Source organism: Acipenser ruthenus, chromosome 2 (assembly GCF_902713425.1).
Source record: "Acipenser ruthenus chromosome 2, fAciRut3.2 maternal haplotype, whole genome shotgun sequence".
Taxonomy (NCBI): Eukaryota; Metazoa; Chordata; class Actinopteri; order Acipenseriformes; family Acipenseridae; genus Acipenser; species Acipenser ruthenus.
In genome coordinates, this window is record NC_081190.1 from 73916471 (window position 1) to 74204828 (window position 288358).

Here is a 288358-nt window from a genome sequence, read left to right on the forward strand (position 1 = left end):
TTTTTGTCTACATTTACACAATTGAGATTGACAATTTTCTAGCTTAACTGAACTTTGGCAAGCTTCTGGGAGACAACAGTCCCAGACAAATATAGCACGTACCATGCTGATTTTACTTGTGTTGCCAAGTCTGTGTCAAAACTGTTTATACTGTACCTATATATATATATATATATATATATATATATATATATATATATATATATATATATATATATATATATATATATTATTTATTTATTTATTTATTTATTTATTTTTTGAAATATGCATTTCCTTACACACAAAAGTATTTTTTTTTTACTGGTCCTGATAAAATTTGATTACATTATTTTATTTTTGGCTGCACAATTCAAATAAAAAATGTACATGTGCTGCATTTTGTAATCTGCGATTTTATTAGATCAAGAAATTGATGGATCTCAAATACCAATTTTGTCCCCTGCTGTGTATGAGCACCTGTACATATGCAGAAAGGTTTTAATTCCATAATATTCAAGCCATCTCAGATGCCAAAATGTTTGTATTAGATGCTTTGATACCCTGGGAGTACAAACAACAATTTCATTTGGGCAAATTGTGATATCGCTTTGCCAGTGGAGATATTGGTGATGAATGGCTTTTGGGAGACAGAGGGTAAGATAATAATAATAATAATAATAATAATAATAATAATAATACATTTTATTAACAAGTTGTGTAACTTATAATTATTTATCTATTTTTATTACTGCTTACTTGGATGGATAACAAAAGACTGTTTACTTACGTTGGGTGAAAGGCAGCAGGAAGAGCGTCGCTATCTGCTTTTCTTTTTTTTGCTTATTTCAGCCCTCTCTTAATACCAGCAACAGCTACTTCACCAATTATATTTAGACAATTTTTCCTCCTCATTGAGATCTTTTTAATCTCCCTTCTTTTAATATCATTCTGCTCACTAGATCTATCCATTTGTACTTTCTCTGCTCCACCCCAACAGTGTTTTACTGCATCTGTGATCATCTGCTTTCTTTCTTTTCTTTGTGATTAGAACTTGCTGAATAGAACGGATTTGTGTTGACCAACCATTTCAATAATTGTATCAATTTATTCTTTTGAAAAATTAGCTTTCCTTGGCACACCTGCCATTGTATGTAATCGGTCACTGGACTTTAAAGTTGATTACCGAGTTACTGATTTTTCTCAACGCAAATCGCAAGAGTGGTCGTAAACGAAAGCACTTGCGATGTGTTTTATGAAACGCTCACAGCGACAACCTCTGTGTCCTTGTAAGTACATCGCAAGCACATCACAATTGCAGGACTTTTATGAAACGGGCCCCAGGGCTAGCTTGTTAAGTGCATTGTCTGTTTTATTTCAGTAAGTGCAGCTCTAAAATAAAGTTGAAGACCAGGTAGATGGAAAAAAGTGTTTACTTTTTATGTTGTGTTTGTTCACTGGGACACTGCGATGTAGATTATGATAAAAGGCCTCTGCAGACTGGACGCGATGCGACAAGTGAACGTGAGATATGACACACCACACCACGACAAAAAAAAAACATGTATGCGATGCGACAGGTGACACTGAAGCAATGCGAAAAAACTAGGATTGGTGTATATTTTTGCAATTTTGTCATGCGGCAGCTAGGGAACTGACCAATGAGGAACAGCTTCCCTTGCGCGCCTTCAGTAAACAATGGTGGAAGAAAATATAATTCATGCAGTAACAATACCCGGAGCTGTACAATAAAGACACAAAAATTATAAAGACACGGCAATAAGGGCGAACATCTGGCAGTCCATTTCCAGGGTACTGGATATAGCTGCTGTGGATGATTCGTTTACCTTTACTGAAATAAGTACTCTGAAAAGCTCTTATGTATTCTGCATTTTTATTAGCTGTATAATACGACTATCGTACGTGTGATTTTTTTCCAGCCGATGATACAGTCAGAGGAGAGTCACCTATAACATCACTTGCGCCAGTCACCACTGGTGTGAAAGGTAGTGTCGCAACGAAAGTACCATGTTAGCGCAGAACAAATCTCATCGCATCCAGTGTGTGCAGATCTTAAGACACTCCTGCTGAATTGCTTATTACCACTAAAGCAGTTCTTCACTAAATTTGTATTCCAAGTAAAAACACTAAAAGACCATTTAATGCCGTATGTATTTTTCATAAACCTTTTGTTATAATATATACATTTAATAATGTTCTTTGTTTTGTTGTAGTGCTTGATTACTGTCTGAACCAAATTGAATGGGGGGATTTTGATAACTGAAGTTTGCTCACTTTATGGGTTTTAATTTAGTGGTTTTAATTTGGTTTTTTGTTTATATGTGTGTGTTTTTTGTGGTGAGGTGGAAATATAATCAAAATGAATACTTAAGTGCCTCTATTATATAGTTATATGATTGATGAGCAGGCAAAACTATTTAAACCAAAGACACTTAAAGATCATGGGCTGTTGTCAAAAACGACTACCTTGAAGCTAGCTGCAACTTAATGTGCAATTTAGAGCTAGAGTATAGAAGCTAAGCATTAGCTAAATGAAGCATATGGCCTAAGGTTAAATTCTGATAATATTAGAGTATTGCTGCTGTATCAATAAATGGAAAACAAACTACGTTTTTATACTGTCCCTGCATAGTGGTCAGACGCTTAGCTGTGTAGATTGAATCTAAAAATCTGCATTTCTGTGCATGTAAAATATTATTTTTATTTCTAATTCAAAGTAACATTGTGTCTTTGTTGAGTAATGGTCAAATTCCTAATAGAGTTTGTGACATTTTGGAATGCAGATATGTTAAAAAATGAGATTTTTAATTTAAGGAAATTCACTTTAATTATTGATTAACTGTATTTGATTTACATACAAAGCAAAAACAAGCTCATTTATATGTTGTGAGTGCTATTTTTAAATATGAAATGCTCATAAAGTCAGATTTTCCATGCTTTTAAATTTCAAGTAAAATGTAATATTCTGTTTTGTTCAATTAAAATGCCATTTGCTTTTATTTTATTTTCTTTTAAAGTGATTTGAGATTTACTCAACGTAAATTACCAGTCTTTGAAAATCAGGCCCAAAGTGTATAAACAAAAAGGGTGCAAAAAAGGATAGACACTATACATTTGATGACATTTTATTATCAGTTGTTTTAATTTTAGAATTAGTTACTCCTTTTCAACTTGTTGGTTGAATTTTCACAACACATGAATATTCTCAGTAAACCATGAGATGTTTATTTTTAACATCAACTTCTACAAGGCTGAGACGTTTTACATGGCTATGTATGTGAACGTTGTTGAGTATTTATTATCTTTCTGTCATTTCTGTAGTGTCTCAGCTGAAAAGTGTTTGATCTTCCAATCTAGTGGAATTGCATAGACTGATTAAAAACATTAACTTCTGATGTTGTGCCCCCTCCCAATCCTCAGTCAGGTAAAGTGAAAATATACAAACTAGTGTACATTTATATGGAAGCCCTGAACCGCAAGGTGAAGAAAAAAAAAATAATGGGATTATCTCGTACGTACAAGATACTATCTCGTACGTATGAGAAACTATTTCGTACATACGAGAAACTATCTCGTACGTTTTTCTTCACCTTGCGGTTCAGGGCTTCCGTACATTTATAATCTGCTGGTCTTTTTTTTTTTTTTTTTTTTTTTACAGTTGCTGCTTGAACACAAACCTATCTTTGCAATTGGATTTACAGTAATTTATAAAAGCCGAATACCTCTGTATTATATTTGTGATTTAGTTAAGGCATTGCATATTACACATTGCTGAAAAAATATAAACACTATAATGAAAAAAAACAAAGCTGCATAGTTTTTATTTTCATAATCTGAGACCGTAAACTCATTCTGAAGAGTTGTCTGTCCATCTGTCATCTTCTAAACACGTCAGTTTATCATTATTGTTCAATTAGTTAAAGTAGCAATGCTAATTAATATAAAATATACTTTGCATGTGTTCAGCATACTATATGCACAATGGTAAATCAAACATGTTAATATCTAACATATTATAGTAGGGCTTCTAGTTTTGGGGTTTTATTTTTGATCACGTGATGTGAGGGAGGGAGAGAGATGGAAAATAAAAACAGAAAACTAGCAGCCCTAATTATATGGTTGTGTTTGCTGAAGTGTTATATTGATTTTGTATTTGCTTACACATTCCATTTTTGTGAACCTACTTCATAGTATTTGATTTAAATGTACTTTATTTAAATTTTGATTACAGCAATTCTGTAATTTATTATGGGGGTGTGTTTGTTTATTAAAAAAAAAAAAAAAAAAAAAAAAAAAAAAATTATTTGCACAAAATGTCGCTTTTGTTTTGAAATGTGAAGTCAACATGCTTAACACGTTCTAAACAAAGGACACATTGTTTTATTTGTCATAATGGCCCTATATCCACACATGGTAGAAGAAGACAAAAAATTCCTCAAACCAATTAACAAATTAAGAACACATTACTACAAAAATCAGTTGATACAAGTGACATGTGTCTCTTTCTTGATGAAAAGTAAATGTAATTAGTTTGCCACTAACAACTAAACAATTATAGTTGCAACAATTACAAGGCAAGTCTGTTTGAATTCCACACATGACGGTGCATCCAATACTGACATTGATGGAGTTAGATTTTCATCTGTTTCTTTGTTTTAGCAGCCTTACCAGAACTGTACTGTATTTTTCTGAGTTCTAAATGATTCCCTATGCATACTTTGCAGTTGCACCATTTTATTATATATTTTTAGAGAGATTCTTCACAGCACAGCATTAAAAGAATATTAAAGAATATTAAAGTTTCCTTCCAAGCACAACCATACAACACAAAACCCTTAAAACTCCAGTTTCCTTATGTCTAGAGTAAATTCCATCCTAACACATTTTAATCCTCCCTGAAGTCTTTTGGCATGTTATTTTGTCATATGTCCAAGGGCTTGTGGAATTCAAGAACAGTATTTCATCTTGGACTTTGACCCGGGAAACCCCAGTTATACCCCCCCCCCCCCCCCCATATTCCCTTAGCACTGGAGGATATTAATTATGTTTGTGCATGCGTAAAGCTGAAGTTATTATGCACTGTATTTTACTTGAAAATACCTTTCACTTTGTTCTCTAAATGAAACCCCATAGAACACAGCTGAATATTGGATTGTAAGATCTTCAGACACACACTCTGTCTCATCTGCTTGTTCTGCTCTATTTGCTTTCCTTTCATTTGCTTGTCATGCCCGACTTACTTCTAAAGCACTGCAGGTTAAAGAAGGGTTACTACAGTATCATCATGTCATTGTAGTGGATCAGTGTGCCGACCCCTTTACCTTTGGGCCCTATTGCACATTAGGATCAATACAAATCTTCACTGCAGCCAATTTTTACTCCAACATGTTTCTAAAATGTTACCAATACTACAGAAAACGTAATCGTATGACACACTCACTGGTTTCCCTGAATAAAATACCAAGTTAAGCATGTACAGCATGGAGATCACAACTCCAGATCACACAGGTGTTTCTAGAATCTAGCCAGACATATTGGTGGTTAGCTTGAATGACTTTGGTTGAGGAGGTTGCTGTTCCATCCCCAATAGGAATGATTTGGCTTAGAAGCAGGTGTGAAATGAATACTGGCTGTCTGTCGACAGGGTATATAACGGGGAATCTGTTTTTTTCTAGGCTGTTTCAGTGTTTTGGCCACTGCAATAGACTTATAGTATTTGTATATATTGTGTTTGCTCATGTTTGTAACCTTTTGTGTTCTGAAATATAAATACCTATAAATGTAATGGTAAGAATATGTTCATCCGTGCTCTCTTAAGAATATCATTCTGACTGTCATAAGGACTGCTCATATGATTAATAAATTAATTCATGCTTTTGTGTTATCCCACAGATGCAAAATAAAAATGCATACAAACACTGATGTAGGCTGTCCAATTATCCTTATATAAAGCGGCTGTCCAATTATCCTTATATAAAGCAATTATATTAGTGTGCAGGGGCGATTGGAGGGAACATCAGAGCCTGTGGACATCCAGCTGAGTAAACAGGACAGAGGTGAGGTGAAGAGTATGGAGTATTTAAAAGAAGAAAGAATTGCATTTTTTAAATCTAATGCTGAGGACGGACAGCTATTTTTAAAGCCATTAGGATTGCTTTAGACAACTGAACTTATCACTGAATCCATAAGCAGGTTGTTTATGTTTTTATTGGCCCTGCTTAAAAATGTATTATATTAATGTTCATTTTCCTATTTACAAGTTCAATGTAAATCTCTGTTTAGTGCTTTTACACATATCAGACAAATAAGCCACCTGACTCAAAATTATAACAATAAATAAAATATAATCAGGCATGAATAATTGTTTGAAACAAGTGCACTGATTACATAAAAGGGCTTAAATCAAAATGTTTACAGAGGCAGGATTTTCTGCAGAGAGGCTTCTTTTGAAAATTCTGTAACTCTTCTCCCTGAGGAATTAGTCTGCTGCAATAAATCCAAACATTCATTCTAAAGCACACATTAGTAGCACATCCAAATTGTTTATTAGAATGTTTGGTGGTTTGCTCAGTTCCTTAGATTTTTCAATATACAATTCTTTTTTTTTTTTTTTAAAGGAGGTGCAGTAAAGGCAGCTGTAAGTGTTATTTTTATTGCATGAGAGATGTCATTTCATGCAAAGATGAGCAGCTCTGGCTGCTCAAACTATGTAGAATGATGCACAGAACAACAAACCGGTTCATCAATTTTTTGATCTATATCAATACATTACTGAGATGAAAGCAAATGAAAAAAACAAGTCACAGCTTGGTAAGCTATGTTGATAACATCAACATTAATACATTTAAATTGAAACATTGCATATTGCATCTTCATCTAAATTCTGTATTTTCAGAATAAAATGCTGTTGAAATGAACAACCGAAGGTGGTTGTATGTGTGAATAATGCCTTTCATATACACAAGTAGAGTACAGCAATATATCAAGCATGCCTAAGAGGGGTTGCCAAGTGGCTGGGAATCAGTCAGGGGAGAGCAGGTTCATGTCCTGGCTGTGCCAAGTTGACAATCTTAGCTGGGGATTCCATAGGGCATATCGGATTGACTGACACTCCCACAGGTGAGGGTCGCAAAATTGACAGGTTCTTTTTCAGTGAATCACACTGATTGTCATTGCAGATGTGGTACCCAGGGTGTTGACCCCAGACTATGCAGGACCAGTACAAATCGTACATGTGTGTCACCAGCTATTGATCAGGGGCAAAGGTAACTGTTGATGAATCCTTCATGGATTTCTACCTATCTCCACCAAGGTAGTGTAAGACTGACCCATCTGTGGGCAAAGGGTGTGATGTTCATCACCGTCATTTTCATTGCTTCCTGCATCATCGAGCTTCAATACTTGGGTCTTGGCTTACTTAAAACTCACTGAATAGACCCATATTAAGCCAAACCATGTATCCGATTTCTTAATAGTCTTTTTCTGCAGACTGCGTAGAGAGAATTAAATGGAATTTATGAACAATTATTTTTCTGAGTAGCTACTTTTCTGTCAAACTAGATTTGAACTAATTAGTAATTTTATATCAATATGGAAATCATTGCAACACTTTAAAATAATGGCTGCAAATTCCTAATTAATTCTGGTGGAATAGCACAAGAATAACACCTGAATATCTTATGCACTTCCTCTGAGTTCTGAAATAATTCATTTTGAATTCAGCCTGTTAATTCATGTGGATATAATTCATTCCTTGTTTCTTTGTAACAAATGACCATATGTATAAGGTATGCACTCATGCATGAACCAGGAGATTGTGAAACATGTCTTGAACTTGTGATGTGATGAACTTATGCAATAAGTGTTGCTGAATTAACTGCTCAATATTATAACCATTTCTCTCAAGTACAGCTATATACATGTAATAAGTACCATATCAATCACTCACTGATAAGTTGTGGTCCAGGGTTTGAGGCTGGTTAGTCCTACTGATATACCTGACTCAGGTACACCATACATATTCTCGAACGTTACATCAGCTGCTTTGCATGTACAGAGAAGCTCAGCATAGTTCCACGTCTTAGTCTCAATTGGTATGTGCCCATATGGGGCCAGTCCAGCAGAATGGGGTCTGATCGCTATGTTTCAGAATGGCTTTTTCCTCTGGGTCTGTGATCAGTAGAACATCAGAGGAAAGGGTGAAGTCAGGCATTATGATTGTGCGCAAGCAGGTAAAATGCACATTGAGGAGGATTTCAGAATAGGAAATGTTGTGCTTAGAGAGCTATGTGAGAGCATTATCTACCTATTCAATTTATCCTGAAAATATCACATTTTCAAGGAGATCAATGCATAACAACACAATACAGGCAGCTGCAGTAGCCAAACAGACTGTTGTGTTAGATTACTAAAATATGTTAAAAGTGCCTTTGCAGTTGTTAAACTGTAAGATTGGTTACAGAGGATCAAATTACAGAGGATCAGTCTCTATTTTTGCACCTACTGTATAATGCTAGTGTGAAGGTAATTCTATGACACTTGCTTGTAAAAGCTAAAGTAGTCATGTTGTCATGTAATCAGCTTTAAGAGAGGTGTGCTTATATGACAGCTTGTTTGGAAAACATGGTTACTAATTAATATGACATATGGTATGCCTGGCCCCATATAGAAAGTAGGTCTCTTCAGAGATTTCCCAATGAAACTGCAGTAAATAGGGTCTATGCGGGGAAAGCAGGCAGCTTGACCTGGTTCTGAAAATGTTCAAGAAGCCCAGCGCACCGAGGGTTAAAGCCTCTCGCATCAGTTAATCTAAATCCTTTTCAATGATGGACATTTTGATAAGTGTATGCGCTTTATATCTAAAACCATCCCTTTGTTCGACGAGTATAAAAGAGAGACTTCAGGGAGGATAAACTTAGCTTAGATGAGAGGAAATGCAAGCCTTTTATCTTGAGCAGGCAGGGCTTTTAAACAATGTCCCTCCAGTCAGACCAACAAAGGAACCCTTATATACTTTACTTTGCTGGCAAGCTTGATACTGTGGCTCCGGTAATAGTGGCGGGGAGACGTCTTTCTGTGAGCTTGGAAAGAAAGAACAATTCATGGGAGCAGGGAGCAGAAGACTGGCTCACTCTGCAACCTGCTGCTGACCCTCTTAGACAGGTAGGGGATGGTCAGCCACTGTAGCTGTGACCATTACCTGAGCCAAGCGTCAAATACATTCAGTTCTATTCTTCCAACAGCATTTTGGTAACTGCATTTATTTTACAATAATGTTGCATTTTATAATGTTCTTCACAATTTGTAATAAGCCACTGACACATTTTGTAATACTGGTAGGCACCTATAACGATTTGTAATTTTCTAATACTTATATTAATTTATTGATGAGCATGTCACATTTTGTAATAACTGTCTTTTTTTACAAAATGTTATAGCTCCTTATTATCAACTGAGACAATAAGCATCAGAAATTAAACAGGGACCAATTACAAACTGCCTTGGCCATTTTTAAATAACATCTTAACATTATCCCAAGATTATAAATTCAGCAATAATCCAGGCTTTATTAAGACAGTAAAACATATTAATGAGCACTGAATAATGCATGAGCAACATCTGTATTTCCTTTAATATGACAAAGGTTTGTAGTCGTCCCATGTTCTGACTTTTTTTTCTCAATATTTTGTTGGCAAAATTCAGGACTTATCCTTTGTGTTACTACGATGTAATATAGTAATCCGTCGCATATCTGACTGTGGTAGTACCAGAGTTAGGGCAGATATGTAAAAAGTCAGATGAATGAATGCTGTTTTACATACCATTATACACAGCTGTAACAATGACTATATTCACACAATTATTGCTTTTATTAGGGTGCTCCCCTAAATCCCTTGTTTAGAAAGATACTGGGTATTAATGCTGAGTGACAGAGAGGAGATCGAGACTGAGGTTGAAGTTGAAGTTGATACACCCCGCAGGCGAACAGGATTTATTTACATATCAACACACTGAACAGCTCACGTGACACTACCGGCAATGGTTTGCACAGAGCACATACAACACAGTGTACGCAAACTTTGGTAACTGTTCAATATGCAAACTGTTCAATAATAAACTAACGTTGCTGAAGAGGTTGATCATGGCGGATAAACCTCTATGGCGGATATGTGACGGGCGGATGCGCGACAGATTACAGCAATGCATTCGTGAAACACTATATTGAACCACATAGAAGTCCATAATTACAAATGACCCTATTCAGTCAACCTTTTTATTTCTTATGCCTTTATTTAATGTAATTTTTTGTTTTGATCTTTTCATGATCTATTTCTACTTTTGTCTTTTGCCGCTGTTGCCTACGTGACTCGTACCTTGGCAAGCTTAATGTCCCATCAAGGATAATTAGCACACACCCGCCTATCTCAAGAGACCATTCACACTTATATAACTTATACCATTCAGAAGTCTAGTCGAAATGTTTGTCATTGAATTTTAGTTTCTTTTAGTATTTCTAAATTCAGCACTATTGAGTGTTTAATAGTTATGGATGCCATACCTAGCATTCACTGGAGTACTAAGGTACATATCGTAGCTCTTAAATTAACCTCATTATTACTTTGAAGCTTTGGAACATCAATATTTCTTTTTAGAAAAGAACTAGCAAATATGTATTTACATTTTTTATTTAACCTTTAACTTCTTTTTCAAGTGAGACCTAGTCAGGTAGGTGACATATCATAAAAAATACACAAATTAAATAAGCAGAACCACTATAAAAAAGTGAATCAAATTACATGAACCATGTATCTTTGTTATTGTTGGTGTTACTAATTACGTGGTAATAAAATACATTTTATGTAATCGTGCAACCCTACATTTTCTTCAAAGTGTTTATAATAAATCATAAGCCACATTAGCATTTCATAGAGGTAGCATTTTATTACAATCTTCCATCTGTTAGCCGGTTGGAGGCACCGGCTAAGCAGCATATGTGGGCTGTTGGGCTATCTGCAACCCAGAGGCAGAAATTCTATTCTTGTGGCGGCAAGACAAGCCACCAACTGAACCAGCCTTTAAAGCAATTGCCACTGAAAGATGTGGAATTGCTACAGGGATGTAGACAACATCTAAATATTGTGTTATTGCTTATGGTATGGCCTTTAATTGTTAACCATTGATTCTAATGTTAATTGTGTTTATTTGTTTAATACTGTATGCACTATTCTTTTTAAGAGAATTCATTTGTTGAGGAAGTTAATCAGAGTGTTCTGCACAGCAGAACTTTATGAATTACACAATTTAACAATAATGTACAACAATTATAACCTCTCAATATGAAAAATCTGAAACAGCTGGTGCGGGAACTGCAGTGTGAAGTGGTTAGAATAGCTGACTGTGGAGCTGAGATGGTACCCTCTTGCTGGTGTTAGAAAAGAAGGAGCCACCAGGGGACTAGAGCTTCAAGGGAGGCAACTACAAAGCATCATCATCCCTGCAGGAAACATATCTCTCAAACCTCTTTTAACATTCATTGGTATCCAGGCTGCCTCACATTATTTTGACAATACAATACTGCAACGGCTGCCACTGGGATTGAAGCCAGCTAAAGCTTGGGGATTGAAGCTAAGGAAATTGACAGGTAAAGCCTCCTTATCAACCCCAAGCATGCTGCAATACTTTGCACTGAGTTAAACCATGGTTGATCTAAATAACAGTACCATTTACATCATCAAATAGGGACATTTTTATTTCAAGGTTATGAAAATCAGCATCTCTAACAGTAGGATTGCCATTACAATCAATTAAGTGTTTAAATATACTCATACACTTTTTAAATTTTTTTATTTAGTAGTTGCAAATTAATTTTTACCCTGTTTTCTCCAAATTTGAAATGCCCAATTATATTTAGGCTCAGCCCACCGCTACCACCCCTGCGCTGACTTGGGAGCGGCGAAGACGAACACACGCTGTCCTCCGAAGCATGTGCAGTCAGCCGACCGCTTCTTTTCACTCTGCAGGCCTGCCATGCAGTCAGCCCAGAGCTACAGCGTAGGAGGACAACACAGCTCTGGGCAGCTTACAGACAAGCCCACAGGTGCCCGCCCAGTCTACAGGGGTTGCTGGTACGCGGTGAGCCGAGGACACTCTGGCCGACCTAAGCCCTCCCTCCCCGGGCGGCACTCAGCCAATTGTGCACCGCCCCCTGGGAGCTCCCGTCCACGGGTAATACACTTTTTTATTACCACATGGAGTTTGTTCATAATGACTATAGCTGCCGTCATAGAGACTTAGTATTTTGGCGTAGAAACAAGGATTGCTTGTTTGTTCAGTGTCACATGGGAGAACTGCGTTTTTCAGAAACCTCCCGCTGGTTGTTTAAAATTTTGCATATAAAAAAAAAAATTCTGCAGGCAATCATGTAATGGTAATGCCAAATATGTAATAGATTCATGTTGACTGTGTACTGATCAGCCAACCAATCACATCCATGGTGGACACCTGCAGAAGGTAACATTAAAGAGATATATCAGATTAAACAAAACAATACAAATCTCAGTAAAGAATATGCTTTAATAACAGTACATATAATAGCAATAAGATAGACAAGCACATTCAGTCAATAAACTTTTTAACTTTTAGGGAAAGTATAAATCCTATGCTTATTTATCACAATGTCAACAATGAATTAAAATAATAAACTTGCTCAACTTTAGGGGACTGCGTATTTGAAATGGTTCATACTGAATAACTGAACAGGGTTTGCATTGTGTATTGGTAACTGTTTGCTTGTTTTTTTTATTTTATTTTGAGCAGTGGGCAAGTCCTTCCCCAAACTTAATAAACCCTTTTCTACACTGAGATTCTTTAACTGTGGACGGGCTTAATGTGTGGCCTTACTGGTGCAGGTGCTGCTTCACAGCACAACTCAGTTTGCTTCATCCAGATGTTGCTGATCAAGCTTTATCTCGTATCCGGTGTTGTTGCTTTTTTATGGGTCCCACACCTCAGAGTAGCTATTTTCACCCACTGCTACATAAATCACACATGTTTCAGACTGTAATAATAATAAAAACAATCAGCGCAAGTTCAGAGCATAACTTAAATAGTAAAACCTTCTGAACTGTTTGAAACGGTTGATTTTGTCCAGCTGGCTCTCCAATACAAGCTTATGTGCCAAGAACTAAGATTTTGATAGGCAGACTGGGAATTTGTTTGTAGTGAGCATTGTTAGACATGATGACGATTACATCCCAATACTATCACATACCCCCACACACACAACAAAGAACAGATTATAAAGCACAGCTTTAAAAAAGACACCTGCAATCAACATAGAAAAGCAATTGCCACATTTAAATGCACTGTTTCACTTGTTAGGTATAACGAGGTATACAGAACAGAATTTCTATCTAAACTTGTCACTCACATTCAGTATCCTGTGAAGTGGAAGATATGTGGAGTATTCCTGATGCCAAACCCTTATATATATATATATATATATATATATATATATATATATATATATATATATATATATATATAAAGAACCAAGCTATTAAATTAACTGTGAATAAGTGGCAGTAAGGGCAATGGTGTACATTTTCTGCATGTTTTAGCTGAAGGACTGATGGAGAGGTAGGTACAGGTAGTCTTATAAATGTGAATATATTCTGGTAATTTACTTAATGTTTTTGGCAGTAATTTCTGACCAAGGAACCTTGGGAAAGTTGAAAGAAAGTTCTTTGAATCATTGTGCAGCTGACACAATTGCCACTGCAAACTCAGGCTTGAAAAAAGCTTTGAAAAATCTTTTGAGGCAGCAATTATAAATCACATATCAGAAATTAGCCAATCACAGTGAAGTATTTGCCAAAATTCTGGTACATCTTATTTTGTGGGCAAATGTCAACCCATGCATTGAACACACCACACCGAATTCCAATGTGCAAAAATCAAATCAAAACAAAACAAAACAGGAGGCTGTGTGGTCCAGTGGTTAAAGAAACGGGCTTGTAACCAAGAGGTCTCCGGTTCAAATCCCACCTGAACAAGTCACTTAACCTCCTTGTGCTCCGTCTTTTGGGTGAGATGTAATTGTAAGTGATTCTGCAGCTGATGCATAGTTCACACACCCTAGTCTCTGTAAGTCGCCTTGGATAAAAGCGTCTGCTAAATAAACAAAAAAACAAAACCCCACACCTTTTGTAAGATTGATTATCTATGAACTTCACTCTTTCTTTGAACTTTCATAAAAACACAAGTTTATCTGGCTGTCACTTTGGTTTTTAATAAATAGTCAGGAGAAAGGCCTTCACGTATGATTCAGGACTGTGGCAGTTGATTTTCGATTTAAACCATTTCACGACTAGGAAAGGGGTGGGGGGGTGGATAAAAGATGTTAAAACAAATATATACATTTAATAAGTTAATATGTTGTGTGTTGGGTGTATTTTATTGTATAAGAGATGTCATTTTGCACAGTTTTAGAAGCTAGAACCACTCAAACTGCGCCAGATGACATCTCTTATACAATAAGAGATGCCCTTCACATGACACATTATAATATTTTCAGTGAACTGAAACCTGTACCATAGGTAGTGATGTCATTCCTCTTAATCAGATCCAGCACCTTTTGTGGTCATGCAATGCTGCTGCACAGTCTGAACTAATGCTACAAAAGGCATACCCAGTACTTAGTGAAAATGAGCCAGAAACGTTGATTGAGCAGGCATGGCTAGAAATTTTTGATTTTGGGATCTTCTTGATGAATGCTGTTTGGAAGATGGCCATATACTGTACCAGATTGTTCAGATGTTAAAGATTGTATTTCTTTAACTGTTTTTATATATTTAATATGTGTCCCACAATGACTAAGCATAAACAAAATATCTTAATCTGGAGTCTGAAGTGTACTACACATTCATATTTATTATTTATGACTTGTACTAGACTTTTCGATTTTTAGTGACTCCAATAACTGTATTCTGACAGTAACATAAAAGTAACATAAATTCTAGCAATAAACAGCCATGTTTATTTTTATTTGACATACCATCCATAATGAAACAAAATAACAATGGATCAAAATTTCTATTTATTAAATGGATCTGGATTTCCCAGCTATTATTGAATTGGACCATAATTTAATAGTGCATTTAGGTGATTTGTAGTCTTGACTATACTGAACAGTACTTATTGTATTTTAGAACAGGTACCCAAGATTTATGAAAAAATAAATTGTTTTTAAAATCATGTTTTCTGAAGAACGAGACTACAGATATAGGGAGTTACGTAGATTAATTGAGAATAGGCCTATGGTTGTCATAAAAAAAGTGTTTATTTATTAATGTGATAAAAATCTGTTATGACTAGTAAGTGTTTCTGTTATGACATATACAGACGTGCTCAAATTTGTTGGTACCCTTACAGCTCATTGAAATAATGCTTCATTCCTCCTGAAAAGTGATGAAATTAAAAGCTATTTTATCATGTATACTTGCATGCCTTTGGTATGTCATAGAATAAAGCAAAGAAGATGTGAAAAGAGATGAATTATTGCTTATTCTACAAAGATATTCTAAAATGGCCTGGACACATTTGTTGGTACCCCTTAGAAAAGATAATAAATAATTGGCTTATAGTGATATTTCAAACTAATTAGTTTATTTAATTAGTATCACACATGTCTCCAATCTTGTAATCAGTCATTCAGCCTATTTAAATGGAGAAAAGTAGTCACTGTGCTGTTTGGTATCATTGTGTGCACCACACTGAACATTGACCAGAGAAAGCAAAGGAGAGAGTTGTCTGAGAAGATCAGAAAGAAAATAATAGACAAGCATGGTAAAGGTAAAGGCTACAGACCATCTCCAAGCAGCTTGATGTTCCTGTGACAACAGTTGCAAATATTATTAAGAAGTTTAAGGTCCATGGAACTGTAGCCAACCTCCCTGGGCGCGGCCGCAAGAGGAAAATCGACCCCAGATTGAACAGAAGGATAGTGCGAATGGTAGAAAAAGAACCAAGGATAACTGCCAAAGAGATACAAGCTGAACTCCAAGGTGAAGGTACGTCAGTTTCTGATCGCACCATCCGTCGCTTTTTGAGCAAAAGTGAGCTCCATGGAAGAAGACCCAGGAGGACTCCACTTTTGAAAGAAAAAACATAAAAAAGCCAGACTGGAATTTGCTAAAATGCATATTGACAAGCCACAATCCTTCTGGGAGAATGTCCTTTGGACAGATGAGTCAAAACTGGAGCTTTTTGGCAAGTCACATCAGCCATTTGTTCACAGATGAAAAAATGAAGCTTTCAAAGAAAAGAACACCATACCTACAGTGAAACATGGAGGAGGCTCGGTTATGTTTTGGGGCTGCTTTGCTGCGCCTGGCACAGGGTGCCTTGAATCTGTGCAGGGTACAATGAAATCTCAAGACTATCAAGGCATTCTGGAGCGAAACGTACTGCCCAGTGTCAGAAAGCTCCGTCTCAGTCGCAGGTCATGTGTCCTCCAACAGGATAATGACCCAAAACACACAGCTAAAAGCACCCAAGAATGGATAAGAACAAAACATTGGACTATTCTGAAGTGGCCTTCTAGGAGTCCTGATCTGAATCCTATCGAACATCTATGGAAAGAGCTGAAACTTGCAGTCTGGAGAAGGCACCCATCAAACCTGAGACAGCTGGAGCAGTTTGCTCAGGAAGAGTGGGCCAAACTACCTGTTAACAGGTGCAGAAGTCTCATTGAGAGCTACAGAAAACGTTTGATTGCAGTGATTGCCTCTAAAGGTTGTGCAACAAAATATTAGGTTAGCGGTCCCATCATTTTTGTCCATGCCATTTTCATTTGTTGTATTATTTATAATATTATATTGAATAAAAAATCAAAAGCAAAGTCTGATTTCTATTAAATATGAAATAAACAATGGTGGATGCCAATTACTTTTGTCAGTTTCAAGTTATTTCAGAGAAAATTGTGCATTCTTCGTTTTTTGTGGAGGGGTACCAACAAATTTGAGCACGCCTGTAAATATGTTGTGTTTTTTTTACTTTGAAGGGTCACAGTTTTGTATTTGATAGTTTTAAATATTTTTCTTTTGTAAGAATGTAAAAATGTATATAAAATAATGACAGTCAATGACCAAGTCCCAACCTGTCACTTTAGAACAATGCCTTACACTACCATGGCTGAAGCTGCATTGAAACAATCTGTCACAAAGAGAAAAAAAAAAAAAAAAATCTATATATATATATATATATATATATATATATATATATATATATATATATATATATATATGTATAGATATATGGCTGAACATTTTTGCAGAAAAATATCAATAAAATTTAAATATGTACCAACACAGTTAATAAGACACTCATCCACAACCATGGCATTTCCCAGAATGTCCAGGAATCTTCCAATTCCTTTTACCACTAAATCAATAAATGAGGAACGAGAAAGCTGCCTCTGGACTACTAACCAAACTACCCACAGTATAAGTAATTTAGCAAGGCAATGGCATACAACTGTTCTCCATCAGAAACAAGCTAATTTATTTAATAGAAAATTGGGAAGTTATTATTTTTGTCAGCATGCTCTGTGCTGTGCATTTCATGTATATTTACACCATTTGTTTGTTTGTTTGTTTTTTTACAATTTAAAAACCACTGGATGGATGGCATGAAGGTATCATTTAATGAGATGTGTTTTAGTTGATGATTAATGAATGTTAATGTCATGCAGTCTTGTTTGATTTTCATATTTACTGTGGAAAATCCTTTTTTTTTTTTTTACACAATTCCAGGTTTTGTTTACGTGACAAGGCCAGCTGCCTGACTTGAAGTAATCTGAGGAGGAAGTAGGCTGGAATGTAGACCAAGTGAAAAGGTCTTTTCTGTTGCAATTTTAAATAATAGGTTGTACAGAATTATCTCCTTGTCTTCAAAATACTTAACAAGTGACAAAGCCACATTCTTTTAAAATATTAGAATGGTTTAGTCTGTTGTAAATCTGTAAACACTTAAATGTCATGAACATGGCTGTTTATTGTTCATGAAAGACAATTGTGAAATTGCTTCCAGAGCAAAATAAATACATATAAATGTCAGTTTCCTTTATTTTTAAATGTTTTAAATGTCTCACTAAATGGAAGTCTGAATACAGTCATACAATAAAGGAAATCAGACTACATAGCTACAACCATGAATAACAGTGCTGTGCTATAAAATATTTGCTTATATTTGCTCCTTCCTGAAGCTAACCCTAGGATACATTTTCATATATTGGCTTTTAAAAGTAGAAATGAAAGTAAACAGCAATTATAATATAGGTGCATGGTTTTGGAATGTTAAGTGTTAACCTTATGTAATAAAAGTATAACTGTATAAATGGGTAATTGTATGTAAAAATAATGTGATATCTGTATAATGTGTAATAATGTATAATGTGATATCTTGTAACAATTGTAAGTCGCCCTGGATAAGGGCGTCTGCTAAGAAATAAATAATAATAATAATAAAAGAGTGAGAAAGATAACTGTTCTTCAACTTTCATGTTGTTTGTTGGAATGTACACTGTACTGTATCCAATAGTCTGTAGACAGCAGGGGCTGTTTTATCTAAACAACGGCATATTCTGTATATCACTGTATACTTATTGTATTTAGTTATATTAATAAACCTCTTTAGGGTCACCAGCAGCATTTACGGGGCGTGAGCTGGGGCTATCAGGATAAAGCAGAGGAAGCAGAAATGAGCTGTTAGTGGGACAGTAGTGGGCAGAGAGAGCCCGGACTTAGGATAGAGGAGCAAGCTGCTAGTCTGGACTTAGAAGCGGGCTGAGAGGGACTGGACTTGGAAATTAGGATAGGAAGAGCTCCCCGAATGGGTAGCCATCCTGCTCGGAGGAGAGGGCTCGGTCTCGAAGGGTGCTAGCCCTAGGATCTGAAAACACATAAAAGGGCTCTGAATCGGTAGAGATGCCTCTCGGGGCGATAGGAACAATCCTTGTGCGGTTAGGACCTGAAAGGAAATGACAGTAAAGAGTTCCCTAACTCGTCTGGTGCTGCCCTCGAATGAGGTGTGGCACAGGCCTCCAAAGCCAGGAGCAGAGAGGTGTCCTGCAGGGAACTTGTAAAACAGAGCAGATGGGTTAGTCTGGGATTCGAGCAAAGAGCACGTAAAGCGGGCCACGTCCCGAAAAGAAATAGATCAGGGCCTCACGTGGTGAGGTAAGATAAGCGCATGAGCTGTGAAAGGATAGTGTGGCGAGATATGATTGTGCGGGAGGAATCGATGAACAGCGGGTCTGACGGTAGGAAGGGTTTCTTGGGGGAAATATACTTTGTCATGGAGCAGGGGCATACCGGAGAGTCAATTTTTGACTGTTGAATAAAGTGTCCTTGATGAAGGAATGCTGGAAGCTGATGTGACAGTGAACTCTGAACATCTGAGAAAGCCAAAGAATGCTGTTAAGCACATGACTTCCATAACCAGGTCCTCGAACGGCAGGAATGGGTAGGAGAGTTGGAAAAGGCACGGACATGAGGCAGGAGAAGTACTGGATTCTGGAGATATATGATTTGATAGTAGCGGGAGCCAGATGAAGAGAATCTCTTGCGTGGACAATGAAAGCTAAGATTTAGTCTTGATTAAACAAGATAGGTTGGATATGATTTTTTAGCACAAAAGGTTGAAAATGTTGACCAGTCAGTAGTTTAGGATGATTTGGTAGCAGGAGCTAGAGCTGCTGCCATGTAACATCGGGCAGATTGCAGGAGGTTGGAGAGTGTTGAGTTTAGTTGAGCAGCAGATGTCGGAGATGTGGAGTTTGAAGAGGGAATGGGGACGCTGAAGGATATTAGTTGATGAAATCGAGATATCTGTAAACAAGAAAGAGCTTTGGCAGCGTTATTGTGGGTACCAGGAAGATGACAGACTTGAATTATGAAATTGTGAGAGACTGAGATCCAGATTAAATGTCGAAGTAGTTGCACGATGAGGGGGAAGAAAGAGTGCCCTTTATTAATGATGTGAACTGTGGTGTTGAGTAGTGGAGAAACAACTGTGTGAATTAATTCTGGGTGAGGAACAGCCAAACTCAGCTAACAAGGTGAGGTTGCTGAAGACAGTTTACTGTCAAAAGTCATACACCATGGCAAGACTGAGCACAGCAACAAGACACAAGGTAGTTATACTGCATCAGCAAGGTCTCTCCCAGGCAGAAATTTCAAGGCAGACAGGGGTTTCCAGATGTGCTGTCCAAGCTCTTTTGAAGAAGCACAAAGAAACGGGCAACGGTGAGGACCGTAGACGCAATGGTCGGCCAAGGAAACTTACTGCAGCAGATGAAAGACACATCATGCTTACTTCCCTTCGCAATCGGAAGATGTCCAGCAGTGCCATCAGCTCAGAATTGGCAGAAAACAGTGGGACCCTGGTACACCCATCTACTGTCCGGAGAAGTCTGGTCAGAAGTGGCCTTCATGGAAGACTTGCGGCCAAAAAGCCATACCTCCGACGTGGAAACAAGGCCAAGTGACTCAACTATGCACGAAAACACAGGAACTGGGGTGCAGAAAAATGGCAGCAGGTGCTCTGGACTGATGAGTCAAAATGTGAAATATTTGGCTGTAGCAGAAGGCAGTTTGTTCGCCGAAGGGCTGGAGAGCGGTACACGAATGAGTGTCTGCAGGCAACAGTGAAGCATGGTGGAGGTTCCTTGCAAGTTTGGGGCTGCATTTCTGCAAATGGAGTTGGGGATTTGGTCAGAATTAATGGTCTCCTCAATGCTGAGAAGTACAGGCAGATACTTATCCATCATGCAATATCATCAGGGAGGCATCTGATTGGCCCCAAATTTATTCTGCAGCATGACAACGACCCCAAACATACAGCGAAAGTCATTAAGAACTATCTTCAGCGTAAAGAAGAACAAGGAGTCCTGGAAGTGATGGTATGGCCCCCACAGAGCCCTGATCTCAACATCATCGAGTCTGTCTGGGATTACATGAAGAGAGAGAAGCAACTGAGGATGCCTAAATCCACAGAAGAACTGTGGTTAGTTCTCCAAGATGTTTGGGCCAACCTACCTGCCGATTTCCTTCAAAAACTGTGTGCAAGTGTGCCTAGAAGAATTGATGCTGTTTTGAAGGCAAAGGGTGGTCACACCACATATTGATTTGATGTAGATTTTCCTTCTGTTCACTCACTTTGCATTTTGTTAATTGATAAATATAAACTATTAACATGTCTATTTTTGAAAGCATTTTTACTTTACAGCATTTTTTCACACCTGCCTAAAACTTTTGCACAGTACTGTATATATATATATATATATATGTATATATATATATATATATATATATATATATATATATATATATATATATATATATATATATATATATATATATATAATTTTTTATTATTTTATTTTTGTAATGTTTTGGATTGTTAAAGGTGAAGTTTTGTATTTTCTCCAAAAAATATTAGTTTGTATATTAAGTGGGTTCTACACTTCCACAATTTAGTGTTTGTTTTATTTATTTAAACTGGATCTTTATTGGTTAATGTATGTGGTATGTTTTTTAACAAATGTTAAAATCATGTTTTTAAAAAGTAACAGAATGATCTTTTGGCTGCAGTAAGATAAGTTGCTATTTTTAGTCCCTGGATCCTGGCTTCTGTAATACCACATTTTGGAAACAATGTTGGCCAAAAACAGCCACTATTCCATTGAGCAAAAACATCAGAGAAAATAAGAAACTCCTGCAATGCTTGAGTTTCTAGCATATTTGAAAGGTTTTGAATTATGTTTTTTTTTTCAGATATTTACCATAAGTTGGTGAAGACAGAGTAGATTCTTAATTAGTTTGAAAATACTTTATCTGTTCCAGATGTAACAAAGCACCTAAATGGTTCTGTGATTCAACTGTGAGATCGTACTACTTTGTGAGATGAAGATTAATATTGTGAAAAATAAAATCTTAAAACTCTCCTTAATGCCCTCAATTGTTAGGCATTGAATTTGTTCAACAAGCTTGTGGGTTTTCTTGCTCTTTGTTTCAGGACATACCTTTATTGCTTGGGTGTCTGGTTTAATTAACCTCAATTTAGTACCATACTATAAATGCTCGTAGAAATAAGTTTCCTCCAGTGGTTGTAGTAATGATTTCCTTTTATGGCAACAGCATCAGGGCTGCAGACTGTCATGGTAAATAGAAGTAGCTGCTTCACTAGTTCACCTGATTAGGGGGATTACCGCTGCCATACAGTCCACTATTTACATTGTCTTTAGTTACTGACTGAGAAAAAAAAAAAAAAACTTGAAAAAATGTAGTAGTTAGCACATCTGTAACCATCTGGCAATTTTGTATAAACTGTAAAATGTTACCTAATTTTAATTTACATAGTGTATTCTTCACTTAAATTATTAATCCTGAATGCCAATTGTTCTTAAAAATATAGTAAACTATTTGCTGAAACAGGGACATGCTTAATTTAACCCATTAAGTTCCAAATAGATTTTTCTTTTAAAAAATCAGAAAACAGGTTGTATTTATGTAATTTCATACATTCATACAGAAAAAAAAGAAATCCTTCGTTTTAGCAACAAATGGCTGCATCCTATTTTGAGGACAGTCAAGTTAGACGTGCCCATAATCAGACCAGTGAAATTTCACGTTAGTTATTTTTCTGGTTTATATTTTATATTAAGCTGACATGAAAGCATCTTAAGGGCTATATCTTCAGAATTAACAGTTACATTTAGACTTAACTTTTGCAGTTAACAAAATTAGAGTAAGTTATCATAACAATATATTTAAAGAGAAGATTTAAATAACAGGTAGGTGGAAGTTAAATATGCTCCATAAATTAAAGTAGTCTGTCCTCAAATGAGGACAATGGCAGTTAATGGGTTAATGTGCAACACGATACTAACTTTATTAGCTGGAATAAGAGAAAATATTTTCTGAAAATAGAGAAAAGTAATAATAGATACAGGTAAGTAGTCATTTAGCTGAGATGGATATATTTTTAATGTCTGATTTGTAACCCAACTTTAATATTTAAAGTTGGGTTACGAATCTTAAAATGGACATCTACAGTAGAAGCTTATTAAGTTATATTTCTTAAGAATATATGTCCTGGAAATTGAATTTAAAAACCAATTAGCTATGAACATGATGCACAGTTATATTAAAAACTATAAAGAGATAGCTAACATAGCAGAATTGTCCCTCATTGTACTTTCCAAAAGGAGGATTCTAACAAAGACGAGAGATTTGCAGCCGTACAAAATATGAGTCTCATGAATGATCAGATTATCGCCACATTAATCCAGCAGCACATTGTATGTTAGTTGCAAAGTTCTGTAGTGTTTGCTTTCAGTTTGCACAGATTTTTTTTTCTGTTATTTTTTTAAGTGATTCTGAAAAGTTAAACTGTTTCCATATGAGAGTTGGAGATGTAGCCTTTGGCAAGCTCTGGTGGGTCCAGCTGCAGCAGCTAGCTACCTGTGTGTTCCACTCCTTGTATATACTCGTGACATCTGAACCATGCCCGATTGTGCAGATGAGACTCTTATGTCTTTGTTTGGGGATATTAATTCCTGGCTTTTGGGGCCTCCCCTCATCTACCCGGAAAGACAGAGAGAGAGAGAGAGAGAGAGAGAGAGAGAGAGAGAGAGAGAGAGAGAGAGAGAGAGAGAGAGAGAGAGAGAGAGAGAGAGAGAGAGAGAGAGGGGACCACGGATTGAGTTGAACAATATACAACAGACAAGAATGCAAATAAACCTTTGTTGGCATTGCCTTGCAAAGCAGTTAGACGCCCACTTGCTGGACTTTTAAACTCTTGAGCACACAAAAGAACGATGTTGCCGGTTTCCACTATTCCCTAAAATAAAGGATAAAAAAAAGCTGATCCTTGTCATTATAGCTGTGAGGTTGGAGTCATTGGTAGTACGAGAGCTGTTCCCATGATGCAGTCTGATAAGGATTGGCCTACATGTAGCACAGCATGCCACGGCTGATGTTTCCTTGATTAGGTGTCTTATCTTCTATTGAGCTGCATCTGATGAAGGCTGCTGACAGAGTTATGGCTGGGAAAGCATCGGACGGCTCCATAAAATGGCAACTATGTTATGACATGTCAGCCAGGACCTGGTGGATGGTAAGTTGGCGTGAGAATTTTTTTCCTTTTTTTTTTTTTTTGGTGTAGACTAACTCCTCCTTGGTTGCCGCAGTGCATGTGTAATGAAGTTCAAGTGCATTCACTTCGTACAACTTCTCTTTACTTCGTTAAAAAAAAAGTTCCCCGTTCCCTGTATTAGAATGGGCTTTTGTTTTTTGTGACAGGACCCGGACACTTCGTTTTGGGAGCTGGTGTGTTTATTGTCACTTCAGTTATCACAACAAAATGGAAATGTTACAGTGCCCCCCTCCCCAAAAAAAAACTTGGCTTGCGTGAGAATATTCATAGGGAGGAAGCAATCTGAAAAAAGAAAAGGGGGGGCCAGTGTGTCACTGTGCTGCCGGCTAATTGTCACCGACTTACTTTAAATAGTTTGCTAGATTGATCCACTTCTTTATTCATTTTTCCAGTGAATAATTATTTCGCAAGTGTATTGTGACAGTTGGTTGCTACTTCTTAATCAGTATGCACTTGTCCACCACGCTACCATTAATTTCATGTTGTCTTCCGATAATGAATACAGTAAGTCAAGCAATCACTGATGAGTATGCTGCTTGACATGCTTAAATATAGTTAATGAGGCTATGCATATTCAGACTGTCTTTCTTTGTTTAAACAACCTGCGCTTTTAATTCCCCACTTACTGCTACAGTTGAATTTGAAAATGCGCATTTCCCTCAAGACAACCTTGTTTCTGTAGCAGGCAGAAACAGCAGCAGCAGCACCCCTTTAAACTCAAGAGAAACAAGTGCACCGGGAAATCATAACTGCTTCAGCTCTCACAAGTGATAGTTGAACATTTTCTGTGTATGCTAATTTTTGTTGTGTAGACAATGGCCTCTTGTTATGCTTTGCCTTGTCATGAATGAAGACCTTCTGCTGGCTGACATTCCATTATGAATATTAATTTAGTTCTTGGGTTTTTCAGTCTGGCAGTATTTTTTTTTTCCATATCTTGCTCACTGTCTTTGCTTATTTATCTGGATAATTATTATGCTTACTGCATGGACTGTTTTTTTCACAATTAGCACAGTGTTTAGACAATAGGCACTTTATTCCTGGACAGTGGATTCAGAGAAGCACCAGTGGACAGCGTGTCCTCTTATTAAATGCCTTCCAACTTTATAGTTTTTTTTTTCAAGATCTGCAACATTTTAAGGACTATTCTTAGGTATTGGAGTGCAATTGAATTTCAGTGGTTGCGTCTCATTGCAAATTTTATTTTATTCAGCAACAAGGCAGTTTTCTGTCTTTAAACTGGTTGAAGATTTGTGATGGTCCTTTTTTTTACCATGTGAGAAATAAAATGCACTGGGAGAAATAAATCATCAGGAATTAGTTTTAACTACTTCTCTGTTATTTGTCATCATATTACATTGTGAGATGAAAAAACCCCAACTGATTTGTTGCTGGCTTGACATTATTTTATGCTTGTATTGGTCTAAAAGAACCTGTGAAGATGTGCTTTCTAATCTGGTATGTCATAAATCTTCTCATTAATGTAAGGGTGATTTTACATGTGGTTTACAAGTTTATTTGTTGTGTGTTTTGTTAGATAATAATAGGAACAACTGGACACTTTGAATGGTAAGACAAAATTAAAAAGCTTAGTTTAAATAAAAAAAAGGAAAATTGCATTGATTTAGAAAACTGTAATTAATTCCCAGTTTCTTTAATGATATTTTTATTTAGGCTTGCCTTTTAAAATAATTTGTGGACAACATTGCACTTTTAAAAGTGTAAACTATGTAATACCAAACAATGTGTTTTAGCAGTAAAACGAGATGTTTGTTATCAATCAACCAGAAATGTAAAATAATTATTCCAAGATCTGTACATGTTGGCTACAGTAGCTGAATTCAATGAATTTGGACTGAACTTTTCCCCCAAATTTCTTGACCATTTTAAGCAAAGTATTTGTTCTTCAGTGGCCTAACAGCCTGATATAAATGGTTTGCTGTGAAGGCTCTAGTATACTCCACAGTTCACATAAAATAAGTAAATATACTTTTTTTAATCTTTAGTCATTTTTTGTAATACTCCTAAAATTAAAAGTGTATTTTTTGTAAATAAAAAAATTAGACATCATATTGCACGCAGATAAAATTAGACATCATATTGCACGCAGATATGCATACTTGTGGGGACCCATTATCTTTTAGTTAAAGAAAAATGTATGAAGGGAAACATTAACCTTCAGTGAGTCAAAAATGAATCAAACAAATACATTATTTCATCTCTTTCAAGTAAAAGTGTAGTGAGAAACACATATACTTTAATCTTGTTACTGAAAAAATGGCATAAACTGTAAAATATTGATCCACTACAGAGGGATGTAATCTGGCCACTTTTTAGTTTATGCTGTAAGCATCTGTTGGAGCTCTGTTCTTGTGACTGAATGGAAACATCCCAGGTTTCTTACATATAATGTGTATTGTTGTATAAAACAGGTATTATTTCTTGTTAAAACTATTGCTAACTAAGCAGTAATCGTTTTAAAATCAGATACTGTAGCTAGAACAGTAGTTAACTCAAGGTGTAATCAAGACTTTTATTTCAATTCAATTAAAACTTTGACCTGAAAGATAGCGTTGTGTGGTTCATTTACTATAATTTGTTAACAATGACATTTAGAGCACAATAGTGCTTTACCTCATGTTCTGTTTTTCTGGTTTAAGGAATTTCTTTAGTACCGTAATATAATATCATATGTAACTTAAATATAAGTAACATTAATTGCTGCTTAGATTGATATTGAAGTTTGTTAGGGACTTCTGAAGTCTTAATTCCCCTGCATAATTACTGTGCTTTTTATAAAAGCTCTCCAATTATTATTATTATTATTATTATTATTATTATTATTATTATTATTATTATTGTTATTATTATTATTATTATTATTATTATTATTAATAAACATACATACATACATACATACATACATACATACATACATACATACATACATACATACATACATACATACATACATAAGGTTATTAAACAAAAAACATCCTACACCTAATCATTTTTACAGTCTTTGTAAAAAATAAGTACTTTTGCATTTTTTAAATCAGTGTTTGCTTTTGGGTCCATGTCTTGTTTAGCCTGCAAGCTTAGCCTGTTAATGATCTTGACCCAAAATGTATTTTTTACTGCACTGTTCTGTTTTGCAAAATACATTAGCAATTCTGCAGAGAAGATTAGGCGAAATACATACAACTGGTGAGATTTATTTGGCAGCAACGCAAGTTGCATGAAACACGCGTATCTGGCTTTAATGGAAGCCCTCAGCAATTGTCCGCTTGAATAAACATGATTATTTCACCATCAAATGAGACAAATTTCAAGTCAGTCAATAAACTTTTAACATTTAAAAACGTTACACCAGTGCTTAAAAAAAATGTCCTGTGTATATTGACAATAGGAACAAACCTATATGATAATGACAAACTGGAGCTGAACTCTTATCTAAACTGACATGTTTAAGTATAAAACCACCACAGATGAGCCGCAACACAGTGCTCTGCCGTCACTAGGTGACAGTCACACCCCTGCCAACTGTAAACACTGAAATCAGGGATGACAAGAACAAAAAAAAAACTTTTTTTGATGCTCTAAACTTGGACTAAAATGTATTGCTCCACACAGTAAACAATGGGAGACGGTTGGCATGGTGAGGTGCTTGAGATTGGTTAAAACAAGTGTCAGTGCTCATTACAATCAACATACACAGTGTCAGTATTAAAAAAAAACTGTAATCCATTACACTCCAATGTGGAGTACTTGCCCATTTCATGCACGGGATATGCTGTGAAATTAACCTAAAACAGCTGTTTTTGAAATAAAAATAAAAATACACCATACCAGTACCCACTTGCCATGTGCATTGAAGAACCCCACAAATTGATTTACAAATGTGCTTATTACTCTGAACCCAACATGTGGCTGAAATTACAGATATATCAATGCATTTATTGTAGTTTTGTCCTTGCCCTACATTTTTTACAAACTAAATTAGTTCATGCAAGATTAAGTAAAACTATACAGAATTATACCAAATCATCCAGGCAGAAAATGACATGTCAAATTGTGTCGTTCTACTCAATAAAACCCGGGAAAATCAGATAGCACAGCCCCTTGCAATATTTTCACATCCTGTATCAGGAATTTGTGTTGCAATTCAATTTGAAATCTGTTTTATATGGTTTGTAGTAGTAGTTCTTCATATATAGTTATTTGTACTGCAATGGGTGTTTTGCATTTCTTTAGAATGTTTATGTTGCTTTCTTTGTTTTTCTGGAAAGAAACACATACAGTTGTATTCAGAGCAAAATACAGCACCTGGATCTGAAAAGAAAATGCATACAAAAGTTAATCTGCATGTGGTTTTGGTTTAAACAATTTAAAAAAAGTGTAATATCCAATTAAATTATGTATATAAATATATATATATATATATATATATATATATATATATATATATATATATAATGTTAGAATGCATTATAGGGAACATACTTTATGTTAAACATTTTTAATTGAACATATTTTGTATTATAAAGGTACAAAACCTTTTCGAGTTGTCCATCATGATCAGACACTTCAACCCATGATAAGTGCCACTTATTCAGTACTGATGAAACAGCTCTTAACAAGAGATCTGTCTAATTGCTCTTATATTTGCATGAAGAGGTTAAAGGAATTGGGACTCTTAAGTGATGACTACTTTGAAAAGGAACTCATTAAATTACTTGAAACATTAGACTTCAGCCTGACTGCCCGGCCCTCCTCAGACTATTAAAGGGTTTCATGAAAAATGAAACCCACTCAACAGATGCCGGACTGCCAGGTCAGAGAGGGGAAACCATAATTTGTCTAGAATCCCTGAAGCAAACCGTTGTTCATTAAGAAACCAAACTAATGCAATTGTGATTGTTGTCATGATTTTTCTTGTGTCTCAATTGTTAAGTACAGCTGGGAAGCTAATGTCAGTTTATGTACAAACCCCAAGCAATCTGGTGCTCAGACAACGTCATACAGATTTAAATACATCTAGGTCTTAGATTAGCATAATACTAACTAATTGTGAATACCATTAGCATTAAGTACGGCACTAATTCAGGGATTAATGGTTTTAAATTTTAAGAAATTAAGGTCAGACTGTGTTTATGATATGCTTGAATGCAGTTGATGTTGAAAATCTGAATGCATGTATTAACTTTTTTTTATCAACATGTTACCCATCCCCCTAATAAAATGAGAAGCCAATTAGTGGTGGAACAGCAGGATCAGAACATTAAATGATATTGATTTTTAATTAATAAACTTCTATTTGCAAGCTACTGGATTTTAAAAAAATCTATAGTTACGTCCTATAAACAATGGAATAAAGGAATTATTTAAATAACTACTGCTTACTCATGTATTAAGTTTAAAGGTATTATTATTGTTATCAGTAGTTGTATTTTTCAATAATAATAATAATAATAATAATAATAATAATAATAATAATAATAATAATAATAATGATAATGTTAAAAATAATAAAAAAAACTTCTAAATTAAGCATGATATGTAAGGGAAAGTAAAGCCAGTCATTGTATATGTCTCATAGGTTTCAACTTAATTAAAAAAAATCCTTAAATTAAATCTAGAACCAAATCTATAATACCTTAAGGTGAATTGAATTCATGACCAACTAAAGATCTGTCCTTGTAGTATTTTGTTAACTGTAACAAAAACAAAGTTTGATAGACCTCCAATGACAAAGCAAAACAAAGCGATCTGTTTTAGATTCTGTTATTTATATATTAACTAACTAATACCAGCAGCTTAGGAAGCTGGCTTTTTTTTAAAACTACCATGTTTATGTTTGTTATTCCATCTTATTGTTCTGGAATGATGTTACACATAGACCTCCAATATATAACTGTTCAGGGTCTTACAGAACATGTAGTGCAATCATTTCCAAGGGGCAGATTAAATCTAAATTCTCTGGCTGCTTTAGCTAAGGCAGGACAAATGTTGGTATTAAAACAAAAATGCACAATGCTGTCCAATTGCTTAGTGTTAAAAAAGAAAATTCTAAGGGCTCCCGAGTGGCGCATCCAGTAAAAGCACTTGCGTAGAGTGCCGGATGCGCCGTATAGTCTGGACGTCGCGAGTTCGAGTCCAGGCTATTCCTTTGCCGACCGAGGACGGGAGCTCCCAGGAGGCGGCACTCAATTGGCCGAGCGTTGCCTGGGGGGAGGGAGGGTTAGGTCGGAAAGGGGGTCCTCTGCTCACTGTGCACCAGCAACCCCTGTAGTCTGCGGGCTTGCCTGTAAGTTGACCGAGAGCTGCGTTGTCCTCCGACGCTGTAGCTCTTGGGTGGCTGCATGGTGAGTCCGCAGTGTGAAAAAAAAGCGCTCGGCTGACGGCACACGCTTCGGAGGACAGCATGTGTTCGTCTTCGCCCTCCCGAGTCAGCGCAGGGGTGGTAGCGGTGAGCTGAGCATAATAAAATAATTGGCGATTCCAAATTGGGAGAAAATAATAAAAATAATTGGCAACTACTAAATTTATAGAAAAAAAAAAGAAAATTCTAAGTGCTTCTCTAACATCAATTTAATGCGCTATAAAAACACAACCATTCAACCGTTTTAAAGACAGCTTTAAAGTTGCTCTTATACAGCCTGCTTGAAGATTCACATTTAAAAAAACAATTACAAAAATATATAAATTAAATATATAATGGGCATTACATTATACCAAAGGACACCAAACTATAGACTATACAACCTTCAATCAAGATCGATTTTTGTACTTTTAAATGGTATGGAATTAAGTTCTGTGATTTTTCTTTTCGAAGTTTATAATCAGTGTATTATGTAAATACACCCATGTGCCATGAGTATTGTACATCTGCAGTAAATTACGGGTTTACATAATGGAGAATAACATTTGAATTAATACAATCACTGAATTACGGGGTATAACTGGACAGTACGCCTAATTCAGTGTATACTGTAATAGAATTTTTTTAAGTGTTAAAATAGTTTGTCATCTGGTCCCATGCAAGGCCAAGTTAGACAGGTTTTACTATACACTATTATTGGATGCTGTAATTCTGTAATTCTACAAATGCTCCATTTGGCATAATTATCTGAGATATTATTTGTTAGTGTTTAGAGTTAACTTTAATTTATTTCAATATTGGAACATTTTGACACCAAGCTATATTCTCATTATTAACTAGCAACATGTTATTTTTCAGAACTGAAAGTGGCATATGGTTTTTTTGGGTTTTTTTTTTAAATCATGATGGCATTTAATATAATTTGTAATCTGTTTTAAGTAGCCTAAATATACAAATCTACAGTATACTGTAACATTTTTATTGGGTCTCTATGGTAATGAATAATCAATTGTCTTACATACAAATTCATCCAGGATTCTAGGAATATTATCTTAAACTCTTCGCTGAAATGAAATTATTTACACAGGTTTTTTCTTTCTAATGAAATATGTTTATGTTCAGAATTTGGTCTTTAGATTCATAAGTCTAAGATTCTTATCTTTGGGAGTCTGTTTCTTCTACAAGTTCCATCAGATCGTTGTTTGATTGGTTTATATGCTAATCAGAATTGTTCTAAAAGATCCAGCATTGTTCCAAGCAAAAACTAGAATCCACAATTAAATATATATTTTTTAATCTCAGCTGTTCTTCATAATTTAAAAATGAAAGAATTATCTACAGGATTTTACCAAATGTGACGTCGGTAAAGTCCTATTCAGCAGTTTTAATGTGAATTAATCAAGGTGGTTGAGGGCAGAGGGACAACTTGATTCTTTAGCAGTGGAGCTTAGAAAATATCTGTGCTGAGTAACTGTTTCACATGGCTTACCATTGTTTTTGGAGGTTGTGGCAAAGTGGTTTGCAGTGTGCAGGTGCAGGAGTGATGCGGTGATCAATGAAAGGCGGGCAAACACAAATTATTTATAGTCCTGGTCTGGTGAATGTAAATAATAATCCCAGGCAATACACAGCAATGTGTACTGCACTGTTCTAAATAATGGGTTACCGTCCCAAATAATAACAAAGTCAATTTACACACACAAATACACACACGATCACAAGTCCCAAGTGAGTGGTTTTGGTGCAAGTGGTGAAATACAATTAAATATGTGAACAACAGTGTTGTTGTTGTCCAGGTTTAGTGCTGGCCGTAAGCAACAGCTCCGGATCGTGTTAGCCGTCAAGTGAACAAATAACAGGGTTTTAGACAGACAGACAAAACAAACAAAACACATACATTTTTTTACAATTTCAGTGGTCCTTCCGGTTTAATGTAACCATAATAAGGAACAGATCACCTCATTACATCCCCTTATATACAGTCAACCATGACCCCTTGGTAAACGAGTGCCACCACTCCTCCAATCCGCGGCTGCCAGATCGTTTCCCTTCCAGGTCGATGATTTAGTGTACCGTAGCTCCGCCCCCTTTCTAGATGGCCGACTTCCGCCTAACCCTGGGAATGAATTGTTGGGCCATCCAGTCCAGGGCACTCTGTTCCCTTTACACAGCGCCCTCACAGGTCAGGAGGGAGATCTACGACCAAGAATCATTCTATCTCTGTCACAGGAGTCTTAAAAAAATGGCTGGTGGGGGTGGGGTGTTGGATGCTCAGTCAAAATGTAGTTGAACACAATGGGTTAACAGTAAAATACAAAGCTCAATAGCTTTAATAACATTGTAGCATTGCCAAGCAGTACAGGCATAATGTATGTGTGTCTGACAATAAATAAATTAATCATCATTTAGTATACAGTAGCTGCATTTTTAACTGAATCCATTTAGTTACTTCTTATTAGATTATATAACATTATTTTTGGCCCCTCTTTTATTGTGCAGAGAATATTTTGGTTTCTCACTTTTTTTTTTTTCATTAACTCATGATATAAGTGCAAATGTCTCAGATACAGTGCTGTAGATAAAGTGAGGTTTCTTGGTAGCATTGGGGTAGGTCAGTGGTCTGATTGCAACTAGATCACTGTTGTACAACGCATGAAGCAATGGCCCTAAAAGTTACTATTGTTTTCTTTACAATGCTTACCTATGCTTTTCCATGCTTTCACTATCCGTTATTACAGTTTGCTATGGTTTTACTATGGTACACTTTTATAAAGAAGTACCAGGAAGCAGCAGAAACTTTGCATTATATAGTCTGTAAAATCGTCAGATTCCCAACTGAAGTATAATAATACAAGCAAAAAAAAAAAAAAAAAAAAAAAGATTTTCAACACAAGAAAAGAAAGACCAGTGATAATAGTCCAAATGCTAATAAGCAATTGCTTTTACTTTGCATAGCACTCCAAAGATTAAAATACAACAATCTATATTTTTATAGATATTATATTTTCCTTTGGGGCTGTATAAATAGGGCCCTGCGTTTTACACGACCTGCTTTCTTAGGCTGCACTTCATTCCTCCCACCACAAGGTGGTCATGTAGTCTGCTTAAACAAACCACTTATTGATTAATAATCTCCCGATTCCTTTAATCATCTCAATTAGTCATTCTATTAACACGCATTGGTACGTTGATTAGGTGGCAGCAGCAGCTACGGACATTTATTTAGTCATGCATCCCTTTATTACTACTATGTCTTATTCAATATTATTTCTTAGAATGTGTAAATAAATAATTTAAATGTTTCAGTTTACTAGTAGGAACACATAATTTGTCAACAAAATATTTAAAAAAACAGTACTGATTCCAGAAACAATTTAAATAAAATACTGAAATCATAACATCAATTAAATATATTAGAAATATAATAATAATAATAATAATAATAATAATAATAATAATAATAATAATAATAATAATAATAATAATGCAAGGTTGTTCGCAAGCATCACATTAAGTGTCACTTACAGTTTCATGAAAGAAAATGACCCATGCATTAAAAGTTGCTATTAAACTTAAGCATCGTCAGCTGGTTAACCCTGCCTTCTTTCATAGATTGACGTTGTTCTGTAAAAACTTGGCCATAAGAAGAAACACTTCTTTGAGCAAAGAACTGGTAACAACTGACAAATATATATTTTAGCCTTTTGTGTTAAATTGGGAAATAATTCTCCAGCTTTAATCCAAAATTCATTCAAAGTCTTTCTTCTGCCGTTTTCTTTTGTCCATTTCTGACTTACAGTCAACATCAAATCCTGGAATAGAATATAATGGGAGGGCTTCCAGATCCAAACTACACACTTGTTGTGGGTCGAATATCCTTACTGCCATCAGAAAGTTATGAGCTGGTTGAAAAAAACGTGGTTTCTTTTTGCATTGATCCAGGTTGTAGTAATTAGTCAGTTTTTCAGAAATGTCATGGAAGGTTTTTACACATAGTTTGTTTATTGCAGCGTCTGTGCTGTGTACCTCTTGTGCCATTGCTTGGTATGTATTTATTATTTCTCCCCATCGTGTTATGCATGGCTCAGGTGGCAACTTTATGGGTAAAGTACAGCCTTCTTGTTGGATTGCTTCTGTCAGGTGGTCTTTAAAACGTAGTTTTATGCTTGGGCAATGTTTAAACAATTGTTTTAACGGTTACAACCAGCTTGTCTGCTTTCGGAAAATTATTTGCCCAGATATTGCTGGCAAGGGCTATTATGTGGGCATTATAAGTCAAATGTACAGAATTTGGCAGTAAACCTCAAAGAATGTCATTGTATGCCTTGATTTCCATTACACGAGAGTAGATATTAAAACTTCATGCTGATTTGAACTCGGCTCTCGCCAAGATAAGCACCAACTAAGACGTAGCTTTACAGTAAACTAATGTGATCCATATGCGTCTCCATCCATTTACGTTTCCTTCCATATGATGATGTAGATATCCTTCTGTCTGGTGTTAATGGCTGAAGTGTAATGCTGGCTCCAGGGATCAGCTTATTTTGCCTCCCTGGCGCATCAGCACACACAACGGCTGCGATGCTGGCTCCGGGGATCAACCAAAGTGCGGCCTCCCCAGCGCATCAGCATGACAACCGTCTGGATTGAGCTAAGTAGGGTACATCTCTGGGGTTTTCAAGTGGGCACCTTCCATCCTCAGTGTTTCGTCGACTAGCCCACGACACCTCAAGAGGGCTCGACGGTGATTCTGGCGTCCCAGCATCACCCCCCTCCGTCCCCCACTCAACTCAGCCCAGCTTACTTACCTGTCCCCAGCCAGAATCTTTCCGTCTCAACCACAGCCAGTTGCTGCTCCTCTCTGCTGCTTCAGATAAGTTCTTCACTGTGCGACGCAACTCTTGGCCACTGAATCCGACGTCTCTGAGAAACCGGGTTGTAGAGTGTGCCACAAATCCTCGACAACCCACTTCCACTGGGTAAACCCGAACTCTCCATCCTCGCTGTTCCGCTTCAGTGGCTAGTTGAGCATACCGCAGTTTCTTCCTCTCATACGCCTCATCTACAGCATCCTCCCATGGCACTGTTAACTCTACCAGGTGAACAAGGCGTGCTGATCCAGACCACAAGACAATATCTGGTCGAAGGTTAGTGGTGGCAATCTCAGGTGGAAAAATAAGCCGTTGACCAACATCTGCCAGCATATTCCAGTCTCTAGCAGCTTCCAGTTGTCCTGGGCGAGGATTGGTTTTAACACCTTTTCTTGGTGGTTGCTCTCCTGGGCGGAGGAATGTTGTCTTTTGTGTGTAATGTTTTGATGGAACAGGTGGCAACTTATTGGTCATGTTACGCTTGTCTTCCAATGCTAAGGCCAAACATCGCAGCACCTGGTCATGGCGCCAAGTAAACCGTCCTTGGCTAAGAGCCACCTTACATCCTGTCAAAATGTGCCTTAATGTTGCAGGTGATGAACACAAAGGACATGAGGGATCCTCTCCTACCCAGAGGTTTAGGTTCTGTGGTGATGGGAGAACATCATATGTTGACCTGATGAGGAAACTGATCCTGCTCTGTTCCATTGACCATAGGTCTTGCCAGCCAATCTTGCGTTGTTCCACACTCTCCCATCTCATCCATTCTCCCTGTTTGGCCTGGGAAATGGCCTTTATACACCTCATCCTCTCCTCCTGCTTTTGCACCTCGTTGACTACCAGCTTCCTTCTTTGAGCTGGGGCCGCCTTGTGCCATGTAGGAGGAGTTGAACTGAAACCAAGACCCCCTCTTCCATGCTGAACTTGCCCCATGATATCACCAATTCGAAGGGCAGCCTTTGCATCTTCCACAGCTTTCTTTGCCGCCCACTTTCTTCCAGTTTTCAACACAGGTGCTGCCTCCCTTACGCATTTATCGCGTGACTCTACTAATGTCATTTCCAGTCTGACCTTGGCGCACTTAAACTCCTCGGTTAGAGCAGAGACTGGTAGCTGCAGTATTCCTTTACCATAAAGTCCCACTCTGCTGAGGCAGCGTGGAACTCCCAACCATTTCCTGATGTATGAACTGATTAAAGCTTCCAGCTTCTCTACTGTTGTCAAAGAAACCTCGTACACAGTCAGTGGCCACAGCAACCTCGGCAGTAGACCAAACTGAAAGCACCAGAGTTTTAGTTTACCTGGTAGAGCGCAGCTGTCTATGCTCTTCAACCCTTCCACTGCTTGTTGTCTAACTTCTCCCACACGAACTGTGTCCTTTAGATCCCCGTCGTACCATCTCCCAAGACTCTTCACTGGCTTCTCAGACACTGTTGGTATTGCCTCACCATTAATGAAGAATGTTTTATCTACTACTTTGCCTTTAATTATAGAGATGCTCCTTGATTTAGTGGGCTTGAATTGCATTCGTGCCCATTCAATGTTATTGGTTAATTTGCCCAATAATCGATTAGTGCAGGCTACTGTTGTAGTCATGGTTGTCATGTCATCCATGTATGCTCGAATTGGTGGTAGTCGCATTCCAGAAGCCAAGCGCTCTCCTCCTACTACCCATTTTGATGCCCTAATGATTACTTCCATTGCCATGGTAAAAGCCAGTGGAGAAATGGTGCATCCTGCCATTATTCCAACCTCTAGGCATTGCCATGTAGTGCTGAATTCTGAAGTTGAAAAACTGAATTGCAAATCTCCAAAATAGGCTTTCACTAAATTTGTTATTGTCATCGGTACACTGAAAAAATCAAATGCTGCCCAAAGTAGTTCATGTGGCACTGAACCATATGCATTAGCCAAATCCAGGAATGTCACATGGAGCTCCTTCCTCTCCTTTTTAGCTGATTGAATTTGTTGCCAGATCACATTGATGTGTTCTAAGCAACCTGGGAAACCTGGAATGCCCGCTTTTTGTATTGAAGTGTCAATGAAGCAGTTCTTTAATAGGTAAGCTGACAATCTCTGAGCAATAATGCTGAAGAAAATCTTGCCTTCTACGTTTAATAGGGAAATGGGACGAAACTGACTGATGCTTGTAGAATCTTTTTCTTTAGGTATAAAGACTCCACCTGCTCGGCGCCATGCTCTTGGTACAACCTGTTTTTCCCATGCCACTTTCATCAATTTCCACAGAATTCGTAGAACTCCTGAAGCACTCTTGTACACTCTGTACGGAACTCCATTAGGCCCTGGAGATGATGAAGCCCTTGCTTTTTTCACAGCTTGCTCTATTTCTTTCCACTTAGGTGCACAGTCCTCCATTTGGTATTCTGGTGGATTGATAGGTGGGATGTCTGACGGAATTGACATAGGCTCCTGCCTTTTTGAATCTGTATGTGTTTCCTCCAAATATCTCTCCAGCTCAACCTTAGATGCTTTTAGTGTGCCATTCTTCTCACTGGTGAATAACTTCTTTACAAATTTGAATGGGTCTTTATAAAAGTTAGCTCTCGCACGCTCCTTCTTTTTGTAGCGTTTCCGTAGGCGCTCAGCTCTGCGCAATGTTGCAAGCTTATCTTTTATGACCCTTTGTAAGAGATTGAGTCCCTCCTTCTGACTTTGTTCTGCTCTTCTCCATTGTTTCCTCAGCTGTCTCCTTTCTCTAACTAAGCGTTCAATCTCCTGCTGCCGTCTAGACTTTCCAGGAATAGTTTGTACTTTTTCCTTCCTTTTTTCAACTCCAAACCTCTCACTTCCATATGCGTAGATGATGTCCCCAAATTTATCCAGCTTCTTTTCAACTGTTCCACTTAATCTTTCCAATGCAACGCAGAGATCTGTGTTTACTGTGTCCCATGCAGTTTTCTCACAAGCTCTTGGCCATTTAACTCCAGGCTTGTGCCCGTTGAGGTTCTTTTCTCTCTTATGCTGGTTTGTCTGACCGGGTTCACAAGGATCATTAGGTTCATCACTAACTGTGTCCATGCAAGTCCTCCTCACATCTATGACAGGGGTGCTGATATCCTGCGAACTGTGGTTTGCTTCCTGTCGCTGGATTTCATTCGACTGACTTGACTGACTTCGTAAGAAGTACTGATCAATGCGAGGCCCTTGTCCCTTCTCCCTCAAGCATTTCATTCTCCCTTGATGAATCTTCAAACCCCTGACCGTTGTCGCCTTGCTCCAGCCGCAGACACAAACCTGGAGTTCCATGTCTTTGTTAACTGCAGATCTTGAACTAGTCTTTTGTGAAGTACTCTCCATACTCATATCCGTTTCCGTTCCTAAGTCGTTAACCGTGTTGTCCAACGTTGAGTCATCTTCCGCCCCCGCTCTCGCAGACTCTAGGGGTATTTTTCTCTTTAATTTCTTAGAAGCCTTGGGCGGGTGTCTCCAGCATCCTGTAAACACAGAGCTGGATACTGCCGACAAGGGTAGCTAACCCTTACCAGCCCCAGTGGGGTCTCTTTCCTCCTGTCAGCTGTCTCTCCAGGCTGTCACAAGGTCTTTCCCTTGTTGCCAGCTGCACTATTCACAGCAGTCACTGGACGTATCCAGATCTTCATGATTTCCATTACACGAGAGTAGATGTTAAAACTTCATGCTGATTTGAACTCGGCTCTCGCCAAGATAAGCACCAACTAAGACGTAGCTTTACAGTAAACTAATGTGATCCATATGCGTCTCCATCCATTTACGTTTCCTTCCATATGATGATGTAGATATCCTTCTGTCTGGTGTTAATGGCTGAAGTGTAATGCTGGCTCCAGGGATCAGCTTATTTTGCCTCCCTGGCGCATCAGCACACACAACGGCTGCGATGCTGGCTCCGGGGATCAACCAAAGTGCGGCCTCCCCAGCGCATCAGCATGACAACCGTCTGGATTGAGCTAAGTAGGGTACATCTCTGGGGTTTTCAAGTGGGCACCTTCCATCCTCAGTGTTTCGTCGACTAGCCCACGACACCTCAAGAGGGCTCGACGGTGATTCTGGCGTCCCAGCATCACCCCCCTCCGTCCCCCACTCAACTCAGCCCAGCTTACTTACCTGTCCCCAGCCAGAATCTTTCCGTCTCAACCACAGCCAGTTGCTGCTCCTCTCTGCTGCTTCAGATAAGTTCTTCACTGTGCGACGCAACTCTTGGCCACTGAATCCGACGTCTCTGAGAAACCGGGTTGTAGAGTGTGCCACAAATCCTCGACAACCCACTTCCACTGGGTAAACCCGAACTCTCCATCCTCGCTGTTCCGCTTCAGTGGCTAGTTGAGCATACCGCAGTTTCTTCCTCTCATACGCCTCATCTACAGCATCCTCCCATGGCACTGTTAACTCTACCAGGTGAACAAGGCGTGCTGATCCAGACCACAAGACAATATCTGGTCGAAGGTTAGTGGTGGCAATCTCAGGTGGAAAAATAAGCCGTTGACCAACATCTGCCAGCATATTCCAGTCTCTAGCAGCTTCCAGTTGTCCTGGGCGAGGATTGGTTTTAACACCTTTTCTTGGTGGTTGCTCTCCTGGGCGGAGGAATGTTGTCTTTTGTGTGTAATGTTTTGATGGAACAGGTGGCAACTTATTGGTCATGTTACGCTTGTCTTCCAATGCTAAGGCCAAACATCGCAGCACCTGGTCATGGCGCCAAGTAAACCGTCCTTGGCTAAGAGCCACCTTACATCCTGTCAAAATGTGCCTTAATGTTGCAGGTGATGAACACAAAGGACATGAGGGATCCTCTCCTACCCAGAGGTTTAGGTTCTGTGGTGATGGGAGAACATCATATGTTGACCTGATGAGGAAACTGATCCTGCTCTGTTCCATTGACCATAGGTCTTGCCAGCCAATCTTGCGTTGTTCCACACTCTCCCATCTCATCCATTCTCCCTGTTTGGCCTGGGAAATGGCCTTTATACACCTCATCCTCTCCTCCTGCTTTTGCACCTCGTTGACTACCAGCTTCCTTCTTTGAGCTGGGGCCGCCTTGTGCCATGTAGGAGGAGTTGAACTGAAACCAAGACCCCCTCTTCCATGCTGAACTTGCCCCATGATATCACCAATTCGAAGGGCAGCCTTTGCATCTTCCACAGCTTTCTTTGCCGCCCACTTTCTTCCAGTTTTCAACACAGGTGCTGCCTCCCTTACGCATTTATCGCGTGACTCTACTAATGTCATTTCCAGTCTGACCTTGGCGCACTTAAACTCCTCGGTTAGAGCAGAGACTGGTAGCTGCAGTATTCCTTTACCATAAAGTCCCACTCTGCTGAGGCAGCGTGGAACTCCCAACCATTTCCTGATGTATGAACTGATTAAAGCTTCCAGCTTCTCTACTGTTGTCAAAGAAACCTCGTACACAGTCAGTGGCCACAGCAACCTCGGCAGTAGACCAAACTGAAAGCACCAGAGTTTTAGTTTACCTGGTAGAGCGCAGCTGTCTATGCTCTTCAACCCTTCCACTGCTTGTTGTCTAACTTCTCCCACACGAACTGTGTCCTTTAGATCCCCGTCGTACCATCTCCCAAGACTCTTCACTGGCTTCTCAGACACTGTTGGTATTGCCTCACCATTAATGAAGAATGTTTTATCTACTACTTTGCCTTTAATTATAGAGATGCTCCTTGATTTAGTGGGCTTGAATTGCATTCGTGCCCATTCAATGTTATTGGTTAATTTGCCCAATAATCGATTAGTGCAGGCTACTGTTGTAGTCATGGTTGTCATGTCATCCATGTATGCTCGAATTGGTGGTAGTCGCATTCCAGAAGCCAAGCGCTCTCCTCCTACTACCCATTTTGATGCCCTAATGATTACTTCCATTGCCATGGTAAAAGCCAGTGGAGAAATGGTGCATCCTGCCATTATTCCAACCTCTAGGCATTGCCATGTAGTGCTGAATTCTGAAGTTGAAAAACTGAATTGCAAATCTCCAAAATAGGCTTTCACTAAATTTGTTATTGTCATCGGTACACTGAAAAAATCAAATGCTGCCCAAAGTAGTTCATGTGGCACTGAACCATATGCATTAGCCAAATCCAGGAATGTCACATGGAGCTCCTTCCTCTCCTTTTTAGCTGATTGAATTTGTTGCCAGATCACATTGATGTGTTCTAAGCAACCTGGGAAACCTGGAATGCCCGCTTTTTGTATTGAAGTGTCAATGAAGCAGTTCTTTAATAGGTAAGCTGACAATCTCTGAGCAATAATGCTGAAGAAAATCTTGCCTTCTACGTTTAATAGGGAAATGGGACGAAACTGACTGATGCTTGTAGAATCTTTTTCTTTAGGTATAAAGACTCCACCTGCTCGGCGCCATGCTCTTGGTACAACCTGTTTTTCCCATGCCACTTTCATCAATTTCCACAGAATTCGTAGAACTCCTGAAGCACTCTTGTACACTCTGTACGGAACTCCATTAGGCCCTGGAGATGATGAAGCCCTTGCTTTTTTCACAGCTTGCTCTATTTCTTTCCACTTAGGTGCACAGTCCTCCATTTGGTATTCTGGTGGATTGATAGGTGGGATGTCTGACGGAATTGACATAGGCTCCTGCCTTTTTGAATCTGTATGTGTTTCCTCCAAATATCTCTCCAGCTCAACCTTAGATGCTTTTAGTGTGCCATTCTTCTCACTGGTGAATAACTTCTTTACAAATTTGAATGGGTCTTTATAAAAGTTAGCTCTCGCACGCTCCTTCTTTTTGTAGCGTTTCCGTAGGCGCTCAGCTCTGCGCAATGTTGCAAGCTTATCTTTTATGACCCTTTGTAAGAGATTGAGTCCCTCCTTCTGACTTTGTTCTGCTCTTCTCCATTGTTTCCTCAGCTGTCTCCTTTCTCTAACTAAGCGTTCAATCTCCTGCTGCCGTCTAGACTTTCCAGGAATAGTTTGTACTTTTTCCTTCCTTTTTTCAACTCCAAACCTCTCACTTCCATATGCGTAGATGATGTCCCCAAATTTATCCAGCTTCTTTTCAACTGTTCCACTTAATCTTTCCAATGCAACGCAGAGATCTGTGTTTACTGTGTCCCATGCAGTTTTCTCACAAGCTCTTGGCCATTTAACTCCAGGCTTGTGCCCGTTGAGGTTCTTTTCTCTCTTATGCTGGTTTGTCTGACCGGGTTCACAAGGATCATTAGGTTCATCACTAACTGTGTCCATGCAAGTCCTCCTCACATCTATGACAGGGGTGCTGATATCCTGCGAACTGTGGTTTGCTTCCTGTCGCTGGATTTCATTCGACTGACTTGACTGACTTCGTAAGAAGTACTGATCAATGCGAGGCCCTTGTCCCTTCTCCCTCAAGCATTTCATTCTCCCTTGATGAATCTTCAAACCCCTGACCGTTGTCGCCTTGCTCCAGCCGCAGACACAAACCTGGAGTTCCATGTCTTTGTTAACTGCAGATCTTGAACTAGTCTTTTGTGAAGTGTTGATCATGTAACTGGCATTATCGGAGACAAATCTATCACATTATTAAAATTAACTTGAAATGCGTTTAAACATTTCACATCGCCCTGTGCCACCGATGAGGAATTCACAGAGTGCACATTAACTGTATCAGTAATATTACTTTCAGTTCGAAGGTATTCGATAGTCCTTAGAGAACAAGCAAAATGTGCAAAACATACTGATCTTTTGCATTTGTAGACTCGTCAGTAACTACAGATACACTGTCAGACGTTTTTACCAGTTGTCCAATTTTCATCTTGTGCAACTCAGCAATTTGGGGTAGATATTCCCTTCTCAATTGACCTGCTGTAGGAATTGCTCCCGCATTTATTACATTTGTTCAGAAATGCACGTAGTTTGGGATTATCAATTTTTTTCCAGGGGAATATTAGCACAAACAAACGCCTCTGTCAAATTGAAATAACATCTCGTCGGTGTTCATAATTTTCGTTACCCTTACGTTTTTTACTGGAGGATGCCATCTCACAGCTGTCAATCTCAGCCTTTCATTTTCTGTGCTTTTCTGATGATAAATGTCGGTCTGTTGTTGACTTTTGAGTGTGGTCCAAAGATAAATTGCAAGTTGTGCAAAATAAATGATACCCATCGGTGTACAGAACACCAGGTGGATATTGTTGCGTGCGTTCGCTCAATGAAATGTCTTTGACTCCATGTTTAGGTCTCTCGATTTTTCTTTTAACGCATCAAGTTATTCAATTACCATTTATACTCATCATAATTAGCTTTTATTTTTCTAATTAGTCAAAACGTAATGTGTTGATTTCTTAATTGTGAATTTGATTTACTATAACTGGAGTGGCTGTAGGGACATCTAGGGGATAGCAGTTGAATTACAATTGATAAAAACAGGTTGCGTAAAACGCAGGACCTTATGTATAAACAATAATATATCTCCATCAGCCCTGGGGCCACCGATGTGATCATGACACTCATGGTTATTCCCTCTTGGATTTTCTCTGCATTCAGAAGAAAATATCAAGACTAGCTTACATTAAAGATAATTGGCCCTATTACGAAGCAAGTGTGGAGGCAAAGTAATATTTTCAGGGGACTAAAACTATTGTAACATAAAGTAGGAACAATATATTCTGTTCCTACCTGTATCTAAAATGTTTTTGATTGTTTTTATACCATACATTAAAAAAAAAAAAAAAGAATTCTGCTAAAAAAAACTTGCCTTTGCCTCTGCACTTGCTTCAGAATAAGGCCCTACTGTATGTTTTACAAAGATATGTAAGTTGATAAGATCATACCAGAATAATACAGGATAAATATAAATTACTTGGGCATTTCTTTCTGCTGTTTAGGAAAAATCTTTCACTTACGAGTAATGAAACATTAGAGGCACCAAATGATGGGCAACATGGTTTTATGATTACGTCCACACAGGGTCATAGAACGTGCTATTGCTGACATCGCCTAAATGTGTCATTACATCAGCTGGATGTAGGCTTCAGTTGTAAAGACAACAATACACAGAAATTGTAGCATTTTCACAAGGACATCTTTGAATGTCGAGTTGATTTGTATCTCATTGCTACTAATTTTAAAAACTCTACTACCTACAAAAACAACATATAATGGTATTGTTTACAAACTAAGCACTGTATAGTGTAACTTATTAATTAGAATACATTATTGTATTTTGGTAAGACTAAAAATGATTCTGTCACAGCACAATTATAAAAGAAAAAATAAAACACTTTGTATGTTTAATATAAATGTTATAACACAACCTTATTTTGTTTTATAATGTGTCCTATAACATGTTCTAACCATGAATTGGTCGACATTTTGAATTCAGAAATGATAACATAATGATTTACCAGTCAACTTTTTTAATTCAGTGGCAGCCAAACTGAAAAAAAAGCAAAGTAGTGATGTTTGATGGGATAAGGGATAAAGGCTTTTTGTGCAACACAAAAGAGGTAGAGGTAACAAAGGGTTTATTGACTAAGAAAGTTAAGGCATGTGACCAGAGGTCAGGTATCTGCCATTTTCTGTACCTTTAGCAGGCAATGTACACTGATTTTATCAGGGAGTTTTTGTTTAGACTGACTTTTGTCAGTGTGCTACACAGGATGTAATTATCTTGTCTTTTATTCAGTAAAACTAGGGAGCAAGTGCTCTGTGTACAATGCATGAATCAGAATTAATTTCTTAATCATGAAATGAAAGACCTGACCATGCAGATTGGATATTAAATAATATATGTTATGTGTGAACTGTCTATTTAGAGCGCAAGAAGCATAAGAAGTTGAAGAATAAGTAGCAAAGAAATGAAGGTTAAACTGACACCATTACGATTGGTAAAAGAATCAAAAGAATAAGAAACAATATATTTACAGAGCATTTACCACTAAGCTCAGTTAATACCATTTTTTTTTTGGTTTGTTTGAAGAGGAAAATAAAATGTTGATGCTAAAACCCATTGATTAAGTCTTTTGGGAGGTTAATTTAAGAACATCTTCATTCACCTGAGTTCATTGCTAGTTCTGTTACAGTGATTTTGTTTTTGTTTTTCAAATGATGACTAATGCAGTACTTTGTGAAAATGGCCTGTATCACTTATTTTCTCTTAGGTGGCTAGGACTAAATGATACCTTATATGTATTATACAATATTAGAAAATGTATCAGAGATGTCCTTTAACCTGATTGGTCCAGACCATTTGAGGTCCTTAATCTCTGATAAAGGACCTCAAATGTTATTGTTCAAACGTTTAATCACTGTTCCAAATCAATCTGCAAGAAAATATGTAAATACAGTATTCATGTATTTTACCTTTTTTCTGCTTGATGAAAGATAATCTCTGTTCTAGTATACACTCTGTTGTCTGCTTCCTCGCTGTCCTATATTTTCAAAATATTTAAATTTAGTATAGCAAATAAAATTTATAACTAGTGTTTGCTGTCAGTGGCAAAACAGTAACCACAATAGCGACTAGTCTCCGGTTTGAATGACGAGCTGAAAAAAAAAAAACAGGATGCAGTCTGATTGCTTTCAGCGATGTTATTTCAGCAAATCACTGTAACAACACAGGACGGTCCTATCTTCTCTAGCAAAGCCGGGAAGAGGCTTTGACTAAACTTTAAACACAATGTGCACAAGTTACTGAATAAATAGCACGATCAGCGTGAACACATGTACACTACTAGATATTTTTACTTACTAAAACATTTTTTTATTTGTATTATGCTAATACATTTTAGGACTACATTTAAATACTAAAACTTAGACAACCACTCAAATCCTAATTAAAAAAAAAAAAAAAAATACTGGTACTTTTATTTATTGATATGTTTTACAAACTGTTCACAAACAATATTCGCCTTCTTTGTGTATACCTGAACTGAAGAACAGCTCCATGTAAGTAGAAGCTTTTTGTGTGTGTGTGTGTGTGTGTGTGTGTGTGTGTGTGTGTGTGTGTGTGTGTGTGTGTGTGTGTGTGTGTTGAGTTATTATTTACGCTATTGGAAATACCAAGGATGTGACACAGTCCACTGCTGGGATATTGAAGCCTGAAACTACCAGAGCACACATGGTTCTGAGCAGACCGCATTACTCATGGAATAATGGAATATTGTGGAAGATGTTTGTATTAAAACTAGTGCTGCATAAAAACAAAAAACAAATACAGAAACACTTAATTTTTGTAACTTATCCATTTTCTAATAGTAATAGAACCCTCATAAGAGGGCTTTACCATCTGGGAAGGCCTTGTTATGTTAGATGCACTCGCCTTTGGCTCGGGACATTTAATGCCATGAGGCGGGCCTTGCCAGACACTAAAGCCCTCTTTTTCAGGTTGAGCATGGTAATCCAATTAAAGGCATAACTTCAGCACCATTGTTTTCCAGATCAGCAAGAGCTTTTTTTGCAAGGCTTAAAGGTGGGGTCTTGTATTTGCTTTCACTTTGATTTAAGAAAGCGAACAGGGAGGATGGATTTACAATAAAACTGACATTTTGGAGCAGCTCAGGAACTAAGAGGGTGTACTATGTATTCTTTGTTGTTTTTTGAAAAATACAGAATTTTATGACTTAACAGCCAATGTTATGACTTATGAGCCAGAGAAGGCTGTAGGGAATGTGGTATTATTCACACACACACACACACACACACACACACACACACACACACACACACACATACAGTGCACTCCGTTTATAAGAACTACTGATATAAGAATCAACCGCTTATAGTGATCAAAACCACTGGGACTAAATCATTCCTATACTAACCAATGTAAAATACTCTGCTTGTAAGAATCAAGCAATCCGCTTATAAGAATAATTTTGGGGCAAACTGACTGCATGTAATACGATACTGCATAAAGTGCAATGACGTGTACAACCAATAAAGCTGTTTTTGAATTTGAATTTGATCATATCTCGTGTGATTAGGCACGTACACAGTGTGTGCAGTATAATCCCTGGTCCGCAGCGACTCCCAGTAGAAAAAAAGCAAGTCTTATGTGTGTCGACATGGCAGGAAAAAGAAAGACATGCGACTGCATTGTACAGGTATTTTTTGTGTTCTCTGTTAGTGAAAATGTGTTTTAATAAAGTGAATACACATTCATTGAACACAGTACAATTTGATATTTTGGCAGTTCAAGAGCAGATAACAGTGTTGATAGTTACATCAGGGTTAAATACGAATGCCGGTGAAATACAAAATACTACAGATTGGGTTAAGTGCAGGATTAAATACTGTAAAATAGGGAGCAGATAAGTGCAAGTTAAAGTGCATTAAAGGCAGAGTGCTATATTGTCCAGAAGGGAAGAGTTGAGTTTTACAGGTGTTGTCTGAAGAGGTGTTTCTTGAGGAGGCGCCAGAAGGTGGTCAGGGACTGGGCAGTCCTGACATCCATAGGAAGGTCATTCCACCACTGCAGGGCGAGGGTGGAGAAGGAGCGAGCTCTGGAGGCAGGGGAGCGTAGCGGAGGTACAGCCAGGTGGAGTGAGTGGAGTAGTGGAGTAGCATTGGAGAAGCGAGGCAGAGAGAACACCAGACGAGCAGCGGAGTTCTGGATGAGCTGGAGTGGACGGGTGGCGGACACAGGGAGGCCAGCCAGGAGGGAGTTGTAGTAGTCTAGGCGGGAGAGTACCAGGGCTGGATGAGGAGTTGCGTGGAGTAGTTGGTGAGGAAGGGTCGGATTCTTCATATATTGCTCAGGAAGAATCGGCAGGTGCATGCTAGTGGAGATGTGCTGGGAGTAGGAGAGACAAGGGTCCAGGGTTACTCCAAGGTTCTTGGCTGAGGAGGAGGGAGAGAGTGTGGTAGATTCCAGAGGAATGGAGATAGAGAGATCAGAGGAGGGGGAAGATGCGTAGGGGAAGAAAAGGAGGTCAGATTTAGAGAGGTTGAGTTTGAGGTGATGTGAGTGCATCCAGGAGGACAGAGCAGACAGACAGGTAGAGATACGGGAGGGGAGGGGGTCAGAGGGGGGAAGGAGAGAAAGATCTGAGCATCATCAGCATAGAAATGGTATGAGAAACCATAGGATGCGATGAGGGGGTCCAGGGAGCGGGTGTAGAGAGCCAAGAATGATCCTTGGGTGACTCCTGTTGAGAGAGGGTGAGGTGTGGAGGTTGAGCCACACCAGGTTACCTGGTAGGTGGGGTCAGAGAGGTAGAAGGAGAACCAGGCCAGAGGGGTGGGGGGGAGGGAGAGGTGTTAAAGAGTTTGCGGATATCAGATTTAGAGGAGAAGAAAGAGGCAAAGTCATCATGGAGGGGGAGGATTGAGAAGGGAGGTGAAGGTAGAGGTCTATGGCAGCAGGGAGTTTGGTTCTCTTCCATTTCTTTTCAGCAGAGCGCAGTTTGGTTCTTTCTGAGTGGAGCACAGAGGAGAACCAGGGATGGGGAAGGGAGGGGCGGGGCGGGCAGGTTGGGAGGCGATGGAATAGAGGGAGTCGAGGGAGGAGGTGAGGGAGGAGAAGAGAGTGGAGGTAGTAGAGTCTACAGAGAGTTGGGAGAAGGAGTCGATAGGAGGGAGGTGAGAGAGAGCAGTGGAGGCAAGAACAGAGTGGGAGAGAGAGCGGAGGTTACCGCGGGAGGTGACAGTGGGGGTAGGTGGAGTAGGGAGAAAGGGGAGAGACAGAGAAAAAGAGATGCATTGTGATCATAGAGGTCTAGAGGGCTAACAGAGAGGGTAGTGGGGCAGCAGGCCCTGGAGAAGGTGAGGTCCAGTTGACGGCCAGCTTTGTAGGATGGAGAGAGAGAGAGAAGTTGAAGGAGTGAAGGAGAGGAAGGAATCCGGCAGAGTAGGTGGGGTTGGAGAGATGGAAATTGAAATCACCTAACAGGAGAGTTGGGGTAGACAGAGAGGAGAGGGAGGAGAGGAGATAGTCGAGTTCATTGAGAAAGTGAGTGAGAGGTCCAGGGAGAAGGTACAGTACAATTAGCAGGAGTTGACAGGGAGAGGTTAGTTGGACAGCGTGAAATTCAAAGTTGTTAACAGAGAGTGAGGAGAGTTCAGAGGGTTCACAAACTGAGTACAGCACTGTTATTGTGTGATATGCGTGTAGAGATGTGATGGGGGGGGGGGGGGGGGGGTTGCCGAGCTCTGCATCTCCACTTAGTGAAAACCTGACATTTGCATCGCAACTGAAAAAATGCAAGCCACAGATGCTTAAATGCAGTGGTAGTCCTGACAGTAAAATACTGTACTGTAATGTCATTTTAATTCAAAGGCCATTACATGTTACACTGCACTGCAGTTAAACTAGGCACCCTCACGAGACGATCGCTGAAGTATACTATAGTAATCAGTAAAATAGGATTCTACAGCCTTGAGTAAGCATAATAGTGATCATATAACAAGTTGCTTATACATGACGACTTGTTTTGATTGTTTTGATGTATTGTCCTCAGTGATTAAGCACCATTGACATTTGTATATTGTATTTAAACTGCTGATGCGCGGAGGCACGCATTTGCTAATTGTAATCATATCGGTCCACTTTTAAGAATCAACCGCTTATAAAAATCAAATCATCCGGGACAGATGTGATTCTTAGAAACGGAGTGCACTGTATATATATATATATATATATATATATATATATATATATATATATATATATATATATATATAAACAGGATGTTCTCTTTCTACATAAAAAAAAACAACACTTCTTAGAACTCGCACCCACAGATGTTTCCGTTCCACACACTCTTCCATACTTACACAAACTTGCACAAACGTGTTTTCAAACATACTTCATACAATTAGCTTTTCATATTATTTCTAACATCAAACCCTTGAAGGCAGTGAAATGCTGCATAAACCTAATAAAGTGATGCTATAAATTACACCTTTATTCCCTTTGGAGATCCCACATTCTTGGGTTTGAAGGAAACACACACCATGGGTTTCTTATTTTAACACATAGGGCTCCATTTTTTTGTTGACTTTGCTAATTGTTGTCGCTAAGTCCAACCTAATTAGTGCCTGATTATACCTAAGGGGGCACAAACATACAGTGCCTTGCGAAAGTATTCGGCCCCCTTGAACTTTGCGACCTTTTGCCACATTTCAGGCTTCAAACATAAAGATATGAAACTGTAATTTTTTTGTGAAGAATCAACAACAAGTGGGACACAATCATGAAGTGGAACGAAATTTATTGGATATTTCAAACTTTTTTAACAAATAAAAAACTGAAAAATTGGGCGTGCAAAATTATTCAGCCCCCTTAAGTTAATACTTTGTAGCGCCACCTTTTGCTGCGATTACAGCTGTAAGTCGCTTGGGGTATGTCTCTATCAGTTTTGCACATCGAGAGACTGAAATTTTTGCCCATTCCTCCTTGCAAAACAGCTCGAGCTCAGTGAGGTTGGATGGAGAGCATTTGTGAACAGCAGTTTTCAGTTCTTTCCACAGATTCTCGATTGGATTCAGGTCTGGACTTTGACTTGGCCATTCTAACACCTGGATATGTTTATTTGTGAACCATTCCATTGTAGATTTTGCTTTATGTTTTGGATCATTGTCTTGTTGGAAGACAAATCTCCGTCCCAGTCTCAGGTCTTTTGCAGACTCCATCAGGTTTTCTTCCAGAATGGTCCTGTATTTGGCTCCATCCATCTTCCCATCAATTTTAACCATCTTCCCTGTCCCTGCTGAAGAAAAGTAGGCCCAAACCATGATGCTGCCACCACCATGTTTGACAGTGGGGATGGTGTGTTCAGGCTGTGTTGCTTTTGCGCCAAACATAACGTTTTGCATTGTTGCCAAAAAGTTCGATTTTGGTTTCATCTGACCAGAGCACCTTCTTCCACATGTTTGGTGTGTCTCCCAGGTGGCTTGTGGCAAACTGTAAACGACACTTTTTATGGATATCTTTAAGAAATGGCTTTCTTCTTGCCACTCTTCCATAAAGATCCTCACTGAACTTCTGGAGAGAGTTTGCTGCACTGAAAGTAAAGGGGCTGAATAATCTTGCACGCCCAATTTTTCAGTTTTTTATTTGTTAAAAAAGTTTGAAATATCCAATAAATTTCGTTCCACTTCATGATTGTGTCCCACTTGTTGTTGATTCTTCACAAAAAATTACAGTTTCATATCTTTATGTTTGAAGCCTGAAATGTGGCAAAAGGTCGCAAAGTTCAAGGGGGCCGAATACTTTCGCAAGGCACTGTACTTTGTTCTGTGAAGGGATTTTGGTATGGTATAGCATTTATATATTTAGTACATTTTTAAATTGTAGTTACAGCACATATAAAAGGATTGGAGACCAGTCTCTTTATTATCTAAAGGCAGTCGAGATCATAATAATTACTCGGGTGTGCCGATACTTGTATTTTCCGAATAATTGTCTTTAAGAAATTTGAAGTTGTTAGATATTAATGAAATGGAATACAATGTGTTAATTAGTTACATGGTGTTATCTTGTGTTAGGGTTAAGGAAAGGTCACGTTTACATGATGAATCAGTTGTATTTGCAACTTTTGTAACATATTTTCATTGTCAGTTTATGGCCTCCGTGCAGCAGAAAAAATGTCAGCACCCCGGATGAGAGGAAAATTCGCTTTGTCGACTTTTAAAACACAGTGCAAAAGTTAATTGCCATTGATTGGCACTCAATTGTAAAGCTGAGGGAAGTGCAGATTTTTTGTTTTGAAATCAATATATTAATAATAAGGTGTGTTTTGATTTATTTAATACCTGCTGACAAATACTTCTTCAAGGTAATTACCAGTATCAGCACACACCCTAACTACTGCACATACATGTTAGAGGTTGGAAATGCCTTTCAGTGCAGTTATTTGAATATAATATAATGGTGTTCTGGCATCATGTGTTCTGTGTTTTAAATGTTTCTTTGTTTTATATATATATTTATATTTGCCATTATGTAGAAAAACATTTTTGTGACAGCATCATTTATTTTTTATGTTTTTCTTTTGATTATTTTTCTAATATTTACAAAGGAAACTAAAAACGATATACAATTCAACTGTTTTTATTGATTATTTAAAAACTGGTTTTAAAAATGATTTTTTTTTTGTAATGAATTTCTTTAAAGTGACGCTCTCAAAACATGATTGCACAAAAAAATACACTGCAAACAACAATATGTATCTATATGCAGGCATTGGAGTGGACGGTAACACCAATGACAAAATTGACCTTAAAATCTACATTTTGTTAAAAAAAGCAGACAAACAATAATCATTAAGCTCTAGATTGTGTGTATCTGAAAAGATGAGAAGTTAACACATATTTTAACATCCTTATAATACAGAATGAAGAATATGGTTTCAAAACATTTTTCTAGCCTTAAATCCACCGCAACTGTAGAATGACCCAGAGGTGTTTTTATAACCTTGGGGTTCAGGGGATGAGAACCTCTCAAGCTGATCTCTCCCTGGTAATACACACTGAAACATTATTCTCTTTGTTTAATCTATATTGTTTTAAATAATTTTATATTTTATACTGATTAAAGATCGACCTACGAAATAATTATGCTGTGTAATTGAAAAATATTACATAGAATTATAATGATCTATGAATTCATGGTACTGGTAGTATTGTTTCTAATCTGTACTCATATTACACATACATGTAGTGCATGGAAAAAGGTGAAGGATTAGTACGTTTTGATTATTTTAAATATTTTGAACGTTCATTTTAGTTTCTTAATACATAGTTCAAAATGACATGAGTCGTCTAAGACAAGATAGCGCATATTTCACAGCACCTATATATCAACGAAAAGTAGGCCTGATAGCAAAACGGAAAAAATAACTGCTGTGTTAATATTATTATTTATTTCTTAGCAGACGCCCTTATCCAGGGCAACTTAAAATTGTTACATTATACATTATTTCACTTTATACAGATATCACATTATTTTTACATACAATTACCCATTTATACAGTTGGGTTTTTACTGGAGCAATCTAGATAAAGTACCTTGCTCAAGGATACAACAGCAGTGTCCCCTACTGGGGATTGAACCCACAACCCTCTGGTCAAGAGTCCAGAGCCCCAACCACTACTCCACACTCACTTGATCTGTTTTCTGTTTTGATGTTTTTATACTGTTTTCATGTCTTAAAAGTACCTTTCATTTATAATACAGAAAGTTCATATTTAAATAAATGAATAGCAAAATTAATCACAGGAACAAAATTCAATGAAACGCTGACATCTGCGCATATCTTAAAATAATGTTAAATTCGTCAGGGTGCAAAATTTGGCTGTAGGCATATTTTATCTCCATGGTACATACTACAAAACCTAAATAAATAAATGATCCAAATTTTATTTTTAGGCCATTTCATTTTTTGTCTGAAAATGTATAAATATTGTTATTAGCACGCTTTCTTGTTTTTAAATAACAAACTACACTGTCAGAACTGCTTCAGTATACTTGATGAAGTGAATATTTCAAAGGTTTTCCAACAAAATATAAATAAATGAGGACGAGTAACGCTCCTTAGTTCAGCTGGAATGACCCTGTGGTAACAAACGGCACTGTGACACATACCCTTTTTGAATGAGGACCATATGGAGGCAGCAACTGATCTAATGCAGAACAAGTTTGAAAAAAGTCCCAAAGAGGAAGTAATGGAAAAGTTTCAAACAGCTGCCCAATATTGCTTCCAAATCCTGTTTTAAAAATCAACTACAGCTACTCATTTGAAAGCAATCACTGTCATTGCCAGAAAGTAGAAATTTGACTTTCAGTAAAACAGAAAAATTTACATGTAGAAAAACCATGGGACAAAAGGGGTCTTTTATCGGTATCTTTAAATTTCTTCTGTAATATGAAATACATTCTCTGACAAACTTGTCTTTTCAGTCATGAGTTGTCAAATTGGAAGATGTTTGGCTGAAGGAGCAGTAGAGGCTCAAACTAACAAGTTTACAAAAATAATGTTTTTTTATGATTTAAATACAATTTCATATTCATGAAAGTGTTCTAGGATGGCATTGGTTTCTTTAAACAAATTCAATAATTGTTACCTGTTGTGCACTAACATTTGACATTTACTGTAGGTCTATTAAGGAAACACATGGCAAACATGTATTTGTATTATATAGCTCAGTGGCGACTGGTTGGCAAAAGAAATGTGGCGGCAGAAAAAAGGCAGAGGGTTTGGGGTCCCCTTAAGCCCCCAGCAGCAGTAGAATATTTTGTATTGTATTCTGACTGACAACACTTTTCATATTATTATTATTATTATTATTATTACTATTTATTTATTTGGCAGATTCTTTTATCCAAGACGACTTACAGGTGTTACAGGGCAGGACAACAATACAGAGTTACAATGCAAGATTAATATTTAAAAACAGTACAGTTTACAGTAAGTGCAAATAAGACTACTTAAAATACAATACGAAATAGGATGCAACAAGTTAGGATTACAAGTTACATCTACAATGACATATTAGTAGTGCAATAGTGCAAGGATAGTGCATCAGCTGAGGATCCAGTAAGGTGGTGATTAGGTCAGGCTAGTCCAGTGGATGGTCGGAGGGGTAGATCAAGAGATCTACAAGTGCAGTTTAATCAGGTTTTACCCTAATTTGGCTGTTAAACACATTTTGTCCACTAGCCAACAGACAAAAGAAAACAATAGCCCATCATAATTTATTCTAATAAATGTATCTGTTACACTCTACCAGCGTATGTTTAAAAAGGCACTGTAGACAACATTAATACGTCATTTAGATTTCAAGACCACGTCACTAACATACTTTGCATAAAATATTTTCTAAACAAAGTTGTTACGGCAGGCAGACAAAAATCAAGCACATCCTATCGACTTAATTTGCTAAACTTAAATAAATGAACAATAAAATAATTATATACTGTTCTGTACCAGTGATGGCTGGTGAAGTCAGAAGAGGCACAACTACAAACCTGTTGTTTCATCAATCTGCCATGCTAAGTGAATATGGCGTTTCATCATGACCACGGAATGCTAGTTCCTGCCGAGCTAGATATGCTGTGACGTTTTATAGATTTTTATCCAGATTTTTAAAATCAGTGAAGTCATATTTTGTCCGTGAGCGAACTATTATTATTATTATTATTTGTATTTATTTATTTCTTAGCAGACACCCTTATCCAGGGCAGCTTACAATTGTTACAAGCTATCACATTATCTTTACATACAATTACCCATTTTTACAGTTGGGTTTTTACTGGAGCAATCTAGGTAAAGTACCTTGCTCAAGGGTACAGCAGCAGTGTCCCCCAGCTGGGATTGAACCCATGACCCTCCGGTCAAGAGTCCAGAGCCCTAACCACTACTCCACACATACTGAAAAGTAAACAGGGCAAGCAATCCACTCTTTCATACCAACCACTCTGAAATGACCTGTTCTTGTTAGAATTTTCAATTTTTGGTAGTGGCCTCCCTTCAGATTTTATACAAAGTTGTTCCTTGTAAGAATTTTTTTGTAAAACAAAAATATATTGTGTATTTAAATTCTTCCTTCAGAAAATTCGATGTGAAACCGAATTATGCAATTTCCATTATTCAACACTTCACTCAGTTGTTCCTAGTTGGCCTGCTACAATCAGGGTTAGACTCCTACAGAAAATAGCGAGTGGACTGTAAAGTATGAAGCAGGATACGCATCCCAAGGACCCACTGATCCAGGTGACAAAGTCCTATTTTGTTAATCAAATTTACAGCTCCACTCAGGGCGAATTAACTGTTTCTCTACCCAGTTGATCCCATGTAAACAGGGCCGGATTAACAAAGTCAACAAAATTAATCAATTTTAAAAAGCTATATCTGATCCAATACACCAACATGGAACAATTTGAACATTAATGATTACTATGCAACTGTTTAAATGTTACAAAAAAAAAAAAAAAAACTATTATTTTACATACTGTTTGGTTTGGTATATTATTTTATATTTTATTCATTGATTTTTGTTATAAAAAAAATCGTAATGAAAAATTGCACTCCCCCCCCAAAAAAGTGGGTGTCCACCCTTGAAAAAAAGTGAGTCCACCTGCGTTCACCCTCGAGTCTAACCCTGCCTACAATAGTGCTCCAGCAGAGGACGGGAGGGTGTGAGTGGCTCCTCCAATTAAAACCAGGGATCAGACTACTCCATATGCCATTGCTAGTACTGTGGTTAATAGTGGATAGGAGTTTATAATGGAGGCTTGCCTCCTCTGAGGAAAAAAAATGAGCTTAAGGAGCCTCCACTGATTGATATATATCAAAGGTACTAGTAAGGGGGTGAGGTGTCCCCTGTTACAATTTTTTATGTGGAATGTGGCCAGGTTAAATTGGTTAATTGATTGCCAATTTAACTTGGCCACCTATATGAAGGAGAAATTTTCCTTGGTTATCTCCCCTAGAAAGGGAAATTGGCTCTTTAATGCCTTATTGTTCATCTCAACCAGCTGCTGTACAACTAGTGAAATGATTTGACCCTGAACACAATACTAAAGTAATATCACTTAGGAAGTGCAAGTGTTTGGCTGAAAAGTAAATCATTTAAATGAAATGATTCGTATCTTTAACCTGGTGTGGTATCAGAATTTTTACTGTACATATGAGAGCTACCTAGTGAATAGAAGGGCAAAAAAGTAAGAATGATGGAATTGTTTCAGTAGCTATGACCCCTTTAACAACCATTAATGTCAAACTTTATTCATAAAAAGGAAGCTTTGGAAAATAAAATCATTCTTAATAAAACTTGTTTGTTCAAGCTTTTCAGTATTTGTAAACATTGGAATGTACATTATTTAAATGTTGTGGTATTTGAGGCATTTGTTTGTATGATAAAGTTGTATAATGCTGGGTACAGTCACCTAATGAAAAACACCTCCTACGTTCATGCTTTGTACTGCTTCTCACAAGCTCTTTAGGGGCATATTAGTAAGAAAAAGAAACAGACTGGCATTGTATAGGTTGTTGGAAGAACAATTGCCTATTTGTACTGCAGAACAACTAATCCAGTATATTGTTATTGGGATTTCACAACCCACACACTGGATACTTGAAAAGCCATGTCACATCAACTCCCTAAGATCTGATTGATAAAATTAAGTAGCTAAAAATATGTTAAAAAAAACCAGTTGCTGTCACCAAGTTTTGCCATGTTGACTGTTATTTAGAAAAATAGCTCTCATAAGTTTTAGAAATCCAGGATCCAGAATTTTGGCTTGGGAAAACCAGGAATTTAATTGGAAATGTATAACATTTAGTTTCAAGCTGTTTACAAAGAGCCGCTTGTAATGATGGATAGTTTAAGTTTCCACAGGAGTTGTCCTTTTTGAACATGGCCTGGATTTGTTGTACACCATTGTGACAGGGTGCCCACCCCTTGTGCGTATTTTATTTATTTATGTACAGACGTGCTCAAATTTGTTGGTACCCTTACAGCTCATTGAAATAATGCTTCATTCCTCCTGAAAAGTGATGAAATTAAAAGCTATTTTATCATGTATACTTGCATGCCTTTGGTATGTCATAGAATAAAGCAAAGAAGCTGTGAAAAGAGATGAATTATTGCTTATTCTACAAAGATATTCTAAAATGGCCTGGACACATTTGTTGGTACCCCTTAGAAAAAATTGGATTATAGTGATGTTTCAAACTAATTACTTTCTTTAATTAGTATCACACATGTCTCCAATCTTGTAATCAGTCATTCAGCCTATTTAAATGGAGAAAAGTAGTCACTGTGCTGTTTGGTATCATTGTGTGCACCACACTGAACATGGACCAGAGAAAGCAAAGGAGAGAGTTGTCTGAGGAGATCAGAAAGAAAATAATAGACAAGCATAGTAAAGGTAAAGGCTACAAGACCATCTCCAAGCAGCTTGATGTTCCTGTGACAACAGTTGCAAATATTATTAAGAAGTTTAAGGTCCATGGAACTGTAGCCAACCTCCCTGGGCGCAGCCGCAAGAGGAAAATCGATCCCAGATTGAACAGAAGGATAGTGCGAATGGTAGAAGAAGAACCAAGGATAACTGCCAAAGAGATACAAGCTGAACTCCAAGGTGAAGGTACGTCAGTTTCTGATCGCACCATCCGTCGCTTTTTGAGCAAAAGTGAGCTCCATGGAAGAAGACCCAGGAGGACTCCACTTTTGAAAGAAAAAACATAAAAAAGCCAGACTGGAATTTGCTAAAATGCATATTGACAAGCCACAATCCTTCTGGGAGAATGTCCTTTGGACAGATGAGTCAAAACTGGAGCTTTTTGGCAAGTCACATCAGCCATTTGTTCACAGATGAAAAAATGAAGCTTTCAAAGAAAAGAACACCATACCTACAGTGAAACATGGAGGAGGCTCGGTTATGTTTTGGGGCTGCTTTGCTGCGCCTGGCACAGGGTGCCTTGAATCTGTGCAGGGTACAATTAAATCTCAAGACTATCAAGGCATTCTGGAGCGAAACGTACTGCCCAGTGTCAGAAAGCTCCGTCTCAGTCGCAGGTCATGTGTCCTCCAACAGGATAATGACCCAAAACACACAGCTAAAAGCACCCAAGAATGGATAAGAACAAAACATTGGACTATTCTGAAGTGGCCTTCTAGGAGTCCTGATCTGAATCCTATCGAACATCTATGGAAAGAGCTGAAACTTGCAGTCTGGAGAAGGCACCCATCAAACCTGAGACAGCTGGAGCAGTTTGCTCAGGAAGAGTGGGCCAAACTACCTGTTAACAGGTGCAGAAGTCTCATTGAGAGCTACAGAAAACGTTTGATTGCAGTGATTGCCTCTAAAGGTTGTGCAACAAAATATTAGGTTAGCGGTCCCATCATTTTTGTCCATGCCATTTTCATTTGTTGTATTATTTACAATATTATATTGAATAAAAAATCAAAAGCAAAGTCTGATTTCTATTAAATATGAAATAAACAATGGTGGATGCCAATTACTTTTGTCAGTTTCAAGTTATTTCAGAGAAAATTGTGCATTCTTCGTTTTTTGTGGAGGGGTACCAACAAATTTGAGCACGTCTGTATGTATTCATTTGTTATGAGGAAACTGATCCTGCTCTGTTCCATTGACCATAGGTCTTGCCAGCCAATCTTGCGTTGTTCCACACTCTCCCATCTCATCCATTCTCCCTGCTTGGCCTGGGAAATGGCCTTTATACACCTCATCCTCTCCTCCTGCAATAGATTGTTATCACTCAAACAATGTTAACACTCCCTCTAGTGGCATGTTTCAATAATGCAGTAGTGTGCAGCTAGTGTGACCTTTTCCACCTTTGTTTCACAAGAGTTACTTAACTCAACAGTAAATTGGTTTTCATGGCCTGGAAGTGGTACAATATTATTTTTTAAACACTTTTTTCTTACTTATGTCTCTTAGTTAGATCGAAATTATGTTTTTCATGTGATGTCAGTGTGTCTAACACTAGTGTTTAGTACTACCATACTGTACTACTGTACAGCATTCATTTGTGCACTACAATATTGTCACTTTGCATTTTAGCAAAATGTCCACCTGTTCAAACACAATACAACCCCCACCACCACTTGTGATCTAAGATAGAACAGAGCCTATTCTGTGTTACAGTTTAATAGGAGAGTATAATAACCTAACTGATATCTCTTTAAATTCAGCAGAAGTATTTAAAATTTGCTGATAATGCATGCATTCATTCATTGTTTGCATGACATTGCTGTAAATCAATGCCCTGCAATTTTAGATTACACAAACATTTAGAGGGTGTCAAAACAAATTTTAAAAATCATTTTGCAAACTCCAAATATTGAAAAATAAGAGGATTTGTGTAGATTGGAACCGAAGTGGAGAAAAACATCAACTTTGTGGTTGAGCATTGAGTCTTGCTATGAAGGGAGCATATGCCAGTGGTTGGTTGTCAGGTGATTTGTATCAGTCCCACATAAGAAGGATTAGCCACAGACAGTAATGGAACTACTGCCTTCTAGTGGAGGATTCTGGGGCACTACAGCATTACAGTGCAAAGAAAGAAATGTATGTATATCAAGAAATTCAATTGAAAAGAGTAGAAAGGTGGCGCAAGTATTTACATCTATTGCAATAGACATGTTTGATTGGTTTGTCCTATTTAAATTAAAAAAAAAAAAAAAAAAGTTTTGGCAGTTTGATTGCTATAGTAGAAATGCTATGATGCAATTTGAGTAAAAGCAGAATGTAGAATGCATGCATTAAAAATGTTGACACCTCAGGTTAAAGTGTTATTACTCAAAATAGAGCAGCCAATGGTATAAATGTATGTGATGGATTGATGAGAAAATAATTCATTACTGCAATGCCTGTAGTGCGGCCTTTGTATGCCAGTACTTTAGATTTTGTGACCACGTAGTTGCAGAATATTGAATATTAACTGGGTAAAATGAACAAATAAATACATTGTGGTCTATATCCTTTTGGTGTTTTATATGGAGCAACAGTTTTATTTTTTTTATTATTAAGGCAGGGGTCTCTAATCCTGTTCCTGGAGGGCCGGTGTCCCGCCTGTTTTTTGTTCCAGCCGTACCCTAAATTACTTAATTCAGGGGTGCCCAATCCTGGTCCTGGAGGGCCGATGCCCTCCTGGTTTTTGTTCAAACTGTACACTAAATTGATTAATTAGACCAATTAAGCTTCTAATAAGGGCTTGATTGGTCCAATTAAGTAATTTAGGGCACAGTTGCAACAAAAGCCAGGAGGGACATCGGCCCTCCAGGACCAGGATTGGGCACCCCTGACTTAATTGGACCAATTAAGTGCTTATTAGAAGCTTAATAGGTCCAATTAATTAATTTAGGGTACAGTTGGAACACAAACCAAGAGGGACACCGGCCCTCCAGGGCCAGGATTGGAGACCCCTGTATTAAGGGATTTTGACGTCCTTGTGAAATTCTTTCACAAATGACAATTGAATGCTAACAGTTGATTGTTAATTTAACACTGTATAGGCTAATCAAAATTATATATATATATATATATATATATATATATATATATATATATATATATAAACTACAAGTTCGAGACCTAAATAATGCTAAATAATGTGACATCTAAGACCAAACTGCCCAGTCTGTTCTTAACCTACAGTAGTTGCCTTGATTTATGTTAGCAGTGTGATATAGGCTAGTGAGATGGGCAGATAACACTCATTAGACCTGATTCTGATGCTTTGCCCCGTCCTATTCCATCTGCTTTAGTGCCAATGGTTGGCATAACTTTCAGGGGTGTAGCCTCATTTGCATGTTAGCTTTAAATAATCTAGAACTAACTAGGCAAGGTTAGGTTTATTTGAAGCACAAGTGCAGGCGATCCCATTTCGAAAAGGGAACATCAATTAGCAAGTGGTGAAGGGAAAGGAGTAGAGCTGGGATAATTAATCGAGTTACTCGAGTCGTGGCGATTATTTTAATACTCCACGATCTTTTTGGTATTCGAATAATCGTCTTATATGCATACGGTATATTAGCAGCTATATTCAGGCCAGGTGCGTTCTCAAATAATAATTCCGATCAGCTGTTCACTCGGTCTGATCTAGGCAGGAATACTGAACAGCAGATCGCTATTACTGATTTGGTTGAGAGAGTGAAGGCGATATATTAGTAAAAGATAAAACTTAGGCCTATGTAGAAAAAAATGAAGATGACAGTTTTTTTTGTTTTGTGTTTACAAAAAAAAACCCCACACACATACGTCTTCTGGTATCCTGTGACTATCCTTGTTTTCTCTGTTAGATAAATAAAACCCGTTTGCATCAAATTGCAAGTCAGACGTATTTCTTCAATAATACCCACGCAGCCCTATTCGAAGCATGATTTTGCTAATGTGTCGGTACTTCTTTATTGTTACAAGCAGCAGCATTGTCGCAATATTGTTTAGAACCTCTATCCTCCCACTAGAACTTAACAATGTTGTTGTTACGTTAGCAAAGCGCTTTCATTGAGCGAAAAATTTAATGAAACAAAACAGTCTGTAAAACCTTTTTGTGGCGACGTGTTGAGAGTGGCAAGCGGGAACACAGCAATATGGCGGATGCACATAGCAAGACTGTTACTAGTACAGAAGAACGGGGAAAGAAAAGGAGTTTGGAAAGTGATGGAAGTGAGAGTCCAAATTTTTTGGAGGTGCCAAAAAATTTGCGAGAATCGCCAGACACACAAGCGTTGTGTGGGATTTCTTTGGCCAACCTAACAATTCACAGGTTCAGTCCATAATATGCAAAGGAAAGATTAAATATCACCACAGCTTTGCTGCAACATCTAAAAAAGGAATCATCCAACCGCCTCTCACTTGGTAAGTAATATTATTCATATAAGAAGTAAGTCGATATATACAGTACAATGCTGTTTTTGTCAAATGCAGTTTCTTTTTTTATGATAAGAGGAATTACGTGTTTAGCACATGAAAATAAACTATACATTTCGCACTTGCTATTGAATAAAGCAAGTATATTATAATCTGTTATTGTGTAAGTGCTAACACCAAGTATTGGTCTAATCTTAGACTTTTACCAGCACTATCAAACTTGTCAAAACAAAACAAACAAACAAAAAAACACGCTGCATCAGTCATAGAATTGCTGAATTTGTATCAAACAACAGCACTATTAGTTAATGGCATAATAAACACTATTTACAATTTTACTCCAGATTATTATTTCATTTTCTTTTTTTAAAGCTTGATTCTGGATAGTGTCTTATTAGTGTCTTATTACCTGTATGGAGTCTTAATTATACTTTTATGATATGTTTTTAAAAGCTAAAAAAAAACCAAAACACGTTAATAATAAAAATAACTAAATCTGCCATTTTTAAATGTCTTTCAAAATCAATTAAATAGCTTCAAAGGTACTGAGCCTTTGCAGTGGTGGAAGAACAATATGCACCGCCTTCCTCGCCTGGCCAAACTAGCTAAACGGTTTCTCAGTATCCCTGCTACCTCTGCTCCATCTGAAAAGGCTTTTTTCAGCAGCTGGTGCTATTGTGACAAGAAAACGTGCCAGCCTTAGCCCGAGCCACGTTGATATGCTGGTTTTTACATAGCAACCTTGCATAATGTGTTTGTTTTTTAACTGCTATGTCATGTTAAAATTTGTTCATGTGACAACACAATTAAATAATGAGCAGTTTTCAGGAAACAACTTAAGAAAAGGTTCAGTATTTTTGTAATGCTAAAAAAAGACCAACAGTACTACAGACTTTTTTTTTAAGTGAATAGTGTCTTAACTATTTTTGCAAATAAGTTATTGACTTCTTTAAAGGTTAATGAGTTGACTTTATAAGAATTTTGCTCCACTTGTTCAGCAAACAGCAAAAATTCCAAGTAAGTTGAAGTGACAAGAATTAAGTTTTACAATTGCTTTCCAAAAATTCAGGAGCAAATTTTGTACTGTAGTTATTTATGTGAGAAAGCATTTTCTGATTAATAAAACTGTAAAAAAAAAAAAAAGTTATGTGTTGTCCGAGTGAGACTTGCTAGAAAGAGACCATCAACAGAGTAAGACAACTAAACCAGTACTGGAGATAATGTTACAGAATATCATCTACTATAGTGGGGGTGCCTTTTCTGAATTATTAAATGAAAAAAAAAATTAATCGAAATTAACAGATTAATCGATGAATCGAAATTATTAATCGTATTCGTGTCGATTATTTAAATAATCGCTCAGCACACCTCTAGAAAGGAGTGAGCGAGACAGAGAGAAACCATTTTTTTAGACAATATTCCAATTTGTATCTAATTATTTCATTTTTAAATTAAAATAAACAATAAATATTGTAACAGCGGGAAATTGTTCCTTGCGGCAGAGTGCGTGGAAGCTTGCAGGGACTGTTGTGTGCAGTGTAAATAAAGAATTGACGTTCTCTCCAGCCTCCTGTCTGATCTCTTAACACTGTTCCTGAAAAGCTGCTACGCTACAGTATTGTTGCTATGCAAACTGTTATGTAACAGTGTCTTCATTAACTTTAGGGCTGCTCTGAAAAATGTACTGTAGATTTGAATATTTCATACAGATCTATATTGTTCACAGCAGCACTAAAATTAAAGAATACACATTCCAAATTACAGGTCCCATATAAATCGTAAATAAGCTCTATATTGCAAACGGCTGAAGTAGGTATTCAAGAAATAATTAATGTTTATAAATATAACAAAACAGTGCAATCTCATATTGCATGAACAAATGGTGCTATGGCAATAAAGATCACAGCAAATGCAATAGGTACGGCTTTCGTTTTTTTTTATTTATTTATTTATTTATTTTAAAGGGAATGGAATGTCAGTTGATCCTTATTTGCTAGCAGCTTTTGTCTCCCACTTTTTCTTCATTGGCCAGTGCTAACAAAATTCCACTAGTGTCAGCTCAAACTCCCTTCAAAATCAGAACATACAGGGCAATCCAGTGTAAAGGTGATGCCCTTTATGTTTGCGTTTCCTCAACATTGGGCCCATTGTGTTACTAATGCATGTAATTCTGTATAAATTCTAGTGACCTCATTTACATACTGCGCTGTTAGGATGCTATAGTTCCAATATGGTATATAGACATTTCAGACAGCACAGGTAAATGTAAACGTGTTTCACTAAATAAAATTAAAAAAACACATATGACAAGTAAGGGAGCTTTTTAACAAAATAAAATTCCCATTGCTGTTACAGATATTTTTCTTACAAAAGATAGCAAGAGAATCCAGGAGCATCGTAGTGCATACCGATACAAGAAGAGCAGCAGTGTGGAGTAGTGGTTAGGGCTCTGGACTCTTGACCGGAGGGTCGTGGGTTCAGTCCTTGGTGGGGGACACTGCTGCTGTACCCTTGAGCAAGGTACTTTACCTAAATTGCTCCAGTAAAAACCCAACTGTTTAAATGGGTAATTGCATGTAAAAAATAATGTGATATCTTGTAACAATTGTAAGTCGCCCTGGATAAGGGCGTCTGCTAAGAAATAAATAAGAAGAAGAGAAAATACAATGTATTGCAAGTCCTAGAGAGAACTAACAAAATCTCATTGAGATGATTTATAAGTAGGAGCCACTGTTTACACATATCCTTTTCTTAGTGTTTCCAATAAGTGTGCTCTTCAGTGGTTTAGTAAGGAATCTAGTTGCACAGATGTATAGTTAGGATGACATTTTACTGGATCAAAATGGGCTTGGCTTTACCATACTTCCACAATGTTTTGTTTTTTTGTTGACCAGTAGTTTTACAAGTTGACTTTATTTATGAATATTCCATGATTTCAGTCATAAACTATAATGTTAAACAGTGACATCTGCTGGTGTCCCAAATTATGACGGGATGAGGAATAACAACATACATAACATATTTTGTTTACTATTTAAAACAATTTATACTTACAGATATAACTTTTGGTCAGTGTATTACTAAAATAAGATGCGCCAAAATGTATAATTATTTCTCAATAATATAATCTATGGTTATGCAGATTCTGTAACATTTCATCTATATTAAGCAATATAGACCTATGTTTTTCTTATTTTTTTTCTGTAATCTCTTTTCCTTAATGTTCCAGGTGTTTTTGTTGTTTTTTGTCATTAACTTTTTAACCTTTATTATTTTTGGTACTATTCTTTTAATAATAATGTCGTATCCCATGGAAATGTGTTCTTGGCTTTGTTCAGTGCCAGAAGGATTACATGTTATTTATTCAGGGCAGGGGAAAGCAGGGCCTGTAGTGTTTTAGCCTCCCTATTGAAATAAGACAATGTATGGTTAATAAATCCACAAACGCTCATACAATATCTACCGTACCTAATTTTGTCCGGCAACAGCAGCCCCCAGTAACCCCCGTGCAGTCTCTCTCCTAATCAGCCTGCCAGTGGTGCTGGCAATGTTAACTGCTATGCAGCTTTAATTCAGCCAAAAATATGTTTTTGATTGCTAACCTTGATATGAAATTACAGTGTTTAAGGAAGATAAGTTATCTCGGTTACTGTAGTTTAATGATGCCACAAGGTGGTATACCTACAATAGAAAAGCAACATTTACATTTATTTAAATTTATTATGAATGGGAAATAATTAGCTGATAATAATGCGTTTTTCCTCCTTGAGCTTGCATAACAGCTCGGCTCAGCAATGGTCAGCTGCTGATGAGATGGTGTATGGTTTTCTGGTGAATGCATAGCCTGATGAGCACACTGATGTGTTCTTCAGCTGTCTGAAGTTCTTTGTTGTTTGCTGGAACCTTAGATCATCAGCAATTCAGTGGATTTCATGACTGGTCTCAGCTGGCATTGCTCATACTAGTTCATAATATATTAAATGCAATACTTTATGTTATGTAAACAAATACTGGATCTCCATTGATATACTGTAATGTTTACTAACAAGGAAGCTCAAATCCTGGTTTAATATTGTCCTCTATAAACTGTTCTCTTTGAAATGTGTGCCATGTACTTACTGTTGAACTACTTGTGTAATTACAATGTATTGCAATGTTATTGATACTAATCATCTTGTACTGGAGCTGGCAAAAAGGCCTTCTAAAGTGCACATTGGTAAAATGCAGCAGATGTTTCCAAAAAGAAAAAAAAATGCATTTCATTTGACCATTATTGCATTGCAATTAGTTATTGTTATTGCACATGTTTTAAAGATAAAGAAAAAAACATACAAGTTGTTTCCAAAAGTTGTTACCATAGTGGTTCTTGCTAAACATTTTTGCTTTTATTTTAAGGATTACAGTGATTTCTTTTATTATTTTTATTTTTACAGTATTTCCTTTTTTGAAACTTGGATATACATCAGGGTTAATTAGGTTTAGGCTGTAGTGGTTGTTTTTTTTTAGATGAAAAGTTAGGAAATGCAGGATATTAATTTATGTATGCATGTACAGTATATACAGTACAAGTAAGTGTTTATTTCATGTTTAGCATCCCTTTACCTTTAACATTACTAAAAACCGTTCACAATCCATCACTGGGTTGGTCCAGACAGCAAAATGTTTAGTATAGGCAGCAATATAAGATCTTTTACCTTTGGGTACTGGGCCGACAAATATTAAATGCCAGGTTTTTGTAAAGGATAGCTGGAATTGTTATTACATTGTTTCATAAAGATGTATACTGTTGAATGTAGCCATTTTATTAATATTGTAAAAGGCAGTGGCGTGACGTGTCAAAATCTACTGGGGTAGCAGTCACCCCCCCCCCCCCCCCCCCCACTCCCTTAAAAACGTTCTGGATTCTCCAGAATATGCTGAAAAAGGTTGTTCAGCTCTTGTTTTGCTTTCAGACACCGTGCAGACTAGCCAAGAAGAGATAATCCAGCATGTAGGTGCAACTAGTGGAAGGTGTCTGGCAGATTTTGTTCAATAATTGTGCGCGCTTGGGGGACCTTGGGTAAAATGCTGCCAATCCTCCAAGATTGTTAAAAAAATCTTGCACTCTGCAATTTTTGAAGCGCCTTGGGACATCACTAAATTAAGTGCTAGGGCATAACGGTGAACAAAAAGTGCTTGTGGTATAGCTTGATTCACACGAGCTTGCACGCCATTAAGCTTGGATGCCATAGCTGAAACCCCATCGTAGCACTGGGCAACTAACTTGTTGGAAGAATCAAATTCCTCCAGAAAGCGAAACACTAAAGATGTCAAATGCACATTTATGTTCTGTCACATTCACAATATTCAGAAACCGTTCTTTCGGGCCACAGTCAGTCACATACTTGAAAACACAAGACAGCTGAGCTGCATTTCATCTACCATTACAGCCTCATACTTGGCTTCCTGTATTTCTGCTTTTATTGCATCTACAGAACCTGTGAGACCGCAGAGATTAAGTCGTTCTGAATCTTGGTAGAGGTACCCGAGAATACTGTGGCTGTTGACAGAAATCAGAGAAAGTAAATCCACATAATTAGCTCTTTTTGAGGAATTGGTGCTTCATCGTGCCTCTGAATGCCAGTTTTTGCTTACCAGGGTAAACAACATAATCAAGCAAGTGTTTAAGAACCTCACAATCGTTCTTTCTTGCTCATTGTGATGTATTGTACGCATCCAGTTGAACATCAGTCTGGTTTGTCCAAAAGTTTTGAGTCTTGCAGTGGCTCGCAAGTGACTTTGGGAACGGTCATGTTTTTGTGCTGACTTCCTTAGACATCCTAGATTGCTGTAGCCAGTGCTGTTCCATATTGCATTTTCTGTACTGAACAAAAAAGTTCCAGCAGTATCCTTTTTTAATTTACAGCTACCGGTAAGCCATGGATCCATCCATCCATTATCTGTAACTGCTTAATCCTACAGAGGGTTGTGGTGAGCTGGAGCCTAACCCGGCACAAACAGGGCACAAGGCAGGACTACACCCTGGACAGGACGCCAGTCCATCGCAGGGCAACTAAGGGGCAATTTAGAGAAACCAATCCACCTAGCCAGCATGTCTATGGACTGTGGGAGGAAACCGGAGTACCTGGAGGAAACCCACGCAAACACGGGGAGAACATGCAAACTCCACACAGACAGACCCTAAGCCACGGATACCTTTCATAGTTTGAATTTTGGAAGTGGCGAGTATATCCTTTACCTTCCTGTGTTAGTTTGGGTATTTGTGATGTATACCTCTCCTTTTTAACAATCTCCAATTTTTCTGAGAAAGTTCTTGAAAATTACTTTGTAACCAAATCGACTATGATGTCTCCGTTGTCTGATGATATTTAAAATAAAATGTATAAAAAGTTATTCGAAATATTACTTTGAAGTTCTCAATATACCGGGAATTCTCAATAAAGCAACACTGCTTAAAATTCAGCTATTCTTGCACTGCTTACCCTAGCAATGTCCTGCCTCTGCTCACTAATGATTGGACAGCTGCAAAACTGGGGCAGATCTTTGTCTTTCCTATTGATTAAACTCCCAAGACCTTCAATTGAAATGGAGAATACCTTCAATGGTTTATGTCCCACCTCTGCTCACTCATGATTGGACACCTGCATAACAAGAGGCAGATCTTTGACTCTCCCATTGGTTCAACTTACTCAAGCCCTTCAGCCGAGGTAGAGAATGGGTGCATTCCTAAACTCAACGATAAGTAGCAACATTTCCAAAAATCGTTCCTAATTTCAACGATGAGGGCCAGTGATGGTGGAACCCACAGCTTCAAACTCTGCTACAAAAATGACGAATGGACTCTGGGAGTAGACAATGAGACCGCAGATCGGCTTTAAAACGGTAAATGTTAAAAATCAAACAAACAAAAACAAAAAAAACATACATTTTGTACATTTATAAAACAGTACAAACAGTGCAGTAATTACCGTACCGTACCGCACCCTACCCTACTGTACCACACCGTACCGAACATACTTGATACAGCGCCCAGGCTCGACTGTCCGGCCTTATTTACATTAGCCCTGGTGAAATACTGTACAAATAAACAGTAAAACAACATCTTTAATTAAACAGGTATTAATTGTTTTGTAATATTCTGTTTAGATTCTGCAGCTGCAACCTAATATGCAGAAATGCTCTTATCTACAATGGAAATTATAGCCACAACTTCCATCACAGAATATAATTTTTTCTCCACTTAAAAACTGACACACAGCTGCAGCAGCCACTGCAATTATGTCCATCTTTAATCAACAAAGCGTTCCTAAATACCCGGAAATGTTGACCTTTTAGTGATGTTTTTGTTGACTCAACGCTGAAAACTACTGTTGAGTTTACGTATGCTCCCAATACCTTGAACTGTTTATGTCCCGACTTATGATTAGACTGACGTGGAGAAAATGCAGATCTTCTATTGGTTGATCGCACCGCAGGGACGCCGGGAAAACTTTGGAGTACGTTTCGCAGCATATAAATAGGGATTGTGATTTTCGGTTTTAACCAATAAAAACCGACAAAACACCCCTGATAAAAATCCAATAAACACCAGAAGATCACTGGAAATGGTTACTCAGTTCACATTGACTTGACCCCTTTCCCCATGAAAAACAAATAAAATAACCTACAAAAACAAAAATCCTAGTGCAGTTGGGCAATGTCCCACCTTCCTGACTTGTATCTCACATTGATTCGTTCTGAATACTTTAAACCCACCCTATGGTGTAGCCATTTGTAGCCACTCAGCAGTTGGGTTAGGTTTAAAGTATTTAGAACAAATCAATGCGAGATATTTTTCACAGGGAAAGGGGTCAAGTCAATGAACTGAGTAACAATTTCCAGTGTTTTTCCAGTGTTTTTTGTATATACACCGACTTCATTTTTTTTTTGTATCTGGGGTGTTTTATTGGTTTTTATCGGTTAAAACCGAAAATCAGAAGCCCTAATTATAAGGAATAACTGCGTGCAATTTATATATTTCATCAAACATATTATCAATCTACCCATTCTTAATCTGAGATTGGTAATTAAAACCCTCAATAATGTGTGAAAATACCTTTTGAAAATTACATTTGTGAAATCAATTAGAAATAAAGACTGTTAAATCATTGTTTTGTCGGTGACTGCTACAGTAACACCAGTTGCAGATTTAAGCTTATGATTTCACCAGAAAACAACCATAGTGATCTACCAAAGAACTATGAATTGTATGATGAGTTAAATCTAAATACAGTAATGTTCACTGTTCCTTGGTATTAAAGCACAAAAATGTAAGGCGTTGTGATTTGTTTGGGGGGCGGGCGGGGGTAATTTAACATTGTAAAATCACACATTCATTGAAACATGACTTGACCCATATACTGTAAGGTTACGCATGTAGTTTTTTAAAGAAAGCTTCAAAGTTGCCATACACCTACTGTGTTAGTGTGTCCCCCCCCTTAAATAATTACAATTTTTTGCAGAAATTGTAACTTAAATTCCCTCCTAAAAAGTTAAATCCACCCCCAACTCCCATATTGCATCTCAACTCCCATTTTGTAGTGTCCTGATTTTTTTTTAAATTGTGAGATCTGATTCTGCCTATAAGAAGCTTTATAAAATTACTATAAAACCTGTTTATATTACTATACAGACCACTAATAATGTTGTTAATAAAAATAGGTCATAATTTAGATGTTAAAGCGTTTGCAAGCACCCCTTTAAAATCAAGTTGCAACCACTGAAACAAGAGCACAGCTATTTCACCTCATAAGTGGAAAACTAAAATCTGCATGGGCTGTAAACAGCTGGCCACAATCTAATTTACCCTTGTTGCAAATACCCTTGGTTTTAGCGTATTTTGTATGTGTGTACCGGGGTGCTTCAAGTGACAAAAGTAATTGCTAATCATTTAATAATTGTTATCCTAAGTGCAATCGTCTATCTCTGCATAAGTACACCACCGTGCATTGTTCATACTGACAAGTTCTCAAGAAACGTCACTCGAAAACGAATGGTAATGCTTTAGTTACCTCTGTAATTCATACACTTCAGCTTGACAAAATAGTTTAATGTGGTTTTGAATATCAGCAGCTTTCCTGTAGGACGAAGACAAAAAAAACAACATAGTGCTAGATCTTATTTAATGGTTTTAACGAAACAAATGTATCGTCATCGAGAAACTAACAAAAGACCAATAATGTAAAACGTACTTTGTGCATCAAATGACTTGATACGGAGAGAGACCCACTGAACAAAACGAGGTTTTCATTTGATTGCATTTAATGTCACAATTCCGTTTTAGGAGAATAAGCAACTGCTGAATTAAGTTAAGCATATATTAAAATAACGTACCAACGCCCAGAATCGGTAATGCTTCCCCCCTTGCATTTGAAATTGTAAAATGTTTCGTAATGGCACGGAAAATGTGATTCGAAAACGACGGGCTAAAACAAAAGCAGAACCTTTAGACAAGGACAAGAAAAAACTGCACATTTCCTTGACAAATTATACCAAACAAACGAATTCCTAAAACGGAGATGTGCTATATTCATTCTGGTTTGCATACGTGATAAAACTAGACCTCTAGAACGTTTCAAGGACGTGCTGATTTTAGTTAATTTTTCTACACACCCATTCATTCACTCTCCGTTTCACTTGACTGCAGAATACGTGCTGTCTCAGCGTCTATTCAACGATTCATTTCAATAAACTTTTTCAAAGTTGATGCTGTTACTGTTCTGTTATGCACTAGTAAACACAAAAAGCATCAAATATTCTCAATGTTGTTATTAAAAAAAAAGTGTGGGTTTAGTTTTGCTATAAAGCACTAACTGTTATTTTCTCTGCAAACTTGCTTGGCAGAATGTGTTTTTCAACAAGATCATAAATCAAGTTAATGCCTAAATAAGCATAATAGGCTACTTTATTTATTTATTTTTTTATTTTTACTAGACCTATAGGATTCTCAAACATGTGCATGGATCTTATTACACTGAAATACAGCAGGTCTCCATTTAATCTCCAGCTTCCTGCTTTTTGTAATTTTAATACACATTTAAAATGTATTTGTTACCGCATACATTGCACATTTTATGCACATTTACAAAAGGATATGATCACAGTAGCATAATAATATTAATTATAATAATAATAAAAAACAGGCAGAATTCAAAACAGTTAAATAAGAAATAAATAAACATGCATCCGAAACATAACATACAATCAAAAAAGTGTAACATATTTTACTTTATAATACCTATAGCTACTGTACTCAGGCAAGATTTAAGAAACGTGCTTTCAGAAAAATGCATTTTTCTAATGCGAATAGGTACAACAAATAGCCTATAACCCAAAATGAAATGTTAACTTGATATTGCTATTTTTGAAAAAAATCATAAAGCATAAATATGATAATTTAATACTCAATTAAAATAAGGCATGATTATAAATAGATAGACAATCATTAGTCAGATTTGAATAGACATAGACGTGCATGTTACAAAAATGTTTTATTTGAATGTTGAATTTTAGAATAACGATTGTGTGGATATAGTTGGTGAAAGGGTTAAGAGCTGGTAATAGGGGGGTAAATAATAATAACATTTAACAATAAAATGTGTTTTATTTACAGTGAAAATATTGCGTTTGTTGACTGCATCTATAGACAAGTGCCGCAAGTCGTAGAATTTGTTTACTTGTGCTATTTTAGAAAGCGGAGTCTCGACTTCAAGGGCGTTTTTCAAGTACCTTTACTGTTACACTTCGTATGCGATGATATGTTAGTTAGAAACACAAGGTTAACAGTGACAGGGAAGTTATATAGGCTATTACAGTTACAGTATCACACATAGGAAAACTTATTTTAAAAAATATATATTTTTTAGGCCTACAGATATTTGCCTATAAATAGCTAATTATTAGAATAACTCTAGAAACTGGCAAAGGCACATTACTGGTAAATATTGTATTCAACGCTATTCATAAACGGGCATATAATTGTCACATATATTGTGTGTGATGGAAACTTGTAAAAGACAGACGTCTAGCATTTCTAAGAATAGGCCTACTTAAAGTTTAAAAATAATAGGGGAACATTTGCACTGGGGACCAACCAAGTATATTTTCATATAATTTCTATATTTTTTTCCCATTAATTATCTAGGGTTTAAATTATAAGGTTGTGAAACGGATAGTCTGGCTAAAGGTAAGGTAATTATCATGTAATTATTTTACTTTATATCTATCTATCTATCTATCTATCTATCTATCTATCTATCTATCTATCTATATATATATATATATATATATATATATATATATATATATATATATATATAAATCAAAAAATCAAAACAAAGACCACCGTTTATTATCCATTCAACCTGTATCGTTTCAAACACTGCAGTATTTACATTCTGTAAAATGTATTTGCGCTACTCAATTGCTAATGTCGCTCTCACAAAAAAAAAAAAAAATGAAAATAGGATTATGAATAAAAAGGTGAACATTTAAGTATATGTAGCCTATACTTTCATATCAACTAAGCTCGTTATAAATGTATCACCCATGGGCAATTTTGTAGATGTGACGCTTATTGCTAACTAGTAAATTGATTCTTTATTCACCTACATACAGCTGCATTACAGAGTATCTTAGTAATATATTTTTTGGTTCAATTAATTCTTCTGGGAAGAATATATATATATATATATATATATATATATATATATATATATATATATATATATATATTCCCACATAAATCATTCCTGCACTGTGTCCTCCCGCTGGCCTTCGTGCCAGTCAGCTCCTCCGGCAGTTCGACCGATATGGAGAGTTCTGCCAGTGCTTCAGTAACTTAGTGCTGTTCAGACGCGGCTGCCAGACCATTCAAAAGATTTCCCCATACTTCGCAACACCGGCATTTACTTTAATCCTATTTTAAATTCGAGATGTAGCAAGGTCTTGATAAGTGCAGGCGATAATTTATATGATCTGAATATCACAACGCCTGATATTGATACATTGTGTAAGGATGGTGAAACAAACGAAACACACGATTACAAGTTATTTTATTACCTATAAAGAGCTGCAAATATGTAAATATAACAAATATACAAATGCAATTTAGATGTAATTGTCACACTGTTAAATACTTTTTCGTGAATAAAACGTACATCAATATGTAATACACAGTGCAAAAAAAAAAAAAGACTTCAGTCCACGGACCTGTCTGGCGCAGCACGTTTCAACTGCGAATAGTCTCGCTTTTGATTGGCTAAGAGGTTAATAAATATGCAAATATCCAACTACGCCCGCCAAGCGGAAGTCAGAAACTGCAGCTCCGTCCAATAGGAAAAGAGAGATTGAGTCCAAGTGCGTAGCTCTGTGTCTCCAGCAAGCAGCAGCAACGAGAGAGAGAGAGAGAAAAGGCACAGACCCTACCGTGTTCCAAAACTCAGCCTCTTCTGGATCGCATTCAACTCAACAACCAAAACCTTCTCCAAAACTGTAACTCAAAGAGGAAGGAAGATTAAAAAAGAAGTGCTCATTGCCTAGACTTTGACTTTGCCGCCTTTCTGCCAAGAATTCTCTTCCGGTGTTTTGAAAAAAAAAAAAAAAAAAAAAGACCACTTCTTGAAAAAAGCCCTGAGAAAGCGCAGATTTGAACTTGAGAAATGTGAGGGCACCGGCTCTGTGTCTCAGATTCCAGGATCCCAGTTTTAATTCATGCAATACAGTGCAATGGTACGTGGCAATGGGATATAATGTACTACTAAAGCTTGAAATTGTGTTTTATTTATTTATATTTATTTTTTTCCGACCCTGGGGTGATCGTGTTCAGAATTTGAATTTGTGCTTGTTATTATCATTACTACACATGTGAAAGTGCTGTAGATGTTGGATTGTTTATGTTTGCTATTGGCAGTATTTATATGTGGGTCACACCGTAATAATATGTCAGGAATCGGCGGTGGAGCTCGCGTCCAAAAAAGTGCTGAACTTGGCACATTTCCTGCGTTAACTTTTTTTTTTTCTTTTGGCAAAGAACTTCTGTTGCTTTTCTAGCGATGGCATGAATACACTGGCAAGTCACAGCCCTACTGTTTCAGTTTTTTATTTCTCAATTATTCTTTAACGGCGTTATAGGTCTTTTATATTATTATTATTATTATTATTATTATTATTATTATTATTATTATTATTATTATTTACTTTTTTAGATCACAATTACCCAATTTGACTATTTTGAACTTTGCCTTTTTGTTTTAAATTGTGTAATACATTATATTATTTAATATACATGATTCCACAGGCATATGTTACTTTAATTTTATATTTGTAGCTTTATTGCAGTCAGGTTATGTTCAAATGTCTTTCTTTAGCTTTACTTGCTGCTGTTTTCCTGTGTCTTGCTTTGCCCCATTTAAATACAGAAGAGATCCATCCATGAAGTTGTGGTTCAGCGCCGTCAGTGTGTGAACACTTCGCAACTTTCTCAGGCTGAGGGGGTGGGGAAGCCAGATTCCACTGACACAAGAAGCCGATGTGGCGTGATCTGAATTATTATTAGTGCCGTGAATAGGGTCATCTTCTCCCCTCCCCTTTCAGGACTGCCATTGAACTTGAGACGAGACGGACTATTTCCAAGTTTTACAGTACTAGAAGCAGTGTTTAAAAAGGCGCCAAAAATAACAACAGATCATTTCTGAGTAAAGACTTTTTAAAAATAATCTCGAAAAAAAAAAAAAAATTGATCCCCCATATTACGTGTTTTATAGATGACTACCAATAGTACCACTGCTGCGTGAAAACATTGCCTACACCAAGCCAACACATTTTGAAGTACCAGCAAGGATTTTTAAAAAAAATACATGACAATGTAGAGGCTATGTATAACACGTTTTTTGTGTATCCAGCTTGTCCAGTTATTGGCCACAAAACAGTGTTGGTAGTTTGGTAGATGTTTTATGTCCTCTAAAAACTGTAATATCCGTCTCTATGAAGCAAAGTGCATCCTTTGTGTAAAGGCAGTGATTTACAAGTTGTGGTTTGCAACAAATGATCGTTTTTTCACTCTTACTTTCAGCCTTGATGTGGTGCGTCATAAAAAACGTGTAACTGAGCCATTTGTGTCATGTAAGCTAGGCTAAAACAGTGTGTTTAACTGCTCTGTTTAGAAAGTATCCATTTTTTGTTTTTAATTGTATTTGTATTTTAGTAATGTGTGGGAAGCATTAGACGTCGAAGCCTCGTTATATTTGGAACATCCACGTGGAAATCATGTCTGGAAGGGGGTTAGTCTAGGGTTACGGCTGGTTTCTGTAACGGTAATGTTTATGAATTAAGTATTTCAGGAAGAAAATAGTAAAACACTGGACGACGATTTTTTAACCAATTTCTTAAACTTTCTGGGTTTTGGAATTGGATTAGTAACGCTTTTTTGTCGATACTTTATATTTTTTAATTGAACAGAAGGTTTAGTGCAATAAAGTCTCGAAGTTTGTATTGTTCACCTGCCCCCGATATGTTGCTTTATTGCCTGCTATATTTTCTACACTTATTTTGCCCACGGAACACCCCATCGCTATATTTTTACTTTGGGTAATTTAGATCAAAATTATAAATGCAATTTAAAACTTTGAGTCCACAAATATTTTGTGGTTTCCGATTTGGAAAGATTTTTCTACTCTTAGTTATTTCAGATAAGGTTAAAAATACATTTGAACAACATTGTCACAAACAGAAATATTTCACTAATGTCATTAATATTTTTCTTCAATGTTGAAATTTGGTGATATTGCAGAATGTAACAACATTTGTGAACTTACCAGTTTGGGCCTTGGTATGTGAAAAACGTAAATCCTCCCGGTGAAGAACACATTTAGTTTTTAGAAACCAGCATCACCAAATCTACAGTTAAAGTTGTATAAAACGTCAAATACTTTCACAAGTTCACGTATGTTGTTAATGATGTCTCTTGAAGTTATCAAGTTTGTGTAGTCGTCCAGAAGCCCGTTTAACATCCTGCTGTTTGTGGTTTTTTTTTTTTTTTGCACCGTTACAATGTGATCACAAACATTTCAGTCATCAACTTGCATCAATGTATTTTCTTTCTTTCTTTTTTTCTTTTTAAAATCCACAATGAATACTGTTTCCAAGTGTTATAAAGCTTCTTTAGACGTTTAGGAAATGTTAAGTTGCCAGGCTTAAGAGCCAGCCAGAATTAGAATCAGTGAAGCCTAAGACAGAAAGATAAAGAAAGCTGCAGTTAGTTTTTGGAATGATATTGGGACATGGCATGAGGCAAGCCTTTTTGTGTAAAACTGTAATTATGCTTGGCCGTACCTCGGAAAAATGGAAGTAGGGTATTAAGAATGCACTCTAGTAGTTACGGTTCTATAAAGGCTAATTCAGTCTTTTACAATTACTGTGCATGTACACGTATGTATGTATGTATGTATACATGTATGTATCCTGGAATGTGCGATATTTGGATTATTTCATCACCGGTTGTAAAAAGTAAGATCCAAGCCATTATGATTACGTTGAATCTTCGTTCACTAAGTTTTGACTGCATATTGTATAATACCTGTTCAATTTGCGGCACCAGGTTACACAACCGTAAAGCAAGTCGTACCGTCCCACAAGTAGTATATTACATTTGTGTAGGTTTGTTTAGTACTGCAATTATTTGTAACACACTCAGTTCTGAAAATATGTAGCCTACAGCAAGAACACGCTTTTTCGTGATACTGTAATAGGATCAGCTAAACTACCTATGAATATCTATCTATCTATCTATCTATCTATCTATCTATCTATCTATCTATCTATCTATCTGTGTATATATGTGCGCTTTCGAGACCACAAATGCTCCTTCTTATGGACCAGGACGGCCATCACACGTGAAGACAAGTTTTGCAAAGATAAAACCTTGCTTATAATGTCTAGAGGAAAAACAAAACAAAAAATAAATAAATTAAAAACATATGCATTTATTAAGTAGTTCTATTGAAGCAAGCTGTAGCGCAGGGAGTTGATATAACGTTTTTATTTTAAGTTAGCTGATTGTTTCTGCTGGACCAAGTTAAAAATTATATAAAGGGTTAAATCTGTTACTTGGTTTTCGTATTGGAATGCCTGCCTGTCGGTGTGCTGTAGCCTATCGTACTTTGAAACCTAATATTTAACGAAGACAAACACGGCGGGTCTATAACTTCAACAAACAAACAAACAAACAAACAAAAAACTAAGCATATCAGATGTATTATACAGTATAAAACTACACGAGCTTGTACTAAAAGTGCGACACAGTAAACTTAAGCAAAGTGTGAGGGAGGTTTCTATTTCGTTTCCATATAAACCGGGGGTTGGGCTGAAGCTTTCTACTCATAAAAATCATAACTAAAAAAAAAACCCCCCAAAAATCTGTTTTTTTTAGGCTGTGGTTTCTGTAACAGCAGAGAAAGTGGGTTGGTGAAAATGGAATGCGTTTGCAGCAGTAGGAGGAGTATGACTGTAATCAAATAAAAAAAAAAAAAAATCGAGACTGATTTGTAGGGAACGAGCAGTCTAGAGGGTGTAGCCGCTCGATTTCATATCAAGTTTGAAAAGTAAATACAGTACTAGGAAGTTGGCGCCTTCTACTTTTTTATTATTATTTTTTTTACAGGTTTACAAAATATTTTTAAATTTAAGATTGCTGCTATTTTATTTGCATATTTAGTATATTTCAAAGTATATTATTAGCTGAATCTTTTTGGATTTATCCATTTTGGGGACTTGTATGAACTTCATTTAGCAGAGACCCTTAACATTCAACTAAAGAGTTAAATGAGAAGGCAAGCTTCTCCCAACTTTTCTGTCGCGCTGAGATAAGATTTTTAATTTGAGTTAAAAACCTCGATTGATCCAAGCACTGTTGAACTTGTAGTGGAAAATGAATCGGTAAAGTCAATCCACCTGGTGTTTTGAGGGTTTTTTGCAACCAGCTAGCTGTTGTTCAGCAACGACATGATGTATTCTCCCATCTGCCTAACGCAGGTATACATTTTACTGTATTCTTTTATTTATGCATTTACTAATGTACAACCGCAGACGTATTGCATTTTAAATGTGTCATTGTGAATTGTATGCACAGTTTATAGCAAGATTATCTGACCAACTAATATGTAATGAAACTTTAATCTTATATCAAAGAGCATTGTGTGTGTGTGTGTGTGTGTGTGTGTGTGTGTGTGTAGGAGTCTAAGATTTTTTCTTAGCGGCTATGACATTTACCGGCAATTGTTTGCAATGATTATTTGAAAGTATGGATTTCTACGTTTAAACAATTGGACGCATCATACTACCATTTACGTCGGAATACAAACGTTTCAACGATTTAAAAATTTTAAACCATAAATTGGATTTAACATTTGTATTCGTTTCCCTTAATCGTCAACGTCTTCAATTTCCTTAAATGTATTAAACCCATCTTGTTCAAGTGGTTGCATTAATAGATTACTAATGATTTACATTAATTTACTTAAATAAATATGATGCAGTGGTTTATTGTAAAAAGTAAGGAATCCTAAAACACCAGTGAAACAAATCTAGTCAAATTACCCTGAATGAATTTATTATGATGTTGGTAATTATGTTTTTTTCAAAATATTTAATGATACTAGTCCACAGTTTTGATGTGCAAATAATATTTTCTGGTTTATCTGCATTATTTATAAAATGTGTAAATGTTAGGAGGGCATACATGTTGACTTTATTAATAAACAGACAGGTCAGAAATACAATATATTTCATTTCAATTACCTTTTAATTGAGGGGCTGTTTTTTTAAAAGTACTTTCATAACTAGTGTTTGTTTTCATCAGGTTTTATCATTAACTAATCTTTCCAGACATTGTACCTTAATGATTGATAAAGAGGGCACATACACACAATGATGAAACAAAGGCAAATAGTTCCAGGAACAGTTTTGTGCACAGTGCATCTGAAGCATCTTTAAAATCAACTTTATTTATTTATTTTTTATTATTATTCCAAAGGACTTTACAATGAAACCACTGGAATTTTAAATGCTAAAGGGGAGGCATTCAGAAATTGTGAATGGAGATGAATACAATGATAAGGTTGATTCAGTGGTTGGACAGAGTCCTCTAGCTTTTTGGCTGACACATTTTCACTGTTTATATTTTGTTTGGCATCAGAAAGTGATTGACTGAGATAGGGTTTATTTTGTGTTAAGTGACGTTTATGGCAGGAGATAGACTGGTAAAAATAGGTTATCTAGAATCATGCATTAAAATATTTACTTTGTGCTGGTGTATTCACTTTCATAGGTATATTACAGCTATGAGATACTAATAGTATTGGTATTGTTGAAAAAAAAAAATAACAAGTGTATTTCAAATCTAAAGCAAGAATCCTTATTCCACTAGTTGTTTAGTAAGTATTGAACACATTTACCACCATTATTGCAACAGCTTTAAGATGTTTCGCGTCCCACAAATACACCAACAAAAAGAAAAGGAAACCACTGTGTTTTTTCAACAGAACATTTTGTTTTAATTAAAATAAATTATTTAAAGCTTAATTTAAAATAAAAAAAACATATAGCTATTTTTTTTCATTAATTACAAAGACTAAACTTATGACATTTTAACTTATGAAGTTCCAACTGAAGCATGAGCCATAAGTTTGAACATTATTCTAAAGTTAAAATTATTTTACAGAAGCCTGACATTTGCAAATGACTTTGAAAACACAGATTATTTATTTCACACTCGTATAGCAGTCTTGGACAAAATAAAATGTAACCTGTGTTTTTATTTACACTGCAAAATAATACTTTTATATTCATCCTGCTAGTTACATAAAGTAGTTTATTTTAGACTTTATCATATTTTATCAGGGGGTAATGAAAGCAATTATCTTTTTTTCCCCCCCTGTCTGTGGAAAAAGGGCTCTTTGTGCAGCCTTTTCCACTGGATTGCCGTTTCGTAAAATATTTACGTTTAAAATATGTACAGTTTCTTATATTAAAGTTATTACTGTTTATATTTCAAAAAGATTATAAGCAAAATATGAGTAATCATGTCTGTAAGTAGTGAAACTGTTACCCTGTGTTGAGTTTTAACAAAACCTTACATGCTGTAAGTAACACTTTTAAAGTAAAAAAAATAAATAAAGTTCAGCATTCCAGTTGATTAATTTAGGACCATTTTCATTATTTATTTTATTTTTTTTACAAAATGTTTAAGTCTACATAATGTTTAAGTCTAAAAAAATACAAATTTTAGACTTAAACATTATTAGTACACATCACCAATTTAACACTGTTATTTATTTATTTATTTATTTATTACCAGGAAGGGTGTGCTGCTGCTTCTTTTTTTTTTTTTAAATACATTTTAGGGAACATATGATAGGCTGTAGTCGCCCAGCCTAGCAATGCCTTCCTACACAAAGAACAAAATGTGGTTTAACCCTTACAGTGGCCTACTTTATTTATCGCTTACATGACTCTGAATTTTATATTTTTACAAGTTCAAGGTTTGTTTTGCTAATGCACAATAACAAGGGTAAATGATTAAAGTTGAAAAGGAAATTGGTAAAATGTTAAGCATGATCTTTGTTTTAATACAGTTGTAATGTGCCAATATTGGGCGTTTCGCTGCCAGGACCCAACATGTAGGCTCTTGTCCCTGCAATTTACATACTAAGATAAGTGAAGTAATAATGTCAGTTTTGGCATTTTTTAAAAAGGTTTTGTTTGGCGTTAACTCAACTGAAACACTAACCCACAAAGGGTTAGACTTAGACATCGAGGGCCGAAAAGCTAAATTGCACATACCACACTGGTGTTTGAGCTACACATATACCGGTATATATTTTTTTTTAGCAAGGCCCCTCTTCCTGTAATATATATGTTGTCTTATAACAGAATAACAGATTATTTATTGATACTTGACTTGAGATAAACTATATCACAAAAATATGCATTAAAAAAATCAAGGTTGATGGATGCATTAGTTGGAAAAATAGTAAGAAGAATACTACAATTAAACATAAAAGATTCTGTTTCTGGAAAGCTGAAAAAAATCAAATGTATGTTTTATACTGTAAAAAGTCTAGCGGATTATACAAGTCACTGTTTGGTGATGTACTTTTTAATGTCACCCCTGCCACAGCATGCAAGAGCACAACGATTGCAAAGTCTGTGCCAAGTTGCCATTTTCATTGTCCATCTTGGATTGATTTTCAAGGGGGTTAGAATAATTGCCATGCCCTTGTGATCAGCTAACAAAAGTAACTAAGTCTATGGGACCTCAAATCCTAACTTAAACCTGCAGAAAGAACATATTTGTTTAAGTCTAAACTTTTATTAGCTTTTTAAAATTTGTTTTTGTTATATATAAAATTGCAGGAAAGGAAAGGTAGGTGCCATACTTATTATATTTCAAACCCTGTGTGTTTTTTTGACCACACTCCCTTGCTAGACCCAGGTTCTAGTGCTGGTGAGGTTGGTTCATACTTTCAACCTAAATAATTTCTGGTTGGATTCGAGGGTCTCCGACCCTGTGCGTCAGGTGGGAATTACTTCATCCACACTCTTGCGACGTGCGTCTGAAATCGCATGGGGTTGGATAATGTTGAGAAAATGTAAATATTTACTGCATGGTCGGAGTGAAGCTGCACAGCTTTATAGCTGTCTGCGCCTGAGTATTGCATTAATCTGCGACAGAAGTATGAACCAACAGTTACTGTACAGGAATGTAGGCCGTTTTGATAAGAGAAATTGACAAAGGTAGCTAGCGCATGCTCCATGTCCCACCAACAATCTCTTGCTGAGAGCATGCTCTGAAAGCGGGAGCTGTGTGGTATCACAGAATCTGTACGCTTTGTGCTTCTGTGGCACAGACAGAAGAAATCAATTGTGGCATTCACTTGCTGTGTTGTTTAACAGCACCACCGAATTTGTCCAGTTTTAACAACATAATTTTTTGCGATGGTATAATAACAGAGCTGACATCTGCAGTTTGGCTATATGGCATAAGATCTTTTATTATTGTGTTTAGTGTTAAAAAAAATAAAAGGGGGGTGCGGGTTAGCAATAGATTTTAAGGCTGCATGAGCATTTGAAATAGAATGTTCTTATAATATTTTTGTGTTACCCTACAGCTTGAAATGTTTAGGAGTCACTCATTTTTTATTAAAAAATGTTACACATGTGATTAACATCCCTTAATCATTTAAATGTTTGCAATTTGCTGCAGGACTCTGAGTTTTCTTTAGTAAAGGTGGCGATGGGTTAATTGTATAATTGCCAAAGGGGTCACTTGTAGTGTATGGCTGTTCCTGTTATTACCTTTTTTTATCTTGTTATCTCTTCTTCCCAACTGCAGGATGAATTTCATCCGTTCATCGAGGCACTTCTTCCACACGTCCGTGCAATCGCCTATACTTGGTTTAACCTCCAAGCCCGAAAGCGCAAGTACTTCAAGAAGCACGAGAAGCGGATGTCAAAGGATGAGGAGAGAGCGGTCAAGGATGAGCTGCTTGGTGAAAAGCCTGAGATCAAACAGAAGTGGGCATCCAGGCTGCTCGCCAAGCTCCGCAAAGACATCCGCCAAGAGTACCGGGAGGATTTTGTGCTCAGTGTTACGGGGAAGAAGCATCCTTGCTGCGTGCTGTCCAACCCAGACCAGAAGGGAAAGATCAGGAGGATCGACTGTCTCAGACAGGCCGACAAAGTCTGGCGCCTTGATCTGGTCATGGTGATCCTTTTCAAGGGCATCCCTTTGGAAAGTACGGATGGAGAGAGGCTCGTGAAATCCCCACATTGCACCAATCCAGCACTTTGTGTCCAGCCACATCATATAACAGTATCAGTCAAGGAGCTGGACTTGTTTCTGGCATACTATGTCCAGGACCAAGGTAGGTGCACAAAGTAGACAGTGTAACTATGTGTACATGTATGACATGCATTTCTAGGCTCAGTACTGGACCAACCCACAGCCCCTAGCAAGCCAATATTTTACAGTTGTTATTTAGTACATAGCAGGGTTCCTGTAAAGTAAACTAGATTCATGTAGCCAGCAAAATCTGCCACATCCAACTGTAGGAACCTATGTGTTAATAACAGGTATGAGAGCAAAGTACATCACATGATCACTTGTGCAATAGAGTCTGCTAAATAAAATGCAAATAAACTTGTACGACAAGATTTTCTGACAAGGGTTCGTTTTATAGCTGAAGGCATTACCATTTTGTACTTGCTGTAACAGGACATTTCATATAAACTGTATACTTAAAAGTTTAAGAACTAGAACCACAATGGCAGCCCTGCGAAAAGGTTAATTTAAAATTTAAAATTCTCAGGGATTAAAAAAAATTACACATATGACAACAACAAAAATGCAAATTTAAATCCAATTAATTTTATTTGTTTCATACATGTTCCGTAAATCTGAAGGACTATTGTTTTAGAGGATATATGTATTTATTTATTCATGTATTTATTTTAGTTTTTTTTAAATGATATTTCTAGGACTGTTACATGTATTGTCCTGAGCAGTTTCCACTAAACTCCTTTTACTCTGGAAACAAAACTCCATGTTCTCTGGAAACAAAGCTGAGTTCATGAGACTTCTCCATTGTTCTTTTGGACAGTATCAAAAAGGAAAAGAGTAAAGACCATGTCACATCATGGCTTCCATCCCAATATTTGCTTTCATTTACTTTAGTTTATTTTCAGTTCTTTTTACCAAACCAAATAGTTAATTATTTGATGTCTCCACTGAGTTTATAAGGTTTAAATGAGTAAAGCATTATTAAAGTACCACATACATATTTCTAAAAAATAGTACTGTTAAATTATAAACTGGGTACTGTTCCTCAGACTCACCCTAGGATTTACATTTAATTGTCTTTATTCTTGTGGTAGCTTCTAAAAAGTACCAAAATAAATAAAGATAATGATAAATTATGTTTTTCAAATATTCATCCATAACCTCAAAAACACAGTCTTAGGTTATTGGGTATAACGGCTAAGAAAGACAAATATTTTGTTTGGTGTCTTCATTAGTGTAATGGTATTAAACAATAGCATAGAATTATTATAGCTTTTGATATTTGGTACTTTTTAAAAGCTATGATAAAGGCACGATTAATCAATTTTTAATCATACGGTGAGTCAAGTTGCATTAAAATTGAACTGATTAAATCATAACAAAACACCTCAGTGCTAAGCATGACAGGTAATACTTTTATAAAGAGTTAAATATTAATAATGCATTTTTAAGTTTGCATTACTGTCAACTATAAACCAAGTTTACTTTTAATGTAGTTATTCAGCGGTTGATAAAGTTATATTTAAATAAGTCATGCCTTTTTAAAAAAATCAGAACCACAGTTCTGTAATGAGACCCGGACATCTTTAATTAACTGCAAAACAATGTGTGTTTTTTTCCATAAAATTTAAAAGAAGTCAATAGAAAGTTTAGAATGGTGAAGCCGACATTAATTAGTAGAATGGTGAGGCTGGTATTAATTAGTAGAATGGTTAGTTTTTCGTTACTGTTATCTTTGGAGAATTGTGATCCTAGATTTTATCAGAAACAAGACCATCTATTCAGTTTTTAATACTTGTTTTTAAATTTCTATTGAAATATTCTGGAGGAATACCTTTTTGCTTCAAAACTGAATGTAGTTGTCTCTTCAAATCTAGCAGATTCTAGTTTGTTTTCTTAAAAATGCAGAAATATTGCACTTTTGATAAGATGGTGAATAATGTCAATAGTATTATGCTGTTTTGGTAAAATGTTTATTCCTTGCACTGTTTCACACAGAAGCTGAAGTGCAGCATCATTTGATTTTGAGAAATATAATAATCAATCTATTAATAAAATGCAAGTATCTACTCTATATATTAGATTATATTTCTAAGCCTTATCTATTTTCTCTTTGAAATTGTACCCCATACTACTGATGTGATTATTAGTATAGGGCCTGGTAATTGGTGAAAAAAACTGTAAACTTTGCCAAGAATAATATGTACAAATGTAACACCATTGTGTAAGCAGGATTTCAATAGGAACTGTTGTAACTTGTTTCAAAAACTTTATTGCTTCTGCAGTTACCCTCTGTTACTTAAATGGCAGAATAAAAAAAAAAAAGATACTGTATATCTTAAACCATTTGATGTGGAAAACAGACTGAATAGTGAACAATCGAAAAAGAAAAAAGGAAAGGCTGTGATCAGTAAAGTGTGAACCACCATTTTGTGTATGTCAAGCACCAGGAGAAAGCAGAATGGATTGCAAAATGACAATAATGGTTGCCATTGGCACCAAGGTTGGCATCAGACCCTCTTTGTTTAGTTGTAGGATGCCGCTGATTCGTTGGTTGGCATCCGCATTGCAGTCTGAATCTGTTTGATATATATCTATATCTTTGTGCAGAGAGTAATATCTGTATGTTGGTCAGTCTGTCTGTGGGATGTTAATGTATTTAAATAGTGAACTGAAATGAAGGTAAGCGTACAGTGATTTTTATTTTTATTCCAAGTATTTAGATGTGCTCATATGGACTGCGGAAACAGAGGGCCCCATGTTTTCTAATGAAACCCGACAGTGCTGGTGTTGTATATCCAGAATTAGTCTCCAGTAACCCTTTTCAGCTCAGAACTATGAAGTATTTAAAATGTATCCATATTCTCATTTTATTGGTTCCATTCAAATATAAACATTTATTTTCAATTGTGATATAAACCATTCTATTAAAAAGAAAAAAAAAAAATACTATTGTACATCTAAAGTTCCTGATGGTAATACACAAGCTAATCTTCTGTGAACCCTGATAAGACATGGCGTACTGAGAAATAAATAAAGTACTCTTACGCTTATGTACAGTATAATAGGTTTAGGTATTGTCAACAATGTTTGAATCAGTACATATCAAGGCATGGCTGCAAATGCCACATATTGTACATCCCCTTGCCTAATGTTAAACATACAGCTTTGGTTTCTAACTATGCATCTGGATGTTCCGTTGAGTCATTTTCATCCTATATAATTATATACTGTACATACATAGGCCTACATACAACATTGGAGTAGCAGTTTTAAAATGTATGTTGCTGCAAACCAATATTATCCCGTAAACATTCTCAAAATAGACCCATCTGTGTAATAAGATATGATTTAAATAGCGGTTTATTTTAATGCAGAAAAACATTTATGTATACCACTTTACTATGGGTGGAGGGATGGTGGTCCAGAAAAAAAAAAAAAAAAAAGCTTGGCATTTGTGTGCTTGTGCCCGTCTCCTGACAAAGCAGGCACACTGTGTAAACTCACAGAGTACCGCCATTTTGTTTGATAAGTGCCAGGAGAGAAGCAGGGAAACCGCTTGATGCTAGTTATGGTTGTTAGTGGTACTGAGGTTGGCATCAGACCCTCTTTGTCTACTTGCAGCATGCCTTTGATTCGTTGGTTGGCATCCGCATTGCAGTGGGCACACAGGAAAGTTTTTGACAGTCACAGAAAGGGAGCTGCCGCGCTTTGTTTGCTACAGTTGCAGAAAAACGCAAAAAACACTTGTTTTCTCCTTTTATTTTTTTCCCCCCTTCATTTTTTTTAAACCGGAAATAAAAACTATCACTGGTATTGTGAGTTATTGATTAAAAAAAAAGATTTTGTTTAAAGAAAGACTCTTGAGCAAGGCCAGCATCCTTTAGTTGACCTATTTGGAATTTACATCACAAAAATAATACACTGATTAGCCTATAAATATATATATATATCTATATATCTATATATCTATATCTATATCTATATCTATATCTATATATCTATATTTATATCTATATATATATATATATATATATATATATATATAAAATATAGACACACACAGACACACACACACAGATTTTCACATTAACCAGTGTAAAATGTGGAATATCCACCTACTTTTACATCACAGCAATACTGAGTTTTAGGTTTTAGAAACCGATTTATGCAAGCAAAAGGTTTAAACAAATAAAATACAAATCTTAATAAAACAATATATCTTATTAAACATTTTTTCAATTACATCAAAACCTATTATTATTTTTAGTTTGGTACAATGACTGTTTCATTCTCTCAGTTTAGGCTCACTGCCAGTGTTGGGATCCTACGGTGAGGTTTGAATAGCAGTGATACCCCAGCTTGCAGGTTCTCTTAAATACCGTGCCCTAAAGATTCAAGCAGGAGGCTGGGAGACAGGAGATACAGATCTGGAATCCCTGTTGAGCCCTACTTTGCGTCTCCTTGGCATATCACTTCACCTCTTCTTTGTGACCAGGCCCAACCCATCTGTGAGGCCTGGTACCATAAAAGCAGGACCCCACTGTTCCATTCAGGTTGCTAGCATGGTCTTATTTTAGTGATTCAGATGGCAGTGTCTAGGACAGAGGGCCTTGTTTTGGTATTTATATTCAAGCTAGGAATTCCAAAGTGATGAAGAGGCCAGTGTTTTCTTTGCCTCTGTTCAAATGATTATGGTAAATGTGCTCTAACATTTTTTTTTTTCTAAGAATTATAGTAATTGAAAAAAAGTATTTTTGTATGCATGTCACCCCACCAAAACACACCCATTTTTCATTAAATATAGACTTATATGCATACACAAATGTAAGTAATTTTGTGTGTTTTGGAAGCTCTGGAAGGAATCTTGAGTGTAAAGTTTGAAGTGACAGTATGTTTTAACAAACTTCCCTGCGGGTTTGTTGTGCATTAAGTAATTCACAAAAGAAACCATTTTTCTTTTGGTCTGCAGAGATTAAGACTCTATTAATTTCTACCTACACCATATCCTAGACTTTCAGCTTGTCAGCACGGTGGTTTTATTTTGCTTTTGTATCCCTTGCTGCTGCCAATGTCAGGTTAGAACCTGTAGAAAATTCTATTTACGCAAGGGCTGAATCTACCAGTTCTGTTCCGTGAAGGAGCATAAAGGGGTCCAATGCTTTTGAACTGAGGACCAGTTTTAGTCTTCAGAATGTAAAAATTTCCTGTAAGCAAATTTAAATTCTCAATTACTTAATTGATACACAGGCCAGTTTTACTGGCCAGTTAATGACCAATAGCTTAACTCGATAGCTTAGCTTTTGAACCTGTTGCCTAAATTGTTGCTAAAATGAAACCAAACTTTTTAAAAAAATTATGAGGCTGTATCTCTGAAAAATATCTAACACATTTTTTTAATACAAAAATAAGTAGTTCTAGAAAGACATTTCCGATGTTATTCTTCACACCAGGTTTACAAAAATGACAAGCTGTAATGTGGAGAAGATGGGTCAGCAACAGTTCTGCTACTGTACAAGTGGAGAGGATTGTCATTTGTTCTGTTAGTCAGCCAAAGACATTTGTCCATAAGGAGGATCATACATTGTTTGTCAATGCATGATTTTCCATTAATATGTTTTATTTTAAATATTAACATTATATTATTTTTATCCCATTATATTATTACTACCTGTGGAACCACACCCATGTGGCTGTTCAAGTTGCAGGTCTTCTCTGCACTTTAATCCTTATACACAATTCTAGTATTTTAAAATATATATTTTTAGTAACTGTTACAAGACAATTAAGTTATACTTCAGTAATAATTGTTGTATGCAGTTAACAAACTTTTTTAAGCAATCTTATTTTATAGCTTAAAGTCAAAGGAAATACCATTTCAACCATGTCAGCATTGTGGCACAAATAACATTGGCATTGCCTATCAGATGATGATATTTATTTTCTTCTTCCCACAGTATAGGCTGTCTCAGAGATTTCACTGTAGTGCAGTAATTAAACAATACTCCAAAATGGCTGCAGTGGTATAAATAGAACCCGCGTAAGCCATGCAGTCTTAACAGTTGTGCATTTAAAAAAAAATAAAAAAATCTGAAATAATTTTGTATTTATTAAGTGGGATGAATTGCAATGCAGAGTCGGGACTCTGACTGAAATTTTATTGAGCTGACATCTCAGGGACTCGGATGGATTACCTCTAATTTGTTCTGCAATGTTAAGAGCCTTGTTTTACGAGACCAGACTTAGCTTCTGGCCTTGGTGTCAGGACCCCTGCAAAGTGATGTGGTTTGTTGTGTGAAGTTTAATTGACCAAAGCTGATCTGTGAAAACACATCGAACGCAGCCCACGCTTCGGCCAGGGCCTGGCTGGCTACCTGAAGCCCCTTGACCCCCAGCTGTCTAGGTCAGGGAAACTTCTGCCAGCCGCTTGACCTTTTCATTGTTAACTGTTGTCACAGTTTCCGCCAATTCTTTTGCGGTGATAGCTAAGAGGGTGGCCACTGCCTTGACTTTCCACCCCAGTGGAGTGCAGATGTCCCTCAGGAGCAATTGTGGCTTCTGTTTGATATGGTCTGGCTGGAGTCATTACTTTCTTTTGTTTGCTGACAGTAATGTGGACAAATTAGCGGGCCTCCCTGGAGTCGGGAGTGTTGGGGGAGAGTCCTCCTTAGGATTAATTTGCACTCTCTGCTCCTTTTGTAAAGTATCCAAAAATACTTCCAGCAAATTCACCATGCCTCCAGAGGCCTCTATTTTCAGATCCTTACACTTATTATCCTAATTGCATTTTGTTTACCATTGAAACTCCAAACTACTTGCATGCAGTTGAAAGCAGCACGATCCTTTTACCCATTAGTTGTTTTTTGTGGATGCAAACTATAGTTTTCAAGTGAAATTAAAACTCTAACTATGAAGTGGTGGACAGTCATTTATGTTTAGGTGTGGTATTCCCCACATGCTCTGTGTTGATACAGTATCTATGATGTAGCAATTATAAATGTCATTTCTAAACTAATCTTCGTGTTAACCCTTGTGATAACTTAATTACAGTACAAGCAGTGATATTAAATGTGTTTAATAAATTAGGACAAACAAATAATGTATGCACCTTGATTTTATAAATTATTTATAATCTTTTCATTGTTATTAAAATTAAAAAAACTCTTAGAACAGAAGTTGATTTGTTGATAGTGACCTACAATTGTTATATACTGTAAGTCCAATTGACTATCAAAAAGTATGTACCTAGTTTTCCAGCTGGCTGCAACTGAGGCATGAGGAGTTATAAAACTACGTGACCTTTAGGCCACAGTAGAGGCCAGTAGTTAAGCAGGGATTCCAAACCAGCCCATATGAAGGAATGCTGTTTTAGAGTACAGTACTATAATTTTGCTAATTAAAAAATATGATTTGTCAAAAAAAAAGAAGAATGAAAAGTCATTCCAATGGTTGTTCTATAATTTCTGGTGTTATCTTAAAGGTATCCAAGTTCCAAGATCTTATATAAAACAGAACATAAACATTTCTGTATTTTTACAATGGAAATAAACAATGAGCTGGTCAAGAAATACAGGGGTTTGTCCTGGCTCCAAGTCACCAGGCTGATGTTTGCTCGCAGGTTGAATAACTGGGTACTGCAAGACCACATGCAAAGCAGAAATAAAAAAAAAAATGATTGGGTCAGCTGAATGTGGAGATGTGTAAATTAAAACAATCTATATCATTTTTCTTTCTTTCATTCAAATTTGATTTCCTTGAACATTCCCAAGTTGGTTTACAGTGGCATGGCTTCTTATAAAGAGATGTATTGTGTTGAAGGCCAGACAGCCGACACGGACTTGTACACATTTGAAAACATTTACTAGAGTGCAGAAAAATGTAATCTAATTGCTCAAACAAGCTCAAGTTACAACTCAAAAATTTTGGATAATCAAATTGAGACCAGGTTCTAAGCCACAGAGCAGGGTTGCAGTTTGCATACAGTATTTTACAGAAATGCAGAATGTTACTGTCTGTCTTTAATTATTCACAGATACTGTAGTAGAGAATGAAGTGTAGAGGTCCATAAACATCTGCTGATTCTCAATGCCACGAGTTTTGCAGAAAGATTGTTAAATGTATAGCTATATTTGGTGCAGTTTATAACATTTCTTTTTATTTTATTTTGTTTTATTTCCTGGTCAGAATGCATTATAGTTCACCTACTTGTATAAACCCAGTATTGTATAGTGTTGGTGTTCAGTAAAGTAAAGGAGGCTGTGTGGTCCAGTGGTTAAAGAAAAGGTCTTGTAACCAGGAGGTCCCCGGTTCAAATCCCACCTCAGCCACTGACTCATTGTCTGACGCTGCGCAAGTCACTTAACCTCCTTGTGCTCCGTCTTTCGGGTGAGACGTAATTGTAAGTGACTCTGCAGCTGATGCATAGTTCACACACCCTAGTATCTACAAGTCGCCTTGGATAAAGGTGTCTGCTAAATAAACAAATAATAATAAAGTAACTTGGCTTTGGTTAAACGAGCATGGATTTTGAATCCTTGTTCCTAGTCCTTGGCTTTAACATACATCTTGCATTACTCTTGTAGTGTTCTCAACAGTTTCATTTATTTTCTTTCATGTACAGCTTTTTGAGTATTGGATTTAATGTGTATAGTGGTGAATGGGGTGTATTCTACCTCTGGACACAGTAGTTATATTGTGTATTGTGACCCAAACAGTCAGAGTTGTGCAAAACAGATCACTCTGCCTCCTTTCAGCTGTATTTGAGCATAAAAAAATAAATCATGGATCATCACAGGGTTCCAATAGGGAAGGGGATCCCACAGTTGACATACAAAAATTAAGTAAAAAAGAAAAAAAACAAAACAAAAAAAAAAGATAATTAAAAATATATGTAGGTAATTATTTGAACAGCGGGTCTATATGGGGAGTTGAGACTGGGTTCTGTTAAGTGGAAGAAGGAAAGAAGGAAACCTTGCTGTCCTCTTGGAGCCAAGTAAGTTCAGTTTCAAGGATCATGCTGTTTTTAAAACAAAACAAAAAAAAAATTGGTATTAGAATATACAACATCTTGGGAATATTTTAATATTAAAATAGCTTTCCACTGAGTTTTTTTTTTTTTTTTGTAAAATCATATAGTTGCATTTTCCAAACTGTTTGCTGGGTGTGCAAGCTTTCTCATGCAAGTAAGTGCAGACTTATTCTCATATGAACAAAAACAGAGTGAGTTGTTTCTTAGTTCGGTGTGGTTATAATGCTTTTAATATTTTAACAGCAGCAAATACCAACTGCTGTAAACATTTCTGCCAGATATTCACATTTTGTTGTAAACCTACAAATACTGTACTATACTGTAAATACAGAGAGTGACATATAAGACAATTGAACAGTGCTTATGTTAAAGTATTGACTATGAATAGAACAGTTAATGAGTTTGATTTTTTTTTTTGGTAGCATGTTGCTTTAGGAAGTAATCTACTGTAAGGATCCTTGTTTATCATAAAGCTTGGTACCTAATAGTTGCACAGCACTGTTAACAGTCAGGGTTGACCTTCATGTCATTAGCGATATATTTTGCAAAAGCAAATACCTTACGGCTTAACGAGTCTGGTAACCCCTTTTCAGAGTTTGTCTGTCTATGTTAATCTCCATGAACAACCTTCAGTTTTTAGACCTATACTTGAGTATAGGCCACAGATAGTTGCAAAGCCTTTAAGCTGTTTTAGTCAGTTTTGTTTTTCAGAATGTTACACTTTGCTCAATTTAAACTTGTTTCAAAGTATTCTGATGTTGTTATCACATCAGTACAGCCCCACAGGATGTCTGGAATTTGGAATTCAGTTTAGCAAGACCAAACTAACAGCTGTAACTATAAGGCAAAGCTAAGGAAGAGGAGCATTTTTGCAGCCATGCTTGTACCGTGCAAGTGAAAAAATGTTTTGAACTTTGCAAGAATTTAGATCAAATTGACCATCCTCCTTTAGTCTGCCCTCCCTACTGCAGTACTGTACTGTACTGTGTCTGCCTTTTGTTATCAAGCTCCTTGCCTAGGCATTATAAAGGCAAATCTTCTTTATGGAAGTCTCTCAGCCAGCAAGCACATCATTGTCATAGTTCAATCCTTATCAGACAGCTTGGAGTACAGAATCCGGCCAGACCAGGCTCTGAAGTAGGAGATGCGATGATTCCAGGTTTCGATGGCATCATTTGATGGGAGGGGGGAGGGGGTGACGCAAGAGTAATGGGCATCCTTCATCACCAGACACATGAATGTCTGTTGATGAGAAGAAGGCGCTGGCTGTTGCTGGGGAGATTGTGTCTAGGGCTCCCTTCCCCTTGCAGATATCACCCAAGTGTGGATCTCTTACTGAAAAAGAGCCAATTTTGTTTCTCCTACAGTTTCCCCTGACCTGTGCAATAAATTCCCAGAAGCTTGGAAAACAAAACTCCACCAGCTAGATCAGATGCCTGGGGTGCTTGAACTCTCTCATAATTGTTTTCAATGTGGTGTACTACTGTATAATGTTTTAATTGTGTGAGCGGCAAAGCAGTTCTGAAACTAGGTTTTCAAAGCTGGAGATGGCTTTATGTGCTGCACGGACTCTCCTGAATATAAGGCACCTCACTGAAAGAGTGTCATGGTGCTGTATGTGTGCTGACTTGTAAAACAATCTCTGTACCTCCTTCTTGCACAATGCAATAAACATACAGTATGACAAAATTCAGATTCATAGGGCAGGCTTTTTTTTTTTTTTTTTTTTTCTTAATTGTTAATTTACACAGGCTGGTCAGCGCTATTGCCCGTGAAAAATTAATTAATGGAGTCAGAGAACATGTTTGACTAAATCTGGTGTTTAATGTTTTAGAAGCTTTACTACCATGACTCAAAGTAATTTATGAATAGAAAAGGCACATTTTATTTATTCATTGTAAGCCTCTGCACAGCTCTTTATAACATGTAGGCCTATAACATACGCAGTATCACAATTGATGATAAAACACAAAGGAAACAAGGGTCGGCCTGAGGCTGTTGTGTCGTTGTGCTCCACACAATATATAGTATGTGCTCCTGTGCATTCATGCAGAGAAAAGGCCATAAATAAATTCCATTGTTTTATGGGCATGCAAATAAACTGCATTCCTTACATAGCTGAAGTCTGATCTGAAACGCTAATAGGTGTTGTAGGTGGTGCATAAAGCATTCAGAATCGAATTCTTAATTGGACAGAAAACAGATAACTTTTATATTTAAATATTTTTAACTTCTTAACTTAAAGAATATAAAAAAAATACAGAATGTTAAAAATATTAAATGTATGTTTTTTTTTCTCAGGTCAATGGGTAATTTCATTCACATTTATTACATGAAGTGGACGGTTTTCTATAAGAAGCTTTTGAAATTATTCATTAAACAACAACAGTATGAAGAGGAGTCAGTTATACTGTATACTGTAGTTAGAAGTGAGTTTTCATCTCAGGAAGAACACTATTACGTTTTATTAACTTTTTCACAATACAGCTGAATATAACAAATAACCAATTCCATATTAATAATGTAGTGATATAAACTAGTTTATTATATATATATATATATATATATATATATATATATATATATATATATATATATATATATATATATATATTATCAACTTGACAAGAGTATTCTCATTCTAAACAGGGTAGCCTTTTCAGCATTGCATGAATGTGCCCTGTTGCTAGAGTGGGAAAGGAATTTGACCAGGGCACTGGCTCATGTCTCTCTTCTTCAACAAAAGATGAATTACTGATCCCTCACAGCAGATAAGTGATTGTGGCAGCTACTGTACCTTACAGTTTCTTCTTGCTTACATTTCAGAGGGAGTTACACCTTGAAATCCAGAGCAGGAGTAAAAAGGGACATCCATTTTCAATTTGAAGTGCTGCTACATTAACTGAGCCAAATAAGTATTAACTTTAGTCAGTCAATGACAGATGCGTCATTTTAAAGCGTGCTCATACTGCTAAGAGCACTAATTTTGCTTTCAAGACTGGCCCAACTTTTAAATAACCTCATCATGAAAGCCTGGTGTCAAGGTCGTTTGGAAACACAAATCACAAACGACTGTTCTTTTCTGGTACTTGGTATACTGTATATTACAGGTGTTACATTCATGCTGTTTCTCAACAGTACTTAACATAACGGTAATGCTGTTTTTTACCTGCCTTCTACACTTTGATCTTGATTTGGGGCAGGTGAAAAAAAAAAGTAACCACATTGCTAATTGTAGGATCTGCCTCTTGAGTAGAAGGCTGAAAGAAAAAAAAAACAGAAGGCTGGGTCCCCTAGGTGCCAGTGAAAGGCCTTTGGAAAGACGCACTGCTGTGCCTACACAAATATTCTCCTTTGGGACCTCTGCTTAATACAGAATCTGCTTGTGCAGGTGGCTCAGAGAAGAAAGGATTCACTGTCTTTATTCACCCACTTTTCTTTACATTAGTTTTGAGTCTTAATTAGAACTAAGACCCCTTGTGTGATTAGCACTTAGACGGATGAAGTAAAACACAAGTTATGTAACCCCAAAAAAAACATGAAAAACCTGAAACAACATACAAATCAGCGATGTTTTATATGACAAATATGTGTCCTTAAAACATTTTTAAAAATCCAATAGGATTTTATTTTTTTTCTGTATGCTGTTAGTTATGTCTTTGTTTTAACGAGATAGACATGCAGTATTAGTGTTAAAAAGTATAACCAACTACCCAACTGTCTGTCTGTCTTTCCAATGTAAAACAAAAACTGCATCCTAAAGCATGTAGACCTATCATATGCACTATACCATAAAGCATACACAATATAAAGGACATTCCCTCATCATAAGGTTTTCTATTGAAAGGATATAAGGCATTGGCACTAGACTTGCAAGCTTTTTTAAATTGCCATCCTTTGTAGTGCACATTCTAACATGTAAATTGCTGGGTTTCCAAAAAGTAGTACAACACACATGCATGCCTGCACTGTCCAGAATGGTGCAGTCTTCCTGAGCATGTGGAGGGCAGAACTGTCCGGAATTTATTTTGAGTTGAGATGATTTGAGCCTGAGACTTACACTTAAGATCATGATAACCTACTAATCCAATACATATGCAATGAATTGCTTTTCAGGTTTTATCCAAGACATCTTTCCCTTCTACAGCATAATTATATTTTCATTATAAGGTTTCAGAATTTCTGCGTTTTCTCAACCTGTTGTTCACTTGTTCCTGAATTTAATATAAATATCATTAGTCAAAAAAAATTAAAAAAATAAATAAATAAATAAAACAGGTAATGAACAGGCTTCTTCTTAAACAATGCAACATTAAACAAAACAAAAAACAGTGCATACTGAAGGACTGTAGATTCTGTGTGAATTGAGTGCCACCATATAGGTCTATTACATGGTCATTCTTTGATTCTATTTAGCATGGACATTGTACAGAATGTGGCGTGTGATGTTTGAAAACATACACACACACACACACACACACACACACACACACATATACAGTACTATGCAAAAGTTTTGGGCAGGTGTGAAAAAATGCTGTAAAGTAAGAATGCTTTCAAAAATAGACATGTTAATAGTTTATATTTATCAATTAACAAAATGCAAAGTGAGTGAACAGAAGAAAAATCTACATCAAATCAATATTTGGTGTGACCACCCTTATATATAGTACCAGCACTAGATCTATATATATCCCCTACTTATGCATTGTATGGAAATACTCAGGATGCACTTAGCTGCATGCTTTAGATGATTCTAGCGTGCCCTTAGCATTGTTTGCAGTGCCTATGTTTGGTCTTTCCCCTAGCTTTGTTTTCACCAACACATAATTAGTTGGAGTAATGTGGCTTAATGTTTTTTTTTTTTTTTTCTCGGTTTTCGGTTGGCAGTATCACTCAAAATCCAGAACTAAAGTTACAACTCTCTCTCTCTCTCTCTCTCTCTCTCTCTCTCTCTCTATCTATCTATATATATATATACAGTATACTGTATATATATATATATATATATATATATATATATACAGTATACTGTATATATATATATATATATATATATATATATATATATATATATATATATATACACTGTATATATGTTGCATTTTTCTACTGTGATGCATTATGAGCATCAACAATTTACTCAAAGCCTCCACTAGTGTTTTCTACTATTATAACAACCTTGACATAAAGAAGGAAAAACATTGAGTGAAATAGCTCGCATCACTCGATTTTCAAGGTGTGGTATCCGAAGCATACAGAGAAACATCATCTGTAATTGACAAACCCAGGACTAGAAGACCCAAAAAGCTGTCTAACAAGGATGAGCAATACTTGAAGATAATATCCTTAAAGAATAGAAAGACAAGCATTGAATTGACAACAGAACTGGCAGAAGGCACAGGTGTCATTGTCCATCAAATCAACAGTACGAAGGTCACTCTTGAAATCAGGACTTAAAGGATGTGTTGCAGCAAGAATACCTCTGTTAAGAAAGGGGAACAAGACTAAAAGGCTAAAATATGCACAAGGCTGTCAAGCAATTAACAAAAAATTAATTGTGATTAATCTTGTGATTACATTTTTTTTATCTTAGTTAATCTTGGTTTTAATCGCATATTTAATTGATACACTTACTGCATCCATCTCATTCAAGTTTGTTTTAATACTCATGCTATTATTTATTATTATTATTATTATTATTATTATTATTATTATTATTATTATTATTATCCAAAAACAACCCAACATAACAAAAAAAAAATGTCCTATTTCTGGATTAATATGGTAACCCTTTTTATAGTTTTATATTTATTTACACAGAACTATACAGAAAAATTCCAGCATTTCCTGTTAAATTGTTTGAACCAACTGCTAAATCACAATGGATTCAGTTTATTACTCACCTTAATGCATTTCAAATTATACTGTATATTTTCTTATCAGTTTCCTTTAAAAGTGTATCCTATACTGATGTTTTTCATTGCTGTTTACAAAAAAAAAGAAGAATTATTCTCTTTAATTAATAACTTAAAGTTGTCTAAATAAAACAAAGCATTCATTGAGTAATGGTCATATTCTCCTTCATTGTAGATACTATTATCGTACTTTGCTCGACTTAATGGCTGCAGCGATCCTGAATTTCTAAAAGCCTGACGGGTTTCATTTGTTGTTGTGTTGTTGCTTGAAAGTGTATTTTGAGAAGTGAAAGCCTGTTTAGCACACAGGTGGTATTTCAGATTAGATGTAGCCTACATTTGTGATACTGAAAGTTTCAATTTGACAGTAGATAGGTCATTTTTTATTTTTTTTAAATCAACTTCCATTCACAACAAATCCTTCACTTTTAGTACTTTGCTGCATAATGCAGTTGTATGACTAACTTTCTATGTAAACACTGACTGCACTCATAGCGTTGCATGCGCTCCAGTATATTAAAATGGTGCCGCAGGGAATGAGTTACAGTATGCTAAGAGGGTTAATGCATCAAGAAATTAACGCGGTAATCGCAGAAGTTAACTGCGACTAATTGGCAGCCCTAATATAATATTTAAGACAGCATCGCGGAAAACATTGAGCTTTTTGTTCGAGCAGTCGAACATCCTGGGTGAATCTATGTCATGCATTCTTTTGGTTTTATGGTAACTGATTTTAAAGCATGGTTTTTCTGGTGTCGGTATTTAACCTGAGCAACAGTGGTTTATAGCTGCTGCATTCTTTTATTTAGGATGTCAGTGCATTCTACATTTTTCATTTTTTGTATTGCTGAATTGGCAAAATGGGATCTTCAAATAGACTTCTTTGGATAACAGGGTAGCATGGGGGCATCAGCAAAACCAGTAAGCAGGAAGGCTTGTTCTTAAAAACCTCTAATTCACACTCAAGAGAGAGAATAATTAAATATCAATCATTTCATTGTAAACAAAATGTTAAATGCAATATAATTTGATTAAAGAGTCTGAGACACTTTTGAGGCATTCAAACCTTCTGAGTTACAGATTTCTAAACGGGTTTACTTTTACAAAAAAAAGGGGACAATTTACCTTAATTTGGGAAACTGAATATTCATACTGCAAATGGTGTTGTTAAACATAGGCAGAATTATCTGTTAAAACATTAGATAATTCTATGAGAAGAGAGGATTAACAAGGTTTTAGAGCTCTTGATTGAAAGCAGGCCTTGTGCTTGTGGTATCTCCTCAGTCCCTGTATCAGAAATCAGCTTCAGGGCTGGAAACCTCTGTAGCTGTGGTAGACAGAGGCATCAGGTTTTGAAATCTGACAGCTGCTGTATAAGCAATAAGGGGGTTATTATAATTAGACTGAAAAGGTGATTTTCATTTAACATATTACTTTTATACATCTCATTTTGTTTTTATAAAGGTAAGGGCATTTCTTTATTACTGTATTACCAAAAAATAACATTTTGTACTATAATTTTTCCCCACCCCTATCTCCTTTAAATACAGCACAGAAAGATATACTATCTGATGAGCGACCATTCCTATATTTACTTTTATGATTTTATTGTATCTGGGATTCAAAGCTAGCTGTGATCAAATGGACAGTGTGCATTTCATCTGTGTTTTGAACAGCATTAGCAGGCTTAGCCTCCAGGCCTGCTAACCTTGCACCCATACAAAAGACTGTGTAGTATGTGCATTTTTACCAACTCTACCAAGTGGGGATCATCTGTTCCTCCAATACATCAAGAAAAGTAATGTATTAATCTTATTTTCAAGATCCAAACATGTAATTTTATTTCTGGAAAGGGGGTTATTTTGTATTTCATATTCCTATAGAAATGTGTATTTGGTGTGAAAGCATGTATATGTGAGTGAAGGTAAAAATGAAACCCCTTATCTAGACCTTAACTTTATCTGCATAGCAGTGAAACATTTACAGTACGGGTAAGGACAGATCTTGGTACTTGATACAGTATGAGTGTATGTGGACTTTATTAGTGTGATAGATGCAGGTAGTGGTCTATGAATGTAGAATTGTCTTATATTTGTATTCTATAAATGTCTTTGCTACAGTAGTTATACAGCTGTACATGACATGTACGTTAACAAAAAATATTAAATAAAAGAGGAATAGCTACAATAAATGGCTTACCTTAAAAGAACAGGTTTTCAGATTAATAACAGATTCTCCATGAGCAATAAAAGTTCTAACACCATTCATATTTAAATGTGTTCCTATGAAAGCTTAAACTGTTACTAGTCCGAACTTTTGCAGCAGAGAGGAATTTGGATTAACATGTGTATCTTGTTAAGGGCAGTTATGACAAATAGCGGCAGCTGTATAAACGAATCTTTCTGTAACTTTCACACATGGCACCCAATTAACAATGGACCACTGTCAGTAGTTAATCCACTTCTAACCACCCTTTCCTTTTAAAGGGGCCTGTAAGGTTTTCTTGAGATACATTTTGTTGGTAATTGCAGACTGAAGGACAATTTAAAGCATGTATAGTTTTGTATTTAAATTTCAGAAAAAAAAGAGATGTTAAACTTCAAATGTATTGTTTGTGCAAAGTGTTTAGAAAAATAATTTAATGTCTGTGATTTTTGGCTGGTGAAACTGTTGCGTATTTGACTAATGCTAAACCAGTTGCTGTCCAGGAGACTGAGAGCCCTTGTGAAGTGTTTTATTTTTAATTTGTTTTATATACATTTAAATGTAGGTACCTTTACCCTCACCTCTTATACTCCTTACTATACAATCCACTGTCCAGACTGATAGATTGGCCAAATGGGGTTAAACTTCCTCAGAGTCCTGGGAAGTTGCTTGTCATTCCCAGAAGGCCCCTGATGACAAACTGCCATTTTCTCAGTATTCTGAGAACAGTTGGTTTGGAAATATCATATATTATATTTCTACATCATTTTGTGAATTTAGATTTACGAAAACTACTGTACGCCATTGCAGTACTGCACACATTTCTCAAAAGGAAATTAAGCACTCTATTTGTAATCTTTTACTGAGAGGGCCATATTATACTACAATATAACAAAAACATCCGTTCACTAAGACTAACACATGGCAGTTTTTTAAAAATGTATTATATAAATGATGAGTTTAAAAAAGGACTGTTTTTGATGCCAAGGACAGGTCACTGTCATTAGCTGCCAAATAGTAAATACTTGTGCATCAGCCTAATCCAGACAGCTACAATAAAGAAGCTCATAATTTGGCACAGCCCCAGAAGCATCTCTGGACACCCTCTTCTAAAAAAAAACAAACAAGCAAAAAATATATATATATATATTGATTAAAAAAATATTCTTAGTTAGAGTGCCTGGCAGAGACTTTGGAGGTTTTGCCAGCTAGCACACGTGAACCTCCATTTTGCAAATTGCATTCAAACATAATTAACCACAGCTCCTCTGTTGTACAGCTCTGCCCATTCTAACCCCAATTTACCTGGATTTACAGATCAGATTGATTTGAACTCTCCAGCATTAATAACTTGGTAACTGTTTCCCAGCTAAACCGCAGGGCTATAGAGATATAGAGGAGCTGAACTAAACAAACTGCAGTGGCTGCACAGTAGGATTCTGTCCTGTTATAACACCAATTATGGTTGTATAGAAAACTCTTTATATGAATCCAATTTAAACTAAATGCTAAAATGCATATCAGTTTCTAGATATTTTCAGCCATGTTTTGTAGCACCAAAGTCATACTACAAGATTGTAACCTAGAATATGGATATACTAGGATATACTGCTACTGTATGGCACAGAAGAATCCTGCCAATCCCATCATGTTAACTAGTTGTGACATATCTCCATTAGGGATGTTCAATCTCACATGAAGCAAGGCTGTCTTTATACATACATTTTTACACTGTCACTCAGGATTTTTCTTCCGTACTTGTATGAGAAGAATAGTAACATCAAATGAATGAGTCCACTAAATTTCCAGGTTTGGAAAGTTTACAAAACTTTTCATAATGTAAGTTCTGGAGTTTTCATAACCGTTTAGATATGTTTTTCAGTGCTGTCACATGGTGGACTAAGATAACTAGTCCGTATGTCAACAATGGTGAGAGTGGATAGACTATCAGATTCATTTTTTTACAGGATTAATCAAATCATGAAGAGCTATCTTTGTAAATCTCAAAGAGTTGGTGTAAACTAATCCTGTCTGCCCTAAAGAAAGTTTATACAATGTTAAGAAGATACAGTGGCTGCAACGAAGCGTTTCTTGGCATCCATGTCGAGCTGTTTGCAAAACCACAGAGTACTGGATCCAGACATATGGAGAGAATTAAACTTGGTTGAACTTTGTTGTATGGAAAAGATTTGTACTGAGGAGAACATCATCATTGTTTTTAAGTCTGGCACAGCTTGGGGAAGTTTGCTGAGCTCCATTAGTGGATTCTAAGACAAGATGGGGAGTTACAATATTGTTAAGCATCGTCACTGTCTTGTTAGATCAAGCATTAAAAAAAACTACACAGCAAAGGGCAAGGCAGGAGGTAAGGAAAATGTAATTGTAAGGCTTTTTCTTTAAACTATAAGGTTATATAATTTGTTATATAGTAAAAAAAAAAATGCTACAGCATTTCACTGTATTGATTTTAGTGATACATTTACATAGCCATCTTTGCACTGTGCAGTGCACACCAAATTGCTATGCCTCACTAGGTATTTACAGCCTAACCTTGACATCCATAGAAATGGTCTTACTAAGCTGTACTGAAACTATTAATACAGTGCATGAAGGACATGTATGTAAGATGGCATATGTCCCCGATCAGGTAAACACATTTGGCTGGTTTAATGAACTTCACGACAAGTCAAAAGTAATGAATTACACACCGGCCTCCTAGCTGCTTGTGCTTTAAGTGTATTGCAAGCAAGTTAGCCAGGGTGAAAATATGAAGGATGTGCATTTCCCTATTTCAATTAAGAATTTCTGCTCAAGCCAAAATGCGGAAATGTCAGTAAAATACCACATATTCACCTTAGACTAGACACTTATTTTGTTGTAATGCCCTTGGGGTACTTCGCATGCTATACTACCCACAATCATGTCTTTTATAATATGCAAGCACTTTAATTACTGATTAAGTACTACCGGTACTTATATCAGTCATTTTAGGAAGCACAAAGAAATAGTTTGGACTGTGGTGCTTGCTGTTCATTTCAGCAGCAATGTCCTCATTGTCTTCATTGTGCTCTCCAGGGCAGTGTTTCTCAATTCAGCCACCATGGTGATTTTGTGCAGCTATAGTATCCCCAGTAACCCCCCAGTAAACCCCCAGCAGCCCCTCTCTTAATTGACTATTCAATCTGTGTTGGTAAGGGTAACTGCTGCAGTATGCAGCCAGTTTCATTGTTGTTGTCACGGCATGCCAAGTAATAAAAGTATCTGTGCAGCCACTAGTAGGGTTGGAGGCTGGCCTGTACAGCCAAGCAATCTTTGTGACTTGATGGAATGTTGTTCCTGGAGAAAATCTAAATAGAGCAAGTTCTTAGTATACAGGGTACAGTTAAACTTGTTAACTTTGGAGGCATAATAGGGGACATTCCAATTCATAATTTCTGTTTATTTGGCAATAACAACGTCAAAGCTGGATATATGATTTCCAACGTATGCAATGCACTCATGACGGCCTAGCTGGTGGTATTTGAGTCTGTAAAATGGACACTTTTTAATATGATCCATAGTGGTATCACAATGATACATTATAATGACCCGGTTACAGTGTGTCCCAGGCTATTACTTGTTACAAATATGTTTTTTACACCTCTGGTCCACATTGTACAGAGTGAATGAAGCATAAATAAGGGCCATTTCAAATCTTTTGAAGTGAAGTACTGTATAAACTCTTCACGAGGATAATTGCATTTCACAGATTGTAATGATAATGGATCATCAGAGCTGAACATGCATAACCACCTGTACTGACAATTTACTCTCCAGGATAAATCTTCCATATTACAAAAATAAAATATATGGACAGCATTTTAAGAAAAAGGTGATTAAAAAATATATTTAAAAAGATGGCACCCAATATATGATCTCTGATATATGTAATATATTCATATTTGTTATAGTTTTTGTTTATTTTATTTATTCTTTAGAATGTATGTGTTTTTCAAATACTTCTAAGAACAGCCTGATTGCTGCTAAGAGAAGTCAATGATCAGAAGGATGTTCATTTCTTTTAATAGATTTTATTGACGACAAAACTTCAAATCCAGTTAATTACAACTGCATTGGCACTTCTTTTTATTTTAACTGTGTGACAGCTTTTTACTAATGTATGCAGTGTGCCGGTTTTATCACTTCTTGTTGGTCCATGGGAAACATAAAAAAGGGACAAACTAAACACTGCATGTGCCAAATTAAAAGATTCACTGGCATCAATGAAATTTATGAATTAGAAAATAATGTATATATATATATATATATATATATATATATATATATATATATATATATAAAGTTTTTTTTAAGTGACTGTACAGTGTCAACATGTCCAAAGTGCCAGCAAAAAGAAGCTCTGTTATCGAGTATTCATTACCCTGACTGTCTATTAGACTATCAAGTTACTTATGAACTGCTCCTATGTCTCCCTAAATGTAAAAAAGGCTAGAGGGTACGCTGTTGGAATTAATTGATAGCCCTCTGTAATAGATTCCTGTCGCCATCACTGTATTCTTTATAAATGAATAAGGCTAGTACTATATTTATAATATGATACTTGTAATAAATACCAGCATTTTATATATATATATATATATATATATAATTTTTTTATTCAACCATACAATATCAGATATAACTGAGATTTATAATATCATGAAGTTATAATTATTTAGTACAGAAATTCATATTTTAGGAATTTTGATATCTAATTATACAGGTATACTGGATGTAGAATCTATCTATCTATCTATCTATCTATCTATCTATCTATCTATCTATCTATACACACCATTACATCATGTAAGAATAAATCATGGATTTGAATATAAACAATAACAAGTAGTTGTCATGCCATCAAAAACCTAGAAATACCCCCACCAATATTTTGATTCAAACACAGGCTCCCTTGAGAAAGATATGCACAACATATCGAAACATTGGGCAGCTGGCTCTTTGAGCTAATATATATATATATATATATATATTTTTTTTTTTTTAAATTAACCATACATTGATAATTTTCATTGTACTGATGAGCTCATGTTGGTCCTTGCTTTGTTTCAGGATCATTCTTTGCATTTCTGAAAATAAGAAAGTAAGGGTAATGAATACACAATAAAACATTTCCAGCTGTTTGATTAAAGTTTAAGTCTGAGAATACCCTATATAGAAACAGTGCCAATGTTACAATTGGCACTATAATCTCTTTATTTATTTTTTTGCATGACAACCTGATGCTTGGTCCCCGTACTCCACCCATAGCCACCCAAAAATGTGGTTTTCACTAACTCTACTGTGCAGAATAAATACATTTTATGGGTAAATATCGGGACTTTCTTCCTATGCATCGGGACACAGGACATTTGCTAGGAAATCGGGACTGTTGGCATGTATGCATAACATTTCCTTTTGCTCTCTCGGTTATCTTTCTGAAAATCTCAAAATGGCAGCAGATTGCCTGGTGCTTTTAGTGCTGTTTATGAAGAAAATGCTTTGATACAGTTGAGTGGAGGATTGTTCTCCTTGTACCTAGCCTATGGTTGTAGTAATGGCTTTGTAGTGTTATCTGTTCTGTGTCATCACAGGTGACTGTCTGGTTCAGAGAAACTAATTGCAACAGCGTGTCACATTATGCAGCACTGTAGTTAACAACTTCAAGGGCGCCAACAGCCTGCAGCCATGTCCCCTGGGATTATGAATTTTCCTCTCCAGTCCAGCTTCAGGAAGTTCGAACATTTGTGTTTTTAAGACCACATACCACTGTAAAGGAAGCCTGGGTGGAGATGTAGGCCTGGAGTAAGTTGATGTAAGAATCCCTCCACTTCACACACTGTTGAGTCTTTTGCTAGGCTGGGTTTCAAAAGTGCCTCTAGTTTAAATAGCGTTGTTTGTACCTCAGTGTAATCTACTGTAGTGCTCTGATTTATAAAACATATATAAATATATAGTCTTTTATTTTCATTATTATTAGATTTTTTTTTTTATTTGGTTAAAGATTCTACATCCAGTATACCTGTATAATTAGATTGTACATCGCCTTTTTAAAATTCCCAAAATATTAATTTCTGTACTAAATAATTATAACTTCATGATATTATAAATTTCAATTATATTTGGTATTGTATGGTTAATTAAAAAAAAATATATATATATATATATATACATATATATATATATATATATATATATATATATATATATATATATAATGCTGGTATTTATTACAAGTATCATATTATAAATATAGAACTATAGAACTATCATTATTCATTTATAAAGAATACAGTGATGGCGACAGGAATCTATTACAGAGGGCTATCAATTAATTCCAACAGCGTACCCTCTAGCCTTTTTTACATTTAGGGAGACATAGGAGCAGTTCATAAGTAACTTGATAGTCTAATAGACAGTCAGGGTAATGAATACCCGATAACAGAGCTTCTTTTTGCTGGCACTTTGGACATGTTGACACTGTACAGTCACTTAAAAAAAACTAATATATATATATATATATATATATATATATATATATATATATATATATATATATATATACATTATTTTCTAATTCATAAATTTCATTAATGCCAGTGAATCTTTTAATTTGGCACATGCAGTGTTTAGTTTGTCCCTTTTTTATGTTTCCCATGGACCAACAAGAAGTGATAAAACCGGCACACTGCATACATTAGTAAAAAGCTGTCACACAGTTAAAATAAAAAGAAGTGCCAATGCAGTTGTAATTAACTGGATTTGAAGTTTTGTCGTCAATAAAATCTATTAAAAGAAATGAACATCCTTCTGATCATTGACTTCTCTTAGCAGCAATCAGGCTGTTCTTAGAAGTATTTGAAAAAAATATAAATATCACATTTATTGTGTATGTATTGTATCTTTTGATATCTTGCCACAGTGATCCATTATTCAGGCTACAATCTGAACAGAAGGAACTGTCACCTGCTGCAGTCAAGGAATGTTAATCCAGCAGCATTGATAATTGGATTTTATACACACTGTCTGAGAATATGAAGAGAAAAGTATGCTTTTTTGTTCTGTGGTCTGGGAAACTCAATGGAATCTGTCTTCTGTCCATGTTTATTTAATGAAGCTTTGAGTTAATAAGAGTGTTTACATTGTGTGTGTGTTGTGTCGAGATGGAGTTTGTACCCACTGTAAGGCTTTTCACCTTCAGATTGTGAAACAAGTGAAAAAAAGAAAAGCCAAAATAACAAATGCTTGACCAGATAATACAAATCCTCTAATTAGACACCTTTCCAGCTGTGATTTTTTTACTGTGTGAATCGTGCCGCAGATTAAACCAAAAAATAATTCAACAGGAAATATCCCAAAGTAGATGCTAACTAATCTGGGTCAGTATAATCGCAAGCACCAGCATTTTTAGAATTGAGGTCTACAGTAGGCGGTGGCTACAGACTGCAAAGTATATATATATACACTACAGTAACTACAAACAGTGCTAAAAGATTAGCATTTGGCATTGGAAGTGGTTAAAAGTTTTCTGCAGCAACCTGGATCTCTTTATTCCACCTTAAGAGCCCTATGCACAAATCCTGGATATTGTCTTTGTGGTCTTTTCGGGTGAAGTCTTCGCTCTGCTCTCAGCACTAAAAAAACAGGATGCAAATACATTAATCAAACAACATTTTGGTCAAAATGGGCCTATATTTGTCAAATTCTATTTTGCTATGCCACATTTGACCCGAACATCCACACTAGTGGTTCGTTCAGCAGGTCCAGCAGGAATTCATAAAGCATGTTGTGAGCTATGTGCACATCAGTAGTTAATGTGGGACACAGGAAAGACATTAGCAGATGCGCGTCAGTGGAATTCTGGGATATTGGTCAAACAAGTTGCACTTTTGGTGGTCTATGCAATATGTCACATTTAGGTCAAATTGAAATGCCTACAGCATTGCAAAGTTAGAACAAAAACAAAAATAACATTGCAGAACACACAAAGGAGTGAACCTGAGGGACAAAGAAGACAGTATATAGTGTATAAAATAATGTGAAAAAAAACCATCACTTCCACATGCAGCAAATTAATAAACATGTTTTCCAACAGACTTCAGCAATGATTGACAATGTCTGTCTCTGATTAACAACCTTACCAGTTAAATGTTAGTTGCACTTTTTGTACATATATATTTTGCACACGTCAAAATGTGTGTGGCATTTTAAAACTGCAGACAGTTGGGAAGTATGAAATAGTTTCACAATGACTGCTCCTTTATCTTCCTGATTAAAAACAAATAGAGAATGAAAGAAAAAATGTATAATTTGAGGGATTAAAAGATATGCAATCAGTTTGATGCTTTAGAGAGCTGAAACCTTCCAACACGCACCACACTATTTTTAGAGCCTGATACAGATTTATCTTTGGAAAATGACATTTCTTTATGCTATATGGGAAATTCATGAAATACATTTTCTTGTATTTCACCTATTTCAGACTGAGCAACTAAAAAAACAGAATCTTAAATTCGATTTCCTGAACAGGCTTTAGATTGACAATTTCCTGAGCTGCAAGAAATCTGTTTAAAGATTACATACAGGCAGTTGATTGATGTCCCATCTATATTCCTACCTCTGCACCATGACATTGATCCTGCTATTTAGTTGTGTCAATTGTGTTCTGATGCTGTTATATATTTTGCTATATAGGTTACTACTGCAAGTTAGTAATCCTAATGCAGGGGAATCATATATGATTACCTAACTTACAGAAAAAGTAAAATATGCACCCATTACCTACATTTCATGTCTTACAAGGTGTCCGTTTACTGAAAAGCAATATTTTCTATCTTAATCAGAAGGCACACTTGCCCTCCATTTTGGTTCCCTTACAGTAAATCCAAGTTTATTTGTACATCATCAAAAACCTCCTGTCATAGTTCCTTTTTTTAATGACCTGAACGTCATAATTGATTTGACAAGCAGGTGGAGGTTATTAGACTCCTGCTAATAGCATAGCAGTCTATTTTTTTTTTAACCCCCATTTTTTCAACTACAGAGACATTTCATTCTGTAGAATAAACAGTGCAGCACAAAAGCCACTGTTAGATAACTATTCGCGGGTTTGAAACGCAGCCAAGCAGATGTTGTTTTTGGAGAAGGCCCAGGCGAGATTGGGCAAGGCAGATTCTTGTTGAGGGGGAGAGGTTACAAACAAATCAGCCACATTCTCAGCAGCAGCGAGAGGACAGTGAGGGGTTTCCTCTCATAAACCAACTTGTGGTTAGCAAGTCTGATTCTCATTCCCAGCGACCCGCCCTCCCTCTGAAAAAACAAAACAAAACACAAGAACACTCGCTGACCAGCCCGCTATAGATAACACAATTGCAAATATATACAAATTGCTTTTAGCATGCTTTAGTGGGGGATGGAATTTTGTTTTCCTCCGTATGCAAAACATTTTGTAATTTGTTATAAAAAATGTGTGTATACGGTGTATATAAAACAGATGATACACTGTAGCAAGCCAACAGACAGATACGGAAGTAGATCTCGCAGATAGATTAAAAAGAAGCACAAATAAGAAGGTTTAAAGTTCAGCCTAAGATCAGTGTGTGACTTTTAAGATAAGCTCTGTTCCATCAGTGAGATAAGTACAGAGTTCTATCTACTGTAGTATTTACATCTCTGCCTTTTACATTGTGTATAGTCCAGTGTCAGATTTCATAATTTACAGTTAAGCCACTTCTGGGGTTGTATACTGTATCTGCTATTGTTTACCTGCTGTTCTTGCAACAATACCCTGTTTTTTGTCTTTTGTGTATTAATGTATTACTAATACATACAGTACGGTATGTAGTGATAAAGGCTACATTTAGTTATACCTTGACCTTGACATTGCAAAAGCCAGCTGACAGGTTGCGTGTGTCTGTTCTTGTTTATAGTGTAGCCTTCAGTTGGAAAAACACCTGTGTAAATACTGATTTACAGTTCAGTTTCCTAGCAGATATATCCACTGTAACACTTCCAGTATGTGTGTATATATATATATGTATATATATACACATATATACATATATATATATAGTGCCTTGCAAAAGTATTGCGACCCCTGACCAATTTTCTCATTTTACTGAATTACAAATGGTACATTGAAATTTCATTCTGTTTGATATTTTATTTTAAAACACTGAAACTCAAAATCAATTATTGTAATGTGACATTGGTTTTATGTTGGGAAATATTTTTAAGAAAAATAAAAAACTGAAATATCTTGCTTGCGTAAGTATTCAACCCCTACACATTAATATTTGGTAGCGCCACCTTTCGCTGCAGTAACAGCTTTAAGTCTTTTGGGGTAAGTATGTACCAGCTTTGCACACAGTCTCTTTTGGCCCATTTTGGCCCATTCTTCTTGGCAGATTTGCTCCAGGTTGTTCAGGTTGGTTGGACGACGCTTGTGGACAAGATGCCCAGTCCCTGCTGATGAGAAGCATCCCCACAGCATGATGCTGCCACCACCATACTTCACTGTAGGGATGGTGTGTCTTGAGGCATGGGCAGTGTTAGGTTTGCGCCACACATACCGCTTTGAGTATTGGCCAAAAAGCTCTATCTTGGTCTCATCTGACCACAAAACCTTTTCCCACATCACAGCTGGGTCACTCTCATGCTTTCTGGCAAACTCCAGACGTGCTTTCAGATGGTACTTTTTGAGTAACGGCTTCTTTCTTGCCACCCTCCCATACAGGCCAGTGTTATGCAGAGCTCTTGATATAGTTGACTGGTGCACCATTACTCCACTCCCAGCCACTGAACTCTGTAGCTCCTTCAAAGTGATTGTTGGCCTCTCTGTGGCTTCTCTCACAAGTCTTCTTGTTTGAGCGCTGAGTTTTGAGGGACGGCCTTTTCTTGGCAGTGCCTGGGTGGTGTGATGCAGCTTCCACTTCCTGATTATTGATCCAACTGTGCTCACTGGGATATCCAAACACTTGGATATTATTTTGTACCCTTTCCCTAATCTATGCATTTGTATTACTGTATCTCTAACTTCTGTAGAATGCTCTTTGGTCTTCATTTTCCTTCAGATTCACAGCCTGACCAATGATCCTTCAACAGTGGGGTTTTTATCCAGAGAATGTGACAGCAACTTTAATGGTTCACAGGTGGAGACCAATGGTAAGGTAATTGTGTCCTTGTTAGGGCAATTTCTTTCATCAGTGTAAACTGGGAGCTTCCACAGCACAGGGGTTGAATACTTATGCAAGCAAGATATTTCAGTTTTTTATTTTTCTTAAAAATATTTCCCAACATAAAACCAATGTCACCTTACAATAAATGATTTTGAGTTTCAGTGTTTTAAAATAAAATATCAAACAGAAAGAAATTTCAGTGTACCATTTGTAATTCAGTAATATGAGAGAATTGGTCAGGGGTCTGAATACTTCTGCAAGGCACTGTATATAAATATATATATATATATATATATATATATATATATATATATATATATATATATATATATATATATATATATATGTGTTTAAATGCAATTGCTATATGCTATTTTGTTATCCCTATAAAAATATGGTTGTGCTTACAAGAATGTAAAATTATTTTGCAACTACAGGTGGTTTAACCACTCATATGTAACTGATGCATACTGTATAATTTGTTATAACATTTAGAAATAACAAAACTTCTGTCTAATTTTTAGTTTATTTTTTTTTAGTACTTCTGTCTATGTTATTATTCAATGCCCATTTCTTAGATTGTATACTTTGGTGATAGAAAAAAAAAAAAAAGAAAACACTGATGGAATACTTCATATTTTTTTGTAAGTCTTTTACTACACACTGTACACTCATGCTGTATTAGAAAGCAGCTAACTCCCAAGCTATCCGTTTCTCTGGTGGCAAGAGAAAAAGGCCAAATGGGCAATGGATTTGCATAAGCCAGGTTGTGAAGGCATCTCTGGGGCAGATCCAGCAAGATGAAAGGTAAGCACTCCAAGCCAGTGGGGAAATCACCTGCATTGCTTGTTGGCTGCATTTCTCTGTCTAGTGAATTGCAAATCCATGCTGTCAGTTATCTGAGTCTCATAAATGTAAAATGCTGTCTTTTACCGTACAGCTATAAAAATTGAAAACAAAAGCATTATTTATCATTTAGAACCCAAGTACAGGATATAACAAAATAAACAAAAAAATAAAAGGGTAAATATTATTAAATCCACCATATTACTTATTATTAATTAGAAAACTATCATACAAAAAATGGACTGTCCCGTATTTAGATATTAATCATTTTGTATGTGATATATGTTGTAAATCTGTTGTATCTGACCAAAATAGCTATGGCTCACTGTACAAGGAGACGTTATAATGGTCATGCTTGTATGTAATTGATTAATTGTTCCTCAGCCTTCAAGGCTGAAAGTTGATCTGGTTTCTGAAACAGTCAGGAAACATAGTCCAGTACAAACATCATGATAAATTCCAATTCACAATCAAGAAAACTGTATGTAACAAAACAATAGACACAAGGTATTTGGTAAATATCCAAGTTACAAAGTTATCTTAATAAGTGAATCTTAAGGGGTTATATCAACTATAATGTAAGGTCACATATTGCAAGAATGCATCCTGTGGCGTACTTGAGGGTGTGGTGTATAATATACAAAAACTCCTCATAAAATGTTTGGTTTACAGTAGTCATGCAGTATGATCTTTTTGTTATTTTTATGGGTTTCATTTGCATTTTATTTTAACTATATTCAAACATGAATGTTAAATGCCAACACTGTATGGGGGCATGTGAAGCAGAATGCTACCAGTAAAATACAGAAATATGTTTATTTAAATAGATTGTTTACAGTAATATACATGGACAGTAATATACATGGACACTAAATAAAATTCCACAAATAATATAAGATACATCTAAAACAATCTAAAACAATTTCCATCATACATTTTGTTTCAAAGTTAATAAAGGTGGCTTTTTCTTCATTCATTTTTATTATTGGTATCATTTTGATTTTGTTTAGATAGAAACTGCAGAACGTCCTGCTGAGTTTTTGAAACGGCAGAGAAACGCAGTTTTGTTTTAGCACTGGACTAGAACACTTTGGAAGTTTGAAGGGTGTGTGCAATATTAAAGAATCTTACAGTTTGGCTTCTTTTTACAACGTGTGTCCAGACAAGACTGGAAAAACAAAATATAACTACAAAAAAAAATCTATTTCAGTATAACTGATTAAATTGTGTCTTCCTTTATTATTTATTTAATTTGTTTATAAGCTGTTTACAGAAACTCAATAGGCTGGTTATTCTGGTTAGGAGGAATCACTCTTGCATCATGTGACTGTATCTTGCAAAAGGATCCCTGCTGGAGCTTGGCCTTTTGCAAACCCAGGGGGCTGGCACTGATCTCAGGGATTAGCTTCCAGCCTCATTGAGTACACAGGCAATCAGTTGACTGCTAAGCTGGACAAGCTGCCCTAGTTTCCTTGACAAGAGCTGCCTCAGAGAATGATGGGCTGTCTGCCATTGCTGGGATTTGCTGTTGGTGGATTGCATTAACCCTTTGATCACCCAGCACAGCCCTTCCACTTCCACTTCTTATCAATGTGTTACAGTTGTTCTTGATTTGAGGTTGTGTATCGTGTGTGGTTTAAGGATGAGCTGTGGCAGAAAATCATTTTATTTTAATCTATGAGCTCATCCAAAGGATGTCAGACTTCCTCAATGTTTCTCTGGTGTATTATTTTCCCAGGTCAATGTCTGTTACTTCCTCGTGGCCCACCTACTGTACTTAACAGTCGGAAAGTACCCTGCTGTCTTCCCTTTAGATATAAAGGCTTGTGTTTTTTTTTTTTTTGCAGTCTTCCTGGTTAAAGTCTGTTTCACCCCAAGCCCACTTACCGTGCATAGCACAACTTTAAGTTCGCTTAACTGGCTCAACTGCACACTGTAGATGAGATTTTTTTTTTTTTTTAAAGTGTTATGTTTCATAATACTTTGCTATGAAACTTAGCCTGGGCACCAATGGTCTTCTCTACGGGGAAATGTAGAAAAAAACACATAAGGTTTACTGTAAAAATAAATAAATAAATAATGGTCTTCAAAGAAACACAATTTGCCTGAGCTTTAGAAAAAAAAAAAACAGATAAACAGATAATATAATACCCCTATAGTGTTTTACTTTCTCTGACATGCATCCTATTGCATCCTTCAAAGTGTAAAACTTTAATTGCAGTAGCTGCTTTGTTTGGCAAAGCTGTTTTGCAAATGCAAAATGTGTTACATCTTTAGGGTTTACTGCATTTAAGCCTGTATTTAGCTATTATACCTTATAAAAGTCTTTTGATGCTTTCAAACAAGACCAATCAGGTCTGATAGGCCTCAGGATAAATATATATTTTTTTATTACTTGAAATATTATGTTATATAGTTTTATCCTAGCAGCCTTAGTTCTTGTTTTTTTAGTCACAAACTGATAGTATCTGCAGAATATAAACTTGTATATTTAGGATTAGCTCAGTTTTTTTATTTTTACACCGTTGTCTGTAATGTTAAAGAACATCCATTTTCTTGTACAGACATCATTTAATTATGGTATTACAGAAAGGACTACCAGCAAATATTTTTTACAAAATAATTTGACTCATCTGTTGTAAATGTCCTGTATATTGTAGGCTTTTATAACCGTACTGTAAATATAAAACTAAATAAAATTATTGTTGTACTGTCATTACCTCACAAATGTAAAACCAAAACTACACAGATTTAAGTCTTAAATTATACAATCAATTTAAAATGACAGACCTTTCAGGTTTTACATAAGCTGGTGAACAGAAGTAATTTAGCAGAGATTCGATTACATGAGCTTTGATTCTGGGCTACCCAGGACAAGGAGATACAGTAGGCACTGGCTGTAGGGAAGCTCTTAGAATGTATTGTGCAGCCACCATGTCCCGAATGGAGCTCAAGCCATAACTAAATGTTGTTCTAGATGGAAATGTCAATAATATGTCTGGAAGAATGCCATGTGACTATGAACTTGTGTGAAGTATCTTCAGCAGTATCTCTGGTTTACAGCTAGTTATTATAAAAATATGTTAAATTATGGAAAATGCAACCATTTGTTTTACTGATATTTTTATGTCAATTTACCAGTTTACAATATTGTTCTGCAAGTTTACAGGCATTTACTAAAAAAACAGTAGATTGTGGTTACACAGCTGTTTTTTTCTGTATTTTAAGGAATTCTAACAGTGTACTGAGGTAGAACAGAGAAATACAGTAGATGTTCAAATTGCATGTCCTACCAGTACACCTGATATGTAGAGATCAGGCTTTCCTCTAATAAAATGTCCACTGCTTAATTTACAAAATAGTGATTATAAAGCATTCCTAATGTTTTTTATTCACCTCATTATTGTATATTTTATTTATTTTTTATTTTATTTTTTTTCTATGCTTTTGTTAATCATACATCCATGCAAGATAAGGAATAAATTGCAGCAAATCTGGCACATAAACATCAATAATACTTATCTTCAAACAGACGACTGTCATCTGCTTCAGCAGACAAGTGTTTTCTTTCATTCCTGCCTGAAAGAGAGCTGACATATGTATGGGGCATCTTTGTTTGTGTTTTGTGATGCCTAATCAATTTTGATTAGATACGAAATTAAAACTTCAGTGTAGAACTTTGTGACTATTTAGGCATGTTTCTCAAGGAGTAACGATCCTGCAATTATGAAAAGGCTTAGTGCTGGGGGATTGAGGAGATGACATGTAAGACTATTCCATGAGGGCAGCAGGATCTCGAGATCATAGACAGAGATCAGTACTAAAGGGGAACTGTACTCAAATTAACAAGGCTCTCTAAATGCTCTGTATACATAACAAATGCGTCTCGCTGCACCAATTTTGTTAAAAAGTCAAGCGTTTGGCCAGTATTTAAATTTTTTTGTCAGCTTTCTGGGTCAGCTGGAAATGCAGGCCGCCGCCATATTGGAACCTTTCTGGTGCCGCTGTTCCGTTATATCGTTGACAGACACCCACACCAATGAATGCCGGCAGGGTGAATTATATCTGAATGCAAAGTGTTCGGGTGCAAAAATAACAAAAGGAAAAAGTATTTTTGTGTGCCTAAGCCTTTAAACCAACAAAGGGCAGCCATAACAAAACAATGGCTACATAACATAGGAACGAGACATACGCCCAATAGAATCCTACGTGTGACTATAGAGCGAGTCAACGACAGGACGTCACACAAGGCGCGACAGAAGAGAGCTCCAATACATTCAATGTTAATTTGTTTTCATGGTTTTTATATGATATACTGCTCAAGGAGAGGCTGAAAATGCATCAAAAGCTTTAGTTAACATGTTTTCTATTGAAAACAGTTCCCAAATCACAATGTAAAGTTTAAAACTTGTGGAAGATTATTTTAAAGTTTAAAACATAAAGCATAATAAATGTGTATTATAATGCTTTCCAATTCCATCCCCATGAATCCCCATCAGAATTTTTTTTATTTGTACCATTATATGTAATATGTACCATTTAACCTTTTAATGTGTATTAAAAAAAAAAAGTGTATTGCAATATTGGTTCCATACATAGTATACGCCTAGATACAAGTATTAGTGTGAATTACATAGTGTAATAATGCAGTTTTGTTAACAGTGATAAGGCTTCAGTATCATATTATAATGATATATTTACAAAATAAGAATTGTGCCTTTATGCTCTGGCTCTTTTGTGAAACATGCATATCTAGAGTACAGTACACAACCAACTAATGCTGACATACTTTGATCAGTTGTCACCTGAGACACCGCCTAGCCATCAGCAAGTGTTGCCCATTACCACATGCCTGTCTGCAGTCGATACGTTGAATCATTATATTATTCTCCAGCTCCGTTCACTCTCCCCACCTCCACCAACTGCAGTTTTCTCTTGCAAGCCAAGATAACAACAGCAGAAGATTTATGTTTACATAACTAAAAAGAAGAGTGTTGTGTTGAGGAGATAAAGTAGTCTCTGATTTTTATCTGAAGTTCTAAGTCTGTAAACCACAAAAGTATAAAATACACTTTACCAGTATAACATTGTCAGCTCATTTTTAAATACCATATGCAATGCAGTCTTACAGTCTTACTTTAATGCAAAAAAATTGAGTTACTCACTTTGACCTTGTGAGGCCCAGACCAGCCCATAGGGTTGTTGCTGTGCTAAAATTAGTATGCTTCCCTCTGCAACATCGTTGGCCCTAGAACAGTTGTCATCTCTAACACCCTTTAGTGATGGTGAATGAGGCAATACAGTACAGTGTAGTAGCCAGAATAGTCAATAAGTACAAGTTGTGCATGGCAGTCCCTGGTGGCTAGGCATAGCTGCTAACCTGTTTACATGTAGCTCAGCTAACCATCTCATATCATATCTCTGTTTTTATTATCTTGATTGTTGTGTGATAAGCATGTAATGGTAACATGTCTTTATTGTGCATTACGCCATTTTGAAAAGCTATTTTGTAGCAAATTGTTTGGCTGTGTGCAGACTGGTCTAGCATGAGCATAATACTTAGAGCCCCCTTTTTTTAAAATATATTTTTGTTTAATTTTTCACAAATACCGTTTTATTACAGATACACATTAATAAAACAACTCAGATGTATGTATATCAATAATAGTATTTTATACATCATGTTTTAACTGCATACATATTTTGTATTAAACATTATCTGCTTTTTAAAAACATTCTGACCTAAACAGACCTCGTACAGAAAAAAAATTTAGTTACCATAATTTCTCATTAGTGGCAGTAACGGTAAATTACAGTCCCCCACTCTTTAATTAACTGCCTATTTACAGTAAATACTGCCCATGCCCTCTATAAAAATACAACACAATAAAATACTATATATATATATATATATATATATATATATATATATATATATATATATATATATAATATATATATTATGTTTTATATATATATATACACACTGCTCTACTATTGAGGGGCTGTTATAAAAATTACATATATAGCAATCTACCTATTAAAAATAACACATAAAAAAAACCCAAAACCGATAGCACTTGTATTTCAATCCCATTGCACTGACGAAGCAGTAAACAAGCTTGGGGTTTCTCAGTATTTAAACACTAAGCAAAGCAGATTCATATATTCAAATCCATTCAAAACCAAAACAGTAATTGCTCCAGTGAAATAAAACCACTTGAAATAAATAAATGAAATAAATAAAACAAAGAATTTGCATATTAATACAAAATACAAATGAACCTGTTTGAACCTCGTTTAATATCACACACCATTTATTATCACGATGTTTGAAAAACCATTCGCCATGATGCACCATAGGTTCTTTGAGAAATTACCTCTCTTAATATCATCTCACAAACCCTCTTATTGTCACGTTTTGTGCAGCCTGTCGAATACTGCGTGGCCAGGCTTTACTAAGTAACCACAGGATATCATTAATTTTCCACGCAACTAAAAAACAATAATCATCTCGGCTGATAAAGTGACATTTTGTGCAGCCTGTCAAATGCTGGATGCGTTCACGGAGATCATTGGCTAAATTGGTCAGAATCTGCGCATAATGAATTCCGTGAACGCACCCGCAATCTTAACTGGATATAGTTCAGGTACAAAACACCAACGTCACCAAATTTTAACACTGTCAGTCTTATACAAATGCACACAAAAGCACCATGTATTAATAGCTCTCATCAGTCAACAATTCATGCCTTTTTTAGATAAGTTAATGATACATAACATATTTATCCTGTAGTAAGAAGAACATAAGAAAGTTTACAAACGAGAGGAGGCCATTCAGCCCATCTTGCTTGTTTGGTTGTTAGTAGTTTATTGATCCCAGAATCTCATCAAGCAGCTTCTTGAAGGATCCCAGGGTGTCAGCTTCAACGGCCTTACTGGGGAGTAAACTATATGCATTTGTTTAAATGTAAAGAACGACTAAACGTAAAACAATGCAGTACATGTTCTGGAATACCAGCAGTTCTTTTTTAAGGAGGGAAGGGTTAAAATCCTGTTCAAACAATTCCCACCTCTAAATAAGTTCATTTATGAAGTGATAATCAAATCAAATATAAAAAATACTATTTGTTTAACCAAATCATTCAAAACAATATTTATTTCACAAAAAGCAGAATAGGGCCCATTTTGTCAAAATGTCACACAATGTTGTGTGTAAAACATTTACAGCTTTTTTTTAAATTGTTGAATGAAATTAAAGTATGAAAAAACAAAGACTAAATAATGCATTTTAGTATTGTACAGAATATGATCAGTACTCTGGACAAATCACTATTCTGAACAGGGTCCAGTCTCAAATGGATTGGATTAGTGAGAGTCTACAATATTAAAATTAAAGCTCTTAGAAGCAGTGTCTGCCAAATGTTTGTGACATGATAGTCTGGTTTGATATTTTCTAACTGTGCCTCTGATGAGTTTGTTTTCTTTCAATATTCATCTGTGTTAGATTTGCTATTGAAACAGATCTGGAATCTTACATTGTTTTTGATGAAAGAAATGTTGGACTAAAGTGTTTGTCATTGAAATGATTTCCACTCAGAGACCCTAGTCTGAGAGAGCAACATTAGATACTTCATGCAAGGTTATTATAGTATGATGTATGTAGCTAATAATGTAAACGCCTAAGCTAAACAGAAAAACATTCAAATTAGTTGATGTTGGTTCCAAAGTCACCAAACCTAATGCTCCGTCTGCCTGGAACAAGGTCTTTAAAAATGAAGCCCAATATACAAAACTCCTCTGTAGTGCACGTGAATACACAGTAGAAGACAGTAAGCTGACATTACTATTTGAAACATAAAATGCAAAAATAAACCAGTCTAGGCAAAAGAATTGGATGGGTTTGGTTGCTGAATTTTGCTAGATCAGGGCTTAGATAAGGTCCTTCAGAACTAGTTATTTTTCCAACCAAGTACAGCTCTTTGTTTAATTGAACATACCAAAACCCTATCCAGGTTCACAAGCAGTATGTCATCATTTTTTTTATAAACCTTGAGTGGAATGGCCCACCTCTGTCAAAAAGGGTAGTCCCTTTTGGGACTGGGTTGAGGCACATTGGCATGGCAGTGTGGGGAAGCTTGCACAGCAGGTGACCTTTCTGTTCTGTGGATAAAGAGTTAAAGACTTTAGTCTCCAGTGTAGTTAATCTGGTTACCTTTCACAAGAGATGAACCCACTCCAGATTGTGTGTATGCAAATGCTTCTGACTATAAACATGCTACTGTTTTTTTGTTGTTTTTCTTCCACTGAGATTAACAGCTTTCTTAACTCCTGCCTTGTACAAATCTGGCAATACTGTATATTTCCAGTTAATGAATGTAGTGTTATGTTTATCGTTTCCTTTTTCAAAATGCACGTGGAGAAAGCAAGTTGAAACAAGCTCTGATTTATTGGTCACATCACAATGCAGCATTAAAATTCAGACATTTCCTACCTTTGTGTGTGAAAGAACTTGTAAACCATGCCGGATGTGAATGCTCAGCTGCGGGACTTGAGGGAAGGAAGCACCGTGTCAAAAGCAGCCCTGTTATCTGGACAAGTGGCATTCCCTGCCATAGATTTCAGTGATCTTTATTTGATATGCAAAATGACTTACTGTACATTGAAAAGGTGTGATTGACACACAGGGAGAACTGAGATATATGATCTGCTGTTCTTAGTGTTTTAGTGTGGAGTAGTGGTTAGGGCTCTGGACTCCTGACCGGAGGGTCGTGGGTTCAATCCCAGGTGGGGGACACTGCTGCTGTACCCTTGAGCAAGGTACATTACCTAGATTGCTCCAGTAAAAACCCAACTGTATTAATGGGTAATTGTATGTAAAAAATAAAATGTAATTGTATGTAAAAATAATGTGATATCTTGTAACAATTGTAAGTCGCCCTGGATAAGGGTGTCTGCTAAGAAATAATAATAGTTAATCTGATAAATCCTGGAACACAAGCCTAAATGTGCTTAAAAGCTTGAGGGGGCCTCTTTTTACAGCACAAACAGAACTTTGGAAAGTCTGGGTTGAGAACTTCTGTAACTGAGACATGAAGAATGCAGTGCTTTTTAACAATACTACAATGTGAACAGCAGGAGGTTTGTGAGGTCTGTTAATAATAAATGCACTGTAGTTCAGACTTCAGACCTTTTAAAAGGGCACATTTTTACTTTTTGAGGGCAGCTAATTTCTAAGCAAGTCCATTTCACCCTTCATTTTCTCCACACATCTACCCAGTACAGTATGTATACTGTATCTGTTGTATGCATACAGCATGTTCAGTACCATGTACTGTATGTCTGTCCATAAACATTCATTTTCTGTATGTCAGTTTGCCATAGTGCCCATGATGAAACATGTACCATTCATTTCCATGCACCTTTCATCTCCATTCATGTGAAATGGTGATGTACAATCCTTTTGAAACATTTACCGATTTGTATATGTTATTTTACAGCCCACCAATATTTTTTTACCAGGCTTTACTGTACAGGATCTTACTACACTATGGTTGTTCTTTGGTGTACTGCAGTAAAGTTTTTTGTTTTGTTTTAATGAAAATGAATGGAGTATTTCGGCTGAGCTCTGCCAGGCTCAAGTGGCTTGGAAGAGGCCCCTCGCTGAATAAGTGGAACAGAACATTGAAGCTGCCAAGCAAGAAAGCAGTGTTTATGTTAGCACTAATGTAACGTATCTGCCATTTTTTGTGAGGGGAGGTTTTGATAACTATGACAAAATCCTTAGTAAGAGCAATGTTATGCTTTCCCGAATTCCATACCTGTGTGTGGGTGTATGTGTGGATGGATGCCAAAGGCAAAATTCATTTGATCCAGTGGTGGGTCTTAGGTATTTTATCCATTTCTCATTATGTTACAGTGCTGAAAATGTGCTCTGCTTCTTTGGGAGTGGAGCCTTCATTTGGGAAGATGGGGGTGTTTGCCCTTAACCAGATTTATCTGCTGGTGCTTGAGGGAGAGGATTCTTTTATTTCTGGAAAAAGGCAACTTACTAGAACAGGGGATCACAGATAGCTCCAAATGGAGAAAATAAAATGCACATCATTTTCAGAGTTAGGGTCTGGATGACATTTTTTGAGTCCTAACTGGAAGAAGAAAGTAATATTTGCAATGTAATACAAATTGACACTGTAGTTGATTGTAGTATATTTACAGTTGTACTGCAAACATTTTAGTGAGTACAGCCGTGACAGTAGCTGAATAGAAGTGACATCATTGGTGAGAAAGGTAAATTGTTCATTGTAATTTGACCGAAGGAGAATTACTACAGTACACTGTATGGATTTTCTGCACAATTTATTAGAAAGGAATCATTCGTTTCTGTTTTACACAAACAGTAGTAAAGCCAAATTGTATCCCTTAACATACTGCCTACAAGTATACCCAGATTTCTGTTCTGAGAACCCGCCAGAGAGGAAATCAAACAGGCCTCAAGCTGGAATAACATCAAGAGGCAAAAACAAATTGTGTATTTTTGTAAATCTGTTGAAATTGCCCACTCCAGTGCATTTTGTTTACGTACAGTAATTGCTTCCATTTACAGCTTGTATTTGTGATATCACCAGTAGATTACTGTATTAATTTTTGTAATAAAGTAAAATGAATAGCTGGTATTTGTGCTGTAATTAGTTGAAATGGACCCATAATGTTCTTAATTCCAATAAAAAAAAAATGTATTTGTTTTTGAAATGGCGTAGTGATAGTGGTTTACTAGCCCACAGGCGTCAATATAAAAACACTACACAGTAACTGCATTCTGAGAGCTACTGAAAAAATGTGCCAGTTTGTATAATATTTGTGTTGTGTTGGCAGATTTGTTTCTCAAACACAATATAGGCAAATGCTCTTCCATAGTTAATACAGAAATCATTTTGACTTTTTAAATAAGTAAGTTAAATCTTTATAAGACATTCCTGGAGGATGCATGAAACATTTTGACCAGAATCTTTCTCAACTGTAGATGGTTGTGTTGCCCAACTACTGTATTTTAGCAAGCCTTATGAACCAGCCTTTAAAGCATGCATGAATGAAGCACAGAAGAACCACAATAACTTTTTTCAATCCGTCATGGTGGCAGTTTAAAACACTTTCATATACTGTAGGCTTGCACGTCAGTTTCTTGCTTTTAAACTGTCACCTGTTGTTATAATATAAAGTAATTCCTTAGACTATGGAAAATAGCTAGAGGCATACAGTACATCATTTAGGATTTGGGACTGCTGCATTTTTGAATGGCTTAAGAAAGCAGGTTTTAATTTTGTTTTTGTTTTTTTTGTGAGAATTGTTTAACTAATAGGACATGAAACATTTGGGATTGGGTTGGGGGTGGGGCGTTACTGTAGACAAAGAAGGCTAAGGAATCAGTAACATACTTTGACTTTTCAATCTTGTGGTGAATGAACATTTATTCAAGTTTCAACTATCTTCAACTAGCTCAGTGAGAAAAAATGCTGTCAAGCATAAAAAAAATAATAAAAAAACGGACTTGCCCTCCAGCGTTTACTTTTCTTAACAGAACTAGAGCCTTGTCCACGTACACCATCCCTGTGCCTTTCAGCATGGCCTGTCTTTGATAAAGTTAAAATTACATGCCTGGATGACTTGAAGGATGAACGAGCACAGGCTTATAGTTCAGAGGCCCCAGCATAAAAATACTGTAACTTAGTGTTGAGATTGTTCTTGAGAAAATCAAGGAAGTGTGGGAAAGTGTAAAGAAAGACATTGCTGAGGAAATTCCATGAAACAAAAACTAAAACCCAGTCCCTTGTATTGATACCTTATTCTGCATTTCAGAAAGGAACAGACGGTCTTTGTTGTGGCATGTTGCTTGGTAAATCTTTCCTGTTTAATGTATAAGGGGATTAGGCGGGCATCTGTGATCATCTGTGTGGTGTTCTCCCATTAAAATGTGTACACACTGTACTCTAGTCATACAGTGTGTAATTAATGAACACGTATTAGTGGATTTTCCAGTTACTGTAGTGAATATTTGTTATCAGCATACATTTAATTAAAATGTATATCGTTTGTCACACATTTTTATGAATGCAACTGAAAATGTTAGCTAGGCTGATTTTACAGACAATGAAGCATCTTATAAAACAAACTCAATGTAGTTATGTTTGATAATCAAGGACCAGTTTGGTTTAGGAGATTATAGGGCCTGGTGCTCTAAATGCAAACATATATTCCAGTTTATTATGACTGGGTGGGCCTCTGTATATTATCTAAATAGAGACAATCCCTTGTTATGCTTTCTCCAATAGTCAATAAATATTTGTGGGTTTATCTAGTTTTATGTTCTTTAAAAAGATGATTGGCAATTAATGTAATAGTTGTAGTCTATGCATCTATCCATATAATCATAGCTTGAAAGCCAAACCACTAATCATTGTTGCTGTAGCAGTACTGCATGTGAAAAGACACAAGCAAAAAAATGATTCTGTTGTTGGGGCATTGCTTTCTCTATGAACAGTTGCGGTTTTGTAGTTTTATGTGAAATGTATTTTCTTAAAAATGATGACTATTTAAACCGCAGATACAGCCTTAATCAGCTACAAAAAAAAATGAACCCTCTGTTCGATATTATTATTTGTTATTATTTATTTGACAGATACCTTTATACTGAATGTGATAATTCCCAGTGCGATGTGTATAATTTTGTCAGGCCCTCAAGCATGTATCTTTGCTGTGTGGTGAGAAGCAGCAGCAGGCAGCAGTTCAAGACAATAAAAAGCCAGTATAATGTAACCCATCACCTCTGCCTGCTGAATATACTGCACACTGTTCAGCAAATTGAAGGCTTTAGTAGCTGAGCTACCCATCAGTTGGAAACAGTTTAGATAAACCCTACAGTTTTTCTTTATTATTATCAAACACCAGCTTTCATCCATTAATCTAGTGCTACATGAAACACCCATTGTTTTACTCCAGTTAATTATCTGGTCCTCCAAAATGCACTTTCTGTCCCATGTTGACTGTATGCAGACCCCACACACCTCCAAGTGGTTCATCTTGGTTTGTTTTCTCTATGCTTGTTTACTGAAAATGGCACTCCTGTGAGTGTACAGAGAAAGGAAACAAAGGGGAAGGAAGGATTTGGGGCATGGTAATATCAAACAGGTTTTTTTAAGGCCAAGGTTAAGATTGGTATCTGGAAAAGGAATCATCTGGAAAAACATGAAATTAAACTATGGGATGGAAGTGCTTAATCAGCTGCTGTGAACAGCAAGTTAGTGAATGCAACTGCTAAAAATCATTTTCTTTGTCTCATCAAAAAACGGCATACTCCGTAGGGTGAAAAAGCAATATAGTGTAAAACCCTCTTTCTTGAAAATCAATCTCACATGGGACCATGGAACAGTTACAGTATTTAAGTTTATATGTCAATAACACTGTTGGATAACCAGTACTGAATAATGACACATTTTTTTTATCAAGTTACCTTTAAGGTAGTAATGGATGCAGTTGTTGATGTGTTGTTAAACAACATGTTCAAAAAACAGATACTGGCTTTAATATTACCAAGAGTTGGTTTTATTTTATAAACATCTCTGAGCCAAAACAATCCTTGATGTGTCATAACATTATCTAATAATTCTTTCAACATACTAATTAGGCTTTTAGTATAAAACTGAAAATATTTTATAGTAAACAGCACTGGGTAGCTCCCATCAGTTACTTTTCGCAGAGCTGGACAGGGGCCACAGTTGGTGTGTAAATGCTGTCTCCTGGCATCATGCCCCCCCTCCCTCTTCTGTAAACTTGTGATCTATTGGCTCAGTTAGCCTCTAAAAGAATGCTGTCAGCACAGATTTATGGGTAAATGATTTATTGCTCTTTGACAATCAGAAACATAAGGGAAGACTAATCTTTCCTACTGCACTGTGGGAGATTCATTAAGGACACTATAGATTCTGTTTTAACATTTTTCATTAGCCCTAAATAGCTTGCAATGCATGCAATGATTCTTCTAACACATGCCGCACACCATGTGTTTAATTGTTATGTAAGTTTAACGGCTGGCTGTACATTGTGCATGAATGTTCCAATGGATAATATACTGTAAATACCCCTCTTTAGATTTGATTGCTCTCTTGTGGAACTGATTGTGTACATTCCAGCCCAGTTTTCCTAAGTCATTCAGCTTGTATACAGATCTTGGGCAAGTTAACACATATACAAAATTCCCCATATCGTAACAGTTTTTTTGTTATGTAAAATGAAACTGTAGTTCAGTACAGTATTTAGTAGCCAGAACACATGAGCAGATCTGATAGTGGTAAAATCTTGGAGAAGTTTTCCTGGAATGTGAAGAAGAAACTAAATTCAGAGGAAATTCTTTATGGTTTTTATTTATTTTTTTGAGCCAGTTTCTTTAATACATGCCAGGTCTGAAGTATCTAATGTTTATTCAGATGTCAAGTGGATTCTAGATCAAATAATCAAGCGTTAATAATGAAAGAGTTTCTGCATATCAGCTTTTGTTTCTTAAAAAAAAAATTCGACTTAATAGGCTAGTAAAATGCATCATTTTGTTTCCAGTGAAGGTAGTGTTCTTCCAAAATAAGGATATACGGTATATGGAATCCCAACTGTACCTGCCAGTACATAAATGCTTAAAATATTAACGCAGGGTTTTCCAGTTTTCATATTAAAACCAACTAAGCCTTTTTGTTTTTACAGTATTCAACCCAAGTAAGCCTCCTTGTTACTAGATTGCCAGTATATATTTACTGTACTGTACATGTTATCTGACGTCTAAAATAAATTAAGACCATTTGACTCATGAGATTTTCTACTATTATACAATGTTTTTAATTATATATATATATATATATATATATATATATATATATATATATATATATATATAGTTTCAGTAAGAAACTACAGTACAGTATTTAAAGGTAGACACATTTTTTACCTTATCAGTGTTTTTGAAGATATAGCCTTAATGAATTGCTGGGCTTACAATTGTGAGTTTTTACATAGGCTGTGGGAAAAAGTTAAGAAAACAGCAACCAGTTCTGATAGCTTGAGAACTGGCAAGCAACATGTGCAGATTTTTTTTGTTTTATAATTAACTGGGGGGCTGGTGAGAGAAAAAAAGAAGCATTTTATTCCAAAATGACAGTACTCCTGCTACCAAAAGTATGTTTATGGTGTGTTGTGCTAACGTTTTCCAGACAGCTTTTTTGATTGAGCGGCAATGCTGCAAGACTGGAATACACAAAATGATGATTGAATACCCGCTGCCTGCTGTTTCATTCATAACTACAAAACAGACTAGAGATAGATTTGTTCCAACCTGTGAAGAGTTAATAGACTGCTTTGGCTCCCTGACAAAATCTTTGAGAGACTTCATTAGTGTTTCTTGAGACTGGAGTACCGTACAGTGACATTTTATTGGTTATTCTCCCACAATGAAAGGGAATATGCATGCATAATTAAATCTTTTTTTGTACACAAGGGAGCTTGGAAGTTTTGCTATGTTCAAAAATGGCTTCCTAAAAGAGCAACTCCCTCTAGCGCTCTGCACGGCTATCTTGTAGAAATTATGGTTCTGGAATTCTAGCACTGATTAAAATCTAGATGCCAGCTCTTCTCTATTATTGGGCATGAAGAAAAAAAAAATCCATCTGACAATAAGCATTACTAGCACTCCTCCTGATATCAATTATTAAGAATTTGGTATTGAATAATATAAATTTATACTACAGGTGGTATTTATGGAATTCCTACAAAATGTACAATATGAGACAATCATACAGCCTTTTGCACAAAATCAACATTTTGCATAGTATACAACAGTATTTGGCAAATTGTAGGCTATACTATAAATTTTATTTTAAATGCCACTCACTACTTACTAAATTTGAAACTCTGAACTGGAACTTGTGATATGTATGAGCAGCATTGCAATGTCATAGATATAACTCTCAGTAGTGTTTGAAGTCTTAACCCAAGAATGGCAGACAAGACAGTGGAGGGAATGGAAATGCACTGATGTTGATATTTTTGTGGTGAATAGTAACATATTTTTTTTCAGCATGCTTTGTTCGTAACTGGGCAAAGTCTTTGTGTTTGTTGTTCTGAATGAAAAGTCTGTTTCTTGCACTCTTTTCACCATGTGGGGGGTTTTCAAGTAGACAGCATTGTTTAAAAAAATCACTGTATAATGGGAGCAAGCAAACTGGCACCATTAGTATGCAGATCACCCCTCTCTGGGGAATACATGCAGAGACTGTCTACAAATGCTTTTGCACTTGCATTTTGTTAAATTTTGCATGCATTATTCAAGAGGGGAAAAAGTTCTCATTGACTTTACCATGCTTTTTAAATCTACTGTATGACGCTCTGCACAGTTATGCATCAGACGTTACCAGCTTTATCTTTTTCCCTAAATGCTACTTTTTCGACTTCAGGCTCACACAGAGTTATGATACACAAACACTTATCTAATTTTTTGTTGCAGTGTACATTGAAATTATGATTTCATAGGATGAATTTGAATCCATTAAACATTAAAGACTGAGATTATACAATGGGCTAGATTCTTAAAGCATTTTATTGTGTGAAAGAAAAAAAAAACACCAACTGAAATTCTGAAACGAATTAGAGCCAACTTCAGACTACTTACAAGAAGAAAATATAAACATCTGGGACGTTTATTTCTGATTTGATAACTTTTATTGGGTTTGTTCATCCTGTCGCTAATGACAATTTGGAGTAAATAGCTTTGAGAATCTGGCCCAAAGTGAGTATGGTTTCACAAAACAAATACAGGAAGCAAAAGTTCATTCTGTCATCTAAAATGTCTTGCATCAACTCATGAAAGTGTCTTCTTGGAAACATGTACAGAAAATATCAAGAATATCCTCTTTTACAATATGCATTTATATTTGTATGAACAGTATATACAATACATGTCATTCTCATTCATGGTATCCCCCTTCCATATGGGTATACTCCCACTCTACACAGAATCTGTAATTGCATAGGCTAGCATTGTGTTTCACGTGCGAGACAGAAATTATTCTCCACACCACTCCTGAACACAGGCTGGTTTAATAGAAGCAAGCTTATCCCTATTGTGGGTACATCTGATTTACTTAAACGTTTTGCAATTGGGTTATGGCCCTTCTCTGATAAAGGTCAGCCAATAAGAAATGCATGGTAGTTCACATAGGATTACTTTAATATAAATTTAATCCCATATTCTGCAAGTTCAAACCAAAAGGAAGGAGTCTGCCCAAATAACATGAAGTAATTCTGGCATAACTTCAGATAATAACAGCCAGAGCAGAAGATGCATTCAGTTTTGTTACCACAACCCAGTGTACTGTAAGTTTGTTCCATAAGAGGAGGCATCCACATACAGTAAACAGTGAGCTGAAAAGTGGGTGGAGAAGAACGGCAGTTTAAATATTTACATTAACACAGCTGTATTGTTAAAACATTACAGCTCTAGTGCTTTTTAATTATAAGATATTTCTGGAGTGTGCTCCTCTATGAAGCTCATTCCCAATGCCAAGACATGTCTTGGCTCACAAACCGCACAGTTCTGGCAGCTAGGCTCATACATGTGCTCAGCACAGGCTGTATCTAAAATGGCTGCCAAGCTGCTCCTCCTGAAATGTCGACGGTGTGCGCCGTGTGTGTGTAGTGCTGAAGCCAAAAGGCAGGTGCCAAAGTATGTGATTGCTTTAAATGAGGCAAAAAAGAAAACAAAAGTTGGTTTTCACACCAGGCCGGGAGCTGGCAGAGCAGGATGTATTTTGTAATGTTTATAAAACTGCAGCAAATGATAAGAGGAAAGGGAGTGAATACCACAGAAAAGAAACACAACAAGAGAAGGCCTTTTCAGAGCAGGAATTTGGCAACAATTCAGATATCATTATATTAATTACATGAAAGGTATAATTATTTTAATAGGGAAGTATGATTATTTTAATGGAATGAAAGACATGTCTGTGACCCTTAAGTCCAAATCTAGACATAAGGCTTGCATGAGAAATAGATGAGAACTTATTTTTTTTCTCTCTTGGCACCTCGGGTGCTAAAACTGTTACTGTCTTGTGCAAAAGCCATACAACGTGTTTATTAATTTACCTGGTTATCCCCACTGTAAGAATTTCTTATTGTCCAAAGGACTGCCGGTACATCTGATCATTTATACAAAACTTCATATTGTAATATTATATTAAACTTTTACTCTATATATGTATAATATATGAATCAGTGGTTGGAAATTCTAGCCTGTGACTGATTAAAGCCTCATCATAGGATCAAAAATAGATTGAAGTATTGCCCTGACATCCTTACACCACCGGGCAATAGTCTCCATCTGTCATGTGATTGGTTCACATCACTGTCAGCCCCGCCCCTTTTCAAAAGAATGTCTTTGATCTCCACTTCTCAAAACAAGAGAAAATGGCTGAACACCAATTCTGTGACTTAACAGAAAATTAATTACAAAACATACTGCAAAAGAAATATGCTCTAAACAATAAAATTGTGATTAAAATGTCACTGTCACTGTTTTCTGACTTTCTGAAATTCAAACAAATTCAACTCGACGAAAAAACAAATGTGACGGGTGGGATATAAACTGGATTATGCAGCAGTCATAGCCCTCCTCTCCAGTCCATATTTACTTTATATATTTATATATATATTTAATTGTAAATATGCATTGGAAAGGAGGCATATATTGGGAAACTATGGCCCCCGAGGGAAGAACTATAGTTATCAACAAGGGACAATAATGCCCAAAGCCGCAGAGGTCTTTAGTTTCCCACTATGAACCCGAGGTCTGCAGTCCATATTTGTTTTATGAATCAGTCAAGAAGGTAATGTTTTTAAAGTCCATAGTGCATAGTTATTAAAGTTTTTTGGCACACAACTGTCCGTCTGACTTTCTTACTGCGGCATAGAATTCTCGGAGGAGTCAGTTGAGTTTGTGAAGGTCATATATATTTACATCGTTGAGTTGGATTTGTTTGAATTTTAGGAAGTGAGAAAACACAAAGCAAAGTTTTTGTCGATTTTAGTGTTTGCAGCATCTTTGTTTTGTGGTATATTTTGTAATTAATTTTCTGTTGTCAGCCATTTTGCTTTGTTGTGTGAAGAGAGGAAGGACCTTCAGCAAGATGATGTAATTTGAGGGAGTTTGTAAAAAACTACTGACTGTAAACAGCGTCACAGGGGCAATAGTTGGATCTATTTTTGGTCATGTGATGAGGTATTAACCAATCACAGACCAGAATTTCTAAGGACTGATTCATATATATATATATATATATATATATATATATATATATATATGCTTTGATTAGAGCAGCAAGACAGTCTGAACCTGCAGAAAAGGGAGTGGAGGATTGAAACATTTCCAGGAGCTTACCCAACTAAGTAATTATTTATAGACTGTAAAAAGTAAAGATACGAAAGCATTCTGTGGAAAACAAATAGTGTAAAATGCCACTATGCCTTCTCGTGTTTTTTTCTCCCTAGTTATAGAAAACTAAATTGTATTTTATGATTTTACCAGCAAACCAGTTAGTCTCAATTGAAATCAAAAACCTCAACCTGCACAACAGTGCAGCCAGTGACAATCCAATCAAGAGTTTCATGAGGATTACCTTGTAAAACAGAGAGGCCAGATTAAGGGGCCCCACAGTTGCTTAATCCAAGACCCTCACTGATCCATGTGGTTTTGTTCGTTTTAGTGTTTTAGTGTCTGATGAGATCAGCTGGTCAGTGGAACCCTTACAGTACCATGTCAGTTGCAATTTCAGCTAAGACAATAATGTTGTTTAAGGTGTATGGTCTCAATTTGCTGAAGATGTTTTTGCATAGGTGGTGACTGGAAACCATTTTCTTTATTGTATTAGTACAGTGCATTGATTTGCCATGTGGTCACATCCTTGTGCCTGCAGACAGTTATCTAACTACAATACAATCTTTAGTGGAAACAAGATGTAACAGTATTCCTGCTGGGCTATGTTTATTATATACTTAAAAAATAAGTTGCATTTTGATATTAGAAAATAAATTAATTTCATATTGTATGAACTAAAATCCCACCTGCCAGTGATAGCATGGACCAGTTGCAATGGTTCCTCTGTGAACAGCATGCCCCCACAGTGTGGTAAACCCACAGAAAAATTGTCTCCTATTTCACTGAGCGGAGGTGAGAAACGTGGTAGACCTGCATGTTTCTGATGCTGCTGTTTTGACAACAGTGCACTCTGTACAGTGGGAGCACTCTGTCTGCCAACTCGCTGAGCTTCTGTACTGTTTCTTGTTTGGCAGCCACCTGTCCACTCACCCTGTCTGCTAGCCAGCTGCCAAAGAGACGCAGCCTGCCTCCTGTCTTCTTTTTTGTCCTGGCCTTGGCATAGGCCATAATCGAGTTGCCAGCTCCTTGATGCCAAAAAAAAAAAAAAAAACCTTCATAAGACTAAGATTACACAGTGGGAAATACCTACATTGTAGTACAGTAGTACAGGATGTCCCAAACAGGATATTTTAGACCATTCACGTTTTGCTAATGCTGATTTGCAATTGTTGATTGCTTAAGTTGCTGTTTTTAGTTTCCTTTCATATACATTTCTTACATGCTTAGTATCTTATGTGTTTTCTGTATGATTTTTTTTTTTCTGCTTAGATTTATTATTTTTCATGGTTCTATACCAGCAAACATTTGTATCTAAAATTTCGAGTGAAGTGAGGGAGTGTCAGTCTTTTTCGAAGCAATTTTACTGGAATAGTTACTATGGAAAGCAAATAATGCTCTGAGCAGAAAAGAAAAATGACATGAAACATCATACAATATTAAGAAACTAGATGGCATTTTTATACAGCTGTATAATTTAATTAAAATGTAACTGCAAGTAACTACAAGTAACTGCAATGAGCCATTGTTACAGATCCTTAGCATAATTACACACATTTCTATTCCCATTGAGAATTGTGCTATTTTTTCCTTTCCATTTCTTTGTTATATTTAAAAATAATAAGCAAATCGTTTTTTGATGACCTAAAAGCTGGGGAGAAACCTTGTAAAAATGCAACAAAAACTTTGAAAAAGTCACAATGAAGCGCAAAGATATTCATGCAGATAGTTCTGTTAGTGACATGTTCAATTTGTGTTACATGCCAGTATGTCAGAATTTGCAGACTGTAAACACCCAAGCCATTCAGGATACAGAAGGTTTATTCACTGTAATGGCATTGCTGTTGCAGTCAGATTCTTAGTGCTCTTGTGCCTGGCTGTGCCACATCTCAGGAAACCTTTCATGCAATATGAGTCTGGATGTTGTTGCAGGCCACGAAAGGGAAATAAAAGAAACTTCATTTGTTTCTATTGGTAGGTGTTAACTTGTAAAAATTACCAAACAAAAACACTGTATATACAGTACTGTATATGCGGTTATTTGCCTTCTAAATTTGAAAAAGTTTTGTGATTGTAAGCTGGTTACTCAGCCTCTGAATGAGTTTTAAAACAACATTCTACAGTTACAGAAAACAATGGATACCTGTTTCCCAGACTTGCAGCCAGCAGCCAGTTGATCGATTACTTTAAACCTACTTGCCAACATTCAGAGAACACTAAGAATTTCAGAGCTTGAGACTTCCTGTAACGTTCCATTTTGCACAATGTTTTGAAGTGCTTTGAAGTGCAAAGGAATTTTTTCAGAAAGGAATACAATGAAACATGCCATTTCTTCTTTCTAGTTATTGGAAACAACCTGTTTGTAATTTGATCAGCAAGAAGTGGTTTCACTTAACCCTAAACCATACATTGCGGTACTGATTTGCAGGTTTTATTTCTTTACACGTTTCAGGTTTAAAAGTTGGGTTCAATCTTGAATTTAAAAAGCACATAAAAGGTTGATCTCACAGACCCCGATTTGTCCTAATCATGAAAAACATTACTAAAGGTTAAATAAGAAAGTATGCGAAATCAGGTTAAACTCTGTTACGTAGTCTTAAATCAAGGGTCATTTATAAATAATTAATCAATACCTCTCCTTCATTAGTGAATTATGGAAAGAAAACCAGTTCTGTGTGCTGTGGCTAACCATTGTGGCTGATGACAGGTTGTCACAGGAGTGTGAAATTCTTTGCCTTAAATTATCAGCAAGTTGCAATTTTAACACAAACTGAGTGTAACAAAGGATAGGACTATCAGCATGGTGGCGCGACACATTAGTGCTCTTGAGTGTTCAGTGATCAAGTGGGGATCAGAATATCTTCACAGACACAGTGAGGTCATGGTTACAAAGAAAATCACATCAGGAGGGTCCTGCTTCTATTTCAGAAGTGTTTCAGGGGAGGGGCATTGACTGTTTAAAATTCTTAAGTCACCACTTTCAGCTGGTCCTGCTGGCTTGCAAAAATAAATAAATAAGTAAAGTCCTGTTATCTGCAGCCTAACAAGAAATTGGTGCACAGTAAGGAAGCACGTTGCTGCTCGAGTCTCTTTTATATTGGGAATCACAGTTTTCTCAGCGAAACTCAGGTGCTGTTGTGGGAATGTTGTGGCAATCTCAGGTTTACAGTGGAATTCCTATAATTTTACTACCAAAGGGTGTAATTAAAATGGCATTAATAGTTAGCTGATCAATCTCCAAATTAAAAGAAAGTGGGACAGAGTGGTCTCAGAGGCTCTGATCAAATGAGCCTGAACAATTTTAGTTTCAACCCCCCCTCATACAAAATTACAGCACACAGAAGTTCATGAACACAGGGTTCTATGGTGACTTGGTCTTTGTGTCCAGCTTGTTGCAAGGAGGCAATTTACTGTAGAACTGTGCTCATGGGTCATTCCATGGCAACTCAACCAGTGCCGTTGCCCGTCCGTCTCAGATTTTCCTAGAAAAATTCACCTTGGGGTTTTCAGAAACGCTGAGTTCAGAAATGATAGCCATTATTTATTTTTTTTAAATGTCCCCTTCGACCTGTGACCTTGCAAAGGTCAACCTAAAGTGAGGAATCTTGACCAGAAAAATCACCCTGCATATGGGACTTGGGACTTCGCTGTTATGATGACACATTTGAAACTACCAAAACCTTACTTAATTGGATTTTAAAAAACAAAAAGTGATAGTAAAGTTGTTTTTATAAGTTGTGGTGCCTACCTAGGGGGATAACTGATTGACTGACCAACCATTTGTGAAAAAGCCATTTGCTGCATTCTCAGAGACAGGTGTATTTAAAATGTGCTGTAAACAGGGAAGATTTTTTTAAAGAAAAAACATGAATTTAGTTTTTAAAACCCAACTAAATTAGGTTTTGGTAGTTTCAAATGTGTCGTCGTAACAAAGAAGTCCCAAGTCCCATGCAAGTTCATAACCCCTCAGCTCCAAGCTAGTGCCAGTGGAAGCACATACTGTTACTTTTTCCTGTAGATCAATCCTCAGAGAATGCAAAGTTGAAGAAATAGCCAGTTTGGATAGGACTATGTGGCACTTTAGCCTCACCAAAGTGGCCATAAGTAATGCTCGAATGCATGACAAATCTGCCAAAAATCCAAAATCCCCAGATACCATAATATTTTGCTTGATGCTTGTAGATCTCATCAACATCTATCCAAACATATCTTTGGGTGATTTTTTTGGAGTCCCCCCACGCAAGTTATTACAGCCTAAACTTGGTACAAATAGCAAAAATTCAAATTTCAAGGGGGTTTAATGACCAGTGGTGGGACTTGAAACCAAATGTTTTTCACAGAATTTGGAAGACTGCTACCTAAGGGTCTTACAGCAATACTTACATTTTAGGACTCACATCCCCTACAGAGTAAAGGGTTAGGCTGAAGTTTGAATAAAACTGGTCAGTTACCTCTCGTCTGGCAATTTGCCAGAAGTGAGTAGGGTGCTCCTAGTATTTTTTTTTTTCTGAAAAGCCCTATTCAATACAAGTAGAACGAGGTGCTACACATAATGGTAGCATCTAAATTGCACCCAGGGTGATTTTTCTGGTCAAGGTCCCTTTCTCACTTTAGGTTGACCTTTGCAAGGTCACAGGTCGAAGGGGACATTTTTAAAAATAATGGCTATCATTTCTGAACTCAGCGTGCCAGAAAACCCCCAGGTGAATTTTTGTAGGAAAATCTGAAACGGAAAGGCTACGAAATGTCCCTTTTCTGGTTGAGTTGGCATGGAATGACCCTTATGCATTTCTGAAAAGAAGCATATGGGTATAAGCATGGATATGTTCATGACTGATAATTAAAATAAGAATATTTAATTAGTTATATTCTGCCTGCAGAGAGGCACACTGTAAATACTGTAATGCCAAGAGTTAACAATGCAGAGTGATTTTTCCCCCTCATGCTTAACGCACATTATGGTGTAGTTCCCTCCCTTCTTTGTCATTGTTGAGTACATGCCAAGAACATTCTGTTTTGCAGCGCTGAGACCACTAGTTTTTAGGGAAAAAAATCAAAATCCACTTATTTTTTTTTTAAACAGACATTGCATGAGGTCTATATATAAAACCAAATGGTGTTTTTTGTTGTTAAAAGGGGGTATCTCAGTTCACTGTCTGGTACTGTTGTGTGCATTTTAAGTGCAGCTAGGAATGTCTTAAAAGGTTATACAGTAGTTAATTTCTTGAAGCGTTCTTCAGCTAAATATGGCTTGTGGAAACTAGCTAAAAATGATCTCTGGTAAATTCCTTGAAGTGTCACAGACAAGAACAGCTAGCAAATTGGCTACTTGCATGGTTGATTATAATGAAACTTATGCTGAACTGAGTGAAAAATTACATGCACTTTGGGTATGCTCTTGGAAAAAAACAAGAATGTCCCTTTGTGTATTTTGTGCTGCACCTTTATTTGCTAGACAAATTCAAAAACACTTCATATTTGAGTGCATGAGTGTGATGTTTTTGCATTGCATTGAAAATCCTGTCTGACCTGTTGTATTCATGTGGTGAGAACACCTGCACTAACAAAAGAAACCGGTGGCATGGTTCAGAGATATAAAATAAAAAAATCTAATCAGTATCAGAAAGGTGAACTTCAGGTAACTTCACAAAGGAAACCAAGATGCTTTTGGTACCAGTCTTTTAGCCCCTGGTGTGGCACATACCTACACGATTAATTTTAGTTTCTGAAAACAGTGGATTGGTATACCCCTTAAGCTATGTTTATCTGCATGTACTGTACTATCCAAATACAGTAAGTTTAATTCCTGTCATAATATTCGTTTACTGCAGTCTCTCTCTTAGGCATACAGTTTTAATCTGTGTATTAAGAATGTATACATTTTAGCGGCACATTTTATACTGAGTTTTTTTTTTTTTTTTTTTTTTTCTTTTTTTTTTTTTTTTTTTTTTTAATTTGCAGACTCCCAGCAGTCAGGAAGTCCAAGTAACAATGAACCTGGAAAGAATCCTCCAGGTAGGTACAAATCACAGAATATTTACATATTATCTTTAAAGGAGAACAAAGGTACAATACAAGTATAGGAAGTTAAACACCAAAGGTGTTGATTTTCCATTAGCTCTCCAGTTTACTAATGCCAGTGCAAACACTGTTTCATGACCACGCCTTTTATAACACATGTATCTGTGCTACACAAACATACTTTATGTACTGTACAGTAGTGTGAAAACCCATTAAAAGCCCCCAAAGTAGTTTTGTTTTTAGTCATAGTAGAATACGTACATCAAGTGCTGCAGCAGTTTTAATTGTTTTTAGTGTTGTGTTAGGCTGGTATTTGAATGATTATATAGTACTAGGGTGTGTAGAAAATTCAGTTTAGACTCACTGTTTCAAAGAAGAATTCCCAACGCTTTATTCATTTTAAGTACTAGTATAGAAGTACTGATTCCTGCCAAAAAAGAAAGGATTTTAGAAAAGTGGCCTTGTTTTTCTGTGATATTTCTAGTACTAAGAAAATAGACATTTGTGAAAATACATGCTTTACTGGAACTACTACAATGTGAATTAACCTGCTATGATTGTTTTGGTTTACTGTAGTTTGACTTGAAAACTCAGTGAACTGTTAGCTTTAGCCATGCAAACGTGTCTGCATACAAGCCGCACACAATTCCTTTTGTACAGGAATTGTGTGTGACATCTGTCAAATAGTATGAGATCTGTGATGAACAGGAAATAAAATAATGATTTGTCTTTGGGGTGAAACCAAGATCATTGTGACTTTATAAATAGACCACAAAACAGATAAAGGACTGATCTCCTGTGAACTGTAGTAAGAGGATTAACATGCACTTTAGAACATTTGGCTAAGCTGGAGTTACCACAACTGTTAAACCAAAACCAAATAATCAAAAAAAGTAATGTAGACTCAGAGTTTTCTACTAGTTTTGTAAAATGATTATTATTATTATTTTTTTTAATTTAGGAAAGATAGTACCTATTGTGCATCAGATTTGCCCAATAAGTTTTAATATTATATATAATATTAAAATGATATACCACCACAGACTTTGGACAATTTTGAGAGGGAACTATATCTAGAAAACAAGTTTGCATGGATCTGTGCACTTCACTGTAGTGACACACCCAGGAAATGAGTACTTAAGTGTTCTTTTTATCAGTAACCTTTGTGTTCTAAATGTGTTTACATTACATTATTAAGTGGTATACCAGGAATTTGCATTAAACCGATTTAGTCCCATTTTAGACTAACAAAATCTGGGGATGAAAATTATTTTAATGGAAGTAAAGCCATGCTTTATAAGCCTCTGTTATTTTTCATAACCACATGCTACAACAAAGCATTCTGCCTCATAGCCTTTGGCTACTAATTCTACTGTCTGTCTTTAATTATGAAGACCTACCAGTGACGTGCACCTGAAAGTTTGGAGTACAGTGGCTGGCAATCTGCCTACAACGAAACAATGGCAGTAGTCTTACCGTGAACATTCTGGACTTAGAAATGTATATATTTCTGGGAACGATTTCAATGTAAAACAACATTGAGTGTGCCATTTTGAGGAAAAGCTAATGTCAAATAATGTATCAAGCGACTGACCTTGTAATTATTACAAATTATTTGATGCCTTGTCTCTACCTGAACAAATGTTTTATTTTTTCTGTGTCTAATACATCAAGAATGAAAATAATCAGAATGTAATTTAGCTGTACTATTTGAAAAGGACTGTGAATATTGCTGCCAAGCAAAATATGACAGGACTGATTACACTAGAAAGCCCAGACTGAGCCATATCATAGTTATACTTGTTTACACTGCATGCCATGTTCTTTGGATTTTAGTGAGAAGTGAAACAAAGTGAATGTTAGCAAAGTGTTATTGGCATTCAGCTGATAAATATCTGTATAAAAACACTGGTTTGCCAACTATTATAACCCATTTCAGAATTGTTAAATTTATCTGGTACAGTTGTAAGCACATGTATAAGTAACTGTTATACTTACAGTATATTGTTACTTCTGTATTCTGTCCTTTTCAGAATATAAAGCACATGATTTTATAATACCCAAAAACTAGTATCCTTTGTAATTTATATAAAACATAACAATATACTGTGCAGAAGGAAAACAGGAAATAAACAGGAATGTTTGGTCTTTTAGAAGTAACTTGATTTTTCTTTCTTTCACTCTTTTTTTTTTCAGTTTACCTTGAGGACAGTTTTATCAAATCAGGAGTCTTCAGTGTTTCAGAGCTAGTGCGAGTTTCCAGAAGTAAGTAAAGCATTTTTCTTTCACACACCAAGAGCTTGATTTGAATAGAAAGAATCTGGGTCTTTTTTATTGGTCTAAACGGTGGCCGATTTTAATACTGCTTGCCTTGTCTTGTATTTGTTGTATTTAGTGATGCTAGTAAGGGTGGTTAATAAATCACTCCTGGTGGAATACACTGCGGGATTTAAAGAAAAGGGCAGTAGCATGTACATCTGCCACTGTTTAGACCCTTAAAATAGACCCCACATTGTTGCCACACCATGTTCATGACTTACTTTGATACATGTCCAAACCGACAGTGTCACGAAATCTGTTACTTAAGGGTTTGCAGTGCTCCTTACTTAAACATTCCCAGTTTTAAACAATGCACAGCCAACACGGTTGCATATTTAATTGGTGCACAAGTTATTAAATATTTCAAACAATCTGAAGAAAATAATTAGATTTCAGTAAATATAGCTTATCACTATCGCTTTTAAGTGCTGCAGCATAGTTCTTGTTTAATTTCAACCAATGAAGACTGCATATTAAAACAAAAACACATTTAATTAAACTACAGTATATTTTTTTTGCTGTTCATTTTATTAGAAAGAACATTTTAGCATAATGCTATGCTGATTTTATTTGTTTGACACAATGACTCAGTACTATCACTGGTACAGGATCAATGTTTAAAGAAGTGCTAATCAATAACGGATGAATTATGTTTTGTTGGTATAACAAGGCATTCACTCTGTGGTATATAGGCAGAATGATGCAATACAAAGATATTTTTGTATCAAGTATCCTGTTGGGGTATTTGTGCAGTTATGCATGTTAATTGGGATAGGAAAGTGGTCTCTGTCATTGGGAACATGTTATCCACAATGTCCCATGGTTTTTCATACTGTATGCCATTCAAGTTGTAAAGACATAACTAGTTTTAAAACATTTCTCTCAAAGAAAATGCAGGACAAAGTCACATGGGGGGGGGTTAAGAGTGTTTTCCATTAACCAGAAGTTGAGCTTCTTCCTTAGGAATTACATCACTTTTTGGTTTCTTTTTCCTGATTTGTCAACCCTCATAAAAGTTCATATTGAAGTAATTAAAAAAAAAAAAAACACCAGTCCCCTTCAACAGTACCTACCATCCCTTATACAAGTTTAACATGGTGAATTGGCACAGTAATTTTCCCCTGGCTTTTCCCATGGTTATACAATGCATTTACCATAGTTTACCATGGTTTGACATGCTTTCAAATTTAATTCCATACCTCTGACTTTACAATGCTTACCTATGCTTTACCATGTTTTTGCTATTCTTTATTACACATTACTAATAATATTATCGGAAGAGGGACGTCAGACTTTCATAGCCTCTTCTGTTTACAGATTGTTTTAACAGGAATTCCTTAAAACATGTGAATAATACTTTCTTTGTTTTTGAAGTTGGTGAAAGACTAAACAGTGCACACTCCTGTTGTTAAGGTCTAATGCTGTTTACAAAACAACCTTTCAATACCACACATCCTTAACCGGACACAAAACAACTGGGGCAACTTCCTATGCCTCACATTTTTACTGATTTCTATAGCCAGAACTGCTATACATATAGTGCATATGCAGTTTGCAGGCATTAAGAAAATAAGAGTTATTTGGTCTGATCCTGACATATTTTGAGGTTATTTTTTCACAAGATACTGTGATTTTTTTGCAGGTTTTAAGATGGACTTTTCTCTAGATTACTATTTCTTTACTTAAAGTATACACCTGTAATAACCAGCTGATCAATTACTATAAACACTTTTGATTCAAGTTGTTCCATTTGTCAAAGCTGTCATCTATTTGAAAAATACTGCTTGTAGGCTCATTATAAAACAGTAATTAAAACCCTTCTGAACATGTATCGTTCCTTTTTCATGCAAAGAAATACCCACCCATGCAAATGAAATTACAACGTTGTTTTTTTTTGTGTGTGTGTGTGTTTTTTTTAATTTTTACAGTGCCCATCACCCAGGGAACTGGGGTGAATTTCTCAGTCAGTGAGCTCCAAAGTCAGCCATACTACCATGACTTGAACTCGGGGGTAGGCCTTCACAGATCGCTGTCCTCTCCACCCGGCAGGTGAGTTAGTTTCACCACTGGCTGTAGGAGTGTAATACAAATATATGTCTCAGCCCTGTGTTTAAGGCATATAGGGCTTGATTTACTAAGCACCAACGCAATGTTTGTACCTAAACACATTAAAACTCTTTGCAACATAAACCTGTTTTGTATTTCAGACTCTCTTCTTACTTACAATGTTTTCATTTGGAAACAAAATCCAATTCTATTTTATCAGTCTCATTATGCTAATATAAAAAATGCATACATTTCCTCATACAAAATAATCACAATAGTAAGAATTTCAGACATTTGTATAAGAAGTTATTTACCCAAGTTAGTAGCCTAAATATTATTGCCAGTGATATCTTGCTGTCTCCCAGTCATTTTGCTTTATTCAGGCCAGATTAGCTTACAAACACAGGCACTGGTTTGTTGTGTATTTATGCACATATTAAAATTATAATATTAATGACAAGATGCTCAGACTTAAGGTCTAGTTTCCAGCAAGCCCCTGCTGCCGTGGATTTAAAAGTGCCTTCACAGTGCTGTACTGCAAGTAAAATTAGAGCCCTTGCTGAGTAACTTGCTGTTTTCTGGTCATCTCAACAGCAAACGGCCTAAGACGATCCCCATAGAGGACAGCATGGAGACAAGCCCATCTGGAGACTTTTACTCTTCTCCCAGTTCACCAGCAAGTGGCAGCAGGACATGGCATGAAAGAGATCAAGGTGAGATTTATACATCAAAAAACCGGTGCAGAAAATTAGTGCATTGCTGGATTTGTGCTAGGTATCAGCTACTAGAATTGTGGACAAGTCTCATGGATGCACCAAATATGTCGTCTTCTGTTTCCATTGTAAGTTCAAGTAATGCCATAAAGCTACTTTTTCTTTGAAATTCCAAGTAGCCTCATATTTTTTTTTTAATTTTCACAAAATCACTTTATAATCCAAAAGACAGACTTCTTTTTTACTTTTATAACTATGAGTTAGTGACATTTTTTGGCAGTAAAAAATAACTAACAAACAAAAAACACGTGTATGCAGGGAAATGAAAGAAACTGAGCACCTCTCTCAGCAGGTGTGTGTGTTTTTGGGTTTATTTACAGTATATGCAAATATAATTAGTCATGCAGTGTCACCATGCAGGTTTTCCAAATAATACCTAATAGAATATTTGATCATGCTGCACAGAATTAGCTTGCATATCCAAGTGTGACTGAACATTTTCATACTGTACAACCTGTTTACCTTCAGGCTGCCTTATTAGCTAATATTTCACAACCCTGAATTGTTTCCAATTTTAATATGCTATGTATTCAAAATGCTGCAATGATCCACCTGGGCTGAGCAAAATAGCTGTGGTTAAAACTGAAAATATATTCAAACCTGGGGTCACTTTGTTTGGCATGCCGGAGATAAGGCCTAATAGCTGAATTTCATCTTTTCATCGCCTGGTTGACTGTCTTCCTGGTAACACCGACAGCATTGGCTTTCACCAATATAGCAGTCCATTATTATTATTTATTTCTTAACAGACGCCCTTATCCAGGGCGACTTACAATTGTTACAAGAGATCACATTATGTTTACATACAATTATCCATTTATACAGTTGTGTTTTTACTGGAGCAATCTAGGTAAAGTACCTTGCTCAAGTATAGCAGCAGTGTCCCCCACCTAGGATTGAACCCGCGACACTAACCACTACTCCACACTGCTGCCCTATGGCCATATGGTAGCATAACTGATGTTGGCTGAGTATTTTTTTTCCAAATAACTCAATTTCATACTCAGCCGTAAGGACTCTCAGCTCCTCCTCCGAAAACTTTTCTTTTCTGTGTGCCAAGAGGATTTTTCTGCCCTTCCTCTGACATATTTTTTTGTTTGGTTTAATTATCGTGCTCCAGAAATCTCATACAGCGCCAATTGCTCTCTGTGCTCCTAATTCACCTCTCCTCTGGACTGTAGTGCGGACGCTAAAGAGCCCGATGCACAGGCAACACTCACTGCAACCCTCATTATCATGATTGCAGCTCATTATTTGTGCGTGTTGAGTAATTTGCATTGCTCTTAAGCTTAAATAGGTCGCAGTTCAAAATATTTGCCTGGCCGCTAGGCAATCTGGACTGTGCAGCTGCAATTGTTTGCACTCTGCCTATCCTTACATCAGCCCCAAAGTCACTGTCTTGGGTTGGATCTCCTCGTTTCCAGTGTTAAGCTTTTACCACTGGTCCACACTACTGGAAACATAAGTGCCTTTTAAAAAGACTACCTCAAACACTGTGAGACTAGCAGATCAAATGGGTCCTGTGGTATTTGTTGATTTCTATGTGATTTATGACTAACATTTGACAGGAATAAGACTTCATTTGTGATCTGAAGTTACTCTGAGTCCCTCTGTTAGCAAAGTCCGTGTAAACAGTCATGCTTGTTTACTTATGTCTTAGAGGCATGATGAATTAAAAGGGACTGCTGCTAAGCCAGCGTTTACTTTTTCAATATATTAACTTGAAATGCTAAACACTGTAATAACCTTTGTACTGATACAGCCTTGGAACTTTAAACACGGTATCTGAACTAAAAAAGAGTGCTGTCATTAATCTTGCTTACTGTTTTTGAAACCCTCATACTCATAAACTTTTTATTTAAACTCATCTCTCAGCAACTGGCATGGCTCATTTCTGTTTCATCAGTCTCTTTTTTGTTTTACCACACTTACCCTTACTGTCTTTGTATGTATTGTGTATGTTGCAGTGCTTGTGGGACACTAGAAATGTTTAACCTCAACATGCAAATCAGCTTAAATATTGTTTTGAACAAGTAGTACAAAGTATTTATTTACTTTTGTATGGAGCGTTTTATTTTTCTTTAACAGATTTTTGTTTTGGAGTAATATAGAGGGACTGTATATAAGTACTGTACAAAGCTGGTTTATACATATGGTAATTTATCAAGACATTCCTTATGAATATGTTAATGATTGCTGAAATGCCTCATTAATTATTAATCACTAACTGCCTAAGCACAGCACCAGAAGGACTGCAAATATTGTATGGAAAACCATAATGAATAAATAAGTCCTTAAAAAATCCTGACATTTTAAATATACTAGATTTAAATGTTGTCATTGTTTATGTTAACTTGTTGCTTTTTGTTTTACAGTTATTATCTTATGGTACAGTATGCATGTTTTGTTAATATTGCTATTAAATGTAGGAATATTTAGCCACATCCAAGGTTAAATAATGCTGATGTGCTGTATGTTTGTAAGATAAATAGAAATGTAACCTGAGGAAGGAGGGCAATTTAAGCAGATTGCATGGTTTGTTTTTATTTTATTTATACCAGGCACTACTAAATATTTTGGGTATGACTAGACCATGGGAGTTGGGAGGTGAAAAATAGTTCATGTCACATTTGCTTATACTATATACAGATAATCAGAAAGGTAACCGTGTACCTATATCCAAACTGAATACAAAATGGCAAAAAAAAAAAAAAAGTTGGGCATACTTTTGCCACACACACATGTGATATTTGTAAACATACCCCATAATGTTGAATGTCTGATTTTGGTTTAGCATATAATTTATTGTGGAATTCAGAAAAAAAAAGTATTTTATAATTACAGTGAAACTAAGTACATTTCCAGTAATTGATACAAACAATACCATTTAACTGTTGCCCAGTGGGTTTGTGATTTTAGTTTCACCCCTGGTGTGGTTTATAATCCTCAAGTCACAAGTTACACATGCCTATTGAGTAAAATTTGGTCAGAAATAAGTCAGAGGAGTTTTCAACCTAACACTGCACTAAGTAGTGCACATGTGATACAGTAAGCAGCTGGTTGCAGTTGATATTGTTTTCTGTGATTAAGCAATTAGTTAGATATCATAAACATGTTGTTATAATGAACTGTTCCAGAAACCTTCTAAAGGGTAAAACAGAACAACATGCATAATTGGGAAAGAATAAACAGGTGTGTGAGACAAACAGGTGTTAAGGTGGATGTTTGAACTTGTCCTGTGTGAGTAGATTTCACTGAAGTCTGTCTAACAGGTGGCTAGCCAGTTGGTGGGTCATGTGACATTTATCCAGGGAGCGTCAAGGATGACAGGCGGCTGGGGGGGGGGGGGGGGGATTTTGATGGGGAAATTGCTGTAATGCATGTCTCATTAATGTTTCCTATGGTTCTGCCGAAATCTACAACAGTTTTAATTATGGGCTGACTGAAGCATGTTTCCGGGTATGTCTTCCAATGATTTCTAGCTTTAATAGCGGAACTGTTGCCTTGGGCAGACAAGAATAGATTCACAGCCATTTTAATAGCGACACAACATTCTGGAACATCTTGGCCAAGAAGCATATACACATTTTGTTCCGCTGTTTGTTTTTTGAAAGTAAGGGAAGTACAGTAATATGCACGTACTGTTGCTTTTACAAAATGCAGGAGTAGTGCATGAGAAATGTATTTTTAAAATGAAATCCATATGAGAAAATAACAGTAAGCCATGAACACTGCTAACATTTCTTTACCATTCATCTCCCCTAAGGCAAAAAATACAGTGCACATTTGAAGGAAAATGCACTTAAACAATTATTTGAAACTGTAGTAATATTTAAAGAACCACTTTACCCAAAGAAAAGGCTTTTTATATGATTTTTCCTTTTTTTAACATCCCTACATTTTTTAAAGCAACCAGTATCCTTCCCAGTATTCCATTTTTGACACTGGGGTACAAAGCTTACAGTTAAACGTTATGATAACCAACCTCTGTTTGCAATAAAGAAAATATCCGTTTTCAAAAAATCTTTAAAGTTTTCATGAATATGTTAGCATTTATAGCAAACAAGCTTTTCTTTTTACATGAAACACTTTCATTATCAGGTTTGTCCATTTCATAAACTTTTCTGATTTTATTTTACTGGATTTGGCTTTCAGAAAATGATTCTTTAGAAACAGGAATCCAATGTGGTTTAAAAACATAAACTAATCTATGTTTTTATATATACTGTACAAAAAAAATCATCCCAACTGTTGCATGTTTTAATACATTATCCCATTATGCTCTGATCTAAACACTTGATCATTTTTAAACTAATATTTATTTTTCTTTTTGACGCTAAACAGGGTTGCAGGAGGACGGAATGCTTATTTTCAAAAACCTTGTCAAACACTGCATATAGCAAAAACAGTTTTCAAAAGCTAAATTCCTTTAAACTAGTAAAATCTACCAATAAGAACACAGTTTTGACAAAAAAAATGTAATTTTGCTTTAAGAACATTTGAATCAAGATGTGTGTTTAGCCAACTTTGTTCATAGAGGCCCACACAGGGTATAGAACTTGATTTTCGAAAACAGCAGGAACCTTAGAGACCCACAGAGGGAACTTTCCCAACCTTCTGCTGCAAGGAAAAGCAATGAAATGATGAGGTTTTTACTAAGCCAATTTTCTTGACAAAAAAACAGATTACGCCAAAAAATATTTGAATTCCGTCTTAGCCCTTTTAGAGAACTCTACTTTATGTAAATGATTTGGCAAACCACAACCTCCCAAGACACTAGTTTATGTTTTTTTTTAAATTTTTTTCTTGAGACATTTCACTAAGTATGGAGATTATGGTATTTTACTCAAAAAGAGACTCCAGTGTTTCAATTACCAATTTTTAACATTCATTTTTGTTAGTTACTAGCATATTTCCTTGACCCATTGTCCTCTTTTTAGCACAGGCGTATTTACATTTTATCTGTCCCAGTGAGTTTTTACAATTAGAAAAAAGAACACTGATCTTAATTAATATATATATATATATATATATATATATATATATATATATATATATATATATATATATATATATATATATATACACACACACACACACACACACACATACACACACACACACACACACAGTCAACCCTCTTTATACTGCCAGGTAAGGTCCATGGGCAAATACGGGCAATAAGCGAGGGTGGCGTTATAGTGAGGGTCAACCAAAAGAAAAAAAAAACACACACACTCACAACCTTCTATGTTTGCAATAAATTAAAACGTTTTATTTTTTTAGTTATACAATTACAGTATCTCCAGGCCATTTTAATAAAACATTATTATTTTTTTTAAACTACAGTACTAGTTCTTAACACAAAAGTAGGTCTACTAGTGACGTTGTATCATATTTTCCCATCTGTATGAAACATACATGGTTACTTCTGAGGAACGGTTTATACTTTAGAAAAATAAATAAAAAATAAACACACATTTAGTGTCTAATCACCCAAACAAAAAAGCATCCGATATTTTTTTAACTGTACTGGTCATTTGATCTTTTCTGTTTGTTGCATGACTGTAAGCCTGCTGAATAGTACTATCCCCCATTGAATGATGCCGTCTATTTATTTCACAAAGCAATTTAAGCTCAACAGCATTCTTTTTTAAGCAGTTAAAACAATGGTGAACATGTACAGGCAAACACTTTTTTTTAAACACATTTTTTAAAAATAAAAACTATTCTGCTGTTTACAAAACTGATGTCAGCCTTCATTTGTGCAAAACTTGGATGTAAACAAACAAACCTCTTACCTTTTTTTATTATTATTTTTTTTTTTAACATTTACTGTGGTTTATAAAAGTCACTTATTTTAGACTGTGTCAAGCCTTTTTCAGGTTATACAAATCGACCCGTTCCATCAAGGACAACGAACTAGGAAAGCGAGTCAAGGTTAACTGCATAACTTAGTTAACTGTCCATGATTATTTGGCTGGTGCTACAATGAGGGAAACTACAGTGCTTACATTTACGTTTGCTTGGCTTGGGAAGTTGGTAGATGGCAGACAGTGGGGTGGCGATATAACAGGTACAAATAGCACTGTTTTTATATTGGTGACATTTGTTCAGAGAGAATAGCTGGTGGTATGCGAGGGTGGCGTTATAAAAGGGGGCAGTATAACGAGGGACAACTGTATTAGCACAAAGCCTTGTGACACACAAAGATATATGTTCAGGAATGACTTGCGTAGATCATTACTACTCGTGATGTATTTACTAAATGTTTTTGATTTAATATGGACAACACACAGATCTTCTAAAAATCGCTCGATTTATATTAAAGACTTCTGTGTTTTATATTTCTCTCCCTTTTGTTTTTACTGCACCAGCATCATTGAATGATTTGTTAAATCTCAATCAGCAGCTCCCCGAACTGATGGGCGATCTGAAAGACTTGTTCTTGTTTTAAATAGTCTTGGCAATTCTGTTGTAAGCAAGTCACCACCTGCGTGAATGTTGCAATAAGTGTTCAACATCCAGTTTTACAACTTATTTTGGGATCATCACCTGACCTTGCGTAAATCAAAACTACATTTTATAATACAAATAGTGCATATCTTTTTTTTTTTTTTTTTTAGGTAGTACTGGTAATTATGAACTGTTGAACTAACATGATTAATACGTCAGCTTCCCAGTAAAGCGTTTATTGCGCAAGCAGTTATGCTTGAGCTTAATAAAAACCAATCAGATTAGGCATGCAAAATTTTAGCATTGGTGAATTCCAAAATCAATTGCCAGTGTTTCTGATTTGCTGGTTACAATATTGATAAATAATGAATCCCAGACAGGATTAAAAAAAAAGAAAAAGAAAAAAAAGGCACTGTGCTGAAGTTTTTGTATTTTGTTTCTCCAGCAGATATGTCTTCTCCCTCAATGAAGAAGCCAGAGAAGCCATTGTTTAGCCCCACATCCCCCCAGGATTCCTCTTTAAGATTGAGCACTTTCCCTCAGCACCATCACCCGGGAATCACAGGAGTCGGACACAGTGGTAGGCATTGGCCGGAAAATGCAGCAGTGGTGAACAATGTGGGATTCAGGCTTTCAGTACATATATTGACTAGCTTGGCTTACGGCACTGACATTGTTTTGAGATAAGCAGATCTGCTTTAATTGTTACATTGTATCACCCCCCCTCCCCCCTCCCCCCTCCCCCCTCCATCCAGTTGTATCGTTCACTAACCTTACCAAAGACACACTATTGATTTTGTATAAATTGGGTTGTATAATAAATGTACCACTGGTACCCATATATAATATATATATATATATTGTGGCACGGCTGGTGGCGCCATGCACATTGTTTTTGTGAGATAACCGAGTGTCTGGTAGAACCTTGAGAAAGAGAGGTCGGACAACAGGAATGCAAGCAACGGTAGGTTTTATTATTTATTCCTCCCTGTGGAAAAAGAAGAAGCAAATGAAACTGCTACCAAAGCTGGGGATAAATCCCAAAGAAAGTTCAAATAATAAGTGCCAAAAGAATAACAGAAAAAAGTTCCTCTTTGAACTAGTGTCCAGAGTGTTCCCCAACCGTCCACTTAAACCTGGCGTGGAACGGTATGGTAGGTATTTGTAATACTCTGCCTGGAAAGAGCAACTCCTCTCCAGTGCGGCCCCTCCTGGAGTTCAGTGGTAGTGCACTCTCCCTGGCTCTCTACTGTCCCTCCTGGGACTACGTGGAACCAGCAGCTCTGAGCACTTATAGTCCAAACACTGTAGGGATCTGAACAGCTCTGGAAGCTAATTAAGTCTTTTGTTTGGTGGTTTCGTTCCTTTTCTAAAACCACTTGTTTCTCTCTCACAGCTTATACTCCGCTGCTGGAGAAAACGTGTATAAAAACCACAGTGCTTATTCCTCTGTGTTCCCAGGCCGTTTGGAACACTGTGCAGTCTCTTTGGTATTGGTGTACTCCTTAGAGAACTGTTTGCAGCCTGTAACACACACAGTCCCGTTTTCTCTCCACAGTACTGAGAGCATTTAATCAAGACGGTTTTTACACACAACAACAGTCCGTATACTCGTGTCGTTTCCTTCTCACAACTCACGGTACCTTGTTTCACTGCTTAACGTCGCGGCGGTTCTAGTGTACGCAATACTACTGAACGAGAATAGCACTTTACTGTTGGAATTTCTAACACGTTGTGTCTTCGCTTGTACATAACCACTTCCCCAGCTAGGTTCATCAAGTTCTCAATAACAAATACTGTGACCTTGTTAACAGCATTTATAATATCAAGCGACTTACTTCAACATTTAACAATTTTACCAGAACAGTGCTTCGTTGTTACATCGGTACGCAAGCGGATTACAGCGTTCCACTTGCTTACTGTTTTTATCTTAACAAACAGCGTTTCTTTTAAACTCCTTCTCCTATCCTCTCCTTTTTTCCTTCTCTCAGCCGATTTAAATACAGCCCACTACCCACAATGCATTACCTGCTTTCGCTATTAATTCTGGGTCTTGTAGTTACCTTTGCTTAACCCGTGTGCTGCATTAAAACCAAACTGACTATTTATTTTACGGCGTATTTTCCGATTGTCGTGCGATATTCGCACTCTTTTTAACTTTGTACCCTCGCTGTACCACCTTTCCTCCACAATATATATATATATATATATATATATATATATATATATATATATATATATATATATATATATATATACATACATACATACATAGTATATTGGTTGACAGTATGACCCATTACTCTTAAGTTCTGTGTACAGGTCTAGGAAAGATTCCTCAAAACTGAAGGCCAGTAAAGTAATATTTATGCATGCCCATTTTTTATTTCCTGTTATGTCTTTATTTTGTTGCAGCAGTACTTAAATGTGCAAGGTGTTCAGTGATCAACAGTAGCACACTTTCTTTTTTTAATTCCTTCTAGTTATCTCAACAAGAAGCCCACCTCCACCATCACCGTTGCAGTTTTCAGCACCTTCTATTCTCCCTCCTGCCCCGACCACCTACTTCTCTCACCCCACAATTCGATACCCACCACACCTGAACCCTCAGGATACCCTGAAGAATTATGTACCATCTTATGACCCGTCCAACCCACAAACCAGCCAGGTAAGGAACAGGGACAAACTTCTAATTTGGGCACTGACATCACCTTTTGATATTGAGATACCTGCATTTGGTGCACCCGTGTGTGTTTTGTGGAATATTGGGTTGGCAGGGAGGGGGTTAAATGTTTCGTGAGTTTTGCTAAACCTGTTTATTTTGGCCACCATGCTGTTTATTATTAAAGTGCGTATTAGCGCTTAACCCACAGCTTCTGTGTCTGACTCTCACTTCTTGGTAGAAGCAGCTTGCCAGTGACACCGTCCTGTCACATGTGTTGTCAGAGTGGGACAGTGCCCCTAGACTCAGACCAGAAGTGCAACTTTAAACGCAAATGTGCAGTTTAATAATAATAACAAATAACACTAAACAAACACGGAAACAAAACAAAAGGCATGGTGGCCAAAATAAACCGGTTTAACAAAACTCACGAAACATAAACACACAAACGAGACGGGACCGCACGGAACAGGAAAACACCTTCACCATTCACCAACATCAACTCAAATCATTACTTCTAACTAACACCAGTGATCACTCTATTTATACACCTGTGGCTGGAGCCTTAATTAATCATTTCATCATTTTTTTTAACATGCTTTACTATACTGATCTGGGCTTTAAAATGCTTACCCATCCTTGACCAAGCTTTTAAAATGTTTATTACACTTTGCTATGCTTTTACTATGGTCAACTTTTATAAGGGATATATCTGCTGTTAATGTGTAAAATGTTGGTTTGTGAGAAAATCATCATAAATCATTACGATTTAAGGCATCGCTCAAAGTGTAATTATGTGTCTGTCCCCAAATAACCCTCATCCAGCTGTAAAGGGTATTTAAATAGAACAACCATCTCTAGATGCCTGCAGGCTTATGAAGAATGCTCCACTTGATCGCTTATATGGCCTGCTTTAAATTACTTTGCAATGTCCCAGATTTAATCAGCAAGGCCATATGCTAAGTAAGGTATTTCTCTACCTTGGCAAGGGCTTGATTGATTCTGCGGCGTAATCTAATGATGGGTCAATAAAACCTTCATCTGTCAAAGCTGTGTCTGATTGATAAGGATAGGGCTCCTATTCTTAATTTGGTTTGGTCCCCTTGCTTTCACTAGCACTTTCATACAGCTGCTGAAAGAAACTGCAGTCTCAGCAAGGAAACATCACTGATGTACAAAAGCATGGTAATGATAACCAGGTTAATTCATGACGCAGAAAGGTTCATGTAAAATCTTTCTGGATTATTTTAGAAGTGCTGCATCTAGTTAATTAAAAAAAAAGCATTTTCCATGTATTTATATTGCCTGTTGAATAATGTAAACCCTTTAATATTCAGTACAGGGCCTATTTCACTGTTTAATGGTTTTTTAAAACCACAAGATTGAACATACGTTTAGTGTATAATGAGCGTATTGCACAGTATTCATTTAATACATCACACAAGTTAGCGAAGGTTTACACAATTACTTTGTTGGTATTAATTTATTTTTCTTTCTGATTTTATATAGTTATTTTTGAGGCGGTTCCCATGCCTGTTTTAGTTTTCGGTGCTGACATATTTGGCATTTTCTGGGGTTATGTCTTCTAAGGAGGGAGAAACGTGAGTGTTCCTTTTTAGAAAAAGCTGTGGGAAAGATAGGATTGTTATGGTATCAAAACCAGTGATTCAGAAGGCAGGGTTACCACAAAGCACAAAGAAAGTGCCATGTAATCATTCTGTAGGTTATAGTTAAATATAAATTACAGGCTAGCTTTTAAATATGGAAACTGTATGTGGTGCAAGTTGATGAAAAATGTTTTAAATTAGAAACATTGGCTTTCTCTGGAGCAACATGATCTTTTGTTTAAAATCCAGCCACATTGAAATGGAAGTTTTTGCAGTTGGAACTGACTTTAACAAAAATACAAATCTAAAGATCTGAGCTAAACGTTATTAGAATTGATTAACTGTTTGTTTCCTTTTGTTGCAGTCTCAGCTATATTTTTTTTAATTTGCGCCTTGTTTAAGTCATTCAAGAGTACAACAGTAACGGCTTTTAATCAAATAAAACTAATTACATAAATTCACTGTGCAAATTCTTACTTAGTTTACAACAGTACATTACCCCTGTTTCAATTAAGTTATTGAAAATACTTCAGACTGTTCCTCAGGGGCAAACATGTCTTTATTGTGGACAATTTCATAATTCAAGGGCAATTTTGGACATGCCTTTTCTTCTAACCTGCCTGAAACATAATGAAACTGTTGATAAAATAAATACCAAAATATATGCAGTTTAATCTTGTGTTAGATTATAGAATTCATTAAAAAAGGGAGTTATTATAAGGTGAGCTGGTTCAAAAAAAAAACTAGGCCTCCTAGTATTCCTAAAACATCACCTACAGGATTGTTTAAAATGTTTCTGTAACAACAGCACCAAATAATATATTAGTTTTACAGATACAGCTGGGTCAACCCTATTGACAGTCACCATGGAAATCCAAGTGTTGAGTATCCAGAATCACTACAGTACTCTCAAACAACTACTGGTCTGGTTAGTATAAAAAACTTGTAGTGACCTCAGGACCTTTGTGGCATTATGCCTTGTGGCATGGTCATCAGGTTTCACATTTTGTTATAAATCTATTCTATTGAATTTGTAGAACAAGCCAAAATCCCAAATTTCTACTGTAGATAAGGTTCTGTTCAAACTAGAAATTACCACACAAGGCAAGAGGACATTCATAACAAGATCACAATCATCAACCTCGTGGACCGAAAAATGGATTCTTATGACATCAGTCCACTCATGTATTGCAGCGTACAAATGCCACTTATTACTAGGTCTAATTCCTGTCTGCACCTTCTCTGGTGTGGGAACACCATCAGTGGAAAGATGGTACACAGATTGATGCTTCTGTTGGTGTGGACTTGGACCAATGGAATCAAGGACCAAGAAGAGTGAATGATAGATTTTCTGAAGTAGTTTCTTGAAAATTGTTACAAAAAGAGGCTATAAAAAGAACAATATGTAATCTAACAGCCAACAAATACATTACCTATCCAAAACCAATAGGATACATTAGAAAACAAATCATAAAGAAAACCAAGACACGTGCAATTGATGTCAACAATACTTGTAATGGTGTTGATCCTTCTCCTCTTTGTTTAGTTAAATGCCTATTACTTTATTGTGAACGTCTTTTTCTGCGCTTGTTGTGGAGACTACAAAATAGCGACCCATTTGTAAATGATGTGTAGGTAATGACAGCAGGATGTAGGAACTTGTATGTTACTGTTTTAGGCCTAGATTTATTTTTATGTCACTACGTTTAAGCATGAAAAGGGAATTTTCTGTTCGATTTCCATGGTTCCATTTCCACATCCTATATTATCTTATTTTTCTTACTCAAATTTAAAAGCTATTTAGAAAAAAAAATCAACAGAATTAAATTATGTCCTTTAAAATGAGCTCAATGCAGCAGTTACAATACTTTATGATTTAATTAATTTATACTGGGAAAGACTTGGCAAGTAACAAGCATGTTGTCTACGATCTTGAGGACAGATGCCAACCTGTTTTTTATCCTTTCTTTAACACAGATTACATTACAGACTAATTAAACATTCTATTCACATTAGGGAACCTAGTGGATACAGTTCTTGTTAAAGACCTCTTTGAGATCTGAACCCTGAAAATGTATGGCTAATATTGTTTAAAGTATCAGAGAATGTATTTTTTTTGTTGAACTTCTTTTCAATTGTCACTTCTAATTTGGCTACCAGGTGGCATTTGGTCTATACACGGTACCAGATGTGCACACAGAAAATGCCGTTTTAGTGACTGCCTTATTTGGTATATATTCTAATACATTCCAAGTAGAATAACTGATTAATTAAACCAGCTTTACACTGTAATAAAAATGACATTGCCTTTTGTAATTTATCTGATATCTACTGGAATTGTAATTGTAATTAATGTTTTTGTTTTAACCCTTTACTTTCCAGGATATGTTTCCATACCTATTTAACACCTATTTTCTCAATGTCAAATATATTAGACACTAGGCAGCAAAGGGTTAAATCCTCATTATTTGTGAATTTATTTAAAATAAAAAGTATTGTAAAATATATTTTATCAAAATATAACACTCACCACATGTAAAATGGGTCTATTCAATAGATCCAGCACTGTGGCGGATCTAAATACTACCACTGAGGTAATATCAATGATGTGCCACGAATAAATGTAAATTAAACATCTGTTTGCAAAACAAAATAAAAATTAAAACAGCATGGTCTTTCTTACTGATTTAGCAGACAGCAATGTTTAGATCTGCACTGAATAGGAATATTTTGCTGTTTTTTTTTTTTTACTTATTTATGTTTGACATGTTAATGGTTGCTTGTTTTTTTCTCAACACCTTTGTGTTTTCTTTTTTTGCAGCCTAGCAGTGGTCAAGTTGTGGGGAAAGTGCCAGGCCACTTCACCCCGGTTTTGGCACCGTCTCCACACCATGGCTCAGTGCGACCCGTCACCTTGTCCATGCCAGACACTAAACCCATCACTACATCGACAGAAGGTGAGGCAGCTTCACCCACCACAGCCAGTAAGTACTCCTGCCAGACCACCAGGAACTCAGCTGTTCCTTATATAGAGTACTAGAGGCCTTGCTCTTCATTCGCTTTTTGCCATAGAAAAGGCCATAGACGTTTGGAAGTGTCAAAATAGAGCTCTGTCAATGTCTTCTGAGTTCCTGTTGCGCAGAAAAGATGCATTAGTCATACTTCACTATCATTTTGATTCATTTATTTTCCTATCAATTACTCTTAAAATCATGTGCTGTCACTCATAAAGATAGCCAAACAAATTCCAGGATACTTTCATCAAATAATAATCACACTTTGCACCTTTATTTTGTATTCCTCCAAACGCGCTGCCTACGTCTCTTCTCAACACTAGTTGACTCCTCCAGAGTCTCCCAGACAGTCACTGAGGCAGTCATGCAGAATGTCACAGCAGTCAATCAGAACAAAACTGCTCTCTGCATACACATGTTCTTAACTGCTAGTATGGTGGCAAAGTTATTTTTTAAGCTGTTGACCCAGAAACGCTTTGATCTGAAGACAATTAATCTTATTATTAAATCTGGTTTAGAGACATTGAAAATCAAAGGGCGCAAAACCAATAAAAAATGGCTCTTTTTGTGATTTAAGGGACACCGTTTTTTTAGACCCTCCAGTGTTTAGATCATTTGAATAGACTCCACTGTAGCCAAGGCCAAAAAGTGTTACTGCTTGATATGACCACCATTCACTGCTGAGATACTGTATTAAAACAGGGACTCACAACACAGGGCAAATGGTGTCCTTTGATTTGATTTTTGTTCTCTTTCTGCTGAGGGTGTTAAACCTTTGATCACTTTTACTTTCTGACCAAGATTGAACATATTTATAAAACATTTATTTTAATGTATGTAAATCAGACACACCACCTTAGAAAATGTAGTTTGTGCCGGTGTTGTAAAGCAAAACAGGAATCTTTATATTCCAAAGACATTTAATACTGTATATGACACCATCATCATCAATTCAAATGCACAGAGATTAAGTACAAAGCAATAAAAACAGAGGGCTTTGTAATGATTGGCTTATTTGAACAATGAATAAGATTTCATTTTAATGACAGATTCAAAGGCATTTCTCAAATCATTCATACAAAGTCTGCCCACATCTTTATGAATGATTACATATAAGTGCTATTTTAAACATTATACATCAGATCCACAAAACTGAAGTGAAGGATTCCTGCTGCAGTTCTGAGCCCAGTTTCTCCCTGTTCACAACATGCTGTTTATGACATATTTATTCTAAATATAGTCCTGGGTGTTTGTGTCTTCAAAAAAGAAATAATAATTTGTCGCAATTTTTAAATTTGGTTGGCAGTGTTTTATAGCATATATTCTAGATGTGTTTTTTAAACTGACTACTTGTTTTATGCCTTTACTAGCCTACACAGCCCCAGGCACACCCACTTCAAACAGATTCGTGGGACTAAGCTCAAGGGACCCAGCCTTCTTACACCAGCAACAGGTGAGCATGCAGCACTTTCCATTCATATGTAGTATCCCAACAGTGTGCAACTTTACTCTAAGCCACAGTTTATGTTACATGCAAAGGGACAGCTCTTCACCATTGTTACTGGTACCTGCATACCTTTAGTTTCAGTAACAGCTGTGGTCAGAAAGCCTTATGTTTAATGAATACCTCTTCAGGTGTAGTCTTCCATCCCAAGGGATCTTAGCTTTTGATTAACCAATGCATCTTCAGTACATCAATCTTCACTAGTGTCTAATTGTGTGACCAGGTTTATGTTACAGTTAAAAATATACTGCACAGAAAGTGCAGAATTTTAGATGAAGTTACAAGCGCTCTTAACAATACTTAAAGAATACCAAGCAGTAATTTAACAGGTTTTGCTGGGGTTTTCAGATCTGGTTGTCTGAGGCACTCACCTGCAGCCAGGGGCACCAGACAACCTGTTTCTATGGACAGACAAGTCTTTATGTTTTTTAACTATCCCAGCTGTACCCAAAGTTTGTAAGATAAAAGCAGATTGTATGCATGGTTTTTAGGCTGGGTGATTATTTAGCAACAAGTGCAATGCAATCTTTTAACCTATCTACAGTTGCAGGTTGGAGAAGTATTTTTCTACTTGTATATCGTAAATGTTTTATTCCTTTTAAGGAAATGTACATTTTCCCTTGCACTTGCTGCTAAATAGTATTTTAAGTGAAAATTGATCAAGCTGAAATACTGTATAGAGCGCTTCATTTAGGATTAAATGGCATGCCTTGTATACAGATGTATCTATAGTACTATATTATATCTTTAGTGTTATTTCATCTGTCTCTAAATGTAAAGTAGTTAACTGTGAGCTGGCCTTCATGTAAAGCTGGTCGCAAGGACCTTTTTTTTTTTTTTTTTACTTTTTATTAATGATTTGTGTGACTTTCTTTAGAGAATTGCATTCCGAATACATTTACATGAGGGCAAAATATAAATGTGTTTGCCTCTCTCTTTCCCGCTCTCTCTCTGCAAATTAAACAGCATTTCTTTGAGGAAACTTTCCATCTGGTTAACTGATGCAGAGAAAAGTAGAAAACAGAAGACCATATGTAATGTTACCCCTAATACTTTAGAAGCTATAACAATAATTAGTATATAAAATGGAGATCAAAGGATAGTAAACGCTTAACTTATCAGAATTTGTTTTGAACAAGTGCCAGCAAAGTAGCCTCAACTGTTTGGTTTTCAAGTTTTGCATGAGTACTCTTAAATTCATTATTTTCCTTTTGTATATGTCAAGTTTCTCATATGGAACTTGGCGATGTGTTGCACAGCCCCGGGTTCTGGTGTGTAGTGTAAGAGAGCCACAAAGCATAAAGTGTTGTGCAAAGTAAACGAAAAGGCATGTTTCTAAATACTGTGGGCTGATGCTGTGCCAGTTTTTTCAGTGAGTACTAATTGATTACATCTGCACATGGCTGTGTAAATACAAAATAATAATTGGTGGTTTTTCAGTCCCATCTCTCCACAATGTAATTATAAGTTATTTTTCTTCATTGTACTATATGAGGTAGGGTATGGTAAAATGTGTAGCTTGTTAGAAATACTGATTAGTAGATGTTCCAGTTGCATGTGGTATGTCTATAGTTTTTAAATTCTAAAAAGAAAAGACAATATAAATATGCTAGATGCTATAGAGCAGGTTTGCAAGTTTTATAATGGCAGTATCAAGATGTGCTGATGTTAATATCATTACAAAAAGACCCCAGTAACTAGAGTAGAATATTTTGTGATGCCTTTATCAATAATACTATGATTATGGCCCAATAAGAACTTATTACACAGTGCCTAATCCTAGACCTCAGGGTAATATTTCATTTTTCCCTCTGGTGACCAGTTCATTGATAAGGAACTACTTTCTCCCCATCAGAAGAAGGCTAATTAATACTCTAGATTATCTAGGCTATTATATCTTGTAAATCCATTTGTGTCAGGTTCAATTGCTAAACAATTAAATATTTAATGGTAACAGATTGTGTTTTAAAAATATCAACCTTGTCAAGAAACTGAAAAGAAAGCTTGTTTGTGAAGTGCTTAGCTATAAAATAGATTTGACTCAAACTGTACTTAAGATATCAAATGAAATGGTACTTATCTATCCTTTCAGACAATATAATAACATAAGAATAGGCAGAGTTCCAGAGAATCTGGGTATATAACAAGGTGTCTGTCTGTCTGTCTTACATGTAGAGGACGGCTTATTTAATTGTGATAAAACGTAGTTATAAGTCGGGGCATCTGACAGATCTTGGATGTGCTTGGATCTGAATTTTCATGATAATAACACATCTTATTTCAAAAGTACAGTCATAGTTTCAAACATGCAGTATCTTAGGATATGTATTATACATTTGTACATACAGGATGTTTCAGAAAGCCAAATGAAAAATGCTGTCTATGTGTACATCCCCCAAAAAATAATAAAATATGATTGATTTAGTGTGCTTTATTTTTTATAAAAGGTTATGAGAAAGGAAATTCCCCAAGGGAGAGGTGCTCTTATTTTATTCTATTTTTTTAACTAGAAGACTCTGGATGAAAAAGCGGGAAATTGACTAAATGTAAAAAGACCATTAATCATTTTTATATTAGTCAAGAGTTTCTTGGAATTAGAAAGCATGATTTGCGCAATGGGGAGTTTACTTAGACATTGACTGTATGCTTTTATATAGAGTGACTGGGAGGAATAAATAATGTCACCAATGCATTCTTTCCTTTATTGCTTCAGTGTTTTCTTAAGATTTATTTCCCTGGGTATTGACATATCCATTCTTACACTGGCGCTGAGTGCCTTTTGTTCATAAAGGGGGATAAAGTATAGTGTGTATAAATTACGGTTTAGTTAAAAGCTTTAGATGCAAAAAAAAAAAAAAACACGTTTATTATTAAGTACAGCTGGACAATATTTCTCAAAACCCTCACAGTGTTGGTCAAATATAAACTTAACACAGACAACATTTTTAAAACTTAGGAGGACCTTCTTTAACTTCCTGCTTACATGACTACTCATTGATCTAACCTAAGATTTTTTAATATAATCTACAGAATCCAGTAAGATCTGAACATCTATGCCAATTCAGGTCACTAGAATTGAACCAGATAAACTTAAGTTTTAAAGCATGGTAACACTAAGTTTGCCTGTACTATTTAATGCAAATAATGCAAAATGTATTCATCGGAAATCTGAAGTGTAAAGTGAGAACTGGTTAAAGTACCTGCTTAAAGTGCTTTAATACTAAACAAAAAGGCTTGATTTCAGTTGTGAATTGAATCTCCTGATCAACTATACTATGGAGCGATGCACATAGTAGCACAAGCTCTTCAGAACATAAACATGGAATGGAATACAGATGTTAACATGAGCTGTGACCTATGGTGGTACAGTATGCATCTTCTTCTGTATCATTGTCTTCCTCTTCACTTTCCTGGTCTGAATGCATGGTTAGATCCTCTTCGCTTGGATCCAATATTTACATCCAGTAAATCCCACCGTCAAAAAAGGTTGCAACCCTCAAAAGCCGTACATCCAATAAACGCAGCCCTCGAATAATCGTTCCCCTTGAATTAAAGCCACAGCTCTTTTTGGCAATTTTAATTTCACGCTGCAGTATTAATTTGAGGATATGTGGTATGCCCCAAAAATATCTCTGGTGTATAAAAAAGATGGAACTTTATTGTAGTGGAATAGAAAGGCATGTAAGAAATTAAGGAAAGTTAAAGTTCTGAATATGAAAGGGTTTAGTAGATGTCTAAAGTTATCAAAAACATTCAAATAACCTTTTGATAGATTAAATAAGAAGCAATTCATTGCTAACAAAACAAGACTGATTATCATAAAGCTGGACTTTGTATAGGTAGTGGAGTTTGGATAGTAAAAAACACTAGGCAGCATGTTCCAGAGTGGAGGCATCTGCTTAAGCTTTCTAACCTATCAACTGAGACTTGGAAGTACAGTACCATAAGGAAAGCTTATCAGCTGTCTTTGTGGTATGTTTATCTTCCAGCTTTGGTAATTCTTCTTTTTAGACTTAAAAACGATTAAGTATTATTTGTCTTTATGTTAACTAGTGACTGATAATCTGCCTATGCCTGCATCTGTGGTATCCAATCCTTAATTAAAATGACTGACATAGAAAGAATTGGTCTACCATAAGTCACAGTGGTCACGGATTCCATGATTTTTGTTGGTGTCCGTGATTTTAGTAGAGAACATTGAACTTCACCAACACTACTTGAATTGAAACATACATGCAGTGCAACTCTACTGCCCGATTTTGTCAACCTGCAGCTGCATTTTTCAATGCCTGTCGGGTCCCAAATAACGTGAAGTATCTTAGCATAGCTGAGAAACAAGCGTTTGAGGTCATTCCACTGTTTGAAGACAACTGTGTAGCACAGCATGAATACTGTGCTTACTATGAAATTGTCAGTGAAATGAAATGCGACGTTTACCAGTTGTGGACCTCTTGCTGTAATTGTTGTCAGGTACTTGACAGTACTAGTAAATAGCGTTGATGCAGAAAGATAATCTTCTGCATACAAAGATGTACATGGGGATGACCGGCGCTCCTAAAGGCATCAAACATCTCAATACAACACGTATCAGAATAATATGTAAAGGTATGTAAAACCTACAGTTTGTGAGCTGTCCTATAGAAAACCCACCAAATGGGGTTAAGTGAACATTTTTGTTTATAGTTGTATACGCTGTGAAGTGTACTGATTTACAGGATTAAAACTTGAACCTGATGTACTTAGATGAATTTTCATTGTTTCCTACTTTTATTTTATTCTTATGTAGGTATATTGTATTTAAAAAAAAAAAAAAAAAAGTGAATTTGAATTTTCATCCCCGTGACGTCGCACACCATTTCCCCCTTCGTAATTTTGACCAAATTTACCATGACTGCTTCATGTTTTTTAGTACAAATTTCTGTGACAAAATCCCAGCCGTAGCCCTAATACCTCAAAATATTGCTACAAACAGAATGTAACAGATGGTAAATTCATTAAAAACAAGGAGAAAATTGCTGTTTTGTCTTGTCTGTTACAACTGTTACTTTCAATCCTTTTTTTAAGAGAAGAAATGTGTGAAGAAACTATTGGCTTGGCAAGAGTGTATCTGTGGTTTTATAATATGAAGATGGCAGCATGTGTGAACTGGCACTGGGCTGTAGACTGAGTAACTGCAGAACCTTTTGAAACTTTTGGCAGCAAGTAACACAACAGTATGAACTCTGCACACTCCACTTACTGCGGTCTGTGTATTTGGGCGTGAGGCTGTTTATGATGCTTGCCACTAAATGCCATAACGGGGCACACATTACAAACTGGTGCTTTTTGCATCTCTTGTAGAGCAAATGGACAGACTGATGTTAATTCCAAATAGGTGATCTACATGAACTATAAAAAGCCCTATTTTGTTATTAATCTGAAGAACTGCTTTCTAGTATGAAAACATTTTTTTGTTATTTGCACAATTTTATTATTTAAAAAGAACCATACAGTAAGAATATATGTTAAAGCTCTTAAATTAGACTTTTGAGTTTACTTTATCCAATTTTATTTTGCCAATTACTCTTAAAACAAAAGCTTTGAAAATAACACTACAGTAGCAATGGATACAATTAAACAGCTATGTTATTGCCTTTTGCAGTGCATATAAAGAAAAACAATTGCACTGTGTAAAACTCCCATTGATGTAAGTGGATATCCGGTTATCCAGCGCTAAAGCACTGCGTAATGTTTCTGTGGAGAGTTCCATCTCTTTTAGTTGAAGGCTTTGTGATGTACTTTGTATAGCAGCCTAATTTGCTTTCTGTACAAAAGTACTGAATAGTTATAGTTTTAATTACTACCCTTTTGTAAAACTTTAAACCTCATGAGGGATTCTGGATAGTTGATGGACTGAAAGGAATATAAATAGACGCTTGACAGTCCAGTCAGGAAGTAGGCTCTCAGCACGGGCTGTTCTTATTGTGTCTCATATCATAAATGGCAGCTTGATGTGAATGCAAATCACATGACCACTACAGAGGTATGGAAATGGACAAGAGGTCACCTTTCACATGTTCCAGCTGCAGAGGAGATGCAATTAGAGGAAGTTTCAGTCAAAACATTAACAGTATGCAAATGTTGGAATGTACTGGCTTCTTCCTGTAATGCCCGACCCCCCCCCCCCCCTCCCCCACACACACACTATTCCATATGCAAACAAAATAAACCTAGGACACAGTATTTATTTAATTAAATATTTTTCTAACTGTTGAGAACTACTATTTCATATAAGATAAGATTTTTTTTACGAGGACCCTTTTGTTCACTTTGACACATACACAGCATACAGTAGAAGTACAATGTAATATGACCAATTTATGCAATAGTAATACCTGCATACTTTAAGGTGATACTTAATCTCTGTGAGAGTTGAGTAAATAAACGTCTGAATTACTGCTGAAATACTGTACCAATAAAACATTTGCAATCCTTAGAATATTATGATCTGTGGCTCCGATTGTGCTCTTCCTAGGAAACCACTCCAAGTCAGGCATAGTTGTATTGTGTAACAGTAATTTATTAATGCACATTGCAAAATATAAATCTCATTGAGCTTTGAAAATATCAATGGGTTTTCTTTTACTGACTAAATCAGACTTTAGTCTGGAAGTTCATAACCCTGTTGTCACTTGCAGTGATAAATGTGGGTTCTGTGTTTTATTTTATTCTTGTCTGTATTCACACACCCCTGCTGTACAGATGTGCCTACGTAGTTCATCTGAAGTACTGAAAGCTGGAGAGCTGGTAGAAATGTTGTTGCCTGTTTCCCCATCCCTGCACTGTTCTCATCTGGTTTAGATCTTTTTGTACAGCAGGTCTTACTGACATTTCTGGATAAAAACAAGGTAAAGATTCTGAGCTGAGAACTATTCATTGCAGCAAACTGTTTCAAACTGGGACTGGTGTTCCTTCCTTTTGTTATTTTTCCACTTTTTCCAACCCACATGAACTACAGTAATACACCACATTTTTTTACGAGCCTGTTTTTTTTGTTAACGCTGCACTATGAAAGCATGTAAAACTGCATTCAGCTCCAATACAAACACATATTCCTGGTAGTAGTCTGGTGAAGAATGGGTGATAGCTCAATATGATAGCGTACTGGACTGTTCTTTATAAACAGTTTCCCTGCAAGGAGTGTTACCCTCTTGGTTTAACTGAAGCTGGGATCTGCCAATGGCACCACTCAGTTTGCTCTGCAATTTAAAAGAACACTTGCAAAAAAACTCTGATCTAAGCTTCACCCCAGACTGTGTGATTGACTGTATTTGAACGTAGTCTGTAGGTGTTTCCCATCTGGTTTTAGGTGTTGATTTTTGAATACAGTGGGAATCCAGCATTTCTTTTGTTTTATATTTTTTTCTTTCAGTTTATTGCATTGCCGTATCATAGAAAAAGATACATAACTTGCACCCCTGGGGGTAAAGAATCTTTTATAAACACTGACCCCATCACGGAACAAAGCCAACCCCCTGCTTTGCGTGATTGTAGTCCATAACTTTAACTACAGGTTTTAATTGACTGCCACCGCACTCTGGGGTCGGTTTGGTCAAAACAAAAGCGCTGCTTTACGATCCGTATTTCTTCATGATGATATTTAATCAAACTTCCAAACATAGGTGGACATGTCGCAGTTATGCCACTGCAGAAACAAAAAGTGTTGCTAACAATCGATAAGCTTTTATTTTTAAAAAGTGCCTTTGTGTAGTTTGATTGAATGTCACCATTGAACAGGGAGATAATTCAACCCCTAAGACGCATTGAGATCTGTTGAGCAACTGTGCCAGGCTAAAAGTAAGAGATACACTTGCTTTCTTTAAACATGAAACATAAATAATACATCTTTTCCACACATCTGCTAACTCTGGGTCAGCTGTTAAATAAACAGAGCTGTATAGAGTTACAGGAACATTTCTGAGGAAGAGTGTATACATGATTCATAGCTGGGAGGATTTCTCATGGTTGCAAATAGATCCTTGTCATGAAGCTGCAGTGCCTTTTTAAAAATGCACAAAAATATTGATGCAAATAATAAGATTAACAAGATAGTCAGCATCTTTGATGTAAGGCTGTGGCAGCAGTTTGGATGACATTTAGTATTCTAACAGAACTAATAAATGATTTTTCACAAGATGCATGTCTACAGTTACAAAAAAGCATGATTTAACATAATTACCAGGCAGAAACAAATAGCCTTGAACGATTTATTTTAACTTGACTTTTGTGCACTAACACTTCTTTTGTTTCAGGTCAGTTAATAATTACTAATGTGAATGCATGCTCCATATAATATACATTATTTTAAAAGTTTAACAATACAAACCAGTGTGATGTTATTGAATTATAGTAATGTTAATGCAAATTAGAAAACAATCTTTACATACAACATAATAAGGATTTTGTATTAAACAAAACAATACATTTGCATGCTTGATTTTAAAAAAAAAGTATAGTTCTCCTCGACCCATATCTGACTGCTAGGTTTCAATTGACAGCTGAGGATTTGTGACTGGACCATGAATCCAAACGGCAGGCATTTATACCCCAGTGCCAGTGAGGATACATTGGGAATTACTTGGCAAAGGTAACATTTTAATTATTTCCAAATCTCTGCTACATCTATAAATTACACGCTGTATCTGCTTTTGCTGGCCCCAATTGGATGTATTTCAAAAATTTACCAAGTATGTATATTATCATCCGAATATGCACTTAACCCTCTTTACAAAGTTCAACAGAGTATTATTTGAGTCATACTGAAGAAATGCCAGGGATGCCAAATTATTGATGTCAAATGCAGTTTCTAGCACCTGTGCTGAGGATTCCACCTCTCATGTTGATGCTTGTAATGTTTTCTTCTTCACCTTTTCTTTTTACTAGTATACTTTCCAGCACCATTTTACAACGTGTTTGTGTTTTAACATGTTTTCATCAATAATGAAAAGTAATAAACAATGTACGTTGTAAGACAAAAATAACAGAACCAATAGATTAAAAAAAAAAAAAAAAACACTTGCATGCAAACACCTGTCTTTGTCTTGATTCAGGCTCCTGAAGAAATATATATATAATCATTTCATTGAAACAGGTACTTTTAAAGTATGTAATTTGACAATAGACTTTTTTTCTCATGGTGAGATTATCACAGGTGCACAGAAAGGTTCCAGTGTTCATGGTTAGATAATGATAAAATTATGATGCCCCACTGTAGAATTAATGGAGAACAGACACTGGCTGTACAGCATTTAAACAGCTGCAACAGAGGCTGACAATCGGACTTGACAGCTGTCAGTAAATATGACTTTGTTTGTTACTCTTTATTATTTGGATGTGGTTGGTCAACTTCTCACCTTATCTGCTGATCTTGGTTTTTGGGAATGAAACAGCATAAGTCATTGAAAAGACTAGAATGGCAATTGGCTTTGCTTAAAAGAATACCAGGTCACTAAGGGTTAACCTGTGCAGTTTTTCCCTTCTCTGTTATGTTTAAACTTCAATTTTAATGTAAACCAAGAGGAAGGCCTCAGCTGGCTAGGGCAAACATACTTGTGTCACTGAAAGGAAAGCATACATAAAACATCTGTTTGAGGCCCACTCCAGTGAGGAAATCAGGACTTTATGCAATAAGAGTGAAACGAATCATGCTTATTTTACTGCACAATAATTATTTCTTTAGATATAGTTTTGCTTGTTGTCTGATTATTACTGTGTGAGACACCATTGCTAGAGCAAATGTTTTTCTCACTTGTTCTTAGATTAGCAAGTTAAATGGAAACCAAAACTTACTTTTGCACAAACCAAAAGAACAAGAAAATGAATGCTCAGTTATCATTTTTTGAACAAGGTTTTGTTGCTTAACATTTATTTAAAGCATTGAAGGAACAGGAAGACTTTATTTCTAAAGATTGAACCCAAAGTCCGCTTGGTATGGAGGCCATTCAATTAAGAGAGATGTGAAATTTCATTGCATAGTCCAAGCTTTATTAAAGATTAAAAGCTGGAGATTTGAAACTGCATGTATAAATGGAGGAGACTACATGAACTTTCATGTAGTACTGTGAGTATTCCACCAACGAGAATGTCTGAATAGCCGGGAGAACCGACCATCATCATGACTTAATGAAACACAGCACATGTGGTAATGAAAGAAATACAATTTATGGAAAATAAAGTAAACCTATATTAAACTGCTGAATGCAGGGAATTGCCTAACTTGCGTCAAGCTCAACATTTGCTTAGCAACATGGCATGGATTGGAACAGTGCAATTCGTCCAAACATTCTGTTGTGGATTAGATTCCAAAAATGAGATCCAGTAAAAAAAACAATTCTCACTTTGCATTGAATACGGAAATTACATGTCTTTCGGCACTTATAAATACATTGTATGACGTAAACTTGCAAGGATCTGCTTCGTGGGGGCCTGGTAGTGTAATAATAAGAACATACAAGTTTTTAAATAACTTAGAATAAAGTCAGGATACCTTGTTTTAACAGAATATCACAAAAAGGGGTTTCATTTTTAATCTTTTTTTTTTTTTTTCCAGGCCCAAACAAGTTAATCATATTACATGTAAGCTGCATGAAATTTCAATAAAGTTTAAATTACTATAAGTTTAGTTTACTTTTATATCTACCTGTTTATTCCTTTAAATGTTTCAGGCTTGCGGTAAGCATTTAAGAGACTGGGGATATTCAGCAGCAGTCCTAAAACTGCTCTCCAAGAGTTAACATTCTCTTTTATTTTTCAATAAGAAAATCTTGGCAAAAGTACTAGGTCAGCATTTCCTGCCTTCAGTTTGTTATCTTGACATATAAGCGTACTGTACAGCAGCTGGTCTTGCAGGATTCCTAGGGAGAGGTTTATTCTCATAGTGCTAAGTTTCCTTTGCAGCCTTTAGCATAGTGGACTGATCTTTTTTTAAATTTTTAAAAAGCTCCTTTTTTGTACCTCCTTACCTCCTATTGCTGTTGCTTTCTGGGGGTAAAGTAAATTTTTTTTTTTTTTAAAGTAATTTTTTTTAAAAAAATAAATAAAGCAATGCTTTTTACCTTTTCTTCATTGAAGCTAAATGTCATGTTAGAATAAACAATAGGTTACAGTATCATTAGTAGATCAGTTAAATAATATACTTACTTTCCACAATCAAGCATTCACTTTCTTTCCTTTGGATCTAAGTATAAAAGTAACACATAGACCTGACTTTAATGTGCTACTTTACTATGAAGCTGGAAATCATTCATTGTTTTGGTTACGTTCAGCATGTTTGAAAATTGAGCATCCCTTAGGAGTCCTTTTCTAGTCATCTTCCAAAATGTATTTTAAAAAAAAAGTTTAAGATTTGTTTTTTTAAAGTGGATGCCAGCTTTACTCTCAGATTTTCCTGCAGATGTGTTTTGATTATGTTTTTTTTTTTTTTTTTTTAGACAAAACTTGAACTAATCTGTTGTAAACTAACCAGGCTAATGTAATGAACTTGGATATTCCTTCCACTTAAATGGGGTGTAGATGCAGACATGATAAAAAAAAAAAAAAAACATTTCTGAGCATATGTATTTATTTATAGCACATTTCGGGAAATATGAGTCAAAAGTGGAGCTATAGTTTCTTTGATATGTTAATAAAATTAAACATTTTCCTTTTTCTCATCAAGTCAAGTGTCTCGTGAGCTCTTTCTTAGACCTTAATTGAATTGCAGCCAGACTTGCATGCTGCCATTCCACAGGAAATGGGTCAGCAATCCATTAAAATGCCATTAGATAATCTAATTTGGAACTTAATCCCTAAATTAACCATGCTGCATACTCGAGACATGCTTGTGAGAGGGTGGGGGTGGGGGAGTGGGGGGTTTACGCGTGAAGAAGGTTGTTTGTTTTCTCTGTAGTGGTGGTCACGTCTCAAGCCGTCTGGTAACCCAGGGAAACCAGACATGATGTAATGCCAGATTGAACTTGAACTTTAGGGACTTAGAAAAAGGGGAACAATGGACCCCAGCAATCAATAAAGTCAATTTTCTTCACGATTATTTGGGGATACTTTTAAGTTAACCTTTAAGGAAGAGGCAGTATGGACCCAGTATGGAACAAAAAGGAGGGATGATCCACTGACAAAATCCCAAAGTAAAGAAACAACCTTTTTTATCTCTTGAGCTCACTATTTGACCAACCCTGCAGATTCCAGCAGGATTAGGAAAGTTCCCGCTCTGCACTAAACCGTTTGTCTGCTCTGTATGTTCTTTGTTCAGTTAGGTAGGGAATAAACTTAATCTCTCATTTCCTGTCAGATGATTTCTGGCAGGCCAGAAAGAGAGAGCAAAAGAGAGGGGGGAGGAGAAGCACTGCCCAGAAATTTGATAGACATAATCCCTGGTTTTAACCATGTTGGGACTGCATTCAACCACATTTTTTCTGGTTTGAGCTTGTTGTGAGCTTTTCTTTAAACTTTGCATTTTGTCTTCTCCCTCCAGAAACTATGCGTTTACACAGCTGTTTTTAAAGGTTTTTTTTATAAAACACCACTGAAAAAGTAATTTGTAGAGAAGAATACTACATTAAGGACTCCTGTGCGCTACCAATGCTTAGGCTTGTTGTGAGAGAATAAAGTCAGTGTTCCACATCCTAGCTTCTGAGTTCCAGTCCAAAGGGTGCATAGTTTAACCCTCTACTTCTAAGAAAAATGTTGCAACTGCAGAACGTGGGATACAATAGTTGTTCAGTTAGTTTCTTTTCACTACTTTTCCCTTTTTAAATAAACCTCTCTCTTGAAACAAAGGCAGTTTTGTTTCTGTTAGACCCAGTTGACAGAATATTGAGCATGCACTATAATCACGAAGCTGAAAGAAGTGATTGTGCTACACAGGTATTGAAGCTGGGGGGTTCTTGCCTGCCTAATTATTCAACACAAATGTCCTAGAAAAGCAACTAAACAACACAGATCTTGTCTGGGGGTATATTTTTGTTGAACCGCAGTTTTTATTAACAATTACAGTTTTGTCTTACATTTGCATTCAATGAATAAGACACGGCAATTGCCCATTATTGATTAAAAATGGGGTGCAAACACAGACTTTAAATCTGAAAACAGGCTTGTCTAACGTAATTTGCAAAGGAGACAGCGTATCGTCCCACAGTGAAGCTCTTTGTCCTGGTTCACATTTTGCAGGCTGTAAATCTTTGTTATCTGACTTAAAGACTAGAGAATTTTGGGTGGAGAACGCAAACGCAGCAGAAGTGCTACATAAACTAAAAGTCATTTTGGTTTAAAAGCAAAACAAATCTAGTTTCAAACAGAATCTCAACATTACGTTATACAATAATAAAATTTCATCCATAAAGTAATGATTTCTTTCTTTTTATTTATTTATTTATTTATTTATTTATTTATTCATGTCTTTCGCGTAAGAAAGGACGCTAAATCTGCTGCCTGCTTTGGTGAATGGTTCAGTTTATCTTTCCTTACAATGCTTTAAAAGCAATTTTAAATAAATCAGTTTTATACATGGTTTTGTATGAACGGGATTCACAATAGCTAGAGGTTATTTGCATTCCTTATAGGAAATGCTTTATCAAAAGTAGGTGGTTTATTTTCATAAAATAGTTGGCAGTAAAGTGTACTTAATAGAATCAATCTAGTAAGGATTGTTTTGAAAATATTAGCTAACTCAAGAATGTGCAAACATATCATTTAATATTTAGGAACATTATTATTATTATTATTATTATTATTATTATTATTATTATTTATTTCTTAGCAGACGCCCTTATCCAGGGCGACTTACAATCGTAAGCAAATACATTTCAAGTGTTACAATACAAGTAATACAATAACTTTTGTTCAAGTGTGACAAACCACAATTCAATAATACAGCAGATAATAGTGATAGTTACATCAGGATATGATTAAATAGTGATAGTTACATCAGGATATATAGGAACATAGGTCTGTAATAGAATTAAAATGTTCTCTTCATCTAAAGTACAGCCTGTATTTTATAAAACCTGCTGAATTTGGAAAAAAAGGCTATCCGCAGAAATCATTCTTGATTGGTTGCTCGTTTGAAAAATATACAGGGTAAGCTTTCCTTATTTGTTCATTGTTAAAAGAAGTGAGCTTCCGTAAAGACATGACACACCATCAGAAATAATCTGTGCTTTAAAATCCATATATTCTTATTATTTGCGTAGGCAACTATATTTCTGGTCCTGTTTTGACTGTGATAGAATTTGTTGGTTTCTTTGCTGTTTTTAATTGGGGAGATACAGTATAAGGATTTTTCAAGCACAACATTTAAACTGCTGTTTCCTGGTACCTAATCACTTATAATGTAGGTCATTATTAGAAATCATGTATGAGAAATCAACCAATCAAAATTCCAGTAGGCCTTCATCTTATCATTAAATTCCACCATGGAAAGGCATTACTATGCAATTATGAATATCTCTTCTGTAGGACTAAGACAAAATACTTATTTTCAAACATGTGTTGAATTGTATTAGTTTTAGTACTACTATATACAAGTGAGTGTTTAAAGTTATGGTTGAAGAGTTGTAGTAAAATGTTAGAACTACCCTTATTGACCTTTCTTTTGTTGAACTATAATTATGTATCTGGTGTCTCTCTGTGGTTTTGACTCCATCATTCATTCTAAAAACAGCTTGTTATGTTCATGGTTGCTCGTTTCTAGGGGTGAACCACAAATTGCATGTTGAGAACACTGTTTTTTTATGTTTTTATTTTATTTTTGTATTTAATTTATTCGTGCCATTTCACATATTCAAAGCAATATATATATATATATATATATATATATATATATATATATATATATATATATATATATATATAATGTGCCCATTTAAGTTTGGCTTGCTAAACCACATAGCTGTTTCTGCATTGTTACTTAAATAATTAATCAGTGGTAAACAAAAAGAGGTACGGTTGGGAAATCAATAGTGCTGTAAGATTAGGATATGGTAATCCAGTAATACCGCTTTGCGGAGTATATGTGGTTTAGAAATAACCAACTCTGTTGCCATTGATAAACCACACTCCCCATTAACTTCCTTATTTCCAAACTACTTGGCACATTTATTTAGCAGGGGTGTGTATGGGGCCTAGATATACTTATCACTGTATTCATTTTAGAATTAGCTTCTGAACTGATTTATCATTTATTGTTATAAGTGACCTGTAATTTACATGTAACATAAAGGTATTTATTGTGCAGTATGAAGAGAATAAAAGAAAGATTCAGTATAATGCCTTCACCATTTTAATTCCTATATTTTCCTTTTTTTGTTTTGCAGTCCTGGTACCTGGGCGAGCTTAGTTCCATTCCAAGTGTCGAACGGGACTCCGATTCTGCCAACAAGTGTCCAGAATTACAGCATAAACATCATTGGTGAACCCTTCCTTCAAGCAGAAACAAGTAACTGAAGACAAAGAAGAAAGGAAGCAGAGCCAGCAGAACTGAGAATAGTAAAAACACTACAGAGCAGCAAGCAGCACTCATACAGGCTCCATTGTCTCAATAGGGGGGCATTGAAAAAATATTAAAAGGTTGTTTAAAGTGCTCTTGCCAGCTAGCCTTCGTAAAAAATAAATAAATAAAACTCCCCAGGTAACTGTTGTTGTATATTAGATACAACTTTAGATGCCTTAATGTTTGCATGATAAGCTAGTTTCTATTAATAGTTTTTTTCTTTTCTTTATGAACTTTTGAGAGAGATAATCCTGGGTTTGAGTTGATTTAAATCATAAAAAAATCAAAGGCTGACTGGCAAGCAACTGAATTGTAGTTTATTTTCAAATTAAATAGCCTGTCACCTGAAGAGGCCCATGAATCAAACCATTCGCTACATTTCCATAGCAACAAAGTTGAAAATCAGATGCTTTTCTTCAGTTTGCCACAGTTCTGTCAAAGTTAACCTTTAACCTATAATCTTATTGGTCTTGTTCTTATATTTAGATTAAGGTTAAAGGTCAATACCTACGCTAAAAGGTTTACTAATACAATATACCTAAAGGTAATGATAATTGCCTCTTGCATAAGTGAGAGCAACATGAATTTAGATATTTCCCTAAAAAAAATGTAAGCATATAAGAGGCAAGTGCAATTTTAAATTTAATACTGAAGGGAAACTATAGTCGATCAGCCCTAAGACTCTAAATTGAGGGAAATAAAATGTTTGGGATTTTTTTTTTGTTTTGTAAGAAAAAAAAAAACTTAAACAATTTAGAGTTGTATCCTTAATTTACAAGGGGAAAATGATTTAAAAAATGTAGACTCAACTGTGCTTGATAGGCAGTGTAAACAAATCATAAATACGAACAAAACAGCACTTATATTTTTATGAGCCGTTCCCTCCCCTGGAGGTAGTCTTTATTTATTATGAATTAAAAAGTGGAGTGTGAAAAACACATATTGTGTATAAATGGCTTACGAATCCAGCATCACAGAAGCAGAAAAAAAGATGAATTTGTCCGTTAGCTTATGAAGCTACGGGTTACAAAAAAAAAAAAAAAAATTAAGAGTGCAGGCTGTTCAAGTAAAAAAAAAAAAAAAAGAATAGAATTCTGCACTCAAGTCAACCCTAGCCTGACATAAAGGGTGCTGAATAGTTGCATGGTGCTTAGTGAACACTCGTGATTCAGTAGATCCCTTTGGTCACAAACACTAGCAGTGTGCATGGCAGTTACTTTGCCTCTGCATCTCAAAACAAGATATATATAAAATAATCTTTCCAATAATCTTAATTTGCACGAAAATATATAGTCCACATTACGTGCCTTGCCTTTGAATATAAAAGAGACATCACTACACTTGTTTTTTGCTGCATTTATTACCATTTTTAAAATTAACATTTTTATGATAAAAAATAATAATATTTTGTACTCTGGATGAAATTGTGACATCATTGATTTTTAACTACATTTACTACTTTATCTCTCATTTATAATGCATATCATGGCTGTGTATAGTTGCCGTTTAAAAGTTTATAATCAACCAGCATTATTTTCAGTATTTTTGGTGTTTTTTTTTTCTAATAACCTTTCATTTTTTCTTCCATCTTCCAATTACTATTTTGGGGGTTTTCAGATTTATAAGAATTATGCAATACCAAGTTTTGCCTATGTAGGTAGTGCTTATAGCTGTATTGATTATCATAAGCTAGTATGGAGATAGACAATATTGTATGCGTTCATTTTGTTGTTGTTATTGTTGTTGCTGTTGTTGTTGTTGTTGTTGTTGTATTTTTTTTTTTAATTGACCAAAGTGGGTACTGCTTTCTATGCAGTGTGATAAGGTCCTTTTTTGTGTACAAAGAGATGGACACGGGGTGTTGTTTCTTTTTTATACTGGGAGGGGAGGGAGGTGATTACAATTGTTTATTTTTTAAAAACTTTGCAGCATAGTAGTGAAGTGTGCACCCATAGCCTAATACAGGCTGCAAAGTCACTGATCTGTCTACTGTGACAAACTGGTTCCTTCTTTTAACTTCCCACCTGGGGTGCAAGCATGATTCCTGGAAGAAGCTCATTATCATAGGAGAGCAGGCTTGACTTGAGTACAGTCATCAACCAGTCAAATCAGAGAAGCTTGTTCAGAATTAGAATCCTTTATATTCAGGAAATGTATTATATATGCAGTATATGGTGTTTGAGCTGATGCACCCATGCCCTGTGCAGGGGAAAAGAAATGTTCAAGCAGCAAATTTCATTTAAAAAACAAACAAAAAAAAGGTTGTGGAGAGATTATTGAGTGTTGGAATACAATACTGGTTTGTTAAAACCCAATCTTCCCTTCTTTATAACATATTGTATAAACTTATTTAGACAACTACAATATATGCCAAATGGCTTCCTTAGCAACTGCCTTAATAAGCCAAGTGACTTCTCATACATTTGCTACAATCACAAACACACTAATGTGCATCCTGTATGCATGTGAGAACCCTTGAATAATGAAGCTAAACAATACATCAATTACAGTTTAATCTACTATGTACCAGCACTGCAGTCTAATCGACAAGATGATGAAATCTGAATTAGAAAAAAACAAAATGGCTGTACAGTTTCCATAATTTTAAGCAGTTCCAAATGCACAAATAATTATGTTCAGTTATCATTTAATTTAGATTCAGGGTATTTAAAGGCTTACTAAGTAAGAAGCCTGTAATGGAAGCATGTGAAAAAGACTCCCGACAGTGTTGTTTGCGGGCGCCATTGCTGACTTATTAATGGGATGCATAGGCTTGAAGTGCACACGGCATTACATATTACTGCATCTTAAGATGATCACTTCAACAAAAGTTAATATAACACTTTACTATCTAGCATGCAGGCTGTACATGTTAGCTTCCTAAACCTTGTTTGCCATCTATAGTAGCAGCTGTTTACAAATGATATGCATGTGATTGCTCCCATAAAGGAAACAACAACTGAAGTGGCTATACATACTATATCCGGCCTTTCCAAAAGGCAATAACATTTGGGACTCAAGTCATGCCTCATCTCTCCTACTTCACCAAGATGCTTATTCTCAAACCGAGCCACCCCGTTCTATGTGCACTGTTCTGACTTTATTAACTTAAGTGCTTTGCAGCCTCTGAGCCCCCTGGCGATCCCCTAGTGTGACAAGAACGTGTAATGCTTGTTTAGGGAAACAAAAGCAGTGAACAAAAGCAGTGAAAAACAAAAATCATGGCAACAATTATTATAGCAATAGTTCTGGGGGTATTATTCACTGGCAGCTCTGTGAAATATATATGAATGCCTGTGAAGCTGCATGCTATGAGAGAATCAAGGGTCTTTTCAATGAACCACCTGCCTTGTAGAAAGCAATTTGTACACTGTATAGGTTTTTTTTAAGGTTTTCTCTTTTTTTATTAATTACATACCCTGTTTTATAAAGGTAACTTTTTTTTAAAACATTCTAAAGGATATGTGTGTTATTTCCATTTTTTTAAGAAAAAAAATTAAAATCTTGCTCTTGTGGAGACTGGACTTGGGTTAAAACTCTCCAGTTGACATTAATTTATATATTAAAAATGACTGTCCATTTAGCATTTTTCCTACATATTCCAATACTTAAAAAGTGCTGGGAACATATCCTTTACAGAATTGTAAATGGTGAAAAGTTATATTTTATGAAGGCTATTTTGTTGTATTTAGTGTTGATGAATTTGGTTTTTGGAAACATTTCATAATGTTGGAAGTAACACTGTCATTTTTTTATTAGAATGGCCTTAGCAAGAGTTCTTGTGATTTATTTTTTATACATGCTGGTATGGGAATTACAACATGAAATGGCAGACAAAGAATTTTAAAACACCTTGTCACCTTGATGTGTTCTCTAGAAAAACACTTTGTTGAGATTTGGTGTTGCTCCACCTCTGCCTGTCAGAAGGGGACCTTTGTTAAGGTGACACCAGAACTAGTTCTGTCCATGTACTGAAATGAGAAAACATTGTGTAAAACTATGAAGGCTGCAGAATGGGATCATATTATACAGTGTACAGTAATTTTAAAAATGATAAAAGGACAAGGCAATGTTGCTGGCATTTAGGCCCTAAGTATGATTACCACATACAGTTTACATGTTTCTGTCATGGTCGTTAGTAAAAAAAATAATAAAATAAGCAAAGCTATACAGATTTATCAAAACATTACAGCAGCGTGCTTCCTGGATCCTTTTCATTTTAATTGAGAATTCTTAAATGTGCAGGCTAAGCAAATTAGCAGTAAAAAAAAAGCCTAAAGTTGCATGTCAGGACTCCATTTATGTATTGAAGGAGTTAAAAGAAAACTACCTTCATATTTGCACTTTCTGCTAGTTCCCCTATTCCTCTCAATTCCACAACAATTGTGTAGGTGTGGTTAACAGTTGGTACCTAAATTACATACATCACTAGAAGATGGATGATAGCCTGGACTACTGATATTGCCCTTTGACTTTTTAGGATCAGTATATTCAAATGCCATTGTAGATGCTTGTACTGTTTTTATACCACAGCACACAATGTTACAAGAGGAGAAGATGGAAATGGTCAATTTTTACATTTTTTGTTGTAGTTTGTTCTACAATGGTTGTATGTAGTTTTTTTTTTTTTAAAGGGCTGAATAGTTTTAGATATCTGGAAATATTGCACACGTATGAGAACAATTTTAAAAGCAGTAAACAAAAATTGCATCAGTGACACTGGCTTTTTACATTAGAATACTTTGAAAACAAACCCAGCTGTACTAGATGTATTGCTCTGACTATTGTTGTCCAAACCAAGAACGTTGGGACTATTGGTATGCAAGGAGGTCCAGTGACACTAATGAAATTTCCAGTGTAATTCATACATTTTTACAAAATGTGTTGTAAAACTGTGCTACAGGGACTGGTGTGATAAATGTATTTACTAATTGAAGACATGTTGTAAGAGGTGTGTTCTATTTAAATGTGTTGTTTTTGGAGGGCATTGATTACTGAATGAACTAACATCAGGTTGTGTAAACAAGAATGAAACAAAAACCAGCAAATGTAACTTTTAATCAAAAGTTAAAAAAAAAAAAAAAGTCATATAAGCAGTGCCTGTTCAAGCTCACAGTCTCTGTGGAGTTCAGTTGTAAATAAAGCTCTTGATAGAATTTTTGTCAAAAACGTCTACATACAGAATGTGAGGGGCAGCTCTTCCCAGGCCTTTTTTTTTTTCATTACAGTTTTTTTGTTTGTGCTTCATTCATATGAAACTTCTAGTCAGCTGGGATGGAGTGGCCCCTGTCTCTTGTAAGATCTTGATATTTCTCTGAGAAAAAAAAAAAAAAAAAAAAAAAAAAAAAAACTTTTGTAGGGCAGTGTGTTTCTTTAGAGTCTCAATGCTACATTTAGTACAACAGTAGATGACAAGTAGTCAGTTTAATAAAAATGCTTGCTTGCTACACAGCAGGGTTGATCCATTTTGGATCTTGTGGCACTTTTACACCCCTTGGCTAAAAACATTTTGAATTTTCAAAACTGAAATACAAGAGCAACATCAAGGCTCCTCAGGCAGGTATAGGCACAAGTCTGTGAAGCTGCCTGTATGTAACGTATCATAATCTAGTTGCCTAAATGTATTATTTCTTTCTGTTTCTGGAACTTAGGCCTCTTGACAGGAGCAGGAGAGGGAGGGACTGATGGTTTCAAAAACATGTTTTGGTGTTTTCTTTTTAAGGGACTTATTTCCTGTCTGCGGTATAGCAGAAGGGACTGTCTTTGGGCTTGTTGCAAATGGTACAGGGGCTAAAACTGCCACAAGATTAAAATCAGTGTAAATAAAGCTTGACTTATTGTGATTGTTACTGTTATATCCAACTATACTGCTAGCAGCTGCTCATACTGCAGTCAATTACTGGAAGTGGATATATTTCCTATGCAAAACTGTTTAAACAATAAAATGAGCTATGCTACAAAACACTGTTGCTTCTTGAGTCTTTGTTCCACTGCTTACCACTCTCTACCCTCAACTGCCCTTTATAAAAATACGATGGTGTCAATTACAGCCATTCATTCATTTTGAAGAAATAAAAAGCAATATTTCTTGGACCATTATGTAATATATTGGAATGTATTTGCTTTGACTTAATTGGAAAAAAAATAAGATGTCACTGACGTCAGATTCTGCAAAAGCCATGTTATATTTTTTCACATGCATTCTGTAAAGCATGCACTAGATTCATAATTCATGAATCAACAGACAAGGATTCCAAGCTGGGGCCTTGTGCACATATGACATCAGTTTAAAGCAATTCTGACAACGGGACTAAAGCATTGAACCAGGATTCACATATTTGATTTAAAACCCTTGCTCTGTTTTTAATCCAAGTTTCAATATGCTTTCTACTCAATGTATTTTCCATATTCCAGTAGAATGTTTGTTACACAAATGGGGAAGCAAATTGTTGTAGGTGGTTATATTTATTGAGTTGACATAAATTGGCCCATGAAAAGCATGCCAAACCTTAGTCTAAAAAAAATGAAACACTATTATGAAGGCAGGGAAGCATAAACTACACTGTTAATGGTGTTTATGAAAAGGGTGGCTAAAGCTATTCATGCATTATAAAAAAACAAATACAGTATAGTTTAATTAGAAGAAAACCAACACCTGGCCCTGGGCAGAAAATGAATTAATCTGGCTACAAAACAAAAATAATATGTGACTATGCTGATATAAAATTACCCAATGTAGAATGGTTATCATTACACCGTTTATCAAAATTGGCCAGTTAAGTAAACATCTGGCTTCAATAGCACCAGTCGAGTTTTGGCTGTTCTCATGTCCTACATATTTTTCAGCCTTTTTATCAGTGCCTGCTGTCAGTGATTTGATGAAGTTAAATAGGCTGCAATTCACCCTATTATGTTTCACAGGAAAAAATAAAGACAAATTTGTGATTTTTAAGTACACATGGAGACAAATCTCAACAATTCAGGCTATGGCCTTTTAACCGGGAAAATTGTGGTGGAGATCTATCAGCGTTCTCTTCCTGGCAGGCCATAAAAAAGCACAAGCCTTTATTTTTTAGAAAGTTAGATTTGATTCAACTATGGTTATTATGGCTATATTATTATTGCACACAATTTTTTATACAAGGATTTGCTCTTAAACGAGGTAACTGGATCTGCTGCTGAAACTTTAGTTTATGTGCATGCTTTTTCTATGCTTTACTACACTTACAAAAACCTGCAGCGTACTGTGGAGAAGATGATAGGGTGCACAATCTGAATAATGTGTCATTGATTCAACATCACAGGATTTTATTTGTTTTATAAGGACTACCCTCTTCAGCAAATAGCTGCTTATAAACCACCGGAGGAACACATACACCATGGACAAATGATCCCTGAATTCAACAGATCTAATCCTTATGGATTATTCCTTCTGCGAGAATCTAAGAGTAACTTTGTAAACTGCTTTTCTTAGGGAATACAACAGAACATATTGGTTCAAATTGACCCTAGGAAGTAAATATCTCAATTTGAAACATTTATGTATTATTATTATTATTATTATTATTATTATTATTATTATTATTATTATTATTATTATTATTATTATAAATTTTAAAATAATTTTCATGAATCCTGAATCTGCTTACTACCAGCCCCATTACCTCAGATCATCAGGTATTTAATTAAGCAGTATACTTTATTGTCCAGAAAATGAGTATGAGCTAGTTCCTGATGTAACAAAGAAGCAAGATCAGTCGCTAAAGTGGTTAGAGTAAAGGCTTAAGAGTCAGGCGAGCCTTTACTGAAATACCATCAGTAAAACAAATTATGTTCACAACTGGAGGTAGCTGAGCAATTTTCTTTTGTAAACCAACACAAGTTGTTGGCATCTCTTGCCATATGGTACTCTACCAATATACTATTGCATAATACAAATGAATGGCTTCAGAAATGTCTTGGCATGCTGGAGTTAGAATGGTGTACAGCATCATCTCCAAAAGATTCAGACCTTCTCAGCCATGGCCTTAGGCGTAAACAAAAAAGAAGGGTCTTGGTTGTTAATCAGATGAACCGGCTTTCACAGCTCCCTTTCCCATGTCTGCGGAGAAGCGTCATGACTGGATGACTGCGTTCACTGTTCTGTTCCTCTACGTCTCTGTCCCATGCAGCTGGGTGGCGGGGGGGATCAGTCGCACTACATGCTGAGCCTCAGTAAGCTTCTTCTGAAGGCGCCCGTCTTCTCTCCAATAGGACGTGTGGGATTAGGCAGCTAACTGTGGTTCCCATGGAGTTTCTTTTAACCAAGTCAGATTTACATAACATGCAGACAAGGAAGCACTTTGCTAACCTACCCAATGTATACATTAGATCCATCTGCAGAGAGAAAAATGCTTACTGGTATAAAACTAGCCAGAAACAACTTTTTTTTTTTTTAATTCCTTAGGAGAACTTGCCTTGGTACTTAATAATAGGGCCTTTTTTGTTAGTTACTGTCAGAAAGTTGTGAATACTTATAATATCTGAATTAACAGCAAGTATACTCATTGGTAATGGTATAAATCTGCCCACATTCTATTTTAAATGGACATTGACACTGCTGGGCTAATTTTTTACTTCTCAGGAGTTTGTGAAAGCTCTGTAGAACTGTGGTACGATAAATGGCAGCTGGTGCCACAAATTAGCACATACACAACCACCACATTCTGGACAATAAAGTATAACTCTTAAGGAGCTACGGTATTAACTGCTTGCGTGCATGTAGCCCTGAAACGAGTCCGAAGTAGTCCTGAAACATCTCTGTTTACACACTGTCACATATTCTAATTGTTTACTGATCTTTGAGATTTGTCGTACAAGAATGCAATGTCTAGTTCTGTACATGCTACATAGATGACAGGACTATGCTCTGGTCTGCAGCATTAGTTAGAAAAAGGTCTTCTATGGTTTTTCTTTTAAGTTTTTGTCTCTTTCATTCATGATGGTAATGTTCACCTTAAAACATATTTACTGCACATTACACAGCTTGGGGTACTGCCTAGCTGCCAAATTTCTATCATGACTGTGATTTATGATACATGATACATTCTTGAGCCCCAGTGGGGACCACTTAGCTGAAATATGAGAAAGGAAAAGCCAACTATGGATTCTAAACTCTGATGACAAGTTTCTGTTTGGACTTCAAGGGGTAAATATATGTTTTGTGAAACAGAGCATACTTACAGCACTTAGACCGAATGGTGCTTTTTGAAGATTTTTGCGGCGAATAAAAGGAAAAAATGTTTAGCAATGGCTTCAGCTTGACATGCCATTCTTAAGTGTCTTTGTATCTCCAGACCTCCATAATAATAATAATAATAATAATAATAATAATAATAATAATAATAATAATAATAATCTGATTGTGCTGGAAAATCTGGATGCATGAAAATAGCAAATATCTTTTTGCGAGGAAATATTTCAACAATGCTTGAGCTGTCTCGTCCATTAGATTTACAATGTGGCTTGTCAAAAAAAAGACAGCCTGTACCCCAGCTGTCCTGAAACCCTTCAAATGGCCACAAAGGCTTCTTTTGTATTTGAGAAAATGCTCTTTTTGTCAGATCAAAGAAGTACATGGGTATCTGGTAGATTAACAAAAAATCTGATTTAAAAAAAAAAAAAACTTAAAAGAATATAAAATCACATGCATGTGTCAGGAAACGACTTGAGACAGACACTCAATTTACCTACAGTACAATTATGCGATTGGTGGAGGCAGTAATTGAACCGACAACTGTGTATTTCTTAACTGAATGTGCTAATAATGTAGACCAAAAGAGTGTCTTTTTTAATCCAGGAATATTCAGGCTTGTCAGAGGGTCATCACTTCACCCCCCCCCCCCCCCCCCCCCCCCCCCCCCCCGCCCCCCCCCCGCCCTTATACTCCACCCCATCACCAAGTGTTTTAAAAAAAAGTAAACAGATGTCAGCTGTGGCAGCTCGCATATTGCAGTGAGCAGAGATTTATTTTAAACATTTTTTCATACACACCATTTACACAGGGAGCCACTGTAATGAAGCAATCCCAGACAAAGAATAAGCATTCAATTAATCTCATAAATTATCCAATTTGTGCAGATGAAAATGGATCAATTAACAATGCTGTTCAGAACAAGACTAAGTATACCACAGTATGTTTACAGTGTTCCTATGTTTTCCCATGATTATACTATGTATTTATCATAGTTTACCCTTGTTTTTCCATGTTTATTAATATGCTTTACTGTACATCTTTACAATGCTTACCTATGCTTTATTAGACTTTGCTATGCTTTAACAATGGGAAACTTTTATAAGGGTAAGAACATAAGAACATAAGAAAGTTTACAAACGAGAGGAGGCCATTTGGCCCTCACAATTCTCTGTGTAAAAAAGTGCATCCTATTTTCTGTTCTGAATGCCCCTTTATCTAATCTCCATTTGTGACCCCCTTGAGAAGGACATAATCATTCTAAGCAGGTTTAGCACTTAGCAAAAAAAAACATCTAATCGTTCAAACAATTCAAATTCTTTTTTTAGAGCTCAATAGATGTGCAAAAATAGCCAGACTCAGGATTTGCTCACATTTAAATTTTGAATATAGAATGAAAAATAATTTTGCTTATACAATCTTACATTATTTTGAGAATTTAAATCAACGCTAAAACATGTAATTTTCAAGAAAGCCGAGCAAAAGCATGATTTACAAACTGGATGCAAAGCTTTGTGGTCTAAAGTCAGTTCCGCCTGCTGCATTCCATATCAAAAATGTCCTCAATGATCACCACTAGATTAAGTTGACAGTGATTCTGTTGTAAATGTCCTGAGACTTGTAAGTGTAATCAAGAAGAAAATAGTAAATGTCACCACACCTACAAACCAGCTACATTTTCGATAAGAGCATTAAAATTTGTAAAAGTTTCTTGGAAAACACCTTGAATTGCAAATTGTAGATGCAGGTGGTTTATTGGTTTATTTTTATTTTATAATTCCAGGTCTGGTGACCAAATAAAGATCCCCAGCAATACACAACAATGTGTAATGCACGGGGTAAATAGACACGGGTATGCAGTCCCAAATAATAGACACACGTATCCTTCCCACAATGTACAAACACGGTCACCAGTCCTGGATGCGTGCTGTAGTGCTTGTGGTGGGTGGTACAAGTTTTTACATGACAAAAGTGCAGTGCTGTTCCGGGTTTTGTGCTGGCCCTTGGTGACAGCTTTGGAACGTGTTAGCCGTCTACTAATAACAAACAAGAACAATTATAGACAAAACAAACAAACACTCACGATACTTTTATCACTGGTTTCACACGGTCCTTCCGGGTTATATTAACCAAAGCGAAGGAACTAATTGCTTCTCTCCATCCCCTTTTTATGCTGTCACACATGACCCCTTGGTAAATGAGTGCAGCCGCCCCTCCAATCCGCGACTGCCACATCGTTTACCTTCTGGGTCGAAGAGAATGCACTGAAGTTCCGCCCCCTTTCTAGCTGGCCGACTTCCTTTGAACCCTGGGAATGAAGTGTCTGGCCAACTTGTCGAAGGTACTCTGATCTCGCTACTTAGCACCCTCACAGGTCGGGAGGGAGATTTACCACCAAGAATCACTGTATTTCTGTCTCATATCCCACCGCTCAGAGTGGAGCCGAAGGAACACTCGGCTGAATCTACCTTTCCCATTACTCCCCCCTACCGGGAAAAATAATCTGCATTTTGGTGGTCTTTCCCCGCAGGGTGTACCATGTGGTACATGAAGGGCTGCAATGCCAGATACCACGAGTTATCCGAGCATTGCTGTCCTTCATTGTGCTTAACCACTTGAGTGGGGCGTGGTCTGTGACAAGATCAAATGAATGTCCCAGCAGGTAGTATTTTAAAGAGTGAGTAACCCATTTAATGGCCAGACACTCGTTTTCGACCACGGAGTAGTTGCGCTCCAGAGGAAGCATCTTTTTGCTGACGTACAGTATCGGGTGTTCTACTCCGTCTACCTTTTGGAACAAGACTGCACCCAAACCCACATCTGACGCATCGGTATGGAGGATGACTTTCTTGGTGAAATCTGGTGTGATAAGAGTGGGGGCCTGGCAAAGTCTTTGCTTAATAGTATCAAATAACCACATCATCAATATACGCTGCTGCATATTCATGACGTGTGCGCAAAACCTGGTCCATCAGACTCTGAAAGGCAGTGGGCGCACCATGTAACCGAAACTGCATGGTTTTAAAGTGAAACAGCCCTTCTCTCTAGAACTGCGCGTCAAGGGGATCTGCCAGTATTCCTTTGTCAGGTCCAGAGTGGAGATAAACTTTGCCTTTCCTAGTCTATCTAGAAGTTCATCGACCCGAGGCATAGGGTACTCATCGAACTTGGCAATAGCGTTTACCTTCCGGAAGTCCACACAGAAGTGGTTGGTGCCATCTTTCTTGGCCACTATGACAATTGGACCACTTGCTCGGAAGGCTCAATCATCCCAAATTCGAGCATGTCCCATACCTCTTTGCAACACCACTTCGTCAACTTTCTGGGATCCGGTAAGGTCTCTCTCGTACTGTGACACCTGAGGAAGAGATAATGTCATATTCAACCAAGTTAGTCATGCCGGGCAAGTCAGAAAAAACTGAACTCCTCAATAAGCTTACGCAGCTCCGGTTGCTGATCTGGAACCAATTGTTCCCCCATTGAAATAATTTTAGTGCAGGGGCTCCCAAGTGGCGCATCCAGTAAAGGCGCTCCTCGCAGGATGTGCCCTATAGCCTGGAGATCGCAGGTTCGAATCCAGGCTATGTCACAGCTGACCGTGACCGAGAGTTCCTAGGGGGCGGCGCACAATTGGCTGAGCGCTGCCCGGGTAGGGAGGGCTTAGGTCGGCAGGGGAATCCACGGCTCACCGCGCATCAGCGACCCCTGTGGCCGATAGGGCGCCTGTGGCTCTGCAGCGGAGCCGCCATATCTGTGTTGTCCTCCGGCACTATAGGTCTGGTGGCATTGCTGTGGATCTGCAGTGCGAAAAATGACGGCTTGGAAGGAGCACGTTTCGGAGGACACGTGTTCCAGCCTCTGTTTCCCGAGTCGGCGGGGGGGTTGCGAGCGGTGAGCCGGGGATACAGATAATAATTGGGCATGCTAAATTGGGGTGAAAACCGGGGTAAAAATAATTGGCGACGACTAAAATTTAAAAAAAAAAAAAAAAAAAAAAAAAAAAAAAGAAATAATTTTAGTGCTAGGAGTCTCTGGACAGGGGCCTAAATCATCCACTACTTTGCCTGGGGCTATAAATAAGACCTCCCTTGCCTGCCAGGGCTTTAATAAATGTGCATGATAAATTTTACATTCATTAAGGCGATAGGGCTGTCTAATTTCATAATTCACCTTTCCTATAGCCCGGATCAGTTCATATGGCCCCTGCCATTTAGCAAATAATTTCGATTCTGAGGAGGGAAGTAGCATTACCTTGTCTCCAGATCAAAAGGTTTGAATTTGTGCATTTTAACTGTAATGCTGCAGTTGCCGGTGCTGAGCTGATTTGAGGTTGTCTTCGGCCAAACGACCGACCAAATCCAGGCGATCTCTTAGTAGGAGCACACGCTTCACCATATTTTTGGATGAGCCTTTGTGCTCCTCCCACCCCTCTCTCAACAGATCGAGGCTGCCGCAAGGCTGTCGGCCATACAAGAGCTCGAAGGGGGAGAACCCTTTCAAACTCTGTGGCACCTCTCTCACTGCAAAAAGGAAGTAGGGAAGAAGTGATGCCCAATGGTTTTGCTCTTGAGTTACAAAACATCTCAGCATCTGCTTTAATATCTGATTAAATCGTTCCACCAAACCATCCGTCTGTGGATGACAAACAGATGGCCTAATGGGACGTATTTTTAATATTTTATACACTTGCTGTAATGTTTTAGACAGAAAGTTAGTTCCATGATCAGTCAAAATCTCCTTGGGGATCCCTACTCTAGCCATTATCTGCACTAACTCTGTGGCTATTGCAGCGGTACTAGTGGACCTCAATGGAACTGCATCCGGGTAACGTGTTGCATAATCTACCACCACTAATATATGTGTATACCCGGAATCAGAAGGTAGCAAAGGGCCCATTATGCCCATTGAAATGCGTTCAAAGGAGGTGGAAATAATTGGTAGTGGGACCAAAGGGGCGGGGCACACCTGACCCAGCGCTACTCGCTGGCAGTCTGGGCATGTGGCTACATATTTCGACACATCAGTATGAAGTCCTACCCAACAGAATCGAGCCAATATCCATTACCTTGTCTTGTCAGCTCTGAGGTGCCCTGCAAAAGGGATATCATGCACCAGCCTCATGACCTCAGGCCGACAAGACGGGGGAACCAATAATTCTGTTACAAGCTGTCCTGTGTCCGCGGTTAGGTTTACTCTATACAGTAATTGCCCCTTGATACTGAAGTGCGGAAATACTAGCACCCCAGTGCCGTCAACATCCTTACCTTCAATGGACCGGACCTGTCCCCAAGCGTGCACTAGTGACGGGTCATTATATTGGCCCCACACTATGTCTGCTCTTGAGTACCACATGTCCTGTATATTGAGAGGGGCGGGTGTAGCATGGCCCAGTAACCTCACCTTTCGGTCACACTGCGTTCCGAATCCCTTTGACTGCCATTTGTTACCATCTGAGCGTCCTCCCACCAAACCCCAGCCTTAATGATGCTCCCTCCCATTTTGTGGTCCTTCTCTCTTTATTAGTTTTTTTCTAGGACAGAAGACAGGAGAAAACATTTCAGCTTGAAAAAGGAACACATCACCAATTTGTTCCTTTTTCCTTTTTTCTGCCACGTTTACGTGTGTGGCTGAGACTGCCATTATTTGCATTAATTCTTTAAATTTTGTCCATTCTCGGCCCAGAATAACTGGGTTTGGTAACCTTTCCGCCACCCCTACTACCAGGTGACGTTTTATCTGTCCTACCGATAAGTACACTTTTAATGTGGGGTATGCCGCCAATTCTCCATGGATACAGGAGACAGCCACCTGACCTCGTGGCTGCCACGACGCACCGCCCAAGAGAACTATTCGAATTAAGGTCTTTTCTCCTCGCTTACATATTTCAGGTGCCCAATCACATGCTGCCATGTCACACTCCATTGCAGCGGGGCATGACCTGGCCAGGTGTCCCGGTTGGTTGCACCTAAAACATGTTGGGGGGATAGAGGGAACAGTGGTTAAATATCTGTCCCGTTGCTGGTATAGCAATGGGGCAGGGGCAACACCTCTTTCCCAGCTGGGGGCCAACCTTGGTCTCCATGAAGGGGAGACAAGGGGGCCCATTGGGGTCGGCGGTCTCGGAGGTCTGGATCCTGGGGCTGATGCTGGTGGAAGAGAGAGAGGAGGTGCTTGGCTGCTCCAAAGGGTGGGGACTGACAGTACCCCTGTCCGGGCGGAGACCAGGGAATCCTCAAAATCCTTGGCCAGCTTCACGGCATCCTCCAGGGTGTCGGGGTTGTGGTGCCGTATCCAGGCTTGGGTTTCGGCGCTGACCACATGGCACAACTGCTCCACTACCACCGCCTCCCCCATTTGTAGTTTGGTTTTCTTCTCGGGGGTCAGCCAGTGTACCATGTGGTCACACAACTTTTTCCACGACCACCCTGGGGTGTGTCTCCGGGGACCTACGGTACTCCCTGAACCGTACCTGGTGAGTCTCTGCGATAATGTTGAGGCGACAGAGGATGGCCAGCTTCACCAGGTCGTAGTTGGCAACCTTTGCGTCACTCATTGCCTGGTATGCTGCCTGAGCCTCCCCAATCAGGGGAGCTCCTGCGACCATGACATGATGGTGGCTAGCCACTCAAACACGACCAGGTACGCCTCTGGGTCATCCTCCGCCGTCATCTTCATGGCCCGAGCCTTCGGTGCCATCATTGCTGGTGGTCCTGTAGGGTTTGGTGTTGTTATTGCCAGCCCTACCCTCTCAATGAGCGCTGTATATTGCTCCTCTCTTCTTCTTTCCCCTACCTCCCATCTGCTATCCAGCGCCTCCTGCAGCTCTGCCACGTGTGACAATGTGGTTTGCAGTGTACAGGTGCAGGAGTGATGCTGTGTGTAATTAACAGACAGAGATTTGTAATCCAGTTGGAAAGTGGTTTCTTTTAATTTTATAATTCCAGGTCTGGTGACCAAATAAAGATCCCAGGCAATACACAACAATGTGTAATGCACGGGGTAAATAGACATGGGTATGCAGTCCCAAATAATAAACACACGTATGCTTCCCACAATGTACAAACATGGTCACCAGTCCTGGGTGCGTGCTGTAGTGCTCGTGGTGGGTGATACAAGTTCATACATGACAAAAGTGCAGTGCTGTTCCGGGTTTTGTGCTGGCCCTTGGTGACAGCTCTGGAACCTGTTAGCCGTCTACTAATAACAAACAGGAACAATTATAGACAAAAAAAACAAACACTCACAATACTTTTATCACTGGTTTCACACGGTCCTTCCGGGTTATATTAACCAAAGCGAAGGAACCGATTGTGTCTCTCTGTCCCCTTTTTATGCCATCACACATGACCCCTTGGTAAACGAGTGCAGCCATCCCTCCAATCTGCGACTGCCACATCGTTTCCCTTCCAGGTCAATGAGTTAATGCACCGGAGTTCCGCCCCCTTTCTAGCTGGCCGACTTCCTTTGAACCCTGTGAATTAAGTGTCTTGACAACTCGTCCAAGGTACTCTGTTCTCGCTACTTAGTGCCCTCACAGGTCGGGAGGGAGTTTTACCACCAAGAATCACTGTATTTCTGTCACAGTGAGTTATCTACTCTTTCGTTAATTAAAACCCTCCTTTTCCAAGTGCAAATTAACTCCTGATAAATTATTAACACAGATTTCCTTTTAAATTCTTCCTTTTAAATAGTCGTAAGAAGCACTGCTCGTTAAGATATTAACATTATTTTGTAAATCAACATAATTTCGAAAATCACATTGGCACGATTGTTTAATAAAGAGATAGGCATAATGACCGCTTGAAAATTCAAAAATCAATGCTATATACTGATTTGTTGATTAGCACTGGAGTTATCATTTATGACCTTTTGAAAATCCTGCCCAGTGTGTTGACCCAACCTACTCTTCTGGGCTTTAATACTAATTACAAAACAATTCACTACCGTCATCCAATCAGCTTCCAGCTCTAGCAGGCTCTAATAGATGGTAGATGCCCGCTGGAACGTCTCAGTACCAACTGTGAATCAAATTTAAAATCAATCCGCGTGTATACTGGCTTTTTTTAAAAATTACATTAAATATCACCCTAAAATGCCTCCTAACTCACTATGTTTCTACCTTCAGCCAAAGCCTTTCTTTACTGCAAAGGCTGCCACACAACCTACTTGGTATACCTGCAAACCACTGCAAAAAAAAAAAACGCTTGGCAATTTAATGGCTACCATGCACTGAAAAAGCCAATCTCACCAAAAGGTACACAAATCACTGTGTGAGAGCAACAGCTGTTCAACTTCTATCTGACACTGGTCTGGAGACAAGCGAAATCATGTCTGTAACAGGACACCGTAATGAAAGCTCAATTTGCAGCTATTGGACAGCAAATGTTCACCAAAAACACAATTGGTTTACAAAACTATCCTCGGCTGGAACCTCCAAACAAGACTCAAAACCAACCATTCAAGCAGTGAATCCTGTTCCTGTACAATCAGTACAAATTCAAGGTAAATCTAGGTTTTAAGGTGTTTTTTTTTTTTTTTTAAAGAAAACAATGGTAAAAATTGTTTTCTAATAGCGATAGTGCCCTCTCGATGATGACTCTGCCGTGTGATAGTTGACCTTGACTTTCGTTAGCCCTCGCCTTCGGCTCAGGACGCATAACTCCCATCGCGGTCAACTAGCACACGGGAGAGCCATCATCGACGGGCACTATCGCTTAATTAAATATACAGTATATGTGTGGAACGTTCAATAATAACAGGTCATCATAATCCACTGTACTGTGTGTTCTCTCTCCCCTTTAAACAATGTATTGAACCAAATGTGTAACAATGGTATGAATAGCCAAAGGGAAACAAAACCTTCCTGGTGTAGGCCACTGAGTTGATAAGCTTCTTATCAATCAATCAACTGTCATTGGTTCATAATCAATAAAAATGTATGCTAATTTAATAGCAGTACAATACACCCTTGCTATAACGAACCTGTTGGGGTCCAAGCCTTTTGTTCATTATATTGAGGGGTTCATTATAGCGAAAGGACAATCAAAATGAACGATAAATGTTGGAGTAAATGAATGAGATGAGATTGTGAATAAAAGTAGAATTACATGTACCTGTTTGTTTCATGTATGCAGTATTCTGCCTTTGGTTTATCCTATTCGTTAAAGAATTAAAATGCAGCAACTTACATAATGCAAAGATCCCAAATTGAAGCTGAACTTTTATTCAAAATCAATCTGACATGAATCGTTTCAAAATGCACCAAATCTTAATCTAAAGGGGTGTTCACACCGGATGCGGCACGGCAAAAGCAATGTTTTTCAATGAAGGCAGTTACGTGCAGCGGCAGAAGGACCGCAGAGCGGCGCACAATAGATAAAATACTTTCAACTGTTGCCGCGCCACGTCGTGACGTAACCTACCAACAGCCAATCAGGGAAACGTAGGAGGTTCCTTTGCGAGGAAGAAATAAAAAAATAAAATGGATGAAAAGCTGTTCGCTTTAATTTCAGATTAACTGCAGACAAACTTTTAAAAGATAAAGCAAAACGTTTTATCCAAATTTGAGACCTGTGGGTGACAATGACGTATTGACACGGAATGACCCATAAGTAAAAATGTAAAAAACGGGATAGTAAACTTAAAAAGACCCGCTGTATTTATTTATTTAAATGATGCTGTACTGCCATGCCACTTCACCTGGAGCAGCCGATGGTATTCGCCGTACTGTTTTCTTTTCTTCAGGATGTCATGTACCCGCAATGATCTTACATACAGTTTTTTTTTCCTTCTCCGGTAGATCAGAGCGATCACAATTTTTTTGTTTGTTTGCTGTGCATTCTTAGAAGTATTGTGTATGTGTGTGTGTGTGTATATATACACACACACACACACACACACACACACACACATATTAAAAGCAACTTGGGGGGGGGGGGGGGGTCGGGTCGTTCTGGGTGATTGTGGTGCTACATAACGTAAGCATTTATTTATTTATTTATTTATTTTTTTGGATAAATTAGCTGCAGACAGACTTTTAAAAGATAAAGTAAAACGTTTTAGTTGGTGTACATATATTATATTTTAACAGTTTTTAATAAAATTAATACAAAAGGAGGGGGATTGTGGTGGTGTGGGGGTTACAATTTATAATGTTTCACTCCTCAGTTTTGTCTTTTGGCAGTGTCTTCAGTTCTGTAAAAACAGTTTTATTTTCCTGCTGGCATTTACTGTTTGTTGCTCGGTAACCAAAAGCCACTGTACCTGCAGCCGTGACGTAACAACGGACCGCCCACTGACTTTACCCTGCCGCATTTGGTGTGAACAGTACTGCGGCGCGCAAGCAGACAGCATGCACGCCGCGTCCGGTGTGAACGCCCCTTAACATGCAAGAATCCCAAACTGAGCTTTTATTCCAAATCAACCCGACATGTAAAGTTTGACATGAAAAGTTCATCAGATCCTCAATGTTGTTTTTTTTTCTTTAATCAATTTTACTTTGCCGCACGGTTGCTGAACAACGAGTGCTCTTTGGCAACCTATATTCACGACAGAGGTATGCCTGCGTGTGGCAAAGTGCCCCGCCCCTGTGTGCATTTGTGTGATCTGTGTTGTATGTTGGATGTTGCGTGTGTTAATGTTGGTGTATAGATTGGTACACGGGATATAAACGGGTCTGTGTTTCACGTGTATTTAAAAAGTGTAGATTTGTATTTAGGCACGAGGAGGGCACAAATCACTTCACGTGCTGGTTAAATGTAATATGTGAACACGGGGTTTCACGTAATGAATTCACGTGCTGGGATTCAAGTGAATAATTAATTAGTAATTGAATCCCAGCACAACAGTATATATAGATACACATTTTCACTCAGTGGTTGTTGGGTGTTCGGAAGAGGAGAACGGGTGAGAGAGAGAGGAGAGTTAAAAGAAGTAAAGATCATAAATATAAGTGTTTGTTCTCACCGTGTTTGTTTGTCTGTCCGTGCACCGTTTGTTTAGTGTTAGTCCGTTTTGTATGTCTGTTTATTTTGGCGTCAAGTGCCGTGTCCTGTTTTGTGTTTTGTTGTTTCAAACCTTTTATTTTCTGTCTGTTATTAAATGCTGAGCGCAATCACGCGCTCAGCTTTACCAAAACCCCATCTCTCTGTTTATTTACTTCCTGCTTCTGGTCTGACGCCACCCACTCTGGCCGTCTTTGTGACACGTGGTGTCATCGTGGGATAACAGCGCCTCCAAGCGTCAGACCAGGAGAGGGGGTTTTGTGTTTAAAAAAAAAAAAAAAAAAAAAAAAACCACAGGACTGGTTTCAAAAAAATAAAAAGTGAAAATGGAAGGCTGGAGAGACGGCTGCCGGGACCTGGAGGACCTCCTCGGGGGCCTCGAGGACCAAGGCTGGTGCATGGCCTGTGGAGTCTACGGACACACGGTGGCGATCTGCCCCTTCCAAGGTGAGGAGGAGGAGGAACCGGATAAAGAGGTGAAGGACAGGGAGGAGGAGTGCCGCCTAAGGGCCAGGCATCCACGGCGATGTAACAAGCCATCGCCGGGGTGCCTCCTCTGCGACCAGGATCACCTGTTCGCCCACTGTCCCTTCCGCAGCTATGGGGAGGAGCCTGAGCGTCCACAGACCAAGCGGGAGGAGCCTGAGCGTCCACAGCCCAAATGGGAGGAGCCCGAACGTCCTACGCCTGAGTGGGAGGAGCCCGAACGTCCTACGCCTGAGTGGGAGGAGCCCGAACGTCCTACGCCTGAGTGGGAGGAGCCCGAACGTCCTACGCCTGAGTGGGGGGAGCCCGAACGTCCACAGCCCAAGAGGGGGGAGTCGGTGCGTCCACAGCCCAAAAGGGAGGAGTCGGTGCGTCCACAGCCCAAAAGGGAGGAGTCGGTGCGTCCACAGCCCAAAAGGGAGGAGTCGGTGCGTCCACAGCCCAAAGGGAGGCAAGTCGGGGCTTCCACAGCCCTGGGACCCAAGCCACCAGCAGAGGGAAAATGCCTGCTGGTTCAGCCCCAAGGGCCGGAAGGGGAGGAGTTACAGGCCCAACCCCCTGGAAATTTTTGGGGGGGAGAGGGGCAGGAGGCTGGTGTCCCCCAGCAGCCTCTATTCATGCTGCTGAAGGCAGCACGGCGCGCACCAGCCCAGCCGCCACAGCGGAGGGAGCCAGCGCCGCCAGGAGCAGAGGAGCTGCCTCTGCCTCCGCCACCTCCACCGCTTCCTCCACTAGGAGCAGAGGAGCAGGAGCTGCCTCTGCCTCCACCACCACCAGGAGCAGAGGAGCAGGAGCTGCCTCTGCCTCCGCCACCTCCACCGCTTCCTCCACTAGGAGCAGAGGAGCAGGAGCTGCCTCTGCCTCCACCACCGCCAGGAGCAGAGGAGCAGGAGCTGCCTCTGCCTCCGCCACCTCCACCGCTTCCTCCACTAGGAGCAGAGGAGCAGGAGCTGCCTCTGCCTCCACCACCGCCAGGAGCAGAGGAGCAGGAGCTGCCTCTGCCTCCACCACTTCCAGGAGCAGAGGAGCAGGAGCTGCCTCTGCCTCCACCACCTCCAGGAGCAGAGGAGCAGGAGCTGCCTCTGCCTCCACCACCTCCAGGAGCAGAGGAGCAGGAGCTGCCTCTGCCTCCACCACCTCCAGGAGCAGAGGAGCTGGAGCTGCCTCTGCCTCCACCACCGCCAGGAGCAGAGGAGCTGGAGCTGCCTCTGCCTCCACCACCGCCAGGAGCAGAGGAGCTGGAGCTGCCTCTGCCTCCACCACCGCCAGGAGCAGAGGAGCTGGAGCTGCCTCTGCTGCCCGTACCTCCGCAGGGAGTACGGTGGCTGGAGCCCCAGAAAGGGGAGCTGCCGGCCACGAAGAAGGGGGACGAGGTCTGGAGACCACTTTCCCCAGCAGCAGTTTCGCTGCAGGAGTTCTTGTGGCCGGAGCCCCACAGGAGGGAGCTGCCGGCTACGAAGAAGGGGGAGGTCGGGGGACCACCTGCCCCCGCAGCTTTTTCGCTGCAGGACGGGACCAACAGGCTGTCAGCCGTGCCACTACCGGCAGGGGTGCTGACAGCATTGCCAGCCAAGGGCCCACTGAAGCCTCCCTTCCCAGCCCGAGACTTTGTTCTGGACTGCTGGGTTTTTAAGGGGGGAGGTGGCCGTTGAGGCCATGTGTGCTGCGCACAAGGGGGGGTATATGTGGCAAAGTGCCCCGCCCCTGTGTGCATTTGTGTGATCTGTGTTGTATGTTGGATGTTGCGTGTGTTAATGTTGGTGTATAGATTGGTACACGGGATATAAACGGGTCTGTGTTTCACGTGTATTTAAAAAGTGTAGATTTGTATTTAGGCACGAGGAGGGCACAAATCACTTCACGTGCTGGTTAAATGTAATATGTGAACACGGGGTTTCACGTAATGAATTCACGTGCTGGGATTCAAGTGAATAATTAATTAGTAATTGAATCCCAGCACAACAGTATATATAGATACACATTTTCACTCAGTGGTTGTTGGGTGTTCGGAAGAGGAGAACGGGTGAGAGAGAGAGGAGAGTTAAAAGAAGTAAAGATCATAAATATAAGTGTTTGTTCTCACCGTGTTTGTTTGTCTGTCCGTGCACCGTTTGTTTAGTGTTAGTCCGTTTTGTATGTCTGTTTATTTTGGCGTCAAGTGCCGTGTCCTGTTTTGTGTTTTGTTGTTTCAAACCTTTTATTTTCTGTCTGTTATTAAATGCTGAGCGCAATCACGCGCTCAGCTTTACCAAAACCCCATCTCTCTGTTTATTTACTTCCTGCTTCTGGTCTGACGCCACCCACTCTGGCCGTCTTTGTGACACTGCGTTACTCCTTTTTTCAAACGATCAATACAGTTTCCAGCTTTGTTGCAGCATAAAATTAGTTTAGTTTCGGAGGCATATTTACACAGCGCACGCTTTTTATTAAGACAAAAGAGCTGACTTCACTGAGGAGGTGGCATCCCGTGCGTACAGACCGGGATGTTAACAGTGTGTGTGTTTTTTTTTAAATTTGGGGTCCAGGGGCCAGGTTTGTTATTATGAAGGGCGTTATAGCGAGGATGTGCTGTATAGCAATAATTAAATAAAGCACAACCAGTTAAAAAGCCAGTATCATAGTTGAACTTTCATTGTGTGCATTTTCCTTATTGTAAGAAGTTTTTTGTGCTGTGTTTTGCCATTATCTAATTTTCTCAATTATTTACAGTATTAAAAGATGTGTTTTCAAGATCCTTGTTCCTGAATGAAGTCGAGAATAAAAGGATAAATATATACGCAAAATTAAATATAAAAGATAATGTCTAGTCTACACATGTTAGTCAAAGCGACAGTTGTTATAATGTAGCCCAATTCATCATAATATTATATATTAATAATATAATACTAATTTATAAAAAATAAAATGTTTTATTTCTTGCTGCCACAATATACAAAAAAAGTTAGGGATGTTTTTTTCAGAGATATTTTAATATTGAAGTCTTTTTTTCTGTTATTACCATAACATAAAGAATGAAAGAATGAATAAATAAATAGCCTACACAAAATACTGGAATGACAGTTCAGAATGACTAGGCTACTGGTTCAGAACAGGGCATGAGATGACAACTGAACACTGGTTCTGAGCTCACAACCAGAACGGTCTTGGTATTTAATTTACCGTATACAAGCACTATTGCAGTAGGCATTTTACGAAAATGTAAAACTGATAGGTAACGCCACGCAGACCATATCCTAGCAACCTGAGGTTTTGATTGCCTCCCTGGCACATCAGCACACACAGCAGTGGCGATGCTGACTCCAGGGACCAACCAAAGTGTGGCCTCCCTAGCACCTCAGAATGGCAACCATGTGGAATGGGCTGGGTGTGGCACTTTGCAGTGGTCATCAGGTGGGTACCTCCCATCTTCTGTGTTTCGTCCATCCCAGCACCACTCCCCTCCATCCCACACCCAACCTAGCCCCTTTTACTTACCTGAGCCATCCATTCCTTTTCACTGATGTAAAATCCATCCATCACCTCACTTTTGAGGTCCCCTTGGCCACTTTCCTCCTCAACCAGAGCCAATTGCTACATCTCTCTGCCTAGTCAGATAGAGCCCACTATACGCTGCAACTCCTGTCCACTGAATTCAATATCTCTGAGAAGCCAAGTTATGGAGTGCGAAACGAATCCCTGACAACCTACCTCTACTGGATAAAACTGGACTCTGCAACCCCGCTGTTCCACCTCAGCGGCTAACTCAGCTTACCAGTTTCTTCCTTTCATATGCCTCATCCATGGAATACTCCCATGATACATAGCTCCACCAGGAGAACAAGGCGTGCCAAGACTGACAAGACCACAATCTCAGGTCGAAGGGTAGTTGTAGCAATCTCAAGTGAGAAAATAAGGTGCTGGCTGCATTCTGCTATCTCCAGCAGCCTCCAATTGTCCCTTATACCATGTTTCCATGAACCATGTAACCCGGGTACGTGCTCAAGTTGCCCCCCGATAGCTCAGTTTCCATGTTTTTAAATTACTCGAATTGGCTTCCAATTCGAGCAGGAGCCCGAATTATCTGGTCAGATTTCACTCCTCGGGCTGGCCTGAATTCTAAAGTTCCAATTCGGGCTGGGAGGAGATTACATCAGTAAATGTCAATCAAAAATGTTGTAGGGATGGGAACATACTGTATAACGGGACATTTTGGCTGGTAATAAATTCGGCAGATTTGCTACGGTTTTTCGATTGGCACGTTCACAAAGAAAAGTGCAACTCAATTTTGCATTTGTACTTTTAATTCCAAAAACATTCAATTAAATGTTTACTTAATGAAATCTGTCTGCTAAAACAGTATTTCATTTACAGTAATGTGGTATAGCACCTTTCACTGCAGCAACTTGGAGAACAACAAAGAAGGCCTTCTTTACAGTATTTATCGTTCTCATATGGCCCTTAATTTTAAGGTAAACCGTAAATTTACACTAAGCATTTACTGTCATTCAGTTTTAAAACTTAGCTCTGGTTCACAACATAACACAGTGGAATGATCAGTATCATGTAGTAATTGTAGGACAGTATTTCCACGTGTGAAAACCTTAACAATAAAGCCAAAACGAAAATGCTTTATTTTGCTTCAAAATTATTTCAAACTGGTTAATAGACTAGCAAACACTGGTAAAATCAGCTCAGTTTTATATGGTGCAGAACTAATTTATTTTAACATTTTGTTTATGGACTTTGTGATACCTGCACGGTGGGTACTATCGTCAGTAATATTTGTCGTATCAACAATAACAATCAAACATTTTGTTACAGGCTTTCTAACAAGTCTGGCATAAACAATTGTGGCTGTTACTTAATTAAACCCTTGTAAAAAAAAAATGAAGAAGGAACACAAAAATGCTTAACATAAAAAATAACAGTCCTATCAGTAGCAGGCACAGTTTACATTGCTTCTGGGTTTCTGATCACATCAGATCAACTCCAGATTTTTGTAATTCCTTTGATGGAAATAATTTTAATGTTTTCAAGCAAATTGGCTTCATCACTGCTATTCTCATATCCACTTTGGCATCTGACACATTATTTCCCATGTTCAGCATTTCTTTCCCTGTTCTGCATACCAGTCTGCCATAGGTACATGTACTGAATATCTAGATGGATTTATCTTTTAAATCGTTGACAATTTGACTGTAATGCCATCTGCAGTGAATTCACGTCTTGACCTTTAACTCGCAAGTATTTCTGGGGGAAATTGGTAGTATTTCCTGCCCAACTCACGTGATAACTCGGGTAACTCGGAAAAGCATAGAAACGTCACCTTTGTCACCAACTCGAGTTCTAGGAGAATTCAGGCCAATTCAAGCGCACTTGAGTCAACTCGAGTTGGTTGTCCATGAAAACTAGGTATTAGTTCCAATAACCTTTCCTACTGGTTGCTCTCTGGACAGAGGAATGTTGTTCTCTGGTTGCCAGCTATTGGTGATATTGGCAGAGAGCTGTTGATCTTATTATACCGTTTTTCCATTTCATATGCCAAGCATCGCAGCATCTGATCATGACGCCAAGTGAAGCCACCCTGGCTCAGAGCCACCTTACACTCTGTAAGAATGTGCGTCAGGGTAGCTGGTGGTGAATACAAAGGACATGCAGGGTTCTCCCCAACCGTTCTGCGGTGTAGGAAGAACATCATATGTGGATCTGATGAGGAAGCTGATCCTCTTCTGTTCCATTACTAATAATAAACAACTTAAGTGTACTAAGGAGCTTATGGGCTTTAATATTTTCCTTAAAAAAACAATTACGGTATGTAGAAGCTTATATAAAAAAGTTTTGCTTCAAATGGTATTTAATGTGTTTTTTTGTTTAAACCTATTTTTGAAAGTTGTTTCTGGCTTTACAGTATATGGTCATGCAAATTGTATGCTGTGAACTTTCAACTCTTGTTGGTCTTAGCACATTTGTACTCCTTGACTGTTTTATTCATGGCCTCATCTGCTTTCTGACACAGGTTGGTATTGTGCTCTTAAATCCCTCTGTCTGTTTCCTATTGGTTCCACATGTGTTTGTATTTGTTCTCAGCAGACACAGATTACTGAAAGAAAATTAACCACTGCAGATCAATTGTAATATAAGTCAAGCAGACTAAACAGTCAAATATATATTTGTTTCAACATATGTTTAACCCTTTGACTTTAAGGCTTTTGAGTTTCCTTTTATTGTATATTCTGTGAACCAACCAATCTGCTAGCTTTTTCAGTGGTACATAAACATGAAGTAGTGGAATACCTTTCAAATAAAAATCGTCTGTGTTTTGTAAGTTTTGTAAACATTTATTAGTTTATTATATTTATTAGTTAAATTATGGCATGACAAAAAATAATTTGGAATCCGGTTCACTATTTTTTTTTAAAAACTGAGACCCAGAGAACCGTTTAAATGACTAGCAGAAAGACAGGATATTGTAACATTGCCCCGAGTGATCGGGAGAAATGACCCCAACGAAAACATAGGACCCTCACTTATCAATCAATACCCCGTAACGTCCTATAGGTCTGCTTTTCTCTATAACATGTTACAATATTAAACAAATGTATTATATTTACCAATTTTAACTTGTTTTGAAAAATGTCTACTCTATTACTTATTAAGTATTGGATTTGGACATTGTTTTATGAATGGAACAACACTTTTAAGTGCATGTTGCCACCTACTGAAAAAAACAATAAGCTAGTCACTAAAACATACATGCTCTAAACACTTTCCTAAATATTGAAAATACATTCCTAATGATAAAGATTAACCAGGATCTAGCCTGTTTACTATACTGGCTTTTACTGAGAGAACAAGTAGGGCAAATAACACTATGTAACACAATTTTTGTTCCTGGGTAGTAAGTGTTATTTCCTAATTGCTTATGCCTCAAAAGTATAGAAAATGGCTATTATTCCCCACAAACTTTGCTTTTGTGACCAGGACAGTGATATTTTGAAATGTATCTGTTTCCAATGAGAAAACCGGCGAATTTGTGTCTTTTCGTTCACATAAAGTCAGAAAAAAACAACATATGAATCCAAATTAACATGTATTTATACTAAAGTAATACAAAAATGACTACAAAAGATTTAGAAGTGAGTAGTTTTTCGAGATTTGCGATTATACTGTAAATCACTTTCACGAATCAGCCCCCAAATGTAGTCTCCCATCATGTTCTCGTTATACTGTCCTTGATAGCGGCGTTCAAAGTCCAGTATATCCTGGTGGAAGCGCTCGCCTTGCTCCTCCGAGTACGCTCCCATGTTCTCCTTGAATTTATCAAGATGAGCATCAAGGATATGGACTTTGAGGGACATCCTACAGCCCATTGTGCCGTAGTTCTTCACCAGAGTCTCAACCAGCTCCACATAGTTTTCGGCCTTGTGATTGCCCAGGAAGCCCCGAACCACTGCGACAAAGCTGTTCCAAGCCGCTTTCTCCTTACTGGTGAGCTTCTTGGGGAATTCATTGCACTCCAGGATCTTCTTTATCTGTGGTCCGACGAAGACACCGGCTTTGACCTTTGCCTCAGACAGCTTAGGGAAGAAGTCTTGAAGGTACTTGAAGGCTGCCAACTCCTTATCTGGAGCTCTGACAAATTGTTTCATAAGGCCCAATTTCATGTGCAGTGGTGGCATCAGCACCTTCCGGGGGTCCACCAGTGGCTCCCACTTGACGTTGTTCCTCCCCACAGAGAACTCGGTCCGCTGTGGCCAATCCCGCCTGTGGTAGTGCGCCTTGGTGTCCCTGCTGTCCCAAAGGCAAAGACAGCAGGGAAACTTGGTAAAACCGCCTTGGAGACCCATCAGGAATTTGTCTTGGAATTCGTCTTACCATAGAGTCAAGCCATCTCTGTGAAAGTGTACCACCAACCATACCTAGTGTCCTTCCTGTTCGGGAGGTAGACTTGCAGTTCAGATTCCTTCTCTCCTTGTCACAGGGCTATTAATGACAAACTCATTGTTGACAGCTCCAGGTGTGGAAGACTGTGGTGGGGTACACCTAACCATTGTGTGTATTTTGTATGATTTTGTATTGTCTATTGTTGTTGTCTGTGACAGGGTACGCCCACCCCTGTATTATTTTGTATTATTATTTGAATTTGTAAATGTGGTAGGCAGAGACAGTTAATTCCCGTCTCTGCCAAAATACAAAACCGTAAGAATGCATGTTCGGCAGCTACTGGAATTATTGATAATTGGCTGTTGACCACACTTAGTGGAAAACCCGGGCAGAATGTGGTTGAGGGGTAAACAAGATAATTAACAACCAGTTAACCCCTCGACCACTATATAAACCAGCAGCTTTTGCTGATGGGGAAAGAGACAGTAAGAGAGAACTGTAAAAGATTGCACTACAATTGCTATCCGGGTGGTCACATGCCAGCCAAAAGCGTTCTTACCCCAGTGCAGTGCCTACCTGTGTTATCTTTCTGGTCTGTGACGTCACACCACCCAGCCAACCTGCCACATATGGTGTCTAGAAGAGGAAAACAGTCTCCAGCGACTGAGGGAGAGCCGTACTAGTCTCCAGAGACAGAAGAAGACTAGTTGCTGCTCCCGCCTCTGCCACCAGAGGGAGACTACCTGCTGCTCCCACATCCACTGCCAGAGGGATACTACATGTTGCTCCCACTGCCAAAGGCAGAGGCTCCAGAGTTGCTCCCACCTCCTTGGCCAGAGGCTCCAGAGTTGCTCCCGCCTCCTTGGCCATAGGCTCTAGTGCTGCCATCGCATCCCGAGGGTCCGCTGCTGCCGTCGCCTCCCGAGGGTCCGCTCCTGCCCTTGCCTCCCGTGTGTCCGCACCTGCCATCGCCTCTATATATACAGTGGTTTGCAGACGTATTCACTCCCTACCAATAATGCCACATTTTGCTGAATTACAAATAATGTATGCACAATTTTTCAAACAAACATTTTTTATTCAAAGCTGTAGTTGGTAAACTGAACACTGTTATATGAGGAGGCGGTTAAATGTCAGCAAAATTTGCAAAGAAAATGTACTAAATGAAATTTACTGGTTGCATAAGTATTCAGCCCCTTAAGTCAGTACTTGGTAGAAGCACCTTTTGCAGCAATTACTGCTATGAGTCTTTTTGGATAGGTCTCTACAAGCTTTGCACAGTAGGATAGTGACATTTCTGCCCATTCTTCACAGGAAAATTGCTCCAGTTCTGATAAGTTTGTTGGGGATCGTCGATGGACTGCAATCTTCAAGTCTCGCCATACATTTTCGATTGTCAGGACTTTGACTGGGCCATTCAAGAACATTAATTCTCTTCTTGTTCGACCACGCCAGTGTGGCTTTGGCTTTGTGCTTCGGGTCATTGTCCTGCTGAAATGTGAATTTCCTCCCCAGTTTCAGAGTCTTGGCTGACTCAAACAGGTTTTCCTCAAGGATTCGCCTGTACTTTGCAACATCCATTCTCCCCTCTATCCTGACAAGCTTCCCAGTCCTTGTTGAAGAGAAGCATCCCCAGAACATAATGCTCCAACCATCATGCTTCACAGTTGGGATGGTGTTGACTGGGTGATGTGCAGTGTTGGGCTTGTGCCAGACGTAGCGCTTCGAATTGGCAGCAGTGTGGAGTAGTGATTAGGGCTCTGGACTCTTGACCGGAGGGTCGTGGGTTCAATCCCAGGTGGGGGACACTGCTGCTGTTCCCTTGCGCAAGGTACTTTACCTAGATTGCTCCAGTAAAAAAACCCAAGTGTATAAATGGGTAATTGTATGTAAAAATAATGTGTAAAAAATAATGTAATTGTATGTAAAAATAATGTGATATTGTCACAAAGACGGCCAGAGTGGGTGGCGTCAGACCAGAGCCAGGAAATAAACAACAGAGACTTGGGGTTTTGGTGAGGCTGAGCGCGTGATCGCACTCAGCATTTAATAATTAACAGACAGAACAGAAAATAAAAGGTTTGAACACAAAACAGGACACGGCACTTTAAGCCAAAATAAATAGACAGATAAAACGAATTAACACTTAACAAACGGTGCACGGAGACAAACAAACACGGTGAGAACAAACACTTTACGTTTTTATTTCGCTTTTCTTTCTCCTTCTCTCTCTCCCGTTCTCCACTCTCGAACACCCAACCCCGAGTGAGTCAAACGTGCACCTATATATACTGTTGTGCTGGGATTCAATTACTAATTAATTATTCACTTGAATCCCAGCAATGTGAATTAATTATGTGCAACCTCGTGCTCACATATTATATACTTTAAATGCACGTGAAGTGATGTGCAATCCCGTGCCTAAATACAATTATACATTTTTAAATACACGTGAAACACAGACCCGTTTATATCCTGTGTACCAATGACTATACACCAACATTTAACACACCACACGCAACATACAACACAGAAACGCACACAAGGGCAGGGCACATTGCCACAGATATCTTCTAACAATTGTAAGTCACCCTGGATAAGGGCATCTGCTAAGAAATAAATAATAATTTAGACAGAAAAGTTAAATTTTTGTCTTGTCTGACCACAAAACCTTTTTCCACATGTCTGCAGTATCATCTACATGCTTTTTCGCAAACACCATACGTGCTTTAAGAAGAGGCTTTTTGAGTAATGGCTTCTTTCTTGCCACCCGTCCATACAGGACAGCTTTGTGAAGGGACTGGCTTATTGTTGATGTGTGAACACTGACTCCCATCTCAGACACAGAACTTTGCAGATCTCTCAAGGTCATTGTTGGCTTCAGAGTGACATCCCGAACCAGTTTCCTGCTTGCCCAGCTGCTCAGTTTGGGAGGGTGACCTGATCTGCGTAGTGTCTGGGTGGTATGATGCATCTTCCACTTGTTAATGATGGACTTCACTGTGCTGAGAGGGATAATCGGCTCCTTTGAAATGTTTTGAAAGCTCCTTGGTCTTCATGGTTGCTTTGTTGGATCACTATGTGTTGCAGCTTGAAAGTCTTTATATACCTGAGGGAAATTACTTTGAGTATACACAGGCTGAAACCATTTCACTAATTTTGTGACCTTTCAAACAAATAATTTGCACCTGAGCTGATTTAGGGCTGAGATTAATCTGTTTTTCTCTGTAAATCTTACTTATTTATATTCTATATGCATTTTTTAACTTTATCAATGTGGAGTAGTTTGTGTAGATTCTACATGTAAAGTCTAATTTGAAAGCGTCGTGGAGTACGCTCATGTGCCAACAAAATGTGAAAACTTTGCAGGGGGGTGAATACTGCTGCAAACCTCTGTGTGTATATATATATATATATATATATATAGAGAGAGAGAGAGAGAGAGAGAGAGAGAGAGAGAGAGAGAGAGAGAGGGAGGGGTAGCAATTAACCCAACAGCGATTCACAATTCAATTGAATATTTGTAAGCATCGAAATGCACTTTGGTTTTGCTTGAGGTTCTGCTTGTAGCTGAGACTGACTTGATTATCGGTGATGTAAATAACCCTTCCTGGTCTGGGTCTGTAGGCAAAATGGACTTCAAGACAACCTCTCCCTACTAGTTTTCAGCTACCCCTTGTTCTAACAAAATTTTCACAAAAAAGAGGGGGAAGACAGGGGCTCATCCATTTACACTTCCCAACGCTTATGCTAAGAGGGTTGAGGGACTGAGTTCTAATATAGCCTTCCATTAATATTTTACTTTTAGAATGATAAGTATGGGTGACCTCTATTCTGCTAAAGGAAAGTCACTTTCCTTCTGGAGAGTACAGCTCATTTTGTTTTCAAGATTTAATTTTTTTTGCTAAATGTGGACCTTTGTAAGCAACCACATTAAAAACCATCAACAATCACACTGCATGTGGATTTTCAAAAATGTCCAGCTTACACACATCCCTGCAATGCTATTTAGAAGTTGGCTCATGTTTTTAAAATCGCTAATGTGATTTTTTGGCTCTGTATGAACGTTGTTAAAATCAAAATCTGGCAATGGTCCTTCTGTAGAAAAATCAGCTAGGCGCACTGCCTTCCTGGCCATGCATAGCTGATGAGGTGCTAGCACATCAAATTCCGCCCATGCACATTCACACCTGCAACACATTAACTACAGCAGCTATGCTAATGATGGCCAGGTGTACCTTCCAAACCCAAATCAAGTTATTGACAAACTGTTTGTTTATTGGTAGTAGTACCTGGGAGGCTGTCATCCAACTTGCTGCTTCCAAAATGTTTCTGGCACTGCCAGTGTTTCAATGCACTTTATTGTATTATGTATCAAATAGGATTTGTTTTGTTAAATCAGAAATTAAAGTGTTTTTCAATCGGTTTTTGTGATTGAAGTGTTGTTAGAGGAGAGGTTGTTTTTTCTATTATAGTGTTTCATTAACATCATGTTTTGATTGCTATATTTTGAAGAAATTGGTTCACTGAATCATGGAATTTATATACATTCCAATTAAAATATACAGTAGTTAAAAAGAGGTTAAATATTAAAATCGACATGTTTTTCTCCACTTACTTTATTTTTCAAATGATTTTGACCAAGTTCTCTTCCACTAGAAGTCTTTCTAAATATCTTCAATGAAATTTCCCTTTTCATTGATACTTGATGCTCACTGTAATAGGCAAAGCGCTGTCTGGTTACTTAACACGGTTCTTCCTTATTGTTAATGTGCACCTTCACTTGCAACTCTTCTGTCATACAACAGTCTCTTACTTAAAACGCAGCGTGTATCTGAACTGTGACCTGAACTGTGACCTGAACTGTGACCTGAACTGTGACCTGAACTGTGGCCGCTGTACACTTATACTAAACATTATTTGAATGTATTTCACCTTATTTTTTAATTTACACCCTATTTAATAAAATACATTTGCAATAATGTATGCTATTCATGTTTTGACACAAAACCAGCAACCGCTCTGCATACAATATTTTGTCAATTACCACAATTATCACATTATTATTATTAGTATTATTATTATTATTATTATTATTATTATTATTACTTAGCATATGCCCTTATCCAGGGTGACTTACAATTGTTACAAAATATCACAGTACAAAGTATCCCATTATAAAATATCACATTACAAGTTATTACATTATAAAATCACATTACATAATATCATAATACAGACAAGAGCAGTTATGAAAGTACAATAAGATCAAATTTAAGTAAGAGCAAAATAAAGAATACAGTAAATTATAAGTAAGAGCGAGTTTGACAAAGAGCAGTTAAAACTTAAATATTTGCTTATATGAGTAAAGTCCAGTGAGAACATGTAGTAAGTATGATAAATGGATGAGAATGATTTCCCAATAAGAGCAAATACAAAGAAAACATGGGTATGGTTACATATGAGTAAAATCAAATACAAGATACATTAATAGTTAGGAGCAGTAGTTGAATGCGGCAAGGTATGGATCAGTTCAGTGAAAGTACAAGCTGATGTAAGAAATGGTAAAATTGTGTGCCATATAGTCCAGTATAGTCGAGAGCTGTGATGTTTACAGATACTGTCTGAACAGGTGTGTCTTGAGGAGGTGCTGGAAGGTGGTCAGGGACTGAGCCGTCCTAATTTCCGTGGGTAGGTCGTTACACCACTGAGGGGCAACGGTGGAGACGGAGCAGTCTCTGTAGGTGAGGGAGCGGAGGGAGGGTACAGCTAGTCTGCCAGAGGTGGAGGAACGGAGGGCGTGAGAGGGGGTGTAGGGAGAAATGATAGTCTGGAGATAGGAGGGAGCAGAAGGGTAAAGACAGCGATAGGCGAGTACATTCTGAAATGAATGTGAGCAGCAATAGGGAGCCAGTGCAGAGCGGAGCAGCGGTGTAGCGTGTGAGAAACGAGGAAGGGAAAAGACAAGGCAAGCAGTAGAGTTCTGGATGAGCTGGAGCGGACGGGTTTGCAGAGGCAGGAAGGCCGGCCAGGAGGGAGTTGCAGTAGTTGAGACGGGACAGTACCAGGGCCTGAACTAGAAGCTGCGTGGAGTAATCGGAGAAGAAGGGGCAAATTCTGCATATGTTGCTGAGTAAGAAGCGATATGAGAGATGTACTGAGAGTAGGAGAGGGAGGGGTCAAGGGTGACACCAAGGTTCTTGGTGGATGAGGAGGGAGAGAGGGTGGTGGATTCAAGTAGAATAGATATAGAGAGATCAGCGGTGGTACGGGAGGACGAGGGGTGGAGAAAAGGAGGTCTGATTGGGAGAGGTTGAGTTTGAGATGATCCAAGTGCATCCAGGAGGAGATGGCAGAGAGACAGGTAGAGATACGGGAGGAAATGTCGGAGTCAGAGGTGGGAAAGGAGAGGAAGATCTGGGCATCATCAGCATAGAAGTGATACGAGAAGTCATGGGAGGAGATGAGGGGAACCAGGGAGTGCATGTAGAGAGAAAACAGGAGGGATGAATCCAAAGCAGCAGGGAGATTGGTTTTCTTCCATTTCTTTTTGGCAGTTCGATACAAGCCGAGCAGAGCCAGGGCTGGAGCGGGGAGAGGCAGGCAGATAGAGAAGGTTAGAGGACAAAGGGAGTTGAGGAAGGAGGTGGAGGTAGTTGAGTCTAGAGAGTTGGAAGAAGGAGTCGATAGTGGGGAGGTGCGAGAGAGCAGGAGAGGAGAAGACAGAGAGGGAGAGGGAATGGAGGTTTCGATGGAAGGTGACAGAGGGGGTCAGAGGAGCAGGAAGGGATGGGAGCGACAGAGAGAAGGAGATAAAGTAGTGGTCAGAGATGTCGAGAGCAGTGACCAAGAGGGCGGGGGGCAAGCAGTCCCTGGTGAAGATGAGGTCCAGTTGATGGCCCGCTGAGTGAGTGGGGGGGAGGACGAGGAGAGAAAACCAGGAGGTACACCGGCCCTCCAGGACCAGGATTGGAGACCCCTGATATAAATAATGGAAATGCAACAGGTAAGATTTATGGAATTCTTTTATTAGCTACTATTTCTTTCAATTTAGAAACAATACTGCCAACAGCAAGGTTATCAAGTATAGTTTTCACATACAGTACGTGTTATGTCAAGGAGATTTTTATCCAAAGAATGAAAGATTCAGAAGCACCTTTAACGTATGGATACCATTTTCCCCATCAATTATTATTAGTGTCCTCCCCAGACCTACTGAAGTTCAATGACAAGTGGAATTTGAACATTGCATTCTGTAGACGTAGAGTACAGTAAGAACAATGGTCCTCCACAGAGGCTTTTAAATTCTTAGATTGCCATGGTGATAACTGTAACTTCAGTACTGCTGACGCATTCCATAAGGGAAATCTACAATTAAGAAGAACACTGAGGCATTTTTGCAGCTGATAAAATCAGTTGCATTGGGAACTGTTTTTTCAAATTAGGATTCACTATTTTGTGTCTTCAGGGTGGTGTTGTGAAAAAAAGATTTTGGTCTCGATTATAAAGATGTATCGTTGTGGTGGGTGAAAAAAAAAATCATAACACAAAACAGCAAGAAGTTCAAATTTTGTCCACATTGAGAAGGTTCTTCTTTAAACAGAGCAGCCTCAAGAGCTAATCATATGAAGCTGATCCCACACCGGGGAACTTGATCTCAATAAACTAAATCTGAGGCTTTTCCAAAGAAAACAGAATATGCTTTGCCAGTTGGTACCCCAAGCAATACCTTTGAAGGAGGTTTGGGTTGTTCACTGACACTCACACTGTCTATGTACTGTATTGGCCATTTCAATTTTTAGAGTTTTCTTTATAATTTCAGTGCAGTGCACTCAAAAGGCTTATTTGCCATTGTGGCAAAGTGGTTTGTAGTGCACAGGTGTAGACGTGATGCAGTGCTTAATAACAACAGTCCAACAACAGTTACAATGGTGAAAACAAAGCTTTATTAATTGCTTTTAACTAATAAGACTGACTTACACAACGATGTGTGCAGCTAGTGAAAACTATGGGGTTCAGTCCCAAAACAATAACAACCAACACACACTTTAAAACACCTACACGGTCACCAGTCCAATAGTGAGTGCTCTGGGTGCAAGTGGTGTCGTGAATACACATTAATAGTGATTACAGTGGTGCAGTGCAGTCTGGGTTTGATGCTGGCTTAACAGCGACAGCTGCCGGATATTTAGCCATCTATAATGACAAATAACAACAGTTAGTGAGACAGACAATACAACACTAAACACTCATGGTTTCTTTTACTCTGTAACCATAACAGAAGAACAGATCACTCGGCCACATCCCCTGATATACCTTCAGTCACGCCCCCTTTGGTAACAAGTGCAATCACGTCTCCTCCAATCCATGACTGACACATCGCCTACCGCAGTAAGTCGCTGACTACTAATATTGTGGCTCCGCCCCCTTTTTGGATGGCCGACTTCCGACTGACCCTGGAATGAATTTTCAAACCATCCAGTCCGGGGCACACTGTTTCTGTTATACCGTGCCCTCACAGGTCGGTTGGGAGATTGTTGACTCGGATTCATTCGCTCTCTGTCACAGCCATCCTTATCATATCACTGTGAGAATTTGTGTTTCTGATTGCAGTAGACTGCTGAATCATCACTTAACAATTGTGACCATTAAGTAAGTTTAGTAAGTATGTTTAATTATTCATATTGCAGTATATCAAAGAGCTTTACAAGTCAATAAAAAAACTAAATAAATTAATTTAAAACAATTAAAAAAAATGAAGTAGTAAAATTAATCAAAATACAACAAATCTATATTATTAGAAAATTAAAAAAGAACAATATTTCCATGTTTTTTATAAAATGCTTATCTAAAAAAAAGATTTTAAAATATTAAGTGATATAAATATCTGCATCTCTAATATCAGATGGTAGTTTATTCCACAATATGGGAGCATTGTAAGTAAAGCTCTTTCTCCTTTCCTTTTTGTCTTAATTTTTGGGAGGGACAGAAGACCAGAATCAGCCAATCTTAAATGCAAGCACGTCCAGGTACATATAGGGACAAAAGCTCCTTTAGATAACACTATGTAACACAATTTTTGTTCCTCGGTAGTAAGTGTTATTTCCTAATTGCTTATGCCTCAAAAGTATAGAAAATGGCTATTATTCCCCACAAACTTTGCTTTTGTGACCAGGACAGTGATATTTTGAAATTTACCTATTTCCAATGAGAAAACGGGCGAATTTGTGTCTTTTTGTTCAGAAAAAAACAACATATGAATCCAAATTAACATGTATTTATACTAAAGTAATACAAAAATGACTACAAAAGATTTAGAAGTGAGTAGTTTTTCGAGATTTACGATTATACTGTAAATCACTTTCACGAATCAGCCCCCAAATGTAGTCTCCCATCATGTTCTCGTTATACTGTCCTTGGTAGCGGCGTTCAAAGTCCAGTATATCCTGGTGGAAGTGCTCGCCTTGCTCCTCCGAGTACGCTCCCATGTTCTCCTTGAATTTATCAAGATGAACATCAAGGATATGGACTTTGAGGGACATCCTAGAGCCCATTGTGCCGTAGTTCTTCACCAGAGTCTCAACCAGCTCCACATAGTTTTCGGCCTTGTGATTGCCCAGGAAGCCCCGAACCACTGCGACAAAGCTGTTCCAAGCCGCTTTCTCCTTACTAGTGAGCTTCTTGGGGAATTCATTGCACTCCAGGATCTTCTTTATCTGTGGTCCGACGAAGACACCGGCTTTGACCTTTGCCTCAGACAGCTTAGGGAAGAAGTCTTGAAGGTACTTGAAGGCTGCCGACTCCTTATCTAGAGCTCTGACAAATTGTTTCATAAGGGCCAATTAGATGTGCAGTGGTGGCATCAGCACCTTCCGGGGGTCCACCAGTGGCTCCCACTTGACGTTGTTCCTCCCCACAGAGAACTCGGTCCGCTGTGGCCAGTCCCGCCTGTGGTAGTTCGCCTTGGTGTCCCTGCTGTCCCAAAGGCAAAGATAGCAGGGAAACTTGGTAAAACCGCCTTGGAGACCCATCAGGAATGCCACAATTTTGAAGTCTCAAAATGCGTCTGCCGGATGCTTGCAGCCTCTTGATGCCATCTCAGAAAAATGCAGATATGTATCCACTTAGGCAGCTGGAACTAAACTGAACTGGTGGGCTTAAGGCCCCTGTATTTATACTACTATTTATATTACTGGAAAGTTCTAGAAAGTTCTAGAACTTACTCCAAGTTTACTCAGAACTGAATCTATCTGGAATGTTCTGGAAAATAGGTAAATTTCAAAATATCACTGTCCTGGTCACAAAAGCAAAGTTTGTGGGGAATAATAGCCATTTTCTATACTTTTGAGGCATAAGCAATTAGGAAATAACACTTACTGCCCAGGAATCAAAAAAAAAAAAATGTTACATGGTGTAATCAGGTGCCAGGCCATGAAATGTGTATCACTCTAGACTTGGACAGACACACATCAGAATAATATTCTTAACCACTGATTATTTTATTCCTGAAATTAGAATTTTTGATAGAAGGGATATTTGTGTCAGAGTCTCATAATGTTAATTCCAGGCAAGTATATGTTTTTATAATCATCTTTATAACCCTTTGCCCACAAGTTGTTTTGGAGTTCGAACTGACCACCCAGATCTTCTCAATGAGCGTACATGAACCACACAAATAGGTAAATAAACAAATAATGATTGCTTTAATACAGGAAACGATACAACTGAATACAGCTTACTTTGAGACAATTTACAAATTCCCCCCTTCAAAACACCTTTCATTATAGCCCTGTACAAAAGCTATCCTAAAAACATGTAAAACTGTGAACCAAGTAAAACCACTAAAACCTTCCATTAAACATTGATAGCAGGCTACTTGTGACGTCAAGGGGATATTATTATTATTACAATTATTCAACAATATATTACCCCCCCCCCCCCCCCCCCCAGCACCATGACGCAGGATCCTGCAATGGAAGAACGAACAGCATTTGATATGCACACTACCTCTGTGTCCCTGATCATACACTACGTATACGCAGATCTCAGCCCTCCGTACTCTGATTTGGTCTTGCAACACTGCCACTGCTACTTAACTTAAGTAGGGTAGGACCTATCATCCCGGGTGTGTACAGAGAGCTGGCAGTCTCATTTGTGCCTGGTTGCTCCTCCGGAGTATCAATCATGGAGGGTGGTGCCTTGACGGGAAGCAGTACAACACCTTATCATGAATCACAAGTAATATCGGTAAATCTAAGTATTCCTGGTGTGGGGCCAGGCAGGAGACTGTGACCTCAGGCTCCTTGCATCTGCCAGTATGGATGACAGCGAAAGTGAAAGTGAGAGTAGCCTAATTTTATCAGTTTTAGACACCTCTTATGAATGTGAATTATGTAGTGATTGATCTGATATAGAGAGAGAAAACAGGGATTGTCTCCCATATCAATTCTAGTATGCCTCCGAATCAGAAGGGTCAAACTCAGAGAGAGACTCCGACAACACCAACGTGGACGGACCAGTGGGGCAGCAGATGTCCGCGGAGAATCAGCTTCTTGGCAACACAGAATGGTTAATAAAAACCCTTATGTTTAACATAGATTGATACATACAATATTTCATATTACCCATAATTGTATAGTTATGTCAGTCCTTTAGTTAACAATATTGATACATGAATTACTGATACTAGCAGAATAACCGAACGCTGTGGATTGCTACTGGCATGTATTTAACATATCTCTCTCTATATACATATGTACAGTATATTAAGGATGTGCAAATCATAATACAGAGATGTCAAAGGCTACGATTTGGCTGTAGCAGCTACTATTTTTTGGAGGTACTGCTTCGGCGCTACGTTGAAGGGGTATGTATAATACTACGATTTTTAATAAATAAATACATGATGGATACTCCCTGAATGTTTATGAAATATTATTTCAATACCATGTTTTTTTTTTTTTTTTTTTTTTTTTTAATGAATTAATTCGTAATACTGTATTTCACTGACAGTTTATTGTGGCATTGACATATACGAAAATCTGAGCCAGGTTGCTTAGTAACCGATTTAGAAACTGAAACTGCCGCACAAAACTCTAAACAGTTGTTTTTGTATTACCGAATTTTTATATTACATCATTATATTGCACATTGTGCTTATAAAGACCCTGTGCTTGCACTGTATTTTTTTCTGAAAAAACAAAAACTAAAAACAAATTACTAGTAGTATACTGGTAGTGTTTAATGCCAAACCCTATGAACCCTAATTTTATACATGAATACGAAAATATCTGAACCTCCAAATAATAGTTGATCTCTGTTTATCACAGGATGGGATGGGACGGGATTTGTTTTGACAGGACTGGAAAAAAAAAAGTTATGGGAAGGGACAGAAAAAATTTGGACAGGATTGGAAATTATTACTCTTTCATGGGATGGGATGGGACATGAACATTTTTGACAGGACAGGATGGGGCAGAACTGAAGTTTCATTCCCGTCTCACTCTCTACTGTGCCTCGGCAAGCCCCGCCACAAATTAAGAACTGGTTCTGACAGTTCATGATACCTTGATTTACTGGTAATCAGATTAGTTTAACAGGAGATTAGCAATCTATACATAAAAAAACAAAAAAATATGTTAAAATACAAAATTAGGCTGCACAATAATGTGGTCATACTTGCCCCACTTATATTCACCATTAAAAGTCTACGGTTTCTGATTTGTTTTCTTCTTTCCATTTTAGTGAATTTGATTCCTTGATCTATTTATAAGCACATTTTTGCCACTGTATAAAGACCCCTTTCTCTGTGCTCAATTGGGTTGGGTGTTTATGAATGATACCACAAAACAAAGAACATATCTAATATTTTCTCACTTCAACACTGACAACTCCCCCTTATAGTTTTGTTTCAGATACATTAACCAAATGAAAGGAAATTTGGTGGCATTTAATTTCATGTTGAGATATTACTTCAAGGTTTTAACACATAGGAGACAAATAGAAAAATAAAGAAACTGAGGCAACATTTTACTTAATTCACAGGTAACATGAACCTGTACTACATATCTCTCCTCTTAGCGTAAGCTGAGCTGTGGAGTGTCTTTTTCCATTAAATGTCAACTAGATATTTTTAAGTAACAGATACTGTTTAACAAAAGCACAAAACATAATAAAAAGGTGTATGTTGGAGTCCTAAAACTTAAGGTACTTTGCAATGTACTCAGCGGTGGCATACCAGCTCCCCCATCTCGTTTTAACTGGTTCAGGTGGCAATTTAGCAGGAAGATTTGAACCCAGAGCTTGGACAGCGCTTTACAGATGCTGTTTATAACGCAACTTTCTGCTCGGACAGTGTTTGAAAACTTTTTTGATGCTGGCGACGAGTTTGTCAACCTCTGGGAAATTCCTCCTCCAAATATCACTGGCAAGAGCTGCAATGTGTGCATTACAGGTAAGACGAACCGAGTTAGGCAGTAATCCCTGAAGCACTTGATTGTATCCCTTGGACATGTAGGACACATTGTCAGAAATAAATGCACTGACATCATCAAAGTCCACCTCAAACTTATTCAGACACTTCACAACAACCTGTGCAACTGTATTGTAATTAACAACCTGTAAGTAAACTGTATCAGCGATGACAGCTTTCAATTCCGAGTCAGATTCACTATTTAGTCCTTTGCAAAACAAACAACACATGTAACACATACTGATCTTGGGCATCAGTTGATTCGTCAGTGACTACAAACAAACAGCCAGACTGCTTTAACAATTCCTTAATTTCCTGCTTGTGACACTTGGCAACTTCAGTTAAATATTCACGTCTCAACTGGGTTGATGACGGAATCGCACCACCATTTCTTACATTCCATCTGAAAAAATCACATAACTTTTGGTTGTCTAGCTTTTCAAGGGGGATATTTGCACAAACAAACACCTCTGTCAGATCAAAATTTAGGGAGTTTCGTGCTTTTCGGTTTTCAGTGGACTTTTGAAACAAAGAAGTTACTGTAGTTTGTTTCTTAGCCAAAGCTGCAGTTGCTGTACTGCAGTCTCTGAGGGAGGCGGTGCTGACGGCTAATCTGGGCAAGTGTGCATTTGGCAAACAAGAGACCCAATATCTTGGCTTTATTATGGGTAATGGGCGGGTAAAGTCCAGGCTTTGGTGGAGACGGCAATCCTGAAGACCAAGTTTCAGATGAGATCACTACTGGGGCTAGCAGGCTATTACTGCCGCTTTATCCATGAGTATTCCACTATAGTTAGCCCCCTGGTGGATCTCACCAAAAAGACGACTCCAAAAACAGTTAAGTGGACAAGGGAATGTCAGAGAGCATTTGATATGATTAAGAGGAAGCTGTGCCAAGCCCCCGCTTTCATGTCACCAGATTTCAGTAAAGAGTTCATCCTCCAAACTGATACCTCTCACATTGGTTTGGGGGCTGTCCCAAGAGGTTGATGGAGTAGAACACCCTATCATTTACATGAGCAAAAAAAATGGCTCCTAGGGAAATAAACTGAGAAAGAGTGCTTATCTATTAAATGGGCTACACTTGCCCTTCGATACTACCTATTGTGACGCTCCTTCTCTCTCATCACTGATCATGCTCCATTGAGATGGTTACATACGATGAAGGACACGAACACCCGGAAAACTCGGTGGTATCTGGCACTGCAACCCTTCCACTACAAGGTGAAACATCGTGCGGGTAAGTACCATCAAAATGTAGATTTTTTTCCTGGGAGGGTCATTAGAGGACGTAGGATTGGTCGAGTGTTCCTTTGGCACCACTCTGAGGGGACAGAGAGAGGGGAGATCTGAACTGTAAATCTCCCTCCCGGCCAGAGAAGGCGCTGTGTAAGGTTGATTGTACACTTTCCCAGGTTGACGTTGGACTGACGAGGGGTAGAAACGGAAAGTTGGCCATCGTGGGGAGGTCACGTAGCGTGGGGTCCGCAGCGAGTGGATAGACCGGGGCACTGAGCTGATTGCGGGGGAGGAGTTGAGCAGTATTAAGGGGCTGCAGCTACATGAGTACGACCCCTTACATTGATGACTAACAAGCCAGAGCACCGTTGTTTTTTTTTTTTCATTTCGTTTTGCTTACTGTTGCAGAGTACGAGTACCACGGAGGCTGCCTCCAAGGAGCCAGCTGCTGATCACCGTTGGCAAACCGCACCACTCTAAACAGGCCACTTCTACAGCACCTGAGAGAAAAGAGCACCTTGACGTGCATGACTGGACGCAAACGTGTGGGAATTATAATGTGTTTATTATTGTTTCTGGGACTGTGATCCTTGTTTGTGTGCTCCCTACCATTGCTGGTAGTGGATCAGTTTATTATTTATGTCCGGGACTGTAACCCTTTTAGTGTACGCTCCCTACCATTGCTGGTTGAAGACTGTATTATTATTTGTTGTTGTTTTTTTTTTTTCTTGGAGAATAAAAATACCCTGAGGGGTTTAATAATTGCACGTGCTGGCTGGAGATTGACTGCTTAACCCTCACGCACCACTCACACCCTGACAGTCACCCACTTACATTTTTGCATATATATATGGATAAATGTTTATCAAAATATCATGAAACTTTGCAATTCTTATTATATAGTATTATGTGCATACTATTGATATCTGTCACGTTTTCATCATAATGACAGATCTTGGGTTTGATTATTAAAAAAAGAAAAATATTAATGTTACTGACAGACTTGTTTTGAATGTGCAATTCACTATTCATGTAATTGCAAACATTGTTTTACTTAGAAATAATATGGTTAATTTGTTTATGCAATACTTTTTTGAAAACTGTAAGCTCCTATTCATTGAAGCTTACAATGTGATTGCTACTGTGCTTATTTCAATTTTTCAAAATGCAAAACTGGCTGCATAAATAAAAATAATAAAAGAGCTCAATATTCTGGTATTTAAGATATGTTTACAATACAAACATACCAATAATTCAAATCATAACCATAATTGCAACCACAACCACAACTCTATTTAGTTCTACAGATACCCAAGCATTACAGACTAATGTGCGTGGATGCTAAAAACAACAATACTGTACTGTCTGTGCCATTCTAATACTTTTCTTCACAGTGAAATGTTTAGTGCAGTTTTTTTATATTAAATTACTCATATGTAAATAAAAAGTTTTGAAGAAAAGTTCCCTTGCAATGTTATAATAGACCATATTAAATAGGTTACATACTGTATAAGAATCAGGTATCAACTGTACATCATATTCTAAAGTAGATCTGACAGGTCTGACCATTTTGTACATGTCCCTTTTGAAGTTATTTGCTCGGGAACTGTGAGATAACCAGTTCACAACCAGCATCTGCCACTTGCAGTACATTCCTAATAATAACAAGTACTGAGCAGTCCCAAACCTGCATTCATACAATATAAATATGTTGGTATAGTGAATGAAATTGGAACGAATGAAGAAAGAGAAAAATAAACACTGCTTGATTAGCAAGTACAATATTTGGCAAAATTATAATTTTATTCTCTGGGTTTGATTTTTTAATCTAATTTTCTTTTATTCTCGATCCCATTTTTTTCCTCTCTCTCACTGATTAGTAATACAGATTTCTCGCATATGGAATATGTTGCGGTCATGGCACCACAACTCCTCAAAGACGTTTCAGTTACACAAAATGCCAGAATAGGAAAAAGGTATTTTTTTTTTACATCTCATATATGTTTGTCATTGAAGTATAAAGCTTGTTTCAAAATATTCCCAGAGCCCAGTTTGAAAGGTGGGCCTGGATTTGCAAAGACACCTCAAAGCTCTTTTTTTCATTAGTACTGCCTTTTGTATAACCCCTGACTTTCTTAAACATCATATATGGTGCTTTCAGTTTTTTTTGACAGGTGATTATTTGTCCCCCATCTTAACCCTCTAACTGTGGCTGGTGCTTCCTGCCAAACAGCTTGATGCTGTTACCAGTCCACCCCCTATTATTAGTATTATTACTTTCTTCCAAACAAACTCCATTCTAGTTTCCTCAACTTTTCAATCTGTATTACCAAATGTATGTATTATTGACATGTCTGAAACAAAAAGCCCCATGTCTTTATGAAGCATGTTTACATGTGGGAGCTGAGTAGTGAAGTAATTCAAAATAGCACAATGAAAAATGTCATCAAAACATATACTAACGTAAAAGTAAATAGCACAGTACATATAATGGAATTTAAATTCAGAATATCATTCATGCCTAATCAAAATAAATACATTGTTGCTCTCAAATTAGATGACTTACAGGCATGGTTGGGCTAAATAGCTTCACGCCGGCCAAATCTAAGCAGCTTGGCTTGGTGTGTGTACAACTGTGGTTGATATTTCACCTTTTAGCTTAGTAAGACTTGTGGTTTGCTAAGATCTGCAATTGAATGGAATGTGTGGTTCTTAAGTGGTAACATACTAGGCAGAATAAACTACGATCTGGAAGACTTACAAAGGTCAGCAGACCTCATTCTGGATAGGAAGTCCTTTCCTGAAACAAGAAAGCCTGCACTTTGCCAAAGTTCATGTAAATCAGCCAGGCCATCAATAAGAACTGTATGATTGTCAAAGGGTACAAAATAATATCAAGGTGAATTTTAAATCCTTATTAAAGTCAATAGGAGCCTCATTTGCAAAAAAACATGCTGGATCTTCCCTAAAGAAGTTTGTTAGTTTTGTTTTTTTAGAGGAAGCAGTGTGGAGTAGTGGTTAGAGCTCTGGACTCTTGACCGGAGGGTTGTGGGTTCAATCCCCAGTTGGGGACACTGCTGTTGTACCCTTGAGCAAGGTACTTTACCTAGATTGCTCCAGTAAAAACCCAACTGTATAAATGGGTAATTGTATGTAAAATAATGTAATATCTGTATAATGTGAAACAATGTATAATGTGATATCTTGTAACAATTGTAAGTCGCCCTGGATAAGGGCGTCTGCTAAGAAATAAATAATAATAATAATAATAGAGGAAGAGTTCATTGTTCTTAGACCATGTGATGGGGTACACCCTGCCCCTGTGTGTAAAAGTATTATTTTGTGTTTGTGTTGTGTATTTAAATGTATGGTTTGGTGTGTTAAAAACACAATGTTTTGTTGTTGTTTTGCAGCATTGACGGGATCTGTATAAAGCAGATTTGGCTGAACGGAGTTGGTTGTTCAGAGGCAGAACATGAGTAAAGAGAACTGAAATAGAGAAATAACAATTGCTACTATTGCTGGTTATACACCAACACGATACTTGTCTGTTTTGTCTGTCTGTTTTGGGCACCATGCCGTTTTGTTTGTAAAGTGTTTTGTATTGTTTAAACCTTTTTTTAAAATAATTAATTAATAAACGTGCGCACCAGCGCTTCCATACCCCAGTACTGTGTTTGTGTATTTCCTGGTCTGACATCACCCACAAGCCTATCTGTGACAGGCCATCACTATTAGTAAAAGTGATGTGAATTTTTTAATACAAATTACCCCACGTCGGATCTGAGGAACGTTCATTGTCACAGTACTTGAAATTACATATTTTCAGTATTATTATTATTATTATTATTATTATTTCTTAGCAGACGCCCTTATCCAGGCGACTTGCAATCGTAAGCAAATACATTTCAAGTGTTACAATACAAGTAATACAATAAGAGCAAGAAATACAATAACTTTTGTTCAAGCAAAGTATAAGTGTGACAAACCACAATTCAATAATACAGCAGATAATAGTGATAGTTACATCAGGATATGATTAAATACAAAGTACTACAGGTTAAGCACTTGGCAGATTACAGTATTCTGAAGTACAGGATTAAATGCAGTAAAATAGGGGCAGATAAGAGCAAAATAAAGCACATTTACATGGAGGGTGATAGTGTCCCAGGATACAAACAGAGGAGTTCTACAGGTGCTCTTTGACGAGGTGAGTCTTAAGGAGGCGCCGGAATGTGGTCAGGGACTGGGCAGTCCTGACATCTGTAGGAAGGTCATTCCACCACTGCGGAGCAAGGGTGGAGAAGGAGCGGGCTTGGGAGGCAGGGGAGCGTAGCGGAGGAAGAGCTAGTCTTCTAGTGCAGGCGGAGCGGAGAGGTCGAGTGGGGGTGTAGGGAGAGATGAGGGTCTGGAGGTAGCTGGGTGCAGTCTGATCAAGGCATCTGTAGGCTAGTACAAGAGTCTTGAACTGGATGCGAGCGGTGATCGGGAGCCAGTGGAGCGAGCGGAGTAGTGGAGTAGCGTGGGCGAAGCGAGGCAGAGAGAACACCAGGCGGGTAGCAGAGTTCTGGATGAGCTGGAGCAGACGGGTGGTGGACGCAGGGAGGCCAGCCAGGAGGGAGTTGCAGTAGTCTAGGCGGGAGAGTACCAGGGCCTGGACCAGGAGCTGGGTAGCATAGTTGGTGAGGAAGGGTCGGATTCTTCGGATGTTGCTCAGGAAGAATCGGCAAGTGCGTGCCAGAGTGGAGATGTGCTGGGAATAAGAGAGGCAGGGGTCCAGGGTGACTCCAAGGTTCTTAGCAGAGGAAGAGGGAGAGAGTGTGTTAGATTCCAGAGGAACAGAGATAAAGAGATCAGAGGAGGGGGAGGAGGAGGGAAAGAAAAGGAGGTCAGATTTGGAGAGGTTGAGTTTGAGGTGATGCGAGTGCATCCAGGAGGAAATAGCAGACAGACAGGTAGAGATATGGGAGGAGATGGTGGAGTCAGAGGTGGGGAAGGAGAGGAAAATCTGAGCATCATCAGCATAGAAATGGTATGAGAAACCATAGGATGCGATGAGGGGGCCCAGGGAGCGGGTGTAGAGAGAGAACAGGAGAGGACCCAAGACTGACCCTTGGGGGACTCCAGTTAAGAGAGGGTGAGGTGTGGAGGTTGCTCCACGCCAGGTTACCTGGTAAGTGCGGTTGGAGAGGTAGGAGGAGAACCAGGCCAGAGCAGTGCCAGAGATCCCCAGGTCAGCAAGAGATGATAGTAGAATAGAGTGATCAACAGTGTCAAAGGCAGCAGAGAGGTTGAGGAGAATTAGGACAGAGGAGAGAGAGGCAGCTCGGGCACACTTAAGTGAGTTGGTGACAGACAGGAGGGCGGTTTCAGTGGAGTGGGCAGAGCGGAAGCCAGATTGGAGAGGGTCAAGCAGAGAGTGGTTGGACAGGAAAGCAGAGAGCTGGCGGTGTACAGTCCGCTCGAGGGTTTTGGAGAGGAAGGGTAGGAGGGAGACAGGACGGTAGCTCTGGAGGGAGGTGGGGTCGAGGGTAGGTTTTTTGAGGAGGGGAGTGATAGAGGCTTTTTTGAAGGCAGAGGGAAAGATACCAGAAAGTAGAGAGGTGTTGAGGAGGGAGGAGATGAAGGGGAGTAGAGCAGGAGCAGCAGCAGCTTGAAAGAGGTGAGTGGGGAGGGGGTCCAAGACACACGTGGTGGGTTTGTGACCCTGGAGCAGGGAGGAGAGGTCAGAGTCTGAGAGGGGCAAGAAGGTGGAGAAGGAGGGCGAGTTAGTAGGGGATGTAGTGGGTGTAGGGGTTGGAGCAGGAGGGGGTGCAGGGGAGGGAGAGGTGGTAAAGAGTTTGCGGATATCTGAGATTTTAGAAGAGAAGAAGGAGACAAAGTCATCAGGGGAGATAGAGGAGGGAGGAGGAGGGGGGAGGGTTTAGGAGGGAGGAGAAGGTAGAGAATAGTTTACGTGGGTTGTTAGTGGGGGCTTGGATTACAGATTGGAAATAAGCACATTTAGCAGAGGAGAGAGTAGAGGAGAAGGAGGAGAGGAGAGTGCGGTAAAGGTCTAGGGCAGCAGGGAGTTTGGTTCTCTTCCATTTCTTTTCAGCAGATCGCAGTGTGATTCTTGCCGAGCGGAGAGCAGAGGAGAGCCAGGAATCTAATCCCAATGCTTTTGGAATTCCCAATTTTATTACAAATGAGATACATCTTTCTACCAATCCATTCCTGGGCACTACCACACAGTAGATGACTGCAGAGCAATGTCTAACTTTTAAAAAACAAAACAGAGGAAGAGCCAATCATTGAAAAAGGAGATAAATATGTCATTCTAAGATTCCAAACAGCAATAAAAGTACAATTTACTGGTTTTCTATCCCCTGAGTAGTGTACAGTACCTTGGTAGTTGACCTTCTCTATAGATTAAGCTCTTGCCTTTCAGACGCAGTCAACTACCAGACATTAATTCATTAATCAGGATTAATCAATTGAATAATTAGAATGGGAATGTCACTATGAGATTATATTTAAGCCTGTATTTATTTGAAAAACCTCTAAACAAATGAATGAGAAGGGAAACACAAATCCAATGTTTTTTTTTTTTTAATGATTGGAACCATATGTTTACTTAAAAAACAAAACAAGCAACATTGTCAGCATATTCAGAATACTGGTATATAGAAAACAACACAGTAGTATAAAGTAATATCTGTCCAACAGTTAATAAGTTCACTGCAGTTTGCAGATGTTCTAGCATGCACAGTAGCAACAGCTTACATAATAACAAGCTGTTTTAAATATATAACTACAGAATCAGACACAAATGTGTGGTATATCAGTCATCTGGCCAAATGACCAAACAATTGTATGTATGTAGACAAGCACTAGTTTTCCCCCCACAGTAAGTAAAGAGATTAGATGCTGATGCAGAAGGTTCGCAGATGTGTTGTTTGTTTTACATTTTGTTTTATGTTTGGGTTTAAAGAACAGTAACCAATGGTAATTTGCTTAATGGTACAGTCATAATAAGGTACAACCCATGACATGTATGGTATAACCAATCATGGGTTAAACAGGCATGACATTATATGTGGCAGTCAGGCAGGGGTAAAGCCCTGTCAGTGCACGTGTGTATGTGTCGGTGTGGGGAATAATGGGTTGGCAGGGAGGGGGTTAAATTGCTCCTTGTCAAAACACGTGGGAATGTGGCTGGAGCCGTGACTCCAGACACAAGTGTATACATTGGGTGACCACAGGTGTTAGTTAGAAAGGATTATAATTAATATTGGTGTTAGGGAAGGTGAAGGTACAGCTACAGTATGTGTCTTGAGTGCTGTTTAAATGTATGATTATCATTGGCAACCGCAGAGTATATATATATATATATATATATATATATATATAATAGATGGGCCTCTTCAGTGAGGTACAGGAAAATAATTCCATCTCGGGTTTCTGTGACGTCATAAACCCGAGATGGAATTGCTTTCCTGTAACTCACTGAAGAGGCCCATCTTTTATTTTTTATAATACATGGATACCCTTGTGATGCTATTATTAAAGAAGGCGAGGTTCAGCAGTACAATTTTTTTTTATACACTGTGTTTCAGTGCTGTACAAATGTTCTGTGTTGTTATCCGTTTGTGCTTCAGCTTTATAGTGCCTTGCATAAGTATACACCCCCCTTGGACTTTTCCACATTTTGTAGTGTTACAACCTGGAATTAAAATGGGTTTAATTGGGATTTTTACCATTTGATTTACACAACATACTTAACACTTTGAAGGTTCAAAATATTTTTTTATTGTGACACAAAAGTTAATTAAACAAAAAAAAAGACATTTGTTGGTTGCATAAGTATTAACCCCCCTGAGTCAATACTTGGTAGAAGCACCTTTGGCAGCATTTACAGCTGTGAGTCTTTTTGGGTAAGTCTCTACCAGCTTTGCACATCTGGATCCTGCCATTCTTCTTGGCAAAATTGCTCAAGCTCTGTCAAGTTGGATGGGGACCGTTGGTGAACAGCAATTTTCAAGTCTTCAGATTGAGGTCTGGACTTTGACTGGGCCATTCTAAGACATTCAGGTTCTTGTTTTTAAACCACTCCAGTGTAGCTTTGGCTGTGTGTTTTGGGTCATTGTCCTGCTGGAAGGTGAACCTCCGCCCCAGTCCCAGGTCTCTTGCAGACTGAAACAGGTTTTCCTCTAGAATTTCCCTGTATTTGGCTCCATCCATCTTGCCCTCAATCCTGACCAGTCTCCCAGTCCCTGCCGATGAAAAGCATCCCCATAACATGATGCTGCCATCACCATGCTTCACCGTGGGGATGGTGTTCTCAGGGTGATGAGCAGTGTTGGCTTTGCGCCACACATAGCGTTTTGTGCTAAGGCCAAAAAGTTCAATTTTGGTCTCATCAGACCAGAGAACCTTTTTCCGCATGTTTGCTGTGTCTCCCACATGCCTTTTGGCAAAATTCAAACGGGATTTGATATGGGTTTTTTTCAGCAATGGCTTTCTTCTCACCACTCTTCCATAAAGCCCAGCTTTGTGGAGCGTCTGGGTTATAGTTGTCCCATGGACAGTTTCTCCCATCTCAGCTGTGGATCTCTCCAGCTCCTTCAGAGTTACCATTGGCCTCTTGGTTGCTTCTCTGACTAATGCCCTCCTTACCTGGTCACTGAGTTTTGGTGGACGGCCTTCTCTAGGCAGAGTCGCGGTTGTGCCATATTCTTTCCATTTTGGAATAATGGATTTAACGGTGCTCCGGGGGATGTTCAAAGTTTGGGATATTTTTTTATAACCCAAACCTGATTGGTGCTTCTCCAGAACTTTATCCCGGATTTGTTTTGACAGCTCCTTGGTCTTCATGATGCTGTTTGTTTAGATATGCTCTCTAACAAACTCTGGGGCCTTCCAGAAACAGGTGTATTTAATCTGAGATCATGTGACACTTTAATTGCACACAGGTGGACTCCATTCAACTAATTATGTGACTTCTGAAAGCAATTGGTTGCACCAGAGCTTATTTAGGGGTGTCACAGCAAAGGGGTTGAATACTTATGCAATCAAGACTTTTCAGTTTTTTATTTGTAAATAATTTTGAAAAATATGTAGATTTTTTTTTTCCCCACTTCGACATTATGGACTATTTTGTGTAGATCAGTGACAAAAAATCCTAATTAATTCATTTTAATTCCAGGTTGTAACACTACAAAATGTGGAAGTCCAAGGGGGATGAATACTTATGCAAGGCACTGTATTTGAATGATTGCCTTTACCTTGTTTTAATTTCCTGTTTCTCTAAGATATGAATGTACTAGCTTTACATCATTTTTTTTCAACCTATTCTCATTTTGTTGCTCATTAATTAACATTTCTGTACTGTGGGTGTTCTCGAGTGATTGAAAACTAGACATTTTTTGTTTGAATTGAAAGTGATGGTCTCGAGGAGTTGAATAGGTCAAAATTCAAGTATATTTCCTCTAGAGGAATTATCACTTTTTGACGTCACTACTGTGGTATTATGCCTTTTTTTCGAATGGCTCAGGATGCAAATATAGCCTTCATCCATGTATGATATGTATAGATGTTTAACTGTTTAGTTTGGCCACCGTGCCTTTTGTTTTGTTCCTGTGTTTTGTTTATTGATTTATTGTTTGTAAGTAAATGTCCATTAGCTTGCTTAACCTGCAATTTCTGTGTCTGAGGCTCCCTTCGTGGTTGAAACATCTTGCCAGTGATGCTGTCCTGTCACAAGGGACTTTAATGTTTTTGAGTTCTATACCACCAACTAAAATGGAATGGGCTGGGTACAAAAATCTATTTGGTCACCGAGTTCCAGGGGCCAACAAGGAAGTGATTAATGCCTGAGAAGGGGCACATATGCTATTAGCAGTTCACACATCAGTTAATGTGACCTTGTGCTTGTGAGATGTGCCAGTTTCATACTAGATTGTTTAAATAGAACTTGAGATAAATGACAAATTACATTTTATTCAGTACATCTGATGTAGTAGCTGATTTATTGTCTTATTCAGAGGATAAATATGTATGTCAACAATGCTATATTGAAGGTGTCTGCATCTGTGTATATTAACTATATAGTATTACCTGGTGTTTCTAATTGGGGAGGAGTGTGTGATTTTATCCCAGGCAGTGTGCTTATTTTGAGTACTTAATTTGTAATTTGTAAATTTGAATCAGGGTGGGTTAACTTGATTAGAGCAGTTTGCATTTGAATTGGTCTCCACACAGCTCCTGCAGTTGTGTGATCCCATCAAAGTGTGTGAAACTATTGTCTCCAGAGCAGTTAGCAGCTAGTTCCCTTGCTAAGTGAAGGGAGTTATTTAAGAGTGGGCATCTGGTAATTAGTTCAGTCTTCAGGGAACCAGGGAGAGAGGCAGATAGATAAGTTCCTGCTTTTTGTAATTGTAACTACTACATTTGGTGACATTGTAAGGTGGTGTTTGAATTGGCTGAGTTTGTGTGTGATTAGTACCAGGTGAGTGGCTAAATTGATTAGCAGTTGATTTTGCTATTTGATTGGTTTCCACACAGTTTAGTTGGTTCTTTTGCCAAGCAGGGGTAACAACATTTATTCAAGCAGCTTATTTTAGCGCCAGCACGAAGCGCCAGCCAACAGAAGAGCCTCAACAAAAGAGCCGGGAGTCTAGCTGTGGGAGTCCAGCAAAGGGAGGCCTGCGCTGAGACGCTGTTCCAATAGATCCGAACCTCCCAGCGCTCTGGAAGAAGCCATCTACTAGTCAGGTCTGTATCCTCCACCCCACTGCTCCTACTGTGCCTTTTGTCTTGCTTGTCCTGCTATGACTGTCTCTCACATCCCTGTTCTGTCCTCCCGTCCTCGTCCTCTGCCCTCCCTCCGCTGTTGCTCCTCCAACCCCTCTAACCTCATTTCTCTGCCTCTCCCCCCCTCCCGCACTCTCTCTGGTGCACTCTGGAACTGTCACTCTTCTGCTAACAAAGCTGATTTCATCTCTGCCTTTGCCTCCCACCTCTCGCTCGATTTCCTTGCTCTCACTGAAACCTGGCTGTCCCCTGATAACACTGTTACTCCTGCTGCCCTGTCCTCTCTCTACGTCCTGTCCCATACCCCGCGTCTCACCGGACGGGGAGGTGGGACGGGTCTTCTCCTCTCTCCCTCCTTACTCTTTTCTGTCCCCTCTGATCTCACCTCCCTCTCTGTCACTACCTTTGAATTTCATGCAGTCCAACTAACCTCTCCCTGTCAACTCCTGCTCATTGTTTTGTACCGCCCCCCTGGGCCTCTCACTCACTTTCTGGATGAACTCGACTATCTACTCTCCTCCCTCCCCTCTCTGTCTACCCCGACTGTCCTGTTGGGTGACTTCAACATCCATCTCTCCAACCCCAGCCACTCTGCTGGATTCCTCCCTCTCCTTCACTCCTTCGACTTCTGTCTCTCTCCGTCCCCTCCTACCCACAAAGCTGGCCGTCAACTGGACCTCACCTTCTCCAGGGCCTGCTGCCCCTCCAACCTCTCTGTCACCCCCCTGGACCTCTCTGATCACTATTTCATCTCTTTTTCTCTGTCTCTCCCCCCTCTCCCTGCTCCTCCTACCCCCACTGTCGCCTCTCGCCGTAACCTCCGCTCTCTCTCCCCCTCTGTCCTTGCCTCCACTGCTCTCTCTCACCTCCCTCCTATCGACTCCTTTTCACAACTCTCCGTAGACTCTGCTACCTCCACCCTCTTCTCCTCACTCACCTCCTCCCTCGACTCCCTCTGTCCCCTCACCTCCCGACCCGCTCGCCCCTCCCCTCCCCATCCCTGGCTCTCCTCTGTGCTCCGCTCGGCAAGAATCACACTGCGATCTGCTGAAAAGAAATGGAAGAGAACCAAACTCCCTGCTGCCCTAGACCTTTACCGCACTCTTCTCTCCTCCTTCTCCTCTACTCTCTCCTCTGCTAAATGTGCTTATTTCCAATCTGTAATCCAAGCCTCCACTAACAACCCACGTAAACTATTCTCTACCTTCTCCTCCCTCCTAAACCCCCCCCCCCTCCTCCTCCCTCCTCTATCTCCCCTGACGACTTTGCCTCCTTCTTCTCTTCTAAAATCTCAGATATCCGCAAACTCTTTAACACCTCTCCCTCCCCCGCACCCCCTCCTGCTCCAACCCCTACACCCACTACATCCCCTACTAACTCGCCCTCCCTCTCCACCTTCTTGCCCCTCTCAGACTCTGACCTCTCCTCCCTGCTCCAGGGTCACAAACCCACCACGTGTGCCTTGGACCCCCTCCCCACTCACCTCTTTCAAGCTGCTGCTCCTGCTCTACTCCCCTTCATCTCCTCCCTCCTCAACACCTCTCTACTTTCTGGCATCTTCCCCTCTGCCTTCAAAAAAGCCTCTATCACTCCCCTCCTCAAAAAACCTACCCTCGACCCCACCTCCCTCCAGAGCTACCGTCCTGTCTCCCTCCTACCCTTCCTCTCCAAAACCCTCGAGCGGACTGTACACCGCCAGCTCTCTGCTTTCCTGTCCAACCACTCTCTGCTTGACCCTCTCCAATCTGGCTTCCGCTCTGCTCACTCCACTGAAACCGCCCTTCTCTCTGTCACCAACTCACTTAAGTGTGCCCGAGCTGCCTCTCTCTCCTCTGTCCTAATTCTCCTCGACCTCTCTGCTGCCTTTGACACTGTTGATCACTCTATTCTACTATCATCTCTTGCTGACCTGGGGATCTCTGGCACTGCTCTGGCCTGGTTCTCCTCCTACCTCTCCAACCGCACTTACCAGGTAACCTGGCGTGGAGCAACCTCCACACCTCACCCTCTCTTGACTGGAGTCCCCCAAGGGTCAGTCTTGGGTCCTCTCCTGTTCTCTCTCTACACCCGCTCCCTGGGCCCCCTCATCGCATCCTATGGTTTCTCATACCATTTCTATGCTGATGATGCTCAGATTTTCCTCTCCTTCCCCACCTCTGACTCCACCATCTCCTCCCGTATCTCTACCTGTCTGTCTGCTATTTCCTCCTGGATGCACTCGCATCACCTCAAACTCAACCTCTCTAAATCTGACCTCCTTTTCTTTCCCTCCTCCTCCCCCTCCTCTGATCTCTCTATCTCTGTTCCTCTGGAATCTACCACACTCTCTCCCTCTTCCTCAGCTAAAAACCTTGGAGTCACCCTGGACCCCTGCCTCTCTTATTCCCAGCACATCTCCACTCTGGCACGCACTTGCAGATTCTTCCTGAGCAACATCCGAAGAATCCGACCCTTCCTCACCAACTATGCTACCCAGCTCCTGGTCCAGGCCCTGGTACTCTCCCGCCTAGACTACTGCAACTCCCTCCTGGCTGGCCTCCCTGCGTCCGCCACCCGTCCGCTCCAGCTCATCCAGAACTCTGCTGCTCGCCTGGTGTTCTCTCTACCTCGCTTCGCCCACGCTACTCCACTACTCCGCTCGCTCCACTGGCTCCCGATCACCGCTCGCATCCAGTTCAAGACTCTTGTACTAGCCTACAGATGCCTTGATCAGACTGCACCCAGCTACCTCCAGACCCTCATCTCTCCCTACACCCCCACTCGACCTCTCCGCTCCGCCTGCACTAGAAGACTGGCTCTACCTCCGCTACGCTCCCCTGCCTCCCGAGCCCGCTCCTTCTCCACCCTTGCTCCGCAGTGGTGGAACGACCTTCCTACAGATGTCAGGACTGCCCAGTCCCTGACCACATTCCGGCGCCTCCTTAAGACTCACCTCTTCAAACAGCACCTGTAGAACTCCTCTGTTGTATCCTGGGACACTATCACCCTTCATTTAAATATGCTTTATTTTGCTCTTATCTGCCCCCTATTTTACTGCATTTAATCCTGTACCTCAGAATATTGTAATCTCCCAAGTGTTTAATCTGTAGTATTTTGTACTTAATCATATCCTGATGTAACTATCACTACTTAATCATATCCTGATGTAACTTTCACTATTATCTGCTGTATTATTGAATTGTGGTTTGTCACACTTGAGAATTATTGTATTTCTTGTTCTTATTGTATGACTTATATTGTAACACTTGAATGTATTTGTATTTGCTTGCGATTGTAAGTCGCCCTGGATAAGGGCGTCTGCTAAGAAATAAATAATAATAATAATAATTACTATTACACTTTTAGTTCAGTCTAGATCATTTCTAATGCAATTGCAGCAGGGTTATTTATTTCATGGTGACCAAGTTTGATGAAACATGGCATATACAGTGTGTTTGTTTTGATATTCTAATCTATTCTACATGCTGTAAACCTATTTATGGTACTAACACTGGTAAAGTCTTACTGCCTGATTCAGCTGAGAATGGATTGACTTTTGAATATGTACTGCATGTCGGTGGTGAAATTTTGTTTTTTAAGTCATTTAATATACCCATCCTGTGAGACTTTCTCCATGAAAATGACATGTTGTTAAAAAGACTTAATAATAAAAATCAACAATTATTTACATAAACAGTAAAGAGATTAAAAAAGAACTTGCCAAGATGGTGATTCACTAGACAAATTGGAAAACTGTAATGATTACATTTAACTCTTGCAGTTGGAGGCCAGAACAAAACAAAACAAAACAAAAAGTTCCTCAGCACATGTTTCAGCAGTAAAAACACCCAAGAAAGTGAAACCCAATATTCAAAAATAAATCTTTTTTGATTTAAAAAAAGAAGAAATAATACTAAATATGTACTACTGATATAATGTAATTAGTATTTCACACTCCCATTACAATTGAAAAAGTATATTACATTATTTATGTTTTAAATTTTAGCATACCCTGTACCACTATTAATATAATATTCATTTCTTAGATTTGTTTGTTTGATTTTGAGGTGAAGGCTAATTTACAAATGCACTGTAATAAAGTGTCTAATTTAAACTGCTGTATTGTAACCTAGCTTCCCTTATCATAAATATCACAGATGTTACACATGAGGACTATACCTTACTGTATAATTCATGAGAGATCCATAGCAAATATAATATATCTCTAGGGACCCCCCCCAAAAAAAAAAAAAAAAAAAATGGAAATACGAGGAGCCATTAGGTGCATTCCAAATCTATCTCAAGACTTAATTATACATGTTAGATAAAGACTTTATTCAAATATCATGTACTCTGTATTATAAAGACATGGATTGAACTTATTCATACAAAAGACGGTTTGGAAATGTGTCTACAACCATTATAAGGCAGAACAAAAAGGCTAGACAAGACTGTGAAGTTTAAAAAATGGATGGATTTCAACAACAGTTTGGGGATTTTATTACAATGCAAGGCAAAACTAGGCATCTAAACAACACTGACGACTGTTTTTCTTTTTTGAATTTAGAATGTTGGTATATATAGCCGTGTGGCAGGAATGGCCGACTGGTCTGACGTCACGGCAGAAGAAGGGACAACAAAAACAAAAAGGTATTGTGCAGTGGCGCGGGCGCCGTTTTATTTAATGAATCCAAAAAAATAAATAAAATATTCAAACAGAAAACACTCGCTCACAGAGCAAAATAAATAATTAAACAAAAAGAAATCACTAACACAAAAACACAGGTCAGGCTGGGCAGATCGCCGTCACTGTTCCTGTTTACTGTTAAATTTCAATTTCTCTCCTCTCGTTCTCCCGTTCCTCCTGTCGAACACCCACACAAAACACCCACCTAAAACACCCACCCCGATCTAGAGAGCTGCAGGCTTTTTATAACAGGTGACCATCTCCCGATTAGCAACAAATTAAATCGCCTAATTAATTCGGGAGATGGCCACCTTCTGCACGAGTTTTAATTATTACACCTGGCAGAGGACGAGCACCGATCTCGCCTCTGCCAGGACATGTTTTAAAAATAAACAAAACACGGCGCTACGCCGTCATAAATATAATACAATAAAACTAAATACAAAAGAAAAACACACTGCACAGGGGCGGAGGGGGAGACCCCGATCTAAAAATAAATAAACAATGTACAGGGCTGCTCGCCCTGTTACAAGCCTCAAGAGACAAATGCTTCTGTTTAGCTACAGGAACAGATGGAGTTAAGTTTCTGAATTTTAAAATGCCAGTTTGAGTTTATCTCGGTCAAAGCAGATCATTGTGTATTTCATCATATCAAAGCTTGGGATAATATGGAGTTATGAAAAGCACTTTAAAATCATGGAAAATCTATTTGCAAAGTGCTTTGTTGTAGATCCCTCTCCAGAAGCTGAAGCAGACACTGAATTCTGTATGATTACATAACAAGACTGCAACCTCTTGTACTATACTAATGTTGGGGCTTCGTGTGCAACACATTGTCCTTCCACATGGACTTGTGCTATACATTCCAGGTCTGCACTGGGACCCGCCCTGGGAGTATCGTTCACTGCCAGTGTATTTAAACTTTCTGATGATAAGCGCACCAAGTGACCTTAGTATTTACACCACTGGCATTGTAAGAGTAACGTGCTGTTCAAGTAATAGCATGATGAATGGTCGAATATTTTACAGCATCCAGCTCAATCTCCTTTAGAAATTATGCCTTGATAGCGCCCTCTAGGAGGAAATCACTCCATCCTCTTTGCGGTGGCCTAGTATTTCTACTTGACAAGTTTCATTGCTCTAGAGTGGTATACTTCCCCAGGCATATCCTTGAACTGGTGAAATGTGAAATGTCTCACATACATTTATATAACAAGTGTGTTGTTTTTACAACATACATAGCATGGGTTAAATCAAAAGACAGGGTAAACAGTAAATTAAGTTTTAAAAACAGCTACTGACGTGGGGAGAGAGAGTGGTGGCAGCTGAGTGGTTGGCATGAGAATGAGAAATGTAAACTTCCTACATGAGGGACAACTCGCTTGTAGCTGCATTTCTTGAGAGCGAGAGCGCAAGACCTATCAAGGACGCAGAAGGATGTGATCCTAAAAATATACAGCAATAGGAACACTTTCAGGGGGAAGGGGGCTGATGGTAGTGATGGAAATATATCCCTCCTGATGCTTGATAATAAAAACAGGAAGACACTCAAGAAAATCTGCTTTGTTTGAGTTTTGGACAGGAAAATGGAGTGGAACAGGGTAGCTAAACACATTTTCACATTTGAGAACCCCATCTAATTTTCAGGCAGTATCTTTATGTCTGATGCTGTGGTAAACACTGGTGTTGAAAGAGTACAGATGGAACCTTGCCAGAAAAGGCTCTGATTTCTTAAATCTGTCCAAGCTGGTATAGCAAGTAGCTATTTTTTTCAGGTATTTTAAAGTGTCTCATACTATGACCTGTACACATGCAAATTAAACAGAGTTCTACCAAAGCCTTCAAAGAAATACATTTGTATGCTCCTTAAAATGATAAAACGGCAATCAATCATTCAATCGATTACGGAAATAAAATAAATACCAGTGCAGACAATGCTGCAGGCATTTGCTGTTGAATGCTGTGGTTAAAATTGAACGTGGCAGCTAGAAGGCTGAAAGAACACAGGCCCAAGTACAGTTGTAAAAAAAAAAAAAAAAAGACATACATTCATTGCTGAATATGCTGTAACCATCTTATTATCATGCACCTTTTTGTGGAAGGCCTTTTGCAGGGGTATTTTTTTTTAACCCAGACTTTTCAGTTTTTGTAATAGTAGCACACTTTGCTTTTTATTCTGTCTCCGTATCTGCTGTTACATCCATGTTTTTTTTTTATTTGTAAGTACAAGTAGACCAAGTTGAATCATTTTTTTTTTATTTGTAGCTAGACACACCATGGATGTTCAGTTTTTAACAGATAAGCTTCGCATGAGAAGCTGCTCTGCAGACACAAAAATGAGCTCACTTGTCCTGTAAGTGCTTGTCCCACTGGAAGCATGATTCAGATACCCTGCTTGAAAGAACATTTTCCTTTTTCCTGTGAAAAACATTAAAACAAAAGCAAACCAAAAAACTCCACCTTGGTGTTTTTGACGGAAATGTGCCAATTCTCTTTGTAGGTGTTTTTTTTTGGTTTTTTTTAACGCTGAACTCCCCCTGACCTTACAAGTAGATGGAAGAACTTACACTTAGAGTTTAAGTCATTAGTTATATTATGTGGTTGCCAAGATTAAGGCCTCTCATGTGTAATGTAAACTTTTTTTACTTCAGATTTCTGTTTTTTTGTGTTTCATTCCCTCACCACTTCTTGTAGGTTTAGGTCATGGGAATATGACTGCACCACAAACCAGAGCTAGTATAGAAAATAACTGATTATACACAGCCCATCATAAAACACAGGATTTGTATATATATATACAGACGTGCTCAAATTTGTTGGTACCCTTACAGCTCATTGAAATAATGCTTCATTCCTCCTGAAAAGTGATGAAATTAAAAGCTATTTTATCATGTATACTTACATGCCTTTGGTATGTCATAGAATAAAGCAAAGAAGCTGTGAAAAGAGATGAATTATTGCTTATTCTACAAAGATATTCTAAAATGGCCTGGACACATTTGTTGGTACCCCTTAGAAAAGATAATAAATAATTGGATTATAGTGATATTTCAAACTAATTAGTTTCTTTAATTAGTATCACACATGTCTCCAATCTTGTAATCAGTCATTCAGCCTATTTAAATGGAGAAAAGTAGTCACTGTGCTGTTTGGTATCATTGTGTGCACCACACTGAACATGGACTAGAGAAAGCAAAGGAGAGAGTTGTCTGAGGAGATCAGAAAGAAAATAATAGACAAGCATGGTAAAGGTAAAGGCTACAAGACCATCTCCAAGCAGCTTGATGTTCCTGTGACAACAGTTGCAAATATTATTAAGAAGTTTAAGGTCCATGGAACTGTAGCCAACCTCCCTGGGTGCGGCCGCAAGAGGAAAATCGACCCCAGATTGAACAGAAGGATAGTGCGAATGGTAGAAAAAGAACGAAGGATAACTGCCAAAGAGATACAAACTGAACTCCAAGGTGAAGGTACGTCAGTTTCTGATCGCACCATCCGTCGCTTTTTGAGCGAAAGTGGGCTCCATGGAAGAAGACCCAGGAGGACTCCACTTTTGAAAGAAAAACATAAAAAAGCCAGACTGGAATTTGCTAAAATGCATATTGACAAGCCACAATCCTTCTGGGAGAATGTCCTTTGGACAGATGAGTCAAAACTGGAGCTTTTTGGCAAGTCACATCAGCTCTATGTTCACAGACGAAAAAATGAAGCTTTCAAAGAAAAGAACACCATACCTACAGTGAAACATGGAGGAGGTTTGGTTATGTTTTGGGGCTGCTTTGCTGCGCCTGGCACAGGGTGCCTTGAATCTGTGCAGGGTACAATGAAATCTCAAGACTATCAAGGCATTCTGGAGCGAAACGTACTGCCCAGTGTCTCAGAAAGCTCTGTCTCAGTCGCAGGTCATGGGTCCTCCAACAGGATAATGACCCAAAACACACAGCTAAAAGCACCCAAGAATGGATAAGAACAAAACACAGGACTATTCTGAAGTGGCCATCTATGAGACCTGATCTGAATCCTATCGAACATCTATGGAAAGAGCTGAAACTTGCAGTCTGGAGAAGGCACCCATCAAACCTGAGACAGCTGGAGCAGTTTGCTCAGGAAGAGTGGGCCAAACTACCTGTTAACAGGTGCAGAAGTCTCATTGAGAGCTACAGAAAACGTTTGATTGCAGTGATTGCCTCTAAAGGTTGTACAACAAAATATTAGGTTAGCGGTCCCATCATTTTTGTCCATGCCATTTTCATTTGTTTTCTTATTTACAATATTATGTTGAATAAAAAATCAAAAGCAAAGTCTATTAAATATGGAATAAACAATGGTGGATGCCAATTACTTTTGTCAGTTTCAAGTTATTTCAGAGAAAATTGTGCATTCTTTGTTTTTTGTGGAGGGGTACCAACAAATTTGAGCTAGTCTGTATATATATATATATATATATATATATATATATATATATATATATATATATATATAAATCACTAATTAAAATATATTAATTTGTAATTTGGAGAGGCTTGTAACTACAATGTCACCTTTTTGTCCTTTAAATTTGAAAAACAAAAACAAATGGATAGATTAAAACTAAACATTTCCCAGACATGTACTGTCATTATGTTTTACATCTTTTTCATTCCATTGCTTCTCCTGAGGGCTGTATACAGCACTCCCAGTTATCTTACCAGTCATCATACTGATTATTTTCAGTTTCTCAGATTACTATTGCTTTTCCTCCTACAGTACCTTTTGAAATGACACCCACTCAGAATACCCCTTCCTGCATTCTTTGGCTTGAGCACACGGCTGCATTTCAGCTTGTCTCCCACATGGTTCTTCAGAATCCTAACCACACAATTCTCAGACCAGAAAGGACATTGCCATATAGTGCAGCTTGGTTCTCTTTCTATCCACCAAACAACACCAAAATCAGCAGTCAAGTTCATTAAATGTGCTACAGTCCAAAGGGTGGTTGAGTGGTTGAGTGGTTGGATGGCAGAGGGTATGGAGGCTTGATGAAGGCCATTGCTTGACTATTCTTCAGGCTTCAATGTTTGCAGGAACTCTCCCGTGTATCCAAACATCATACCAGTGGCCAGTGTATGTGTTTGGGGACTGCTGTGCTGTTGGATGTGCTCTCTTTAATAAAAGATGTTAAAACCAAGATCCTGTGTTCCCTCAGTGGACATCAAATATCTCATGGACCTTTCCAAATGAAAAGCAGGGGTCCTAACTCTGGTATCCTGACTAAATCCAGTGACGTGCGGTCAGGGTAGGCAAGGTGGGCACTGCCTACATAGTGCGAATCCAGCAAAAAAAAAAAATTAAATTGTGTATGACTGTTTATTACCTTTCGTTGTCACAACGCATTTCTGCATAGTGGATTTTTTTTTGGTAATATACAAAATTCGATGAAAAGACGAGAGGCAGCAATGCGTTCTGCCTGTCCCTACCACTGAACTTGAACGTAATAGTCTCAGCAATGAGTGAGATAAAAAGCACAGCGCGTCACTGCCTTAACTGTGTCACCTGACTACACTAATTCCATTGCACAGTTAATATTGATGCATGCGTTCTTGCGGAAAAAAATGCTGTGGGAACAACCGTTGGCAAGGCACAGACCTTCTCTGCCTTTGGGGGCATTATATGTCAACTTATATGTCAACTTAAACGGATCAAAACCCACACTTGGAATTGGACCGATGAAGGGCAGCTTTCATCCCTGGCGCTTATTTCCACTGAAAAGGAGAGACTTTTAAAACTTCAGGCCAAGAGAGAGCAATTCTACAGTGATGTCATGGACATCATCGTCCAGAAGAAGGATGGACTTCATATACAAGAAGATATGTAAGTGCAATTATTTATTTTCATTTTAATTGTCGGGTATTGGTGAGCAAATGTTTAAAGAACGGTAACAGGTTAACTGTAGATTTGGGCATTTAAAAACACTAATATTACGAATTAAATCAGTGTAATACGCTTTACAGTACATTCTTTTGTAGACAATAATAACCATCAATTTGACATTGAGGTCAGATAGTAATAAAGTAGGTATTGAAATTCAGTGCCATCTGTCAGTTGAATCGTGTAATTACATCAGGGTTTTCGTTGAGCTGCTCTCTATAAGCCTGCCAATCGAATCTATGTAAATTGGGGAGTGAGACTGGCCAGTGCCTACTCAACCACTGACCTCACCGCACTTTACTGACTAAATCTCACGCCTTCAGCTGAAAGCTAATGTGTGCTTTTGACTTGTCAGTGGTATCATACTAACACCCATCTTAAAAAATGAATTTGGTCTGGGGATTCGCCTCTGTTCTTCACAGATCCATTTCAACTGCTCAGTAGATGAAGATTGTCTTCTTTGACCAAGCTCTTCAACTGTATCCAGAAATACTTGATTGGATTATGGGCTGTGGAACACTAACCTTGATGTTTCCACCCTGGTTTTAAAAAATGTAATCAAGATCATCATTTATTGCTGACTATTCAGGGGAATAATATTGAAATTATGATTATCTATGCAACAGGCCAAGGCTGGGAACAAACAGGTAACCTTGCACACTGCAAGCGAATGTCTTAACCGCCATGCCAAAGTGCAAGGCTAGTCTGCATTCGTGGTTATAGAGCTCTTAACTCCATCTCATCTAACTATCAATTTTCTGTATCTGATATTTAACGCTCCCTACTTCCTAATTCACACATTTCTTTCTTTATCTCTTTAGTTTTGGCTGAATGTCAAGTGTAACTGATTTCTATGATGCATTTCAATGATGAGAACAGAAATCAAAACACAGTTCCAGATAATCTGCTCAGGGCTGTGCAGTGTTTATAACCAGAATTGTTTCACAACCTGCCTTCTTTCTATTCCCAAACCTTTATGATTCCCACAGGAAATAAAAGATTGGAAAGGGGAGGCAGTTAAAGTCCTCTTCTGAGACCACTGAAACTCCTGGTAAATGTCATTCCTAACATATGTGATATCTTACCCCCCTCCCAATAATTATCTGGAACATTTTCCGGTATTCGACATGGTTTGGGGGAAAGGAAAAAGGGATGTCACATCTTAAATGTAGCCATATGTTGCTTGCAGGGTCCTCTAAACAGCAATGTAATTCCATGTTCGCCAGATCACATTGCATTCTGTAATTTAAATTTCCCAAGTGTGGCTTGAAGGGCTTGTTCTGTGCTGTTGCATATGGTATTAATACTACTGCTGAAGGGAAACTTCAGTGGGGAGTGGACTGCCTGTAAACATATTTTCTGTAGAGAGATTGACCAAATAATAACTCAATGATAAGCTAGTAAATACACTGTTATCACTATTATTTAATTTCAACGTCTTCATATTTCAGAGAGTATTCATTCAAAGCATTACAAAGCCAGTACATGTACAGCAGTCGTATATATTGAGCACACTAATACTTTAGATTCTTTCAGATAGGGAAGAATAGTGTGCTAGATAAGTGCTTGATCATCTTGTCCCCATCTTTTGTTATATTCTTATTGTAGCAATTCTGTGAGTGTTGCCGCCATAGAACAACATGACTAATTTTATGGTCCCGTAATTCAGGTACTAATTTCCGGCTGGATTGAGAGGCATCCGTGGTCCGCTTGGGGTGTTTGTTGGATTTGCAATTAGAAAGGGGCCCATACTTAATCCCTGCGTTGTGAACATGTGCGGGAGGGCTTAGGACTGAAGGCCATTGGTGGCTGGGCCGTGACGTTGCTCAAAAAGGGTCTGGTTAGGAGAGGATATATAGGAATGAAAGTAATGAACTAAGGACTGACTTGACTTTACTCTGAAACTTCAACATACAGGCTGCTTTTAGATGGGAACTGGGCCTGTGCTCAGGTGAGCTGTCTTGCTGATGACTCCAATAAAAGTGCCTCCAAACAGCCCCACTCTCTGCCTTAGTTTTGTTGCTTTGCTTTGCTCTTCTTGTTCTTGAGTTTTTATTAATAAAGCCCTGCTGTGTGTATTAATTTGCTTCCAGGTCAGGGAGTAAAACAGCATTTTCAGAGAAAGTTTGTGTTTATAATTAAGAATTCGACCAAATTAGATCAAATACACCTCTAGGACCTCGATGTACCTAAAAAGCGAAATGCCTCCTAGCATTTGAAGGATATAGTTCCAATAATGTAGATGCCAAATAGTTTTGATTGGGTACCACAAATTACTTCCAGATTCCTTATTGATTTAAGAGAACTGTGAACTAATATTATTAAAAACAGACCAAAAGTAAACGTTATTTGTATCTGGAGACTGTTGTTCTGGCTGCAAAGTTAACATTGTAGCATTATGTGACATTCGTGGTTGGTACGGGTGCGGTATCAGTTTGTCAGGTGATTCTGTCCAGATTTATTGGGAGATACAGTGTATCTGATTAATGCAATAAAAACACTATTTAAAATAATAGTACATCAGTTGCCAAACTTATAGACTAAATATTCTGCTTTCAATTCACCTTGAAACAACTCTAACATTATTTTTCTTTTCTGTATATATAAAGGTAATTGGTCCCAGGATCTAGCACTGGAATGTTGGCAATAACAGAATAATGATCAAATAGGAATATTCCCAAATGCAGACTGGTTACCATTACTTTGTTTAACCCGTTGCTTTCTACTGAACTGCTGCAACAAAAACTCTACATGCCTTCTGCCTTTGAAATAACAGCTGTTATAAAAGCTGCATGTAAGCAAGTGTGGCACAGGCTATCTTTGCAGCCATTTCTCTAAATCAGAATGATCAGTTTATTTGTGTCCTCATTATTGTATGGTTTGGTGGATTTAACCCCAATCCCTGCCAAACTTAAATAAAAAATGACAACTCCCTATTTACAATGACAGACACTATTTACACGCCACAGAGGGGTTTTCCCAAATAAACCAATTTTCTCCTTCAAATTTGTTGTGGACCTAAAATTACTGATTCCGAAAACAATGCACTGGACAGGCCATGGATACTGCCACGCTAAAATGCAAAATGCAAGAATGCAAATGGTTGCTTTTATTTTTTTTCCTTGAAGTAAATCAGTTTTTTTGCTGTTATCCTACTATTCAGCACTGCACACTTTCTTTTTACTTTAGCCTGTAAATCATGCTGCTGAATTAAATATTATTTTCAATTGAAACTAAATGATTTTAGTGTTTTTGTTTTATTATTATTATTATTATTATTATTATTATTATTATTATTATTATTATTATTATTATTAGGGGTTAGCGGCACATGCGTGCAGTCTATGGCTCCCTGGTTTGAGGGAAAAATAGGTATTTCGCTGTTCACCTCAGAAATACATTGAGCACAACTGGCAATGCACGAGAAAAGGCGGACTGGGACATGCTTTCAAAAGTTCTTAAAAAAATGATGCAATTGTAAGTGTTGCAATTGTCTGTAACTTTCGTACATCTCTTATATAATATTTGAGAACCCTGATCTCCACCCCCTTTTTGTGAATTTATGCAGGAACGCCCATAACTACATATTCATCTGAGGTTAAACTGTAAAGAAAAACTGTAGTCGCAAAGCTAAAAAGTCACAAATAGCATTGCGCTTGTTTAGTACATTTCATCCAAGACTTCTGACTCGTTTGCAATTGGTTTGCGACTACTGCGACAGGCGCAACACTTTAGTAAACCTACCTCTAAATATATTGGTATCCATCAGTAATAATAACTTAATGCTCTGGCAGTTGCCTGAATTGTATTGCATGTGTCAGTCACAGTTCTTGATTCAGTTCAGATATCTTTTAAAATCCAGGCTTCAGCTTTGTGAACAACAATAAAGTTTGCAGTGAAACACGTGGAAAAAACATAATCCTCAGCTCAAATTAAAAGAAATCACAGAATCCCTTATACAAGTTTACTTTCGTAAAAGCATATGGTAAAGTATAGGTAAACACTGTAAAACAGAGAGGTGTGGTAAAGTGCATTAAAGTATATTTTAGTAAAGCATGGCAAACCATGGTAGAGCCATTGGAAAAGCATGGGGAAACTGCAAAATTAGCATGCACATTTACTGTCGTAAACTTTTATAAGGTAGGCTATACTGTGCAGCAGTGTGGAGTAGTGGTTAGGGCTCTGGACCCTTGACCGGAGGGTCGTGGGTTCAATCCCAGGTGGGGGACACTGCTGCTGTACCCTTGAGCAAGGTACTTTACCTAGATTGCTCCAGTAAAAACCCAACTGTATAAATGGGTAATTGTATGTAAAAAATAATGTGTAAAAAAAATAATGTGATATCTTGTAACAATTGTAAGTCGCCCTGGATAAGGGCGTCTGTTAAGAAATAAATAAAAGTATTGACAGACAAAAATGCTATTACTGATGAGGACTGATCCCTATTTATCCCTACATACTAAGTGTAGAAGGTTTTCTGCTCACCCACTCCCATATGGTGTGTAAATCTGTGCATTGATATCACTAAAAACCCATATGTGTTCCATTTATTTTCATTAGCTTGGTTTGAATATAAGCCAAGTTAAAAAGTACAGGTTTATTGAGAAACATGTCACGTAGTATATATATATATATATATATATATATATATATATATATATATATATTGTGGTACAGGTGGGGTTTCGAGAGGGTTAAATACCACAAAAGCAGCACAAATACCTGACGCAAATACAGACCGAAGCCCCACATGTAGTCCGAAAGAATCTGGGTGTTTAAATATCACTCACACCTCGCAGTTAGACACTACACTTCCCAGTAGCCCTAGCTTCAAAAAGCTGCCCAAGTTAGAGAAGGAAAAGAGGGAGATGGAAACTGAAAAGATAATTGCAGTCCGAGACGAGAGTGGAACAGTGCATACCACCATCTCTGATGAAAACAACGGGGAATAAAAATAAGACTTCACGTAGTAACAAAGTCGAGCTGCGACTGAAGACCACATTTATCACGGAGCGAACACAACATTGTTTTAAGACACTGAACAGGTGCTGGGATACACAAGCGAGACTTCTAATTAAGGCAAGGAAATGACGCTGCGCTGTAAGGAGTAACGGATTGGAACAACGCACACAGACACGGACCTACAGCACAGTGAGTACGTGGTGTCTGTTTGGCTTTGTGCTCATGGAGGGATTAAAGGAAGGAACTGTGTATATGAATGTGCACAAAGTATTGGACATTCTACCCAGTAATACAAACTGTGTTTTAAACTTACACCTGTGTACAGGTTTTCAATAACACTCAGAGAAAGCAGCTGGGTTTAAAAAGAAAACTTTATTTTACTGTTCAGAGGATAACGGGTTGATTCATGATCCATATATAAGAAGAAACAGAGCTTGCACCAAACTCCAGGAAGGGAATTGGGACCTTTAAAAGAAGAACGGTGGATTATAAACACGTTAGTGTTCCTGAAAGCATAGTACCTGCCAAATACTAACCTGTGCAGCAGTGTTGTTGTTCTGTATCCATTAAGGGTCGGCTGGGAGCAGTTTGAAGTGCAGTACTCTAGTGAACCGGCAGTGGCAACCCTGAGCACCAAACCCTGTCGTTCTACTTACCTGGTAAGCCTGACCTTGCTGCGCCATCTGGTGGTCGATCCTGGGAACCTGAAAAAGGGAAATTCAAAGTCAACACCAAACGACGACAGAGGCAACCAACTGGAAAAACAACGCCAACTCATTTGGGAACTCTACGGCAGAGGGTCCACGGCCACTGTGGACACGAACCTGGAACATAAGCTCTGGACTGTATTAGTATTTGTTAGCATTATAAAACTGTTTATTATTGCTTTCATTTGGAAAATTAAAATAAGTAACATTTTCACTCCTGGTCTCCGGCACCTCATTCTGCACTACCCCAGACAAACAGCAATCCTGCAGGTACGTGGGTCCTCTCGGTTCACCATGGAGTTCACGTGTCAAACCAGAGTTTACAGGCTTTAGGGCCCTGGGTTTTGAGGAATGTAGACTACATCTGGTAAAAGCTGTTAAAGTGGACAATTAAAGGGTTAATGATTTTAATGGAGTGGTTAATTGTTTAAATGATTGGGTGAGCACTGAATGATAAGTTAATTGAGTGCTCTTTACAAAGGCTGTTAATACCAACTGCAGTGTGGGAGAGGAGAAAACAAGTGACTAATGCCTTGTTTCCACTGCCGCTGCGGCTGGCCCAGCCCCCGTTCCTGAACTTTTTGCAAACCTGGCCATTGTCGGAAGGTCTGCGCCTGTAGGAGGTCCGAGAGGGATTGTGGGATAATATTGTATTGCCTTTTTTAAAAAGCACGGACAGAAAACAACTCTACGAGCGATGGAGGCTGATGTGGAAAGGACTTTTGTGGCTATTTTTTTCCATGTGCTTTACACTATTGTAGACAGCGTTATAAAAACAAAAATATAACTGCAATGCCTTTTTTAAATGCATAGCTTTGAAAACAGCAATTAAATCGTGTGTATTTGTTATTATTATTCTTTTTTACTTTGTTTAATTAGTTGTTTCAGCAGTAACTCTTCTCCAGCAAATGATTACTCATACTACAATTAATGGCACGTGTGAGACAAATTAGGTTTTTTTTAATTTAAAAAACAATGTTAGCAGTATTTTAAATAATACATACCGTAAAAACCAGTGTATAAGTCGCACCGGTGTATAAGTCACACCCCCCCCCCCCCCTTTTTTTTGAGACAACAATTTCAGTAAAAAGCCTATAGGTCACACTGGTGTATAAGTCACTCCCCCCTTTTTAGGACCCCCTAAAATACTTAGGAAATAGACTTAAACAAAGTTTTTTTACAGTATTACTCTGGTGTAAGGCTTTACAGTAAATTACAATTTATGAATGATATATAACTTTACCTGTTGGTCGACAGACGGGATCTTGTTCATCTTCCACACTGACGGTCTCCGTGGAGCTGTTGTACAAAAAGACCCTGCTGCAGATCGTTCACAGGACGACAGCCTAAAACACTGTCCAATTTTTTAAAAAACTGGAAGGTTTTTCGGCTGTTCCCGCTCCTGTTGTTACTGTCTTTAATTTTTTTGTACTCAGTCCGTCTTTTTTATCTTCTCACGACACTGCAGCGTTTAAAAATATAAAATCCATTAATACAAAGTCTCCCAGCTTTCTTGAAAAGATCTGCATTTCCCTCGTTTTTCTTTTGTATTTGTTATGCTCTCATTAGTATCTAAACCTAGTAGATACAGCATCCGTCAGTTCTGGCAGATTCTACTGTACTTGCTGAAGTGTTTTTCTCCCACTGCTAATTAAAAAAAAAAAAAGCCACTGTGGCAATGCGCCCCGCCCCTGTGTGCATTTGTGTGTTGTGTGTATGTTGCGTGTGTAAATGTTGGTGTATAGTCATTGGTACACGGGATATAAACGGGTCTGTGTTTCACGTGTATTTAAAAAGTGTATATTTGTATTTAGGCACGGGATTGCACATCACGCACGTGCATTTAAAATATAATGTGTGGCACGGGGTTGCACGTAATGAATTCACGTGCTGGGATTCAAGTGAATAATTAATTAGTAATTGAATCCCAGCACAAACAGTATAAATAGACGCACGTTTCTTGCACTCAGGGTTAGGTGTTCAGAAGAGGAGAACGGGTGAGAGAGAGAGAAGAGTTAAAATCATTAAAAGTAAAGTGTTTTGTTTGTACTCACCGTGTTTGTTCGTCTCCGTTTCACCTGTGTGTTAGTGTTTAGTCGTTTTGTATGTCTGTTTATTTTGGCGCAAGGGCCGTGTCCAGTGTTTTTTTGTGTTTCAAACCTTTTATTTTCTGTTCTGTTTATTAAATGCTGAACGCGATCACGCGTTCAGACTCACCAAAACCCCATCTCTCTGTCGTCTGTTTACTCCCTGCTTCTGGTCTGACGCCACCCACTCCGGCCGTCTTTGTGACAGCCACCTAGCTAACAATTTCATCCCAAGGGCTACAGTGAAATGTACTGTCTTTAAATTGTGACTTCAGTGAAGAATGCATGTGTACGTGAGTACATTAATTATTGTAGATAGTAATTCATAGCCAGCCAGCATTTTTGTAAATAGCAACACATGTAATGTACAATAAAATAAACATTTTACTTGTGTCATCGGTGTCAATTTCAGGCGGAGCTTCATGGTCGACAAGGTGACACAACTGAGGGAATTTTTTCCTCTGTCATCCTGTCTGGTGTTGTCAGTGTCAGTTTCTCAGCACACAGTACAGCAGTCGCTCAGTAACGAGGTGCAAACAGGTGATTGATCGATCTGTAAGAGCATTTATGAAGCTGCTTTGTTAAAAAAAAAATGTAAATCTAAATTTATAACAATGTTTATTTTTTAGCAAAGTAAAATCTAAGCCTATTTTTAGGGACCCCAACTGTTGTTGTTGATTCCAACTTAGGACCTTCACTTAAGAACTAGCAAGTGTACATCAGGACTAGCAAGTTTCAAAAGGTATTAGTCCTTTGGACTAGTAGCACAATATTGTTAGATTCCAACCCTGTGATGCCACACGCCACCTGACATCCTATCTTCCGACATAGCTGATGTGTGCCTCTATTTCCTGTCAGTCTACAAATTCAAGCACACGCCTCCACTGCTGGAAATGACGTATTTCCTTTGTGGGCGAGTTGGCCGCGTCTGGTAGCAGATCGAGTCGTCAATGGAAACACCCAATTTTACGGGCCTGGCGGGCCGCCAGAGGAAACAAGGCATTAGTGTATTAGTGAAAAGAAAAGTGAACTGAAAAACACTGGTGACCCGAACTGCATGCAAGGATTTGGACAACGAGTGTGGATTATGATTCGGTTATGCTCTCATTAGTATCTAAACCTAGTAGATACAGCGTCCGTCAGTTCTGGCAGATTCTACTGTACTTGCTGAAGTGTTTTTCTCCCACGGCTAATTAAAAAAAAAAAAGCCACCTAGCTAACAATTTCATCCCAAGGGCTACAGTGAAACGTACTGTCTTTAAATTGGGACTTATCCTGCCCTCTAAATTGGTTAATAGAAAACATGTGTGTTTAGTTTAGAGCCCAAAACGGATTAGGTTTTGTTTGTTTACTTTTGTTTTTCCTGGTTAATAAAAGTATGCGACAGCATGAATCATTTGACTTTTTGGTCGAATGCTTTATTATTAAAAAAGAAAGAACGTCTTCATAAGGACATAACCTGATTAACCACACTGAGATAAACTGAAGTCATTACAATATATATATATATATATATATATATATATATATGTATATACCCTATGCGAATGATAGTCAGTACAATTGATAATCCAACACACATAATAGCTGAAATAGCAGAAAAACAACTTAGGTCGCACATTGAGAAATTACCAAGCTATGTTAAGGATACAACACAATTTTTAAAAAGACTTGAATCAATAAAACACAACCTTCCAGAGAATACAATTTTATTTTGCATGGATGTAAAATCCTTGTACCCAAGTGTCCCTCGTAAAGAAACTTTAGAAGCTTGTCAAAAAGCACTAGATAATAGACTAGATAAATCAATACCTACAGCAGAGGTACTGAACATGATCAACATAGTTTTAGAAAACAGTTATTTTACATTTGTTGATAAGAATTACAAACAAAATGATGGTACCGCAATAGGATCTAAATTAGGAATGCATTTTGCCAGTACATACATGGGGAAATGGGAAGAACAATTACTTAGAAAATCAGAAAGAGAACCTTTAGAATACATTCGGTTTGTAGATATTTTTGGGGTTTGGACACATGGAGAAGAATCTCTTTTCCAGTTTCATAAAATGGCAAATGAAATACACAGTAATATTAAGGTGGACCTTCGATGGACAAGGAAAGAAATAGAATTTTTAGATACCATAGTAAAACTTGAAGAAGGTTCAATTGAGACTGACCTCTTCTGTAAACCTACTGACATGCACCAGTATTTACACATGTCCTCTGCACATCCGATACACACTAAAAGGGCAATCCCAAAGGGTCTAGGAATAAGAATACGAAGAATATGCTCAAAAGAAAGTGACTATGTAAAACAAAGAAATGTATTAAAAACAAATCTTAAAAAAAGAGGATACAAAGAAAGAATTATAGAGACGGAGTTAAGAAAAGTGGATAAACTAAAAAGAGATGATCTACTAGATTATAAAAATAGAGATAAAAAGGTCAAAAGAGTCCCATTAATAATGACTTACTCTAAACTTTTGCCCAATATTTCTAAGATAGTTTGGAAACACTTGCAGATTCTACATAATTCAGAAAAATTAAAAAAAGTATTTCTTAAGGCCCCAGTTGTAGCATTCAAAAGAGAAGCTAATTTAGGTGATATTTTAGTTCACAGTAAACATAAAAGAATAATTGACAAAATAGGTTCTACTAACATATGCACTAGTAGATGTAAAGTGTGTAAACACATAGACAAACGTAAAAATATAATTAAACATAAGAACACCACATATCCACTAAAAACTAATACCTACTGTAAAAATAGCAATGTTGTTTATGGAATAGCCTGTGAAAAATGTGATGAAATCAAATATGTTGGAGAGACTGGAACTACTTTATATAAAAGAATTCAGAACCACCTTTCATTAATTAGAAATAAAAAAATGAATGAACCAATAGTACAGCACTTCACCAGTCAGGGACATGACATAAATGATGTAAAGTTTGTAGTATTAGAACAGCTCAAATTAGACAATGCGACATATAGAAGAATAAAAGAAAGTAAATGGATAAATAGGCTGAACACGATTATGCCAGCGGGACTCAACAGAAAAGAATGAACTAATTAACTTCAATAAATATATAACATTAAATAAATAAACAAAATTCATTCAAAAGTTGTGCATGCTGATGCGCTGGGGAGGCCAAATCTAGACTGATCCTCAGAGCCAGCATTGCATGATATAATAAAAATATAAGTTTATGTAAAGTAGTGTTAATTAGAATTAATACAGATTCAAAGATATAAGTAAAAATGATGTCACAATATATAGAACACCATTACATCATGTAAGAATAAATCATGAATTTGAATGTAAACAATAACAAGTAGTTGTCATGCCGTCAAAAACCTATAAATACCTCCAATGTTTGAATTCAAACACAGGCTCCCTTGAGAAAGATATGTACAACATATCGAAACGTTGGGCAGCTGGCTCTTTGAGCTAAAATATATATATATATATATATATACTGTATACGGAACCTCTGGGAATGAACATTCTATTCTAATAATCATGACATTATCCACAGAATTTCTTGAATAACAACAAGTTTACTGCACGGTGTTTATTTTTCTTTTTAAACAGCTGAAGAAGGGCTTTTGCCCGAAACGTCCTGAAAATAAAATATTTTTTAGTCTTTTAAACTTTTTGTGTATATTTTTTAAAAAACCTTTTCTTTCATATGCCTTCAATTTTGTACACTGCAGTTATATATATATATATATATATATATATATATATATATATATATATATATATATATATATATATATTAGTGCTTGGAATTTCTGGGCTGTGATTGGTTAAAACCTCATCATAGGATCAAAAATAGATTTAACTATTGCCCTCACATCCATACACCACTGGGCAATAGTCTCCGTCTGTCATGTGATTGGTTCACATCACTGTCAGTCCTGCCCCTTTTCAAAGGAACGCCCTCCACCTCCACTCCAACAAGATACAATGGCTGAATGAAAGAACTACTGAACTGCAATTCTGTGACCTAACAGAAAATGAATTACAAAACATACTTACTTCTGCTGTATCAGCTATATTTAAATAAAATACTGTAAAGTCAAAATATTTGTCGAATCACACCCATTAAACCTATTTTGCTCCAGAAATGCTGGCAACCTGTTGCACTGGTAGTAGTATATTACTTCATTATATGTACAGCACTAAGATATTTGTGTCAAAAATGTTTAAGTTTTTTTTTCATACGCGAAAAACGCATAATAAAATGCTTGCAAATATTTATGGCTTTACAGTATATAAAGTCATATTAACTATCCAACCTTGCCTCTCTTATTATTTTGACTGACTCATAAAGCACTACTTCAAAAAATGAAAAACTATTATAAAATAAACATTTCAAAATAAACTAGTGTGTAAACAGGTATATGTATATACAAAACTGTAAAAAGTTTTTAATTTAAAACGAAAGTAACATATGTTTTCTCTTGCGTTTGTGTCACTCGGTGCAAGACAGAATCCAGGTTTAGCTGCTGCAGCCAGCTGCTTTGCAGTTTTCTGGTCAAAATATTTCTGCCGAAGAGTTGTGGCTAGCTTCAAGATAAAATCTCTCCTATGATATTTTCCCCAGTGCATTCCTTGTACAAAATGAAAGAATTAATGGCTGCCAGGTGCAGTAGAGATAATAACAGGCGTGTATATAATAATGAAATAGAATATTGTAGGTTATATTCAAAATAAAAACATGTATTGTAAAAGGCAGTCAAAATTACTGCTCTGGCGGTTCTAGGTAGAGGGGATTATAACTTTTATTTTTGCGATCCTGCCTTTCAAACACCGTCAGGGTATGTAATACATGTATTTAGGAAAAGTCAAGAGCGTACAACCGCGTATCTTTCACACATGTAGAGTAATTTAAATTTTAAAAGTGTAAACCATCAAAATGACTGCCGTGGTGGTTCTAGTGTTAAATATGTATTGCAGACTCAGCTAACAGTGGAAAATGAAATGCCCCTCGGGAAGACTATTGTTATCTCCAATTATTTTCATATATATATACATATATGACGACGGAATTGTGGGATTGTGGGAGAAGCCAGGAGGTGAGTGTGGAGCCCTGAGAGTTGTGATTCAGGAGAGTCTAAGCTTTTGCTAATTTTTTAAGGTGAGCCAAGCCGAGCCCACCCAGCGTGGTTCGGGTGCTTTCGAACTACTGTTCAAAGTAGAAGTTGCACTGTGGAACGAGACGTCAAATTCAGTGAACACAGGTGCACAGAGGAGTGGTGTGGATTTGTTTTTGGAATGGATCCAGAGGTTGTACCGTCTGAAACGATAAAATCTACCAAAAGATTTCACAGGAATTGAGAAATATGGGACTAAACCGCAGCGCGAAACAGTGTTGTGAAAAAATAAAAATAAAAACTTGTTTGTATCTTCTTGTTTGTATTTGTTTTTCACATGTTTCTGAATGCAAATACAAACCTTATAATTTCATTTCATGTTATTAAAGTTAGATTAACTACGACTAATAATAATAACTTAAAAAAGTTAAAGATAGTATTTGAAAAATGTCAGTAAACACTTAAAAATAGATTTAAAGTAGGCTTATTAAAAACAAAATCTAAAATGTAACATATTTAAAGATATTTTTCTTTACAACTTGTTTTTATACATGAAATGTTAATATATGGTATTATTTAAAAATGACCATATTGAATGTGATTTTCAGATACTTTGCGCATTTCCAATATATGTATCTTCATTTTTATTTTATTTTTTCTGTTAAGGACTGGTTTAAAAGGAACCACAAAATAATATACATAATTACTGATCACTTTATTCATTAGAAAAAATATATGGAATACAATTAATGAAACAGCAGTAGATCTTGCAGTTAACACACTGTAAGTTTTTTTTTGGTCTGTTTAAAATATACCTGTCAGCATTAAGCAATTTAAAGGAGAAATACTTAAAATAAAAAATAATTTAAAAAAGTGGCAAAGCTTAAACTCAGCTTCATTCCGTGTGGGACTGCACCTCGATTCCTCGAGGCTCAGGGAGGCCTTGGGGGAGGGGCTGTCTGGGGGGTGTGATCAGGGAGGGTACCCCATTTTCCCTACAGTTTTATTATCTCCAAGTTTAGGTGAGGAAAGGGAGGAGAAGGAGCAAGATTAGGGAAAGTGGAAAAGGTGAATAATATAGCTCTCCACGGAGCAGAAGGGAAAAAGGTATATGAGCTGCATGTTAAGACAGTCCAGTTTAATCAGCTAAAGGGATTGTAGATACACAATGGAGAAGTCACTTACAGGTAAAAGAAGAAAGAGAGCCAGTATGGAGTGATATACAAACTGCCCTTAACCAAGAGAGCAGGGGACCTGCAGTGGAGGATCGTGCACTGTGCTGTGTCTACAGGCAGGTTCCTCCACAGAGTGGACCCCAGCATCAGTACTGAGTGCAGTTTCTGTGGTGAGAACAGTGAGACAGAGTTCCACACGTTCAGTGACTGTGTCAGGCTGGGGTGACTTTCAGTAAGGTGATTTTTTTGGGTTCCCCTATAATTTCCAAATAAAAACTAGTAGTGTTTTAATTAACTTTATTTTAGGGCAAGCAAAATTGGCTATTTTAAAGATTTTAGAGGCAGGGCTAAAATATGTAGTCAGATTTTTTCGTATTTTAGTAGTCGGGTAATGGTGGGTTTTAATTATTTTAAAATGGTCAGTAACCTGGAGGGCTTTCAGGAGAGGTGGAGTGTGGGAGACGCCTTGTGCTCAGTGAATGAGGAGTGTGAGCATCAGTTTATCTTCTAGTTTTGATTTTCTTTTTTTAAAAAACGTTTTTGCGGTCTGATTGTATTTTATAGTTTTACAGTGTTTTTATGTATTTGCTATTATTCTGTTTTTACAGAAAAAACACTGTTTAGATATTTTATATAGTTTTTTTTTTATTGTGTTTTTATTGCTATTTTATGATCCTTTAATTTGTTTAAAATTTATTTTTAAGGAGGTTTCAACTGATCCTCAGAGCCAGCAAGAATCTTAATGTTGTTGTGTTTTACCTAGAGCTGTTCTGATTAACAGATTAATCGGACCGATTCATCAAGTAAAGAGTTAATTGCAGATTCATTTTTTTTTTTACAATTGTGCATTAAAAGTGCATCTGGGTAGAGAGAGCAATGTGTGCTGCTATTTAGGGAAGTGCTGTTTTGAAGTGTGCTCTCTCTCCCAGGAGGTGGTAGGACATTGTTTTTAAGTTTGTATAAAAAAAGGATAAAGTTGTGTAAAAATCATAATTGTTGTCTTGTTTTGTACAAGGATTGCTGATAGTGTGCTGTGGAATGTTTATCTACGTTGATTTAAACGATTGCCAAACATGTGTCTGCAAAGTTACTCGTGTGCATTGTAACCAGAGCTGTGGTGAATGCTGTGGTAAAATCACGCGTGGCGCATTCATACTGACCAACAAACATAATAAACTGTTGATTTAGTTATAAACCTGTTTCCGTGTTTGTGCATTGCTTTTAATTTTGCTGTTTAGGGGTTACCTCAGAGTGGTTAAACAGTATGCATATAACTGTGTTGCTCTGGCCCCTGGGGCTTGAGTGACTGAGTTATCAGGTACCTAAATCTGTTTTATTAGGATAATAGGATGGAAAGGTAACATTTGTTACAATTACTAAAAAAAAAAAATAATAATAACGGTTTTAAAATGACCAAATTCCCATTGGGCGTCCCTTTTTTTTTTATAGATTCTATTGATTTTTTTAGTATTACTATGCAGGACAGCCGCTATAAGATTGTTACCTTTATTAAACATGTGCACCGATTAATCTACCGATTAATCTATCAGTTAATCAACTAATGCCCATAAATTAACCGATCAATATTTTAAATTGAGTGACAGCCCTAGTTTTACCTTATTATTGCATTTTAATTGATTTTAATTTGAAATGATTTTCAAATTATGATAAAGGATCTTACAAGTCTAATTCTCTCTCTCTCTCTCGATCGACAACAGAACTGACAGAAGGCACAGGTGTTGTTGTCCATCCATCAACAGTCCAAAGCACCTTTGACCAATGTTCCATAGTCCAATTTCTGTGTTCTTGTGCATATTTTAGCCTTTTAGTCTTGTTCCCCTTTCTTAACAGGGGTATTCTTACTGCAACACATCCTTTAAGTCCTGATTTCAAGAGTGACCTTCGTACTGTTGATTTGATGGACAACGACACCTGTGCCTTCTGCCACTTCTGTTGTCAATTCTACGCTTGTGTTCTTTCCATTATACGGATATTACCTTCAAGTATTGCTCATCCTTGTTAGACAGCTTTTTGGGTCTTCCAGTCCTAGGTTTGTCAATTACAGATGATGTTTCTCTATACTTGTTGATTATGCTTCGGATACCACACCTTGAAAATCGAGTGATGCAAGCTATTTCACTCAATGTTTTTCCTCCTTTATGCAAGTCAAGGTTGTTATAATAGTCACAACTGTAAAACCAATGGGGGCCAAGGTTGCCCCAATTGTTTTTTCTAACTTGTATCAAAAACACAAGCTAAGTTAGAAGAAACAATTGGGGCAACCTTGGCCAGCACCAAGCAAATAGGCACAACTGTAAAAGCAGTGGGGGTCAAGGTTGCCGCACATGTTTCGACTGACATGGCTTGTGTTTTTCATGCGTTCGATCCACTTTTATTGTTCCTGTTTTTGATATCTCCACTTGCCTGGGCACTCTTATGATAACTTGACATTTTTTCACATTTCCAATGTGTGTTTGTTTCAGATATCACTTCTTTTTTCACTTATAACACACACACACACACACACACACACACACACACACACACACACACACACACACACATCACGGGAATAGCAAAATTATTCAACCTATATTGAGGCAATGTATTGCTGTTTGGGTATGGTAAATGTAAATAGTAGCCTAGTCTGTTGAAAGGGTTAAGATGTGAATCTGTGTAGTGTAGTGGTTATGTAGTTGTAGTGAAAGTATGACTAGTCAAAAGTTTTTTAGGAATAATCTTTTGCAGCAACAGTTTTGCTTTTGTGGATGAGGGAAAAAAAGTTACAAGAAACTCAGTTGCAAAACTCCAAAAATGCTAATTCAAAAGTATTCATAGCCTTTGATGCTATGATAATATTGTCTACAAGGTGCTAGAAATTTCATGCAGAACCAAATTCTAGAAAAGTCTAGAAAATGCTGGATTGTAGGTGAACATTCTTAGAGAGTTTAAAAGGGTTAGGCATAGGATGATTGCTGTCATTACCAATATGTCAATATGGGAAAAAAGTAAAGAGCTACCTGAAGAAAATTTATTTATTGACATAAAGCTGGAGAAGAATACAAGAAGATTTCCAAGCATTTGAGTATCCCAATTTCAACTACTGTTTCTATTATCAAGAAGTACAAGACTCATGGTACTGTTGCAACGCTCCCTCGGTCTGGAAGAAAGAAGGGTCGTTCACCAAGAACAAGTAGAAGAATTGTGAGGAAGGTTAATAACAATACGAGATTGACTGCCAAAGATATCCAAAGTCAGCTGACTGCAAGCGGGACTGGGTTTTCCATTTCAGCTATAGGTCGAGTATTGCATGGTGAAGGTCTCAATGGTTGCAGGCCAAGAAAAAAGCCACTCTTAGGAAAACATCACAAGGAGAGTCGCTTAAAGTTTGCAAAACGGCATTTGAATGATGGATATGAGTTCTGGTCAAAAGGTTTTGTGGAGTGGTGAAACAAAAATCGATCAATTTGGTTGGATAGTCGTTACGTTTGGAGAAAGTCTGGTGAGGCATATAAAGAAAAGAACACCATACCTACTGTCAAGCATGGAGGTCCTAATATCCTTCTATGGGTCTGTTTTTCTCTAATGGCACAGGAAATTTAGTTCCAATACATGGTAAAATGGATTCCATAGCATACCAAAAGATATTGGCCAGTCATCTGAAACCCTCTGCTACAAAACTTGGTTTAAAGTGCAACTATACATTCCAACACAACAATGATCCAAAGCACAAAAAAAACAACTGTTTTTACAGGTCATGTGTCGTCTCTGAGCGGAGAAATCCAACAGAGGGTGTTCCCAAATTGTCTCTGATCAGAAAGAAGGTGGAACCTGCGGAGTATCTCTTCAAAAGCCGGAGAAAAATTTTGAACAGAGAAGCGCAGAGACAAAATTGGAGAGAGCATCATGGCAGAGAGCAGACAGCAGAGAAAGACACAGCAGCCTGAAAAACTTGCAGAGATGATGGAGGAAGAAGTCAGTGACTGAAAGTAGTTTAGAAGATTTCGAAAAATCCAGTGAAGAAGAAATTAATTTTTCTCAAAGTGACGAGTCAGAGGAGAAAAAAGAAAGCATCATGACAATCTTTAGTATAAGTTGAAGGCTGTGCACAAAATAAGTCCACGGAATTTGAATGAATTGGAACAATTTTGTGTTGATGAATGGTCAAAAATCACTAAAGAATCTTGCCAAAAGCACAAATATCCTAATCGTTTAAAAGAGGTTGTTATTGCTAAAGGTGCCTCAACTAGCTGTTAATTTCATTTTCCTTGTCAGGGTATGAATACTTTTGAATACACATTTTTGGAGTGTTGCAAAAAAATTGCTGAAATAAATAATTGTAGACTATTTCTTGTAACTTTTTTTCCCTCATCCACAAAATTCTTTGTTTTTGATACATTTCTAGAAATTATACATTTCCATTGGGGCATGTAAACTATTGACTACAACTGTATATCTGTATATATTTCTTAGTGATACATATATATATATATATATATATATATATACACACACACCCATTCCTCGTTTTATCGCCCCTTACTATACTGTGGATTCTGATATATCGCTGTCCTGGAGTTGACTCCCCATTTTTACTGTCTAACTGCGCATGCCTTAACTGCAATATACATAGGCACTTAGAATTACTGTTCGTTTTATTTCGTACTCCACATCACAAACAAAAATATACAAAACAATTAAAAACAAAGCATTAATATTGTACTGTTGTTATCATATACACACGCATTGCGCAATAACACAAAGCAAATTAAATATCTACTTGATAAAGCGGTTTTTATTTTAGCCAGCGAGGTGTTCTCTTGTGGCAGCAGCAATGCACTAGCAAAAGTCTCAGGGCAGTGACATCAGCTCCCTAGCAACAAGCCTGTCTGGAGTGGATTCTTTCTTTGGGCATTTGAGAAAGGAGAGGAAGATTCATGAAATTAATTGGAGACTGAAGTTGATGAGAAGCAATTACCCTCCGCAGTACGAATTAAAACGGTGTGCTGCTTTTTATATGAAAACTGAGAAAAAGCAGGTTGCGTAGAGGACTTATATTGGACCCTGACACCCCTGATAAAATGAGGGAGTGGTTGTACAGTATTTGTTATTAGTCTATTTGTTTTTCTATGGGTCTCTTGCTATATCGCAGCCCTCGATATATAGCAGATTTATATTGGACCCTAACACCTGAGATATATCGAATGGTGGTGTATATTGTAGAAAATGTAGATGCCGGCACTACAGAGAGAGATGTTTCAGTCCATTTACTCAGACACAAGGTGCTTTGTCCCAGGAAAAGTTAAATAGGAAACACTTCTTAGATGTTGCCGAAGAGAAAAGACGGCAACTCCCGCTAAATAAAAGTCTATATCCCAAACGTGTCTCTCAATTATTCATACTTTATTCATTAAAACAAGGTAAAAACAGGTACGCTGACGTGTGTCAACATCAGTACTCCAGTACTCATTGTCATTTAACACCATTATCCGATTACTAGAAATAGTAATCTAGCAATCAATGCATTCAATTCACATTCCAGATAGTTAACAATCTGCTATAAGTGGCTGTGTATGTGGTCCGCAGCAGGAAGAAATGGAGACGGCACAGAATGCAGTTTAAAGCAGTGAAAACTGCTATTTTTATTGAAGCGTTGGAACAGCAGGCCAATGGACGCTGTCTTATTAAATGTTTTAGCTCACATAGACAGCTCCAGGACACACCCCCACACAGCTACATGAAAACCACAACACGACCCCGAGCTGCACACAGGCAGCTCCTAAATAGTGATCCCCCCTGAGTCCTGTTGGCTCACACACACAGGTTTACATTAACATATAAAAGGTCCAATCGCTCAGACCCACGGTCCCACAAAAAAAGCTGGTTGGCAGAACCGAACACAAATCACAGTACAGCCAACACAGACCCCCATCTACATACAGCTGCACTGTGCACATGACACCCCAGGCAGCATGCCAGCAACTGCCTAGACACAAAACGCGCTTCTACTCACAGACTCATGCAGGGTGACGCACACAAACGGCAGGGAAGACAGGACAGCACACAGAGCAATACATATCCACTCCCAAGCAGTCCCAAACTAACCCGTCGTTACAATATATTATTAAACATTACTTTTTATTTAATGTTGTCTTTTGGATTTTATCACCTTGTTTAAAGCACATTTATTTTGGCACATGCCTGTCTGTCTGTCTTTGTGCGTGTAGGAGAGGGGACCTGAGACGGAATGAAAACAAAAATAAATGGTAAACCTAGTACATCCTGCTGCTGCTGTGATGATGATGACGATGATGATGTCGTTGGGAATAATGTTTATCGATGTCCCCTCCTCTGTACTTACTGGTGTTTTGTGTTTGTTGTGATTTTAAACAAAACCCTTGTTTGGTTGGTTTTTTTTTGTACAAAGCACTTACATGCTATTGTAATGATCTGCTAATTCTTAATTCTGTGCAATAAAACATTATTTTAATTGACAACAACTGTGTCCTGGTTGCTCTCTTCCCTGATTTGCCCTCTGAAAAAAATAACTTTAATTCTGAGGGTGGCGTAGTCAGGGCTACCTTGCAGGTGTTACAATAGCATAGGGTCAAGATTGTCCATCAATTTCAAGGCTAAAATCAGCTGCCGTTGAGATCTGATGCAACGAACCCACTAACATTACCTCAGTTTTGCTGCAATTAAGCTGTAGGAAGTTTTGTTGCAACCAAGTCTTTATGTCGGCTAAACAATTATTCAATAGAGAGACAGCCACAGTAATATCTGGTGTAGTTTTCATCTGCATAACAATGGAATTGAATACTACGTCGACTGATTATTTGACCAAGAGGGAATAAATAAATACTACATAAAACTGGTCCCAAAAAAGAACCAGTTTTCAATGGGCAAACATTAGATTTAGTCCCACCCAATGTAACAAACTGTGTTCTATCAGAAAGATAAGATGTGAACCACTGCAAAACTATACCAGAAAGACCAATCACAGATTTCAGACGGTGTAACAAAATTTTGTGATTTTCAGTATCAAAAGCAGCACTTAGATCTAAAAGAACCATGATAGATGGTGAACCAGAGTCTGCAGCCATCAGTGTCATTAACTACCTTAACTAAAGCAGTTGCAATACTATGGGCGGGTCTGAACCCGGACTGAAAGGTTTCATAAATTTGATACCAAATGGGACTGTAATTATGCTGTTACAACCCGTTCTAAAACTGGCCAGGAAGGGTAAGTTAGAAATGGGCCTATAATTGCAGAATGCAGATGCATCCAAATTGGGCTTTTTAAGCAGTGGTGTAATAGCAGCCAATTTAAATCCTGAGGGCACTACCCCTGAATACAAATATTTATTAATAAGATTAGTAATGAAGGAACCCAAGGCTGAAAAAAAGGACTTAAAAAAGGAAGTGGGAATGGGATTTAAGAGACAACTATTAGTTTTCATCTTTGTTAGTGCCTCAAACAAGACAGATGGAGTAACATCAGCAAAGTCTGATGAGACTGGTCCAGTAAGGATAAGGGTATTTGCAATTGAAACAATACCATTGTTGTCGCCCAGTAATTGAAGCCTTATGTTTTCAATTTTGTTATTAAAAAAGCAATTACTCTGATCTGTCGTGGCTGGTAATGGAGATTGGTAACACAATTGGTTTTAACATTCAATGGATAGTGGAAAAGAGCAGCCTGGGGTTACCACGACCACCCTCTATGAGATTTTAATAAAATAATGATTTTGCAGATTTTTAAGAGGCAAAATAATGTTGTCGATGTTGTTTAAAAGATTGTAGGTGAACAGGAAGACATGTCTTCCTCTACAGATGCTCCAGCTTACGGCCTGTAGATTTCATGGTACACAGCTGTGCAGTATACCATGGAGAAGATCACAAGAAAGACACAAAACGGGTTTTCTCTGGAGCAAAATATTCACTCAAAGAGTTATTATACTTGTCCACCATATCTGTCCGAGAAAACTCATTGTATTCTGAAAGGATCACATCCTTCACTTTATCAGAAAACAGTGCTGTATCAATAGATTTTAAATTGCGAAATTGCATGGCACGCTCAGTAACAAACAGGGATGAAGAGACAGGGAAATCAAAAAATACAGCCATGTGGTCAGAGATATCAAGCTCAAGTACCTGAACATTAATGACAGATACACTACCAGTAATAACAAGGTCTAATGTGTGCCCACGATTATGTGTAGGAGAGGCCAAAATATTCCAAATAGTTCTGGAAATCAACAGCAAAGGGGCAATTCATAGTGTCCTGTGGCAATGTGCCCCACCCCGTGTGTATTTTTGTGTTTTATGTTGTATGTTGCGTGTGTTAATGTTGGTGTATTGGAGTTGGTACACGGGATATAATGTGGGTAATGAGCACGAGTGTTTAAAATGTATAATTGTATTTAGACACGGGGATTGCACTTCACTTCACGTGCATTTAAAGTATTTAATATGTGAGCACGGGGTTGCACATAATTACAGTAGTTAACGTTCTGGGATTCAAGTGAATAATTCATTAGTAATTGAATCCCGGCACAACAGTATATATAGATGCATGTTTAACTCACTCGGGGTTGTGTGTTTAGGGCGAAGGAATGGGAGAGAGTGAGGAGAGAAAGATTAAGAAGCAATTGCTAAGTGGTGCTGGAGGACCAGCATGGTACATGTTTGTTTAGTGTCCGTCCCTGTTTGTTAGTGTCTGTTCGTTTTGTTTGTCTATTTATTTTGGCCGCAAGTGCCGTGTCCTGTGTTGTGTTTTGTTCAAACCTTTTATTTAAAATAAACCGGCGCAAGCAAGCGCATTTACCATTTCATCCGTCCTGTCTGTGTTGTTCATTTCCTTGTTCTGACGTCACCACTCAGCCAGCCGTGTGACATGTCCACATGAATATTAAAATCACCTAAATTAGAATTCTATTTAGGGGTGGACACAATGAAGAAACAAGATCAGAAAATTCAGCTAAAAAAGAAGAGTTAACTCTGGGAGGGCGATAGACAAGTAAAATTACTAATGGCTGAGATGTTTTTAATTTGAAAGCCATGCACTCAAAAGAACTCAAATGAGGAAAAGGTAATAAGCTGAGTTGGATATCAGTGTGATAAAATAAAGCTAAGCCCCCACCCCGACCTGTAATCCTAGCTTTTTCTAAGCAACTGTAACCAGGCAGCGTTACCTCTTTCAATATGAAATAATCGCAGTCATGATGCCAAGTTTAAGTAACACAAAGAATATCAAACTGATTATCAGAGATATAGTCATTAAGAATCAGTGTCTTTTTTGTAAGAGACTGAGCATTAAAAAGTGCCAGTTTTACTGGTTTTACATTTACAGGTTTAAGCCTGAGATGCATTGAGTCTTGCCTTTGTACATTACACAAGAAATTCTGATCAGTACAGTATCATTAGTTGAGAAACAGAGTAAGTAATCACCATTATCATGATAAAAAAACTATCATAAGGTTGTACCTCATTTTATTTTGCTTCAACCAGGCACCATTTTAATGTTTAGCCAGTAAATAGTCAAAATCCCAAATAATCCTCTGTTGTTGTTCAAACAGCAGCTCACATACACAGGTAACTATAGGTAGCTACAGCCACCTCGCTGACCAGGAGAACAAGGCAGGGGCGCACAGCAGCAGCAGGGCTGAACGATTCAAACACGTAGCCACAACCCAGACACAGCAGCAACAGCAGCAGCCATGGCCCGGAAGAGGAGCAACAGACGACAGGACCAAATTCCCAACACGGGAAAGCACAGGCAGGCAGCAGCCACACAGGTCAAAGGAGGCAAACAGACAGATCCACTGGCATGGAACAACGACAAGGCAGTGCGTGGAGAGACAAGCAATATACAGGAGTACGAGCAGACACAATCAGGAGGACAGTAAACTTCAGGGAAGCAGCAAGAAACAGTCAAAAAATAATAATAAAATAAACCAGGCAGCCGAGATCAAGCAATGTCTTAAGCCAGACAGGGCGGTAGAGCGGTGGAAGATAGTGACTCAAAACTATAAATACTTCTGAAAAGGCACTATAAAAAATTTAAAATAAGATGTTAAGTAAGATGTTAAAAAAAACAACCCGGAGAGAAGCGGCAGCCAAATATGCGCCTCCGTCCTCTCAACCTGAAGCACACCATGTCTTACTGAACGACGTGACTGGGGCTAGGTGGCGCCTGAACTGGATTAGGCTGAAAGGGCAGTTGAATTATATACAGATAATTCACACGTGCAACAACAATCGTTTTGACGCAAGGACGACATAAACTAGTGATGCCCCAGTGGAAAATGACATTAAAACATCAGAGGACTGGGAGACAAGATACACAAATGACCTCATGAAAGTAACTACTTAGCAGAGTGAAAAGACTATACATATCCAAGCAAAACTGAACATTTTGCGCTCCACATCGAATGCTAAGCAAGGTACTGTCACTCTGCTAAGCAAAGCTGCAACTCCAGGACTCTGCCTAAAAACGGACCTCAGACGGGGGACTGCCTAGAAACGGACCCAAGAAGAGGAAGCAAGCTGCAAGTGAGTCCCTACCACAAGCAACGAGACTGAGGCCTGGCTGGAGGACTGCCGTAACACTTACAGAGACTGTTATCAGACAAACCAGTCTGCCGTACACCTGAAACCACAGTATCCAAAAGAAACTGTGCCCTGCTACCTATATAGCTAAAAGATTAAGCGAAGAGGACAGAGAGGATGGGCGCTGTTGTGGATCCTATATCGAGGACTGAAGACTATGTTGCAGCTGTTGTTGATTCTATTGAGAACTGAAAGCTTTGTTGCCGAGCTTGATCCAGTGTAGGATTGAAGACTTAGTTGCGGAGAGGAGAGTTTTTGTACTGGACACTTCGACAGATTGAGTTTCCAAACCAGTGGACCAAAAGTCTAAGCTTCAAGGAACCGTTGAGTATAATTACAGTTGCATTTTCCTTTCATGAAACTAAATGAATTAATTGTAACATATTCACATAGAATTGATCTGTTAATTATTTAGTTTGCACACTCTGCGTGTGAAATAACTTTTTGTGAAACTTGATGAAGTAACTATAAGTAATCTACCTCATATTGTTGAATGAAGAATTTCTTTAAAAGTAAACTTGCCATTTCCTTAATCTATATACAATTAATAAGCTTGATGTGATATATTCTAAGGTTGTCTGCATCATTTCGGTTGAGGCTGTGCTTGTATGTGAGCGTGTGTGTGTGTGTGTGAGCAAGCTACTAGCTACGTCACAGCTTGCTCGAGCTGCTGCTTTATGTGTGAGGAGACAGGCGGTGTCATATTTCAATTGCCTGCTAGCCAGTGCAGTGAGAATTTTGAATTGTGTTTTGTGCTTAGAGACTAAGAGATTTACTTTCTGACTTTTCTGTTTTCTGTTTATTATTGGTGTACTTAATAAAATACTACTGTTGATAAAACATTCCTTGTGTAAAACTGAAATTGCCTTACCAGCTAGTTTTGGGTATTTGCCTGCAGCAAGGAGACACAACTTCTTCAGAGGTAAATTGTTAAATGCACCTTTTATTGAGCGGTCACATGACAGACCGATGACCTGTGACTCCAGTTGATATGGCAAAGAGAGATTTGCTACATCAGCAACCCATCCATCATGTGGCTTTCTAGGAAAGTACTCCTGAAACTTATCGCAAAGGGCTTTTAAATGCTGGTCAATTACAGGCTTGGTAACGGAGACATCAAACCCCTCGTTCTTTTCAATAAGTTCAGACAGAAGTGGGTACATTTCATAACAGCATTCTGTCATTCGTTTCTGCCACAGTTGCAGCTTTACTTTCAATGCCTCAATTTTGCAGTGCTGCTGAAAAATATGACCACTTTTTCCCTGCATTGCTAAATGTAATTCGTTTAGGTAAGTGAATAAATCTGCAAGGTATCCTAGCTAAATAAGCCAATCAATAAAATCACCAAGGGGGTTCTTTTTTCAGTGAGGAAGAAACGCACCTCTTCTCAAAGCTCAAGTAAAATGTGTCTTTCTGTCTTATATAATCTTTTTCTGTGCTATGTTCGAGTCATGCTGTGTTAGCTCTGCGTGACTAGTCTGGCACTTAAACAGTACCAGGCTCTCAAGTTATTTTGCAAATGGTATCCACAATAGCTTGCATATTTATGGTGCGGCTAAATGCTCCATGCAATATTGAACCATTTTCCCAGCTTCCTGCTCTATAGATAGTACAGAATGCAGCATGGTTGTTGAATAATTATTTACAAAAGCAAAATTCAAATAATATTTATTTGAATGGCAAGTATTTAGGTTTGTTTTGTTTTGTTTTATATAGCCTATGTATTTTAACATGGAAAGCATGAATGTATATTATACAATTATATAATGTATAAAATGGTGCAATAGTGCAAGGATAGTGCATCAGCTGAGCATCCAGTAACATGGTGCTTTGGTCAGGTAAGTCCAGTGCATAGTAGGAGGGGTCGATCAAGAGTTCTTCAGGAGGTGGCAGTGAGAGACTTATGCTGTGGGGAGGCATCTATTTAGGAGTTCACATAGATCTTATTGTGCTTCCAGCTCTATGGTATAGATATACACAGTCTAGGACTATTTAGGAAGACCATTTGTTGGTTAGAAGCATCTCCTGTTGATGTAGAGATTGCACCAACTCCAGAGGAGCCATACTTGACACTGAGACATTCATATGGACCATTTTTATACTGCATGAAAAATTGATCTCCAGAGACCAGGCCTATAGGCATTTTTATTTCTAGTATTCAGTTGTGTGCCACTCATGTTACACACATAATAAAATGTAATTCATCTGTTAGTTTTATTATGTAAAGAGTGTTTCCTTGAAATACTAGTTAATTGTAATTGTAAATTCAAGTTTGAAATGATGCTCCTTTCATTTTGTTGAGTAGTGTATATAGTTCAGTTCATTCATTTTGTGCCCACAGGGTACATCTCAATAGTGCAGCACTAATACAAAAAGAGACCTAAGTATAGAATACATTTCCCTATGATTACACTAATGTTTTGAAATGTTTTGAGGAAAATAACCCAAAATGCAATTTAAGCCTCACTCATCAAGCATTACATTTCTTTTTTAAAAACATATTTATTGAACTGCCAGTACTGAATTAATGTACGCCACCATCTCTATCAGCAATTTTACCACTACACTAACCAAAATAAGAATATAGTGAATATACTGTATGTGGTCTCTAAATCTTTTGATGTTTGTGAAGGCAATTTAAAATATTATTAGGCACATAAGTACCCCTACCACTGCCACACTGAGAGCTCAAGTACACATGATACATGAACTTTTGCAAATAAAAAAAAAACCCTCTGGCACATGTGCCACTAATGAAAGATTGTTCTATAAACCATCTGTACAACAGTCTGCATGGCGTTTGATATTAACACCTATTGCTTATTGGACTCACTGGGTTAAATTTTATTACATTTTTATTTAGGGAGGAACATACATTGTGAGCTATAAATGCTATAGAGCATAATACTCAATGAAGCCTTGCAGCAAAGGAAATTACAAGGTGGCAATAATTCTGGCACATTTGTTCTTTTATTATTTTCTTTGGCACACAAATAGTATACAATTAGCCAGTATTATGGATACATAAGAGGTACAGCAAAAATACAAGACACTGTTAAAAACATTTTATCGTAATTCCCATCTTAAAAGCTACTTTATAGTAAACACGGGTCATGTCTCAGATAAATAGCTCCCATACTTTGGTTTCAATGTATGGGAGCAGCATAAGAAGCTCCATCAAGGTAAGACGGTTGGTGAAATAATGTATGGATTCTTTTATAATCAGTTAGAATCTGGGCCAAAACTTTCCAACATATTTTAAAATAAATAAGGTACTCACTTTGAATTACGATGGGAGGGTCAGGAACCTTTATCTTCTGAACTGGTACAATTGCTGTATTCATGGTAACAACAGTTTATTGAGGCTTATTCATTGTGTCCATGGTACCCACATAATTAATTAATAGAATTTTTAGGAACCAACCATAATAATAATAATAATAATAATAATAATAATAATAACACAAAATGCTAATTATCATTTGAAAACTTATTATAATATTGTGTTGGTCATTTGACCCCCCTGCATATTTTTTTCAGTACTGTACCTTATTCTCAACAATTTTTATATTTCATTCTAAGTGAGTCATACTCTAATCCATCTGTCAGGCTCAGGAACAAAACTGGTGTTTTTAAAATTTCTTTAGGTTGCGGTGGATTACGGAAAATTATGGCTGTATTTTTTTCAGGTTAAAACATTGCTTATTTCATCACCGTCTAAATAGGTATTTCAAGATATTTCACGATTAAATATGATATTTATTAATTAAGAAAAATAGTGTCACATTCAAAATTGATCATTTTCTCTAGAGTTATTATGAAACAAATCTTCCTCAATATTTAAATGCTTACAAAAGACACACAAATGTATGTCTTGCTGTTCCTCTCCGTACCTCTCCATGCTTTAATCTAAATCTAGGCTTGTAACCACTATTGTTGCATATTATTTTGAAAATAAAAGCCCAGGTTTTTATACATATTGTCAATGGAAGATTTGTTCCAAGTAAAACCAAACCAGATCCAAAACCGTATGTTGCTTTTGATTAGAATAGGCTCCAGGGCCTGTGCTATCTTCAGCCAGAAAAGCTTGAAAGAGTTGGTCCAAGAGAGAGCTTGGAAAGCTTGGCTCTGACTTTAAAACAATGATGGAAAGACTATAAAAACACTTCGAAGTGAAAGATCATCTGTTGAAAATTAATGCCATGATCTGGGAACTGACATTGACCTGGCCTGATTCTTTGCATGTTGTACAGGTATAATGAATGCTGCTACTATTGAGGCAAGCGGATGTATTCAGTGTTCACCATTGCTGAATTTTACTTACATATAAGAAATTAGCAGTATGCCTTGTAGTTGAGATTCATATGGCATATGGTTCAGGCAGTCTTCATATGTAAAGGTGTATCTGGCGATACAGAAATACATATTTAAATATGGTTCTCAACTGGTTGCCTTTCATTATGAAACAAATATAATTTAAGCTTATGTTTAATTACTGGGAGCAGGCCGTTTCCATTTCAGATGAAAACATGGCACACGCCCAGGTAAAATGAAATTAGTTAAAACAGGTTGAACATACCACTCGAGTCTGTCAGCCTTTTGCAATAAATAATAAAAAAAATAGGTTAAAGATTAAATACATCTGAATATGTTCTCTGCATGCTGAATTACAGATAGGCATATCTACAAAGCCTACACTGACTATCATCTATCATTAGACTATATGGCCTTTTCTCTGAGAGAATATGCTGAAACAGGTTTTAGGAACACTTGGGTTCAAGTTATTTACAGTGGCAGATGTTTTTTATGTAAGAACAGGCATAATGCTTTGCTGTCTCACTGTCAGGAAACATCTTGCAAAACAAACTAACTGAGAGATTTTTTGGCATGCTGTAACACTTGCAGAGCAAATAATACAAGTACATTTTACACTTTACAAAAGATGCAAGTCCTAAAAAGAGACTTCCAAACTGGTAGCATAATCGTGCTACTCCTACTTACAGTAAAGTAAGATACATTTACTTACAAATTATGGATGTAGTCAGGAATTTTCATTAAATACCTTTATTTTATCCATTGTGTAGAAAATTAAAAAATTAATCCTGCTGTTTAACAAAAAGTAAAACATTACAGAAGTACAAATAAACAGTGAAGAATTATAATCTAGGGACTCTTAAATTATATCAGTTTATTTATTTTTTAGGTCTATAACATTAACACGTGTTTCTCTCCTTTCAGGGATGATGGTGCTAAAATCATCCAGGAGCTAAATGTTTTGTGAATTAAGCACTTGTTGGTGCTTTGCTTTAATGGTCATAACACACACAGCTGTGTTTTTAGTTTTGAACTAGTTTTGATGACATAGAGCCATCCTCTTTCTGATGTAGCTATACATCACAGTTGCAACTTCTGCTTCTAGTGAAGTAAGACACTGACAATTTGTACAAGTTGTTAGTACGATATTTGAGTTAATTTCACAAGAAGAAAAGCTGCCTTTCTAATGTTTGTCCTCATCTATACAATTGAGTACCAATCAATGGCAATGAACTTCTGCATTGCGTGATTTAAAAGCCTTTTGGAAGGAGATTTTCCTTACACTTGGGGAGCTAACATCTTTACTATTGTACTGCCAGGTGGTGCCATAAACTTACACAAAACATGTAGTGAAACAAAAAAATACCACTGATTTGTTGTGTGTACACGTGACCTTTTCTTATCCCTACCTTAAAGAGTAAGTAGCAGGATTCTGAAAAATGCAGTGTTATATGGCCCCACATTTTGCTACAACTGTTTAAATAGCGTACCTGTGATTTTTCTTTTCATTGTTAACATCCTGACAACTTTTTACACTTGTAATTTTAAAGTCTGTTTCAATTGTCTTTTCAAGATGGCTGCTGGGGGAGTGACAAGGGAGTGGTTTCAACTGAGAGACTACTGTGATTGGATACAAACTGCGGCGCTTCAGCCCGAGCTCCAGCGGCAGATAGCGGGAGCCTTTTTCAAGGTTCTAGCACAGCGGCAGTCGACACTTCAACCCAGTGGCAGCTGACACTCCAGCCTGAGCTCTTTCCCAAGCTCTAGCTGCAGATGGAGAGGGCCTTTTTTGAAGCTCTGGCCCAGCAGCAGTCAACGCTCCAGCCTGAGCTCTTCTCCGAGCTCCAGCGGCAGATGGCAGCAGTCAATGCCCCAGCCTGAGCCTCAGAGGCAAGTGGACGCAGATGCTCCATTCGCTCCAGGTTGGCCCAGCAACTGTAACTTCCGTCCCCTCAAGGCCGGGAAGTTTAATGGGACAATCTGACTGGGAGACCTACGTGACCAAGTTCCAAGTGGTCACCCAGGTGAATGGGTGGACAGCCACAGAGAAGGTGGCCTAACCTGGTGGTGATCCTGGAAGGGCCCGCTTAGCAAGCTCTGTGTGACCTGGCCTGTGGGAAAGAGTTCCAGGTGCTGTGCACCGCACTGCAGCGCCGGTTCGGAAGGGGGCCCCCAGAGTTGGAACTGTACGACCAGGTGTATGCTCAGCTGTTGGCGAGAAGCTAGGTGTCCTGGTGGCAGATATCGAGCACCTGGCCCGGCGAGCCTTTGAGGATGCCCCGGAACTCACCAAACGGTTGGCCTTGGATCTGTTCATCCATGACCTCTCTCTGAACGAACTGTGCCACCACGTCCAGTTGGCCCATCCAAGATCCATAACCCAAGCCTTTGAGCAGCTCGAGGAGTTGGAGGCCGTCATGATGGAGGAGGCCAGGGCCTGTCACCGCAGTGGAACAAAGGCAGTCAGGGCCGGACACCTTAAGGGATCAGATGAGAACGACGGGGAGCAAGAGGTAGAGCTTGTCTGCACTTCCCAGACCGCACAGTCACCTCCATCTTGCAAACCACCGGCCTGCTGCCAGTGCTGCCTCCTTTTACTCCAGTTCACACTCACGTCTGAGAAACGGAAAGCAACTCAAACCTGCTGGGCCGTCTGGGAAATGGCAACGGATCGGTCTAAAGGAGAATCAGCCGATCCGCATTCCCACACCCTCTGCTCCAGCTTCCCTTGAGGGAAGACTTGTCAGATTCCTCAGTCAGGGGAGGAGCCTGTATATCCTGTGCCAATTCAACGGGCTCACACTCCCGGCACTCATCGACACAGGGTCCACCATCAGCTTCATCCATTCTGGCACACTCCCCAGTGACAGGGGGAGCGATACACTGCGGCTCGGATAAAGATGGTGACCAGTCAAGTCACCCCCATCCACGGCTCACCAACATTGGGGGAGTGGTGTATCCTGGGACTGGTACGCCAAACCCAAGCACAGCATTGTTGGCAACAGGAGCCTGGGCCTGCCGCACCATCGCTAAACCAGCCAGTGACCTCTCACTCCCACTGTCGTTCAAGGGGGCTATAGCGGAACTATGGCAACGTAACTGCACCGGCCTCGCCGCCAACGAGCAGGAACAACTTGGGGGGCTCCTGCTATAGTTCCAGGACATCTTCTCCACCAGCGCACAGGACTGTGGCCGCACTGGTCCAACACACCAGTCCAACACACCATCGTCACTGACACTATGGGCCCCATAAGAGAGCAAACCTGCCGTCTACCAGTGGCTAAGAGGGAGAACGCCAAACGAATGGTGCAGGAGATGGCCGTAGCTGGGGTAATCGAGCCCTCCAACAGTTCTTGGGCAGCCCCCGCTCTGCTGGTGAAGAAGGACAGGTTTTGTGTTGACTACCGTCGCCTCAACGCAGCAATCCACAAGGACTCCTACCCGCTCCCCCAGATAGTTGAGGCCCTGGACTGCATCACCGGGTCCTCATGGTTCAGCTCTCTGGACCTTCAGAACAGGTATTGGCAAGTCGAACTGGACCCTGCAGCTCGCCCGAAGACAGCCTTCTCTATCGGGCAATGACTGTGGCAATTCACCGTCATGCCATTCAGACTATGGGATGCCCCCGCCAATTTCGAGCGCCTGATGGAGAGGGTCCTGGCCAGTGTGCCTCGGACCGCCTGTGTGGTCTACCTAGATGACCTCATGGTGCACGCTTCCACCTTTCAACAAGCCATGAGTAACCTTCGGATTGTCTTCTCCAAGGCACGGCAAGCCAAGCTCAAACTTCATCTGGGCAAGTGTTACCTGCTGCGGTGAGTGACCACCTTCCTGGGACATGTCGTTTGGGCCGATAGAATCACCACCGACCCGGACAAGGTGAAGACGGTGCAGGAGTGGCTGGTACCCACCTCGGTGGCGCAGGTGCATAGCTTCCTCGGGGTGGCATCTTACTGCCCTGACCCGAAGAAAGAGTTCAGCTTGGCCACCGATGCTAGCAACGTCGGCATCGGGGCAGTGCTCGTGCAGGAAACACCGGGAGGTGAACAGGTGGTGGCCTACTTCAGCAAGACACTGGGGAAGGCAAAATGCAACTACTGCCTAACTTGACAAAAGATGCTGTGGTGAAAGGAATCAAGCACTTCTGCCCGTACCTGTACGGGCAGTAGTTCCAACTACGGTAGCCTGTGATAGAGGCTCTGCAAGGGTTCGACTTCGGCATCCACCACCGAGCCGGCCACCACCACGCCAACGCTGATGCCCTCTCTCGTCGCCCCTGAGCAGAGACCCAGTGCCAGTACTGCTCCCACCTGGAACAAAAGGAGCGATTATTGAAAAATCTTGATGTTTGGACAAAAGACATTGTTTCACCTGAGTGATTGCAATGACATAATACACGTTTATTCTCAGGGTCTTTATAAGCAATAATGGACACTACTCATGATTATTTTCTCAAAATAAATATTTATAAATAAAATAATAGTTATTCATTCCATTATTATCAGTAGTAAGGAAGAAAAATAACGTACCTGATAAATTTAGTCTCCACCCTTTAGACACTAAATGCCCCTCTCAAAAATCAGGAAGTGAACGTCAGTCCCTCCTCTATCCAATGATATGTGTTTCAAACCTGTATTGCAAAGTACGGTGTCTCTGTAAGTCATCAAAACTAAGTGCTTTTTTATCGTGTTTACATGATCGCGGTCCTAGAAGCCCACTTCAGTATGATCGTGTTAACACAATCCCGGTTCTTAAAGGGTTAACAGGACACTCGCCACCCAATTGGCAATCCTAACCTCCAGCCACCAGTGCGACTGGAATGTGCACCTGGCGTACCGGACAGTGGTACAAGTGTCCACCGGGTGCACCCCTGCAGCTCTCATGTTTGGCTGGGAGCTGCACACCCCGGTAGAACTGCTGTTTGGGAAACCACCCCAGCCGGAGCTGAGAGGGCCTCCGGGCCCAGAGTAACTGACTGTGCTACAGGAACACCTAGAGAGTGACCATGCATTCGCCCGTGACCATCTGCAGGGAGCCGGACTCTGCCAGAAGCGTGAGTATGGCCACCGAGCCCAGGACCGTGGGTTCCAAGCGGGGAAACTAGTTTGGGTATACTGCCCACGCCGGAAGAGAGGTCTCAGCCCGAAGCTGCAGAGCGCCTGGGAAGGGCCCTGCTGTGTCTTGGAGAGCTTGACGGAGATAGAATACTGGGTGAGGCTACGCACCCGGAACCGAAACATGGTGCTCCATGGGGATCGCTTAGCCCGCTACTTGGGACATGACCATGGGGACGCCGCAGCAAGCACCTCAGCCAGCCGTACTCTTGACTCACCAGGTTGGCAGCGCAGCAACCTTGAAACCATCATTAACCCAACCAACGGCTCTGAGCCTGCCACCAGGAGCCCCTGTATTATTATTATTATTATTATTATTATTTATTTCTTAGCAGACGCCCTTATCCAGGGCGACTTACAATTGTTACAACATATCACATTATACATTATTTTTTACATACAATTACCCATTTATACAGTTGGGTTTTTACTGGAGCATTCTAGGTAAAGTACCTTGCTCAAGGGTACAACAGCAGTGTCCCCCACTAGGGATTGAACCCACAACCCTCCGGTCAAGAGTCCAGAGCCCTAACCACTACTCCACACTACTCCCCTGTCCACAGTAAACACGCTGGAGCTGACGCCATAGAAGATCGCCAACTCGCCTCAGCCTGTGGGTGACTGTTGGACTGTCTCAAACACAGCAACAGGAGAACCTGCTGTGACAGAGCCGCCAGGGCCCGGGCCATACAGACAAGGCTCATTTGCACGAGCAGCGGAGTGGTGCATGCTGGGGGACACTGTTGTGATTGGCACCGCTCTGCCGAACCGGAACACTATTTTACATACAAAGTTGTTTTAACCCTTTGCGGTCCATTTATTAATCGCGCGTCAGGCACGCCAGGAATAATTAATTTTCACACGCGCAGTTAATTTTATACGCGCTGTTTAAAAGTATTTTTTTTCACAGTCAAACGGGTTTAAATGGCCCTGCATATCAACAAAGCACACACTAGGCATCTCCAGCCCCTCCCCAGCCTTTTGTTTGCTATAGCGTTCAGCTGTGTAAGAAATAAATAATAATAATAATAATAGTCGTACATACCGATCGATCATCTCCAGATCACTCGTTTTATCACCAAACTCCTCAATAATGCGATCAAAGTCATTATTTTATTACTATAACATCTGAAAAAAGCTCTGCAAATGTCCATGATAGTCTCAGTGCGCTGACGCACTTAGCCAGCTTGTTTATTATGGACGCCCATTATCTGATACCTGATACCATGTATGACTATTCATGAAATACGCCTTTTTTTTTTTTTTTTTTTTTTTTCCGACTTGTCTCGGCTCCTGTCGCTACCACTCGGCAATTGAATGGTTTTCTCGGCTTTTTCCGGAGAAAAAACGACTAAACACCCGTTTATTGCGTTGCTATAATGATGTCGGACCCAGTCCGACAAAGGACCTGTGAGGAATAATTGCAATGTCGGACCCAGTCCGACAATGGACCGCAAAGGGTTAATGCCTGTTTTTGACTTGCCCTGTCTCCCTGTACCTGTCCCATGTGTCTGCGGTTAAATTGTCAATGCCACCCTAAGGGCAACGGAGTGAGTGAGAGTCACCCCCCATCTATGTGTTCCTCTGTGTGTCTCTCTGGCTTTTCTGACCTTTTAAGGATTGTTTGTAATTGCCATTAAAGTCCATATCTCACATAGAAAATATTTTTTTGGCTTTGGGGTTGTACTTGCTTTACTTTCAGAATAAGCAAGAAATTAAATCTCCATGATCACTGAGAGACGTAAAACTATCATCGTATGCTGCCGGTCTCCCTCGCGACTGCTCTGGTATACTTTCCCATAAGTATGTTGTTGGTCGTCTTCAAATTGAAAGGGAACATTAGGTTACTTACCATAACCCTGGTTCCCTGAAAGAGAAGACGACCAACAAACCTTGCAAGGTCGCAACGGTCGCCCTCACGGGTTCGATGCAAAAACAGGAATGGCTTCTGTGGGTTGACTATTTTGATCCCTCTGTGTCAATTTTATTCCATCTAACACATGCCTAAAACATTTTAAAGGGGATTACACAGAAAATCTGAGTATCCACACAGCCCTAATATGAACCCGTATGGTCCCACATAGTACCCCATGTGTAGCTTAGCACGTAATTGTCAGACTAAGGTTGTGGAATCACCAGCCATCATGACACTTCGCCAGTAAAACAGGACGCACAGGCGCAAGCACCAAGAAAAACACATCACGCATACCGCATCATATGACTGCAGGTTAACGTGATTGGATAGCCACATAGATGCAATGCAAACAACTAACTCAAACAACATGCCCTAAACCAGTAGAGTATGCTGTTGCACCACATATACAGACGTGCTCAAATTTGTTGGTACCCTTACAGCTCATTGAAATAATGCTTCATTCCTCCTGAAAAGTGATGAAATTAAAAGCTATTTTATCATGTATACTTGCATGCCTTTGGTATGTCATAGAATAAAGCAAAGAAGCTGTGAAAAGAGATATTCTAAAATGGCCTGGACACATTTGTTGGTACCCCTTAGAAAAGATAATAAATAATTGGATTATAGTGATATTTCAAACTAATTAGTTTCTTTAATTAGTATCACACATGTCTCCAATCTTGTCATTCAGCCTATTTAAATGGAGAAAAGTAGTCACTGTGCTGTTTGGTATCATTGTGTGCACCACACTGAACATGGAACAGAGAAAGCAAAGGAGAGAGTTGTCTGAGGAGATCAGAAAGAAAATAATAGACAAGCATGGTAAACGTAAAGGCTACAAGTCCATCTCCAAGCAGCTTGATGTTCCTGTGACAACAGTTGCAAATATTATTAAGAAGTTTAAGGTCCATGGAACTGTAGCCAACCTCCCTGGGCGTGGCCGCAAGAGGAAAATCGACCCCAGATTGAACAGAAGGATAGTGCGAATGGTAGAAAAAGAACCAAGGATAACTGCCAAAGAGATACAAGCTGAACCCCAAGGTGAAGGTACGTCAGTTTCTGATCGCACCATCCGTCGCTTTTTGAGCGAGTGTGTGCTCCATGGAAGAAGACCCAGGAGGACTCCACTTTTGAAAGAAAAACATAAAAAAGCCAGACTGGAATTTGCTAAAATGCATATTGACAAGCCACAATCCTTCTGGGAGAATGTCCTTTGGACAGATGAGTCAAAACTGGAGCTTTTTGGCAAGTCACATCAGCTCTATGTTCACAGACGAAAAAATGAAGCTTTCAAAGAAAAGAACACCATACCTACAGTGAAACATGGAGGAGGCTCGGTTATGTTTTGGGGCTGCTTTGCTGCGCCTGGCACAGGGTGCCTTGAATCTGTGCAGGGCACAATGAAATCTCAAGACTATCAAGGCATTCTGGAGCGAAACGTACTGCCCAGTGTCAGAAAGCTCTGTCTCAGTCGCAGGTCATGGGTCCTCCAACAGGATAATGACCCAAAACACACAGCTAAAAGCACCCAAGAATGGATAAGAACAAAACACAGGACTATTCTGAAGTGGCCATCTATGAGACCTGATCTGAATCCTATCGAACATCTATGGAAAGAGCTGAAACTTGCAGTCTGGAGAAGGCACCCATCAAACCTGAGACAGCTGGAGCAGTTTGCTCAGGAAGAGTGGGCCAAACTACCTGTTAACAGGTGCAGAAGTCTCATTGAGAGCTGCAGAAAACGTTTGATTGCAGTGATTGCCTCTAAAGGTTGTACAACAAAATATTAGGTTAGCGGTCCCATCATTTTTGTCCATGCCATTTTCATTTGTTTTATTATTTACAATATTATGTTGAATAAAAAATCAAAAGCAAATTCTATTAAATATGGAATAAACAATGGTGGATGCCAATTACTTTTGTCAGTTTCAAGTTATTTCAGAGAAAATTGTGCATTCTTTGTTTTTTGTGGAGGGGTACCAACAAATTTGAGCACGTCTGTACGACATTTCCTAACGAGAAAATAAAATTTAAACATTTTACGCCTGGGTTTTCAACGTTTACTCAAAAAATCGGGACAAATGGCGTCCCAACAGTACCTCGATCGGGACGCGGGATAAAGCCCCTAATATTGGCACGATCCCAATTTTATCAGGATGTCTGGTCACCCTAGGTGGCAGTGAGTTTGGAAAATGAAAAAAGATAGCACACCAACAATATACTTCTTAGGATGTTGGTATATTAATGAGAGGTATCCCTCCTTACCTTGTGTAGTTTGGCAAACACTGTTTTTTTCAAGTTCCCGCCTAATTTGTTAGTATGATTGATTCTGCCTCATTAGTTGGACTTCAGTAAAATATGCAGCTACTTCATGTGGGGGATCCACAACAAAAAGGGTTCAGCTGTTTTTGCATTTTGCCAGTGTTCCATGTACCATTGTTGTCTAGCAACATTCCATGTTTTTACTCAGTTTCCCTCCCCAGCAACCATACACAACATGATTGGTTACAATAGCACTACTTTATTATGGTTAAAAGTCATTTATAATAGCTACACCCTCTAAAATTATAATTTGTTGGTATGTTCTGCTCTTCCAGTTACCCTGATTGGCCCTCAGTTTTGTCTTTTGTATGGGAAAATCCTTTTTTTTAATCTGAATTTTTAATTAACAGACAAGGATTTGAAGAGAATGTTTTGGGTGTATAGAATAGTGATCGAGCTATATTCTTAAGAGACTCACCAGATTGAGAGCAGTATTGGCAGCACATTTTGTTTTGCAGGGTTTTTTTTTTTTTTTTTTGGCCTTGTACCATCTGGGAATTAAGCCTAAACCAAGCTGTCTGAAACGTTTTTTATGAGGATTGTGAAACATTATGTGTGAAAACAAATATATTTATCCCTCACAGTCCAATCTTAAGCGAGTGGAGTTCTTTGGCGGCACAATGTGTATCTCACAATGCTGCAAGACTGGCTAATCTGTGAGAAGAAATGAAGGATTATGTGACCAAAGTTGGGGACTTCCTTCTACACCACACAGTGATCCAGATGGACTCTATTAGGGTACAGAAATATTAATTTGCAAGTCAGGGTGACATTTAATCTCCCTGAAATCCTGTTAGACCCTGGTATTTGATTTATTTCTATTGACTTTTACTTTAATTGTATACATTATTTATAAAGTATATAAAGAAAATCCAATATGTAAAAACATGTGGAGGAAATAATTTAAAGACCCATTTGAGTTAACTTACTAATTTTATTGATTTCAGCCATTTATTTAATTTGTTTTTCAATAAGCTTTTGTAGAAACCACAAAATATGGTTTTGGTATGTGTCAACTGAGTTAGGATCATGCCCCAGTTTGCCAGCAGTTCCTCTTACTAATGTGCTTAATAATTACATGCACAAGTCAAGCTAGAATTAGAATGAAATGTTTATTCTACTTAACATAAAAAACAACAGGCTTCTCATGCATTTCCTTAGGCTGATAATACTATTTGGAAAGGGGATATTACTGCCCTAAAGAAGTAAAACCACAACATGTTACTGAATTACCCAGTGTAGCCAAAGCCAAAGCTAGCATCTGTAACACAATTGCAGTAGGCCTCTTGTGCTTGCATGGGCCCTGCAACCACAAAAAGCTGCTCTTGCCTCAACTGGCATGGTGGTTTGGCACTGATTGTGACCATCAGATCTTCTTTCCCCTCAGGTGCCATGGCAACGCTACTGGAACACCCATGCAAGATGCCTCCTTAACCGCAGAGAGCTCTGGCAGCACTCCCGTACATTATTAATACGTCCTTGATTTAATTACATGTAAAGCACTGTATGAGCAAGGCATTATATTTCTGCAAAGCCGTAACTTGCAATATATGGGAGTGATTCATCAACTAGGATTTTTTGATAATGAGCTGGTGCACATAAAAGGTTTTAAGGCTTTCCAAGAGAAGGATTATATATGCAGTGGCAGAGAGAAGTGTATTATCATTACATTGGTAATTGTATCATACACATGTAAGGTAATGATGCTTATTTATGTAAAGCAGAAACAGGCCCATTAACCTTTACAGGTCATTTTTACAATCAAGACATATCATGTAAAGAACACTGATTAACAGGTATGGCTTTTGTATGTGTGTGTGTGCATGTGAAAAAAATAAATTGAAAGAATTGCAGCACTATGCTGCAGTCTGCTCATATAGTCATTTTGATGGATCATAACATTGCTCAACAGTGCTACCTTTCCATTTGCCACTGAGACTGACTTGGAAGCAATTTGAAATCAGACTTATTCATTTCCATCAGCAGCAGATCAAGATCAAACCGATTTCAGTTGGAACTCTTTTAGCCCCAGTTAGGATTGCAGGCTGGCAGGACTCGATCTCTCCAACTCACATTGATGGTGGAAGTTAAATAATGACCGTCCAATGAGAAGCATGCGAGACTGCAGAAGTTTGAATTAATTGACTTTTCAGAAACATCGGAGTGCAGATTGGACTGTTGGCAGGAGATCAAATCAATGGCAGTCCCAGTTACATATTGAAACAAGATAAGATTTACAGAATGGTTTCATGGTGCAGATGGAAACATGACACAAGATAATCAAGCAGGATTTTATGGCAATCAAAAGTTTCTCATAAACATACAGTAAATGTAATCTAGTTAATGAGGTGATTGTGAATTAAAGTAGAATGACATGTATCTGTTAATCTCGTGTATGCAGTATTCTGCTCTCCTGCCTTCCTCAGTGTTATCTGAAACTCCGCCCAGACCATCAACATCATTAGCTTGTGCCACTTTCAATGCATAAATTAACTAGGGCTTCTGTTTTTCGGGTTTTATTAATTGTATTTTTTGGTACTTACTTTTAAGCTGTTTTCGAGTTTTATGTAAATCGTTTTTTTTCGGGGCTTTCTTTTTTGATATACTCTATAAAATTAGTGTTTTCGGTTACTTTTTTTGTCAACATATTGTAGCGATCTGTGCTATTTGTGTTATGTGTTGTATGGTTTTGTGTTGCTCTTCCGTTTTTTGTCATGTGAGCGAGTGCACCGGTGGGGGTGGGGGGAGCGTGATCGAGTCGTGGCCCCAGTGTGCTTGTGAATGTTGTCCAATGTTATGTCTAAATGTTACATGTTTTCGCGGGGTTTGGGGTATAAAGGGGCAGCTTGCACGCTGCTGTGGGCTGTGTTGTGGTGTGCTGACCTTCTCAATAAAACATCAGTGAGATCTTGCTGCGGTCGTCTGCCTCCGTTTTGTTTACCCCGGAATGCTACAATATGTATAGCAGTAACTCGACAGTACTTGCACACTTAAGTTCTTTCCTTTTCTGTCTTCCACAACGAAATCCCTATGGTCACGGGCACATTCTTCTGGGGGTTTTGTATGTAGGCATTTTTGTACATTTTGCCACAATTCTCCCTCCAAATCTTAACTGTAATACAGCTTTAAATCCCACTAACAAGCCTCCATCCTGATTGTAATCTCGTTTTAAATCTCACAAATGGAGTCTCCAATAGAAATGTAGGAATGTGCTGTCACTCAGTAGTTGGGGCGGGTTTAAAGTATTCAGAACAAATCAATGATAGATACAAGTCAGGAAGGCGGGACATTGCCCAGCAGCACTGGGAAATGTGTTTATTATTATTTTTGTAATAGGTTTTATTTTTTAATGGGAAAAGGGTAAAGTCAAAGTGAATTGATTAACCATTTCCACAGTTTTTCCGGTGTTTATTGGCTATCAACCGAATTTCTTTTTTTTTTTGGTATCGGGGTGTTTTGTCCGGATTTGCCTGGGCAAAGCCTATATATATATATATATATATATATATATATATATATATATATATATATATATATAGTTGTGTAGCATTATAATATAATAATGTTCAATAAAACAAAAACAAAAATATTGTCAAAAATGCAAGAAAAAAATGACATTTTAACCTAAACTCTAGATTCAACATTCCTATAGTAACATCAGTTCTGGCTCCTCAGAGGCAAGGCTCCGTTATAAACTCCTATCTGCTATTACCCACAGTACTAGCAGTAGCAGATCATGTGATCTGATCAAGGATTTTAATTGGAGGGGTCTAGAGAGTTTTGTTCATCAGAGGAGACAAGCCTCCATTACAAACTCCTATCTGCTATATCCACACACAGTACAGTACGAGCCAGGGCTGGATTAAAGGATGTGGGGGCCCTATGCATATTATGGCTAATGGTGTTATTGGCATATTGGTTAATCTGGCCGTGCATTGGAGATCTATACCAAGCCATATTTTGGGGGCCACCGAGATACCTACTCTTCCACAGTTTTTGTACCATACGACAAAAATCACATGCAAGTGATAATAATTAAATATCACTGTTGTTAATGATAATTTTAATTTACATTCAAACATTTGTGGTTAATGGGTCAGTGGTTTTGTTAATTTACAAGAAAGTCCAGCGGCTATTATTGAGGTCCTGTACAAATCGCATAGTTTTTTTTTTTGTGTGTGTGTCATGGGCAAAGTATTGTTATTTACGGAATGTGCACTATTTTATGAATTATGTGTACAGATTTTTTTTTAAAAAACAGCAAATAGAGAGATAAATGCATCAACATCAAAGTTATTCGGGCACTTTACAATAGCTTGTGAAACAATGTTGTAATTAACAGCCTGTAGGATATTGAATAATAGAAAAAAAACGGGTATAAATCAGTAAAAACCAACATCCAGTAAAAATCCTGTAATTTTTTGGTAAAATTCGGAACAAACTGGAAACGCGGAACACTAAGGATGAGCTAATTTTGGACCAGTTGACAGAAAAAAACGTCATGTGTACAACTGAGGGAGCGCTTGTTACTAGAATCAGATATTTTAACATTGGGGAAAGCATTGGGAAAGATTGGAAAGCAAGTAGAAGCTGCATTAGCAGGGGCGTGTAAACACCTCAACTGCACCATCTTTTGACATTACAGCCCAAGTACCAGTACAAAAAGTGCAGAATAACACCCAGCTAAGTTCCAGGCACTGCTCAAATTGTGGATCACTCTGACATGCAGCCCACATAGGTCTCCACACAGATGGAGACCTATGTGCTGTCAACAAAGCCATCATACCAGATAAATATCCCCTGCCAACGGCTGAAGAACTTCCCACACATTTCCATGGCTCCACCGTTTTCAGCAAACTGGATCTGCGACATTGTTATCTACAAGTGCCACTGGCACCTGTTAGCAGAGACCTTACAGCCTTTGTTTTCATATACAAGTAATGTCCCTTACCCTGGCATACCAAGGGTTTCGATTTACTTAGATGCAATTGTGCTGCATGGACCTACGCAGTCTCAACACAATAATCGTCTACTACAAGTTTTGTGTCAGCTATATGCCTATCTCAGCTGGCTTCTTTTCTTGGAATGGCCACATATTACCTCTGTTTCCTCTCACAGTATGTCTCCACTACGGCCCCACAACGCCACCTGCTAAAAAATGATGTGCCTTGGGAGTTGACCTCTGCTTGTGGATGGGCTGTCCTAAGCATCAAGCACCAGCTCACATCAACTTCTACGCTCGCCCTGGGTGTTGTGTTGTTCCAGCTACATGATGGCATAGAAAAACCTGTGGCTTTTGCTTCACACCCTCTCACTCCAGCAGAATAAAAGTATTCTGTGGGCGAGAGGGAAGCTTTGGCATGCATTTGGGCATGTGGGTGCTGGCATCTCTACCACTGTGGTAGAGCCTTCATGCTGCAGATAGACCACCAAGCTCTCACAGCACTACTTGCCACTAACGGCTCGGGACATAAACCTCTATGGTTATCCAGACCATTTAAACCAGTATAACTTCACTATAGAATTCATGCCTAGGCATCAGAACGTGGTGGCTGATTTCCTGTTGAGAGTGATAACACCAATGACAACAGTCCAGCAGCTGAAGGACATGGAACCGGACTTAGTGCACATGCTTCAAGCACCCCTTGTGTTGATGGAACAACTATGGAAAGAATCCCAGGAAGATGCACTGTTCACCACTCTCTACACTTACATAAGAGGTGGTGGCCATCTAAAGTGGCAGGTGAGCTGATACCATACTACAGAGTGATTGAAGAATTATCTTGCTGGGAGGTTGTTTGTATTGCCAGGGGCCACCGCACTCTGATTCCAGCAGTTCTTAGAGCACAGGCATTGTGAATGGCACACAAGGGGCATCTTGGGATAGTTAAACTAAAACAGTGCTGCAGGGACATGGCCAAACATTGATCAAGACATTGAGCTGATGGTCAAGGACTGAACTGCAAGTCTCAGCAGCAAATCTAATCAACCAACAGCCACTCTGTCTCTGGTAGAGTGGCCGTCTTCACCGTAGAAGCATCTCCAGGTAGACCTCTGTGCACCAGCCCAGGCCTGATACCTCTTGGTGGTCTATGACCTGTACTCGAAGTGGCCTGAAGCTCTGTCTCTGGGGTCAATCACCACCCAAGCAGTTATTCGAGGGCGGGACTCATTGTTTGCATGTTGGGGCCTGCCAGATGTCATCACTACAGACAACGGACCCCAGTTCATTTCAGACAACTTTACAAACTATCTGGCAGAGAAAGCTATCAAACAGCTGTGTACCATCCTCAGGCTAATGGAGGCATAGAACGCCTCAACCAGACTCTAAAGAATTGCACTCATGCTTACCTGACCGATGGTTGACAGTTTGAAGCAGCCCTTCTAAAAACTCTTCTATACTTCCGAGCCTCTAAGCACACAGCTACAGGGATGTCTCTGGCGTCTCTGATGCTGGGAAGAGAACTACAACTTCCTCTCGAACGCCTTAGTTTTGCAAAGAGTAATCCTGCCCCTTCAGCCACACAAGTGCAAGTAGAGGCCCAGCAGCAGCGTATGAAGCTGAGGTTTGACCAGTCCAGAAGAACTAAACCACTGACCCTGAAGGAACTGGACTGGGTGTGTGTGCTGCTTCCCCGGCGTCGCAGCAAGCTACAGCCCCACTGGTCAGCTCCTTTACAGATTGTCAGGAAGTTGGGACCTGCCATCAACCGCCTGCACAATGGATCACACTGGTATGCAGGCAGGGGGGGAGCACACCTCCTCTTCTTTCCTGGCAGCCCCCAATCTGACCAGGGGCCTGCCGTTGCCCCCTTAGATCTTTCAGCGACATCAGAGAGTCAGACAGCAACCTACATGGTTGAAGGATTACGTGACTAACTGATAGATTAACATGAAGGGGGGAGGGAATGTTATGTTCAGGGTTCCCTGTTTAGTTAATAAATAGAAGCTATGCCTTTATGGACTGCCATGAGATTGAGTTACAGCTGACTCCTGCGTTTTCACTATATCACACACACTACTAACCATTTCTGTCTCATGTGCTGAGCATATTGCTGAAATATCTTTTTCAACATAACGTCGATTGTTGTAATATTCTTGGTCACAAATCAACTGGGGAATGAAGGTCAGAAAAAAACAGAAAACTTCTTCGGAGTGGCTCAGCAGACGACAATAAACAGTGTGAGGATTTTCGTTTAAATAGGGATATAAGAACATAAGAACGTTTACAATTGACAGGAGGCCATTCAGCCCATCTTGCTCATTTGGTTGTTAGTAGCTTATTGATCCCAGAATCTCATCAAGCAGCTTCCTGAAGGATCCCAGGGTGTCAGCTTCAACAACAGTACTGGGGAGTTGGTTCCAACCCTCACAATTCTCTGTGTAGAAAGCGCCTCCAATTTTCTGTTCTGAATGCCCCTTTATCTAATTTCCATTTGTGACCCATGGTCCTTGTTTCTTTTTTCAGGTCAAAAAAGTCCCCTGGGTCGACATTGTCTGTACCTTTTAGGATTTTGAATGCTTGAATCAGATCACCGCGTAGTCTTCTTTGTTCAAGACTGAATAGATTAAATTCTTTAAGCCTGCCTGCATACGACATGCCTTTTAAACCCGGGATAATTCTGGTTGCTCTTCTTTGCACTCTTTCTAGAGCAGCAATATCCTTTTTGTAACGAGGTGACCAGAACTGAACACAATATTCTAGGTGAGGTCTTACTAATGCATTGTAAAGTTTTAACATTATTTCCCTTGATTTAAATTCAACACTTTTCACAATATATCCAAGCATTTTGTTGGCCTTTTTTATAGCTTCCCCACATTGTCTAGATGAAGACATAAACCTATTGATCTTTTTCATGGATTCCTTCTTTAATTTCAGTATCTCTGCGTGGCGGGGTGCCCTGCCCCTGTGTGTATTTTTGTGGAGTTGGCCCTCTGCTACCCAGAGGCAGACATGGAGAAAACAACAGCCCAGGTACCTGTGTCTCCAGCGCAAGAGGGAGAAGCCTCGCAGTCTCCAGCGCGAGAGGGGGAAACCCCACTGTCTCCAGCGCGAGAGGGAGGAGCCACGCCTGCCCCAATGACTGAAGGAGCCACACCAGTCCCCTGCAAGCAAAGGAGAGCCGCACCACCGCCAGGGGGAGACTACTCGCTGCTCCCGCCTACGCCACCAGAGGGAGACTACCCACTGCTCCCACCGTCGCCACCAGGAAACTACCTGTTGCTCCCATCTCCACCGCCATGGAGTTGCCTGTCCCGCACCACCTGCCTGGGGTCACCTGTCAGACATCACCTGGGGTCGCCTGTCCCACACTGCCTGGGGCCACCTATCCCACACTGCCTAGGTCCGCCTGTCCCGCACCGCCTAGGGCTGCCAAGCCTGCATCACCTAGGGCTGCCGAGCCTGCAACACCTAGGGTTGCCGAGCCTGCATCGCCTAGGGTTGCCGAGTTGCCATCACCTGGGGAGGACAGCTCACCGTTGCCTGGAGAGGCCTGCTCACCGTCACCTGGAGAGGCCTGCTCGCCGTCGCCTGGAGAGGCCTGCTCGCCGTCACCTGGAGAAGCCTGCTCGCCATCGCCTGGAGAGGCCTGCTCGCCATCGTCTGGAGAGGCCTGCTCGCCGTCGCCTGGAGAGGCCTGCTCGCCGTCGCCTGGGGATGGCTGTCTGCTGTCGCTGTGCTATTGCCTGGAGATGCCTGCTCTGGAGGTTGTTTGCTGCTGACCTCTGGGGATTTTCTGGGGCTGGAGGAGCCAGCCTGGAAGCCGTTGATGGCTCCGCTGACAGTATTTCCGCTGTCAGCTGGGATCAGTGGCAGGAGTATGCCACATAGCTGTCAGCATTACAGTTGACGGCATTACCACAGATAACATTGCCGCACATGAGCCCCTTAAAGCCTCTGTTCTTGGCCCAGGACTTTGAGCGAGACTGGGAATTTCAAGGGGGGGGGGGGGGGGGGGGGCTTTTGAGGCCACGTGTGCTGCGCACAAGGGGGGAGATATGTGGCGAGGTTCCCCGCCCGTATTTTTGTGTTTTGTGTTATATGTGCCGTGTTATTGTTGGTGTATGTACTTGTGCGCTGGTGATTTAAAATGTATATTTGCATTTAGGCACAGAGATTGTACAAACACTTCACGTGCAGAGTAAAGTGTATATTTGTATGTGGGCACAGGGATTGCACAAATGAGTTCACGTGCTGGGATTCAAGTGAATGACTAACCCTTTGCGGTCCTATGTCCTACCTTACACATTTCTATATTAAATGTAATTTGCCATGTGTCTAGATCATTTTGAATGACATTTGCTGCTGCAACAGTGTTTGCCACTCCTCCTATTTTTGTGTCATCTGCAAATTTAACATGTTTGCTTACTATACCAGAATCTAAGTCATTAATGTAAATTAGGAAGAGCAAAGGGCCCAATACTGATCCCTGTGGTACTCCACTGGTTACCTTGCTCCATTTTGAGGTTTCTTCTCTAATCAGTACATTCTGTTTTCTACAGGTTAACCACTCCCTAATCCATGTGCATGCATTTCCTTGAATTCTCAGTTTGAGAATTATTCTTTTATGCAGGACTTGGTCAAAAGCTTTCTGAAAAACTAAATAAACCATGTCATATGTTTTGCAATTATCCATGCCTGATGCTAATAAAGCATAGTGATATTCCTTAGGATCACGAAACATTGCTATACATTATGAAGATTCTGAAAAATAATGATGATGGTATTTTAGTTGTACAGTCATTTTGTTTGAAACTGAACATTCTGAAATGGTTCATAAAAATGAAATGGATGTTTATAGGCTATTCTTTTTTGTTATCCATAATTCATGATTCAGGACCCCATTCACGTGTATGGCTAGTTGTACAGTCGCAGACCACTGAAATAAATTGACACGGACCTCACTGTATTTAATTACAGGTAAATATAATGGGTTTCCTTTTTTTTCTTAAAAAACTTTGTTTTTGTAATAGGATGGAAATTACAGGAAAAATAAAAGCCAAAATGTTACAAAACTAGGAACAAACAACTCATATGATTAAAAGTTAAAAGCCTTCTATTCTTTCATTTCGCAAAAATGGGAGACAACACATTGCACATTGATTTCTATATGTATTTATTTATTTTCTTTATTTTCTCTAATTTTGCTAAAAATAATTCCATG

The 288358-nt window shown here is 38.1% G+C and overlaps 1 protein-coding gene across 19 annotated transcripts; it reads left to right on the forward strand.

The window, feature by feature from the left end:
* Positions 1 to 23960: 23960 nt before the first annotated feature.
* LOC117409443 (nuclear factor 1 B-type-like) lies at positions 23961 to 181184 on the forward strand. Of its 19 annotated transcripts, none has more exons than XM_034015501.3 (13): positions 23961 to 24180; positions 84180 to 84711; positions 139257 to 139310; positions 141513 to 141581; positions 143564 to 143684; positions 144276 to 144394; positions 151359 to 151490; positions 153394 to 153578; positions 156006 to 156107; positions 158001 to 158163; positions 159564 to 159646; positions 168235 to 168323; positions 175045 to 181184. In XM_034015501.3, the coding sequence occupies exons 1-13, from the start codon at positions 24085 to 24087 to the stop codon at positions 175172 to 175174; spliced, it is 1875 nt and encodes a 624-aa protein (XP_033871392.2). In that variant the 5' UTR covers positions 23961 to 24084; the 3' UTR covers positions 175175 to 181184. The 19 variants fall into 19 exon arrangements, with proteins under 19 accessions (XP_033871392.2, XP_033871393.2, XP_033871408.2 ...); XM_034015502.3 differs by having other exon boundaries at positions 23974 to 24180; positions 151356 to 151490; positions 158001 to 158136; XM_034015500.3 differs by having other exon boundaries at positions 23983 to 24180; positions 151356 to 151490.
* The last annotated feature ends 107174 nt before the right edge of the window (positions 181185 to 288358 follow it).

Coding starts and splice junctions, on each gene's coding strand:
- LOC117409443 (XM_034015500.3), top strand. CDS start 24,085: ATGAAGGCTGCTGACAGAGTTATGGCTGGGAAAGCATCGGACGGCTCC. Junction 24,181..84,179: donor CAGCCAGGACCTGGTGGATG/GTAAGTTGGCGT, acceptor TCCCAACTGCAG/GATGAATTTCATCCGTTCAT. Junction 159,647..168,234: donor CCTTCTTACACCAGCAACAG/GTGAGCATGCAG, acceptor TTCAATTGACAG/CTGAGGATTTGTGACTGGAC.